At 33.6% G+C, this 257,292-nt stretch overlaps 17 protein-coding genes across 25 annotated transcripts; 11 read left to right on the top strand and 6 right to left on the bottom strand.

Moving 5' to 3' along the window:
• The first annotated feature begins 1,322 nt into the window (after positions 1–1,322).
• Positions 1,323–11,293, top strand: LOC129939853 (maternal effect protein oskar). 2 transcript variants are annotated; one of them, XM_056048030.1, is made up of 5 exons: positions 1,323–1,637; positions 1,699–2,071; positions 8,649–8,992; positions 9,068–9,440; positions 9,587–9,726. In XM_056048030.1, exons 1-5 carry the CDS (start codon positions 1,517–1,519, stop codon positions 9,624–9,626), a joined length of 1,251 nt encoding a protein of 416 aa, XP_055904005.1. In that variant the 5' UTR covers positions 1,323–1,516; the 3' UTR covers positions 9,627–9,726. The 2 variants fall into 2 exon arrangements, with proteins under 2 accessions (XP_055904005.1, XP_055904004.1); XM_056048029.1 differs by lacking the exon at positions 9,587–9,726 and adding an exon at positions 9,747–11,293 and having other exon boundaries at positions 1,324–1,637.
• A 4,710-nt stretch (positions 11,294–16,003) lies between these two features.
• Positions 16,004–34,831, top strand: LOC129953671 (succinate--CoA ligase [ADP-forming] subunit beta, mitochondrial). Its single transcript, XM_056067000.1, has 8 exons — positions 16,004–16,161; positions 16,509–16,612; positions 26,711–26,863; positions 26,927–27,089; positions 27,156–27,420; positions 33,382–33,653; positions 33,710–33,862; positions 33,922–34,831. Exons 1-8 carry the CDS (start codon positions 16,096–16,098, stop codon positions 34,093–34,095), a joined length of 1,350 nt encoding a protein of 449 aa, XP_055922975.1. The 5' UTR covers positions 16,004–16,095; the 3' UTR covers positions 34,096–34,831.
• On the bottom strand, positions 34,803–46,528 carry LOC129953670 (beta-catenin-like protein 1). The gene is made up of 4 exons (XM_056066999.1): positions 46,391–46,528; positions 44,922–46,316; positions 44,667–44,862; positions 34,803–34,963 (listed from the first exon to the last, which is right to left on the bottom strand). The coding sequence occupies exons 1-4, from the start codon at positions 46,418–46,420 to the stop codon at positions 34,869–34,871; spliced, it is 1,716 nt and encodes a 571-aa protein (XP_055922974.1). The 5' UTR covers positions 46,421–46,528; the 3' UTR covers positions 34,803–34,868.
• A 2,155-nt stretch (positions 46,529–48,683) lies between these two features.
• LOC129940132 (uncharacterized) lies at positions 48,684–52,199 on the top strand. Its single transcript, XM_056048384.1, has 3 exons — positions 48,684–48,917; positions 50,166–51,676; positions 51,897–52,199. Exons 1-3 carry the CDS (start codon positions 48,815–48,817, stop codon positions 52,134–52,136), a joined length of 1,854 nt encoding a protein of 617 aa, XP_055904359.1. The 5' UTR covers positions 48,684–48,814; the 3' UTR covers positions 52,137–52,199.
• Positions 52,200–53,796: 1,597 nt separating this feature from the next.
• On the bottom strand, positions 53,797–54,389 carry LOC129939829 (enhancer of yellow 2 transcription factor-like). The gene is made up of 2 exons (XM_056047993.1): positions 54,207–54,389; positions 53,797–54,138 (listed from the first exon to the last, which is right to left on the bottom strand). The coding sequence occupies exons 1-2, from the start codon at positions 54,269–54,271 to the stop codon at positions 53,913–53,915; spliced, it is 291 nt and encodes a 96-aa protein (XP_055903968.1). The 5' UTR covers positions 54,272–54,389; the 3' UTR covers positions 53,797–53,912.
• A 16,747-nt stretch (positions 54,390–71,136) lies between these two features.
• LOC129951080 (tubulin alpha-1 chain) lies at positions 71,137–73,305 on the bottom strand. Its single transcript, XM_056063093.1, has 2 exons — positions 73,145–73,305; positions 71,137–72,586 (listed from the first exon to the last, which is right to left on the bottom strand). Exons 1-2 carry the CDS (start codon positions 73,145–73,147, stop codon positions 71,237–71,239), a joined length of 1,353 nt encoding a protein of 450 aa, XP_055919068.1. The 5' UTR covers positions 73,148–73,305; the 3' UTR covers positions 71,137–71,236.
• A 3,606-nt stretch (positions 73,306–76,911) lies between these two features.
• On the top strand, positions 76,912–77,899 carry LOC129951090 (uncharacterized). Its single transcript, XM_056063103.1, has one exon. The coding sequence runs from the start codon at positions 76,992–76,994 to the stop codon at positions 77,841–77,843; it is 852 nt and encodes a 283-aa protein (XP_055919078.1). The 5' UTR covers positions 76,912–76,991; the 3' UTR covers positions 77,844–77,899.
• A 9,256-nt stretch (positions 77,900–87,155) lies between these two features.
• On the top strand, positions 87,156–164,823 carry LOC129938524 (facilitated trehalose transporter Tret1). Of its 2 annotated transcripts, none has more exons than XM_056046145.1 (8): positions 87,156–87,357; positions 123,340–123,482; positions 157,441–157,551; positions 157,614–157,699; positions 157,784–157,900; positions 157,968–158,465; positions 163,355–164,344; positions 164,412–164,823. In XM_056046145.1, the coding sequence occupies exons 1-8, from the start codon at positions 87,320–87,322 to the stop codon at positions 164,661–164,663; spliced, it is 2,235 nt and encodes a 744-aa protein (XP_055902120.1). In that variant the 5' UTR covers positions 87,156–87,319; the 3' UTR covers positions 164,664–164,823. The 2 variants fall into 2 exon arrangements, with proteins under 2 accessions (XP_055902120.1, XP_055902119.1); XM_056046144.1 differs by lacking the exon at positions 87,156–87,357 and adding an exon at positions 122,448–123,203.
• An 8,406-nt stretch (positions 164,824–173,229) lies between these two features.
• Positions 173,230–174,365, top strand: LOC129940073 (transcription factor Adf-1-like). The gene is made up of 4 exons (XM_056048305.1): positions 173,230–173,521; positions 173,586–173,718; positions 173,781–173,940; positions 174,004–174,365. The coding sequence occupies exons 1-4, from the start codon at positions 173,471–173,473 to the stop codon at positions 174,314–174,316; spliced, it is 657 nt and encodes a 218-aa protein (XP_055904280.1). The 5' UTR covers positions 173,230–173,470; the 3' UTR covers positions 174,317–174,365.
• A 311-nt stretch (positions 174,366–174,676) lies between these two features.
• On the bottom strand, positions 174,677–176,045 carry LOC129946823 (uncharacterized). The gene is made up of 3 exons (XM_056057170.1): positions 175,689–176,045; positions 175,046–175,621; positions 174,677–174,983 (listed from the first exon to the last, which is right to left on the bottom strand). The coding sequence occupies exons 1-3, from the start codon at positions 175,982–175,984 to the stop codon at positions 174,677–174,679; spliced, it is 1,179 nt and encodes a 392-aa protein (XP_055913145.1). The 5' UTR covers positions 175,985–176,045.
• Positions 176,046–177,103: 1,058 nt separating this feature from the next.
• On the top strand, positions 177,104–187,498 carry LOC129941409 (zinc finger protein 25). The gene is made up of 6 exons (XM_056050031.1): positions 177,104–177,409; positions 177,475–178,513; positions 178,597–178,680; positions 186,581–186,994; positions 187,064–187,207; positions 187,275–187,498. Exons 1-6 carry the CDS (start codon positions 177,242–177,244, stop codon positions 187,475–187,477), a joined length of 2,052 nt encoding a protein of 683 aa, XP_055906006.1. The 5' UTR covers positions 177,104–177,241; the 3' UTR covers positions 187,478–187,498.
• A 4,172-nt stretch (positions 187,499–191,670) lies between these two features.
• LOC129940311 (MYG1 protein) lies at positions 191,671–193,072 on the top strand. The gene is made up of 2 exons (XM_056048612.1): positions 191,671–192,131; positions 192,195–193,072. The coding sequence occupies exons 1-2, from the start codon at positions 191,689–191,691 to the stop codon at positions 192,922–192,924; spliced, it is 1,173 nt and encodes a 390-aa protein (XP_055904587.1). The 5' UTR covers positions 191,671–191,688; the 3' UTR covers positions 192,925–193,072.
• On the bottom strand, positions 192,953–193,858 carry LOC129940312 (proteasome subunit beta type-3). Its single transcript, XM_056048613.1, has one exon. The coding sequence runs from the start codon at positions 193,704–193,706 to the stop codon at positions 193,089–193,091; it is 618 nt and encodes a 205-aa protein (XP_055904588.1). The 5' UTR covers positions 193,707–193,858; the 3' UTR covers positions 192,953–193,088.
• Positions 193,859–195,660: 1,802 nt separating this feature from the next.
• On the top strand, positions 195,661–197,073 carry LOC129939333 (abasic site processing protein HMCES). Its single transcript, XM_056047310.1, has 4 exons — positions 195,661–195,816; positions 195,877–196,153; positions 196,218–196,616; positions 196,676–197,073. The coding sequence occupies exons 1-4, from the start codon at positions 195,797–195,799 to the stop codon at positions 196,991–196,993; spliced, it is 1,014 nt and encodes a 337-aa protein (XP_055903285.1). The 5' UTR covers positions 195,661–195,796; the 3' UTR covers positions 196,994–197,073.
• A 4,730-nt stretch (positions 197,074–201,803) lies between these two features.
• Positions 201,804–210,022, top strand: LOC129953834 (E3 ubiquitin-protein ligase Kcmf1). Of its 5 annotated transcripts, XM_056067326.1 has the most exons (7): positions 201,804–201,953; positions 202,848–203,355; positions 203,598–204,022; positions 207,826–208,095; positions 208,162–208,425; positions 208,492–208,634; positions 208,695–210,022. In XM_056067326.1, the coding sequence occupies exons 2-7, from the start codon at positions 203,340–203,342 to the stop codon at positions 209,239–209,241; spliced, it is 1,665 nt and encodes a 554-aa protein (XP_055923301.1). In that variant the 5' UTR covers positions 201,804–201,953; positions 202,848–203,339; the 3' UTR covers positions 209,242–210,022. The 5 variants fall into 5 exon arrangements, with proteins under 5 accessions (XP_055923301.1, XP_055923300.1, XP_055923297.1 ...); XM_056067325.1 differs by having other exon boundaries at positions 207,826–208,089; positions 208,162–208,634; XM_056067322.1 differs by having other exon boundaries at positions 208,162–208,634.
• A 17,366-nt stretch (positions 210,023–227,388) lies between these two features.
• On the bottom strand, positions 227,389–254,950 carry LOC129938340 (E3 ubiquitin-protein ligase Godzilla). 3 transcript variants are annotated; one of them, XM_056045825.1, is made up of 9 exons: positions 254,445–254,950; positions 239,737–239,997; positions 239,505–239,668; positions 239,343–239,440; positions 239,015–239,211; positions 238,761–238,947; positions 238,406–238,696; positions 238,205–238,337; positions 227,389–228,653 (listed from the first exon to the last, which is right to left on the bottom strand). In XM_056045825.1, the coding sequence occupies exons 2-9, from the start codon at positions 239,827–239,829 to the stop codon at positions 228,182–228,184; spliced, it is 1,635 nt and encodes a 544-aa protein (XP_055901800.1). In that variant the 5' UTR covers positions 239,830–239,997; positions 254,445–254,950; the 3' UTR covers positions 227,389–228,181. The 3 variants fall into 3 exon arrangements, with proteins under 3 accessions (XP_055901800.1, XP_055901801.1, XP_055901802.1); XM_056045826.1 differs by having other exon boundaries at positions 254,660–254,950; XM_056045827.1 differs by lacking the exon at positions 254,445–254,950 and adding an exon at positions 254,319–254,442.
• Positions 254,951–255,340: 390 nt separating this feature from the next.
• On the top strand, positions 255,341–256,058 carry LOC129946813 (transcription factor Adf-1-like). The gene is made up of 3 exons (XM_056057160.1): positions 255,341–255,479; positions 255,715–255,871; positions 255,929–256,058. Exons 1-3 carry the CDS (start codon positions 255,341–255,343, stop codon positions 256,056–256,058), a joined length of 426 nt encoding a protein of 141 aa, XP_055913135.1.
• Positions 256,059–257,292: the final 1,234 nt, after the last annotated feature.

The following is a 257,292-nucleotide window of genomic DNA, read 5'->3' as shown; positions in this document are numbered from 1 at the left end:
AGGATGCTTTGAGAGAAAAATTCTTCTGGCGATTTTTGCGGTCCCGTACGCATAGATGGAGAATGGAGGAGAAGATATAACGACGAACTGTACGGGCTGTACAGCGACACTGACCTAGTTAGCAGAATCAAAGTCCAACGGCTTAGATGGCTAGGTCATGTAGAGCGGATGGACATCAACGCTCCAGCCCGGAAGGTCTTCGAATCCAATCCCGAGGGACGGCGCAGTAGAGGAAGACCGCGACTCAGGTGGCGCAGACAGCTAGCTAGGGACCGAGCTGGCTGGAGACGCTTGTTGGTTGAGGCCCAGGTCCGCCCCGGACTGTAGCGCCACCTTAATAAGTAAGCCTTTACTTACTGAAATGACGTTCCTTTTTTTATAATTAACAAGCATTAACTGTGTTTATGTTTTAACACAGTGCGATCATTAGGAAAATAGAAAAGCATTTAAGAGAAAGGAGATAGGTCTTAAAGTTTAAGCAATAGTTGTTTTTTTTTATTGTTGAAGGCCTAGGTGGTTCAAGATTTGTTCAAATCCACCCATAAATGAGTTGAGTTGAGATCGGGGAACTGTGTCATTCTTTTTTAAGACCATACACATTTTTGGGTCAAAATCGAAAATTCGAACTTTCTTAAAAATAGACCGATTGATTTGTTTTAATTGTCGTTAATTTTTGTTTTACTTGGCTTCTTTCAATATAAAACAAATATTTTTGTATTGCTCCAGAGAGTGCGTACCACAAAATGTTTTTAAACTAAAGTTGAAACATTTTATAAAATAACGCTCTAACGATTTTCATATAAACATTTTGAAAAATTAAAGTTATTTTTTGAAAAAATCAAAAGACGTCTAAATGTTTGGAAAAAAAAACTTTTTTGCACATTTTTAAATTTTTAAATATAGGAACAAATTTTAAACAGACTGTTTGGATACATGAGCAAGTTCGTGTATTTTATTTAAATAAATCTCAAACCCACACCAAAATCTTAAAAAAAATGTTAAACCTCTGACCTTTTTGATTCTTGTGTGCTCATCACTTCGATTTTCTTTCGAATGCAAAATATGACTTACACTAACTACTGCAAAAAAACAAAATTGACTGTGATTACAAAAACAACGTTTTGAATTAAGCCCAAATTCTACGCCACTGCTTTTTATTTATCGAATAACTCTCCTTATATAGAAATGATGTGTATGTATACTATATACATAAGTACATAACTTTACTAACTAACGCTGAATGAAATACACCGTTATTAATATCAATCAATCAATTTAAGTTTTGCTTTTTGACAATGAAAAGCATATACATCCACCAAGAGTTCCAGTTCGGTCAGTATTCAGTTGCAATTTGACACGCTAAGAAGGATTAAGCTCCTGTACCTTTCAAGTTTAAACTTTTATTCATTCATCTTAATAGCTTCAAATAACACGTGTTTTTTTAAATTTAGCGATTTTTAAATATTATTTGTCTTGTTATAACATCGTTTTTGTTCTTAAATTTTTGACCATCAATATGACCATCGATGCCAATTATTATTTTGACATCAGAGAAGAATACCCTAATCTGGAATCGGAAATTCGGGGCATACTTATGGCACATGCTCAGAATGGAGCAACGATTCAACAAATTCGGGGTAAATAGATCAGTTTTAAATTGTGTGGACCGATTTTTTTTGAAATAAATATTTTGTTTAGATGACTTTCTTAGTCTAACGGGTGAAAGGTTTCCCGTTTATGAAGATGTCACTGATTTTCTTTTGACCATTCCATACGTGACTGCTATGTGCAACGAAAATGGCACACGAATTTTCAACATCATGCCTTCGGAGAAGACTCGTCATGTCTACGATATGGTCATTGGCCAAAAACCTCCTCCCTATAACAAGCCACCATCCTATCATTCATCGTTTGGACCGAACAGTTACAATTGGAATACCAATAATAACAACTTGTATAGCAACCGACCATCTTCTGTACGGACTCGATCGGATAAAAATAGCTCACGCAGTGAATCGGAAGGCTTCTATGAGAACATAAACTGCTTCTTCGAGGACAACTACCAATACTTGTAAGTAATTTTAGTGTTTTAGGGTTGATCATTAGCCTCTTTTTTTGAAAAAAAGTCTTCTCCTCTCTTTCTCTCAATATCTTAAAATTTGACAAGTCGGTACTTTAACTCATGTTGTCAAAAATGATTTAATCCCAGCATGTTAATTAGGCTCCATGCTAAACGGTATCTGACATATTTTTTTAATTTTTACGAACAGCCATGTCTTAATTTTGGCTTAAGATAACTGTATTAATTTTGAGCTGTTAATTTTAGTGTTTTATTTGCATTGTGTACATTAGAAAGAAGGTACTATTTAATTAGACTTTAAGTTTTGTCGAACGAATGGCATTTGATTTTAATAAAATTTAAAAAAGAATTATAGTTACTTTGGTTTGAAGCAAGCTTTTTACAAATACAAAATTGAAAACATGAGCTCAAGTTAACATACAAATCATTTGTGAGCTTGTTTTTCTAGTTATTCAAAGTGTATCATCAAATTTTGTAATGACGAGTTCTAGCGAGTTAGACGAGTTTAGCTACCAAGATTAATCGTGAAATTATTGCCTAAAAAGGGTTGTTTGCTTAATTTAAAAAAATAAATTAATATATATTAATTTTTAACTTTCCATATGAAGTTATTGTAATCGGTCTGATTTTTCAAATTGAAAATTTCGACACTTCTCGTCGTTCAAGGTCCCTAAAGTCTAATTAAAGGATTTTTAAAGATATTATGTCTGTGTATGCGTATGTACGTTTATTCGTATGTCCGTACGTTCGAGAAGCTTTTTTCGTCGTCCATATCTCAAGAACCCATAGCGACTTGATTTAAATTGAATATTATATATTGCGACGTGATATTAAACTAATATAATTATTAAAAAATGCAATTAACGGTTGTTTGTATAAATCAAAAAAAAATTAACAATAAAAATGATTTTCTCCTCGAATATTTTACCAACTAAAAATGATTTTATCTCCAAAATAATTGGGTGCAACGTAGCATAACGTTTTTTACAGCTGGTAAAATTTTGAGAAAATTAACAGTTTTTTTACAAAAATAAAAACCTAAAAAAACATTACTTAAACTTGGTAAAAATTAATTTTCGATTCAAATATCTTTTCAAAAATTAAAAACATTGGATCATAACTAATTTCGTTTTATAAAAAAATTGGTTTTGGACATTGAGTAATTTGTTTATAAAAATCCATTTAACAAAACACGAAAACCTACAAAAACAACAAAAAAAACTGTTAAGAAATGACACAAAATATATTTTTTATGAATATATTGTTTAAGTTTAAGCAAGACAAATCGACAGACGAGATTGAAAAATTATCAGTGTAGGTAGCATCCCAGCATCTTTTTTTCTAGTTATTCAAAATGTATCATCGAATTTTGTAATGACGAGGTTCGTTAAAACCTTAAGCAGGAGCTAAAAGAAATTACTGCCTAAAATTACTGTTTGAAATGGGCTGTTGTTCTTTTAAAAACTAACACATACTCATTTTTTCCTTGATAATATTGAAAAATTTTCTACTGTTTAATATAACTACTATATAATAGAAAATAATTTTAATCAAAACCAAAATGTAGTTAATTTTTTTGGGATAATATTTTGATTCATCAATCAATTGCCTTTCATTGAATATTTCAAAATTTGTTATTTATGAATATTCAAATGGAAAATTAGTTTTTTAAAAATATAGTGTTCTAAAGATTTTCTTTATAGTACAAGGGTTAAACTAACGTGTTTGTGAATTCAATTTCAAAAGTTGTCTTACTTATTAATTCCTTATTTATTATTTCATATGTACATACATACAATGGTGGATCCAGGGGGGGCGGGGGGTGTCATAGGGGTCATGACCCCCCCTGGGAGATAATTTGTTTGCTTTTTCGTAGGAATTTCCTTCAATTTAATACTAATCGTATTGCGTTAATGGATATGACCCTAATACATTATTTATATTTATATTTTACCTCCTTAAACTTTGTTACTAAAAGTACTACTTTTGACTGAGGACTGGACCAAGAACATAATGTGAATCGAAAATTCAGCCTTTTCCAAAACGCCTCACAAATTCACCAATTTTTGACCAACTGACGATCCAGGGGGGGGGGGTTTCTGATATGAGATATTAGTAAAGATTTTATCTATAGATTTTTTAGTAATTTAACGACATTCACCAAAAAGTGGTTTGCTGTCAAAAACAACTTAAATGTTTGTTCTCATTTTAGAATTTGAAAAAAAAAAACTTTAGTAATGATTTAAATTATGTTCATGAAAATTGTTTCTAAGAAAAACAGCAAATATTCAGGTTCTTAAGAAAAAACCTTGAATAAGAGATCATCAATTTTATATTAAGTTGCCTTTAAATTCATTTGGGTACCCCGATTCCGTCCGTCTGTCTCTCTTTTCTGGCTCCTACAGTCCAAAAAATTGTGTTGATTGAAATTAAAGTTTTCAGCCGATTAGCGTAAGGCTTTTTTTTTTATTTTATTAATACGAAAAATCAGGGCCGTCTTTAATATTTTGGGGGCCCTGGGCACTGTTCGAAAATGGGGCCCCTTTATGATTATATACAAATGTTATGTTATGTTATAAAGGTATACAGAAAAAATCACATAGCTTTGAATTGATATTTATTCTTTTTGTTTTTGAAATAAATATTTTTTTTTAATTCATTAAAAAGATAATTAGTTATTGCAGCATTTAAAACATAAACATAAACAAAGTAAAAATAAAAACAAAAAATAAATATTTCGTATAAAAATTCAAAATAAAATAAACAAAATTTAATGAAGGGGTGTTTTTTCATTTTCGTGTCGACTAATTTTCAAGTGGTCTTTTAAATACAGGCATTCAGCGTGTAGTTCATCCCATTCATATCTCTGGTGTAAAATTTAGCAAAGATTTGCAGTTCTGTTTTAAGTCTTCTGAATTCAGATTTTTGAATCGAAAAAAGTCAAAACGTTGGTCAATCTTCGTATACGAACCTAGTTGCTGTTTAAAATGAACGCTTAGTGTGTCGACAATGGGAAGAAGGGTTTCAATTTTAAATCTTTCTTTCCCAGTCAGAATTACTGAGGGTCCAGAGCCGTCAAAAAAAGTCTGGCGTGAGCATCTACACCTCACCCTTTCAGAAAGGTTTCCGGGTTTTTTGTCTGGCTGATGAATCAAAGTTATTAAAATTGTCCCTGAGTCCAATTATAAATTCATCTATTGCACTCAGCAATATCCAGGGTAATATTTTGGTTAGGAAGTAAAGTACTTGTTTTGTTAATTTTTTGCAATACAGAGTTCCAAAGTTCTGTAAGTACGGTAAATTCAAGTTTCTACATTTTTTTGCAAAGACTAAATGCTTCCTCTCTGGCCTCTCGTGCCAGTCCTAAATCGTTCGCTATAGACATCAAAGCTTCTTCAATTTCTTGATGACATTTATATAAGGCGCTGATGCACTAATCAGCTCGCGCCAACCATCTTGTTTGAGAAAGACTTTTTAAAACTTTTTTTGGACCTAAATGAGCAGTCAACACACTCCATCGATGAGAAGATACCGAAAAGAAGTTATACAATTTTTGAACAATGTCAAAGAATTTGGTTGCTTCTAAGACACACCCAGTGGCACCCAGCGGCATGAACTACCAAGTTTAATGAGTGCCCTGCATATGGTACAAAAGTGGCAAATTTACATTTTTCTTTTATTATTACCTGCAGACCAGAAAACCTTCCTGACATATTTGCCTCGTTGTCGTAGCTTTGGCCTCTGATATCTGTTATCAATCTGTTATCAAAATGTCATGATCCTCTAAAAACTTTAGAATGGTTTCCGCTAAATAATCAGATCTATGTTCGTTAATTGGAATAAAATCCAAAAACCTTTCAACGGGCTCGTCTTACGTAGCGAATAATAAATATTAGTTGATCAATATGAGACTATTAACGTTAATTGAAAAATATTTTGCCATTTTGACATCTTTTACAAAAATTTTCAAGACCTGTCTTCCCATGAGATGAATAAATTCATTGCAGATATTTGCTGAAAAAACGCATGATCACTTATTGGATCTCCAAATTTGCTTAAATGATCTGCGAGAAATCGGTCAAACTCGCTAAGCAACTCAATGCATCCCAAACAATTCCCGTTATTGGGAGATCCGAGAATCTCATTGTTACCGCGAAATGGAAGTCCTCTCGAAGCTAAAAACTTTACAACAGCTACAATCCGAGTTGTTGCAGTTTCATGATTAGGGCCCTGCCCCTGGCTTTTTGATCCGGAATTTTTAGAAAATGTGGAGGACGAAATGTTTTCAACTTGGGAAGATGACTACTCATTGTCATGCAGCTCGCCTTTTTAAATAAAAATAAATGTATACATATTTCTGAAGAAACTAACTTATGAAATAAAAATGTGTGCTTGAACATTTTAAATTTCTTTTAACGAATGAAGTTTGGACATTAAGCATCAAAGCGCATTGAAATTTCTGGATTAATGTATTGATTATTAATTACTTGCAGACGTTTCTCCTGCAATTGAAGTGAAATACGATGTCAGTTTTGGTAATTTTTCAATTATTTCTTTCTGTTGTTTAGATTTCTTTCTTTTCTCGGATCCACATATGTACATATAAATTCCAAGGGAATGTGATTTAAATTGTTCAGCAAAGGTTGTTGTTCAGCAAGGAAAGTACGAATTCTGATCATTCATTATGCATCTAAAATTGTATCGAAATATTTTTTTTCCAGAAAATAGACCAATAGAGGTTAAGTAATGTTTCAGCAATGTGGGGGCCCCTGGTGATTGCCCAGTGGGCCCAGTGGTAAAGAGGGGTCTGCGAAAAATAGCAGCAATCCCCATACAAATTTTTTGGTTAAAACATGTGATTTTCTTAAACTGTCTGTAAATTTTGTGTTCTTTCTACAAGAAAAACATATTTAGGTATTCCTCCAGAAGGATACCCCTCAAAAATCTTCATTTTGCTTTTAAATTTTCCCAAGAACTAAAGGACCGATTTCAAATTGATGATGATTTTTTATGATCAAAAATTTATTTATTTTTATTTTAAGAAAAAAGAAAAAGCGAGTACTGTTGTCAGGGATGGAAAAAAGTTAATTAATCTAAATTTTTTTTAAAATAAAATGGCATTTAAATTTTTGTGAAAAATGTATTTTGCAGGTACATTTTTAAATCTTAAAATACCTATAAACAGACTTTTTGGAAGAAATTAGCAAGAAATTCAAAATTAGGTGTCGCAACAGTCCGTTGTGAACCAGGGCCTAGTGATTTACAACTCTCAACCATTCCTGTGTGCGAGTACTGTTATCAGGAATGGAAGGGACCTACAATTTTAGACCGAATCCGAACGGCTAGTTTGAGAAAGCACTTTATCATGACAAGAATTAATCTTGGAGAATTTGTCAATTCCTCGCAAGAGGCAGTACCCGTGAAAAAAAGTTTTAGGTGGCACAGGCAGCGATCGAACTCAAGACCTCTCGCATGACAATCCAACTAACCATCATGACACTGGTAAAATAAAATAAGCATTTTATTTATTTCAAAATTGGCTTTATGTTGAAAACAAAAGATCTTAAAAAATTAAATAAATCTACTTTTGAAGTGAGTTTGCATTGGATGCTCTAGAACTAATATTTAAACACGAATTTTAATAATATAAATGTACCAAAAACAGCAAAAGTGACACTTTTGTTAAACTAATAACTAATTGAAAAACATAATAAACGGGTCATATCTTTTGATATACAAGCTTTGAATCTCTTGAGATTTGAAGTGAAAAGTGATTCTGAAACGTGTAATTTGTGAGTGGAACACAAACGTTTTCTCCCAACTTATTTTTTTAATTTAATTTTTTAGAGGAAATGTACTTAAAAGCACCTATTTCCTCAAATTCAAGAACCAAGCATTTTTCTCTCTAAAATTTTTAAGTTTTGTTGACTCCTTTAAGATCGACGAGTAAGCAGACTGATAGCGATAGTAATAACAGACTCCTGAAAATTGAGTTCAAAAAAACTTCGTCACAAAAAGTCCGAAATTTCTTCATATCAGATCCTCTTAATTTCTGGATTTTTGAATTTTTTTAGCGTTCTTAGCATAAATAGAAATGGATGCAAGAAAAGTATATTTTATTTTTGGAAGAATAGCTACGTTTCAAAACAATTTCTTACATTTCTGCGAAAATTGCAGCAAAAACCACCTTAACTATTGTGTTTTAGATCTTTAATATGGCATATTTAGAAAACTTTTGGATTCTGGGAATGCTTTCATATGCAGGGAGTCATACACATTAAATAGTTATACCATACTTTGCTGGGCAACAGTGTTCTAAAATAATTTGATAACTAAAGTTATCATTTTAGTAATTAAAATGTGTAAAAGTTAGGTTAATATAATCGTACACATTATGTTATTTAAATTTTGTTAGCCTCCTTTACAAAACATTAAACAACATTTTTAAGCGGAGAGTAAAAACTCATCTAAGTGTGTGCCCCCCCCCCCCCTGATGAAAAGTCTGGATCCGCCCTTGCATAAAAACATTAAAATCTGTTACTATATTTTGTCTATTTTTTTTTTATAGATTCAACCGGTTTAATAATAGAGAAGATATTGCAAATAATTTAAACAACAACAATCTAAAAAACATTAACAATAATCAACAATGTCCTCCAGTGAACAGTTTCACAAATAACTTAAATTCAAACAACGATGACGGACTATTTAAAAAACCACTTCCAAAAAACCGTATTTACACCAGTAGCCAAGGACCACCATCTCCAACCACAACGAAAAGCCACCATGACCAAGAATGGGGTTTAATTAACGACTGGTCTCAGGATGCTCATCTTTTTGATTTTCAACTATTGGGCGATGATTTTATGTTGTATTTGGCCCGCATGGAATTGAAATGCAAGTTCAAGCCAGGTTTGTCCTAAGTTTTTACATGTTTAATTCCAAATGAAAATTGTTACATTATTTCTTTTGACGAAATATTTTAAGATGAAAAAGTTCTGCAATCAGGACTTTGTATTTCGGGGCAAACCATTTCAGCAGCCACTAAGCGAATCAGCCAACTAAGCTATGTTAACAAACGTATGATTATTAACATTGGCTCGGTGGATATATTGCAGGGAAAGCCTTTGGTTAAAATTCAACATGATTTCTTAGAGTTACTCTCGGTCTTGAGAGAACGAGGAGTTATGCCAATTGTCACCACTTTAGCACCATTAGCTTTGTTCGGACATGTAAAATCAATTAAGGATCGATTAGAACGGTTCAATGTTTTTATTAAACAAAGAGCTCCAAAGGTAATCGATATATGGTCATGTGTGGTGAATGAGAAATCACAAACGCTATTTGATTGTTTCCAAGGGTAAGTTTTATAATTATTTATATGAGCTGTTGAGTGCACTTTTTATTTTTTTTTTTTAAAGTCATTGAAGTTGTTGTTCCAAATGAGTTGCAAAAATAATGTTTGTATTTAAAAAAATGAAATTTGAAATATATTTCTGTCCATAGATTATGGTCGCTTACAATGTCTCAACAAAGTACAAACTAACCCTTAAAAGTTAAAAATATTTCTTTCAACCTAATTTTCTTTAAAATGTGCCACTCAGCAAGTGAACCGTGGACGTTTTCCTTAACAAACATATGTTCGATATATTTTATTTATTTTTAGTCAACCACGTCAAGTCACCGGGAGTCATGTTTCGTACTTATTTTGGAACAAAATTGGCCGGCAACGAATACTGAAGAAAATCGAATCTGAAATTGAATATTAACTTAAACCTGATCATGATATCCTCTTAGTTATTTTCTTTTTATGGTTTCTATTCAAGACTTGACATTAGTTTTTTTAAATTATTTATGTATGTATTGTTTGTTTCCTAGATGAAATTATAATAGTCCACTGAAATTTAACTTATGAAAGAGCTTTACAGTCTAGGTGGCGATTGTTTGATTACTCAAGGCATTGCAGTTTTTAAAAGAGTGAACAATTTCTGGTGGCTTGGTTCTATACAAGTACAAAATCACCACTCGTCCAGTAATTTTTAAGTTTAATTGTTGAATAGATTAAGAAGTTCTGGTCAAATTTTTGGTCAAATAGAACATTCAATAAATAGGGTACCAATTTATTGAAAGTCCTATGAGGATAGCAATCAATCAAATATTCGACCCGAACGATGTTCCAATTTTAGACCTAATTTTGATTGAAAACATCTCTTACATAAGGCTTTCGATAAATGGGGTACCAAATTTCTCGAAAGCCTTATTAGGTATATTCAGTCAATATTAGTACTAAAACGGAACGGTTTATGTCTCAATCAGACTAAAAATATTATTCGACTGGTGTTTTTGTAAATGTTTGCACTAAAGTTATCGGCCATTGTCGATTTTTTTAAAACAGCAGACATAAAGTAAGTTACCTAACGGTCGCTTTATTTGTTTACTAGAATTTATTTAAACACTCACTGTGTCATTGTGATGTTTTTAAAAATGTTGAATAAAGAAACTCACTTGCTCTTTTTTATTTTGTACCGAACAATTTTAAAGAAAACGAATACTAGTGGACTAATATAAAACCTATACTTGTTTGATCATTATGTTTAATTTATTTATTGTTAAGTTTAATGTAATTTAAATGTTGTTTGTCAATTATTTGTAAATTGTTATCTGTAGGCATATATTTGTATATTTATTATTTTGTTAGATTTTTGCCGGCATTAGATTACGAAGAAGCCGTTAATCTTTTTTAAACTTTTATCTGTGCACAATAAATATTTAAAAGATTTTTAACGGTAGTCTAGTTAAGTTTGTAAATCTATAAAATTCTCTTTAATAAATCACATCCATGGATGATTTAAAAAAAGAGAGATTTATAGCAAAAATATTTATAGAAGTTTAAGTTTTTCTTGTGATATTGTTAATTTAATATTAGTAAGTTTGTTTAAATTGTTTATATTTAAAAAAATTATTATTTATTTTGTTATCTACTTAGAAATCAGTTTAATTAAATTAGTCTAGATATTGTTACCCACCTTGAAGTGTTAAGATTGTCTTTTTCCTATGAATTTGCATATGTTTTTCTTTGGTGCATCTGAAAAATTCTGCATAATTTATGTGAAAGATTCCATCTTAAATTTATACATGTTCAAATTTTCAAATCGATTCAAAGTTATTGTAATTTTAAGGATATTTTAGTTGTTAAAATAAAACGCATAGTCTTAAGTCTAATCAATTTTTCTTTGAATTTAATTTTTGAAATCGTTCATCAGATAGTTGACTTGAACGTTACACAAACAAAAGACTATTTTTCTAAAGGATTAAGATGTCCTGAACTCGAAGCTTCTCTTTAAATTTTCCTATTAGATTAGGTTATTAAAAACTGTTGAACTGTTTAAGGGGAAGACTGCAGATGGCTATTTCTCTGGAGCATAAACCGTTAAGATAATGGTAAAAAAAGGTTAGGTTAGAAATCTTACGACAATGTTTAAGCGAAGTTAATGATCTAATGATGGTTTTATAACCAATTAATTTATATGCTCGTTCAGTACTGTCCAAGAGGCTTAAGTAACTTGGAGGAGCAAAAGCTTGGGAGTTATACTTAAGCTTTGGTCGTGTATAACAAATTTTGGAGATATGGCGTATGTGATCGTTCCACTAGAGGTTGCTGATACACATACCGAGATAATCGAGTTCTTCAGTCTTATTGAAGCAAGTGCCGTGCCATGTCTGATGGCAAGGGGGTATATCTTACTTTAACGATAAAAGACAGCATTGGGTTATCGAAGCATTAAATTCCACGCAATTTTTATTCCCCATGCTTTATTACCAACGCTGTTTAGGCGGGAATTTAATAAGCTTGTCATATTTGGTCTTAGCAGTTTCACTTCCGAAGAAGTGGGATGTGAGTCTAAAACCGAATATGAAAAGCTAAAGGTAAGTCATAGCGAAAAAATGTATTGGATTAAAAGTTGCACACAGGATATCATTAATAAAAATGAGGGAGAGTGTTGAAACAGAGCTTTGGGCACACCAGCATTTCTGTTTTGGTTTTGAGAATAGAATCCATCCAATATACTACTTGAATTGAACGATCCGAAAGGTAATTACTAATCCAATGAAGGCAGGATTCATAAAACCGAAAGCACGCATTTTTGATAAGAGAACCTTACTAACTTCAATACGATGTAAACAATTGCTCCACTGTTCGGTGAGATGAACCATGAAACCACCATTGAACTTATTGCTGTGAAAGCCTTACTGTCGGTCATAAAGAAGCTTTTGATCTTCGAGGTATTTCTTGAGCTGATAATTAAACAACGTTGCATGACCTTGAAAATACTCATACGTACATAAGTGCAATCGGTCGTAATTGGGGGTGACGAAGATTGGCCTTTCTTGTTAATTTGCTGGACTATTGCTGTTTTCAATCCGCTCGAAACCTGAGGAGTATAACAGATGAAAAAGCTTACCTCTTCAGAACAATAGGGGGGATACCATTCGGATGAGCGGATTTATGTTGGTTAAGATCTCTAAGGATTCTTTGCCTAGCAAAGGAATTATCTTTCTTTAAAGAGCTTAGTAGGTAGAAATGGCGATCTCAAGGCAACCTAGCCTGAGATCCAATTAGCGCTGTAGTGCGCCGTTTTGATCCTTTGATTGAAAGCCATAGATTGATAGAGAAGCTTCATAGCGATTATGTTAGAACCATTTTGTCGCATTGAGAAAAAAGATTAGGTCTCTAATCTTTGTCTCAGATAGCTCATCGAGTTCTTGAAAGAATGCTTTTCCAAAGCATTACATTCTGGTGTTTACCAAAGTAGGAGACTTGCAGAGGAAATGGATTATGGTTTCACTTTCTCTTTGGTCACTACAGCTACGGCAAGAGGTGTTGTAAGAGATACCCAACTTCATGCAGAACTCCTATAGGCCAATGTCCGGTACAAACCACAAAAATCCTGGCTATGTCTTGCCTTGGCCTGCAGAGAAGATCGTTTGTACGGGTTTTGTTATAGGTGGGCCATATCTTCCTAGATATAATGCAGTTGGGTAAAAAGCTCCATCTTCGGTTTGATTCAGTTTGGTAGATAGAAAAGATTTTACCCTTCATAGCACCAAGAGGAATGTTAACCATTTCCGCAAGTGAGCTATGAAGAGCCGATCCTTGCCTGGCTAGCTCGTAAGCCCGTTCATTTCCCACGATACCACTATGGCCCGGAACCCAGATCAGGGTGACACCGAGGTTAATATTCAGGCTCGCAAGCTCATCCTCATCGCGACATTGCTGGACCAATTTAGATGAGGATATGGCCGAGTAAATGGCTGTGACATCTGCCTGACTGTCTGTAAAGATAGCCGCATTTCGGTTTTGGTTTGGGTTTTGTTTAAGTAACTTGCAAGCCTCCCTTATTGCCAGCAGTTCAGCCTGAAAAACGCTAGCAAAGTCAGGAAGCCTTAAGGATTTGGCTACATTTACGGACTCAGAAAAGATCTCAGAACCAACTCCTCACTCCATCTTTTACCCGTCAGTAAAGATGGTTGTTTCGAAACCTATCGACACGATGTCATCCTCCCAATCTTCTATCGATGGGAAAATAACCTTAAAACCCTTACTAAGGTTCAAAGTAGGAGTGCAGTAGTCAGTGTCTACCGAGATAATTTCTTAGCGAATCAATTTCGTAGTGTTGCTGTGACCATAAGGTTTTGACAACCAGCTATTTGATTCCTTCAGCCTAATAGCGCTGCAGGAATAAAAAGGTCGATTGGTAAAAGATCAAAAATAACGTTTAAGGCGTCCGTTGGGCAAGTACGCAAGGCCCCTGTGGTGCCCATGCAAGCTGTTCTCTGAACCTTCTTTAGCTTATTAATATTATAGGCTTTGCTAAGAGCAGGCCACCACACAATCGAACCATATGTTAAGATTTTGCGTACTACGGCTGTGTACGTCCATCAAATCATCATCGACTGAAGTCCCCACTTTTTGCCGAAAGTTTTGCTGCAGGCGTAGAAGGCAACACAGGCCTTCTTAACCTGTGCTTCAATATTTAGTTTCCAGTTTAGTTTAGGGTCGAGTATAACTCCCAAATATTTTGCATTGGAAGATAATGATAGGATTTGACCGTTGAGTCGAGGTAGCGTGAAGGGCGGTACTTTAGTTTGGGTGGTAAAGAGCAACAGTTCAGCTTTACTTTCGTTAACTCCTAGTCCACAACAAGTGGCCCAATTGCTAACTTTCTTCAAAGCTGACTCCGTGATTTCACTAATCATAGAGGTGTACTTTCCTGACACCAATAGCACCAAATAATCCGCGTAGGCTACCGCCTTCACTCCACATCTCTCTAATTTAACGAGAATTGTATCCATGACCAGAAGCCATAGAAGAGGCGAAAAAACACCACCCTGGGGTGTTCCCCTACTCACGTGTTTTGTTGCGATTGTATTGCCTAGAGTGGCTCGAATCTTCCTACCACTGAGCATGGAAATAATCCATTCTCGAATGAAGTCTTCTACACCGAACTTAACGAGCGATTCTTAAATGGATTCTGTAAGGAAGTTGTTAAAAGCACCTTCTATGTCTAGGAAGGTGGCAAGAGTAAATTCTTTATAATGGATTGTTTGTTCTACAGTACGCACTACCTCATGGAGGGCAGTCTCCGTAGATTTGCCCTTAAGATAAGCATGCTGAGAGCTTGCTGATGACAGGGCTTGCTTGTAAATTTTAAGAGAGTCTTTATAAGGTTGGTAAAACTTATCTTTGTGGCAGATATTAAAAATTGTCCTCGTCATTTAAAGAGCTAACAAATATAGTGTTATTGACAACAAGTGTAAGAAACGAGCAAGAGGAAGAATCCCTTCCCATTTTTTACAATTACCAAACATTTTTACTGCTTTGGGACATTTTTTCGACATAATTTTTGCTGATATGTAAAATTGGTTCGTCGAATATGGACGTTACTTGGCTTGCTTGATTTTTTTTTAGCTTTCCTCAGTAGGGTTGGCTTTGCAGCCTATCCTTAGGTCTGAGCATTTAATTTTGTTTATTGTTCTCATTTCCAAAAGAATCAACAACATTCATTTTTGTGCATTTATCTTTAATCGAGTAAAAAGCATTAAAAATCACATGGAATTTTCAGTAAGTATTTATCGTAAATTTGTTGCCCAAAATTTTGTGTGTAAAAATTTGTACCGACAGTCAAGCATTAGGAGGACACTAAAATGAATTGAAATCTTTGTATACAAATCATATATTCCGTAATTTCCGCTTAATTGCTCTTCGCTTAATTGACCGAAAACATAGCTTTAAAAATTTTTCAATATACATACAACAATTGACCCTAAAAAATGCAACTAACAACCTGTTATAAAATGGCCAGTGCAATTGAGCGGGAATTGATGGCTGAAATACAAACACGCTTTAGGTTCAGCATCGCCTGACGTTTACGATTTCATCCATAGGAATTCAATGCGGGCTATCACAACGGAGCTTCGTCCTCACGTTTCGTTTGACAATCGTAAGGAAAAGAACGTAATGTGACTCTAAACGGAAGCTATAGTTCAATTATCTGAACATTTGCTTTGTCACAGCTCAACAGCTGTAAAAAAATGTCAACAAAGAAAATATTTGCTCTTTGGAGGGATGAATAATAGAAATGTCATTCAAAGTGACCTCGAAGCAAGGCCACCGTAACGCAGACGAAGCTGAAGCGTGTTTGTGATTCAGCCATGAGCATTTTTTTACGTTTTACGTAGCTGAAACGTGGCGTTGCGAACCAACCTCGCCCCTATTGTCTCCCAACCATACAAAGGCCACATAAGATTCCACTTTTTGAACAAACCCGTAAAGCACCTAAAAAATACCAACCAACACTACCTTGCCGATATAAAAAATAAACTACCTTATCGTCTTCATCTGCTATCTGTCACTTCGCCCAATTCAATTCAGAATTCATTTTCATATTCAGATTCACAGTTTTCTTCTATCGAATCGATCGGCCATAAGTAATTTTAACTAATCTCTTGGAAAAATGGTTTCTATTTTATCGCGTACCGGAGTTATTGCCGAAGTTTTATGTCCACGGGTTGGACAAAAAGTAAGTGTATAAAAACATTCATTTAAATCTAAAGAATATCGTATAAAATATTTAGAAAAAGGTTTCAAAATGAAAATCCTCACACACTGACGTAACATTTTTCTTCTTGACAATGAATTTTTTTTCTTTTACTTGGTTTTCTTTTTTTTTAATAAAAACCAAGTCCGTGATCTATTTTTATCAATTAAACTTGAAGATTTCGCTATCTATTTGACCATGTCACAAGTGGTTTTGATAGATTGTTTGTGTGAAATAAAAAGCGAAAGGTTTGAAGCATTATTTAAAGCGTAATCGAGTTTAACAATATTGAGTCCAGATGTCTGAGTTAAAAATGCGATTTATTTTAGATTTTGGGTCTTGCTGTAACCTGCCAACAACAGAAAAGGAATCTCAATGTCCAGGAACATGTGTCATACACTTTACTCAACGGAGCTGGTATTCCCACACCGAAGTAAGTTTTAAAATGTGTGAGACTTGTATTATAAGACTAGGAATCTGTGCATCAATAAGTTTTGGCTTTGTTATTAAACGGGTAACAAAGTTCGGAGATAAGAAACAATAAGAAGGAAGCTTATTTTCTAAAGGGTGATGACGTTTGGTTGCAAAGTCGACTAGGGTTGTGTTTAAAACGTCTATTTATTTATTTAGTGAAGATAAGTCTCAATTGACCTTGAAATTTTTAATTTTATTTAGATTTGAACATTGAACCTTAACCAAATTGTAGTGGTCTCATATTTTTGCAAGGTTTTCGTTTATTGATCTTTGAACTGCGTCTTTTTACCAAATCTATTGGATTTGTGCACTCAATATTTGCATGTAAATTTGTTTAAAATTTATACAAAATTCCATATCTTAGATAATTAAACATCAAACAAAGTATTATCTGTAATAACTGTTCAGTCTACTTTCCAATAAAGTTGCCAAAATTGGAAGCGATTTTTTTGGCAGCTAGGCAATCAAATGCTAGAAACTTGCCTTACTTTCAAGTACCTTATGCAGTCTGAACCTACCCAATGTCACTGATTTTTAACTTGCCATATACTTTTCTTTTGAAGATGTTTAATGACTGGCAATATTTCTTTTTCTACTGCCATCAAACCGTCATCAACATAAATGGCCAGAACAAGCATACTATCTTTCCCGTTTCATATATAATATACTTGTGCCCGATATCAAAGTCTTGAAAACAAATTTGTTGATAAATGTCATGAACTTCTTGTTTCAACATCGGCATACTTGTTTCAAACCGTACAAACTTGCAATCTTGTCAACTTCTATCTTTGTATCTAATGGGCTGACTTGTGTCGACTTCTTTATCCAAATCACTTTTTAGGAAAACTGTTTCAAGTAAAATTGCTTAAGATTCATTTAAAGCAAATATAATATGTATAATATATATATTTAGATATAGATATAAAAACAACCCCTTCATGCGTACTACCAATAGGATTTTGTATCGTTCAATACTTCCAATAGGATTCTATTTACTTTTATTAATCGATTTTCAATTACCTTTTAGTCAATAGGTGGTTTTATGGAAATGCATGTACGTATTTTCAAGATATTTTCGACCAAAATCTCTCTTCTCGAGCAATTTCAATTTTTTTCGAATAAGCGTTCCAAACTTTTTACTCTTTCGCTTGAACGTGATATCCAACAAACACATATTTTACACCTATTTAATCAAGTCTTTTACGTTTTCCTTTTAAATATACTTGAAGATCCTTGTGCGAAAATGTGTAAGTGATGTTTGATTCCTTCTTTACTTCAAACAGTACTCTTTTAAGTTCGATTAGGTATATGAACTGTTGATTTTACTGCTTCTGCTTAAAATCTATTAATTTGCTTTGAATGAAGCGTAGTCCTTGCTGATTCAATAATTTAGATTTAGATTTATTCATTGAATGCATACACAGTAAGACGTACATCTTATAATATTAGTGATATGCTAAAATACAAAACATAAAATAGTTAACAGGCTACTTCAAAGATGAATTTATATAAATTTTTTGAGTTTAAATAAAATTTAATTTAATTTAATTAATAATTAATAATCTCATTCTTTAAATTCAAATTGATTTATTCAGTTAAAATTACAATTAGTATATAATATTTATGTACATATGTATATTTATACAAATTTTTGTAGTTCAGTTCGTTATTTAAAATCATGTAATATAAAATTCGTACATATTAATCTCAACTCTCAACTTTATGCGAGGTTCTTTGAAAATTAGGCACTTTGAAAATGACTTCGGAGTTCTAATCGAAACCTAGTTTCTCCATTTAAAGTTTTCAAGTTTCTAGGCAGAAGATTCCACAGACGAATAGCGTAAACAAAAAATTGTTGTTCAGAGGTACGACAGGAATAATGAGGGTGCATAAGCATTAAGGATCTGCTTGAGGAACTGAATTGAATCCTATTATATAAACTAGAAGGTTGTTGCGTGTTTATTATGTTACAGAGTAGGAGTAGAGTCCTGTACCGCATGAGATGATCAAAGGAAAAGTTGTAAATTTGGCGTGAAAATTCCGAAATACGATCAAAACGACGTAGACCAAAAATGTAGCGAGCTATGTTATTAAAGGCGACATTCAATTTCCTTCTACTGTTGGCATCACAGTTGCTAAAAACTTCGCAACCATAAGTTAATATTGGGATCACAATCGTTTTGGCAATCATCATCCGAGTGTTCAAGGGCGTAAAATGTTGTGACGACCATAACATTCTAAGAACCCCATAAACCTTACCCACCGCCACATTGATATGGCTGTCCCAAGTAAGTCTCCTGTTAAACAACATGCCTAGATTTCGCGCATTCGATGTAAATTCAATTGGTATACCATTCAAGCAGATGCTTGGAAAATACTCCAGGTTAATTGCTGATTTATTGATGATAACACATTTTGACTTGGTAGGATTTAAGAAAAGACCATTATTCTGAGACCAATTTGATATTTTTTCGAGATCTTGGTTGATAGTATAAGCTCCATCTTCTATTAGCCCCAGGGGACAACTATAGATCAACTGTACATCATCAGCAAACATTTGAATCGCACATCCCGAAATCTGAGTTGGTATTTCATTAATGTATAGAGAGAAGAGAAGGGGACCCAAAATAGAACCCTGGGGAACTCCTCTGGTTGTGGGAAGGAATGACGAAATTTTGTTATTAACCGACACCGCCTGAAATCTATCTTGCAGATATGTTTTTATCAACTTAACCGCCAATGGAGACAAACCATAATAACTAGAAAGTTTCTGACATAAAACGTGATGGTCCACCGTATCAAAGGCTTTTGAAAAGTCTAGTAATACTAGAAAAGATACTAGGTTATCATCTAATGCCAATCTTATTTCTTCAACTACATTGACTATTGCTGTAGTACAACTGTGCTTCTCACGAAAGCCAAATTGTTTACTTGACAACAAGTTCTGTGATCTGATATGGACATTGAGCTGTTTTTGGAGAATTTTCTCGAAAACCTTGGACAGGAAAGGTAACATGGAGATGGGCCTGAATTCATCCGTGTTTCGACCCTTGGGAATTGGAATGATTTTTGCCCTTTTCCAATCATCAGGGTAAACGCCCGTCATAATTATAGTGTTGAAGATATGGGTCAAATAGGTTAAGATGTATGGTAAAATTGCTTTCACAAAAACTGGATGTATGCCATCGATTCCAACAGCATTCGATTTGATGCTAAGCAAGCTTTCAACGATATCTGTATTATCAATACCAACAAAGTCAAATGACATACCTTGGTGAGAAGTATTAAGAGATTCCCGAGTAAGTGATGAAGATGAGTTATGAGATAGATGTGGAAAAGGAAGCGAAACAAAGTTTTGGTTTAATACATCTACATCTATGTTCCCATTATACTCAATATTAGATCTACCTACCCCTAATTCTCTTAAATTTTTCCATAATTGGCGTTTGTTGGCTGTTCCTAACTTTAAACTGTACGCTTCGATTTTAGCGGATCTAATTTTAGCATTTGCTTGGTTACGAAGAGTACGATAGGTTTCGAAGTGTATTACAAGTCTATATCTCTTCCACTCACGGTAAGCACGATCCCGTTGAAATAGAAGCCTACGAATTTCATTCGAGAACCAAGGACGTTGATAATTTATAGCATTTCTTCTTCGGATTGGTATATGGTTGTTAAACAGGTTTAAAATATTAGAGTTCAAAAACTTAACTTGGTCATTAGGTGAGGGGAGGTAGAAGACTCTGTCCCAATCAATGTTCTGCAGATTTAGTTCAAGGCTAGTATAGTCTACCCTGTGAAAATCACGATACACATATGGGGTTTCAGTTGTATGCTTCCTAAAATCAAATCTTAAATAAATAAGATCATGTTTCGAAAATGCTGGTGCCGATAACTGGTCATAATGCAAAACGTCGCTTAATTCACTTACAAAAAATGCGTCTAAAAGTGTTTGTGAAGTACCTACAAAATGAGTGGCAATGGTTGTGTTAACTGGGAATAAGTTATATGACCCCATTTCATTAATAAGTGCATTCTCAACAAGAAGATTACTGTTAAAGTCACCACAGATTACCATTTTTGACGAATTTAAAGAAATATTTTCAATGAGCGTAAACAAAGGACTTAAGGAAACATCATTATTGGGTCTATATACAACACCTAATGTCAGAGAATTTTCTTCTGCAATGATGTCAATGAATACATATTCCATGACACAACCTCTTTCCGATTTACATTTAAATTTACACTTCAAATTATTCCGAACATACACTGCAACACCCCCACCCCTCCTCCCACATCTATCTCCACGAAACAACTTAAAATTAACAAGCTTATACATTTCGTCAGGATTTGTATCTAGAAACCAGGTTTCTGACACACAAATGATGTCGGTGTCAGAATTTTCAAAAACATCCCTAAATTCGTCAATTTTACAAAATAAACTTTGTGCATTCAAATGACACACCCGTATACCCGTCACTTGATTTTTGTTCAATATTCTAACCATAGACCGCAAAATTCCGTCACTATTATCGCCTGTGTAATCCGCATGATTATCAATTCGTTGCATAACAACGAGATTAACGAGTTAATAAGCAACGAGTTAATAAGCAATAATCAAGTGTGAACTGTAAGCGGCACTGTATGTTGATGGTGTATACCCATCTCATCTTTTTTTTTTTAATTCAGTGTCTGATCTGAAAATGCGTATGCTGTAAATAAATTGGTTGCTACTGATTTTTGTCTAATAAAATAATCAAAACGAAAATGTGAGAAATGTCCTAGTCTCTCCTAAGATATTTTTTCAGGCCTCCTCTACGCTGCCTTCCATATAAGCACTCTTGGCATGTAAAATCTTCTTCTATACAATCGATTTTAGGTGTTTTAAGAACCTGCTTACATATGCAATGTGTTAATGACCTCATCTTTTATGCCATGGATGAATTAATGTCCTAAGGGCTACGTTAACTAAAAATTATTGGATTTGTGATGACTTTTCTACTTTAACTAACTTTTGGAATAACTATTATCTACGACTTACCACTTCAACATATGTTTCCATCATTCAGTAATTCGCAACGTTTGTTATTCGACTGCATTTGATAGCTAAGGTCCATCGCTTGCCCCGAAAAAAGTAAATTCAGTTAAATTTCAAGAGAGAGAGAGAGAATATTGAATTTCGATGCTTGTCTAAATGTTTTCTTAACCGTTGTCCACATATCATTAGCCGTTTCGCAATTTATAATTTGCGGTTGCTTCATTCAATGAAACATGGTTATGCCTTTCTGTGGTTTAAGAAACAAATCATCCTATCCTCTTAAGATAAGAAACTCCAATCTTCCAGAGAGAATACTTAGAAAAAATTCTTTTTTAATTTTCCATTTCATGGAACAAACTATGTTTCTAATGAACCATTGTCAAGGTGATTAAAAAGAACCAATGTCGTTTACTATATTGTCGACTTTTGCCTAACTTTCATTTAGAAATAACTTAATAAATAAAGTCTTGTAACCATTTTGATTGAAAAAAAATTAAACTAACGGAAATGAAATTATACATCTTGGTTTTGGGTCTAACTTCTTCCATCCCACCATTGTAGCGCAGTTCTCTTAACCGGATTCTCAATGGTCTAATCAATGCTTATCTTTTCAATTTTTATTTTTTTTTCCTATAGCTGTATTCTAGTTAAATTGACCTATTACCTTTTATTATAAGTTCTTGTAGCTAATAATAAAAGCAAAATACGAGCTTAATACTTTAAAAGAAAGTCTTTAATACAGTTTAAAAGAGAAGTTGATATTTATTTAAGTATTAACTGAAAATTTAATTTAAACTTAAGTAAATCTTCATGTTTTAACAAACCAACCGAAATAATTAAGATTGAACTGTGATTTTCAAATTATAGTGATTCTAACCTTAACAATATGGCATACTTAAACATTACTCATACTACTCAATTATTATTGTTTAAAAACCTTAAAAAAGTGTCTAATTGTGTACATATTTCACACTTTCTTTTGTAAATATTATTTATTGAATTATAATAATAACATTTGACTATATTGGGACAAAATTAATAATCACTTTGATCTCATAATTAAAATGGTTATCTTACATCGAACTAGTATGTGATAATTAAAAAAACAATTTAAGATAATAGCCAGCCTTCCGAAAAGTTGCCTCCTATTTTTGATAACAAGACTAAAATAATATACACATTAAATACAGTTACCTGTCCGATTCAAAATATAACTCGAAACTATTTTCAACTTTAATTTTAGGAAGTAGTAGAAGCAAATTGATTTTAAGTACATCAATACATTAATTAATTAAGTGTGAAAGTTTTATAAAAAAGTACTGAGGGTTATTAATGATTATTATTACGTCCATTTCGTCTAAATACGTTATCATTTAAGCATTAGTTAATATATATGGTTCACACTATTCTCATCACTAAAGTATTTCCTTGGAATTTAGTTATGACAGCGGCAACTGTATGAACGGAGTTGCTCCCATCTTCAATAAGCTTCTGATGAAGTTTCCCAATAGTACTCCTAGTCTTAACAAGTTTCTCAATCCTGTGTGAACTAGGTTCTGTCCCTAGCTAGATGTCGCGCAATTCAAGTTGGGTGAGGTAACTTTCCACCTTTGCGCGCCCCCCGATGAACGGTCTACTTCTACTGCGCTGTTCTGTGTGCATGGATTCGAAGACTTACTGGACCGGAGCATCGGTTTCCATGCGCTCTACGTGATCCAGCTATCTCAGTAATTGGATTTTTATCCTTCTGGATTATTAATTAAATATTTAAAAAAGATTTTTCCTTATTGACCGCAAAAATCGTTATAAAAAGACAAAATTTGTTGTTGTTTTTAAAATTTTAATACTTTTTATTCAATACGAATGCATTTCGGTTCTCAACTACGGAACCATCATCAGCGGACGACAATTAGTTTACGTCGCTGTACATCACGTTCAAATCGTCATTCCACCTTTTTCTGCACTTTCCTTCTATGTAGAAAACCGTAGATCTCGCGAAGAACTTTTCTCTCGAAACGACCCAAGGTGCTTTCATCCGCTTTTGTCATAGTCCATCATTATAAACCGTATATCAAGACGGGGATGATGAGGTCTTATATCACGTTGGTCGTTCGAGAGAGAAGGCTTTACTACTCAATTGCTTTCTTACCTCAAAGAAACAGCGGTTAGCAAGAGTAATTTTTCGTTCGAACTCAGCAGTGGTGTTGCTTTCTATGTTCAGAGCAGAATCTAGGTAGACAAAGTCCTTAACAACTTCAAAGTTACGTCTATCGATAGTGACGTTTTGACTAAAACGTCGGTGTTGTAGGTCCTTTCTTGGTGAAAGCATGTACTCTTGTTTGCCCTCATTAACCGTAAAACCCATTTTTGCCGTCTCTACCTCAATACTCATAAAAGCCCCATTGACGTCACGCTCAGTTCTTCCTATTATGTCTATATCATCAGCATATGCTTGTAATTGGACAGACTTTTCAAAGAAAGTGCGTCTAGTGTTGACGCTCTGTACTATACTTTCAAGGCCGACGTTAAAGAAATCGCATGATAGCGAATCACGTTGTCTTAAGTCTTTTTTGACATCGAAGGTTCTGTTAAGTTGTTTCCAACCTTTATGGAGCAGTGCAAATTCTCTATAATCACAAACGAACAAATTTGTCAGGGATGCCAAAACTAGACGTAGCTATATACAGCTCATTCCTTTAGATGCTGTCATATGCGGCCTTGAAATCGTCGAAGAGATGGTGGGTATCGGTTTAATGTTCATGGTGTTTTTCTAGCTGCTCCAGCGGATTTGTTAGACTTGACTAAAGATATGGCAATCTTTACTCGTATAAATCGGGAAGGCGATATTGTTGGCTATTGTCGTCTATATTGAATGGATCATCCTGCCTGACAGCGGAATTCGGTTCGTCGTCGCCGTTTTACAGTCTCAGCATTGACTGTGATTCTATGTTTCCACTTCCGTCTTTGCATCCTTCGGTTCGAGGTTTATGTACTTGTGAATTTTGTTTCACCTGCTTAAAATACTTTCGAACTTCATTTCTGCTTTTGAACTTCTCAACATCTTCGACCGCACGCTTCTCATGATCTCCCTATATCATTTGAGAAGACGGAAGAAGCTCGTGAGCAGCTCTCGTCCTTCTATGAAGCGCCGATTTGCGTACCTGTTGTTTGGCTGCATTTGCCTGCCGACATTCCACATCAAACCAGGGGTTTCTTGTTGGTGGCTGCTTGAAACCCAGCACGTCAGAGGCAGCTTTTCTAATTGCATCTTCGCAATGTTTCCACTTGTTTTCGCAATATGGTTAATCTGGTTGAAGGTAGATTGATCTGGAGAACTCCCAAGTTCTTTTTGGGATGTTGAGGTCTGGAAAATGTGTACTGTGTCTACAATGACGTTTCGCCCTTGAGCAAAATTTATGATCCTGAATCCGTTATCGAAGGTCGTGTCGTGCAGGCTATTTTTTCCGATTATTTCACCAAAGATGTCTTCACTTCCTAGATTGATAATAAAATCGCCCAGAACAATTTTAATATCGTAGTTAGGACACTGTTCATATGCTTTGTCCAAGAGCTCAAAAAACATATCCTTGATGTTTTGATCCTCCTCTTCTGTGGGGGCGTGTGTGCCTACTAGGCTAATGTTGTCCAATTAAGCCTTGATGCATATGGTCATGAGGCGATCATTGATGCACCTGCAGCTCAAGACTTGTTGCATAACTCTACCTCCAATTACAACTACAACCTTTAAACTGAAGGAGCAGGTCCTTGATTTAACTCCATGGGCAAGAGACGGCATAACTGCTCCTTGCAGGCCTCGGCTTCCAATATGACGTAGTAGCAATATAAGGTGTTCACTAAGTAGTAAACAAAACCAGACTGGAACTGTGGACGCAACCTTTGATTCCAATTATATTTTGAATGAACGAAAAGGTGCCTTAGGGAAAACACCTCCCCACTTTCTCGTCTGCTTCCCCTAGCAACTTTCCACTGTGTGTACTAAGTACTAAGCACCCACCGCGGGGAGGTTAGAGTAGGAGTTGATAGACAGAGGTGGGTTTGAGAAAAACCTGTGGACGCTTGTGTCCCCTAGAATGCACATGTTTACAATTTGAACATTCTACACTCCTATTTATCGAAAAATAGAGTTAAATTTTTTATCTAGCTGAGTTGCTGAAGTTAAACTTAAGTTTAAGTTCCATCTACCTTTCCATAATCTTTGACCGTTTTTATTTGCATTACAATTACTGAAAGAAATTGTATCAAACAAGCATATGTATCTTAATTAGACTTAAATAAACAAACATACCACTTGTTTTCGAAATGACCAAGGTACTAATTTTATTAATAGGGTAAAATGTTTGTTTTTGTTGTTTTTCTTTTTAATTTTAATTGTTCTAATAGATAGAGAAGATCTTTGCAATTGCTGCTTGTTTATATGTGCATTACAGATTTAAGTAGGCAATTCATTGAGCCTGACCTTTCCTACTTTTAAGAGAACAAAAATCAACATGCTACAAATCTATGTCAAATTATCTATTTCCTTGCATTAACTTTTTAGATTAAAAATATCACGTGCTTAGGGTATGAAATTTATTATCATTGTGTAAGCAAACACTCTTAGGAACTTGTGCAGACCTATGTATGTAATTTCGTTTATTTTCTGTAAATAAGTAAATTCGCTCTCGACGAACCGTTATGTTTGATAAGAACGAGCTATATTTTGCAACTAATTAAATTAAGTATGAATGCTTTTATCGAAATATATGTTGTCAGATAGAACAGGGATTATAAATAAATAAACCCAAATAGAAAATAATGACAAAAACTGACCAATCTGGCGATTTAAGATGTTTGAGTTAAAAATAATTGTTTTTATATTTAGTTTAACTTTTTCAATTTGTTTTCTTGTTTTCTTCTTGCGATAACAACCTACGGAATCGAGTTTTAATAATTAGAATCAGTTTAATTTTATTTCCTATCAACTTTTTTTAATCATTTATTTTATTATAAACACAGATTTGGTGTGGCGAAATCAGCAACAGAAGCTGAAACAATTGCAAAAGACTTGAACACCAAGAATCTTGTGTTGAAAGCACAAGTTCTTGCTGGTGGTCGTGGTAAGGGTTCCTTTAAAAATGGACTCAAAGGTGGAGTTCGCATTGTTAATACGTAAGTTTGATGAATATTATTTTTGTTCTATCTTCACTATGAATCTTTAATGTTTTCTAATAGTCCCCAAGAAGCTAAAGAAATTACTGGTAAAATGGTGAACCAACTGTTGGTCACAAAACAAACCGGTGCCGCCGGAAGGATTTGTAATACTGTAATGGTCGCCGAAAGAAAATTCCCTCGTAGGGAATTTTATTTTGCTGTTATGATGGAGAGAGCGTTCAATGTAAATATAAATATTTTATTGAATTTTTGTTGTTGTTTATTAAAAAACAAACAAATATTTTTTTAGGGACCCGTAATTATTGCCTCTTCACAAGGTGGTGTTAATATTGAAGAAGTTGCAGCTGAAAACCCTGATGCTATTGTTTATGAACCAGTAGATCCTATTGCTGGTTTGCAAGCAGAACAAGCAAAAGCAATTGCCCGAAAAGTCGGACTTGGTGACCAAGAGTCTGAAATTTGCGAAATGTTGATGAACATGTATGAATTGTTTTTGAAGAAAGACGCTCTTCTCATTGAAATCAATCCCTACGCTGAGGATGCTTTGGAAGACTGTAAGTTATTTGCATAAAAAATTAAAATTAAATCTCACTAATTTTAATATTTTTGTTTTGTTTTCATGAATGGAAAAAAAAAACTTTTTAAATGCAGCCAAATGTAAGTATTATGTTTATTATATTTTAAAAATTGAGTTTTAGATAGTTTATAACTTTTTGTATTCTAAATAAGGGTTTTGCTCAACAGTTCAATGGATGTGCTTACATTTTTATATAGAATAGAAAATTTAACATTTAGTTATATATAAAATAATACAGAGTTAGAGTATCGGTTACTTATAGCAAAAACACATCTATGATACACAGTTAAGTGGCTCAGCAGGTACATGCATTGGGCTAAGCTTTTTGAAAGCTCGCTCAATGGTGTGTATGTGTTGGTTCATTCAATAACAAATGGATTGTAGATTACTGTTTTGATTGTCAGGGTGCGGAACAATTCAACGTCACTACTAAAGGCATAACACTAGTAGTGTGGTTGTATTGTAAAGATCTTTAAATAATCTTATACAGTAATATACTTAGAAGTTCGTTTGTTTTGATTTTAAGATTTTTTTTTTATATTGCAATGACTGGTTATTTTAGAGTAGATTATAGTAATGTTCGTGGGCTAAGTTCGAATTTTCTGTCTGTATACATCCACATTAATTCTAACAGACCAGCTGTTTTGGCATTGAGTGAAACCCAAGTAGGTGAAGATTCCGATCCTGCTGAATTTTGTATTCATGGGTATTGCTTAGTGCCATTATTCTTCTCACACCATGGTCTCGCCATATATATTAGGAATGATGTTGCATATCAACTTTTACCACAATACGGTCATTGTACCAACTCCCTTTTTAATTTCATGTGGTTAAAACTTTCCGTGAATAAGCACATCATTCACTATTGTTTTCTTTATCGGAGCCCAAACCTGGACAGAGTTTCAACTTCTCAGGAATTTGATGCTCTGTCTGACTCCATACAAAGAATTGTCTCCCTGTATCCTCACACTGAAATCGTTATTACGGGCGATTTCAATGTTCACAATTCTTCGTGGCTTCGCATTCGGGCCAGACAACGCCCGAAGGAATGTGTGCTGAGATTTTTGCTGAGTTTAACCATCTTACTCAGCTTGTCAATGAGCCTACTCGAATATCAGACGTTAACGGCCGAGCAGAAAATACTCTTGACTTGTTTCTCACTTCTGATCATGATAAGTACACAATCAGTGTATTGACGCCTCTAGGCACATCGGACCATAGTGTTATATCTGCTAATTTCTCGTGTCAAACAAATCTAGTTAAAGAAAGAGCTCCAAAGAGAACCGTTTGGTAGTACGAGAAAGCCAACTGGGACGGTCTCAATAATTTCTTCAGGATCTTTAACTGGTCGCTATGCTTCCTCGGTAGCGACGTAGACTCCAGTGCAGATATGATTTCTAGTATGATTCATTTGGGAATGGAAACGTTTATCCCGAATAGGGTTAAAAGTATTAAACCCAAGGATAAATCATGGTTCGATTCGAGCTGCAAAGAGGTTATCAAGGAGAAAGAGGTGAGCTTCCAGTGTTTTAAAGCCAACCCAACTGAGGAAAACCGGAAAAAGTTTAAGCAAGCCAGGAAGGCCTGTAACGCCTATATTCGAAGGACCAAATTTTTACATGACCAAAAATTACGGCGAAAAATACTGCAATGTCCCAAAGGCAGTAAGAATTTTTGGTCATTTGTAAAAAACATGAGGAATTCTTCCTCTTCCTCGGTTCCTACGCTTGTTGTCAATGACACTCCTTTAGTTAACTCTATTAATAAAGCCAACTTATTTGCAATGCAGTTCTTGAACGCGTAAATGATTCTATGGGACCAATCTTTTTTCGTACTCGAACTGTGGCGAGAGTTCTTAAAGATCTCAACATTCATAAATCCGCTGGCCCAGATGGTATCCCAGCTATTATTCTGAAGAGGTGTCCTTCCACGCTCAAAACCACTGCGTAAGCTTTTCCATCTATCCTATTCTTCTGGGCTCTAAAGTTCTTGTTTTCAAATTTATTTTTAGAATTTTTGAAAATATTTCACTGTTAAAAAAGGTATTTCTTTACAATTTTAGAATATACAGATAAAAACACCAAACAGTTTTAAAAATTCAATTTTTATGGACTTTAAAAGATTTTTTTTAACAAGTTTGGTGTTCATTTTCTTATTTTTTTCTTTCAAATTAAAATTATCCATTATTTGTAGTAAAATTGTAAATGAAAAAAGGGAAAAAATTTCGTGGCCATTAAAATAGATACAAAGATTAAAAAAAAAATTAAATGCAAAGGTATTCTGGATTTTAAAATTATTATTTAAATATCTAGTAGCCTGGCCCTTTGACATCTCGACATTGAGTCAAATAATCGGCTGCAACAATCAATTGAAGTATTTTACCATTCCTGTTGAACCATCCTCCACGGTTGGGTTTAATTTTTTGTTAAATGTTTTCCAACCGCGAATTTTAAATCACCCCAAAATGTTCTATGGGATTTAAGTCAGACAATTAGGATGGCCACTCCAATACGCTGATGTTTTGGTCCTTAAAATACTTTTTAGGAAAGATTTGGATGTGTACTAAGGGTTGTTGTCTTGCACATTTGAGAGGCAGGTTCTCGTCCCCATAAGGCGGTATCGTATCCTTCATGATTTTGATCCATTTTACCCTTAATCAAATGTATTGGTCCAACGCCTTACCAAGAAAAATTAACCCAAAAAATGATACAGCCGCCACCATTCTTGACTGTTTTCTGGATGTATTTGGAATTCAGTTCTTTTAAATCAAGCCTTCTAACGGTTTGTCTACCATCACTTCCGAACAAATTTATCTTTGTTTCATCCATCCACAAAACATTCTTCCACTTTTTGCCTTCTTCTGACCCACTAAAATCACAATGATCGTGGGCGAACTTAAACCGCTTTGTTGTATGTCGTTTTCCTTAGAAAGGGCACTATTCTTCGTCTTCTACGAATAGTTCTAGAAGTTATTGGAAACTGTAGTTTCGTGTAAGAATCTTTTTTTGAGGCGCAAATTATCTTTCAGTCTTCTCTTGGTGTTGTTTTGCTTGGTTTCTCCCCTGTTTTTTGGCTCTCAGCGGTGAAATTGCTTTTGCAGTCAACTTGAAAGATCTGCTCATTATTCTGGCTACTTTCCTCAAAGATTTTCTCTCACTTCGTAGAACTAAAATGACACCTTTCTCTTCTAGGGAACAATGCTTACCGCAACCCATGTTTTCTTATAATTAATTATTAAAAAAAAATTGAATTTACCTACTAAAGTGAAACAAAATATTAAAAACTAATATTTTTGCTACTAGTTAAATATAAAGGTATGTGTCTGTGCAATGGCTTTATATTTTAATGTCCACCAAACACACAGTCTTTCCTAAGGAACGGTTCATCTCCAACAATCAACAAGCAAAACAAAATAAAACCCATGTTATTTTGCATAAGAAAGTCTTAATTTTTTTTGATAACGGTTAAAACTACTTCTAATGCGTGTTGTTGTTTTTATTTGGTTTTACTTTCTCTGTTTCTATTTTAATGTCCATGTCTGTATTTCACTTGCGAAAAAACGTCTTATTATTTTGATAGCAAAGAATTGACAATATTATATTCAAGTTATAAAAACTATATGAAAGATGTAATTTGAAATTATTTAAAGCTATGTTAATTATGTTAGTAAGTTTAAAATTTTAAAATCTCCAAAGTCTTTATATCTCCCGAGATATAAACAATATGAATGTTTTCATAGTCGTCGAAAATCTGCGTTCATAAAATACAATTTTAAATAATCACTGAATGTTAATAAACATTTTTTGTTTGATATAAGCGTAACCGACCCTCGATGTCACTATCCGTGATTAGCACTTGCATCCAGGAAACTAATCAACTTTCAGTACTTGGTATGTTTACCGTGGCATGATGGTTAGTGCGTCATGCCAGAGGCCTTGGGTTCGATCCCTGCCATGCCTCTTGGGAGATTAATTCTTGTCATGAAAGGTGCTTTCTCAAATTAGCCGTTCGAATTCGGTTTGAAACTGTAGGTCCCCCCCTCCATTCATGACAACAGTACTCTCACACAGTAATGGTTGGGACTACTGCGCCACCCAATTTATTTTATTAATTTATGTGTATCACAGTACCCGTGGCATAATGGTTTGTGCGTTGGGCTGTCATGGAAGGTGTCTTGGTGCCTTAATTAAAAAAAAAAATATATTTTCACGGGTACTGCCGCTTGCGAGGAATTGACAAATCCTTCAAGAGTAACTCTTGTCATGAAAAAGTGCTTTCTCAAAACTAGCCGAATATATAGTCAAAAATGCTGCTAGGTGCTCAGGATTTCTTAGACGGTGCACAAAATTTGTCATTCCTTTTGATCTGGCTGTAATTTACAAAGGCCTTTTTCCGTCCAAAACTTGAACACAAATCGAATATGTAGGCAGGTGCTACTAAAACAAGTGTAAGTATGTTGAAGAGGATCTAAAAAAGAGCTTTGAAATGATAGGCGATAAAACTATGGCCGAAACACTTACGTCACTCGAACACCGCCGCAATGTTTCATGCCTTTCGTTATTCTACCAGTATTTTTATAAACAGTGTTCTGTCGAATTAGCCAATAGCATAGCCGTAATACTCGTACTTCTAGGAATGTACATCAGTTTAACCTTGAACTCAATTTCGGACGTATTGTCAAGTATAGATATTCTTGTTTAACCGCACATCGAGAATGTGGAATGCTTTACCCAACTCTGTTTTTCCCTATCATTTTGATATTCAAAACTTTAAGACCAATGTGCACCGGTATCACCTCTTTAATTGTTCTCTATATTCCTAAAGCTCACATTGTATTTAAACTTTAAAACATGTTAATCGTATTAATAACCCCTTGAGAGACCATTAATTATAAAAACAAAATATTTTCCAAATGAAATTTCTTAAATTCAAAGAGCACTGACACAACGATTATTTCCAGACTCAATATTGTTTATTTTTTCAAATCAAGTGCTTTTTCCATAATGATTCCTTTCCAACTAGAAGTAGTTTGATTTTAGCTACATTAAATTAACAGCTTCTTCATCCCTTTTAAAACATGAATTTAAATGAAAAAAAAAATAGAAATGTATTAAAAAATACCAATATACCTTAAAGTTACAATTATTATAAACTAAGTTAGGTAACAATATATCAATATCTAGAACAATATTACAACATAAAATACTTAAATTATAACAAAAAGAAAAGCCAAAACAAAATGCAAATATCTAGATTGGCGTTAGCTAAAAATTTTGGTTGACCCAGCGACGTTGATATTCGTTAATAATACCATATCAACTGCACCGTCGGCTTTTCTGATTCATTGGCTTCGATGAAATTGGTGTTGTATGATTTGTATTGAACTAAACAATATCTTCTGTAATGCATGTGCGTTTCTGCAATCACAAACCTAAGTTATGAATATTCAAACGTCAGGTTTAATATTTGTCAGTCACTAGATTGAAAACTAATGTCCATCGGTTTATCCTTTCTAATCCTGTCTTCCTTTCCTAACTGCTCGCAATGTTTTTAATAGTTCATCTACAGTTTTTATGGTAGTTGGAGTTATAGTTAAAAATTTGAGACGTTGTTAAAAAGGAAATGAAGTTTTTCCAAATATTGTTGTTTCAGAAACCAAACGAAACAAGCTTAAATATCTCATATCAAAAATATTGCAATCGTATAACAAGCTCAAAGTTTATTTTCATTAGGTACCAAATTTGTACACTTTGAGCCAACACATTTTAGTAATATGTACGTTTTCCTCTAGAGAACACTTTTCACAAAAACTATTTGTTATGGTGTTTTTTGTTTCGCTTACGCTTACCTTCTTTTATTTAATTCGTTATTTATAGTTTCGATTTGATTACTTTGTCTCAATTAATTTAATTGTTTGATAAATTTAAACATCTTATAGATTTTGCCCTCGATGCTAAATTCCGTTTTGACGATAATGCTGAATTCAGACAAAAAGAATTATTTGCCCTGCGCGATTGGACCCAAGAAGATGCAAGAGAAGTTGAAGCTGCCAAATTCGATTTGAACTACATTACCTTAGACGGAACCATTGGATGCATGGTTAATGGTGCTGGTTTGGCCATGGCCACAATGGACATCATTAAGTTGCATGGTGGAGACCCAGCTAATTTCTTGGATGTTGGTGGTGGTGCGACTGCTTCTGCCGTCAAGGTAAACTTAAACATAACCAATTTTGTATGTTATTCTAATATTAAAATTGCTTACAGGAAGCATTCAAAATTATCACATCAGATCCCAAAGTACATGCAATCTTAGTGAACATTTTCGGAGGCATTATGCGTTGTGATGTCATTGCCGAAGGTATTATTGCAGCTGCCAAGGACCTTGACTTAAAGATGCCGATTGTGTGCCGTTTGCAAGTAAGTTTTAGGTAATTGCCTGCTGAAGTATTTTATTTATGTGTTATTACATTTTTAAGGGAACAAACGTCGATGAAGCTCGTGAGCTGATCCGTAAATCCGGCCTAAGGATCATTCCTCGTCACGACTTGGACGAAGCTGCCAATTTGATTGTTCATTTGGCCGAAATTGTAAAACTGGCTCGTGAAGTAAAGATGGATGTTACCTTTGATATTCCAGACAGCGAAAAGTAGATATCTTATTTCTCAATAATTAATCAACCCAACATACACACACCAACACACATCAACAACTAGTCATCCCAAAAGCAGATATGCATCATGATCTGAGAGATGATACTATGATGTGAAGTAGTTGTCTTATATTTCTTCCTCTTGAACCAAACCGCGATACTCTATTCTTTGCACTCGTGTTGCTATAACATAATCTTTGTTGTTGCCGCACAACGTTATAAATAAATATATATTTTATCTTGCTCCTATCCCATACATTAAAAAGAAAAAGTTAAAAGTTAATCTACCAACCAATTTGTTTTAAGTCTAATTAGGAAAATCAGAAAATAAAGTAAAACCACACCATGTTGTTATTTAATTTATTCATTCGATCATAGAAAACATATTTTTTGTTTAATTCTTTTTATTTATCCTCTTCGTAGAGAAAAAGAAAATGAAACATGCGCATGTGAACGCAAATAATTATGTAGAAAAACCAACGCAAGTCAAATTTATTTTACAACATGCAACATAATTACTATAACTATAAAATTTGTATTTTTGTTTTCATATAGAAAATTTGATTTTATTTTGTATATTTTTTGTTAATGTTTTTAGTTGATTCCTTGTATTATATCGAAGAGAAGAGACATTTGTATATTTTTCTTTTACTCTTTTAAAATCATATATGTAAATTGTGAGATAATATTAAACAAAATAAATACAAATAAAATTGGTAGTTTGGTTCTTTATTACATATTTTTCTTTAATTTATAAAAAAAAATGTAATTAAATTAGAATCTATCAACTAAGGAAAGAATATGAGTTTGCTCTTGATCTCTCCATTCATTGTCTTGGTCTCCTTCGTCGCCTAAGTTGCCGGCATATTCTGTAAAAACATGAATATATTAAATTTAAAAAAATCTTTATAAATTAATTATTAAAAAATAATTTGTTTGTAAAAATATTTTTATTTTTATATAATATTAATAACTCCCTACATTTACTGATTTATTAGACTATTATACAGTTAGGTTCCACTTCACTCGATTCAAAATATAAATTGGAACTCAAAACAATGCTACTCAATCTGGAACTGTCATATTATTGACAAATGCAAATACAGTGAGTGTCATTAATATTCGGTTTTTATCATGCAATTTCTTTTTTCATATTTTCCACTTATAAACATTATTATAAATATTAGTATTTGTTTATTTTATTCATGAATGAATATATTCTTTACAATTGATCAAAAATTATCCGCCATTTACCATCCTCCGCTAAGATTATTAGATGTAAACGCATAAAGGCTAAATGTAAACGCTCTATTAATATTCGTTTTTTTCTTCCTCTGCTTGTTTTGACATTTCTTAAGACTAACGGTTTGTTTTTTTTTAATGTAAAATGAAACCAAACTAGTCTGTAGGTTTTCTGCGTACATTTGTAAAGTAATTAGAAGTCAAACATTATAGAATTATTCAATAAATAAAACATGGGTCGTAAAGGACAAAATTCGAGTCTTGAAACAAAAAAACTTGTGATTATTCAACACGAAAAAGGTGAAACTTACAAGAAAATTGCAGAGTTATTAAATATGAAGCCAAACACTCATGCTTATTTTGAGATTCGAACGAAACGTTGATTCGAGTGACTAGATTTATTCGTTCGAATGAATTTTGTTTATTTTGAGATTCGAATGAAAAATATTCATTGCAGAAAATGAACCGAAATGAACAGTAAATGATTTGACATTTTGATTTAGTGTGACCACACTAAATTTTTAGTTTCAAAGAGTCTTAATTCAGAGTTTGTCACAGATTAACAGTTTCTGAATTGAAAAAAAAAGTAAAGTGATAAAGAAAAACATTCAAGACATGAAATTAAACATTTTTTCAACTAACGTAACCATTTTGGTTTGAATTTTCATGTTGTGTTTATACCGTTTAATATGTTATGTATATTCGTCACACATGGTCACACTTTCAATTGAAATGAAAACAATCAAAGTTTATAAACTTCAAATCGATGTAGATTTTTTTGTTTTGGAGAAAGTAAACAATGGCAATAGTTTTGTTTCTTAATTCATGTTCTTAGAAGAAGGATTATGGACGCATCAAATCCGTTTGAGTTTGACGATTTAAAGTAAGTACCTATAAAATTGATGTGAAATTTTTCTATTGCAAAAATAAATCCTGGTGACTAAATTGATTTTGTTTTGTAGATTTGTAAGGAACTTTCGCCTCAATAAACGGGCATTTAAATATGTTTTGGATGAGCTTTCCATCGAGATACAGGGGGGAACTTTAGATGGAGGCCCATGGCTATTGAGCTTCACGGCAGCATCTCTCCAAAACCGGTCAACATCTATACGGTTTATAGAAAAACCCTTCGCTACCTCCGGATTCTCCTCCATCAACCTTATCAGGATTTCTTTTTGTTCCCTATTTGTCCAATTTGAATGTGACTGTGCCCTTTATGAAATAACAAAAAAAAAACTCGTCAATATGACCAATTTCGTTTAATTATCGTATAAAAATTGTTAAAACTTACATCTTTCTTCAGCTATTCACCAGAAAATATCTGAACGACACAAAAATGACATTTGGTTCAAATCACTCGAAAGTCAAAATTTACTTAGTTTTTTTTTTTTTAAAATGAACTTTCGATTGAATCAGCAAACTTTCGAATCGATCGAATCTCAAAATAAAATCTTCTCGAATTCGAATAACTTTCGATCGAAAACGAATCTCAAAACAAGGGTGACTGTCGGGGATATAGTCCGGAGATAGAAAAATGAAGGAAGAATCGAGCCAAAGAAACAGTTGGGCCAACCAAAAAAACTTACGGCGAAAGAAGAACGGCTTATAGTACGAAAGATCAAAGCTAATCCTCGTTTACATGCCCCAAAAATAGTTGAAGAAGTCAGAATTGAATGCAAAAAGTAAATATCTGCATCAACCATTCGTCGTACCATCAAAGCATATAGCTAAGGTGGTCGTGTTGCTTGAAAGAAGCCCTTCATTAATATGCGCAATAGGAAAATTCGAGTCAACTTCGCGAGGGAGCATAAAAACAAGGATGCAAGTTGGTGGGACGACGTTATTTTTGCCGACGAGAGTAAAGGCCCAACTATAATAGGCATAAGCTAGCATATGCGCGCATAAGTAAACGTGCGAATACAAAGAATCTCAATACGAGTGAACATAATGGAGTCTAGCTACGTTTCTTTCAATTTTTCTCAGTTTCGTTAACTTAAGCACACTTAAGCAAGATCGATCCCAGTCGCTCGCCACATAAGTAAAATCTGACATGTAGATACGTGAGCAAAATTTGCATTATGGCTATGCAGTAATTTCGCAAACTTAAGTGAATTTTCGTTGTGTTTTTGACATAAGCTTATGTTTACTTATGCCTATTATAGTTGGGCCTTAAGTTTAATCTCTTTGGTTCAGACAGAAGGGTTATGGTTTCTCGGAAACCTAACGAAGAGCTAAAGGGCAAAAATTTAAAACCAACTGTCAAACATGGCGGCGGGCACGTCATGGTTTGGGGCTGCATATCTGCAAAAGGCATGGGGAATCTTGTTTTCATCGACGGCATTATGAATAAAAAACAATATTTGAGAATTTTGAGAGAAAATTTGAGACAAAGTGCTAAGAAAAGTTTTACCAGGACAACGATCCGAAATATAAGGCTCATGTTGTTAGAGAGTGGCTACTCTATAACTGTCCAAAAGTTATCCAAACGCCTGCGCAATCCCCAGACTTAAACCCCATTGAAAATTTGTAGGATGAATTGGATCGAAGAGTTCGTGAAAACCCCGTTACTTCAATAAGTGGACTTAAAATTCGAGACCAAGAGGAATGGAACAAGATTAGTGTTAAATATCTTTCCAAAATTATAAAAAACATGCCTCAAAGACTTCAAGGAGTCATATCCAAACAGCATCTCATTCCGCCTCCCTAATCATTGTAGCGTTTTTCAAGCGGAAATTTTGGCGATCAAAGAGGTTCTCTCCTGGCTAAGAGAAAACGTGATATCAACTTCTGATATCCGCATCTTCTCTGACAGTCAAGCTGCTATCAAATCCCTTGACGGTGTCTCGACCAAATCTTTGACGGCCCTCGATTGTCGATCGTCTCTTATGGAGATGGCGCAGCAATTTAACATTCACCTCTGTTGGGTGCCGGGCCACAGAGACATCACAGGTAATTGTAGAGCCGATGAACTCGCTAAAAATGGAACCGTCAAACCTATTTCACCTGAAAGGGAGAAGATAGGTATACCGATAGCTACATGTAAACTTATGCTAAAAGAAACAGCTTTTGCGATAGCAAATTCTAGGTGGCACAACTTACCAACATGCGCAGCCACAAAACTCATATGGCCTTCACTGGACCTAAAGCGCTCTAAAGACTTGTTATCTCAAAGCAGACTTCATATTAGCTCCCTAATAGGTGTCCTTACAGGACACTGTCTTATAGGCAGACACGCAATACGACTAGGCGTAGCCTCAAATGACTTCTGTAGGAGCTGCATGGACGAAGAAGAAGAGGAAACAATCTCTCATCTCTTATGCACCTGCCCTGCACTTTCACTCAAGCGCAAACTTCATCTGGGGGACTACTCTTTTGATAATCCCAGCGAACTAGCTAAAAAGGATATTAAATATCTTCTTCGCTTTATAAAAAGCTCAAAATGGTTCTACTAGTTAGAAGTAATTCTCTAGATTCATGTGGTATCACAATGGGCCTTTCTCTTGGCCTAAGTGTGTGGATTATAAATCCGCAGCCACGTTAACCTAACCTAACCATATCCAAACAAGGTTATCCGACAAAATATCAAACCATTTCCTAAAAAAATAATTTCTTAACGGTGCATTTGTGTTTTTAGAAAAAACCGAATATTAATGAACTATGTTTTTTAAAGTTTTGTTCCTTTTCTTTTTTTTTGTTTAGCTTTTAGTTTGGTAACCAAAAATTATACCATTTAATAAGAAATAATAAATTCTTTTTTTACAAGCAAGAAGTAGTTGTATATATTTTTTTTTTTAACACCAAGTCGAAGTAAAAAAAAATTAACAAAAACCGAATATTAATGGCAGTATATAATATAAAATATATAAAATAAGAAACATTTTCGATTTGATAACTATAACTAATCTTTTGGTTATTTTAAATTCAATGAAATCAAATTTAAGACAATTTGAATGAATTATATTTGAATGAATTATATTTGCCAATCAGAATCCCTTGACTACGTAGCCACTAGCTTTGTGGAATGCGACCAATTTCACTATCACGTTACATAGATCAGATTCGATCATTTTGGCTGTCATTTATCAACAATCACCTTAGCCGATTCCACCCCCGAAGAAGAAGAATTTATACAAATTATGACAACTGAATTATTTATTGATGTGTTCTATCTGAGCTGCTTTAATTTCACTTACAGACTTATTGTGGTTATCAAATATCAACACGATAAATTATAGTTGATAATTATCAACAAAATTAATGAATCGGTATTATGGCTATCAATTATCAATATTTTTGATAAATAGTGAATTGAAAGATCTATTGTGAATAGCTTTATTGATAAACTCGGTATTACGGCTATCAAATATATTGATACCCATCAAATATTCTATCAGCTACAAAATCTTCGTTGACAAATGTATCAAATATTCGTAAATAATAAAGAATTGTAATTTAAATACGATTTATAAAAGTTTTTTTTTGTAGTTTTTATTGAATATACAAATCGAAGAACGAAATGCCTTCACTAAAACTTTTGTTTGATGGCAATTGTACTCAGGAACGAAGGTTTATCGTGCAAGCTAAAATATAGGGCTGAAAGTGTTTTCAAAAAGCATTCAAAGTTATGAAACTGATCGATTAAAAAAACAATTTTACTCGATTATCAATTACGATTTCATTTCACACGATTTTGAGAACCTAGCTGATAGTCTAAGAACCGGCAGCAAATTTTGGGAGAGGAGCGATAACCAATTATCATTAACATGTATGTACGTATGTGTAGATATACGCAACATTATATAAAATTCAACCATCTGGCAGATTTTTTTCAGCAGTGGTGGGAATGAGCGTTCGAACATGGTCATTTTCCGATGTTCAGGCCGAAATGACAACCGCATGAGTGTTGAATCAAAACAGGAGCTTACAAATGCGATCTTTTAAAAACTTTTGTATACAATTTCTAAAAGAGTGTTAAAAACAACTGTTTTAATTTAATTTGAATCACACATGGGCTGTGAAAAGACTTTAACTGCTTCAGTAAGAGCTAAGGTAGATGCTTTGAAGGATTTAGGTCTCTCAGGAAGTGAAATAGCAAGGAGACTTGACAGAAGCAAGAAAGTTATAAGAAATTATATTGCTGATCCATACAAATATGGAAACAATCAAAAAGGGTACAAGGTAGAAACAAAAACATCATGAGAAAAGCGGTTAAAACTATGGCTTGTATCAGAATACACTTTACCATCGACTTAAATAAGGAAGCTGAGTATCAACCAGAATAATAACGGTTTAAAGGATAATTTTAAAAAATGATACTATCTAGAGGAGAAAACTAAAAAATTAATTTGTTTTGAACCAATAACACAAGGAACATCGAATGAATTTTGCAAGACAGCTGTTTGCTGGAACGGTCATTTCCTTTCCAGAAATATATATATCATTTTTGGACTTCTGCCTTGAATTTTCTTAAAAGACAATGCCCCCATTCACCCTGACATCGAAAGGTTCTAGTAAGTTGTTTCCAACCTTTGTGGAGCAGCGCGAATTCTCCATGACGATCCAGCACAAACGATTGAGTTTGGCAGGGATGCCATAACTAGATATGGCTTGTCTCTGTAGATGCTGTCATATGCGGCCTTGAAATCTATAAAGAGATGGTGGGCGTCGATTTGATGTTCTTGGGTTTTTCCAGGATTTGCGATGTTGTAAATATTTGGACTTTCCTAGTCTAAAACCACATTCATAACGACTTATCAGTTTGTTGACGTTCACATATTACGACAGAGAAGATTTTGTAAGCGATGTGAAGTAGACTGATGAGAACTAGAGCCTAGTGACTTGCAACTTTCAACCATTCCTGTGTGCGAGTACTGTTGTCAGAGATGGAAGGGACCAACAGTTTTATGCCGAATCCGAACGGCTAATTTAAGAAAGCACTTTTCATGACAAGAATTTCTCTTGGAGAATTTGTTAATTCCTCGCAAGAGGCAGTACCCGTAAAAAAAGCTTTAGATGGCATAGGCAGGGATCTTAACACCTTAAAAAAATCATACAAAATACCTTAGACAGGCTAATACTTTTGTCTGACTAGGTGTTAACTCCCACAAAATCGATTAAGTCTTGTTTTCGAGGAGATTAGAAATCTCATTTGTCAACCTTCCCTATATTAAGGGAATCCAATCAAAATTCTCAGACGAGGCTAAGTACCTGGGTCTTATTTTAGATAAAAAACTAAATTGAAAACGCAATGTACAGGAAAGAGTCAAAAAAGCTGTAGCTGTAGCTCTCTTTTCTTGCAAAAAAGCTATTGGTAATAAATAGGGATTACAACCCAGAATCTAGCATTAGCTATGCACATCGTAATTAGACCGATTTTAATGTAGGGTGTGGCAGTATGCTGGACTGCTTTAGAGAAAGCTATAAACCTCGATAAATTAAATAAAGTCAAACGTTCAGCGTGCCTATGCAAAAGCGGATCGCTTCGCATGATCCCATCTGCGGCACTGGACATCTTACTCTACCTAAAACCTCTTGACATTTTTAGTAAACAAATAGCTGCAAGGTCTGCTATTCGCCTCAAAGCTTCGTCGCAGTGGACTAAAAATAACATGGGCCACTCCGTAATTCTTAGGTATTTAGAATCAATTCACACAGACTACACCATCCAAAAACTACAATTCAACGGAAACTTCCAGATCTTTCTGGGAGGATAGGGCATTCCTGGAAGACGAGTCAAACCATTTTTATACAGATGGTTCAAAAACAAAAGGAAGGATTGGTGAAAGTGTGTACTGTGAAAACGGCTGAAATTAAGTCTCTCATTCCGCCTTCCCAATAATTGTAGCGTGTTCCAGGCGAAACTTTTGGCGATAAAAGAACTCTTGTCTTGGTTTAAAGAAAACGTGATATCATAATATGATTTCCGTATCTTCTTAGATAGTCAGACCGCTATCAAATCTGTGATTGTGTCTATCACAAAAAACAACCTTGCCAACACTAGATTTAAAGCGATCAATTTGCTTGCTATCTCTAGAATTCTTCTATAACGATCTAAATCATATTAGCATAATCAGCCTTCGTAAGGGACTCAACTGGTTTCTAAGTGTGTCCTATTCCATCATGGACAGCCACTTTATCCTAAACTAACCTAACCATATGCAGAGATCGAACCCAAGACCTCTGGCATGACAGTCCAACGCACTTACCATCATGCCACGGGTACTACGATGCCTCTATATATTAAGAAGTTTAGAGGGTATCACTTTTGTCAGTATCCGGCTATCTTTTGACCAAATCTTACAGATAAGTTGGTGCACACTTTTAATCAAATTATCTTCAGCTGTTTGGAAGAGACCGGCATTGCTCATCAAACCAGGGCATTTAAAAGGTTTCTAATCTGCGGTAATACAGGATTTAATAGATGTTTACAAATTAGATTCATATCAATTTTGGATGGATTCTGTGATACTATAAAAAGTATTTTGCAGATGCAACTGCATTTGTGATTTTGTATTTTAAAGCAAAATTTAGAATTTTCGTTGTTAAAATTAAGTTTCCATAATTTCGCTTAGGATAGAACTTAAACTCATTAAAAATGTGTCTGTTTTTTCTACCAAAATCTTCAAACAGAGCAAAAACTTTTCGGTGAGCTGGGATGGGATGCACATTTCAAGCAGTTGTATCCGAAAAATATTGACATTTTCTATTTCTGTGGCCAATTCATTTGAAAAAAGCCTAAAATATGCCTGGAAAGCAGAAGGCTGAAAGTAAAACGTCTTAGACACAAATTTTTGTATTCAGGAGATTTTTTGATGTATCACTCATGTGGTTATCATTTCCACCTCAAAATCGGAAAAATTTACTTTTCAAATGTTCAACCTTGACCACGGCTGAAAAATACCTGCCAGACGGTTGAATTTTATATCAAGGTGCGTATTTTTTATACTTATCACTCCACTCCTAAAATTTGCTGTTGGTTCTAGGTCCATATATATAATATATTTTGACTATCACACGTTTTGCTTTTCGATTGAATCCCTTTAATGAGTTTAATTATTATGCATTTCGTAAGATTTTGAATATTTTAAAATAGCTTCAAAACAAAAGGTTGATCTGTCCCAAAAGAAAGTCTACCATTAGCGGATTCCTGCGACTCGTAAGTTGTATACGCTTTATAATTGCATATTCACTGCAAGCCAAAAGATTGAGTTCAACATAGTCAATTGACTTTCTTCACGGCTGGGGTTTGATTTTATGAATTAAATATTGCGTTTTGTTACCTAAGTTATTTACATGAACAATACGTAACACGTTCGTATAGTAAAAGTTTGATTTTTGGTACATATTTTTTTTAGCTTGAAAAAACCGATTATATGGATTATTGGAAAAAATGATAATATGGGTTATTGAGCGTACTTGGCGTTTTCATTATAATTATTTTTTGTAGATTTTGGTCGTTGATTCAGCATTTTTTTGAATGTACATACAAATATTTTCATAACCAAACAATTTTAAACCTGAATTTGAAAATTTTTAATATTAAAGCTACTTTTTGAAATCATAAGCATTTATTTGAGATTCTTCATCTATTGAATAAAAAACAAAAACTTGGAAAAAAAAAACTATAACACGTGACAATCGTAGATGAGGTGCCGTTATAAAACCACCACTTCAACCACAAAACAAGGTGAAAGGGACAATGACCCTGAACAAAGGACCAGGCTTTAATGGGAATAGCTCAAAGATAGAGAAGTCAAAGAAACGCCTGAGACAATAACTGGATATTAACTCTATAGAGTGAGTGGGATAGAAGGGCCTGGGATCAATGATCTTCATCGGAATCTGCACCGTGGAATGCATTACAGGACTACTGTTTATATGAATTAATTAAAAACATTATTAAAATGAAAGTGGACTTTTAAACTGCAGCATACACTTTATAACTGCAAATAAATTAAGATGTAATAATAATAGAGCGGCCTTACGACGTATAAGAAGATTGCAAATTAAGCTTTCAATAGTTCTCCAACATATTTTATACGGATTGTATAAAATAAAATGTAAATGAGTATTAATTTTACTTTTATCTAACACACTTCGCTCAATTGAACAATTTTTGATTACATTCTTGCTAGAATGTAATTTGACAATGAATGAGAAACAAATACCAAAAGGGAAATTTTCCCAACAGTGCGACTTTCTGGATTAGTTATTCAATAACATTTTCTTGTTCTTACACTTCTAAGGGAGTTTAGCCATCAAACTTTTGTGTTATACTAAACACATTTAAAATTTAACAACGGAATATAATTTTCTTATCGGCAAACTTACCTCTCATTATATTTCTAATAGTCTTCATGGATGCCCCACGTAAATTTAAAATTTGACAAACTCGCTGCTTCACCGTGTCTGAAGTTGTGCTTACTTCAAGAATAATGTAATCAATTAATTGGAGTGTGAACAAGCCTCCAGTTAAACGCTTGATGTAGTTATTCTCAGCCTCTTCCTCTTCATCGAAATCAGGGTCCTAGAAAATGTTTTTTTCTTACTTAAAAACAATCCAAAACACCACGAAATTGAACTCACTTTAGGCTGTTGATCAATTTCTCGGTCAATAGCTTCCACTTTTTCCAAATATTTTAAATGCATTTCCAATAACCGGTCGACTTTTTCATGGTCATTTTCTGTGAACTTTGATAGCATCCGCTGCCTTTGCGCACCTTTGCAATTCCTCAACATACTTGCAATCACCGATACTACATGCTCTTCATGTTCGTCCGTACTCAATAAACGCTTTTTGTTCCTTTTTGGAGTTTTCATAAAAAGCGGGAATATAGTTCGCAGACCAAGAATGTCTACGAATTTATTACAATTCTCTTTGCCATCGGGCCCGGACATTGCATGATCCAATACCTTTAAAGACCCATTGCGAGACATCTTTTTTTCGCGAAGCATCAGATTCATAAGCTGCAGCCCTTCGCCCTTAAGAAATCTCTCACGATTTTCCTTTGCCATTAAGGCCGAACATAAGCAATTAAATAGATTCTCCATGAACTCCTGTTCTTCCGTTGATGCCGGATCGTGGCGTTTGTAGATGGCCAACTGTTGAAGGAGAACATCAATGCCCTCACAATCACCCAGCTGCAGTCGATTTACGTTGTCTGTTTGAATGAGAATCGACAGTATCTCACTACAATACAATTTGTTTTGATCGAACGGCGTCTTTTGCTTGAGTCGTTTGAGGATCCACACCATAAGGCCCTGTTCAGATGCTTCTCTAGTGAAACCTGCATTCATTTCAGTTAGATTCTCAATAATCGAAAGAGTATTGTGAACGCCATCGGATTCTTCTTTAACTGATTCATTGAGTCTTTCTAGATTTTGAACGAGCAAAGCGCAAACCTGTTGCTTTCGAAGTGCTTCCAATAGAACCTCTGCACCTTCTCGACTTTCACCTAAAATATCTACATCTGTTAGTTCCTGTAAGAGATCCACTACTGCAACTGCTATATCGGTATTAGGATGAGCTAGGAGTTCCAAAATACTTGGAACCCCGTGCAGTTCAACAAGAACCGGATACAAGTCGGGAACAGTGGCAACAGCTTTTAAATCTTGCACAACAGTGTGAAGATCTAATTCACTTTCCATGAATTTTTCAGGATTATCCGGAAATTTTATGCGCATTTCCTGGTTTTTCAGGTTTTTCTTTTCAAACAGAAGAATCAGTTTTTTCAAACCAATTTCGTCCAAGACGTCACCATCAGCCTCTTCGTTCTCAACAAATTTGACTATATCCATTTTTTCTTCTTCGGTTAGTTGGAGTTCTGTATTTAGAGGAAGCGGGTCTCGTTTCACGAACTCAGCGGCTTCCTTGGCCTGAGCAATGCGGCGCATTCTTTTAGCCTTTTCATCTTTTTTGTTGGAGGACAGCTCGGAAAAATCATTGTCGTCGTCGTGGGATCGCTTAGGAGTTTGTTCTGGCTAGATTTTTGAGTTGATAAATAAAACTAAAAATAAATATATCAAACAAAATTATTTTATAATTGATAAATTACCTTAAATGATAACAATTCACCAATATCCATCTTAATTAATTTTGATTGAACGAAAAACTCTGCTTTATTATTTGTTTAATCCTTAATTACAAGTTTGTGTTTGACAGAGCACAGAGAAATGACATATGTCAAATCTGTAGATGATTTTGAAGATACGTTTCAGGTGGATAATAAAATTTTCTCGCAGTTGACCTTTTAAAAGCACTAGCGATTGTTTTAATGTCGATTTCGGATTTAACAACTTTTAGTTGCTCCCGATTCAAGTCTAATAGAGTTGCTGACATGGTTTTGAAAATGAGAAAGATTCATCAATCCGGTTGCAATTATTCTGGATGGATGTCAAATGCATATTTAATTTTATAGAAAGATTTAAAGGAGCACTAATATTAATTTCAACTTATTATTATTGTTTTAGTAACATTTTTTATAGATATTCCAAGTTTAGGTCCGCGTTGTTAAAATTCAAGTATGGAATAGGAAGACGTTTGGCGAATGTAAGTTCTAATAGTAAATAGTTTCAATCCACCAAGAATTCAACAAGAACATTTAAGAATCTAAATCCCTATGTTGGTTAAGGTGGTTTTAAGTTCTTTTCTTGAATTCAGGAGGATATCGGTTGTTGTGTTAAAGTAAACTCAAGAAAAACAAAAAAATCCAAGGTTTAAGTTATTTAAAGGGCGATGGAAATGAACTTTAGTAGCTCACTATTGGCACCAAATTCTAACAAGACAACGTAACCCTGCGATTTTGGAAAACAATCAATTCCCGTCAACTCGAAGAAACCTTTTTTTCCTTGTTCTATACAGTATACTTAAATAATAATTTGATGATAGAAAATCAATTGCATGCGCTATACGGATGAGTTCTGTGAAAAGCGGAAAATGAAAAATATCTCCATTTTTTTAACAAATTTAAGTTGCAGTCAAATTTTTATTTTAAGTGATTTATGAATTATTTTTTTGAATTTATTCACTGCATACAAGTCGTGTCTAAGTATTTGCAAAACAAAACTATCTTATTCCCCAAACCACTTTAGTAAATCTTATCATTAATAACGAATTACTAATCAATTATTTGTTTTAAAAAGTAAGTAGCTGAAGCACCACCATATAACATCCCCAAAATGGTTTAAGGGCTTGGACCCAACCCTCTACAAAAAATTCTACTGCAGGTATAGAAGGCAGCTGATGCTTTTTTCTCACTTTTTAGTTTAATTTACGATCGAGAACCAGTCCAAGAAACTTCTTCATTTAGCTCGGTCCCTAACTAGATGTCTGCAGCCTCACGCTCCAAGTTGGGTGAGCTCACTTTCCACTTTGGCGCACCACCTGATTCGCGGCATTGATCTACTGCGCTGTCCTGTGGCTGTGTATTCGAAAACTTTCCCGGCAGTCCATGTGCTTTATGTGAACAAGCCATCTTAGTAATTGGACTTTTACCCTTCTGGCTAAGTCTACGTCGCTGTACAGCCCGTACAGATCGTCGTTCCATCTTCTTCTCCACTCCCCTTCGATGCATACGGGGCCGTAAATCAAACGAAGAATTTTTCTCTCGAACCGACCAAAGGTGCTTTCATCCGCTTTTGTCATAGTCCATATTTCTGCACCGTATAGCAGGAGGGGGATGACAAGGGTCTTATATAGCGACACTTTGGTCCCTCGAGAGAAGACTTTACCATTCAATTGCTTTCTGGCCAAATTACTGAGCACATTAAGACGTAGAAGTTCACAAAATGTAGGTTTAAATTTCCCTGAAGCCAGCGTTTAAATGGTCTTTATTTCGAACTTTAGAAATGTATTCCAGAAATTTCGTTCACCAAATTAAAAGCAATTGATTTGATTTATTTTAAATGTAAAAGGAATAATAAATGTGAAATAAAAAAGTAGTTAGTCATAAAATTTCCTTAACAAAACTCAAATGAAAACATTGATATAAATATCGTTAATAGCTCTATTTGCGGGGCTCCTGGTACCTATTAATACCCACTAGAATACGTGATATTTATTATGGCATCTTATTTCTATTGAAACGCAACTTTCAATTTCGTTACTACAATGTTATCATTAGGTTAATCAAAACTGAGATTTATACTATGTTTGTTTTTCTTTTTTTATTTTGTAATTCTTGTCACGTTTCAAAAATAACGGTTATAATGTACAACCAATTTAAATTGATGGAGATGAGATTGTGAATCACTGATATTAATGAATTCTATGAATCAACATGGTTTAATGTTATGTACCATTGTTCATGTTTAATTCAAATCATCCCGCCTTCACATTGCACTTATTTTCTACTGACTTAGTACTTCTGATCAGTATTAAAGCTTTTAATACTTTGGAAATGTCTTTTATTTACCGAGTAAGGTCCAACTTAGAGGAAGTATTTTTGTCTTCAAGCGAAGTTATAAGTGATCGTTGAAAAATGACTATTATAAGATTTGAAATCCTAAGAACTCTTGTGCGAGTAATGTTTATAGTTATCTTAAGTTTTGCGGTAGTTAATATAAAATGTGTTTCGGGAAAAGGTAAATAATGCAATTTTTATGTTAAAATAAAAAACTCTTTACAAAAAAAAACTAGAATCAAAAGAAGTGTTTTAAAAACGTCAGCCTGCTGAAATAATTCGAAAATAATATACATAATGCATTTTCCTTGGATCTTAAAAATGTTGTTTTAGTGTGATATTTACCATAAACATTCAAACAGAGTATTAAAGTTGTGATGTTCTATAATTTGTTCTTGCGGGATCACTAGGTACATTTTTTGATAATTAAACGATTGGAAATGTTCTTTTATTATACCCATTCAAAAATTCGGATCCAAGAAAGATGTTCCCGATAATCGTCCTATAAGTAAGCTCTCAACGATTCCGAAGTTATTTAAGAAAATCGTTTTACTTACATATGTAAAGATCTCATTTTGCCGTTTCATCATGTTTTTTTTTCTGGAAGATCAACAGCAACTAATCTAACCATTCTCTGCAATGAGACAACAAGTAGCCTTGAATATGGCTTAACTTGGACCTTTTCTTCTGATTGTTAATGATACTCCTTAAATCTTCTTTGTCTTATGTTTTCTGACGTCATTAAATTGTTAAAATGTTTTAAAGTGGCATTTGATGTTAAACGCTTTAGATAGTTTAGTTAGCTGGTGTTCTACACAAAAGTTACACCATAATGTGTCTAAATGTCATTATATAATCTTCTGTCGTAACTTTAAATTATCAAACTTTTCTTATCCAATAAATGGTGTCAATCTTAAATGGTCCCAAAAAAGGATCTTTGATCAGAAACTAACTCTTTCTCTTCACGTCGACTTCATTGTAGCTAGAAAGCTACGTGATTCCAAAGCATTTTCTAACCTTTTTACACTCAAGACGTTATATTACTTCTATGTAAGACCAGTTCTTGTTCCGTGTATGTTTATGCTGGTGGTTAGCTTGTAACTATTTACCTAATCGTAAAAATAGTCCACAAGATTATACTTTATTAACATTACGTATAATTAATAAATAATTATTTTTAATAACTACTAAAATATAATTCTATCTGAAAAAGGTATCATTTACTTTTAGAAATTCAAAGCCTAATTCTGGCATTATTTTATTCTATAACATGTTGGTTTTTAAACATACCGAATTATGTTATGTATGAGTCAGGCATATGTATTTATATTATTCTCGTGTCTTGAAATTGTAGAGTGAACAATTTATCCTGCATCAATCATCGTTCCACAATATTTTTCTAATATAATCTTTTTTGTTTTGTTTATAGAATCATATATAAGGTCAGCTAAATCTATTGACTACTCCAATTTTATTAATCACGAATTAAAAAAATATGATTCGGATTTCTTCAGTCATCCTTGCAAAAGAAAATGTCTTCCAGGAGTTCATATGACATGTTTTTATAAATTAGTAGTACACTTCTATGAAACGATGGGTCCCAACTGCAAACGTTGTGTTACAGATAGAAATACCTGTTCTCGAGATAATTGTATATTTGCTGATGGCATCAATTCAGCTGTTGTGGCAGTGAACAAAATGCTTCCAGGGCCACCAATTGAAGTTTGTGAAAACGATACAATAATTGCGGACGTTGTCAATCAAATGACCGAAGCTACAACTATGCACTGGCATGGTGTTCACATGAGCGAAACCCCCGAAATGGATGGGGCACCGTTTATCACTCAATACCCTATAAATCCTGGAGAATCCTATCGATATAAATTTACTGCCGATCGTAGTGGTACAATTTGGTATCACAGTCACAGTCATTGGCAGAGGGGACTGGGAGCTGCTGGAAGCATGGTTATCCGACAGCCAAGGATCTTCAATGTACATGCTGATTTATACGACTACGATTTAACTGAACACACAATAATGATTCAAGACATAGTCTATAACTATGATTTCGAAAAACTCTCAAACATTTTGATAAACGGTAAGGGACGAAACCATCTTGCCAACGAAAATCAACCGTCAAGGTATGAGAAATTCGATGTGGTTCGCGGTAATCGTTATCGTTTTCGAGTGATCTTTAATGGAGTTTTCAATTGTCCCATCGAATTTTCGATTGATAATCATCGTCTTCTGATCATAAGCACTGATGGCAATGACATTGAGCCAGTAGTAGCTACTTCATTCTTTATGACGTCGGCAGAAAGGTTTGACTTTGTATTGCATGCCGATCGATACATTCAAAACTACTGGGTAAGGGTAAGAGGTTACACTAACTGCAGCATTGACAATCTCTATCAAGGAGCTATCTTAAACTATCAAGGAGCCCATACCCTAAATAATGAACCTCCAGAGAAATTGAATTATGATTACAAATTGAAGGGAGTTAAAGTCAATCCAATAGATCGCAGAGACTTGAGTAGCAAAAGTCTTGCAATAACCGATCTTCGGTCTCTTCGTCCTGTCGAATGGTATGAATCAACTAAATTTGAAACATTTTATTCAAGCTTTGGCACCTATGAACGCAACGGAGAACTTGAAATGCAAATCGATAATATCACATATCAAATGCCAGGGCTATCGCTCCTACAATCAAAAGATTTATTAAATACATTCATGTTTTGTAATAAAACCACTCTGGCCGAGGCTGGAAGAGATTGCTCGCGGGAGGCATGTCGATGTGTAAATGTGCTGTCACTTCCCGCATTTGCACCAATTGAGCTAATTGTTGTAAATTTTATGGGTGGAACACATCCTTTTCATATTCACGGATATACTTTTAGAGTCGTTGGACAGGGTATTCTACCAGAAGAAAACTTATGGAGGGTAAGTAAAACCAAAAAACACTTGAACAGGTCCCAAACGAGAAGAGTCGTACTGCAAATGACCAAAGAGCAAAAGTTTCTATGTGTAAATATTTAACTTTAAACTAGATCCAATGATTCATTTTTTTGCCATTCGTTGTACGAAATTTTTCCAGTGGATCCTCTTATTGAGGCCACATAGCATTAAACGATATTATGTTATACATTATTTTATCTTTTAGATTGAAGAATATGACCGAAGAGGGCTTTTAAATAGAAATCATTTCTTCCCAGTAGAAAAAGATTCAGTCCAAATTCCAGGCTTTGGTTACATAATAATCCGATTTTTGAGCAACAATCCCGGATACTGGATGTATCATTGTCATATAGAAAATCATTCAATACTTGGTATGATGGCTGTACTTCAAATAGGTGAACCTAATCAAATGAAGAATACATTAAAATCAACACTAAAATGTTAGTTGTTATAACAGAGATTGTGAACTTTTAGTAAATCTTAGTATTATTTATATTTAAATTAATAAACCTCATGAACAAAAATGAAAAAATAAACAGATTAAAGTTTGTATTTTATTGTTGTTTAAGATTTAAGTTAATTGGTACACGTAGTGGTGCATTAAGTTCAGTAACAAACATAAAAGACCATAAGAGTAGAATCATATTTTTTCTATTCATTGTTTTTGAATTTATTTGGTCATAATATTAGTTTAATTAAAAAATAATAGTTTTACTCAAAATTACCGACCTTAGCTTTAATGCCAGTTCCTTAACGCTGTGACCATTGACCTATAGAGGCACACTCTTAATTCTTAGGGATTTAAATGTGGACTTCCAGAGCCGATCTTAATCTTCCTTAAAACCTACTATACTGACCCTAAGACACTTTTGTCTTATCTTGGCTTTGTTTCTCTAACCAGAATTTTGTAGACGAATTTATCTACCTCAATTGAAAAGGGTATTTGATAACAACTCACCAAAATCTTTACCACTTCTTCTCTATAGTTCAACTTGTCAATCGTTTTCACAATTATTCCCTAACTTGCGCTATGTGACACTTTGGACTGATACTTTCAATCAAACCGTTACAGAAGGGTGGTGATGGTTAAGTTTGACCCTTAGAACGATAAATTGTATCGTTTTCTTTGTTTTAAACTTTTTCGACGTTAAAAATCTTTCCATTGGAAAAAAAGAATGATTTTATGGTTATTTATTGCGTGCTACAGTAAAAGCCCTTTGACTGTTTCCTTTTGGAGTTGAGGTGTTAACAAATGATCTGTAAAGCGTCGATGGTCCTTTATGTGAAGAGGCTTTTATCTTTCTCTTCAGAAGGGGTTTTATTGGTATTCGTTTTGGTGCTGCATTCATAAACGGGCAAATGTTGAAAACGCGGGGACAACTACTTTTTTGGCTGGTTCCAGTTTTTTTTTAACTAAAAAATTTCGCCATTTTCTCATTCCTAATTATATGTTAGGTAATTATTGCGATTCTATTTTCCTTAGGGTCGCACTTCATGGTAAAACTGAAACCAAATTTACATTTATACTTTGCTTCGCAGATAACCATTTTAAACCAAATGAATGTTTTGAGCAACAAGGTCTTGAAATTTTGTAACAGAATTTGTAGCACAATTACATATTTATGTCGTACAAGATGTATGGAGATTTTGAATCCTGTATTACTAAAGTTTTTTATCATAAAATAAAAACCGAGTTCGGTTACGGTTCTTAATATTAGTTACCTTCTTTAGCTTACTGTCGATTTCTGAAAATTATATATTTTAATTATTTTAACCCAAAAGATAAATACAAATAATGTTTACTTATTCTCCTTTTGACTTTTACTAACATACATTTTGCTTTCTTGACTTTTTCTTTTTACGGGAGAGCTTTGAACATTGAACTATTGATTTGTTTATAATAAGGGAATAGGTACAAACATATATTCATATGAAATCAAAATCACGCATCAAATCATAAAAACCACATCAAAGGTTTTGAAAATGTTTGGTCCACATAACGTTAGTGAGGTTACTGGGTTCAAAACTGGGTCCTTTATCATATTTGCTTAAATGCAATAAGGACTTAGCACTCTTGTTAGTTTTTCAGTCGAAAAAGCCTTGCCTTTGGTTGTTTGCGTTCAAAACAATTTATTTTATTTATTTTGTGTTTATTAGAGGGATTAAAATTTAAAATCTACTCATCTATTGAATTTATGAATAATTATTATTTTAAATTGTTTTAAATATCAAGACCTTCTTGTGCAGCAAGTATTGCTTTGATCTTCATTAGAAGTTCCTTTTTGATGGCATCCGGAACTATGGAACGAGCATTTGGAGTTACCTCTGCTACTAATTGCTCGATCTTGATGTTTCCACCATTTTCTCTTATTTTATTACGGCACATTAGTTTGACCTGATCTTTCCATCCGCATTCAGCGAGACGATTGCATAGCAAATCCTTAAGCCTGTTGAGTTGAAAGAAATCTTTGTTCTTTTTCTGTGGCCAGAAGTAATTTATATCGAAAATACTCACTTTGATCGGTCACCGCTTAAAATAGTTGCTTGATCGACAGTTTTGGTAAGAGCCATTGAGGACATGTGTAAATATTTTAACTAACACCGTTAATTAAACAAAAAACTATTTCACACAATTTCAATTTACAAAAGCATCAAATCATGAAATTAAATCAAAATATTTACAGAAGCTGTCAGTTTTAGTTGTCAGGTTCGGATTCGGACTGTTTCGGAGTGTCAAACCGAGTGCAATGTATTACCGTCTCAGCTTAAAAAGTGTGTTAAGTAGCATTTGTGTTTTTTAACAGCAGCACATTTTAAATTAATGTTCAACATTAAAAAAGTTTTTTTTTATTTTTGAAAAATTGGAAGATAATTTTATCGAAAGATGACAAAGAATATAAACATTTATTTTAGAAGTGGAAAAAGAGGTCGTTAAAAAACAATACAAAAAATAAAAAGTGACAAAATAATGAAGCAGACAATGACAACTATCTTGCAAAGTTTGTTCATGCGTCCAATCCTTTTCAACTTTTGTTTGTAGGTATAATTTTTTGTTGTATTGCCAGATAGTGTCCTCTTTTTTGTTCCATTTTTGTTGTTTTTAAACTTTTGTTGTTGTTTCCTGCAACACCAATTATTAATTAGGTGATGGTGTTGGCAAGAATATCCAATTAGCGGACTTTCGTCCAACTATTTGAAAACACTAAAAATTGAATGATTAGAAGAGTTTAAACGATTGCAAGAAGTAAGCCATTTTTTTTTGATAAAAAATGTGCTGATGATTGGTTAAATTTTTGTTTGTAACTTTTGACAGATAAAACTGGGTGTTTACATAGTTGAGATAAACCCTTTTTTTGCGCACAATCTACCAATATAGGAAGATCTTTAATCGGGTATACTTAGCTGTACCTTATATAGACCTGTTCTCTTATACATTTTCTGCTGTGAATAATAAAAGAAACTCTGCCCTGAAGATCTTTTATAATTGGCAATTTAATGTAACCATATAATTGAATGTCGCATATGTGTTTCTCGTAAATAGTTACAATCTATCCATTGGAGTTTCAAATTGAATTGAAAAACTATATGAACAAACATACATCGGAATCATTTTTTAATTTAAGTTAAATTAAAGTTGTTTTGTGCTTTTGTCTACTAAAAAAAATAATTTTTTTTTATTAACATCTTTACAATTATCTTCGTATTACAACAATTTCCTAACGATACCGAATATTAATATCGTCTTTTATTTCATATCTAAGATATTTTATGATAAAACATATCATGTCAGACAAAATAAAATCGAAGACAATGTCAAAGAAAAGAGATGGTTAGATTATTTTTCCTCCAGTAAGAAATAAAGAGAGCAAACGATACAAACAAATAATATTTGTTGTGCATTTTAAGTAGTTACCTAAGTTTAAAGAACATTTTATGTTTTGAATTATGTCACTTGCTTCAAAAGGAATACATTAAACTATAAAATAAGTAAAGCTATTAAATTTTGCTTTGACATTCGGAGCATTCATTAAGCTAGTGACTACGTAGTCAAGGTATTCTGATTGGCTAAATTCAACTTCAGAATGAGCTGAAATTCACCCCCCTCCCCCAACGTAGTGTAAACCTTTTGGCTACAAAGTTAGTAGACACTGGACATTTCGAAATCAGCTGTTTGTTAAGGAGACACGCATTCGAATGAAATCACTCACAAAATGTATAGTTTTTCAAAAACAATAGTCCTTGGAAAGCATTGTACTAACGAAAAACGCGAAATTATTAAAAATATGATCCGAGAAGGTAAAATATATGCAGAAGTTCTGCATATTGTTGACTTTTTAAACAAGATTATTTAAAATTCATTAATATATACATCAAAAACCAAACCTTGTAGACCAAAACTATTTATGACGACATCTCTCATCACGCGCCTTGTCCGAGAGAGGCATACAAATTCCTTTAACCCTGTCACTGAGCTCAAAAAAGAGCTGAATATTACAGCTCGTTCGTTGAGGGAACACAATTTATCATAAAAGTACCCATTTCAATTTCAAAACATGCTTAAAATCATGGGAAGATGAAAGCCATGGAAGTTCCAGCAAAAACCACTCTTGACTTGTTTTTTTCCTCTGATTCTGATAAATACTCTATTAGTGTTCTATCTTCTCAAATGTGACCACCGTGTTATATCTGCAAATTACTCGTGTAAAAATTTTCTAGTTAAAGAAAGAGCTGGACGGTATCGATAATTATTTCAGGATTTTTAACTGGCCACTATGCTTCCTCGAAAGTTACGTTGACGCCACTGCGTAAGCTTTTTCGTTACTAGTGGATGGAAAATTTGTCCAGCCCATTCTCCAAAAATGGGGAATCTCTCTTACATCCCTTCTTTCCAAGATTGAAAGCTTCTTAATGACCGACAGTACGGCGTTCGCAGCAATAGGTCAACTGGTGATCCAACCAATTCTTACATGTGTTCGAGAAAGTAAGATTATTGCACTTGATATTTAAAAAGCATATGATAAGTTTTAGCATCAGGCTCTCTTATCGAAAATGCGTGTCTATATTCTAACAGGTTTACGAAATATGCGCAAATTTCAATAAATTTTCATCAAAATAAAATACCCTTTAATAATAACGCCTTTTTTGTAAATGTTCAAGTCTCTACTACTTCAAATAAAACTTTTCTGGTAGTAGTAGTAAGGTAGGTCATCAAAATAATTTTTCTATAGCTATTTCAATGTCATCTCTGCAACCACTAAACTTGCATTATTAAGAAAAATAACATATGCGCACTGATAAATCGAACTGATGCTTTTTACTACTGCAAGTTTTTGTATACCTATAAATACGCATTTTTCACATCCTAGAATCACACATTTCGAAAAAGTGACATGAAACAAACCTTTCCCGGGATAGCGAGCAAAATGGCATGTATATAAAGAAATTGGGTGGCGCAACAGTCCGTTGTGAACCAGGGCCTAGTGACTTACAACTCGCAACCATTCCTGTGTGCGTGTACATACTGTTGTCAGGAATGGAAGGGACCTATAATTTTAAGCCGAATCCGAACGGCTAATTTAAGAAAGTACTTTTTCATGACAAGAATTACTCTTGAACCCGCGAAAATTATTTTTTTTTAAAATTAAGGTGGCACAGGCAGGGATTGAACCCAGACCCCTTGCATGACAGTCCAACGCACTTTTTTTTTTTAAATTAATTTTTATTAATTCAATCTGAAACCTATCTTATAAAAAAAAAAATGGGGTGGCGCAACAGTCCGTTGTGAACCAGGGCCTAGTGAATTACAACTCTCAACCATTCCTGTGTGCGAGTACTGTTGTCAGGAATGGAAGGGACCTACAATTTAAGGCCGAATCCGAACAGCTAGTTTGAGAAAGCAAACCTATCTTATAGGTAGACAAAAATTCATAAAACTAGCCTAATTATCCATAACTTACAACTAACTTAATGGTCCCATACGGACACTCTAAGTTAAACTATAACACTTAAAACTAATGCCTTTCGGCCCTAAGATCTATTTTACTTCATTTAAATTTTATTAACTTCCCATAGAAAGTTATTGTAATGGGTCCGATTTGTCAAATTGAAAATTTTGACATTTCTCGACGTTTCAAGGTTCCTAGAGCCGAAATAAAAGATTTTTAGAAAGATGTCTGTGCGTGCGTGTGTACGTACGTTTGTACGTCCGTACATCCGTACGTTCACGACGTTTTTTTCGTCGTCCATAGCTCAAGAACCAGAAGAGATATCGATTTCAAATAAATTTTGTTATACAGATAATAAGGCAGAAAGATGCAGAAAGGGCTCTCAACAAAATTGTGTGGGTGGTTTTTTTTACCATAGCAGTTTGAAAAAAGGTGAAAATTTTGGTTAACCCTAAATATCTTACGAACCAAAAACGCTAGAGACTTGAATTAAAGTTTGTATAATATATTGTAACGTGATACCAAACAGGTATATTTTTTGAAAAAAATCAATATAACGGTTTTTTTATAAATCAATAAAACTGAAACAAAAAATTTGTCACCTCTAAAATTTTACGACTGAAATATGATTTCATCTCTAAAACAATTTAGTTCAACGACGAATAATGCTTTTGACATCTAATAAAATTTTGAGAAAAATTTAATTGACAGTTTTTTTACCAAAAAAAAACCTAAAAAAAAATGTATGAAAGTTGGTAAAAATTGATTTTCGACTCAAATATCTTTTCAAAACTTTGAGATATTGGCTTTAATTTACTTTTACCTTTCAAAAATATTGTTGTCAATATTCAGTTAAAGTTTGAAAAAAATCGAACTAACAGTTTTTTATAAAAAAATTAAGAAAAGTTGGTAAAAAATGATTTTCGACTCAAATATCTTTTAAAAATTTTGTGATAATAACTTGTAATTAATTTTTTCTTATAAGAAATATTGTTTTCAACATTAAGACAAATTTTGAGAAAAATCGAATTGACAGTTTTTTTTACAAAAAATAAAAACCTAAAACAAAAATGTATAAAAGTTGGTAAAAATTGATTTTCGACTCAAATATCTCTTCAAAAATTTTAAATATTGGCTTCAAACTAATTTTATCTTATAAGAAATATTGTTTTCAACATTTGGTAAAATTTTTAAAAAATTCGAATTGACAGTTTTTTTACAAAATATAAAACTCTAAAAAAAAACAATACTAAAACTTGGTAAAAATTTACTTAAGACTCAAATAGCTTTTCATTAATTAAAAATATTGGCTTCAAACTTATTTTATTTCACAGAAAATATTGTTTTCGATATTCCGTAATTTTTATATAAAAATCCAACAGTCCGTTTTTTCATAAAAAATAAAATCTACAAAAAATAGTACCCAAATTTGGTAAAAATTGATACGAGTACATATAGACAAACTTTTAAGCAAGACAAATCGACAGACCGGATAGGAAGTTATCAGTGTGGGTCGCATCCAAGCCTCTTTTTTATTTTTGTATTTATTAGAAAAGTTGAAAAAAAACTAATATCAATATGCTTTTTTATTTTTACTTACAAACTACTTAAAATAAGGTCCTTAATATAAAACTTAAAACTAACTTAAACTACCTATTCTACCTATAAACTACTTAAAACTAGAACAACCACAGCAGCAAATCTAACTATCTAACATTTTTGTGTTTTCATATTTTTGCAGTCCAACGCACTAACCATCATGCCACGGGTACTACAAAAAATGGCATGTATAGTTAGTTAAAAGCGTTTTTTTATTTACATTTTTATTACATTTTAATTTATTGAACCATACAAATTTATATACATTTGGCTTAATTCTAACATAAATAATATTTAACAATAACTTTAACTAAAACATTTGTTGGCACAAAGAGGGCCTAACTTTATACATTGATGAAATTCAAAAATTTAACATGTGTTTAACATGAAATCGATGGCTAAAAAAAAAGTGTCGTTGGCGAGGTTCATCTCGGGTTGTTCAGTCCCGGTTGTCCTGATGGAGGTTGGTTGGGTGTGGCGGTGTTCAGCCGCGGTAGTATGCTGACTCCAGGCCAGCATAGAAGGAGACGTCGTCGTCAGTGGGGAGTTTGTCCAAGATATCCATACCACAAAGGTATCTCGGGTCCGGGTGTCGTTCCTGATTGGCCATCCTTCTCATTAATTGGTTAGGGTGGCTGGCGACTTTGGTGATTATCTTCCTTGCTGCCTGTGCAAGGAATTGGTCAAGTGGCTTGATTTCAGCTTCTTCGTAGACTCTACTATTGCTATAGTGCTTCTGTCGTTGACTGTCGAATTGTAGATCGGTGCATATCCTTAGTATCTTCCTCTCGAAGACATGAAGTCTTTCCATTGCAGTTTTTGATATGGTGAACCATATCGGAAAACCGTAGGTGATAACCGGTCTTAGCAGTTGTTTGTATATCACCATTTTCGTTGGTTTACTTAATCCAGTTTTCTTCTTCAAGAGAGGATGAACTCGATGGAGTGCGATGTTGGCTTTTGTTATCACAGCCTTGGAGTGAGGGTTGAAGCGCAGCAGCTCATTGAAGTGTATTCCCAGGTATTTGGCAGATTTCTTGGCTTTAATCCTTGATCCATCCGGGAACGTCAGAACAAGTTTTCGGGCCACTGCCGCCGATCTACAGCGGCTGTTGTTGGTGGCAGGTCTTCGGAAGCATACCAGTTCCGATTTGGAGGTATTTATCCTTATTCCCCACTTCTGGTAGTACTCGTAAAGTCTGCTTATGTGTGCTTCTACTCTTCGGGCTGCGATAGTAGGAAACATGGAGGACGAATAGGTGAGTGAGTCATCCGCAAACAGCAGGTTCTCACAATCCGTTGGCACTGGCTGGTCAGATGTCATCAGGCTGTAGAGGAACGGTCCAAGTTTCGATCCTTGGGCGATTCCAGCCTTTACGTCTCTAATCGTTGACTTGCAACTGTCTATTTCTACGAAGAATTTTCTAAAAGAAAGAAAAGAAAACAACATTTTTATTATTGGCTGTAGGATATTAAAAATTCGGAGCTTATGGATGAGGGCATCAATCCATACGCTGTCTTTTTTTTATTTATTTGCTTTTTTAAGTATATCTGGCATTTCGACACAAATTAAAATTTTATTTTTAAAGTGATAAGGATTTAAAGTGTTTAGAAATTTCATAAAACTTTTCTCAAAGTCTGCTTGGAACGAATATGCACAATAAATTCGTTTAAAGATGCACTGAAATCGCAGTTTTTTACTCTGGGTTCTTATAACCCATGTTGCAAATAGTACTTACATTGATAAGACACTATTGATTTTTGGAAAATCTCTGAAGTAATACCAGAGAAAGGAGTCTGCAGAATTTTTATCGAGAGAACAGATAAGGACGATGATTATTGCCTGGATATTGATGCTTAGAGTGAGATACCAAGCGAAACTACCAATATTTGGGAAGAAAATAAATTTCATCTTGATCATAGAAATGATACAGTTTATTACTGGAAAGAAAACAACAAGCGAAACAAAAATTTGGTGAAAGAGTAAATATGATATATTATAAAATAAATGATTATACACATAAGAATAAATCCAATGTTATGCCCTAAACAATGAGAGCGCCACCTTTTCAATATTTCACACAAAGCACATATTTGTCAGTTATTTACATTATTTCTTTAAAGTAATTTGCTGAACAAACTTCGAGAAGACATTTTTGAAGATAGTTTGTACATTTTTTCCAAATGTTTGTAGTTATTGTGTCAACTATTCCCTTAACAACCTTTCTTTTAGGAAAAATGAAATTTTTGTTTTAGTCAACTGAATAAATACAAAAATTGAAATTGTTATTGGGTTAGAATAAAACAAGTTTTTGTTAATTTTGGTAGTGGGTAATCGTACTATTACCTTCGTTTTGTTCTTAATATAGGTGCACTAAATTTGGCTTCACGCTAATTAATCCCGGAAATTAAGGATTCTTTGACTTCAAACTGACGACCACCCTCATTAACCATCACCATAGTATATTTTATAATAATAAAAGTAGAGTAGTATAGAACGGCAGTCATTGTTCAAGCTTTTATTATGCGCACCGAGTTAATATAGGCTAGTTATCATATTGGTAGGCCAAGTTTATAAGTACAAATATATTACAATATTTAGGAAAATTTGTCTTCAAGATTCCCTTACCCTGCTGCAGAAATTTAAAGTTTTTCATCTAAAGAAAACACGTAATACCATTTTTCATCGATTTTTTTGTAGTTTTAAGAGTATTTATAATCGCATAAGTTTTCGATGTTCGTCAAATGGCGATTTTTTCTTAAGAAGGTTCGAATTTTTGAAAATGTTGAGCGACTTGCGTTTTCGACGAATTTTCGCTTTATTTTTTCCAAAGAACTCGATACACAATTTAAAATAGCTCGTCTTTCGGTCAATTTTAATAGTAATTGCACGTCCGTTACGATTTAAACATTTCAAATACTGCTAAAGTGATCAACCTATCAATCCTATCTCAACGAATTCTTCAGGAACTTTTACTGGTCACTATGATCCCATGATAGTGCCGTGGATATGGTTACAAATTGAATTCTTTGTGGAATGCGAAAGTTTATACCGAATATGGTACAATCTATCAAAGCCAAAGAAAATTGATGGTAGGATTACTGATGCGCGTTTCCTTTGCTAACTAAAAAGGTCATATTCGACGAACTAAATGTTGGCATGACCGCAAAAATTATGTCTAGAATACTACAGTGTCCCAAAGGTAGTAAAAATTTCTGGTCATTTGTAAAAAAAACATGAGCAATAGTATGAATTTTCGATTATTTCTAGGTATTCCTCAGATGAAACGGATTATAGAAAAACAAACATAGAACCGTTGGAAAGAAACGATAGAACCGAAGAGGAAGTTAGACCGGAAAGGTATAGAAACAAGGACACTTAACTTTTGAGTAAAAATTAATGCTTTTTAAAATTAATTTATTAGCTTAAATTATGAACGGACTATGAAATCAATAATAAAAGCGGAAGATGATCTAAGATTATAGCACAACCTTACTTACTTACTTAAGGTGGCGCTACAGTCCGGGGCGGACCTGGGCCTAAACCAACAAGCGTCTCCAGCCAGCTCGGTCCCTAGCTAGCTGTCTCCAGTTTCGCACGCCAAGTTGGTTGAGATCCTCTCCCACCTGGGTGCGCCACCTGAGTCGCGGTCTTCCTCTACTGCGCTGTCCCTAGGGATTGGATTCAAAGACCTTCCGGGCTGGAGCGTTGATGTCCATCCGCTCTACATGACCTAGCCATCTAAGCCGTTGGACTTTAATTCTGCTAACTAGGTCAGTGTCGCTGTACAGCCCGTACAGTTCGTCGTTATATCTTCTCCTCCATTCTCCATCTATGCGTACGGGACCAAAAATCACCCGAAGAATTTTTCTCTCGAAGCATCCTAAGACGCTCTCATCTTTCTTTGACAGGGTCAAAGACCGCAACTATTAAGGCTGAAGACTCTAGAAATGAAGAAAGATCCTCACCAATGCTGATAACAAGGAGATTATCTTATGAACCTAAAATAAATGATTTTAATAAAGAACTTGAAGAATTGAAAGAAATTCTGAAGAAAAGGCGGGCCAGTCAAAAAAACGGAAACATCGGATTTTTCTTCTGAGCATTCCGTTAAACATTTATCTACTAAGATCAAAAATAACATGAGTTCAGTGAATGGATATTATTTTATTACTGAAGATAATTCAAAATCTCTTGATAAAAATGACAAGTGGACTGAGAAAAGTAAGCATCCAGTAGTAAATTCATTATTTCCGAGTAAATTGGAAATTTTAGATGAACCGAATCAAGCTCCCGAAATTTCAGTTATTCAAAATGCGAACGGAAAACCGGATAGTCCGAAATATTTTCAATTCAGCCAAAGTAAACACAAAACAGAGGAAACGCAAAAACATGAAGTTGTTACGGACAGAGACAATGTCAGAACTCCAATTGATGCATTTAGTTTAATTTTTTCCGAAGGCATAGTAAACATACAAACGAAAAACTAAACGCAACTTCAACAAAGTCCACAATCATGGATTACGACGAAGACGACGTCTCCTTCTATGCTGGCCTGGAGACAGCATACTACCTCGGCTGAACGCCGCCGCCGCGACGCACCCAACCAACCTCCATCAGGACAACCGAGACTGAACAACCCGAGACAACCCAAAGACACTCTTTTTTAGCCATCGACTTCATGTTAAACACATGTTAATTTTTGTAATTCATCAATGTATAAAGTTATGTCCCCTTTGTGCCAACAAATGTTTTAATTTAAGTTATTGTTAAATATTATTTATGTTAAATTAAGCCAAATGTATATACATTTTTTATGGTTCAATAAATTAAAATGTAAAAAAAGCTGAAGCATTTATACTAAAACAGTTCTTTATAAAACAACTTTAAACGATATAGAATCAATTTTTTGTTCTTATTTCAAATTCGTAGTCTTAAGGTTTTAACAGCTAGATTTAGGAATATATTGAAAACAAAATATTGAAGACAGCTATTTCCGAGTTAATGAGAGCACATATGAAGCTGAACTCAGAGTTTAGATTCCAAATCAGCCAAAATAACAAATACAAGTCCCTCACAACTAATGATAAATTACTAAATGAGATACTAAAGTGATTGAAGCTGTATCTAGAAGATAAAGATTTGTACTTTGTGAAAACATCGTGCAATATTCCTTTAAAAATTAAATTGAGTTTTAAGCTTTTAAGGCTAGGGTAAAACGCAACAGCATATTATTTATTTTGGGAGTTACCTATATTTAAAAATGTAATGAAAATATGAAAAGTATCGTGTAAACCACAATACAGAAAAAAACTTAATTTTGCTGACCAAAGGGATTTATTTTCCTCCGTGTGCTATTCACGTTGTTTATTTCAATGTTAGAAAATGAGAATTAACACCCTACCATTATGCACCTGATGAGGACAAGATCAGAATTTGAATTATATAATTATAGTAAACACACATGTAAATGTAACTATTTTGTGCGCTTTTAAAAACACAGATGCTTTTCCATGTTGCTTCTAACGGATTCCAGACGTTGCAGTTCAATCCGACAACAATTCAGACTTTTGTTTTTATCTCTGATCCTAATAAGTTTGCGGTCTGTGTATTATCGCTCCTGTGTTCCCATTGTGTCAAATATGTAAATTTCTTATTCCAAAAACCACCATTTAATGTAAAAACCTCCAAGATATCAGTTTAGCATAGGCAGAAATTACGTAAAAAATAAAACAATGTGCCAAAGGTAGAACAAATTCCTAGTCATTTGTAAGAAATGTGCGTAATAGCCTTTCCACACCAAACTGAAAACCCGGTGTTCGGCGAAAAGTTTTCGAAAACTCATAATGTGTTCACACCAAGTATTTACAAGTTTTCGTTTGACATTTCCATTATTTTGATACTAATTGTCAAATTTTGTATAAATAGTATATTTTTAATTTAAAAATTTATTGGTTTTCGAATTTGTGAAATAAAATGAATTCTCGCCAAATTGTTTTGATTTCCATACATACAAAGAAAATGGAACAAAGCATGAAGTTCCTGCTCAACTTCATATCATTACCTCAAGGCTCTACCATGACCAGAAAACGTCAGCGTTTTATTTTAAAAATGTTGAAAATGAAAAAAAATAAGAGTATGATTGATGCAATTGAGAATCATCATCGCCAAAGAAGCATGTGGACAAAGGTAAGCTTCCATAATACCATTTACTTCTAAATTATAAAACAAACTTTCTACCTCAATGTCAGATACGTACAAGCACTTTTTGGGAACACGAAGTCTTATAAAACAATGATGAGTTTTTTAAACACCATTTTAGAATGAGCCGTGAAACATTCGACATATTGTGCAATGAGCTGAAAAATCTAGAAATGCACGATACCAACTTTAGAAAGTGCATGCGAGTACCTTTGAAAAAAAGAATAGCCATTGCAATATATACGCTTGGGTCGTCTGCTGAATACAGGACAGTTGCAGCTATCTTTGGCGTTGGCGTAATATTACATCATCGACGGTTCCGACGGGGAGAGTACGATAACTTTGGCGACAAAGTTTGATGACGGATTTGTATAGAACGGTTAAAAACAAGCATTTTTTACTATGGGAGGGGGGGGTCTATCACCCCCGTTTAGGTGGTAGGGGGAATTTAAAGAAATATATACATTAAATGGAACAAAAATAATTAAAAAATAACGGTAATACTTACAATTAAGTTTTATACCTTTTTTTAAAGCCAACATTTTTGTCTATTAGCTTGTTTTTAAATCAAGTCAAAACTATGCATAGATTTTAATAAAAAATAGTTTCAAAGTCAAAATTTGTGCAAAAAAAGTAAAAAAAAGGATAGAGTGTAATTTTTCAATACTTCAAGATTAATTACCACTGAAAACTATATGATTTTATTTTTTTTTAGTTTTTGAGAAAATTGACAATTACCAAAACAAAATATTTCAATTAAATTACTTTTTTCTTCACGTCAATTTTCAATGTGTTGAAGGTATGTAAGTCTCGTCAGTGAATTCATCGTCCGTATTAGTGTCACTGTGGAGTTCGTTAAGTTCGTCATTGATGGTCAAGAGCCGAGGTTGTTTTGGCGGTAACACATCTTCTAGGTGTTCACTGCGAACGTCGGGGGGTCGAAGTGCTTTAGTTGCAGACCCACACATTCTTTACCATCAATCCAACATGGGTATACTTTTTTTACATCTAGTAAGAATTCCTTTATTTGGGATCCCAAGTCGTCCTTATATTTGTCTTCAAGGCAATATTTTATGATCTTACTATATACATACTTGTTACTATGGCTACATTATATGTGTGTACATAGTTATATGCATATCTATGTATGACACAAACATATGTGCATATTAAGAAACTATGAGAATTAGCTGCAGTTGTGTTGTTGTAAAGGTAATGCAAATTTTTTTATAATGCAATAAATGTTCATGTTCAAATATATAAAATTTTAAAGTTTTGGCGAAGTATTTAACTGTATATTTAGAAAAAAAGGGATTGACATGGACATGACATATGTACATACGTTTATGTATATAATATCAATAATTTTTTTCAATCCAGCTTATTTAAATGCAAAAGAAACTTTGCATGCACTCCATCTTGCACCCACCGAACCTTGCTCCCTCTTTACCTTGCACCCACCCCAAATCCTATAGTGTAGCCAAGCAGGGGGGTTGCAGATCCTTACAGATCCCACTGTTGCATACCACCAAACTCGCACCTACCATTGTTACTATCAAAATAAGACCAGTCAAGCAAAAAAAAAGAATTTAAATTAAAATAGTAGTTGTGGTTATTTTCAATTTTCTCAAAAACTGAAAGATATAAAATCATCCAGTTTTCAGTTTTTGATCAAAAACAAATAAGAGCAATAAATTATGAAATAAAAACAGTGGTAATTAATCTTGAAGTATTGAAAAATTACACTTTAACCCTTTTTTTTACTTTTTTTTGCACAAATTTTGACTTTAAAACTATTTTTTTCAAAAACTATGTATAGTTTTGATTTGATTTAAAAACAAGCTAATAGACAAAAATGTTGGCTTTAAAAAAAGGTATAATACTTAATTGTAAGTATTACCATTATTTTGTAATTATTTTTTTCCATTTAATGTATATATTTTTTAAATTGCCCCTACCACCTAAACGGGTGGAGATAGAGCCCCCCTCCCATAGTAAAAATTGCTTATATTAAGCCCTTATACCAAAAACCGTTATTATATCTTGTCGCCAAAGTTATCGTACTCGTGCCGTTCCGACGATCGTTCCTAATGATACTACTTTTATAAGCTCGATTGAAAATGAAATTCAATTTGCTTGCAGCACAGTTTGCTGTTAATTCAATGGTGCCAATGATTAACAAAAAAGCGTGAAAGATTATATGGGATAAAGACCTTGACATTCACAAATAAGCTGGCCCGGATAGTACCCTTGCTATTGTGCTGAAGGGTTCCTCATCCGAAACCATTGAGTAAGTTTTTCCATCTGTTCCACTCTACAGCCCTCTTTCCAAGTGCATGGAAAACAGGATATGTCCAGCCTGTGTCTAAAAAAGTCAAAACCGTATGATAGATTCTACAAACAAATATTCAGGGTCTGGATACTCTAAAAAAGTGTATTTACTATTTTTAATGTCTGAAAAATTCGAATGGGTAGGTACACAAGCCACAGACAGCAATGAAATCAATATTTTACTCTACATTATTTAGGGTCAGAGTTTTCTTTTAAGAAAATAATAAATTTATAGTTCTTATTATACCAAATTATTACGTACGAACATAGGTACATTTAGATTGCCCTCGAGCAAACGACCTACCTACATATTTTAAGACAAATAAATATACCTACATTACTCCATGCTGAAATAATAAAAGTTGTATATGTAAGTATAAAAATGTCAAATCAGCAAACTAAACATAATGACAATTTGGTAGGTATTTCAAGTTTATTAATAATTTCTTAGCTTAGTTTAATATTTTGTAATTAATTATTAAAAAAATTATAGCTAAGTTACACATCGTCGTCTCTTCTTGTTTTATTTTAATATCATAAACAAGAGAATTAAGTCTAAGACATACTTTTCACTTGAACTATCTATCGCCCGATTTAACTAAATCGTCAGACAATGTACCTACAAAATTGCCCTCCTAAACAAATTTATAAAACACTTTATAGGTATACCTAATAAGTATGTAAGTTTGTATGGTGCATAGTGGGTTGCTATTGTGATATTTTAAACCTACGTACAATTTTGTGTCATGATTAGTCATCATAACTATGACTTCATGTAACAAAACGCCCCTTATTTGGTCTGAAAAATTTATAAAACTAACCGAGATCGATAATTTCGCCGCATATTGTATGTATATGAATATAGGTATAATATAGAGAAAAGTTTCCATGCGACATAGATTGACTTGCGTATTGCATTTTGCAGTTGTTATGTATGTTTAAAAGAATTTATACCACATATGTATATTTTTTTATGGCAACGAACCAAACAAAGTAGAGTCAAACCAAATACACTTCCAAAAACGTGGTAGGTTAGGTAACTATTTATGTGGATATATTTCATGGCATCAACCAGCTTAATTAACACACCTGGTTAAGGAACACATTAAAAAACATTGTTTTTAAATACGAGAATATAATTTTATGAAAATTTATTTATTTACAAATAGAAATATATACTTTGAAACTACATTCTAATGTAGTATCAAATTTCCTGAACGTCTAAGATAACAGATGGTTCAAATATTTATTGATTTTGGACTCCACTATACTACACATATGCATATTATGATATAATCTTGCTAGCAAGTAATTAAAGCGTTGGCTTGCTATTCCTCGAATCACACGTCATCTTTAAAAATTATAATTTTAATGTGGTTTTTGTGTTACCCACCTACCTACATGTATACCAATCATTTTTTTAGATATCGAATCATAAATAGGTTTGAGATTACTTAAATCAGAGTTACGCCTTATTTGTTTAATTATATTCCTATAACTAAACAAAATCTTATTTGAATGATAAAAATAAAATATTACATTAATTGAGCATTGTCATAGACCTAAATATTTTTTTTAACAAATTTGCAAAATAAATGCCAAATTAACATAACAATAATTTTCGAGCAAAATTATCTTACAAAAATAGGAATAATCAGAAACATGGACTTCCACACCATACAAAATACTTGCAACAAATATTTGTTTAGTTTTTGAAAGCATTAATTTTAATTTCAAAAAAACAAACCTAACATTGCTTTTCGTTCAGCTACATCTTTTTATTCTTCTTCTTTTCTTTTTATACCACTCCTCAAAGCTAACACATTATCGCCCCACTCTCCACATGCCTACCAATGCATAGCTTACCACAAGTGACGATTTCTCGTTCATCGACCCCATAGACATTTCTAAAATTAACTAGTGCATTGAAATCGTAAGGCGTCCCGTCGAGAGAAACAACAAATAACACAAGTTAAGTGATAAACAACGTTCGCTGTAACAAAATAAAAAATAATTTGTCTAGTTTCTGAATTAATCGTAACACGAAGTATGATGCACCAGTAGGTACAACCAATTATTCTAATTGAATCAGTTCAATTCAAGACGCTTCTTTTATTTTTACGTATTTAACCTTTTTACAAATGAGTTAGTAAATGATATACAGTGGACGTCCAGTATAACGAATGATATAATGTTCGAGGTCATTCTCTATATCGAGAGCGTTCGTTATATCGATCGACTTATGGGAATGTGTTTCTCTCTTTGTCTAAGAAACCATTTGTACAGCCGATTTTCCATATTAGAAAACTCTCCCTTTCGCATAGATTTACGTTGTAGAGAGCCATTGGGTGGCAAGTTCAAGTTCTTCAAGATTTTTGTGCGCCTTTTCTTAATCCCAAATATTGTTGATTTTGGCACACGGAATTTTATTGAAATTTCCTTAAGTGAAACGCCTTTGTTGCACTCATCAATAATTTTGACTTTGTCCTTTAATGAAAGCCGAGTACGTTGAGATTTTGTATTTATTTTAATATTTTGTACACAAAACTAAATCTACAAAATTATTACGGAGCGTTTCAACGAGACGAGACTTTAAACAACAAGAACACTATTTAACTGCTAACATTATCTTGCCGTCATGTCATTGTATATGTGTGTGAAAGACCCTACATAAAATTCAAAACTGCATAGCGATAGACAAACCAAAAAATAAGAATTCTAACAAAAATGTTTTAGTAGGCGATGCGAAGACTAAACGAAAAACAGAAAGCTTGTTACAGTTTTGAACCTATGGCGAGAATAAACTTATGTGTTGACATAAAAATATATGCACAGATCACAATGGCAAGAAAAAAAATCATTTTAAGGCAATATATATACGCGTTCGTTATATCGAATAGCAAATTTTTATCACCGTTCGTTATTTAGAGATGTTAATGTAAATTTCAAAAGCGTTCGTTATATCGCAAATTCGCTATATCGGGCATTCGTTATATTGGACGTCCACTGTATGCTAATAATAATAGTCATCATAAACAATCCTTAACCTATTTTCTTAGTGGTTTCGCTAACCAAAAAATTGATACTTTTCTGCTATGTTCCTAGAAGTTTCATGATGAAAACCAAATCCATTTGTGCAAGATGTAATTGACACATTCGTTAAATAACCCTGAACTTAAAATAACCTCTCCATCCTAAATTGGCTTATAAATCCTTCTTTGAGACCAATCACATCTTTAGAGAACTCCTTACATTAGAAATATGTTCTAAAAAATAAGTAATAAGAGAAAATACTCTGTAAGGGATAAGAGACGCCCCAAACAAAAAATACTTTTAATAAAATTAATTTTTTGAATAAAAAACAAATATTTTAACTTGAAATTATTGATGTTTTTATTTCAATTTCAATCTCATGTCTTGATTCGAAAAAAGACTCTTGGGTGTCTTCTTCTAAATGAATGAAATAACTTAATATTCCTCAGCACCTTCGCCTTCTCCATCTCCAGAATCCATACCGACTTCCTCGTAATCCTTTTCGAGAGCAGCCAAATCCTCACGAGCTTCGGAGAATTCACCTTCTTCCATACCTTCACCGACATACCAGTGGACGAAAGCACGCTTGGCGTACATCAAGTCAAATTTGTGATCGAGACGAGCCCATGCCTCAGCGATGGCTGTGGTGTTGGACAACATGCACACGGCGCGTTGAACCTTGGCCAAATCACCACCTGGAACAACAGTTGGGGGCTGGTAGTTGATACCGACCTTGAAACCGGTTGGACACCAGTCAACGAATTGGATGGTACGCTTAGTCTTGATGGTTGCGATAGCAGCGTTGACATCCTTGGGGACAACATCACCACGGTACAACATGCAGCAGGCCATGTATTTGCCATGACGAGGATCGCACTTGACCATCTGGTTGGCTGGCTCGAAACAGGCGTTGGTAATTTCGGCAACAGACAATTGCTCGTGGTAAGCCTTCTCGGCAGAGATGACTGGAGCGTAGGTAACCAATGGGAAGTGGATACGTGGGTAGGGCACCAAGTTAGTTTGGAATTCAGTCAAATCGACGTTCAATGCACCATCGAAACGCAACGAGGCGGTGATAGATGACACAATTTGGCCGATCAAACGATTCAAGTTGGTGTAGGTTGGGCGCTCAATGTCCAAGTTCCTGCGGCAGATGTCATAGATGGCTTCATTGTCGACCATGAAGGCGCAGTCGGAATGTTCCAAAGTGGTATGGGTAGTCAAAATCGAGTTGTATGGTTCAACAACAGCTGTCGACACTTGTGGGGCTGGATAGATGGCGAATTCCAACTTGGACTTCTTTCCGTAATCAACAGACAGACGTTCCATCAAAAGGGAGGTGAATCCGGAACCGGTACCACCACCGAACGAGTGGAAGATCAAGAAACCTTGGAGTCCGGTACATTGGTCAGCCAATTTACGGATCCTGTCCAAAACCAAATCGACGATTTCCTTTCCAATTGTGTAATGACCACGGGCGTAGTTGTTGGCGGCATCTTCCTTTCCGGTGATCAATTGTTCGGGATGGAACAATTGACGGTAGGTTCCTGTGCGGACTTCATCCACTACAGTGGGTTCCAAATCGACGAACACTGCACGGGGTACATGTTTGCCAGCGCCGGTTTCGCTGAAGAAAGTGTTGAATGAGTCATCACCTCCTCCGACGGTCTTGTCAGATGGCATTTGACCGTCAGGTTGGATTCCATGTTCCAAACAGTACAACTCCCAGCAGGCGTTACCGATCTGGACACCAGCTTGACCAACATGGATAGAGATACATTCACGCTGTTAAATAGAAAAATAAATCATCGATTAATGACGTCATAAGAAAAGAGAACAGGAAATAGGTGAAATCATCTAAAGAAAAAATGGGTGCGGCGTGTTGTAGAAAAAATGGCCGCCTAACCATCTGCCGGTAATTAAGCGTTTTTCACAGAGAATTAGAACAATAATGAGAAAAAATTGATTTACAAAAGTTAAGCAGGAAGGTAGAATACTGAATTCTTAGTTTATTGAAATTTTAGAACGCTATATCTACATCCAAGTTAAGTAAAAATTACTTTAAAACGAAAGCATGAAGAAACACGCCAAGTTTAACCAAATTGAAATTTTTTAAACAAAAAATTAGGATTATTCATTACAATTACATTTTTTACAAGAAAAATCGGTATAAATTAAGAAAATCAATAGAAAGCCGACGATGGCGTCATCCAACAAAAAAAACACGTCGCCATTTTCTTGTTTCTAAGAAACAAATTTTCTTCACGCAAAACATAAATTACCACGGCAAAAATGTCTGTATATGATTTGATTAAACTATTTAATTAATTAAACAAAACTTACCATATTGATTGAAGTTTTATAAGATTTTTTTCACAAATATAAATTAGAAAGAATTTAATCTAAGTTTTCACAGTCCAAGCAGCCAGCTATGAAGCTTCCCAAACTGATTTCGAATGAATTGAAAATTTTCTTTCGCTTCTATTTATACCATTTAGAAATTGGCAACGACGCCTACTTTTCTTCAATTTGATTGGCTGAGTTCAGGAAAAATGGAAAATCGATATAAAGGTTAAAACAAAATAATGTCGTTCTTAATCATCTATTACAATATTGAAATAAACCTGGGTAGAGTTTACATCGGCAAAATTAGGCAAAGACTGCAATGATTCAAAAACTATTCTTATTTAAGCAAGCAAGTTATTCACAAAATAGATAATGGTATATGGACTTCTAGCATTGTTTATAAAATCATTACATCAATTATGGCTCAGTGTGGCTGTGGAGCTCTTATACGGAAAGATTAAGCTTCAAAAGTAAGCTAATGTCACCGTAGACACTATGATGATCAGCAAAGTCTCTCCGATGATAGTACTATAGGTTATCTATACGAGCTGAAGACACTTTTAAAGAGACCCTTTGAAAGTGTCTTCTCCTAATTAACTATCCTTCTTTTCTTATAGGTTTAATGGAAACGCTTAAAACCAATCATTAAACTCCAGGGTGCGTGCGGTTTTTTTTTCTTAACAGTCTAATTTAAAACCTCTAGATTAATATATCATAGTTAAGGTGAGGTTTAAGGGCTGTAACTTTAATGGTTCATTATGATGCCACATAAATCTTAAAGATTTCTTTTCAATGAAAATTCTTTTAATCAATTACGAAACGTGAAAGACTGATTATGTTAATATGATTCGGAGCTATTAGGTCGTTATAGAAGAATTCTCCTAAGTAATTCTTGCGTTTATGAGCTGAAGTAGGACATGCACAGAGGAGGTCAGAACGGTTTCCTTCTCTTCCTCATCCATATAGCTTATGCAATAGTCATTCGAGAATATGCCTAACCACTTAGCATCCTTTACTATTAGACAGTGCCGGGTTATGACACTGATTATCGAGCTTGTATGTGATCTGCTTAGAAATAACAAGCACCTTGATCGCTTTAAATCTAGTGTAGACCAGATGTTTTTTGTGAACTGACACTTACTGATGTTATTCCATCTGGTGTTTGCCTTCTTTATAGCGTTCCTGCATTAGCAATAGTTTACATGTAGCGAAAGGTATGCCAGTATTTGCCATACGTGGTAATTAGTTGTACTGTTCCATTCCTGGAGGGTTTATCTGCCTTACAGTTTCCCGGAATTTATCTATTGCCCAGCACCCAGCAAAGGTAGATACTAAACTGATGTGCCATCTAATTCAATAATGATGATAAATATTGATATCACGTTTTCTTTAAGCCAGGGTAAGACTTCAAGACTTTATCAACAAAAGTTTAAAGTCGAATACGCTGCAATGATTTGGAAGACGGAATGAGAGACTTAATTATAGTCGTCCGGAGTACACACCTTCAACAACCCTTTTATATGTTTTTGATCCGTCTGTGGATTGACTCGTCTTCTAGGAATACCCCTATACTACCAGAAAGATCAGAAGGTATAGAAGTAAGTTTTTGAATTGCACATGGAGGGTTGTGTAGTCTATGTGCTTTAGAATTGAAATAAATACTTAAGAATTACGAAGTGGCCAATGTTGTTATTCATCCACTGTGATGAAGATATGCGATGCAAATCCGAGCTTGCAGCTATTATTTTGTTTACTAAGTATATCAAGTGGAGTTAGGTAGAGTAGGGTATCCAGTACCTCAGATGGAGTCATACAAAGTGATCTTTTTATGTATGATCCTTTGTAGGCAATCTAAACGTTGAAATTTATTTAGTTTTTCGTGGTCTATAACTTTTTCTAAAGTATTCCACCATACTAACACACCGTATAGTAAAATGGGTTTGACTACCACAGAGTATAACCAATGCGTACATTTATTACTAATATTATTTTTGCATGAAAAGAGAGCTACAGTAAGCTTTTTATGTACTTATATACAAGAAAGAATTCAATTTAGTTTTTATCTAAAATAAGAGCCAGGTACTTTTATATAGGGAGAGTTAATATATGGAATTTTGTTTTTTCTTGAAGATCAGACTAGTTTCACAGCGATCAGCTCAAAGTATTAGTTTGTCTTAAGAGTTTTGTAAGACTTCTTATAGGGTGTTAAGATGCTTCCGTGAGACCGCTATAGCAACGTCATTCGGATAGGCAATCATTCTGAAATTTTCTGCATACAGACCAGTTAGGATTTCATTAACCACCAGTTTCCAGAGGAGAAGGGATAGAACTAATCCTTGTCGTGTCCCTCTGCTAACAAATCTTCAAGCAAAAGAGTTGCCCAGTATTGAGTTAATTATTCCGCTAGTCATCATTAAATGAATAAACTCCGTAAGGGAACGCTCAACATTCAGATATGTTAAGCAGCATTCACATGAGTGTGATCAATGAACGACGAATGAATTACAAAATTTGAGTTTATATACTTTTGAAGACATATTTCCGGACAAATTCTTAACAAAACGATAGCAATATAGTTTCTTTTTGATTTATGATGAATACTTTTACTTTTTAATATCATATATTAATAAATTTAAGAAAAACAAAATGTATTCGTCACGAAAAAATTGTAGTTGATACGAACTTTTAAACTTTATTCGCGTTTCACATTATCCTAAAAAATCTTTCTTGTTTTGGTTTCGGTGGTGAATGGTGTTCGGCTGTGGCTCCTTGAAAATAATATTTGTGACGAATTAAAAACTCTCATGTGAAAGAGATGTGAAAATCGAGGATATTCGTTCATTCGTTGGTCGTTGGTCGTGCTCATGTGAATAGTGCTTTAGTGTAGATTTGACTGCAGATGTGTTCACGTTGTTAAAAGCATCTTTGATGTCAAGGAAAGTGAACTCTCTATGATGATGGGAGTATTCAATATTGCATACTAAAATATGTAGAGCCGTTTCTACTAATTGAGACATAGACAGAATTCTTGTGTCAATACTTGCCATCTTTTGAAAGAATTATGATAGACTTATATGTAGGTCGTAGATTTTTAGGTTTAACTTGCTAGCATTTTCCTGTTTACTGTTCCATAAATTGCAAATTTTTTATTATTTTATTTCTTATAAGCAAATAGATACATGTCGATTCAAAAAATACAAATTAGAAGAACAAAATTACCAAAATGTTAAAATATATAAATTACTCATTCGACTTCATCACTGAAGTAAGAAATGAGTATTTTGTCAATTTACTTTCTATTATTTATTCAATGGTACTTTATTTATTCCATGTTCTTACGAAATGTCAAATATATGTCAGAAATAACCTTTATTCTTTTATCATTGTCAGATTAGGGGTTTAACTGAAGTTTAATGTTGGTTTAAGTGTATGAGTTGACTTTAATCACCAGGATGTACCATGGTTCATTTTCATTTAACCCCCTGAAATCAGAATGCTAATATTATAATAATTAACATTTGGTTTAGGAATTTCGGTTATTCTCTCTATTTTTAAAGATTCAATATATCCATCAATGAATTCACTTCATAACGAGAGTCGGTGAATAAAAATAATTTATTAACTACGAATAAAATAGCACAGCGTGTTTGCTGTTTCCCTTGAAATAGGGGCCTAAATTGTGATATGCACACTGCCTTACCGACTCAAGTAAAAGTAAAATTCACATATCTAGAGCCTTTGTTACAAAATGTCACCCACCTGTCACATTTTTGTTTATAATATAACGAAATCTTAAGAAAAATTAACCAGTAAAAACTTATTTTCTTCTTAATACAAAATAAAAATGGATTGGGTCATCGGAAAAGAATGGAAAGATATAAATAAAGGCCTATCCAAGAAAGTTCTCGCTTTAAAGTTTGAAAAAATACTAAAACCCACGATATTATCGGTATGTCGGGTAGAAATAGTTAAGATCTCAAACCTCCAGGACCGTCCAAGTTTCTATTTACGACGAGAAAATGAATTCGAACTTGATATGGGATCAGCAGTTACACCCCTTGATTGCTATATTGAAATTTTGGTGCAAAATATGTTACTTGGAGAGACAAGCCATTGTCAAATCAAAACAAAAAAAGGCGAACCAATTCACTTTGACATTACACTCAGTGCTATTTCAACCACAAAGTATCTATTCCAGCTTGATGTAAAGGAAATCTATGATTTGGCACAAAAATATCGTTCCAATGGAGTAGAAATGTTCAAGACTTATCCTAAATTTGCTCATGAATACTTTACAAGAGCTGCAAAAATCTTAACATCATTCAAGCCATTTGATGTGCTAACAAAAGAGGCAAATGGTATTGATGGAGCTGAAATGAAAGCTCTTCTACAAATCTTACAGACGAATATAGCTGCATGCTTGTTGCAAGATCAACGTTATGAAGACGTCTTATTTTTGACTGAATTTACTAATTCCATGTCCGCAGATGAGGTTAAGAATGTGGAAAAGGCACTTTACCGGCGAGCTGTTGCATTTTATAATTTAAAAGCTTACCACCTAGTTATTCAAACATTAGAGAAAGTCGATAATGTTCGAGATAAAAAGGAATTTTTTTCATTGTACAATCGTACAAAACAAAATTGGAAACGAGACGAGGATCAATACAAAACCATAGTTCAGCGAATGTTTAACTAGACTTTAAGTAATGTTTTATTATAATTAAATGTAAATAAATATTTGTTCAAATCAAATGATTTTATATATCTACTAGCCGTGAATGGTGAAGGTACTTAACCCTATCGGTACGCGAGTGGTACAGAACAAAGAATTTGTATACCTAAACGCACCACTTGCTTTTTAAATGGCTTGAATAGCAATAATACACTTTTAATTGAGGTAAATGTTCTTGCGCCATCCCAAATGTGGTCATCAAAGAATGAGATTCCTCATTTACAATGATGGAATTTTAAAAACATCCTTGATATAAATTAAAAATGACAAAGCGTCTGATCCTGATGGATCAGATTTCAGGTGTTTTTAAGAAAGGTGACCGGGATCAGCCAGAAAACTTAAGGAATATTACAGTGTTTCAATTCTTTGATAAAATTGTTCTTACAATTACGAATTGGGTTGAACAAAACAATATGATTAGTTGATATCAAGCAGGTTTCCATTAAAACCTTTTAACTATTGATCAGATACCTATGTCTATGTTTAGTACTACGTCCAAGCGATTTATTGATACAAAGAAATGTGTATATACTTGTTTTGTTGACCTGAAAGCTGCATTTTACACAGTCATTAGGCAATCATTAATATACAAGCTTTCAGTAATAGGTTCTGCAGCCAAATTCATAAAATTATATAAGAAAATGCTTGAGAACCATATTGCATTTGTCGAAGATGGCTCAAACAAATCTTAAAATGTCAAACGGGCGTTCCTCAAGGCTGGGTTTTAAGACCTTTATTATATTCCTTATTTATTAATGATGTTAAAAATCACTTCCCAGGTGTTATTATGATAAGTGATGTTGATATTAAGGTTCTCCTTTATGCAGACGATCTCGTTGTTTTGTCACATAACCCGTTTTCTCAACAGCTTCAAATCGATAAGCTACAAAAGTGCTGTGATGCAGAACAAAGAGAGATCTCAAAATAAATACCTCAAAGTCTAAAATTATAATTTTATGCTCATGCAACAGATCTTATCGAAGTTTCTTTCACGAATTTTAAGGCTACCTAAGAACATCAGTACCCGTGGCATGATAGTAAGTGCGCTGGACCGTTATGTTAGAGGTCCTGGGTTTTATCCCTGCCTATGGCATCTAAAGTTTTTTTTTCACGAGTACTGACTCTTGCGAGGATTTGACAAATTCTCAAAGAGTAATTCTTGTCATGAAAAGTGCTTTTTCAAATTAGCCGTTCGGGTTTAAACTGTGGGTAACCTCCATCCCCGACAAAAGTACTCGCACAAAGGAATAGTTGAAAATTATAAGTCACTAGGCCCTAGTTCTCAACGGACTGTTGAGAACATCACTAACTACGCCATCTATACGGAGTTTCACTTACTTAACATTTTTCTAAGAAACTTAAAGGCAAATGCGGATCAAGGTAATGAGTCGATCAGACCTTAACCTTCAAAAACTAATTTTTAAGATACGTTTTGATAGTGGTTACAGCCCAGTTTAAAACTAGTACGATCTAGCTGTTTCGAATGAGTTTCCCATCACATTACCAACCGATGATATTAAAGAATCAAAAATATCTACGTATGTATGTATGTTTGCATGTATATATGACAGCATAACTCGGATAGAACAGAGGTTATATCAGAAATATATGAAAAGAGTGTTCTTACCCTAGGTGAACATCATATTTTAGAGATGAGTTTTCAGTTTCAGAAATGAGTTCGATTTTCAGTCAAAACTGAAATTCTAGAATTGAATTCTAGACAGTATGAACAGATTTTCTTCATATTTGTCCGCTTTGCAACCTTGATCAGAATGAACAAAAAAACATACACTTTGTAGCTTTGTGTCAATCTTACAGGAAATCCCAAGACTCCATTTTAACGTAAGTATTCTTTCGTTAGAAGAATTCATCAATATTTTGAATGGTGACCGTAGTTGGAAACCTCTTATTGTTTAATGTTTCTCACGCAAATGAAAATCACAGGTTGTTTATTATAAACTTTTTTGATAAATATAATATATTGTATTTTTATTTCAAGTTTCCTTGGTAAATATATAAAAGTAATAGAAGTTGGGGTGCTACCCACACTGAAAACTTCCCATCCCGTCTGTTTGCTTAAAACTTTAATAAAATATTCAGAACAATATTTTGTGTAAGATAAATAATTTGAAGTCAATTTCTTTCTTTGTTTTCCTAATATGTTAGTTGAAAACTATTTCTCATCGTTGTTTTTTGTAGGTTTTCTTGTTTTATTAAAAAAATATGTCAGCTGAGTTTTTCTAAAAAAAATTACTAATTACTAACAATGTCTTGCATATGATATGATTTTGCATGTTGATTTTAAATCTGTTTTTATTAACGAGATTCTTAGTCGAAAACTAATTTTTACCATTTTTAGTAAGTGAATTATTATTTAAAGTTTTTATTTTTAGTATAAATGTTTACAGATTGAATTTTTTTTACAAAATTTTACACAGAATGAAATCCTTCTGTAAATACCTTCATTTATTTTACGTACTGACTTGATACAATTTTTAGTGAATGTCGAAAACTATATTTTCTATAAGATTAAATTAGCTTGAAGCCAATATATTAAATTTATTATAAGATATTAAAGCCGAAACACAATTTTTGATAATGTCTTAGTTTTTTTTATTCTTTATTCTATTCAAGCCCCTAACGTTATTGGTTCGTGAGATATTTTGGGTTAGCCTTTTTCCCTTTTTAACTTCCCACAGGAAGTAACTGTAATGAGTCCGATTAGTCAAATTGAAAATGTTGACATTTCTCGACGTTTCAAGGTCCCTATAGTCGAAATGAAAGATTTTTAGAAAGATGTATGTGCGTGCGTGTGTACGTACTTTCGCGACGTTTTTTTCGTCGTCCATACCAGAAGAGATATATCAAATAAATTGAGTTATACATATAATAAGGCATAAAGATGCAGAAAGGGCTCTCAAGAAAACTGCGTGGAAGGTGTTTTTACCATAGCAGTTAAAAAAAAGGTGAACATTTTGGCTATCCCTATTTATCTCACCAACCAATGATGCTAGAGGCATGAATTAAATTTTAAATAATTTATTATAACGTAATATAAGTATATTTTTTGAAAAAAATCCATCTAAAGTTTTTTTATAAATGAAAAAAAAAAACTAAAAACAAAAATTTGCAACCTCGAAAATTTTACGAATAAAAACGATTTCAAATTTTACGAATAAAAACGATTTCATCTCCAAAACAATTTTGTGCAACGAAAAACGAATTTCTACTCAAATATCTTTTCAAAAATTTGAGATTATGTCTTTGAACTAATTTTATCTTATAAGAAATACTAGCTTTTTACCCGCGGCTTCGCCCGCAGTGGAGAAATTAAATAAGTATGAGAGATAAAGTGTAAGGGTATAATAATAGAAATGAATCAATATAATAACTAAATTTTATTGCTTGGCTGAGATCAACAATTTTTAAAAATTACTACAGACAATGAAGTTTCAACACCTTAATATATGCTTATTGAAATGCAACAACAAATATTAAAATATATTTCCCCGTAACAAAAATAAATAATTCTGAATTCTAACAATTTAAACAAATAAAATACAATGTATTAATTTAAGATATTTTTATAGAAAATGTTGTAAGTTTTCCCGTCGGGTGCAAATATGTGTAAATTCCGGGCATTAGATACACGTGAACAGGCTACATAAAGTTGACCATGAGAGAAGCATGGGTTTTCTAAATGCACTCCTGCTACCTGTAATGTTTGTCCTTGTGCCTTGTTTATAGTAACAGCAAAGCTAAGCTTGACGGGAAACTGAACCCTTTTAAATTGGAATATGGAAGGTCAGTGGGAATAATTGGTATCGGAGGTATTATAACACTATTTCCCTTACCGACACCTGTTTAAATAGTAGTACCAAGTTCTGTCCCAATTTTGTTATCCGAAGCTTTGTTCCATTACATAGCCGAGGAGCATCTAGATTTCGCATAAGCATTACTGGTACATTTAGTTTCAATTGAAGTTTATGTGACAGTACACCCGATAGTTCAAGTGAATTTAAAAACTCCACAGGATATGAAGTACTTAGTTCCGTATCCATAATTGTATCCATTGACAAATATTCCTTCATTTCTCCTTGAACCTCGTTTAAAATGTCAGTGTTGATCCTATTTACAATTTCATTTTTTGGTGCTAATACTGCTCTTGCACACAACCACTGATCACTACACAAATTTTGTTGCAATTCCGGAAAAACATTAGCAATGAGATCCACATCACTTTCTACTAAATTACAAAATTCTCTTGACAGTGATATGTAACCTTCAGCGTCAACGTATAAACAACCATCCCCAATTTTCAATAACATTTCTAAGTAAAGTCCTGAATCCACGTCATTATGAAGATGCACTCTCATATTCGTTTTCAGGCGGAGTTTTTCAACTGTCGGCCATAAGCTTGATGATTTAATGCACGCTTGAATTTCATCTGCTGGTGTCCCCCTTTGAATCACTGGGAGGGTTTGATGGAAATCACCGGCCAATAAAACTACCATGCCTCCCATTATATCTGCACTATCTGGCAAGTCCTGGAGGGTCCGGTTTAAAGCTTCTATAGCCTTCTTGTGAGACATTGTACTTTCATCCCACACTAAAAGCTTGCATTCTCGCAGCATCCTACCTCGTGAACTATTTTGTGCCAAATTCAATGGTAATTTTAAAACGGAATGTGCAGTACGACCGCCCTTTAATAGCGTCGCGGCAATACCTGACGAAGCTACAGCAACTGCTATTTTTTGGTCTTTTCTGACGGAAATCTATACTAATATTATAAATACGAATGTAAGTTTGTTTGTTAGAGTAAGAATTAACATCAGCGAGTAAGATCTAAAATAATAAAGTAATAGCTAACCACAAAAATTACGGATAACCTCAAAAATGTGAATAGTATTATACTGCATGTAACGACAGAGAAAAATAACAAAAATATAGAAAAATTAGAAACAGTTGAAACTATATTCAATTGAATATTTGAATTAGATATTGTCGTCACCGTCGGTAATACAGTGAGTTGGTATTACAGTATTCAGGGTTGAAACTTCATTACTATGATGCTAGATGATGCTAGATGGCGTTGAAGTAGCTAAATTTGACGATATTTTGACAAACAATTTTCTTATTTTTCGTAAATTTTTTATTTTTTTTTTTAATAAAAAGTATCCTATGTTACTTCTAATACCTTCAAGAGTGTGTGTACAAAGTTTCATGATGATCGGTTAAGAAGTTTTTGCGTGAAAGCGTAACAAACAGACTTACATTCGCATTTATAATATAAGTATAGAGTATAGAAGTATAGATATAGATATAGATATAGATATAGAAGTATAGATTGTTTTCAACATTCGGAAACATTTTGAGAAGTATCGAATTGACACTTTTTTTACAAAAAATAAAAACTTAAACAAAAACATTAATAAAAGTAGGTAAATATTGCTTTTCGACTAAAATATCTTTTCAAAACTTTGAGATATTGGCTTGAAACTACTTTTATCTTTTAAGAAATATTGTTGACAACATTCAGTAAAATTTAAAAAAAAATCTAACTTACAGTTTTCTTACAAACAATAAAAACAAAAACAAAATTAAAAATATTTACTTCAAACTTTTTTTATTTCTCAGAAAATATTGTTTTCAATAGGAGTTTTTTACTTGCGACATATAGGAACTATATGACAAGTTTTGCATTAGAGCAAAATTTCGAACTCGAGATTTTAATCAAACATAATATTACGATGGTAGAGAAATCGAAAAAAGTGGGTCCCGCGATTCCGTCCGGTCGGTTTTGTCTGTCTGTCCACTCTCCTACAGCCTTAACCATTAAGTTTAAACTTGGAAGTTAAGGTTTTGCGCAGATTCGCTTTAGGCGTTTTTTCCATTTTTTTTAAGATCATCACTAACAGTGCCCCCCATACAACTTTTTTGGTCAAAAAACGAAAATTCGAATTTTCTCAAAAACAAACCGATAGATTTTTTTAATTTTCTCTAAAATTTTATTTTTTAACTTGGCTTATTTTAATAAGAAAAACATATTTTTGTATTGCTAAGGAATGGTACCGCTCATAGAACCGTTATTTGTTTTTTTAATTTTCTCAGCAACTTATGAACTGATTTCAATAATTTTTTTTTTCTGAATAAGCTAAGAGCTTATTGCTTTAACAATGTTAAATTATCAAAAATGCAATTTTGTATGGTGTGGATTTTTAAAAAAATATTGAATTTTATTTTTTGAAAATTCGATAACTCAAAAACTGGTCAACTTTTACGAAATTCAAATGTTTAGCGTATATTTACAATCTCTATACAACTGCATACCAAAAATATTTTTAAAACGAAATTGAAAAATTTTATATTTAATTAAAAAAAAAAACGCTCTAAAGATTCTCAAAAAAAAATTAAAAAATCAAGAACTTTTTGATTTATAAAATGGCATTTAAATTTTTGAAGACAAAGTTATTTTGACAAAATTTAATTTAAATTCCTATCTTTTATAGAAATTAATGCATTTGGTACATATTAATCCATTATTATAACTAAAACTACTGTAAATACCATCTAACTAATACTACTGTAAATACCGTGTAGCGCCACTGCATTGGATTACCGAATATGATATGTTCAATCAACAATCTATTTTAAAGTGTCTATCAAGAATTAATATCTTGGTATTTTTGTATATATGATTTTAAAATATCTATATATATAAAAGAAAGTCGTGTTAGTTACACCACTTATAACTCAAGAACGGCAGAACAGATTTGGCTGAAAATTGGTAGGGAGGTAGCTTAGAGCCAGGAGACGGACATAGAATACTTTTTATCCTACTTATCATCTGCGTTATTTGTTTTTTGCGCCTGATAATGAAACAAAAAATGTCGTGTATCACAAGGTATTTAAGTAAAGAGCAACCTATGTACTAAAATACAGAAATAATATCTTATTTATTGCCATTAAGGCGGAACAAAGTTCGTCGGGTCAGCTAGTTATTCTTTAAGAATAAGTTTGTTTAACACATATTTTACTTACCTTCGCCTATATAAAAAAATAAATACTTAGTACAAGTTAAAGAAACGTACAACCTCTACAACTACTGCTTACGTGTCACTTTATAACTAAAATTCAAAACGCACAAGAGCCTGACTGTAAACAACACATAAATATAGCAATTTCTTGTACTTTATAAATGAAAATAAACTATACGTAATAACTATATGTTTGCGGTGAAAACTTGTAGGAAAGAAGGAATGTGATTGGATCATAGAAAGTACCATCTACCTACCAATAACATTCCTTCATTATCATCATAAACATGTCCTTATCTATCTATCTGCATAAAGCTTAGCACGCCAATGAACTATTCTTTATTCGTTTTAGACACCTACCTAACTACACAACCTGGTTCTTCTAATATGAAATTAAAATAAGGCTATCCAAAGGAAAACGCTTTGAACGAAATAGTTGAATACATAAACAATTGTTTTCGTTAAGTACGCTTACAAGTATATTTCACTTGCGGGATGAAAATTATAGGATGAGTTGTGTCTTGGGATAAATTGCGAGTTTTTTTAGACAAATCGAAAGGAATTTATATCTTTGAAGACAAACTTATTTTACAGGTATATTTTACAATCTTATATAATTACCTTTTTAAACAGACTTTTTGCATACAGGAGCAACTTCGTGCTACCCAGTCGTGCATTTTATTTTTTTTTTAAATCCAACTGTCCATTTTTTCATACAAAAATAAAATCTACAAGAAATAGTACGCAGATTTGGTAAAAATTGATGTTCGGTTCTCGATATCTCGTGAACAGATATTGACTTCAAATTAGAATCCAATTTGTATTTATTTATTTAAGAAACAAAATAAAATGCTGCTAAAGTTGGTAAAAATCGTTTACAAAAATAGATTTTGAAATCAAACTATTTCATCAAATACAAAATGTTGTTGGCAATTTTTAAATCTTTTAGAATAATTCAACTTACAATTTTTTTTTAACAAAACACGAAAGCCTACAGACCATTTAAGCAAGGCAAATCGACAGACGGGATTGGAAGTAATCAGTGTGGACAGAATGCGTGGCCGACTGATAATATGCTAGCAGAAGAAATCCATCAAGTGGACACGATTATGAGAGTATTCTCAGCAAGAAAACTCTCAATATTCTAGCAGAGAGCTCGCAATAGCAAAACTTCTTAAATTTGGCTCTCAAATGGACAGTCTCCCGAGAGTTGCTCTCGAGATTTAACTAGCAGAAATACTCTCAAATGGACACGCACCTTAACAAAATCTATTTGAAGTCGATATCTCTACTGGTTCTTGAAATATGGACGACGAAAAAAGCTTCCCGAACGTACGTACCCACGCCCACACAGACATCTTTATACAAAACTTGTATTTAGCTCCTAGGGAGCTTGAAACGTCGAGAAATGTCAAAATTAAAATAAAGACAAACTTGAATTGAATTCTACATTGAAAAAAAAAAATCGCAACAGTGATAAAGTTATCGTCTAGAATCTCTACGTTAGTTCCAAAAAAGGTCGTTTGAAACTCTTTTTTTTAGGTTGACCAGTGCGAGAAATTAATACCTACAAGGACAAATGAAAAATTGATTATTTTTATATAAATTATAGCGATAGCGTTCAAAGTGAAATATTTAATAATATAAAATTGTGCGCTTTTTATTTGTCAACTTCAAAGCAATAGCTAAAAAAAACTATTATAAATGTTTTCATTATAAATGGTTTATCCAAAATTAACATTAAAAATGGAAATACAAATTATTTTGAAAAATAAAAAAAAACATTAACAATGACGTTATCATTCTATGAAGATATAATAATACATACCGAAGGCATAGATATGAAAAAAGGTTAAGTATTCACATTCAAGGTTGTTAATAATTTTTAAATAATTGGAAAATTATTTAAGTGTTAATGTTATTTTAAAAATCACTATATTTATTCAAATCAGATTTCTAGTACCTAAACCTACATACATTTTATTATATCATCTGATCCACAAAAAACGTTAATGAAGGTACGTATGTTTAAATGCGTACAGAAACTCGTCACGTTGAGTATACAATTGTATAAAAGTTCCTACTCAATACTGAATTTGCACTGTGAATTAGAAAAGCCTTGCTAATTAATTTTGGGATTTTTTTTCCTAACTCTGCAATGACGAAGTTTGTTTTATTGTTTCCCCCAATGCTTCAGAAAAAAAATTCCCCGGATTTTCATGAAGTTGGTCTAGTGTGAAATCTGCAGTGTATTTGAATGGAGTGTTGAAAGCAGTTTTGTTAACTTTTAATTCAAAGTCTAATATTAAATGAATTGATTAATGTATCTATGTATCTATTTATTAAATTTATGCAGCACATACATACATATAAATTAATAGTTGCAAATATCTGTTAATAATTATGACAACAAGCCAGCGTCAACATTTTGGTTTGCAAATGTAAGCAATTAAATTAATTAAAATTAAATAAGTATTAAATTCAAATAATAACTAAGCGCTGTTCGAATAAGATAAACGTATATGAAATATTAATAATATATAAAACAAAAAAAAATATAAAAATCAAGATAGCTCTGATAAAAGTGTTAAAGATAAGTTTTTCTATCTCAATTTAGTGACAATTTAAGAAAAAGTTATTACGAAATGCAATTTTTTTGAAGAAGAGGTTGCGTTATTCTAAGCGCTTGCAGTTATTTATGCACAAGATATTATTTCTATACACGTTACGTTTTAAAATTATCTTTCCGGGACTTATCAATAAAAACAAGAAATCATTTTAATTATTTATTCAAATTAACTACATTAACTACATTACATGCACCATTAAAAGCACCAAGTTTTAAAAATCGAATATGCATAAAAAACGTTACTTACTCTTAAACAAATAGAAAATGATAATCGCTATTGTTTCTTATAATAATTTGAATGTCTATAAAAAATGTTGCAAATACTTTAAAATTGTTAAACGATCCACCAGAGAATCCTCTTTTTTTATTAAAGAAACGCCTGGGGATAAGATATTTGTTCTTTATAAGTATAGAAAGGAAACAAAATATTTTGGCTTATTTGGGAGAGTTAAAAAGTCCATAAATGCATTATGAATTTATAAACCACTCATGTGGGCTTATATTCTTTTTAACGAAAATGTGTGAAAAGTCCAAACCTTAGATAAATAAACAGATTATTTTTAGCTTCCCATAGGAAGTTATTGTAATGGGTCCGATTTGTCAAATTGAAAATTTTGACATTTCTTGACGTTTCAAGGTCCCTAGAGACAAAATAAAAGATTTTTAGAAAGACGTCTGTGCGTGCGTGTATACGTACGTTTGTACGTCCGAACGTCCGTACGTTCGCGACGTTTTTTTCGTCCTCCATAGCTCAAGAACCAGAAGTGATATCGACCTCAAATAAATTTTGTTATACAGATAATAAGGCAGAAAGATGCAGAAAGGGCTCTCAAGAAAATTGCGTGGGTGGTTTTTTTACCATAGCAGTTTGAAAAAAAGGTGAACATTTTGGTTAACCCTAAATATCTTACGAACCAAAAACGCTAGAGACTTCAATTAAATTTTATATAATATATTGTAACGTGATATCAAAGAAGTATATTTTTTGAAAAAAATTTATTTAATGTTTTTTTTTTTTATAAATCAAAAAAAAACTGAAAACAAAAATTTGTCACCTCCAAAATTTTACGACTAAAATATGGGGCCAGATTCTCTAATAAACGAAACGAAAGCGATCGTTCGTTTTTCAAAAACAAAAGAAATTATGCGAAAACGATATTTGGGATTCTGTATCGCTTTTCGATTTTGTTTTTTTATTTGTTTCTGCATCAAATTCAACAACATGTGATTGCATATTTCTAGGATGTCGACAGCTATCAAATATCTCGAAAGATGGGATGTAAAATTTTATCAATATGTAAAACTTGAGCAAATCGATATAAATAAGTAAGACATTAAGTGATTTAAAGTACAAAATGAAGAAAAACTAAGAAAAAAAGCCCGCAGGTTATCTTTGAAGTATTTAAACTTTAATTTCGGTGACTGTTACTTTGTTTACTTGGCATGTAATGTAAGTGTTTCTATAAAATTAAAATAATTTGTATTTATTTTCTGTTTTGGACTTTAAGCAAGCAACAGGAACTTAAAGATGCTACACAAAACAACGAGTTTAAGTCTTAGTTCGTTTTTGTGATCCAATATCATTGTGAACTTTAATAAAATATTACATATTATTTTGCTTATAATATAATAAAGTAATTTTTTTTATTGTTTTCTGATAAATGTACATATATACTTGTACCTTGTACATATGTGCAATGTAAATGAATCCGAAAAATCTTTAAGATTTCTTCTTACCCCTCGAAAGTTCAAAGACTCCTCATTTTACTCTTCTGTATCACTCAAAAAATATTTACCTACGGATCATATATGTATCTCTTTTCATAAAAAAACGTTATTTTTAGTAAAATGGTACAAGTTAATCCATTTAAGAAGAAAAACGTCAAAGAAAATGCTGTCGTCTATTTTTGTTCGCATATGCGAACGTTTTTTGAGTTATATGAAGCAATCTTTCGCACACGCGAAAACGTTCAATCGTGTGTGCGATACAGAATGTCACTCATGATTTCACCTCCAAAACAATTTTGTGCAACGAAAAATAATGCTGTTGACATCTGATAAAATTTTGAGAAAAATCGAATTGACAGTTTTTTTTATAAAAAATAAAAATCTAAAAAAAATATTACTTAAAGTTCGTAAAAATTGAATATCGATTCAAATATCTTTTCAAAAACTTGAAATTTGGGCTTCAATCTTATTTTATCTTATATGAAATATTGTTTTCAACATTCAGTTAAAGTTTGAAAAAAAAATCGATCTGACAGTTTTCTTACAAAAAAATAAAAACCTAAAAAAAATTAAAAAAAGTTGGTAAAAAATGATTTTCGACTCAAATATCTTTTAAAAACTTTGAGATATTAGCTTGTAATTAATTTTTTCTTATAAGGAATATTGTTTTAAACATTCGGACAAATTTTGAGAAAAATCGAATTGACAGTTTTTTTTACAAAAAATAAAAACCTAAAAAAAATGTATAAAAGTTGGTAAAAATTGATTTTCGACTCAAATATCCCTTCAAAAATTTTAAATATTGGCTTCAAACAAATTTTATCTTATAAGAAATATTGTTTTCAACATTTGGTAAATTTTTGAAAAAATTCGAATCGACAGTTTTTTTACAAAATATGAAACTCTAAAAAAAACAATACTAAAACTTGGTAAAAATTTACTTACGACTCAAATAGCTTTTCAAAAATAAAAAATATTGTCTTCAAACTTTTTTTATTTCACAGGAAATATTGTTTCCGATATTCAGTAATTTTTATATAAAAATCCAACAGTCCGTTTTTTCATAAAAAATAAAATCTACAAAAAATAGTACGCAAATTTGGTAAAAATTGATACGAGTACATAATAGACAAACTTTTAAGCAAGACAAATCGACAGACGGGATGGGAAGTTATCAGTGTGGGTCGCATTCCAGCATCTTTTTTAATTTTTAAAAAAGCTAATCAATAAAGAAATTAAAAAGAGGCAATATAAATAGACAGACATGATGGGAAGTTTTCAGCGTGGGTCGCACCACTGATAACTTCCCATCCCGTCGGGCGACTTGTCTTGCTTAAAACTTTAATAAAGAATTCAAAACAAAATTTTGTTTGAGATAAATACTTTGAAGTCAATATCTTTATTTGTTCTTCTGATACTTGTGTCAAGAACCATTTCTTATCAGTTTTTTTTGTTTTTGAAGGTTTTCGTGTTTTTTTTTTTAAAGTTGTTTGTTAACTTTTTTTAAATTAGCTAAAAATTACTGAAAATATTTTATAAATGATGAAATAGTCTGATTTTTTTTATTTTTTGTAGATTTGATGTCAATATCATAAGTTTTGAAAAGATATTGAAGACGAAAGTCAGTTTTTTATATGTTTTTATTTTTTGTAAGAAAACTGTCAATTTCATCTTTCTCAAAATTTTATCAGATGCATAAAGCGCTATTTCTTGTTATATAACTATTCAATTATTTTGGAGATACAATAATTTTTTGTTCGTAAAATGTTCGAGATGGAAATTATTTTTAACATCCCATAGGAAGTTATTGTAATCTGTCCGATTTGAAAAATTGAAAATTTTGGAATTTCTCGACGTTTCAAGGTCCTTAGGGGCTGGTTATAGCTATCAGTAAAATCCATCAGTAAAATTTTTGTTTTTAGTTTTTGATAATGTTACAGATTTATTTCTAGCAAAAGATTGATGCAATAAGATGAATCCTATATTCAAGTATTTTTTTTTCCAAAAAGAAACAATGCATTTAAAGTTTTATTTAATTTATAAAGCCAAAAAAAATCCATATCGTTTTTCTGTTGGTGTTCCAATTTTGTACAGTTCCGATCACATAATTAAAAATTTTACTGATGAAAGCAACAGTATACATTTTTAGGAAAAAAACAATTATCGGTTTTTTTATAAATCAAAATAAACTGAAAAAAAAATTGTCACCTTGAAAATTTTACGACTAAAATATGATTTCATCTCCAGAAAAAATTTGTGCAACAAAGAATAATGTTTTTGACAACTAATAAAATTTTGAAAAAAATATCTAATTGACAGTTTTTTTTATAAAAAATAAAAACCTTAAAAAACACTGCTCAAAGTTGGTATTCAACTCAAATATCTTTTCAAAAACTTGAGATTAAGGTTTCAAACTTATTTTGTCTTATAAGAAATATTGTTTTCGACATTAGGACAAATTTAAAGAAAAATCGAATCAAAAAAAATTAATAAAGGTGGGTAAAAATTGACTTTCAACTAAAATATCTTTTAAAAACTTTGAGATATTGGCTTTAAACTACTTTTATCTTCCAAAAAATATTGTTTTCAACATTCAACAATATTAAAAAAAGAAATTGAATCGACAGTTTTTTTTACAAAAAATTAAAAACCTAAAAAATTTTAACAAAAGTTGGTAAAAATTGTTTTTTGACTTAAATATCTGAAGACATTTGTCTGTCGGTGAGATTTGTTGCCTGACTCTTCGGTATAACAGCTAAGAATACGCCATCGTGCGGTCTAATAGATGATAGAACATTGCCATCTTTGCTTCTTATCATCATTTTATATCTCCCCATGATACTAAACAGTGATTTTTTAAAAGCTTGAGAACTTTTATAAAAAAAAAAACGCATAAAATTTGCAAAATCTCATCAATTCTTTATTTGAAACGTTAGATTGGTCCATGACATTTACTTTTTGAAGATAATTTCATTTAAATGTTGACCGCGGCTGCGTCTTAGGTGGTCCATTCGGAAAGTCCAATTTTGGGTAACTTTTTCGAGCATTTCGGCCGGAATAGCCCGAATTTCTTCGGAAATGTTGTCTTCCAAAGCTGGAATAGTTGCTGGCTTATTTAAGTAGACTTTAGACTTGATCTTGGTGGCCAATTTACCGGTCCATTCCTTGAGATGAATTGTTCTCCGAAGTTTTCCCTCAAAATGGCCATAGAATCGCGAGCTGTGTGGCATGTAGCTCCATCTTGTTGAAACCACATGTCAACCAAGTTCAGTTCTTATATTTTTGGCAACAAAAAGTTTGTTAGCATTGAACGATAGCGATCGCCATTCACCGTAACGTTGCGTCCAACAGCATCTTTGAAAAATTACGGTCCAATGATTCCACCAGCGTACAAACCACACAAAACAGTGCATTTTTCGGGATGCATGGGCAGTTCTTGAACGGCTTCTACGCAGCCATTCAACCAGAAATGAGCCTCATCGCTGAACAAAATTTGTCGATAAAAAAGCGGATTTTCTGCCAACTTTTCTAGGGCCCATTCACTGAAAATTCGACGTTGTGGCAGATCGTTCGGCTTCAGTTCTTGCACGAGCTGTATTTTATACGGTTTCACACCAAGATCTTTGCGTAAAATCTTCCATGTGGTCGAATAACACAAACCCAATTGCTGCGAACGGCGACGAATCGACATTTCACGGTCTTCAGCAACACTCTCAGAAACAGACGCAATATTCTCTTCTGTACGCACTGTACGCATTCGAGTGGTTGGTTTAATGTCCAATAAAGTAAACTGAGTGCGAAACTTGGTCACAATCGCATTAATTGTTTGCTCACTTGGTCGATTATGTAGACCATAAATCGGACGTAAAGCGCGAAACACATTTCGAACCGAACACTGATTTTGGTAATAAAATTCAATGATTTGCAAGCGTTGCTCGTTAGTAAGTCTATTCATGATGAAATGTCAAAGCATACTGAGCACCTTTCTCTTTGACACCATGTCTGAAATCCCGCGTGATCTGTCAAATACTAATGCATGAAAATCCTAACCTCAAAAAAATCACCCTTTATCTATTAGATCTACGCCGCCCATGAGCCGATTGTATTCTCCAACAATATAAGGGCGATCAATGTGTATGTGCCTCCTATGGGATTTATCGTAGCGTCTGACTTGGGTCTCAGGCAATTCACCAGCAAAAGATGATAAAAGAGTTACAACTTTGTTGTCCTTCCATATAACATTTGACACATCGATACCATCCACATATTCAACTGAAAATTCTCGTTCTTTTTTTATTACTTCCTTGTCAGTGGGCAATATACAATTTACAATCAGAAATTCGATTGCCTCGTACTGTCTCAAGACTCATTAAACCCTCTTTAGCAAAGTATTCCAGTAAAGGCATAGAAGTGAAATAGTTGTCGAAGTATAGTTTAAAATTTGTATGCCTTGGTATTCCTCGAGCCATTCTGACAACAATTTTATAAGCGAATCCAGAAACCCCGCTGAGAACAAATATCTTGTAGCCCCATTTGTGGGGTTTCTTTGGATTGTACCGCTTCAAATTACGCCTTGCTTTAGTGGAGCAAATTTGTTTGTTGTTCCATGGGAACTCCACTAAAAGTTGGGTTCAATTCGTCCACGATCGGTCTAATTTTAAAAATCCTGTCACTGTTCGGTGCATTACTTGTATATTGTCCAATTTTCTCAACCTTTTGTTTTGACATTGTTCCTTGTATCATAGGAGTACCAAAAGACGAATTCCAATGACTGGGTACCCTCGGAAGTTGTATCAGTGACATCATATAAATTGCTCCAATGAACTGCTGGATGTCGGTTTCAATAACTTGAAATGATTGGTTAGGATTTTTCTGAATGATGTAGAGATTTGTTTGTTCACCGATAAAACTGATCAATTGTTTGGGAAAAAATAGGAAGAGAACTGAATGGGTGCATCGAGCTCCAATAAATTTGGTGGTAGACTAGAATTTCCCGTGAATCGAATTTGTTGGTTTTTTTTCCATTTCAATTCTGACTTTCGTCGCGTTTGATTAGTCGAAACTGGTTGGCTTGTTTGCTGCTCCAAATCTTGAAATGAGGGTCCAGCAATAGGTTCACTGCGTTCAATATCGTCAATGATTGAATCTACGTCAATTCCGTTATTTTCTTCCAAACCAGGAAAGGATTCAATATCTTCCAGTTGTGGTTGATAATCAGGGTCAATAAGGTCATCGACATCGAATCCATCTTCACTATCATATTGGAATAATATGCCATATACTTCATCTTCCCGCAGTGAAGCATTTTCGAAAATGTTTGTGCTTGAAGCGGAGTGTATGCATATCATCAAAATTATAGCATCTTATATTGACAGAGCCTATGTATGTTATTCATCTTGCTTGCGTTATTTTCTTTTGTTTGCTTAGAATAGACCTGAAGCCAATATAATATTTGTGCACTTCTTTTTTTTTTCTTTTTGTTAACAATAAAGCTCAACAGAAATATTAATACAAAATAAACTGATGTAAGAAACTAAAAAAATAGCAATATAAGCAAATATTTTTTAAATTTCCTATTCATATGTTAAACTGCTTAAGAAAAATGCTTAGTTATTTATTTTAATATTTCTTTCACCGAAATTGAAAACAAAAAAATACTAAAAATAAACAAAAGCAATTAAACAAATGCTACGTAGAAGTTGTAAGCTAACTCAATGTAATGTCACACTCCCATCTTTTTGTATTTTTTTCAACATTGAAACTTTAACAAATTTTAAAATATTAATAAAGACGAAAATCTTTCCTGGAATGATATAATATAGTTAAACATTTCTTAAAACAGTACATTAGTTGACTGTTAATTCGAATACTTAAAGATCTTGACGTTTACAAATCCACAAGGCCAGATAGTATCCCTCCTATTATTCTGAAGGGGTGTTTTTCAACACCCCAGTGTGTTGCTGTGGCCAAACCACTGCTTAAGCTTTTCCATCTGTTTTTTTCTACAGGTCTCTTTCCGAGTGGATGGAAAACAGCTGTTGCCACCCTGTCCCTCTAATTATCGTCAAATTGCACTAACGTCCCTTCTTTCCAAGGTCATGGGAACTCTGATCAATTTTCCGCTTGAGAATTGTTTTGAGCGCCTGGCGCTAAGATTAGGCCAAATTAATTTAGTCGCTAAACAAGTGGTGGTGCTATTCCACCTGAAGTTTGTTTTCTCTATGGTATATTGCTTTAGCATGAGTTTACATGTAGCTAAGGGTATACCTATGCTAGCATTGCGAGCCAGCAGCGGTAAAGTTGTTCCGTTTTTTGCAAGTTCGTCAGCTATGCAATTTCCTGGAATGTCTCTATGGCCCGGCACCCAGAAAAAGTGAATGTTTAACTGTATAGCCATCTCCGTAAGAGATGATCGACAATGTAGGGCTGTTAGTGAGTTAGTGGAGACAGACTCTAGGGACTTTAACGTAGCTATGCGAGAAGATGATAGCCATGATAGGACTTCTTTTATAGCCAGGATCAGCTTGGAACACGCTACAATGATCGGGTAGTCGAAAGGAGAGACTTAAGCTTAGTCTGTCTGAGTATACGCCTCCACCAAGCCCATCTTCCGTTTTTGATCCGTCTGTATAAAAGTTTATAGGACCATCGTTCAAAATTGATGAATGAAGAAGACCTGGGAGGTAAAGTCACTTTGAAGATATAGTTATTAAACTGAGGATGGGGTATGGTGTAGTCAATATTACTGTTTATAGTTTTGAACGAGTTCAAAATAGTGGTGTGGCGAATTCCATTATTGATCCACAGAGAGGAGGCTTGAAGCCGTATGGCTGTATTAGCAGCCGTTTGCTTGCTGAAAATGTCGAGTGGTATTAGATGTAACAGAACATCAAGTGAGGCGGAGGGCGTGCACCTCCCATACACAGATAGGCTGTTCGTTGGACTTTGCTGAGTTTATCGTGATTTGTCGCTATATTTAGCGCCTTAACCATACCGCTACTCCATAAGTAAGGATCGGCCTTATGACCAAATATATAACCAGTGTGTAATGGGGGCTGTAGGCCTCATTTATTACCAATATCCTTTTTTTACAGGAGAACAGGGCTATTGTGGCTTTGTTTATTCTCTCTTGAATATTAGGTTTCCAACTTAATTACTTATCCAAAATGAGACCAAAGTTTTTTGCTTGTTCAGAGAATTTAAGTCGTACACCGTTTATGAGGGGATGGTCAAAAAAGTAGTAGGAATAGTTGTAAAAACGAAAGTGGTAATATTGAAAAAAAAGTTAGTTTCCACCTTCACCTTTTTACCAAATTTAAAAAAAATTGGGATCGTGATTTTCAAAAACTGTTTTTAATATATTATTTTATCTCGAATCAACAAAAGAAAGCTACTGTATTGAGACTTTTCGGACTATGTGTTTATGTGTAATATTTAATTTGCTAAGTAGAAAAACCTTAGATAATGTGGTGTGAAATATTAATGGGACTTGACTGAAAAAACTTCAAAAACACGTATACAAATTATAAATGTAAACATAGACTCGTGAAATTCTTACAATTTATTTATTTTATAATCACTTACAAATATATGAACAAAATATAACACAAACAGTTATGTTTGATCCACAGACGTATTTAGGGAGATTTTGTTCACTATTGCTTAACTTGAAGCAAACTCTCAAGTTGACAAACTTGAGAGTTGACTTTAACTCGAGAGTTAAAACAAAAGTTAAGAACCTATTTTGTTCACTATTTTTTTCATAACTCTCGAGTTTGAAAAACAAAAGTTGGTTGAAAATATCCTTGGGATATTTGTGACAGTCAATACAAATTATGTCAGTTTTTAATTTGAAAAGCAAACGAGCTGTTGATGTTTTGATTTTAAAATTAATAAAAAAAAAATAATAATAAATAATAATAAACGGCACAAGCCACTATTACTGATTGAACAGTGTCAAGCCTACACCTCAATCCAGTTGCTAAAACTGGAAACCGCCTTTTCCAAACGCCATATGAATGTTCCACACAATTGCGAGTTCGAATTTGTAATTCGTTATACAAGTTTTCTACTGCGTTTTTGACTTTGAGAAATGGTGTTGCAAGAAAGGTGGTATTTGTATAGCCCGAATCTCCAACAAGGATAAAATGCTCGAACTCTCCGTCTTCAAACCGTTTCTTTAGACTCGACATGTTGAAAATTCGGTGATCATGAGCAGACCCCTTTAAAAAGAGAATAATGGTGAATATCTTTACGAAATTTTTCATTTTTAAAGAGCATAAGCTGTACCTGCCACCGAGCCACGATATCGTTAATTTTTAAATTAGCTGCAGAAACCGTCTGGACGTTCAACGAGAACCACCTGACGATTGAATTCGAATATGGGTGCAATCTATTGCACCAATAGTCCGAGGGAACTTTGCCACTGCAAAAAATTCTTTAGCTGCTTTCAAGCGCTCGTTTTGCGATTGGGGCATTTGAATATACCGTGGGGAAAGTTCGGCAAGAGCTCTGGACACACGTTTCAACACAACGTGTACACTTGTAATACAAACCCATGAAAAATCCGCGATTGCTAGTTGAAAAGATCCAAGCGCATAATACCTTAATGCAATTAGCAATTGCGTGATAGGTCGTAATTCGCGTGATCTTTTTAGAAAAATGAAAAATATTTCACTTCCACACTTCAACCAAAACGAGAAAATTTTACCTCCTTTCATCACACGGTAAGGAATCCTTTATTTCTTCTAGCACCATCATTGTCGTTCGTTTTGAGAGACGGAAACGGTGCAAAAAGTCTAGGTCATAACTCGTGTTTAATTGAATGCGTTTGAACATTTTATATTCCCGTTTCAATTTGCAGACTTTCTTCATCTTCGCTGCTTGAAGATGAATAATATTCATATTATGCCGAATTTTCCCAAAAATAATTTCTTCGATACATTTTTGTTAATTTTTTTTTTAATATATAAAACAAAAGTTTTCTTCTTAACTTCTACTTTTTCGGGAAGTTATGAAAATCAAAAGTTTGTAAACTCTCGAGTTTAAAACCGAAAGTTATAAACGTCAACTTTGAGTGAACAAAACCGAATTCTCAAGTTGACAATAAAAATCCCCTAGTTATGTTCAACTTCTAGTGAACAAAATTTGAATCTAAAAACTGTCAAAAAAAATACAAAAATTGGAAAAACTATATAGTTTTCAAGGATATTTTTTGGAGAATAATGTGCTTCACACTTAAAATTTTGTTGCAAATCCATTATAAGAATAAAAAAATCGATCTCAAAATTTTAATCAAACATAAGATCACGATAATAGAGGAATTGAAAAAAGTGGGTCCCCGATTCCGTCCGCATGTCTGTCTCTCTGTCCTCGCCCCTACAGCCCAAACCATTGCGTCGATTGACTTTAAACTTGGAAATAAAGTTTTTTAGCCGATTAGTGTTAGCCGTTTTTTTTCATTTTTTAAGACTAAAAACTACAGTAGTTCCCATACAAATTTGTTGGTCAAAAACATATTTTTGTATTGCTCAGGAAAGGTACCGCTCATAGAACCGTTATTTTGTTTTTTTAATATAGAGCGTATGTTTACAATCCCTAAACAACTGCATATCAAAAATATTTTTAGAACAAAATTGAAAAATTGTATGCATACAAAACTAATTTTTAAAAAAACCACTCTAACGATTTTCAAAAAAAATTGAAAAATTAAGGTTTTTTTGATTTATAAAATGGCATCTAAATTTTTGAAGAACGACTTTTTTTCAGGTAAAATTTTGAATCTTAAAATAGTTTTTTTTCAAAATTATTTTAACTGTATTAAATGTCCCCCCTCCCATCTCACCAGATGAAATCCTGTGCATGAGCCCGAAAGAGCGCATTATTTTGACAAAATTTTAATTACATTCCTATCTCTTATCCAAATTAATGCATTTGGTACATATTTATGTATTTTTATAACAATAAGATAAATAAGAACAAAATATTTGTTCACACTTGCCCTCGGCGAGCTACTGGATTTGGGCCAAATATGAACTTCCATTACGTTTATGATTTTTTTAAAAAATTTGCTAACTGTTGGATAATCAATATTTTTACTTTTTTGGTAAACGAAAATAGACCAATTAAATTATTTAAGAAGCTAGAAAATTTATTTAAAGGAACTTCGGAAAAAACATCTCAAAATTTGTTGAAAATATGGTTCGCGATTTAAGTAAAATTATTTTTCAACTTTGAGGGCTTGTAAATCAGAACATACAATATATATGTATGTTAAAAAATACTTTTAAATCATACGCTCGGGTTATCTAAGAGTACTTAAACATACAGTTTAAAAGAATAAATATGACTTTTTAAAAAGACTTTTTTCCGCTCTCGCACCACTGTGCGCCATGCTGGTAACTTCCCTCCGCTTGAATTGTTAAGGTGACTACGAGCCTCAATATAATTGGAATCGATGATGAACGTTGCCGAATCGGTACCTTGTTATTTATTTCATCCAACATATACATATGTACCTAAATGCTTCTTTGGACAATCCAAAGTACTGATTGATTCTGTTAAAGGGTACAAAAGTTTCACTACAATCATACTAATATTATAAATGCGAATGTAAGTTTGTTTGTTACGCTTTCATGCAAAAACTACTTATCCGATCATCATGAAACTTTCCACATATACTCTTGAAGGTATTAGAAAGTAACATAGGATACTTTTTATTAAAAAAAAATAAAAAAAATTTACGAAAAATAAGAAAATTATTTGTCAAAATATCGTCAAATTTAGCTACTTCAACGCCATCTAGCATCACAGTAATGAAGTTTCAACCCTGAATACTGTAATACCAACCCACTGTATTACCGACGGTGACGACAATATCTAATTCAATAACTAATTCAATTGAATATAGTTTCAACTGTTTCTAATTTTTCTATATTTACCGTACATGTTACGAATGTCTGCGTATTTTTTTGCATCATGTTAGAGGTCCAATTAGCTTTACAGAACTTAAAATTGTCAATGGTCAGGAATGTCAAACCTACCGAGAAGCATGTGAAGCTCGGCGACTGTTAGAAAATGACAATCATTGGGATGAAACTATGGAGGAAGCTGTACAATGCCGATCGCCAAATAAAATCAGGGAACTTTACGCTACGCTTTTATCTTCTTGCGGTCTTTCTAACCCTCAAACTCTTTGAAAAATAAGTACAAAGAATACATGGCTGAAGATATTTTACATCAACTGCAGCAAGTACACACAGACATTACTTTCAATGAACATGTCTACAATAAAACGCTAATTATGATCAAAAACAAGGTTCTTACGATGGTTGAAAAAAAATCAGATGATTTTGGAATGTCCACCCCTCGAAGAGACAATGTGGATGATATTGATAATGAAATTGCACGAGAGCTAGATTATGATTTCATAGCACTGCAACATCAAGTGGTAGAATTAGTCCCTCAATTACTTCCAGAGCAAAATCATGTTTTCCATCAAGTTTTACGTAAAATAGACTCCGGCAGTGGTGGACTCTTCTTTCTTTAGAATTCAGAATTATTTATATTTGTTACAGTGAAATATATTTTAACATTTGTTGTTGCATTTCAATAAGCATATATTAAGGTGTTGAAACTTCATTGTCTGTAGTAATTTTTAAAAATTGTTGATCTCAGCCAAGCAATAAAATTTAGTTATTATTTTGATTCATTTCTATTATTATACCCTTACCCTTTATCTCTCATACTTATTTAATTTCTCCACTGCGGGCGAAGCCGCGGGTAAAAAGCTAGTTTATTATAAAAAGTGAACTTACTTTGAATCAGGCAAATCAAATGGATTTGAGGTTATTCTTATCTGCTTTCTTTTTATAATTAATTTTGCTTTTTCAAAACTCCCTCTTCTTCATCATCATCACTATTGCTACTCGTGTTGTAATACAATTCTACACTTATCGTTTTAATTACTTGTTTATTTGCCAAATAATTAAATAAAACCGCATTTGTTAAACATTGAACAATGATATTTTGTTTAGACTTTAATTTCATTTTGACAGATGTTTGTTATTTTGCATCGTTTAAAAATTCGTCGCGTCGAAGAATGCATGGAATGCCACTTAAAAAACGACGCGACAGAAAAAACGAGAGTCGTTAAAAAAAAACGAGACGACATCGATGATAGGCATGAATGATAAGCAAACTAATATCTTACTGCTCTTGGCTTAAAACAACGAAAGGGAGTATTTTAAACGCGATACAAATTAACAGGTCTTACTTACTTACTTACTTACTTAAGCTAGCACTACAGTCCGGGGCGGACCTGGGCCTCAACCAACATGCGTCTCCAGCCAGCTCGGTCCCTAGCTAACTGTCTCCAGTTTCGCAAGCCAAGTTGGTTGATGTCTTCTCCCACCTGGGTGCGCTACCTGAGTCGCGGTCTTCCTCTACTGCGCTGTCCCTCGGGATTGGATTCGAAGACCTTCCGGGCTGAAGCGTTGATGGCTTTTCGCTCTACGTGACCTTGCCATCTAAGCCGTTGGACTTTAATTCTGCTAACTAGGTCAGTGTCGCTGTACAACCCGTACAGTTCATCGTAATATCGTCTCCTCCATTCTCCATCTATGCGTACGGAACCGTAAATCACCTGAAGAATTTTTCTCTCGAAGCATCCTAAGACGCTCTCATCTTTCTTTGACAGGGTCCAGGCCTCGGCGCCATAAATGAGAACCGGGATGATGATTGTCTTATAGATGGTGATTTTACATGCTCGAGAGAGGACTTTACTTCTCAATTGCCTTCAAAGTCCAAAGAAGCAGCGATTTGCAAGAGTTATTCTTCGTTTAATTTCAGCGCTGGTGTCGTTATCTGTGTTAATAGCGGTGCCTAGGTAGACAAAGTCCTTAACTACCTCAAAGTTATAGCTGTCCATGGTAACGTTTTGTTCAAGACGTCGTTGTTCAGTGTCTTTTTTAGATGACAGCATACGCTTGGTTTTGCCCTCATTGACCACTAAACCCATCTTCTTCGCTTCCGTCGCAATGCTCAAAGACGCTCCACTGACATCACGCTTTGACCTTCCAATTATGTCAATATCATCTGCGTATCCGAGTAATTGAATGGACCTTTGGAAGATTGTGCCTCTAGGGTTGACGGTTGAGTTTTGCACAATTCTCTCCAGAACGATGTTGAAGAAGTCGTATGACAGTGCATCGCCTTGTCTAAAACCTTTTTTAACATCAAATGCATCGGTGAGATCTTTTCCGACCTTGATTGAGCAGCGTGCATTCTCTATCGCCATTTTGCACAAACGGATAAGTTTGGCAGGGATGCCAAAACTAGACATTGCTTTGTAGAGCTCTTTACTATAGATGCTGTCATACGCGGCTTCAAAATCGATAAAGAGATGGTGGGTATCGATTTGAAGCTATTTGGTTTTTCCAACATCTGCCGTAGTGTGAATATTTGGTCGATAGTGGACTTTCCTGGTCTGAAGCCAAACTGATAAGGTTGTTGACGAATGGCTTCAGACGTTTACATAATACGGCAGAGAGGATCTTATACGCAATGTTAAGGATACTGATGCCTCTGTAGTTGGCGCAATTTAGAGGGTCTCCTTTCTTATGCATCGGGCATACTATGCTGAGATTCCACTCATCGGGCATGCTTTTTTCCGACCTTATTCTGCATATGAGTTGGTGCATGCTCCCTACATCGCCTGCTGCTTTGAATAGTTCGGCAGCAATGCCGTCAACTCCAGCAGCTTTGTTTGACTTAAAATTAGATATAGCTATCTTCACTTCGTCAAGGTCGGGTAGGCGGAATTGTTGATCTGCGTCGCCTAGGTTCAGTGGTTTTATCTCCCATACAGCGGAATGCGGTTCGTCATCGCATTTATAATAATTTGGAGAAGTGGCCTTTCCATACTCTCAACAAAGACTGCGGTTCTACTACCATGTTCTCCTGATCGTCTTTACAGGATTCGGTTCGTGGCTACCCTTTGGAGGTTTTTTTACCTTTTGGTAAAATTTACGAACGTCATTCCTGTCGTGACATCCCTCTATCTCCTCGATCGCGTGCTCCTCATGCTCTCTTTTTTTCCATCTAAGAAGCCGGTGTTCCTCTCTCCTCTTCTGCTCGTAGAGCTCGCGAGCAGTTCTAGTCCTTTTGTGCAGCGCCGTTTTGTATGCCTCTTGTTTCGCTGCGTGCGCTTGCCGGCATTCGTCGTCAAACCAGGGGTATCGCTGTGGTGGCCGTGTGAAACCTAGCACTTCAGAGGCGGCATCTCTGATGGCTGCAAAGCAATGTTGCCACCGGTTTTCAATGCTTAATGCAGGCAGAATAGGACTCCTTGAGAGGTTATTAGAGACTCGATCGGAAAAGGACATGGCAGTCTCTTGCGATTGTAGCCGTCTAACGTCGAATCTTCTCACAGTACTTCCTTGTTTTGGCTTGGATCGGGATATCCGTAGCCGTACCTTGGCTACAACGAGGTAGTGGTCCGAGTCAATGTTGGCCCCTCGGAATGTTCAGATATCCTGTATACTGGAGAAGTATCGTGCGTCGATCGCAATGTGGTCAGTCTGGGGACCGGTTAATTGATCAGGAGATTTCCATGTCCCAATGTGAATATTGAGATGTTTGAACTGCGTACTAGCTACCAGAACGTCTCACCCCGCAGCAAAATCGATCAGCCTGAATCCCTTGTCGGTGGTGGTAGCGTGCAGGCTGTATCTCCCGATTATGCCACCAAAGATGTCTTCTCTTCCTAGCTTGGCATTAAAATCTCCTAAGACAATTTTAATGTCATAGCCAGGGTACTGCTCATATGATTTGTCCAAGAGCTCGAAGAATATGTCTTTGGTGTCTTCATCTTTCTCCTCTCTCTAGTCTTGATGCGGATTGTAGTGATGCACTCGCTCACACTGTTGAAACTCAAGACTTTTTGCCTGAGTCTAGTTCCAACAACAAAGCTACACCCAAATAGACGCTGTCTTTGTTCTCGGTAGCAGTCACCGCAGTATATATCGCAGTCTTTGAGTTTACGTTCCCATCGAACTGTTAAGGGACCTAAAATTCCACGTACAGATCCAAAGTTCGTTGTCCTTATTTCGGTTGCGTGGGTTGTCAACAGTGAATCCGTCAGTATCCGAGGCTTGTTGGTGCTTCGCAACTAAAGGTATTAAAGGTACTAAAGCCGGATAAACCGCTCCTCACAGGTCTGGGCTCCGAATATGTCGAAGAAGCCCTATAAGGTGTTCACTAAGTAGTTCCTTACTGGAACTGTAGACGCCACCTTTGATTCCATCTCGAGAATTCGTCCGCTGCCGTCTGGATAAAGAGAGGTGCCTTAGTGGAAACACCTCTCCCCTCTCTCGTTTGCTGCCCCCAACAACTTTTAACTGGGGTTAGAACCCAATCTCCAGTTGAGGTACTAGACACCCGATGTTCACCGCGGGGAGGTGAGAATAGGAGTTAATAGACGGAGGTGGATTTTGAGAAAAACCTGTGGACGCTTGTGTCCTCTTGATTGCACATGTCTACCATTTGAACATCAATTAACAGGTCAATAATACAAAAATAACGTATGGATGCTCTTAAGACAGCAATAAAGGGATGTGACATATTTAAGGTGTCATTTTTCTAGCTCCTGTTTTACTCTTGTTTCTTAAAGAAATTAAACCCTTTACAATCTATTATTTTGCACACCACTGTAAATATTTTTTCATACATTGTGCTTATAACTGTAAGATACTTATCCTAGAAAAAATATTATGGAGACAAATGTTGTTACCACCTTATTGCCTTGGGTAATTCTTGAATGCATGAACATATGCAGGAATGTATGTAGCTTTATAATTGCGTTTAAAGTTGTGGCCTCGCAAGATTAAATTTGAATTTTAAAACCTTTGGAAAAACAAACAAAATAAAGTGGACCACTTGGTCCCACGAACTTCCTCCTGTAACTATTGACTTTGTTTACAAATAGTATCTACTCATACTTCAAAATTTAAAAAAAAATTCCTAAAAATTAAGTTTGTCTTAAACAATTTTAATGTTAATTACGGCCAATTCCTTGACATAGTTCTAGTTTCCAAAACTCGGTTTATTGAAAAATTGGAACTCGGTTGAATTCAAACTGATTTCTTCATTAAGTTCTCAAGCGTAAGAACTCTGATTTAGATTAGTTTAAAATAAAGTAAATACATAAATAAATAAGGTGGCGCAACAGTACGTTGAGAACTAGACCCTAGTGACGTACAACTCTCAACCACTCCTGTGTGCGAGTAATGTTTTCAGAAATACAGTTTTAAGCCGAATCCGAACGGTTAATTTGAAGAATTACACTTGGAGAATTTTTCAATTCCTCGCAAGAGGCAGTATTTGTGAAAAAAACTTTAAGTTTGACAGTCCAACGCACTTTTTTTTTAATTCACACGGAACCATCATGCCACGGGTACTACTTTTTAAAATAGAACTTCGATTTATTCACGCTGAAATTTGGGGGTCTGGGATATTAGTGTTCGGTTGAGCAATGTATTTACTTCCTCCAAAGACCTAATTTTAAGACTCATTCCGGTTTTGGGTTAAACTTCAGACCACAAGTACATTTTATTTGTATAAATTAAATATTTGTAGAAAATATATAAAAATAGACGGTTTTGCAAAAAGTCGTAAATAGAAGCTGCACAATGTAAAATGTTGTTAACGCTAACAAGTTTATAAAGTTTGAAATTTACACAAACATTTAAACCCATTAAACTATTTTACTTTTCGTGTGATTAGCGTTAGTTTTATGTATTTAATATAATACATATAAGCGGTTTTAAAGATCACAACTATTGAGTCTGCAAAATATTATGTCGAGAAATACAATCCAATCTAAAATAATCAATATTGTCATGGACAACATTCACATCTGAATATTTAAAAATAATAAACTTTTATCTAAACTTTTAATATAACACTTTTTATCATTACCAGTGTTTTGTTGGAAAATCTATCCATAGTATATTAGGATTTTACACGAATAACAAAAACAACATCCATAGTATGAACACTAGCGATAAAAGTTAGATTGGAATCTTACTAGGGATGGGTTTTTGACATTTATACGAGTCTCGAATGGATCGTATGTGATTTCGTTCTCAAATGTTGGTACGATTTATATTGCATTTGTATCTCGATGGATGTTCGTTCAGTAGTTGTGCATTTGGAATTATGTGTTTTCCAATGGGGAAAAAATCAATCTGTCACTGTTGTTATTATTTAGTTTTTTTAACGAAAGTGGGCAAACTGGGCTTATTTTGCAAGAAAAAACAATAGAAAAAATAATTAAGTTTTGCTATGTTTCCACCAAAGGTTTAATTCTGTTTAGTGTGTCCACCGCACAAGAAGATTTAAAAATGATTAAGTTTGACAGCACTTTCTAAAATGGAAATGGTGTTTCGATGTGTAAAGTGCAAGTGAGATAGTTTGATTCGTGTTAAGCAATGAAGAACTGAAAAGTTCAGCACCATATAAGAATATGCTACCTACTCCATGACCATTTTTTTTTTAATTTTATTAAAACAAAACTATATTTTTTGTACACAAACATGCAAATAAACAGACCATAATGCATCATTTCTTAAACCACCACAGGTTTTTCTTCTCAAATTTTGACTCGACACCGATCTCGAGTCAAATCAAGCTCATTTCAACTCGATTCAGGTGTATTAAGAATTGAGGCGATATTTAAGCTCGCTTCAACACCACATGTTAATGTAGTAGTCTACGAACAAACCCCCTCCTTGTAGTAATTGTTAAATTAACTTGTTTGTTTAGAATCTCAATTTCCAGACGTTTTCTTACCATTTCTTCTTGAAAATTGTCCATTTTATTAGTTTTAGTTAGTTTTTTTTTTTAGTTTGCTAACTTAATTTTAACATTTGATTTCCACAAAACTTTCTTCTATTTGTGTGTTTTTTATTATTATTCTGACAGATCGTCTTTTAGTTGTACCAATTTTTAAATACAAAAATCTGGCTACTGCGGATCGTTTTGTTGGCAATTTCTCTCTGTACTTTATGTATATGGAACACAAAAAAAATGCATTAATATAAATTGCATGCTTCAAATTCGAAAATAAATGTCCTCTTCAACGAAAACTGACAGATTTCATAAATTTTGTTCATAAAATGACAGAATTTCGAGTCAGAACTATCTACCGGGTGCTACAAAATAACAAACAAATGACATTAGAAGTCAGTTCCATTCAACTGACATCTAAAATTCCTAGCACTCATAAATGATTTTAAACCGAGTTCTACACTACAAACACGATTAAGGCCCAACTTTAATAGGCATAAGCTTATGTCAAAAACCCAACGAAAATTCACTTAAGTTTGCGAAATTACTGCATAGCCATAATGCAAATTTGCTCACGTATCTACATGTCAGATTTTACTTATGCGGCGAGCGACTGGGATCGCTCTTACTTAAGTGTGCTTAAGTTAACGAAACTGAGAAAAATTAAACGAAACGGAGCTAGACTCCATTATGTTCACTCGTATTTAGGTTCTTTGTATTTGCACGTTTACTTATGTTCGCATATGCTAGCTTATGCCTATTATAGTTGGGCCTTTAGATGTGAAGAAATGATCGAGTTCCAAATATTTTAAAAATAGTGTTCCATGGATGAACTGGGAATTACTAGATCTTATTTTAATTAAGAACTTCGTCAAACAATTGGCCGTTAATTTAATTTTTATTAATTAATTTTGTTTATATAAATATTTTCAATTTTAGTTTAGGAAGATTTTTAATAAACAGTTATTTAGAACTTATTATATTAAAATATTGAAATCAGTTTTTGAGAAATCTTAAAAACAAAATAACGTTCTTTTTGAGCAAAACAAATGTATTTGTTTTTATTAGAAAAAAAAACAAGTTAAGACAAATTTTTTTGAGAAAGTACAAATTTAAGACTATTATTTTTAGTCTTGAAAAAATGAAAAAAAAACATATCGTGAATCTGCTCAAAACCTTAATTTCCAAGTTTAAACTTAATCGGCCTAATAATTGTAGGACAGACTATCTAAATGTCATGTTTGATTGAAATCTCGAGTTAAAATTTTTTACGAATGCAATAATTTTCATAAAGTTAATATGTGTCGCAAGTACTGCTTTGCTATTGTGTTTATCAATTGTTTATTCTCAATTAAAATCTGCTTCATTAAAGAGATACCAGTTTAAGTTTTCTTTAAATTTATGTTGCTATAATGCATTAAAAAGATAAAGTTACAATGACACTCTTATAAAAAATATTCTAACAACTTACTATTAATTCATTTGTGGTTGTTGTTTTTATAAACCCGTTTATATGTACAAATGTAGCTTTAATTTGCCTTTGTTATGTAATTTTATGAAAGAATTGTAGGTACGAGTATTGTCTTACAAAGACTGAAAGCTTTGATTAACTTTGTTCCATGTAATGACTTTTATTATTGTTATTTATAATCTTTTAGAACCTGATCCATAAGTATAGTTAAGTTTCGGTTTTATAAAAAAAAATCAAATTTTAATTAAAATAGTTAAAATTATTGTCTAATTTGTTTGAAATACTTTTAACGTTGTTTATTTGTCAACAATATTATTTATTTGTAAAATAACTTCTTCGTTTATGAAGAAAAAGCTCAATTTAATGTTTTTTTTCTACAGAATTCACATCTTACTACTATTTAACAAAACACATCTAAATAGCTATGGGAAAATATATCGTGTATTTTTCCCAATTAATAAAATTATTAAGATTCAAGTAAGAAAATAATAATATGTAATTAAATTAGGCGTCACATATCAAATTATGATTGTAACAGGAAATAATTATCTGAATTTATTAACAAGTAATAAAGTATTTCATGTTTATTGCTACACTAAAAAAGATGTTAATATATATTGAATATATATAATTATTTATTTATGTTAATGAACTGTTCTTTTGTTCTTCGCGTGTATTTATATATTATTTTTACCAAAATCACTAAAAATAAATAATTAATTCGAATAACATAATAACGAATAATTTTTTTCAACTTGTGGTTTTCAATCTGACAAAACTTCTTCCGAAGTTGGTGTTATCGACAGCTGTCACTTCTAATGTTTGTTTTGCCAAAACAATGGTTCGGTTTGCTCGGATATAACTTTTGGCCAGCGAGTTATATCGCGTTGTCGTCGACTATTTATTGTGGAGCTATATGTAAAGCCGAGTGTCTGCTTAGATAAGCCCGAGACGATTGACGAATTGGAAGAGAATATTCGGTTCGTTATTGCTGTCATACAGCTGCAGCGCCTTAATTGCTGCAAAAAGTCTTAGACATTAGAAGCTCAACGCTTTTGATATGTGGTAAAATTTCAAGAAAAAATCTAATTGAGAGTTAAAAAATCTCCAAAAACGCTCAAATATGTTGTTGACGTCAAAAATTTTTCAACTTGTATAAAATATTATTATATAATTCAGCTTCTTTTTAACTTCCCATAGGAAGTTATTTTAAACTTTACTGGTAGAGATATCGACTTAAATAAATTTCAAATTTTGTTATACAGACAACAAAATAAAAAGATGCAGAAAGGACTCCCAAAATAAATTAAAAATTACCCAATATATCTCACGAACCAATACCGCTAGCGATGTGAGTTAAATTTTATATTAGGTAACACGACGCGATATCAAACTTATATAAAATAAATAATAAATAATCACCTATTTTAAAGCTAGACGAAAATTCATAAAACTAGCCTATAATTAACCATAACTTACAACTTACTTATTGGTCAAATACGGAAACTCTAAGTTTAAATATAACACTTAATACTAATGCCTTTCGGCCCTAAGATCTATTTTACTTCAATTAAATTTTATTTATTTGTGTATTTATTAGAAAATTTGAAAAAAAAAACTAATATCAATATCCGTTTTTCATTTTTACTTAAAACTACTTAAAAAAGATCCTTAATATATAAAACTCAAAGCTAACTTAAACTACCTATTCTAGCTCTAAACTACTTAAAACTAAAACAACCACAGCAGCAAATCAAAAATTTTTTGTTTTTCATATTTTGTTGTCTTTTTTTATTACATGTTTTTTTTTAATTTTGGTTTGTATTTTTGTTTTTGTATTTTTGTTTTGTGCCACCATGCCTATTCTACTTAAAAATAATATTCCATTAAACTATAAAACAAGTATGTAAGCCGGACAAGACTCCATCCGCACGACCCACTTTCAAGAGCCGATTGAAGCCACCAAAACTGGTTCTCCTGCTTCACCCTATCAGTTCGGTCCCGTTCGGACACAGCCCTACTGAACCGAAGGAGCTCTGCTCCGCCTTGTGCCGATTGTCCGCCTATCCACGGTTCGTCGTCTGACGTGGTAGATTAGCGAAGCTGCCAATCTATCCTTTGTCAGACCGCATCTATCTAAAAAGAGGAATGCCTCTGGTGGAATAAATCCGTTTAAGCGTGCACTCTCAAATACTCGTCGTTCGGATAGAACGCCACGAAAATTAAATTGTTGGGCGAAAATATAGGTCTTGCAATGTGACGTGGAACGAGTTTTATCACGAAATTGTCAATTTTGTTGATTCGAGCCCCGTTGTATAGGACCTCGTTGGAATAGTAATGCACACGTAAGAAGATTCGGCTGTTCGATATTAGCCGGTACAGCGTCGTAAACACTGCCGCTCGAACACCCGAAACTTCTCCATCTGGGAAGAGTCCGGAACAGAATTGTCTCTGACTTCTGGACATTTATTTTCAGTTTCCAGTCGTTGCAATATCGCTGAATCTTGTCAAAATCACGCTGCAAGAGAATTCTAATAACCTCAACCTTCAGGGCCGTTCTAAGATCGTCGGCGTACGCAATTGCCTTTGTAAGACTACGAGTACCTATCAGATCGCTGCTAAATGCTGAAGAGAATCTGCGAATTCAATGTCAACAGTCCAACGCACTAACCATCATGGCCACGGGTACTACTACCAAACTTATATAATAATATAAAAAACTGAAAAAAAAATAACTGTGACCTCGAATATTTATCTCTTAGAAAAAATCAAATCACGAAAACTTACAACAAATTGATAAGAAATAGTTGTCGACTCAAGTATAAGAAGAACAAACAACGATACTGACTTACTAATTAGTTTTTAATAAATATGATTTAAAATCATGAAAATTAAATTTTTATTTAAAATCATGAAAATTAAAATTAAAATAAACCAGCATAGGTGTTCTTATATGCGTTTTGCCCTGATGTAATGGTTGGGCTCATCAGAAGATGACCATTGTATTGACGCATATTTTCTCGAATAAATCGAGACTCCATATAATCTGAGCTACATAGAGCTACTGTGTATCTCACATAAAATATTGTTATGAGTATTTTGTAAAATTTTTAAGCAAGACAAATCGACAGACGGGATGGGAAGTTATCAGTGTGGGTCGCATCCTAGCCTCTTTTTTTTTTAAATAGTAACCATTCTGACAGGTTTTTGCGAAGAAAGATTGAAACGAAGCTCACACATTTCAGCTAGCTTTATCCATTCTTCAAACCACGAGAGATTATCTAGACTTAAATCCTTTTAGCTATATTGTCAATGTGGCTAAACATACGTTAAACAATATATGTAGTTAAAATGAAGTACTAGAGATGAAAGGTAAAGTGGTGAAAGTCCAGTTCCAAAAAGAAGCATGCAGTTGTTTGGAGTTAAATTTGAAAGCCGAAATTGACGTTTTATTAAGTACCTAAAGAGCTTTCGGCACTTGTAAGTTGACTCCAGCCCTAGGATTCTGCAGCGTATAGCATTATTAGTTCGGGAGTTGCCAGAAATGCTCGATGTTTTGGCCTACATAAAAGATCTTCCAATCGCATTCTACGAAGCAGGTATTTTCTTTAAAAGATGTCTTTCCATATAAAGTTTGCTAGTAATTTATTGTGAAAACTATCATTGGTATTCTTTTCAATGTTAAAAGGGATAAACATTTTTTTTATTTTATGATAATTTTTTAAGCCTATGACCGCACGTTTTACATTCAGAGATATGAAATATATTTTCTTACTACTGAAACATTATCTAACAAAAGAAAAAAAAAAAAAAACAAATAATAAAGTAAATTTTTAATGGAAGGAAAACACGATTGAAAAAAACTCTAAAAATGTTATTTTAAATTTTTCGCGGAATTAGTATTTTTTTTTTTTTTGAAAAAAAGTCAGAAATAAAGAAACAAGTACGAGTACATAAAAAAAGGAAACGGATTGTATATGGTTACTTAAAAACTCTAGCTTTTTACTTGCGACGTGTAGGAGCTACATATACAAAATTGCGAAATCGAGATTTTAATCAAGCATCACTTACGATGGTAGAGAAATAGAAAAGTGGGTCCCCTGATTTTGTCCATCTATCTGTCTGTCCTCGCCTCAACAACCCAAACCATTAGCTTGATTGAATTTTAACTTGGAAATTAAGGTCTTAAGCCGATTCGCGTTACGCCTTTTTTCCTCTTTTTTTTGTAAGGCTAAAAATAACAGCAGTCCAAATTTTTAGGCCAACAATCGAAAATTAGAATTTTCTCAAAAAAGAACCACTAGATTTGTATTATTACTTTTTAAATTTGTTTTCCCTAATTTGAATTCTTTCAATAAAAAATACATTTTTTAATTTCTCCAGAAGGGAACCCCTCATAGAACCACTATTTTGGAAAACCTCAAAGGTGTAATAATGAATATTGCAAAAGTATAAATACATGTTTTATGACAGTTTTTCCGAAGAAGGTGATAAAAAGGTACTGCTTTTTGTATCACATGTATAAAGACAAAATCTAAATTTACCTGTAAGACCCTTTGAAGTAAGGAAAATAACAACAAATCTTCTGGTTTAGGTAAAAACCGGCTTTATTGAATATATTAAAATAATTTTTAGTAATGTGTGCTGCCTTGCCTCCTTATTTCTGAATTAATTCAAGTAACCTGTGGTGTATGGATTCATATAGTGCTGTCAGATAATTGAGCGAAATTTGGAACCAGGGCCGTTTTATGGAGAATATGGGGGCCATGGTAATAGGTTTACTGTTTGCCCTGAATCCAGACTCTTGTTGCCCGTGCGGTATGTTTTTTGCATTATCTTGTTGGGACATTCATCGTTGTCCACCAAATAATTCATAAAACTGCGGAAAAGCTCGTCCCAGAATCGATTTGAAAGTTATTGCCGTCATGTCAGAGCTTTGAAAATCCATCTCCACGGTCTCGTAATAGCTACCCATACCATCACACCGCCTTCTTTGCTGTACGATTTTTTAAGATAGATTTCTGCATTTCTAAAATCATGGAAATAGCAGCTACATATTATATCCCTTAGGTCCGTCCAAATAAATCACTCTATTCCACTGATGTGATTTGAAAAATTAAGGCGTTGGTTCTTGCGTGCAGCATGCAATGGTGGTTCTTTCTTTATTTATTGGTGTCGTATATGGTCTGCCTTCTGTAGCACCTAAGCGACAGTCGATCTAGTAGCATTTACCTAACTTCTTTTTTTAAGGTTTTTTGTCATACCTCTCTGGTTACTTAAGGTAGTTGTATACAAAATTTGAAATTCTGCTTATTTTGCTGTCTATTAAACTGATGGATTTGTCGATATCCTGGTAAGCTCGAATATAGTCTATGCCTCTACCCATACTTCTTGATTATATTAATTTAATTTATCTGATTAAAAACACGCTTATAGGTAAATTTAGATCTTGTCCCTATTCATGTTACACCAAAAAACATGTACTTTTCTGGGAAAAAACATCATAAAACTTACATTTATCAACTTAATCCTAGTGTGTTAAAATTAAGATTCTTAAAAAAAATATATATTTTTAATAAAATTCTGTATTTCAAAACCGGTTTAAGAGCTAACACCTAATGGTTTAGAGGGGTTTGGGCACATTTCATGCAAGAATGTTAGGAATTGTTTTGAATCTCACTTCAATTTACGAGAGATTCAAAGCTTTTATATTAAATTTATACTTAAATAATAAAAAACTTTCATTATGTTTTTCTATCAGCCATTAGTTCAATGAAAGTGTCACTTTTCCTGTTTCTGGGTTTGTTTGCTTTAAATTCATGTATAAATCTTAGTTATAGAGGATCCAATTCAAATTCACTTCAAAAAGAAAATTTTGTATGCCCTAAGATCTTAAAAGTTTTTGTACTTAAGAGAATGGGAGCATGAACAAAGCTCTTGACTATGTAGTCAAAATTCAATTCGCTTTGTGAATGTAAAATTGCACTACAAAGCTAGTCCAAAACTGTCGTATGACAAACACAATTATATAAAATAAGAAACATTTGTTTTTTTTTTTCAGAACTTTAAATAGTTTTTTTTCTTTTTAAATTCAAACTAAATGGAAGATATAATATGATTGATTTATATTTGTATTTGAATCCCGACAGATTAATTTTATTTTGAATTATTGGGTCCTTACCGAGCAGCTGATTGTGAAACTTCAAAACCGGTGTGCACTAACTTTGTAGGCAAAATTTCTACACTACGTCGGAGGGGAAATTTGAACTACTTTTGTAGTTGCATTTAGCCAACCAGAATTCCTTGACTACGTAGCCACTAGCTTAGTCAAAAAAAACACTTTAGCAAAGCCTTTTACTATTTATGTTCGTCAAAAAATAAAATGGAATTGATCACCAAGTTTTGGGAATTTGGTCCAGGCTTCTTAAATTTTTACAAATTAGATGAATGAAATTAATTTGAGAGATATCTAGAACTAAATATCAATTGTTTCCAAATGTGCGTTCTATTTTTTTTAGATTTTATTTTTTTATGAAAAAAACAGACTGTTGAATTTTTATTAAAAAAACGACTGAATATGGAAAATAATATTTTCTGTGAAATAAAAAATTTTGAAGACAATATTTTTAATTTTAGAAAAGCTATTTGAGTCGAAAATAAATTTTTACCAAGTATAGGTATTGTCAAAATTTTACTGAACATTGACAACGATATTTTTTAAAAAATAAAAGGAATTGAAAGCCAATATATCAAAGTTTTAAAAAGATGTTTGAGTCGAAAATCAGTTTTTACCATATTTTATTAATTTTTTTACTTAGTTTTTTATTTTTATTTTTAAAACTGTCGATTCGATTTTTTTCAATTTTTTTTTCGAATGGTAGACACCATATTTCATATAATTTAAAATTAGTTGGAAGCCATAATCTCAAATTTTTGAAAAGATATTTGAGACGAAAATCAATTTTTACCAATTTTTGTTAAATTTTCTTTTAAGTTTTTATTTTTTGTAAAAAAAACTGTCAATTCGATTTTTCTTAAAATTTGTCTGTATGTTGAAAACAATATTTTTTAAAAGATAAAAGTAAATTTAAGCCAATATCTCAAGGTTTTGAAAAGATGTTTGAGTCGAAAATCAATATTTACCAACTTTTATTAATTTTCTTGTTTTAGGTTTTTAGTTTTTGTAAAAAACTGTCAAATAAGTTTTTATCAAAATTTGTCAGAATGTTGAAAACAATATTTCTTATAAGTTAAAATTAATTGAAAGCCATAATCCCAAATTTTTAAAAAAAGATATTTGAGTCGAAAATCAATTTTTACCAACTTTGAGTAATGTTTTTAGGTTTTTAGTTTTTACAAAAAAAAACTGTCAATGCGATTTTTCTCAAAATCTTACCAGATGCTAAAAACTTTATTTTTCTTTGTGCAAAATTGTTATGGAGATAAAATCATTTTGTATTCGTAAAATCTTCTAGGTGACAATTTTTTTGGACTTTTTTTTCAAAAATATATTTGTTTGGTATCACTTTATAATATATTATATGAAATTTAATTCAAGTCTTTAGCGTTTTTGAAAAATTGTTACCTTTTTTTTAAACTGCTATGGTAAAAAACCACCCACGCAATATTCTTGAGAGCCCTTTCTGCATCTTTCTGCATTATTATCTGTATAACAATATTTATTTGAAGTCGGTATTTCTTCTGGTTTTTGACCCATGGACGACGAACACACTTCGCGAACATACGGACGTACGAACATACGTACACACGCACGCACAGACATCTTTCTAAAATCTTTTATTTTATCAAATCGGACCTATTACAATAACTTCCCATGGGAAGTTAATAATGTTGAATAATATATAAGAATATATAAACGCAATAGGATAAGTTTTAAATTCAAAGGACTTCCTACAAATATATAAAAAAAAACATTCTCCCTAGGATCCGCCATTATTTGCTTGTTCAGATGTAATTTTGGAATTATTTTTTAAGATTAATTTCTCAAAGATTAAAAGTACAAAGTTTGCAAACAAATGTACAAAATAAATTAGACCACAGGTGTGTCAATTTTTTTTTTTTACAAATTAATTTGTAACAGTGAAATTATGTTGTGTTTTTATCTAAATAGCACACACCTAAAATATTATTCAATTATTTTCAGTGTAAGAGTCCGCGCATCGGGACTTTATTTTTTTTAAATCGTGTAAAATTACGTTTAAATGCAACGTAGTCCTAGGCCACTATAATTATAAGATTGGAAGCTTAATGCATACCATTGTATTGTTTTTAGAGAATATAGTTTTTATGTCCCTATTGTTAAATAAAATGTCTATTTTGTAAGACTTAGAGATAGTTCAAAGCTGTATTAAGCCTTATAATATTGCGATTTTTCTACTATCTCCTCAGTGCGGCAAACATTCGATACATTCATTTTTCTTTACACCCGAAATTAAATATTAGCTTTTGTCAATCAAAGAAAAGCACATCATCCTATTCCTCTAAGATTGTTTGAAGCTTAGTCCCAACAAAATGACAAAAAAAAATATTGTAACGAATTTGAAGGTCAGCTAATGCACTTGTATCAAACACAAATTCTTTCTGTGAAAAATAGCGGTAGTTGCGATCGAGATTAGAAAAGAAGCTTTCACAGCTGCATTACTAGCGCGGCGCACTTACATAAACACCAATCGTCTCTCTGATGTGCAAGCGGGAGTTAGAAGTTGCGCTTGCAATTAATAAATAAATTAGCTTCGGCCAAATCTATAGCTTGGAAGGTAAATTGATTAATTTTATTTAGGTATTTACTAAACTTACATAAATTGCTTTTTGATTCACCATTGTTTGTTTCTGATTAGTATTCAATAATACTGGTAATTAGATTAACATGGAAACGAGGAGACAAAGTTACCAGTGCCCTTTATTTGGAAATGTAGGAGATATAAGGGATGATATTTTACCCACCTACGAAGATGTCATGAAATGCTATGAATGGCACAGATCACTAGGGTAATTCAGCTTATAAAAGCGTACCACTTAAAATGCAAAGACCTCATCAAATCCCTTAAGCGTTTATCAGCAGAAAAAAAGAACGATTTCTTAAAACAATGCAAGGCCCTTTTCGATATTTGTGCGTGTAAATGCAAACAACTTCAACTTTGTTGCTGTCGAAGAGAAAACAAGGTACCAAAAGAAGAGTGGAACTTTTTGCTGGGTCAAAGACAGGAAAGGAAGATGCGTTTTGGAGGAATTAACAGAATTCAAACAACTAAATTAAAACAAAAGTTAAATCAAATTTCTGTTACAAAGCCAAAACTTAATGCTAGCATTAACAAAAATCAAGGTAAGTCTAATACTCAACAACAGGAGTAATGTTCCTCTTCGAGCGACTCTGAGGTAACGAGACATTCCTAAGAAACTAAACTTACCTGCAACAAAAATACCTTTGCCTGAACAACTTAACTTACCATCTACATCAAAAGCACAACAAAAAAAAAACATTATATGTTTAAAATTTACCTATGGTGTCAAAAACATGTAACCGTTACGGTTTTTCTGACAGAACGGCTGCTGCAATTGTTTCCTCTGTATTTCATGACATATCTGCCGATTTTGAAGTGGTTGATAAATCAAAAATACGCCGCGAAAGAACCAAAGAACGCAACGAACTACAAAATAAGCAAAAGCAGCTCCATTTACCTGCTCTGTTCTAAAATAAGACGCTGAATATTGTAAAGAAAGGAGCAAAAAAGTACAAACAAACAGTGATTGAGGAACATATATCTGTTCTTAAAGAACCAGGTTCAGTTTATATCGGCTACGCTACACCTGATGCAGGAACTGCCAAAAGTATTGAAGCATCGATTACCGAACTTCTTTTGTCACACAACATTAAGGAAGATGATTTAATGGCTCTTGGTTGCGATGGAACGATCACGAACACAGGAAAATTCAATGGCGTGATAAGACTATTCGAAAAAAGGCTTCAGCGTCCCTTACAGTCGATCATTTGTATGCTACATTTGAACGAATTGCCCTTGAGACATTTGTTTAACAAATTAGATGGGACTACCACTGGTCCTTCCTCACATTCTGGTCCAATTGGAAAACTATTAAAAATTGCGAGAAACTAGAAATTGTAATTTTTGAAAAAATAGAAAGTGAACTGCCACAAGTTCAGTTTGATGAACTAAGTACTGATCAAAAATACCTGTACGAAATAACGAATTCAGCTGTAAGTGGAAAATGTTCTCATGATTTGGCTAACAGGTCCCCAGGAAAGATGTCCCATGCCCGATGGTTGACAAAAGCGAACAGAATTTTACGGCTTTATATTTCTGCTTTAACTCCATCAAAAAACCTGCAAGTATTAGCTGAATATTGTGTAAAAGTATACGCTCCGATATGGTTTGAAATAAAAACAAATCCAACATGTAAAAATGGATCTAAAAATTTGTGGACTTTGATTAAAAGTACTCTTTATCTGCCATCAGAGTTAAAACTAATAATTGATCCCGTAATTCAACGAAACGCCTACTTCGCTCATCCAGAGAATTTGCTGCTATCTATGCTGTCCGATCAAAATCAAACAATCAGGGAACTAGCTGCCAGGAGGATACTAAAAGCACGAAATTCACCTTATACAGGAAAGCAACCTCGTGTTTTTGAAGTGCCTTCTCTCAATTTCGATGCTGCAAGCTATTGTGAGCTCATAGATTGGCAGCAAGAATTTTACGAACCACCAATTCTTCAACACAACACTAATGAAGAAATAAACGAGGCTATTAGTACTCAGTGTAACGAAAATCTTATTTTCTTAAAGCTACCATGTCAGACACAGGCTGTTGAACGTTCTGTGAAAATAGTTACAGAAGCATCTATGACCTTATGTGACAAAAATTCAAGGCTCGATACAAGCGAAACTTTCATCCAGGAAACTAATGCCTCGATTTGAGAGTAAACGAGATTTCTTGCCTAGAATATAAAATAAATTATTTCTTACCTATTTAAATTAAATTTTGTGATATGAATTACTAAATTTTATTCTATGATTAATGAATTAATAATTAATTTTTAATTTTTCAATAATATTTAATTTTGTTCAGTAAAATCTTTAAATTAATAAAAAAAAACGCTTTAAAAACGCTTTAATTTCATTTTTTTTTTGCAATTATTATTTGTCTGGACTATACACAACATAAAATTACTATTACAATATGATCAAATAACTTTTATTTTTTCCCATACAAAATCGACCCACCTTGTCGTATATGCTTATTATAACGAAGTGTATGCTTACAAATACTTAGTAGAGAATTGATCTGAATTTTTTGAACAACCGAGTTAATGCAATTCTTGTACTAGTCTGTCATCAATTTAGTTTACGCAAAAGAATATTGAAGAATTTTTTTTAACAAGATCCTACATGTCTGCATTTTGTTAAAAATATATTCTCTCATTCTCTCAATAAACATATAATGTCACTTCGATCTTTTCTGTTTTTAGCCAGCCAAATCACTAGTCAACAAAATTACGTTTTTTTCTGTTCCATAAGGAAACAAATTCTTCTTCAAAGAATTAGGATATCCTAAATTCGAATCTCACCCTTAAATGTTTCTATCACATCAAGCTTTTAAAATATGAACCCTTGGAAATGCTAAAAGCAAACAAAAACGGGGCTTTTAAACCTATGTTAAAACACAAAATATCCCTAAATAATAAAATGGGTGATTTTAAAAAGTACACATTTGTTCCTTTTAGATACAATTTAAAGCTAAATATAGTATCTTACTTAGTTTCTGAAAATTCTAATTGGTTATGAGGTTTACTTTAATCTACATGAACTTTCGAGATAAACTTGAATTTAATAGTTTTCGGAAATAATACGTTCTGAACTTAAATTTTATGGCTGATTTCGAATCCAAATTCCAATTTTAACTATTTGCTCAAGTTTTAATTCTTTAAAAATACCAATTTTCAACGTTATTATAATATTTTTAAATTTATTTTAAAAACTTGATATAATAGAATTGTTTAGATTCGTTACAAGAACCAAACTTACTTTCAAACCGTTTCGCCTTTTTCTGTTGAAAACCATTTAAGCAATATGAAATAATATAAATACTTCGACTAAACATTGAAGAAAAGGATTGTGGATTTCGAAAACCATCACTGATGGTTTATTACATTTAGATAGCATATAGCCTTAAAACGCAGTACGTGTTTTTTTTCGGTTTTTAAAAAGTGAAATCTTAAAAACCTTAAGTGATACAATAATTTTGAAGTCAGATTTGAGTTAAGGCATTGGAAAAGTGCAATTCTAATGCCAGTAATAAATACTTGTTGACCAGTAAATAAACAACAAAACATAATAATAAAAATGACTAGATACTTCGAAGCTGTACAAAAACCTTCAATGTTTTACGAATACTATAAATCGTTAAAAGATTTTTAAAATCGATTAAATCAAGAAGTTGTTTTGAAGATTTATTATCTAATTCAAAAAACGTAAAAAAACAAACTCAAGATAATAATTATTATTTAAGGCACATAAACATCACAGACATTTTTTTATCACCACAAAAAAAATGAGTAGTATTTTATATATTTTAAATCTAATATGTTAATCTTGAAACTTTTAAAAATTTAACTATTCAAAAGTATTCATGAATACAGAATACAAAATTTCTCCAATGAACGTTTTACTATCGTTTCGTTTCTTTAAGCTTCCATTTGGCGACGGGAACTTTGGTCAATGTAAACGTCGCACCGCAGCGCCGACTAAAGATCCAGCACTAGTCGAATCTGTTTTGTGACTAAACCACCTTAGGTCTGAACACAAATTGTTTGGTTTAAGATACAGTTTTGATTGTTTTAATTTCTTTTGAAGTGCCTGCCGTTGCTTTATTAGACCCCGCTTAGATTGGGAATATTGAGCTCAGGTCTTAACACGCCCTAAAGCATTTCGCACATAACAATCCTGAGTGCAATTTTTCACCCCGTATTCTTCTTTTTATGATACCTGATTCGGTATTCCCCTACAAATTTCTTCTAGGTACACACAATTCAAGGATTTGTTGTGTCCTCATGTTGTGTAATTCTGATTTAAGGGCATATGGAATAAAAGAGGATAGGTTGAAGAGAAAAGACTTTTTCTTTATCAAGGTGACACAAAAAAGGTTTCAGTAAATCCTATATTCTATATAGACAGGTACAAAATGTTGATCAAAATGAAAATTTTTCCAATGGAAAATTCCATTCAAATTAAAAATGTAAAACTGTGGTAACATTAGTCTATTTTAGAGCCCATAAACCGTAATTCTTATCTCCGCCCTGGACTATTCCTTCGAGAAGGTGCAGGCAATAAAATTGATTATTTATTAGATTTATGTATAAATAAATATTGTTTTTTTCTTAATTTTCCTATAAATGCATATCGACTTTAGGTTCTAAGAATTTAAATAAATATCTTATCCAATTTAGCCTGTCTATAGATGAACAATTTAAAAGAAAATCAATTTCAATGAAATCCAAAATCAAGTTATTTCCTGCGCTTAAGATCACTCAAATCTATCTTTTTGGTGAGGTGCGGCTAGGTGGCATAGTGTGGTAGCTTGTTTGTGACTGACCATTCCTTTCTTGTTTGCTGGCATCATACGATATCATTTAGTTTTGAAATTTCATTCTCGTCATCAGTAGTCACAATCACAAACTCGAGTTCATTTCCCTCTCTCGGCTTACTCGCGTATTTTCAAACATTACACTCTTCTGCATTCACACAAGACGAACTTTTATAACCCATGAAAAGGTGATAAAAGCTTCAAATAAGCTTGAACACATTAGTTTCCTGAAATTGTCTGGCTTGCCGGTCGGTATGATGAAGGTGCGCTTCGCCAATTCCAACAACAAGAGTTACATTACAATGGTAGCTTAACAAAATGGAAATCGAAACCAAAAAATATCCAAAAAAGCTTTTTTTATATTCAGATCACATTAAGCAAGCCGCACGATCAGGTGGCTTATAACGGGCGCGATATAATAATAATTTAAAAAAAACAGACTGCAATAACAGATGGTATAGAAAAATCGATCGCAGAAAAATACTGCCTACTCGTACCTTATTAGTTCAAATTCAAAAATACTTACCTCTCGATAAAAAAATGCAAGATCGATAAGTAATAAAGCACCACCATCCACATAATATCGCATAGCTAAGCCGATTAGAGTCAAATCGAGTCAAGTCGTCGAGAGTCGTAATGGCAATTTAGTTCGATTCCATTTAAAAGAATTGAAGCGTGACTTAAGTTAAATACAAGGAAAAATTAACAATAAATATAATTAAAATTGTTTAATTCGCGACTTCTATATGTACATACGTGAAAAATGAAAATCGTTACCCAGTTTGTTTAATCAGTGTGCTAACTTTTAAATCAGTGTAGCACGACACCCCGTTAGCCTAGTTCGTGCTAAATTGTAAAATTTGTTAATTTATCAAGTTCATTGTTATTATTATTATTATTTTTTTATTTGTTGCAAGTGGTTTTTAAATATATTCACTTGATATTATCGTTAACGATGCAATCTGAGCCTAAAAGTGGGAAAAAAATAAAAGGGTATTTGAAAAAAAATTATATAAAACACATGCGTTTTTGTTTGTTTAAATAATATTAAATTTATAGTTAATTAAAAAAATTGAAAAAGTTATTTGTATTTAAATTAAAATGTGTTTTGTTTCCGTGTGCTACCCAGGGAACCGAAGGAACGTCCACTTTTTATGCAAAATGGAAATCAAATAAATTCCATCGATGGCGGTTCCAATGATGAGATTAAGGAGTTTAGAAGAGCCCTACCACAGTTTCTTGCAGTAAATGTCAAAAATACTCTTCTCTTTGGTAAGTTCCTTTGTTTAAGTAATAAAAAGTTTTCAAATTTAATATAAAGTAGGTACATGCATACATGTAAATGTGTTACAAGTATAAAGATAATATCTTATTTGATATCAAAAGTTTACTTTCCTTAAATTGTTTTGATTGTTTTGTAATATCATCTACATGTTATGTGAGATGACCGACTGCTAATTGTTGTTTTTATATATATGTATGTTACGTAAGTACTTTTCTAAGAAGCAAAATTGTAGAGTAAACGATAGTTAAAGGTACTTGTAGCGGTATCATTATTCGAAGTAATTTCTCTTATTTTTATTATAGAAATGAGATATTAGGCATGAGAACATGATCCGTCCAAAAACAGATTGGTATCTGAGATATTAAAGTGTTCAGCAGTCGAATAAATAATAAATAGAAAAAAGTTGCTTCAAGAAAAAATTTGGCAATCTGTACTATAATGTATATCAGTTCAAAATTTCAAAAGATGCTGGAATGCGACCCACACTGATGGCTTCCAATCCCGGCTGTCGATTTGTCTTGTGTGAGATAAATAATTTGATGCCAATACCTTTATTATTTATTTGTTCTCCTAATACTTCAGTCGAAAACCATTTTATATCAGTGTTTTGTTTTTTTTTTTGTAGGTTTTATTGTTTTTGTAGGTTTTCTTGTATTAAAGTTGTCAGTTGATTATTTCTAAAAAAAATACAAATCTACAAACAATATTTTTAATATGATTTTTGTCAACGAGATTTTAAATAGAAAACATTTTTAATATTTGTATTTCTTATACAAACAAATAAGTATTAGATTTTTCTAAGAACAAAATATTATGTACGTTTACAATAAAATTAAACACAGAATACATTTTTTTTAACACAATACCTTCATTTATTCACGACATTTCGAGAATCGTATATCGATGTTTTTTTTAATTTGCGTACTACTTTTTGAAGATTTAAATTGTACCGAACATCAAGAACAATATTTTCTCTAAGATGAAATTCGTTTGAGGCGAATGTCTTAAAGTTTTGAAAAGATATTTGAGATGAAAATAAATTTATACCAAGTTTTACTAATGTTTTTATTTTTTTGTAAAAAAAACATTCAATTCGATTTTTATTAAAATTTTAAAAGGTACGCTTTTCTTCGTTGCATACAATTATTTCGGAGATAAAATCATTTGTTGTTCGTAAAATATTCGAGGTGACAATTATTTTTTTTTTTCAGTTAATGGATTTTTCAGAAATATCTTTGTTCAGCTAGGGACAAATTTTATATTATTTATTGTGACGTGATACAAATTTAGTATATTTTTGGATAGAGATAAATAACAATGTGAAGAAATTTGATTCTTTTAAGTGCTTTCAAACTCTGACTTGGATTTTAAGTTTGTTTTGGCTTAAATTAAATAACAGGATTTTTAAAAGAACTGTATTCGGCCATTTTCTTATCATTATATGGATCCAACCAATTTATCCTAATGTCAATCTTTGAACATCAATTAGAATATTTCCTAGATCTGGTAATAAGACTAGTGTTTTTTTAAATATTGGAAAAATTGACTTTAAATGACACTTGAACGTCATCTTTGAAGTAATTTTTAACTACTAGTCTTAGACTAGAAATAATTAAGAAGACTTTCCTTTGAATTAGTTATGGTTCATAAAGGTTTACATAATTTACAATTCATAGCTCTTTTAAAAATTAGTTTTAAAGCGATTAAAATATAATTATAATGCTATACGAAGGAATGTTCTATGCCTCTAATGATGATAGAATCCGTTATACAGACGGTTCACACAAATAAAGCAATTGGTGTCCAGACGGTATCAAAGGAAATGAGACTGCAATTCATGTTGCAGACCGGTTATCAATTATCCACTCATTTTAGAGTACCCCACATTTTTCTAAATCCTGCGAAAATCTTTAATTCAAGATAACATAACTGAAAAACTTGCCGAAATTTTAAATCCATCAGAAGTATGGTCCATCCAATATATCAAAGAAGCCACATCTACTTACCAAAAATTTGACGAAATATAATTTTTGTTCTTTCTTTATTTTCTTTATTTTTTTCTTTTTCAACTTGTTTTGTTAATTTTCCATTTTAAGTAAAATATAAAATAATTGTTAAAATTTAAATGCAAATATAGTTTTAAGACGACATCATATGGTAAATTCGTAAATTATTTCGTCCAATGTCGTTTTGAAGACTTTGCATCATTAATGGATGTTTTCCATGGGTGCAATAAATCAGTTTATTCTTGATCTAGATCTGTCAAAAAACAAATTTCCCATGTTTTTACATTCCAATGGGCAAAATAAATAGATTTATTTATGATTTAGCACCTCAAATCTGCAGATCTGGATTTCGGATCGGCGGAATTGCCAAAACTAATACAATTAAAAATTGTTTTAGCTCGAAAATTGACAATTCTACCGCACTTGTTGACATGTACCTGAAGTTATACTAATACAAATGACAAATAATAAACAAAAATTTCAATTTTTGAATGAAATCTGGAGCAACCAATGGAATACCTCCGAAAGTAACTGTTCTACAAGAGTGCAATTTGAGCATCCAAAAACCGTGCATAGGTACATATATGCGCATTGAGTGTTTCCATCCTGGAATTTTTGTTTAATATGTTTTGGGTCGGTTATAGATATCAGCAAAATCCATCAGTAAAAATGGAAAAAGGAGGGATCTTAAATATTTTACTGGTTTGCGTTTAAAGCATTAACATTAATGTCATTAAATTAGGGGAACTAATTACCCACGAGCTTTGTACCTTTTTTTTGCGGTTGATTTCATTGGTAATTTTTTAACTGATACCATCGAAACAATTACAAATTGGAACACCATCAGTAAAAATAAATGGAATTTTGTTGGTTCAGTAAATATTAAAATTCTTCATTAATTTTTTAAAATGTTTTTAAACAAATAAATTAAGCTTCAAAAAATATACTTTTTAAAAATGTAAATATACTTCACATTACCAAAAACATAATTGGCTACAAAATTCTCGTTCTGTATTTTGTATATAAAAAAAATATTACAATCATCAAATAGAATTGTGCAGAAAATAAATGAATAACATAGTAATAAAGTTCAGTTTTCAGTTGAATGGGAAATTATGATTACATTTCATTTTGACATAAGTGGAATTCACTTGATAGTTAGGGAAATTTTTCTTGACTAACTTTCCAGTCGACTTTCCAATAAATTGCCTTAGTTGGAAGTCAATTTTTTGATAGCAGGCCAATCAGATGCTAAAAACTTCACTTACTTTCAAGACCCTTCCCCGGTCGGAATCTGCCCAATTACAATTCTTTTTCAAGATCTCTGATTTAGTTATTGCCTTTAATTCATAAACAAGAACGTTTATAATAGTCTTTTTTCAGTTCTACGAGCCAAGTTTATTGTACCTACTGTAAATTTTATAGAAAACCTTTCATAGATTGTATTTTAATAAGACTAATTTGTCTTAAATATTAAATAGCATGCAACGTATAAAAGAATACAAAATAATTTGAGTAATTTAAATGCATAAAGTTGTTGCATTTAAATCTCATATGTATTATGTATGCTACAAATTACTATAACATTTAAAACAGGTTTCAATAATGTTTGTTTGTTTGTTTTAATAAATAACAACGGAAACACTTTAATTCATTTAAAGTGCGTTAGGTCAGTTACCTTTATTATAGTTAGTATAGTTTATTTACTTTCAAAACCCTGGCTGTGGGATGTGCTTTGTGTTTTTAATTTATTAAGACTTATTAAATTTAAAACTAGATTTTTTAATAAAGTAGGTAGTTTAAAGTGTCAGTTTATTGATTACTGTGAATAATTGAATTTTAAATTAATTGTATATTTTTAATATTAATTAGGCATCACAAGATTTTGAATATTTACTAAAATTTACATTCATATAAAATTTACATTTATGAATTTTTACTTGCGCACCATTAATCAATGTCAATGTTTTGGCAGGTAATTTTTGTATTGGTCTTTGAATAATAAATATTTTGGAATTTAGAAAACGTACAGTTGTTTTCATTTGCGATTAATTAATTTAAATTAATTATAATAAAACCTCCTACCACCTTATAACAACTTGCTTTTTTTACTGATATAACTTTTGAATTATTATTATTATTAAAATATACGATTTATTGATTTTGTGAAAGCTGTTTTTTGTTTGTACACAAATACATATGTGTAATTTAATTAAAATATTTGATTTGATTTTTGTTTTCACTCAGAGATTATTTCACAATGAATTGTCGCTTATTTGAATTGTTTTTTAAATGGTGAGCATGTTTTGATTTATTTCAAATAATAGACATTTTTCAGAACAGGAAAACTAAAAATATTTTTTTTTAAGAATTGAAAATTCAAACAGAATTCATAAGAAAAAAAGTGTTTAAAAAAAGTCTTAGTCAAATGTTAAAACTAGTTTCTAACAACGAAGTAATGTCTACATCCATCAAGTGCATATTAAAAAGGTATTTATTTTAAACAATCTTAACATCTTACGTTCTCTCAACAATTTGCTAAAGTTAAAATCACGGAATGGCTACTCTAACTTTGATCAATTTTTTAAATCCATGTGTATCTCCACAATTAAGGGTTTTACCATTGGCAAATTCAGATTTCCTTCAAAAATTGATTTTGTTCGTAGCTCTTGAAAAACGATTGGAATTATTGTCGGTTGCTCCGTTTATTTTCACGAACTGTGGATGCTTGTTTTTTAATTAAAGGCAATTATCAATTTGCTATAGTTAGTAAAATAAACACATGTATAATTTTACAGTTCTGGACACCCTCAGTACATTTTTAAATACAGGGCTATCCATTTTGCGGTTTCAAAAGTAATTGTAAAAAATAAAACACATATAAAATATTGTTTGTTCATGATATTTCTTTTTTATTTTAAAGTTTGAACGTTTATATGTGTGAAATACTTTTTAGGTAATTTTCGACCATTTTTTTCAACATATTGGGTGTTATATCAGTCATGACTTTTCATCGCATACCTCAAACTCAAATTCATTTACGTTTTCTGCAATAACTGCGGAGGATGTTGTAGAAGCACTCCTCTCTATTAAGTCTAATGCTATAGGCCTTGATAATATGCACCCTTCGTTTTTGAAAATTATATTACCAACGCTCTTGCCCGTTATTACCCATATTTTTAATTCCATCTTGGTACAAAATGAATTCCCAACACAATGGAAAAGGGCAAAAGTATTACCCATTTTAAAAACTTCAAAAGGAGACGAATTAACGCCATTCTCAATATTGCCATTTTTATCAAAAGTTTTTGAGAAAATTATACAAAAACAAATGAATGAGTTTCTTAATCTGTTCAGTCTATTAACCCCCAAGCAATCAGGCTTTCGAAAGAAAAACAGCTGCATAACAGCTGTGTTAAGTGTCTCGGAAGATATAAGGAAAGCTATAGACGAGGATAATGTCACATTTTTAATACTCCTCAATTTCTCAAAAGCGTTTGACATGGTAAATCACATGGTACTTTGCGAAAAACTCTTACGTCATTTTAACTTTTCTTCCTCCGCAGTCAGGCTCTTATTTTCATACCTTACTGATCGAGTGCAAGCAGTAGAGGTTAACAGAACTCTTTCCAACTTCTTACCTGTCGTTAGGGGTGTTCCGCAAGGTTCGATTCTTGGCCCGTTGTTGTTTTCAATCTATGTTAACGAACTTCCTTCAATTGTAAGACAATGTTCAATACGCCTGTATGCTGATGACACCCAACTCTATTTGAGCTGCCCATTGGGACGTATTGAACACTCTGCAGCTTGTATAAATGAGGACTTAAGCTTGATTGAGCGTTGGTCGGTTGAAAACTTCTTACTTCTTAACCCAAAGAAATCAAATTGTCTCGTGGTTTCAAAAAAACAAAATTGATGTGTCTTACTTTCCAGCAATCCTTTTGAATAACTGTCCTATTGCTTATGTTGACTCAGCTAAAAATGTAGGTGTAGTTTTTAACCGCAGCCGTACCTGGACACATCACATAAACAACACAATTGGGAAATCGTATTGTGTCCTACGCATGCTATGGTCAACACAGCACTTTATTCCTTTAACAATTAGAATTCTGCTAGTAAAAACGCTGATTTTACCTCTGCTTACTTACGGCTGTGAAATATTTTGTAAGTTAGACTTCGAGAGTAAAAGGAAATTAACGATTGCTTTTAATAGCGCAATAAGATATATTCACGGGCTGCGACGTTACGATAGAGTTTCGCAGTATACATCCCAACTTCTTGGGATGTTGTTTGAGAATTTTATAAAATTCCGCACAATAACCTTGTTCTCTGACATACTTCTAACCCACCAACCTGAGGATCTTTACAATGAATTAAACTTTTTCAACTCTAACAGATGTCGTGATCTAGTAATTCCGCGTTTTCATTGTCTAACATCTGAACGTCAGTTCTTTGTCAACTCAGTAAGAATTTGGAATTCATTGCCGCGAGAAATAAAAAGTATTAATAACACGAAACAAATGGGAAAGGAACTTAAACTTTACTTTAATAATGCATAGATTAAGTTAAAGCAAATTTGTAAAAATATGTAAAACTTCAATTTAAATCAATTATGTACGTAGCTACTGTACATTTTACAAGCTACACTAGAAATAAGATATTCTATCTGAAAGTGTAAGCTAATCAAGAAAATAACTAAATACTAAAATACTGAATGTTCGTTTTTAAGTGATCAAGAGTTAAAGGTCTATCTGCATAAACACGGTCTGTCGCGTAGCCCCACAAAAAAATGTCCAGCGGTGTTAAATTGCATGATCTTGGTGGCCACGTTATATCGCCGCGACGAGAAATTAAGCGGCCAGAAAATGTCTCTTGCAATAAAGCAACATATTCGCTTTAGTTGTGAGGCATGTGGCACCGTCTTGTTGAAACCACATATTTTTAACGTCCTAGGACGATGGTTGTCATAGGACGATGGTTGTCATACCTAAGATCATAACGCTGACGGTGACAGTCACTCCATTTCGAAGAAGTAGTGTCCAATCACACCCCGGACCAAGAACGCACCAAACAGTAACTTTTGTGGGATGTAATGACCTCTCTTCAATTACTTGAGGATTCTCAGAAATATGGCAATTTTGTTTATAAACATACCCACCCAGGCGGCAATGTGTTCGAAAAATCGCTGTCCAACATTCAACGTATCTACGACGACGTACGGTCAGCTGTCTTCAATTGTTGTATGAGCTGGACTTTATATGAATGTAGGTGTAGGTCCGTAGATCCATGCCGTAAGACAGCCCCAATTCGGGTCTTCGTCAACACTTTCTCTTACATCAGCGATATTTTCAATGGTACGAGCGCAACAATGATGCAGAGGCCTTACAATATCTGTAACCGATCCAGTCTCTTCAAATTTCTTTACAATTTTGCAAATTGTTTGCATAGTTGGACGATTATGTAAACCATAACATCCTTTTAAAGCACGATATGTATAGCTGTGACAGAATCACCATTTTTCTGGTAGGTTTTAACAATTTGTATACGTTGTGTGATAGTTAAGTGATCCTTTTTCGTAAATGTCAGACTTTTAACTTAAAAAAAAATTGGTTTAACAACTTTAGTCTGACAGATGTCGAATTTCAGCCCTATCCTTTTGAAACCGCAAAATAGATAACCCGGTACCTTAACAATAGGTTGTTTAAAACTTTGCGCCATTTCACGTGGTAAAATTTGGTTCGGAAAAGTTCAAAAAGTTGTTTTAAAATCTAAAACCTAAAAATAAAACTCTGCCAATAGCCCCCACCTCTTTTATTTATTGCTTTGTCTTCTTTAGTATTACATTCAATATATGGAAAAGTAATAAATAATAAAAATGAAGGTCTAAGAGTACAATACACTATCTAAAATTCTAATAATAAATTATCTACATATGTAAACAGTTTTTTATCGTTACAACTTAACTTTTATCGGCGTTAGTCTTTAATGAATGAACCCTTCAACTTTTACGGCTACCCGTAAAGTTGGGTTTACAAATTTTATTATTATTGCAGCTTTACTTTTTATTTCACATTTGACATTAATTACCCTTCTTCTAATTATTCCATGTAAAGGGGGATGGTTACAAATGTAAAGGTTTGTTTTAACCCAAAGTCTGCCTATCAAAACATAAGAGTTGTTAAAAACACCTTGGTTTTCGGTTCTCAAAAAACACCCAGAAGAATAAAATGTTCTGTAATCTAAAAACAAAAAAATTATTTTAGTTTTAATATAACTAATAACATCCAAAAACTCTTTTCTCTTAGGCTAACAAATTTAATGTTTATATTTCATTGCTTTCAACAATAGGAACGAAAGAAAAAAGATGTTTTTCAATTTATAGATATTTCTTTTATAAATTCAATACATAGCCTGTGGAGTTAGAGAAATAACATCGTAAGAGTTACCTTGAAATTGAACTCTCCAAGTAAAATACAGATGCGAAATTTTTTCGGCAACAAAAAATAAGAAATAAAACAAATCTCAATTTAAAAATTTAAACGTATCTTCATACGCACATATGTAGTTGCGAATTTTAAATTAAGATAAATATGTACGTAATGTCTACCTATTATTTAATTAACCTTTTTTATAACCAAACTTAATTTTGTACGTGAACTTACTAATATTTGTATTTTTAGAAACAAACAAACTGAAGAAATTTTATTTATTTAAATAAATGTATGTACACGTGTACATACACAATATTTTTGTTTTATAATATTGATTGCCTTTTTCGATTTCTTAATAACAACAATATTTTGAAATTTAAGAATGCACAAATTATGAATATAAAATTGGTCTTTGCTCGTACCTATTGTCTTTAATATAAACTGTTTTAAGACATTTAAAGAAGTCACCTTAAAGCCCGGTCGTTTTTGATATAAAACATATGTTTTTGCAACGTTTTGAGTAGATGGTTAAAATTGACAACAGTTGTTTAAAACACTCAATGGCAAATATTCATCGATTCTTTAGCTAAAACTCTAATTGATTTCAACGTTCAATGAACAAACAAAGTCTAGTTTTCTGCTTGAGTTAAACTATATCAAAAATTCATTACATTTTGTATCAATGACTAGTTGAAGGTTTTTTTTATCGTTTTATATTCCAATACTCAAAGTCAAGCGTTACTGTTTGCTCATAATAAGGTTTTGATCACAAACTTGTGAACTTGAAAAAATCAAAGAAGGTAATCGGTAATGTGATCACGTATTATGTGTCAAGCATTTTAATTTTAGTACAAACTTATATTTGCTTTTAGTACCTTAAGGAATATATAAAATGAATGAAAAATGTATTAAAATATATTATAAAAACACGAATATCTGTAAGTTTATTTTTAATGTTATTTTGTACAAAAAAAATAAGGTGGCTCAAAAGTCCGTTAAGAAATAGTGTCTTTTGACTTACAACTCTCAAATAGTCCTGTGTGCGAGTACTGTTGTCGGGAATGGTGGGGACTTACTTGAGAAAGCACTTTTCAAAACAGGTAACACTCTTGGAGGATTTGTCAATCCCTCGCAAGGGGCAGTACCCGTGAAAAATCTTTAGATAGCACAGACAGGGATTGAACCCAAGGCCTCTGGCATGACAGTTCAACACCTTTTTTATTAATTTTTATTAATCCGTTCTTAAAACTATCTTAGAGTTAGACTAAAATTCATACAAATTTTTTTAGAAAATTAAAAAAAGGATTAATTTAGTATCTTTTTATCTAATATACTTAAATACTACCTCTAATTAAGTCCATAAAATAAAACTTAATACAAACCAAAACTTCCTATTCCACCTACAAACTACTTAAAACTAAAACATCGGCCGTATAAGGGCTATGTAGAAAAGAATTTATATGTCTGTCGAAATATAAATTTTGATCTAACCATATACCGAAGTACTTCACTACACTTTTGATCGTTAATAGATGCCCTTTGAGATCAACGATGACTATCTTGCGAGAATTCTTGCATGTTCCCTTGTCAACGGGGTCCGGAACAGATTGTCTCGGACTTATAAACAGTTGTTTTTTCCAGTCACCGCAATATGATTGAATCTTGTCGAAATCACACTGCGGTGTGAAAAGCCTTTTCTAAATCAAGCAGAACAGCACCTGTGCATTGTTTTTTTTATTATTTATTCCATTGGATATCAGAAACGATTTAGCCGCAGCGTGAGTTATGTCATGACTCGCTTGAACCCGAACTGTTTATGCGAAATTATTTTGCTGTCCGCAGCCCACTTAGTCAGGGCCCTATTGATTATCTTCTTGAAATCTCTGCTGATGCTCGGAAGAAAACTTATCAACCGAAGTTTTGACGGGTTGGAGTTGTCCTCCTTTCCCTTTTTCGGGTGAGGATGCACTGCATTATTTAGTGCATTATTGAAAAGAGTAGTATAAATACCGACTGCCTCCGTCAGTTATTGTTTTAGTACAGTCCAACGCACTAACCATCATGCCACGGGTGCTATTTGTATCCTTGTATTAGTTTTTAAATGTTCATACTTACATACATTATGTAGGTTTCCGTTCGATTTCAAATTGCACCTGTGCCCTATTTCATAAACATTGACAAGTGACAATTCTACACTTATCTTGCACATGTCTTAAGCGTTGAAGTAGGCCAGCGGATTTCTTCACCCAAAAGGTTAAGTACCATCAGATATCAAAATTGTTTAGAGCTTCACTTCGAAGACAATGTGAAATAAAACTTGAGTCTTACATCAAGAGGACATGATTTCTTTTTGTGGGATGCTGGAGATCTCGACTGATTTTTTATAAAATACAAAAATAACGCCGTACTTTTGTAAATGCGAAATTTGTCACTAAATGAAAAAGATGCAGCAATATTTAATTGCTTCTTTACCAGCTGAACAAAATGGGTGAAGCTTAAAAACACGCTTGAAGCAGAAGCTAATAAAAAAAACGCATTTAGTTTAATAAAAAACATGATAAATTGTCATTTTGACATAAGATAACTTAACTTGATATTTAGGGAGATTTTTCTTGGCTAACTTTCCAGTCAACTTTCCAATAAAGTTGCCTTAATTGGAAGGCAATTTTTTGACAGCTGGCCAATCAGATACTAGAAACTTGCCTTACTTTATGTAGTCTGAACCTGCCCAATGTCAAAAATCTGGACAGCATCAAGTCAAAAGTTTTCAACTTGATCGCTTAACTATCCATATAAACAATACAAATGTCAAAAACCTGCGCACCATGAAGTCAAAAGTAAAAGTTCACCCAACGTGCGCTTCAGCTTCAACTTCTCATTATAGCACAGTGTGCTGCTTACGTACTTTTCAACTTTCACGGTACCACAAATTGCGAAATTGCGCATCCAATGCTTGATTTTTTCAATAAAAAAAAAACATTGCCTGCGTTCAATCTCGTGTTGGATAGAGTATCTTGGATAGGTGGATTTTAGATACCTTGTTGAACGAGTTGGAAAGCTGTCAAAAAATAAAAACAACTTACAGCTGTTCACAAAAAGTAGAGAAAAATTTAAGCTTCGAAGTTTAAATTGTTGTAAGATAAAACATTTAATGGATAACTCAACGTCGGACGATGATGAATTAATAGGTGTATCTTTTTGTTTACAAACAAATACAAAAAGATGAAATCAATTTTCAAGTTTCTTCAAATTTAACCATGTGTTGAATCAGCTGTTCTGTCAGATACCTACATACCCCAGAAATTCTTAGATAAGGTATCCGGATACACTATCTGTCGGAGATTGAACGCAGCCATTGTAATGACAATTTTTGGATGATCCGAAATCATGACAACTGTCGAAAATTCCCGAAAAATTCTACAAAATTATCAAATTTTGAATGGAATACAAACAGAAAGAACAAATGGGAAACTGAAAATATTTTATCTGAATATTGGAGAGTTTGAAAATCATTAAACATTTTACTAAAAGAAACTACTCTATTCATTTTCATCCAAAAGTCTGTAAATGGTTTTGTTCCAATCTTCAAAGGTAATATCTCAAAAAGCTGCTTTTGGAATACAAGTATTATTTACATAACCTTGTTTATTATAATCATTACCATGTTACCAAAGGCTAAAGTACGTCATTTAAGTATTACAAAAGAAATGGTGTCAGTACGAGTAGATAATTTTGGCAATAAAATGAATTCCTATATATAATATATAATATAATATAATATAATATAATATAATATAATATAATATAATATAATATAATATAATATAATATAATATAATATAATATAATATAATATAATATAATATAATATAATATAATATAATATAATATAATATAATATAATATAATATAATATAATATAATATAATATAATATAATATAATATAATATAATATAATATAATATAATATAATATAATATAATATAATATAATATAATATAATATAATATAATATAATATAATATAATATAATATAATATAATATAATATAATATAATATAATATAATATAATATAATATAATATAATATAATATAATATAATATAATATAATATAATATAATATAATATAATATAATATAATATAATATAATATAATATAATATAATATAATATAATATAATATAATATAATATAATATAATATAATATAATATAATATAATATAATATAATATAATATAATATAATATAATATAATATAATATAATATAATATAATATAATATAATATAATATAATATAATATAATATAATATAATATAATATAATATAATATAATATAATATAATATAATATAATATAATATAATATAATATAATATAATATAATATAATATAATATAATATAATATAATATAATATAATATAATATAATATAATATAATATAATATAATATAATATAATATAATATAATATAATATAATATAATATAATATAATATAATATAATATAATATAATATAATATAATATAATATAATATAATATAATATAATATAATATAATATAATATAATATAATATAATATAATATAATATAATATAATATAATATAATATAATATAATATAATATAATATAATATAATATAATATAATATAATATAATATAATATAATATAATATAATATAATATAATATAATATAATATAATATAATATAATATAATATAATATAATATAATATAATATAATATAATATAATATAATATAATATAATATAATATAATATAATATAATATAATATAATATAATATAATATAATATAATATAATATAATATAATATAATATAATATAATATAATATAATATAATATAATATAATATAATATAATATAATATAATATAATATAATATAATATAATATAATATAATATAATATAATATAATATAATATAATATAATATAATATAATATAATATAATATAATATAATATAATATAATATAATATAATATAATATAATATAATATAATATAATATAATATAATATAATATAATATAATATAATATAATATAATATAATATAATATAATATAATATAATATAATATAATATAATATAATATAATATAATATAATATAATATAATATAATATAATATAATATAATATAATATAATATAATATAATATAATATAATATAATATAATATAATATAATATAATATAATATAATATAATATAATATAATATAATATAATATAATATAATATAATATAATATAATATAATATAATATAATATAATATAATATAATATAATATAATATAATATAATATAATATAATATAATATAATATAATATAATATAATATAATATAATATAATATAATATAATATAATATAATATAATATAATATAATATAATATAATATAATATAATATAATATAATATAATATAATATAATATAATATAATATAATATAATATAATATAATATAATATAATATAATATAATATAATATAATATAATATAATATAATATAATATAATATAATATAATATAATATAATATAATATAATATAATATAATATAATATAATATAATATAATATAATATAATATAATATAATATAATATAATATAATATAATATAATATAATATAATATAATATAATATAATATAATATAATATAATATAATATAATATAATATAATATAATATAATATAATATAATATAATATAATATAATATAATATAATATAATATAATATAATATAATATAATATAATATAATATAATATAATATAATATAATATAATATAATATAATATAATATAATATAATATAATATAATATAATATAATATAATATAATATAATATAATATAATATAATATAATATAATATAATATAATATAATATAATATAATATAATATAATATAATATAATATAATATAATATAATATAATATAATATAATATAATATAATATAATATAATATAATATAATATAATATAATATAATATAATATAATATAATATAATATAATATAATATAATATAATATAATATAATATAATATAATATAATATAATATAATATAATATAATATAATATAATATAATATAATATAATATAATATAATATATATATATAATATAATATAATATAATATAATATAATATAATATATAATATAATATAATATAATATAATATAATATAATATAATATAATATAATATAATATAATATAATATAATATAATATAATATAATATAATATAATATAATATAATATAATATAATATAATATAATATAATATAATATAATATAATATAATATAATATAATATAATATAATATAATATAATATAATATAATATAATATAATATAATATAATATAATATAATATAATATAATATAATATAATATAATATAATATAATATAATATAATATAATATAATATAATATAATATAATATAATATAATATAATATAATATAATATAATATAATATAATATAATATAATATAATATAATATAATATAATATAATATAATATAATATAATATAATATAATATAATATAATATAATATAATATAATATAATATAATATAATATAATATATAATATAATATAATATAATATAATATAATATAATATAATATAATATAATATAATATAATATAATATAATATAATATAATATAATATAATATAATATAATATAATATAATATAATATAATATAATATAATATAATATAATATAATATAATATAATATAATATAATATAATATAATATAATATAATATAATATAATATAATATAATATAATATAATATAATATAATATAATATAATATAATATAATATAATATAATATAATATAATATAATATAATATAATATAATATAATATAATATAATATAATATAATATAATATAATATAATATAATATAATATAATATAATATAATATAATATAATATAATATAATATAATATAATATAATATAATATAATATAATATAATATAATATAATATAATATAATATAATATAATATAATATAATATAATATAATATAATATAATATAATATAATATAATATAATATAATATAATATAATATAATATAATATAATATAATATAATATAATATAATATAAAAACAAGTTGGATTGTTTGTATTCATTTTTATAGTAATAATTGAAAGTGTTGACATGTCTAGACATTTGAAGGTCCTAGAATGAGATTAAAGCTCTAATTTCCGACGCAAACATATTTTCAAAAATTTAAGAAATTGTCATCAAACTATTTTCATGATATACAAATCAGGTTTTCAACAATCAGTACAATTTTAGGAAAGATCGTATTGACAGTTTTTACTAAAACTTGATACAATAATATTTTCGTTTCAAATATCTTTTCAAAAATTAAAAATATTGATTTCAAACTAATTTCATCTTATAAAAAAAGTTTGTTTTCAACATTCTGTAAGAGTTTTATAAAAAATTAAAATCTACAAATATTTTCTCAGAAAAATCAAATCTTCATTTGTTTATATAAGAAATAAAAACTATCAAGAAATGCTACTAAAATTGGTAAAAATTAGTTTTCGACTAAAAATCTCGTTAACAAAAATAGATTTTCAAATCCAACTATTTTATCATATGCAAAATATTGTTCGCAATTTAGTTCCTTAGAAAAATTCAACTGACAACTTTTTTCACAAAACACGAAAACCTACAGAAACAAAAAAAAAAGAGGCTGGGATGCGACCCACACTGATAACTTCCCATCCCGTCTGTAGATTTGTCTTGCTTAAAAGTTTGTCTATAGTACTCGTATCAATTTTTACCAAATTTGCGTACTATTTTTTGTAGATTTTATTTTTTATGAAAAAAAATGGACTGTTGGATTTGTATATAAAAATTACTGAATATCGAAAACAATATTTTCTGTGAAATAAAATAAGTTTGAAGCCAATATTTTTAATTTTTGAAAAGCTATCTGAGTCGAAAGTAAATTTTTACCAAGTTTTAGTATTGTTTTTTTTTAGAGTTTTATTTTTTGTAAAAAAAACTTTCAATTCGAATTTTTTAAAAATTTTACCAAATGTTGAAAAAAATATTTCTTATAAGATAAAATTAGTTTGAAGCTATTATTTCAAAGTTTTTAAAAGATATTTGAGTCGAAAATCATTTTTTACCAACTTTTGTTAATTTTTTGTTAGGTTTTTAATTTTTTGTAAAAAAACTGTTAAGTCGATTTTTTTCAAACTTTAACTGAATGTTGACAACAAGATTTTTTGAAAGATAAAAGTAAATTAAAGCCAATATCTCAAAGTTTTGAAAAGATATTTGAGTCGAAAATTAATTTTTACCAACTTTTATAAATTTTTTTTAGGTTTTTATTTTTTGTAAAAAAAACTGTCAATTCGATTTTTTTTTTTAAATTTTACCAAATGTTAAAAACAATATTTCTTAACAGATAAAATTAGTTTGAAGCCAATATTTAAAATTTTTGAAGAGATATTTGAGTCGAAAATCACCTTTTACCAACTTTTATAAATTTTTTTTTAGGTTTTTATTTTTTGTAAAAAAAACAGTCAATTCGTTTTTTTTTTCAAATTTGTCCTAATGTTGAAAACAATATTTTTTACAAAAAAAAAATTAGTTAGAACCTATTATCTCAAATTTTTGAAAAGATATTTGAGTCGAATATCATTTTTTACAAAATTTGGTTAATTTTTTTTTCGGTTTTTAATTTTTTGTAAGAAAACTGTAAATTCGATTTTTTTCAAACTTGAACTGAATGTTGACAACAAGATTTTTCGAAAGATAAAAGTAAATTAAAGCCAATATCTCAAAGTTTTGAAAAGATATTTGAGTTGAAAATCAATTTTTACCAACTTTTATACATTTTTTTTTAGGTTTTTATTTTTTGTAAAAAAACTGTCAATTCGATTTTTCTCAACATTTTTCAAAATGTTGAAAACATTATTTCTTATAAGATAAAATAAGATTGAAGCCAAAATTTCAAGTTTTTGAAAAGATATTTGAATGGATATTTAATTTTTACGAACTTTGAGTAATGTTTTTTTTAGGTTTTTATTTTTCATAAAAAAACTGTCAATTAGATTTTTCTTAAAATTTTATCATATGTCAAAAACATTATTCTTCGTAGCACAATATTGTTTTAGAGATAAAATCATATTTCAGTCGTAAAATATTGCAGGTGACAAATTTTTTTTTTAGTTTTATTGATTTATAAAAAAAACGGATTTTTTTTAAAAAAATGTACTTGTTTGGTATCACGTTACAATATATTATATAAAATTTAATTCAAGTCTCTAGCGTTTTTGGTTCGTAAGATATTTAGGGTTAACCAAAATGTTCACCTTTTTTTCAAACTGCTATGGTAAAAAAACCACCCACGCAATTTTCTTGAGAGCCCTTTCTGCATCTTTCTGCCTTATTATCTGTATAACAAAATTTATTTGAAGTCGATATCTCTTCTGGTTCTTGAGCTATGGACGACGAAAAAAACGTCGCGAACGTACGGACGTATGGACGTATGGACGTACGGACGTACAAACGTACGTACACACGCACGCACAGACATCTTTCTAAAAATCTTTTATTTCGACTCTAGGGACCTTGAAACGTCGAGAAATGTCAAAATTTTCAATTTGACAAATCGGACCCATTACAATAACTTCCTATGGGAAGTTAAACTTCAAATTATTTATCTCAAACTAAATAATGTAATGAATTTTTTTTTAAAGTTGTAAGCACGACAAATCTACAGAAGGGATGGGAAATTATGAGAGTGAGGTGCATCCCAACCTCTTTTTCCTGAATAATTTTCCACCATTGTCCACCATGTCCTTTTTAAACACATTTAAATAATCGTTCATATCTATCAATATGTTAAAAAAATTACGACACCATGTCACCTTATCATTTTTAAATTTTAACATTTAAAGCTCTGATAATCTTCTAGTTATTAGTCTACATTCTTTAGATTTGTGCCATTACAAACACGGCACATTTCTGCATGGTTGACGGAAACAATAAAAATATATATACAACCATAATATTTGATGTTAAATTCAGTTTCAATTTTATCTGATTTTTTTTTTTTTATAATTAGCAAACACTAAAAGGGTTTTTATACCTTTAATATGCCAAAGACACATTGTGAGCATTAGGAAAAGAGGGAAGGGTTGGATAGGAGGTGTCGGTGTACATTGGTTTTAAATTTCTGAACATTGCAATGACAGGGAAAGATAGAGCGTGGCAAGGCGTTCCACATTCGCGTAGTACGGCTAAAAAAAGAATCTCTGTACTTCATAGTACGTCCGAAGTTGGGCTCAAGGGTAAACTGATGGGCATTCCTAGAAGCGCGGGTATTACGGTTAAATTGTTTAAGGGGAGGAATGCAACTGGCTATTTCACTAGAGCATAGTCCGTTAAAATAACGGTAAAAAAGGGTGAGGCAAGAAACCTTGCGTCGATGTTCGAGTGATGTAAACGAGTTGATGATGTTAATGTCACCAATCATTTTAAAAGCTCTTTTTTGAATACTGTCCAAGAGGCTTAAATAAGTTACTGGAGCACCAGCCCAGAGATGAGAGTTATATTCAAGTTTCGGACGTATATAGGTTTTGTAGATTGTAGCCAGATCAAACGGAGAAAAAAATTTCTTGCAACGTCTCAAAAAACCTAGACATCTTGCGGCATTTTTGGCAACATCGCGTATGTGATCGCTCCACAATAGGTGGTTGCTGATGCACATTCCGAGGATGTCAAGATTTTCTGTTTCGTTGATGCAAGTGCCACTCATAGATAGTGGCAAAGACGGTTTATCTCGCTTTAACGATGCAAGACAGCATTGCGTTTTCGAAGCATCAAATTCCACACGATTTTTTATTCCCCATTGTACAATGCTGTGTAAGTCGGAATTGAATGAGCTAATCATATTTTGCCGTTGCAGTTCCACATCCGAAGAGGAGGGTTGTGAGTCTGGAAACGAATATGAAAAGCTAAGAGTGCTATCGTCAGCGAAACAATGTATTGGATTAGAAGTAGCAGACAGGAGATCATTTATAAAATTGAGGAAGAGGGTCGGAGACAAAACGGAGCCCTGGGGCACACCAGCGTTTATTTTATGAGTTTCAGACTTGAATCCGTCCAAAACAACTTGTATTGAACGGTTCGAAAGAAAATTTCTAATCCAACGAAGAAGAGATTCGTCGATACCGAAAGCACGCATTTTCGATAAGAGAGCAAGATGCCAAACTTTATCAAATGCCTTTGAAATATCAAGTGCAATAATCTTACTTTCTCCAAAACGATGTAAAGATCTGTTCCACTGTTCGGTGAGATGAACCATGAGATCAAAAGTGGACCTATTGCTACGAAAGCCGTATTGCCGGTCATTAAGAAGCTTCCGTTCCTCAAGATATTTCTTAAGCTGATAATTAATCAGCGTTTCCATGACCTTAGAAAGAAGGGACGTTAGTGCTATCGGTCGGTAATTTGTGGGAGAAGAAGATTCGCCTTTTTTTGGAATTGGCTGAACAAATGCAGTTTTCCAACTACTCGGAACGAGCCCAGAAGAATAGGATAGATGGAAAAGCTTACGCAGTGGTTTTGCTAGCGTGGAAGAACACCTCTTCAGAATAATAGCGGGGATACCATCTGGGCCAGCGGATTTATGAATGTTGAGATCTTTAAGAACTCTCGCCACAGTTCGAGTACGAAAAAAGATTGGTCCCATAGAATCATTTACGCGTTCAAGAACTGGGGGAGTCATGACACTATCTGGTAAGGTGGAATTTTCGGCGAACTGCCTTGCAAATAAGTTGGCTTTATTAATAGAGCTAACTAAAGGAGTGTCATTGACAACAAGCGTAGGAACCGAGGAAGAGGAAGAATTCCTCATGTTTTTATAAATGACCAAAAACTCTTACTGCCTTTGGGACATTGCAGTATTTTTCGCCGTAATTTTTGGTCATGTAAAAATTTGGTCCTTCGAATATAGGCGTTGCAGGCCTTCCTGGCTTGCTTAAACTTTTTCCGGTTTTCCTCAGTTGGGTTGGCTTTAAAACAGCGGAAGCTCACCTCTTTCTCCTTGATAACCTCTTTGCAGCTCGAATCGAACCATGATTTAACCTTGGGTTTAATACTTTTAACCCTATTCGGGATAAACGTTTCCATTCCCAAATGAATCATACTAGAAATCATATCTGCACTGGAGTCTACGTCGCTACCGAGGAAGCATAGCGACCAGTTAAAGATCCTGAAAAAATTATTGAGACCGTCCCAGTTGGCTCTCTCGTACTGCCAAACGGTTCTCTTTGGAGCTCTTTCTTTAACTGGATTTGTTTGACACGAGAAATTAGCAGATATAACACTATGGTCCGATGTGCCTAGAGGCGTCAATACACTAATTGTGTACTTATCAGGATCAGAAGTGAGAAACAAGTCAAGGGTATTTTCTGCTCGGCCGTTAACGTCTGATATTCGAGTAGGCTCATTGACAAGCTGAGTAAGATGGTTAAACTCAGCAAAAATCTCAGCACACATTCCTTCGGGCGTTGTCTGGCCCGAATGGCGAAGCCACGAAGAATTGTGAACATTGAAATCGCCCGTAATAACGATTTCAGTGTGAGGATACAGGGAGACAATTCTTTGTATGGAGTCAGACAGAGCATCAAATTCCTGAGAAGTTGAAACTCTGTCCAGGTTTGGGCTCCGATAAAGAAAACAATAGTGAATGATGTGCTTATTCACGGAAAGTTTTAACCACATGAAATTAAAAAGGGAGTTGGTACAATGACCGTATTGTGGTAAAAGTTGATATGCAACATCATTCCTAATATATATGGCGAGACCATGGTGTGAGAAGAATAATGGCACTAAGCAATACCCATGAATAAAAAATTCAGCAGGATCGGAATCTTCACCTACTTGGGTTTCACTCAATGCCAAAACAGCTGGTCTGTTAGAATTAATGTGGATGTATACAGACAGAAAATTCGATCTTAGCCCACGAACATTACTATAATCTACTCTAAAATAACCAGTCATTGCAATATAAAAAAATCTTAAAATGGTTTCTTGATACTGTACTTAATGCATTAACATACATATGAGAAAGCTTAAGAATCTAAATTTCAATCAAAATTATTTCCAACGAGACTAACAATCAACAATATTCGACTCATCCATCATTAGCCAAGTGTTTTTTTTTTCATTCTATAATCACTTCCTGTCACTTTTCTCATAAATTTGTTTCAAGTAGTGAAGTCTTACAAATTGGTTTTCATCATTTCTTGTTTTTTTTTTTATTTTCAAATTGTTTATTGTTTTGATTATGAATGTCATGAATAAAATGTTAAACTAAAGATGAACAATGAATGTACATTCGAGTATATATTATGTTAAAAGTTCAAGAGAATTTTTGTTTAAGTTACAACTCATCTTCCCACTGTGTTCATTGTTGAACAAATATAATTAAAATGATTGCATAACAGATAAATAGATGCATGAAGTTGTTTTTAGATATCAAATCATTACATACAGTTGTATATTATATACATATATATACAAAACATGTGTCTATATGTATGTATGTATATAAAGGGTGATTTTTTAAAAACTATAGGAAAGCTTAAAAAAACACATACAATTTAAAAAAATGCATAAAATATTTATTTGAATCGATGCCTCAAATGGTAAATCCGATTAGTCTAATTTTGGCATACACTTTCCAACATTTTGGCCGGTATCTCACGAATAAATGTTGTCTTTCGATGTGTCAATTAAAGCGAGCTTGTCTGTACTGACATGAGCTTTAACGTAGACCTACAAAAAATAGCCTAAAGCCGTTAAATCGCACGATCTAGGCGGCCAATTGACCGGTCCCGAATGTGAAATAAAATTTTCTCGCACCACCACCGTCTTATTGAAAACACATGTCATGCAAGTCAAGGCTGAATCACAAATACGCTTTAGCTTCGGCTTCACCTGACGTTTACGAGGTCAGCCATAGGAATTCAATGCATGCTACCACGATGGAGCCTCACGTTTCGTTTGACAATCGTAAGGAAAAGAACTTAATGTAACATAATCTGGCTTTAAACGGAAGCTGTAGTTCAATTATCTAAACATTTGCTTTGTCTGACAGCTCAACAGCCATAAAAAAATGTCAACAAACAAAATACTTTCTCTTTGGAGGGATGAAATAATAGAAATGTCATTCAAAGCAACCACGAAGCAGGCCCACCGTAACGCAGACGCAGCAGAAGCTGAAGCGTGTTTGTGACTCAGCCATCAAGCTCTTGCATTTTGGGCAAAAAAAAGTTGTATATTATCTCACGGTAGCGCTCACCATTCACAGTTACGATTCTCATCATCTTTGAAGAAGTACGGTCCAATGATGCCACCAGCCCATAACCCGAACAAAACTGTGAGTTTTTTTTTGGATGCGTTGGTAGCTCTTGCAATGGTTCTGGCTGATATGCACTCTAAATCGACAATTCTGCTTATTAACATACCCATTGAGCCAAAAATGAGCTTCGTCGCTCACTGGAAGAAGGGCGCGATGGATTTTCTTAACAGAGCAAGCATTTTGATAACAAAATTCAATAATTTGCAAGGTTGTTGGTTTGTAAGACGATTCATGGTTAAATTATATACCAATCTGAAGATGTTTGACAGTGAAACAAAACACGAAACGTGCGTCAGCTGTTTAAACCAGGTTTAAACCAGTGGTGCCGAAAAGATAATAGCAAAAAAATCACCCTATATATGACTTTAATGGATTTAAATTTCCATAATTGTGTGTGTAATTGTACGGTGCCTGATTCATGTAATGTATACATATAGTTGATTATGTTCCTTTTATGCAGCTCAGATATAGATTCACTTAATCCCAATTTACATATACATATATATGTATGTACTCAATGCATATTTATGTGTAATATGCATTGTACATACATATATCTACCTTTATAATGTATCGGCTTTCGCGACTGATTTCCAATAACCATGAATACTTGCATTCAACCGATAGTTTTGTTGAGCTTCTTAAAATATATTGTCTCGTCAATCAAGGCATCTTCTAGAAATTGATTGATCACTTATAGTGCATCCGAACCTTCAGTCTCATGTTTCACTATACAATTTTAATTATAAGCCATAGCAAAAGCTAAGTTACCTTATTTTAATCATTATAATTTATAGCTATGTATAGAATTCTGTGATTTCTTGAAGGTGAGAAAAAAAAATAAATCAAACTTGACATTTAACTCAGTAAAATATGATTGTAAGCAGCCAACAAAACAAAATCTCCAAAGAACAAGGACTAATGGCAACCCTTTTACATAAGTTTAACTTCTTCACAGAAAGAAGAATTAAAAGGTAAATTCAAAACGATTTCTTCTACTTGATTTATGCCTGCAGTGATTTTTATTTACTTTCTTTTATTTGGCAGACATTTATTTAAAGAATGATAATTTAACGTGACATATTAAAATAATTTTTTTCTGCTAACTTTATAGGAAATAAAAAATCAAAAACAACGTTCTAAATACCCAACATTTCTTCCGCTATTAAATTCCAACATGAACATGAACAATAAAAAACTAAATTTTATATTAATGCATAACACAAAAACACGTAACAACTATTTTGTTGTTTATTGTATGTATGATGGTTATGTTCTGATATCAAATGGTTTTTGTATGGCCCTCTTTAACATTCAATATTGTGATCTCCGAAAATACAAGACGTCAAAAACTATTTAAACGAATGAATAAAAACTAAAATCATCATTGGACAAAATCCCAAAAGAAAAGAGACTGGGATGAGATCTTGCTTACAGTCAATGGGTCATATGCAAAAAGATGAGTTTAAGATTTTCTTCCGAGAACTTTCTTAAAATGGTATGCAAAACAAATACAGAGACCAAGATCGATCTCAAGCTGTCAGTTCGAACTCAGAGTGTTGAGATCTATCTCTCGACGAAAGCTCTATGTGAAAAAGATGAGCAAACGCTCGATTGCATGAGATGGATTTCACACATTGTTGAGGATGGGTTTTCTCTTACACAGTTGATAATAACTATCAAAATGGACGAGTTTCTGAATAATTTCAATCGTGTTTATAAAAATAGATATGTCCAATTAGTGAAGGTTTTCGAAAATTGTATAGATTTATACAATTATTGACAGATTATTTTTTGGGTCAAATCCTGGAAACACGGGGTGGAGCTTTGACTCATCAAGAAAAAATGAGGATTTGTCTGCCTTATGTAGTAGATCCGGGATTCAAAGCGGTGTTGGTGAAGGAGTTGGTGTCAATCAATCAGCGATATCTAGGGTTGTACAGCAAGTCGCAACAAAAATTGTAGGCCGTGCAACTGATTGGATCATATTCCCACACACTTCTAAAATAAACGCAAGGGTTATGGGTTATGGGTTATGGAGTAAGTATGAGTTTCCTTACGCCATTGGTGCCCTGAATTGTACACATGTGCATATAAAGAAAACACTCTATCACCAGGATACTACTCAATAAATGTACAAGCTACGAGCATCGCGGATGAAAAATTTACAAGCATCAAAATAAGCTATTCTTTTTCCCAGTCCTTACGAATTATCTTCTTATTTCCAGTTTTTTTTAAATCTATATTCCTTTTAAGCAGGACTTCGGTCATTAATTTTTTGTAAGAAAACTGTCCATTCGATTTTTTTTTTAATTTTACTGAATGTTGACAACAATATTTTTTGAAAGATAAAAGTAAATTAAAGAGAATATCTCAAAGTTTTGAAAAGATATTTGAGTCGAAAATCAATTTTTACCAACTTTTATACATTTTTGTTTAGGTTTTTTTTGTAAGAAAACTGTCAATTCGATTTTTCTCAACATTTTTCAGAATGTTAAAAACAATATTTCTTATAAGATAAAATAAGTTTGAAGCCTAAATTTTAAGTTTTTGAAAAGATATTTGAATCGATATTCAATTTTTACCAACTTTGAGTAATGTTTTTTTTTAGATTTTTATTTTTTATAAAATAAAACTGTCAATTCGATTTTTCTCAAAATTTTATCAGATGTCAAAAACATTATTTTTCCTTGTACAAAATTGTTTTGGAGATGAAATCATATTTGAGTCGTAAAATTTTGAAGGTGACATATTTTTTTCAGTTTTTTTGATTTATAAAAAAAAACCGTTAAATGGATTTTTTTTCAAAAAATATACTTCTTTGATATCACGTTGCAATATATTATATAAAATTTAATTCAAGTCTCTAGGGTTTTTGGTTCGTAAGATATTTAAGGGTAACCAAAATTTTCACCTTTTTTTCAAACTGCTATGGTAAAAAAACCACCCACACAATTTTCTTGGGAGCCCTTTCTGCATTATTATCAGTATAACAAAATTTATTTTAAATCGATATCTCTTCTGGTTCTTGAGCTATGGAAGACGAAAAAAACGTCGCGAACGTACGTACACACGCACGCACAGACATCTTTATAAAAATCTTTTATTTCGGCTCTAGAGACCTTAAACCGTCGAGAAATGTCAAAATTTTCAATTTGACAAATCGGACCCATTACAATAACTTCCTATGGGAAGTTAAAAAGCGCGCTAATAGCGTTTAAGGCGGCATTCAAAAAAAAAAATATAAAAAAACTTTGAAATAGAGCAAATATCTAAAAAAAAAAACTAGACTTAAAGACATATGACAAAAACAAAACTGGGAACAAAAAAATTAAACTCAAGCAATTGGAAAAAGAGTTATGGGATTTATTCAATGGAGTGTTGGCCCTGAAAATTCGAATCCCGTTCTAAACAGGCTTTAAGGTAAGAGCGAGCATTTATTTAATTTATGTTACTACATTTTTAATATTATGTACAGGAGCGGAAAAGTCGGGTGTTAATAGAGCCGAATCCTCTAATTCCGTTGCAAGCGTTTGAGGGAAAGAGATTACCCCTCTCATCTTCTATTTCCACTCTGGAATGCTTTTGAAATGTTGTGTAGCTGTAGAATAAAAGACACTAAAATAACTCTTGGGGTGTTACGTGTTGCCACTCTAATTTGTACTGCAAACATGAAAATTTTTGTTTGAGCTGCCCAAACATCCTTACAATAGTGACTCTCTCTTTTGTTAAAATATAGTTGAAATTAACTTCGGCGGCACTGACCGGATTCCGATACGGAGTCATTAAAATTGAGTTAGTCCATAGCCTTCGTCGCCAATTAGTACACTTGTTGAACTTTTAAGGAGAGTCTGGTAAATATCCAACTTCTTAAAGATTCTTGAATCGTGCACCGATCCTGGCCATGAAATGTCCACACTTGTAAACATTTGTGCTCCGTCACATGTCGCTTGAATATTTATTGAGTGAAAACCTAAAAAAAAATATAAATAATTTTAAAATCACTAAAGTTTTGTGTTACCTACCTTTTCTATTTATAAATTCATCGATATGCATTGAAGGTTTCTTTATTCGCACATGAGTGCAATCAATTGCTCCAATACAGGATGGGAATTTATATTTTCTAAGCCAAATTATTTGTGTAGCATCTTTATCTTTTACCGTATTGAAAACCTTGATCCAATCCTCTTTCCTAATAACAATTTTCTCAGCTACTTAGACAATAATCCTGGAAACTGTGCTTTGATCGATTCCAAAATCTTAGCCAATACCGTTAAAATACCATTATTCTGGTCTTATTTGTTAATCGGCCGCCTCGAAAAGTATCGCGATTTTCAAAAAAATAATTCGTTAGGATTTCAACTTGCGTTGGGGTAAACCTATAAAGATTCTTAAAATTTCCTGTTGACTCAACAGGAGCAAACAAATTTAAATATTCTGCCATTGCGGTTCCTGAGACAACAAATTTCCAGTCTCAACATTTTACAAGCTTTACCTCATTTAAATTAGATAATGCTTTCTGCATACGGAAACGCCTTAAATGAGATAGATCACATTTTAGTGAGTTTTGTCTCAAAACGATTTTGCATAGGAATGATAGCAAAAGCTCAAAATAATGAGTTTTGAGACTGAGGTAAAGCATTTCGCATACCACCCTCTGTCTCTACAAACTCTATAACAGTCCATAACCAGAGAGAAAAAACTAATTGAGAGGTCAAACTTCCTCGTGTCCGTCCCTTTGATACCTCTTACACTCATTTTTTAAAGCGTTTTGAATTCGTATCGGTGTATACATGTTTTGACATCCAGAGCAGAAGGAAAGAAAAAACTTCAGTTGAGAGATTGAAACATTTGACATTTCTTTCTCTCTAGTGTTTTCACAAATTCATTCTTGCAAAACATGTTCGTTGGTCAATAAATTACGGTGAACGTTATAACGGTATATCGTGGTGAATTTGTTTTTCCCTTCTCTTTCTCTTAATTGGAGATAGATGGCATTAATAACCAAAACAAGAAAAGATGTGTTGAGAAAGAGTGTAAGAGTGTAAATAAACATAACCTATAAATGTAGGTTATGTTTATTTCAATAGTAATACCTGAACTAAATACTTAACTACTGTATTATCTAAAATATACTGCATTGAATTATAGAAGGCGGATATAATAAAGTTCAACAGTTTACCGGGAATATTTATTTAAAATATCCATATCTTCTGCAATTGCGGTATCAATCGATATTTTCTGGAAGTTAGTATTAGCGTAACATTTATTTGTCATGAATTACTTTTTAAACTTTTTTATACACCAAAAAAATTAATTATGAAATTTGGCTGCGATAATAATTACTTGAACACATCTATGAATAAGCCACAATGCACTTTCAGAAAAACTGTAATTAGAAGAAGAAACAGTTCTTCATCTTCTCTGCACATGCCCTGCTCTGGCTCGAAAACGCAAGAACTACCTAGGAAAATTCTTCTTTAACGATCTAAACGATCTAAGTCATATCAGCATAATCAGCGTCTCACATTTCGTAAGGGACTCAAACATGGTTCCATTGAGCTTAGAAGGAAGCCTCAAGATTCATGTGGTATTAGAATGGGCCATGGGTCCCTTTTCATCTTTGAGAGCCACTATAACCTAACCTAACGTAAAACTTCATATTTGACACATTTTTAGTAATTTTTGTTTACGTTTGTCCTCTCCAAATTTGTTTTTAAATGCTTCAATGATTTTAAGCATTTAGTATTTCTTTTTCTTGCCTTTAAAACTGGTAACTGCGACTTCTCCAATATTTAGTTTCAGTTACTAGAAATTAACTAAAATGTTCAGCATTATTGTTTAAATTTATACTTTCATTTTCATTTTCAGAAGATATTTTTCCTTCTTGACTCGACTGACCGCACAGAAACTACTGTTGTAACTAGTGCAAGTGCATACAAAGAGCTTCGATATCGTTCCCATTTCACTGAGTCAGAACTGTTTTGAGTGAACTCGTTTTTTTGCATATGAAACTGAGTCCGAGTCTGCTCGAGTGATCTCGAATGCGAGTTCAAGCTCGTCAGCTCTGACTCTGAGAACTTTCTTATCTTTAAGCATATGACCCAATATCTTTCTATACGTATACTGAATGGCAATGACAATATTTTCTTTAAGAAGACATTTTTTTTTTATTTTTGGAAACTAAAAACTAATTCTTCGTTGCAAACAATTATTTTGGAAATTAAATCATTTTTTGTTCGTAAAATATTCTAGGTTGCGCTTATTTCATTTATTTTATTTTATACAACAAAAATCGTTAATTGAATTTTTTTCAAAATTATATCAGTTTGGTATCACGTCACATTATACAATATAAATTTAATTCAAGTAGCTAGCGTTATGGTTCGTGAGATATGTTGGGTAAATTGCTATTGTATGAAAACCTCCCGCTAAATTTTTTTAGAGTCCTTTCTGTGTTATTATCTGTATAACCTGATTATCTACATGATATCTCTACTGGTTCTTGTGATATGGACGGCGAAAAAAGCTTTCCGAACGTACGTACGTGCTTAAGAAGTGGTCCTCCATGGCTCTATACAACTGACATTTTGTTTTTAAGTTTTTTAAAAACTAAATAACCGATTTAATTTTTTTTAAGCTTAAGCTCTTATACTTCTTAGTAACATTTGATGATCAAAAATGACCTTATTTGTTTTTAGATTTTTTAAAATATATTTACATAATTTGTTTGATTAATTGACACTTACATTTTTAAAGACACATTTTAATATTTAAAAAAATACGTAAGTACTATTTTTAAACACAGTTTTTGGATATAGGAGAAAGTTCTTGCGACCCAGTCGTGCACTTTTATGATGCAATAAGTCCTTCAAGTAGTCCAATGTCTCCCGCATCTCACTAGGAAAATGCTCCCCAAACCATCATGCTTCCGCCTTGCAGCTTGATTGTCTTAATTGTTAACTTGGGATTTAGCTTCTAGTTAGTTTAGTTTAGCTTCTGGTTAACATTTGCCATCTGATTCAAATATGTTAATTTTGGATCCAAAACTTTATACATATTTTTTCCAAAATGAAATCAGCTTTTTCAAAGCTTTTGACAAATAACACATCCCCTAAAAAATCACTTTTGCTGTTATTTCAAGACTTTATTGGCATGCAATGCGGTACTCTGTTGGACTATGAAATTACCTCTTGCGATTTCGGTTTCGGTGTTGACTTCATTATATACTAACTTCTTTGATCATTTTAACTGGCTATGGCAATGGCTTCGTATGAAGATTTTTCGAATATAATCACTCACAAAGTTTAAAGATAATTAACGAAATTGAATAATTATTTTATAATTATATTCCCGAGAAGATTAGCTATTTCTCAAGAGAACTTCAACTTTAATATTTTTTTCCTTTTCTGTCATTAATAATAATCCAGCAAAACAGAGACTAACAATAGTTATAAGTTTAAAAATAAGTACTCGTTATTTGTATTGAATAGAAAATATGTTTGTAATAATTTTGTCTGCACTATATGTACTTTTACTTTTCTCAAAAAGAATGTATTATTATATATAGAATAAGTTGCTATGACCTTTTCAATATTGGCTCAAAGCTCCCCCTTAGAATGACGGCTTTCACTTTATTTAGGCTCATAAACTTAGAAGTGAGAAACCACATAATCTAGTTAGCTATTACACCACCACAATTTCTCGATATAAAAAGTTTCTTGAATTGAGTTTTTAAGAAGTCTATTGAATTGATAAAAACAAGGATTAAAAAAACCATTAAGAAAAAAAAAATAATGGTCCGCGCCCAACCAGCTAAAAACTATACAAAGAAATAACTAATATAGTAAATTGTAGTACCCGTGGCAAGATGGTTAGTGCGTTGGACTCAATGACGATTCCTTGGCAAATGCCATAATCGCCGAGCAAACGGGACCAAGTCCCTTGTTAGTGACGAAGGTTGAGCTTCAGCTCATCTTCAATTCAATAAAAAATAAAAAGTCAGCAGGTGTCGATGGTATATCCAACGTTGTACTAAGACATTTACCGATGGAAGCAATTGACATTTACACCACGCTCTTCAATAATGCACTGAATAATGCATATTATCCAGTGCATTGGAAGACCGCTGTGGTTCATCCTCTCCCGAAAAAGGGAAAGGACAACTCCAACCCGTCAAATCTTCGGTCGATAAGTCTTCTTCCGAGCATCAGCAAAGCTTCGTAAAAATCATTAATAGGGCTCTGACTAAGTGTGCTGCGGACAACAAAATAATTCCGTATAAACAGTTCGGGTTCAAGGCGGGTCATGACACAATTCATGCTGCGTCTAAACTCGTTTCTGATATCCAATGGAATAAATCAAAACAACAATGCACAGGTGCTGTACTGGTTGATTTGGAAAAGGCCTTTGACACCGTATGGTTAGAGGGTCTTTACCCTAAATTGAGCAGGCTTGGCATAAGCAAGCCATTGTTGTATACACTTTATGATATGCTTAACGCCAACGGTAGAAAGTTTGTTGTCAAAACTGGCAATGTAACTTCTGCCACAACATTCTCAATTAAAAATGGTCTTCAACAGGGTGCGGTGAATTCGCCGATTCTCTTCAGTACTTACACCAGCGATCTGATAGGTAGTCTAACAAAGGCAATTGCGTACGCCGACGATCTAATTGCGTACAGAACCACCCGAAAGGTGAAGGTTATTAGAATTCATTTGCAGCGTGATTTCGACAAAATTCAGCGATATTGCGACGACTGCAAACTGAAAATAAATGTTTAGAAGTCGGAGACAATTCGGCCTCCATTGGCTCAGGCAACGAGGGATACGTGTAAGAATTGGCGCAAGATGGTCATCGTTGATCTTCACGGGCAGCCATTAGAGAGTAAAAGTGTGTGAAGTACCTCGGTATCTGGTTAGATCAGTATTTATATTTCGACAGACATATAAATGCTGCTCTGGCCAGGGCCAGAGGATCCTTCGCTCTGACGAAACGGCTGTTTTTTATCAGTCCGCTTGACGCCAGAGTGAAGGTAATTTGCTACATGGCTCTCATACGGCCAATAATCGTTTATGGTTGTCCTGTGTGGTTCAACGTTGCCCCTTCCCAGATGGAGAAGTTTCGGGTGTTCGAGCGGCAGTGTTTACGACGCTGTACCGGCTTATATCGAACAGCCGAATCTTCTTATGTGCATTACTATTACAACGAGGTCCTATACAACGGGGCTCGAATCAACAGAATTGACAATTTCGTGATAAAACTCGTTCGTGGTCACATTGCAAGAGCTATGTCTTCGACCAATAATCTAATTTTCGGGGCGTTCTATCCGAACGACGAGTATTTTGAAAGTGCACGCTTGAGCGGCTTTATTCCACCAGAGGCATTCCTCTTTTTAGACAAATGCGGTCTGATACAGGATGATTGGTAGTTCCGTTAATCTACCACGTCAGACGAAGAACCGTGGATAGGCGACTCCTGTACAATCGGGACGTCATGGCACAAGGCGGAGCAGAGCTCCTTCGGGTTAGTAGGGCTGTGTCCGAACGGGACCGAACTGATAGGGTGAAGCAGGAGAACCAGTTTTGGTGGCTTCAATCGGCACTTGATAGTGGGTAGTCGGGGTGGGGTTCTAAGCCTTGGCCGGCTTACATACTTGTTTTATAGTTTTAGGGTTTAGTTTTAAGTAGAATAGGCATGGTGGCACAAAAAAAATACAAAAAAAAAATTAAAATTTAAAAAAAAAAAACAAAAAAAAAATTAAACAAAAAAAAAATTAAACGAAAAAAACATGGAATATAAAAAAAAATTTTAAAAATAAAAAAAAAAACATAAAAAGACAGTAAAATATAAAAACAAAAAAAGTTGTATTTGCTGCTGTGGTTGTTCTAGTTTTAAGTAGTTTATAGGTAGAATAGGTAGTTTAAGTTAGCTTTAAGTTTTATATTAAGGACCTTATTTTAAGTAGTTTTTAAGTAAAAATAAAAAAGTACCTTGATATTAGCTTTTTCTCATAATTTTCTAATAAATACAAAATAAATAAAATTTAAATTGAAGTAAAATAGGTCTTAGGGCCGAAAGGCATTAGTAGTTAGTGTCATAGTTTAACTTAGAGTGTCCGTATGGGACCATTAAGTTAGTTGTAAGTTATGGATAATTATGTTAGTTTTATGAATTTTTGTCTAGCTTTAAGATAGGTTTAAGAATGAATTAAAAAAAAAGGGCTTTGGACTATCGTGCGAGCGGTCTTGGGTTTGATCCCTGCCTATGCCACCTAAAGTTTTTTTCACGGGTACTGCCTCTTGCGAGGAATTGACAAATTCTCCAAGAGTAATTCTTGTCATGAAAAGTGCTTTCTCAAATTAGCCTTTCGGATTCGGCTTAAAACTTTCAATCTGGAAATACTTTTTTTTTGGATTTGGTCTTTTTGGCAGCTGTCACTTGATTATTCTGTTCAGCTCAATTTGGTTTGCCGTTTCTTAATAAATAGATTTACGCCTGAACAACGTTTGTAAATCGTGTAAATTTGTCATATGAAGAAAATGAAGTGAACACTCTATGATTGATGCAGTATTCGATGGTGCGTGCTAAGGTTTACGGCACCGTTTCCATCGATTAACCTTAACGGTAGGCATGTTGATACATAGAGAGAAATATTGTATCAATATTTGCCCTTAAATGGATATCATTCAATCTATCTAAGGTCTTAAAAAGGAATGATGATAGATTTAAAGGTCGTAGATCTTAATCCAAAACACAGTACAACATAAGTTTTGTTATCCAATTTGAGGAAATGTGTCATAGTCTTTTATGCTTTATGCTTATTGTATTGGTTTTGGTCTTATGGAAAATTGTCAAAAGCAAATACATGCCAATTCCTTCATTAAGGATTCATGTTAACTTTAAGTCTGGGTAGATAGCTTTTAGATCTTGTATATAAAAATAATTGACCTTTTCTTTGCTTATTTAGAACTCTAATCTATAAATTTATTTATTCTACATAATTATTTGTATAAATATAATAAATAGTAATATTGCATTAACTTTTATTTCAGTTTATGGAATGACCTTGGGATTTCCCACTATAGTTATTCCAGCCATTCAAGGAGGTGATGGCCGTGAGCCAAGTGATATAATTTTAAACAGGGAACAAATATCATGGTTTAGTAAGTAAATTATTTATTTTCATTTCTCCAAATTATTTAAAATGTGTTCCTTAATTTTTAAGGTTCTATAAACTTAATTTGTGTTCCTTTGGGATGTCTATTTTCTGGAGCTTTCAGTCAGCCTATTGGAAAACGTAAGGCTATGCAAGTAAGTAGTTTCTTATAAACAATAATAAGTAAATATGTGAAAATCAAATTATATAAAAAGGTAATACCTTAAACATTGTACTAGATTGTGAATTTACCGATTTTGGGTTCATGGCTGCTTTTTCACTTCGCAACAAGCACTGAGCATCTTTATGCAGCTCTTTGCTTAGCTGGTATTGGCGGAGGTCTTATGGAAGCTCCGGTAATTATATATCGAAAAACAATGTCTTTATATTTGTTTTATTAAACTTCAATACTTAAACCCTTAGGTTCTCACATATGTTGCGGAGATAACCGAGCCTAAATATCGTGGTATCCTTTCAGTTTTGGGATCAACGTGTGTTATCGGTGGTGTTTTTGTACAATTCATTTTAGGATCATTCTTAGACTGGCGGACGATCGCAGCCATTAATACAGTCTTTCCAGTTATATCTATTGTGGCTTTATTTTTTATACCTGAAAGCCCGACGTGGCTGATAAGACAACAAAAATTCAAAGAAGCCATCAGAGCCTTGCAGTGGCTACGTGGATGGGTTCCTGAATATAAAATTGAAGAAGAATTTAATATGCTATATGACCAATTGATAACCAAACCAGCCATAGATGATGCCAATGATGGTGTAACAGATGCAAATAATCGAACTTGTTATCAACGAATGAAAATGTTTCGCAAGCAAACATTTTGGTTTCCATTCATATTGGTTTCGTTTACATTCTTTGTTGGACATTTTTCAGGAAAAACTCCATTGCAGACATATGCCGTCCAGGTAAATATTTGCGGTTTTATTTAAACTGTATGTTCTTATAAATACATAAAACATAAGACTTCTAATTTCTTTTTAAGATCATTTCAGTAGATATAATTATTATTTACATACATGTATAATATATGTAAAAGAGAATGTGTTTAAGGCCATTTGTCAGCACTGGCGCGCCGAATATTCTCTTCCAAAGCGTCAATCTGCTACTGTCCAGGGCCTCACCTAACAAACTTTTCCATTTATCTTTGTCCTTACCTAGATGTCTCCGGTTGCACACTCCAAGTTGCGTGGGGTCACTTTCCACTTGAGCGCGACACTTATTTGCGGTATTTTTCTACTGCGCTGTCCTCTGGCCTTGGAGCATTGGTTTCCATTATGTTGTTGGACTTTTATCCTTCTGGCTAACACTAAGGCGCTGTACAGCCCAAGGTTTTTTCATAGTCCTTGCTTCTGCACCGTATAGCATAACGGGGATGATAAAGGTCGTATATATGTTTTCAGTATATGCCAGTAATTGGACAGACTTTTGAAAGATAGTGCCTATAATTTTGACCTGGACGCTCCGCACTATTCTTTTCAGGACGATGTTAAATAAATGAGAGCGCATCACTTTGTCTAAACCCTTTTTTGACATTGAAAGGTTCTCTTAAGTTGTTTCCAACTTTTGCGCGAATTCTCCATCATCATTCTGAACAAACGGACGAGTTTGGAAGAGATGCCAAAACTAGACATATATCTATACAGCTCGTCCTTGTAGATACTGTTATATGCGGCCTTGAAATATATGAAGAGATGGTGGGTGTAAAATTGATATTCTCCGATTTTTTCTACGATCTCCCGTAATGTGAATATTTGATCGACGGTGGATTTTCCTGTTCTTAAACCACACTAATTAGGACTTATCAGGTTATTGAAGATGGGCTTCACATTTTACGGGAGAGAAGACTTTGCAAGCAGTGTCAAGCAAACAGATGCCTCTATAGTTGGTCCAGTTTAGAGGGTATCCTTTTTAAGTATTGGGTTCAGGACCACAATACTGAGGTTCCATTCATCGGACATGCTTTCTTGCGACCAATATGTACAGATGAGCTGGTGCATGTTCCTAACAAAGTATGAAAATCTTAGCATCTTAGCGGTTCCACTATGATGTTTCCACTTTCGTCTTTCCAGCCTTATGCAGTTGTGCATTTCGTTTCACATGCTCATAAAACTTTCATTTCTGATTTTGAACTTCTCAACATCTTTTACCGCACGCTTCCCAAGCTCTTTTTTTCCTTCTCATATTCTGCTCGTAAGCAGCTCTCGTCTATCTATGCATCTTGCCAATGTTAACACTGGTTCTCTATACATTGTGTTGGAGCTAGAGAACTTCGAAAGAGGTTACTTTTGATTTGGCGGAGAAGGATTTGGCGATCTCTTGCCATTGTAGCCCTTCGACGTTATATCCCCTTTCAGCATTCAGAAACCTGAAGTGCTACCTTGGCTACAACGACGAAGTTCGGACATCCATGAAGCTGGAAACGTGTCTAGCGTCGATCGCAATATTGTCAGTCCAGTTGAGTACTTCAAGTTCCTTTGGGAATGTTGAGGTGTGGAAAACGCATACTGGCTACCATGACGTTCCGTCCCTCAGCATACTCGATGAGCCTGAAGGCGAGATCATATAACTCCACAAATCATAATCAGCGGTGTTAAATCGCACGACCTTGGAGGCCACGTTACAGATCCATGAAGGACGTAAGATAATGTGCTCACCAAAAGTTTCCTTTAGTAAATTTATTGTTTTGTTGTGCCATACAGTCTCCGAACCATTATTTTGACAATACATTCATTCAGGAGTTAGCATAAATCAAGTGACAGCTGTCAAAAACAAGTTTAAAATAATATATTAGAAACTACCTTCAAGGATATTTTTTACAGTGCAAATTATGGGATGATGAAGATTGGTCGCAATCACAAAGCTAGTGGCTACGTAGTCAAGAGTAGTCCGGTCAATTTAGACATTTGACCCACGACAAATTCAGGGGAAGCTGAAAATTCTTAAAATTGTTTAAATTATAATTATAAACATTGTCTTAAAAGTCCCAACCGATCCCATGTAAGGAAAAAATTTTAGCGGGGTAATAAGGTCCAAAAAATGAGTTTTTCGCGATTTTCTTGAAAACGGTAAGTTTTATCGCAAAATTACCCCAGACATAATTTGTAGATCAGGGAATTTCCTATAAAAAAGGTATCAATAATTCTTTCCCTAAAAGCCACCGCTTCTGAGATATAACGATGCAAAAAATTGCAAGCGTCATAAACGCACACGTTTCCACGCCACCTCTGAGGTAGTGTACTCAGCGCGTTTTTTTTAACGTGGTTTCCCCAATAGGCCTATTCCACGGGTCTGTTGTGATTAGATTTAGAAATTAATAGTTTATTCGTCGGATTCGGAATCGTCAATCACTTCTTCTTCTTCCTCTTCTTCTTCTTCTTCTTCTTCTTCTTCTTCTTCTTCATCCTGACTACAGGTGAATTGTGTTAAAAGTGAAGCATCACATGTTTCTTCGTCAGTATTAAATGAATCCTCTGTTGTTGGTGATTCTACATTAGAACAAGACTGGCCTTGACAATTCGTACAAGCCAGAGAACAAAACAGCCCAACTTTGTTGCAACCACATTTAGCATTGCATCCTTTTTTACAGTTACAAAAGATAGTGTTGAGCAATTTTTCCGGCGCAGGTTGAAGCAAAGTCTGAATTGGTTCTAATATATTATCGACCAACTTCCAACCCCAATCTGTTGGGTTTAGTTGATAACCAAGCCACACTTGAACTTGGTAGTATACCCGAAGAAGATGTTGATGAGCAGAGACTGAGGTTGGAGGAAGACAAGCTAATTGTACTTGTTTCTTATTTCAAGTATTTTTGACAAAAGATGCATATCGAAACTTGTCTAAGCAGGTAGTTTTTTTAGGAGCTCCGTACATACGAAGAAGAAAGTGAATTCCGTTGGTAATAACTTCTTCTGGAGTTGAATTACATTTTTTAAAAACTTCAGCAGTTGCAAGTAAGTCTTGCTTTTCAAACATTTTGAATACAGTTGTTTTACCCCTCCTGTAAAATGCAGATGTCGTATCACAGCCAGTTGTATGTATCACAGCCAAAATATTATGTGATTTCGACACTTTGCAAAAGTCGACAAACTTTTTGATGAATAAAACTCTGATTGATTTTGAGATTTTCCTGGTTTTAAGAAGAAAATAGTTTTTTCAGCTGGACTTCGAGCAGTGAGTAACACGAGTAAATCTACATCTTCACCCACAACAATCGTTATATTTGCCATGTTAACTTGTTCTATTGCTGTTTCGATAATCAGTACATCGGCGTCGTTATGAGCTTGTTTAACCAGTATATTCTCAGCAGTAAACTTTTCTTTTAACATTGAAATAAATCGAGACTTGTTGTGAGTATTTGCCAAAAATTTCTGTTGACTAGTAGGAACTGTCATAAATTCATCAAATAAAATGTCGGAAGATGAAGATGTTGCCAAAGTTCGACGACGCTGTTCTGCTGCTTTAATATTTGTCGTGCAATCATTATAGCCATCAAATACGACAGTAGCTCTGGGACCAAAATGTCGACGTACATACTGAACATTTAGACAAAACAGGTATACGACCGTAGCCACGCACACAACTGAACAGAGAGACAGATGTTGCCTCAAGGTTACACTATTGTATGTATTAAGGGATCGAGTTTCATTATACCTGATATTCTCAGAATAATACTCATGAGTATTTTATATTTTAAATGTAACTTAAAATCACCGACAGAAACATATTCTTACTTACATTACAGCTACAGAAAGTATATGGGTGAGGTACTTAGGCATATTATGACGCTCGCAATTTTTTGCATCGTTATATCTCAGAAGCGGTGGCTTTTAGGGAAAAAATTATTGATACCTTTTTTATAGGAAATTCCCTGATCTACAAATTATGTCTGGGGTAATTTTGCGATAAAACTTACCGTTTTCAAGAAAATCGCGAAAAACTCATTTTTTGGTTGGGACTTTTAAGACAATGTTTATAATTATAATTTAAACAATTTTAAGAATTTTCAGCTTCCCCTGAATTTGTCGTGGGTTTACTGATTTTTTGGTCTAATTTGACCGGACTAGAGGTTCTGATTGGCTAAATCTAACTACAAAAGAAGTTGAAGTTTTCCCTCCGACCTAGTATAAAAATTTCGGCTGCAAAGTTAGTGCACACTTGATTTAACGTTTCACAATCAGCAGCTCTGAAAAGACAAAGAATTCAAAATGAAACGAATCTTTCGGTATTTAAATACAAATATAAATCAATTATATTATATGTTCTATTTGGTTTTATTGAATTTAAAAAGGAAAAAAACTATTTAAAGTTCTGAAAACACAAATGTTTCTTATTTTATATATTTGTATTTGTCAATAATATGACAGTTCCGGTTTGACTAGCTTTGTAGTGCAATTTTGCATTCACAATGCGCCCATTCTATGTATTTTAAAATTTTCTTTAAGTTTCGAAAAATTGTTTTTTTTCCCTGAGTTCTTCCAGAAAACGTCAAATTTTGAGAAACTTTATTAACCCTACAGACATACTAAATTTATACCTTATATCAACAAATGCGGCTTATGATTAATAAAGTGACAACTTGATTTTGTATTCTCTGTCAGACAGTAAGAAGTATTTTAGTGACAACGGCAAATATTTATTCCCGACAATACTATTGCCCAACAATATTTGTAAGCAAATTTGTAAGGTTTATTACTAAGCTTACTTTCAATTATCTTCTTATTTATTGTTAAAACACACAAAAGTTAATATTTTTTAAATGTTAACAGTTTTCATCATACAACTTTTTTATTTATAGATCTTCCATACTTTAAAGGCACCTATCAATAAATTCCATGCCACAATTCTACTTGGTGTTGCAGAAATGATAAGTACAATACTCTCTGTGTGTTTAGTACATTTCACAGGAAAGCGACCGTTAGTACTTATTTCAACAATAGGCTGTGGACTTTGCTTTTTTAGCACAGGAACGTACGCTTATTTTTTGAATGTTATTCCTGGTTTTGCTATTGACAATATTGTTGTTAATGCATCTTCGTTAGTTCCAAAAGACCATCTGATAACTGTGGAAAATATAACAAATATTTTCGAATACAATCCAATTCTCGGAAAGGATCCAGAAAATGCAGGCATGATGGGCCATGATATTACAACGCTTTTACCAGAGTTTTTAGATACAACTCTGCCTCCGTCCCTAGGTCATCTTGTTGAAGAACCATCGGTGAGAGTGAAAAGATCGAACGATAGCTTCTATACGGATCCTGCCGAATTTAACCCTTTCGATAGTCTTCCAATATTTGATTATGGAGATGTTAATGAAACAACCGAGATATATCATCAAAGTGAAAATATTAAAGAAGAAACCACTACTGAGGCTTCAACAGGAAAAGAAGAAGTAACTTCATCTAGTGATTTGAATAAAGATATTCCAAGTAAAGACCAAATATCGAGTGATATTTTACTGCCAATACCAAAGCAAGATAAAAACAACTTGGTCTGGTTACCGTTAATACTCTTGTTGGGATCGGCATTCTTTGCCCATCTTGGTATACGGATGATTCCGTGGATTTTAATCGGAGAGGTGTTTCCTGCTTCTGTGCGAAGTACAGCTTCAGGATTGGTTAGCGCAGTCGGTTATATATTTGGATTTCTAGCTAATAAGCTGTTCATTCAAATGTTGGCTACAATGGGCTTACCTGGAACGTTTTGGTTTTATTCATTTGTAGCTATCGGTGGAGCAACGGTCTTATTTTTCGCTCTTCCAGAAACTGAAAACAAGACATTAGCGGTAAGATTTTTTATTTCTATCAAAAAAACGTTGTTATTTTTGTTTTTTTTTTTCTATATTAAATCAGGAAATTGAAAGTTACTTTTCAAAAAAGACGAAACGTGATCGGAAGACTTCAATCACTTATGATCATTCGAAGCCACCATTTCAAACAGATGTCGAAAATAATATGAATAGTTTAAAAGTTACAGCTACTCAAAAAGCTATTCAGCTTCAACAAAGTGATCTTGTCATATCCCATTCGATTGATCAACCAGATGGCCGTTCCAATCTTAGTTATGAAGATACAGAAGAGAAAAATAGCACGACACATTTGTAATAGTTAATGTATCTGTAAATATATAATGGTTGTCAATACATTATGTTAATATAGGTATATTATGCTTGCTTGTATGATATATTTATAAGTGCCAGTTTTTAATTATGTAATTAATTTTAATCGTTTAATGTACATATAAAATAGTTTTATTAAAAAGTACCAAAAAAGTTGTTTTTATTCTGGATTTCTGATATGTAGGTACATATATCTACATATATTTGAAGCACCAAGGGAATTCAAAACCCTTTGGTACAGGCATTTTTTAAGAAAACAAATTAGTTTGTAGTTGTAAAAGTCAGGGTCTAGGTTAGGTTGGAGTGGCTGTCCAGATGTCATTGACACACGTAGACCTCAAGGGTCCTTTGTGATACCACTAATGAGGTTACTCATTTGAGAGTAAACAAACAAACCATTTTGTACTTTTAATAAAGTTAAGAGACGTTTTGTGTCAATCGTTACCAGTTCACTGGTGTTATCGAAGAAGGGATTACCGAGAAAGGAATTCCTTCTAATGGAGAGTGCTGGACATCTACATAGAAGGTGTTGGACTGTTTCCTCTTCCTCCTCGTCCATGCAGCTTCTACAGAAGTCATTTGTGTAGACCCCTAGCCTCAGAGCATGTCTTCCTATGAGGCAGTGTCCCGTTATTACTCCAATTGTAGAGCTTATACTTTGTCTGCTCAGTAATATCAAGCTTTTTGACCGTTTTAAGTCAATACTTGGCCATATTTGCTTGGTTGCTAGGCAGGTAGTACTTTGTGACCATCTAGCATTTGTTGTTTCTAGAGCATATTGCTTGAGAAAATATTTGTATGTAGCAAGTGGTGTTCCTATGTTATGTTTTTGTCTAACATAAGGCAGAAGTGTTCCGTTTTTGGCGAGCTCATCGGCTTTGCAATTTCCCGGAATGTCTCTGTGGCCCGGCACCCAAATGAGGTGAATGTTAAACTGTTCCGTCATCTCATTCAGAGATGATTGACAATCGTGAACTGTTCGAGAGTTTGTGGAGACAGACGCGAGAGATTTAAGAGCGGCTTGGGTGTCTGAGAAGATTCGTATATCCTTACAAGATATAAAGTTTTCTTTGAGCCAGGATAGTGCTTCTTTAATCGCCATTACTTCTGTCTGGAATACACTACATTGATTGGAAAGTCTATAGGATAGACTGAGATTCAGTTGTTCTGAAAAGATACCACTTCCAACTCCGTGATCGGTCTTTGAACTGTCAGTATAGAAGTGTACCGCATCGTCTTCCAGGGGCCTCTCTTCTTCCCAGGAAGATCTTGAAGGGATGGACACATGGAATCTTTTACCAAATACCATTTTTGGGGTGGTATAGTCTAAGCGATCTGGGATAGATCTGAAATTGTCTAGAAAAGTAGTATGTCCAGTATTGTTACTGGTCCATTGAGAGGTGGCTCTAAGCCTTACACATGAGTTGGCAGCCATCTTTTTAGAAAAGATGTCAGGTGGTGTAAGGTTTAAAAGCACTTCCAATGCTGCGGTTAGTGTTGCGCGAAGTGCTTCTGTGATGCACATACCTGCTGACCGCTGGACTTTGATGAGAAGTCAGGGTCTAAGATCTAAATAAAATAAAACTCAATCAAAATTAACATTTCATCTCCGAAAAATAGTTATTAAAATATCCCAATAATGCTTTTGTCCAAAATGTCCGTGTTGAGGCTGTAAATTTTGAATGGTAACTGCATTTAAAAATGTAGATACAAAAATGCAGAACAAATAGAATATACAAAAAAAAACTATTCGTTTTTCTTCTTAGAATCCGTGTCGTGATAGTTAGTGTGTTGACTTATTTTATCAAGAACAACAAAATACTGATTAGAAATGATTTTCGAACTCAAGTATTGGGAGAACCAAAAAAAATATTGATTTCAAGTTATTTATCTTACACAAAATATTGTTGTGAATATTTTGTTAAAGTTTTAAGAAAGACACATCGACAGACGGGATGGGAAGTTATTAATGTGGGTCGCATAAAAACATTTTAATTATCACGTTCCATAAAAAAGCATCCTATTTTTTATTACTTTTATCTTAAGTTTTTTCATATTGATAATGTGCTATTAACTAAAACTAATGATTTTTAATGTTTTTCGCACGTACTTACTTACTTACTTACTTAAGGTGGCGCTACAGTCCGGGGCGGACCTGGGCCTCAACCAACAAGCGTCTCCAGCCAGCTCGGTCCCTAGCTAGCTGTCTCCAGTTTGGCACGCCAAGTTGGTTGAGGTCCTCTCCCACCTGGGTGCGCCACCTGAGTCGCGGTCTTCCTCTACTGCGCCGTCCCTCGGGATTGGATTCGAAGACCTTCCGGGCTGGAGCGTTGATGTCCATCCGCTCTACATGACCTAGCCATCTAAGCCGTTGGACTTTGATTCTGCTAACTAGGTCAGTGTCGCTGTACAGCCCGTACAGCTCGTCGTTATATCTTCTCCTCCATTCTCCATCTATGCGTACGGGACCAAAAATCGCCCGAAGAATTTTTCTCTCGAAGCATCCTAAGACGCTCTCATCTTTCTTTGACAGGGAATCCGTCCGTATCCGAGGCTTGTTGTTGCTTCGAAACTATGATGTTTTTACGTGGCCAGGAAGTCACCCCGACGGCACAACCCCCAACCTGGAGGGCCAGATCCTTAGTATAACTCCAAGGAAGGGGAGCCGGATGATCCGCTCCTTATAGGCCTGGGCTCCGAATATGTCGAAGAAGCCCTATAAGGTGTTCACTAAGTAGTTCGACCTTACTGGAACTGTAGACGCCACCGTTGATTCTATCTCGAGAATTCGTCCGCTGCCGCCTGGATAAGGAGAGGTGCCTTAGTGGAAACACCTCTCCCCCCCTCTGTCGTTTGCTGCTCCCAACAACTTTCCACTGGGGTTGGAACCCAATCTCCAGTTGAGGTACTAGGCACCCGATGTTCACCGCGGGGAGGTGAGAGTAGGAGTTGATAGACAGAGGTGGGTTTTGAGAAAAACCTGTGGACGCTTGTGTCCTCTTGAATGCACATGTCTACCATTTGAACATCCATTCGCACATGCTGAAATTAAATTTTAATATTGAAATATGATTATAATGTACATACATATACGTGAATTGAAATAAAATTTTATTTTTCATATATGTATATACATTTTTTTATTATGGGCGCACTAAAGGGGTTATGAATACCCTTATAATGATTAAACACAGTGCGAGCGATTAGGAAAGGTGGACAGGATTAGAAAGGAGAAACCGTTGCACATTGGTTTTGAATGTCTGCACATTCCATTGAGTGGGAAATATTGAGCCTAATAAAGTATTCCACATTCGTGTATTGCGGCTAAAAAAATAATCTCTGTACTTAGCAGTACGTCCGAAATTGGGCTCTAGGGTAAACTGATGGGCATTCCTAGAATTACGGGTATTACGGCTAAATTGTTTAAGGGAAGGAATGCAACTTGCTATTTCAATAGAGCATTGTTTATAACGATAAAACATAGACAGGCATGAGACCTTGCGGCGGTGTTCAAGATTTTTTAAAGCTCTTTTTTCAATTCTATCCAGAAGACTCAAGTACGTTATTGGAGCACCAGCCCAAATATGAGAGTTATACTCAAATTTACGACGAATAAAAGCTTTGTAAATTAAAGCCAGATCAGAAGGGGTAAAAAACTTCTGGTGTCTTCGGAGAAAACCTAAGCACTTAGCAGCATTTGTGGTGATGTCAAATACGTGATCACTCCACAGCAAGTGGTTTTGTGATGCACATACCTAGGACTGTTAGTTGTTCAATCTCCTCGATGCAAGTACCATCCATAGATAGTGGCATTGGGGGAGGGTTACGCTTTTGTGACAGTAGATAGCATTGAGTTTTCGAAGCATTAAATTCTACCCGATTTTTGGATCCCCATTGAACAATGATTTCAAGATCAGAATTTAATGAGCTTATCATACGCCGCCGACGTTGGTAGTCCACATCCGAAGAACTGGGATGAGAATCTAAAACAGAATATAAAAAGCAGAGGGTACTGTCATCAGCGAAACAATGTAGTGGATTAGAAGTTTCAGACAAAAGATCATTTTTGAATATGAGTTAGAGAGTTGGAGACAAAACGGAGCCTGGGGCACACCAGCGTTTATATTGTGGATATCAGATTTGAACCCGTCCAATACTATTTGAATTGAACGATCCTAAATGAAATTTCTAACCCAACAAAGAAGAGATAGAAAAGCACGCATTTTCGATAAGTGAGTTTGATGCCAAACTCTATTAAATGCCTTTGATATATCAAGTGCAATAATCTTACTTTATCCAAAATGATGTAAAGATTTGCTCCAATATTCGGTGAGATAACCCATGAGATCACCAGTGGACCTATTGCAACGAAAGCCATACTGCCGGTCATTAAGAAGCTTCCGTTCTTCAAGATATTTCTTAAGCTAAAAATTGGTCAGCGTTTTCGTGACCATGAGATGTGACGTGAGACGTACATAAGTTCAATTAGACGATAGTTTGAGGGGGAAGAGAATTCGTTTTTTTTAGGCTGACCAAATGCAGGTTTCCATGCACTTGGAAAGAGATCAATAGAACAGATGGAAAAGCTTACGCAGTGGTTTTGCCAGCGTTGAAGAACGGCTCTTCAGAACAATAGCGGGGATACTATCCGGGCCAGCGGATTTGTGATTGTCAGGATCTTTTAGTACTCTAGCAACTGTACGAGTGCAAAAGAAGATTCTTCCCATGGAATAGTTTACGCTTTTAAGTACAGGAGGAGTCATGTCACTCAATTGCAGCATCGAATTAACAGCAAACTGTGCTGTTACCTCAGTAGAATTGGCTCTATAAATCTGGAAACTTACACCTTTAATCCTAATAAGCTCTTTTCAGCTCGAATCAAACCCTGAGTTTTGTTAAGGTTTGATAGACCCTATTCGGGGAAAAATGTCTCATTCCTAAAAGAATAAAGTTTGTGACCATATCTGCGCTGGAATCCACGTCACTATCGAGGAAACATAGTGACCAGTTAAAGTCCCTGAAGAAGTCGTTGAGACCGTTCCAATTGGATTTCTCATATTGCCATACGGTTCTCGTAGGGTTTTTCTCTTTAACTGGTTTTTTTTGACATGAGAGATTAGCAGATATGACACAATGGTGTGATGTGCCTAGAGGTGATAGTAATACACTAACCGCATTTTTATTAAGATCAGAGGTAAGAAACGTGTAAAACAAAATGAAATTAGTGTCTTATATGTACTGAGATTTCAAAAGCTTTTTAATGGGAAAAGGATCAACAAACTTTAACATTGAAGAAGTAAGCTTTAAATTTCAAATTTAAATCTGTTTAATTTTTCACTTCTAAGTAAGCAAACGGATATTATGAATATTGTCAATTGTAATGTTCACCTAAATTACTATTAATGTATTGATATGATGTTAATATCACATCAATTCAAGAAGTTTTTAAATAAGTGACCATTGGAACTGTTATTTTTACATATATATATTTTTAATAAGTGTACTAATTTATTGTTATATATCGGAATTCTCGCTCATTTTTGCCGCAACACAATACATTCCACAATAGGTACATGATGCGTTGCAAAAAAAAAGTCCACAAAAAGGTTTTATATTTTGATTTGAGAATGATTTGAGCGATATAGCCATTTTCTTAAATAAGGGTAACGAGTCGCTTCTTTTCCTTCAGTATCGGCCGCCTCGTTTCCTTTAATATCAACATGACCTGGGATTCATGCTAGAGTTATGTTTGCGTTATTAGGATTTTACGGATGTAATTGAGAGTGAAACAGTTATTGGTTGCACTTTTTATTCCTGTAAGGGTAGGTATTTGTACTGTCGGTGAGGATCAATGTCTTTTCAGTCCAGGTTTGTGCCGTACAAAGAGCGTTTGTCAATGCGGTGATTTCGACTTGTTTACTACCCGCAGCGTCTAGAAGAATGCCCTGAAAAAAGGATAGTTTCTTCTTTTTTTGCTTTCAGGACGATGATGAGAATTATTATTTCTATGGGATCCGTCGATGTAATGCAACCATGAGCAGAAATTAAAGTAACTATTTTGGTTTCTTTTGAAGCTGTGTGAAGAGGATGAGAAACATCAGTAAGGGCTTTGCTTATTAAGTTCACTGCTCGTTTTTGTCCTAGTTTGTAGACTGATTTTATTCTAAGAGCTTCGATTGGTGTTGGACCTTAACGCTCCTGTGGATGTTCGAAAGCATTCGTTTATTGCTTTATAGGTGCTTTGTAAATTTGTCTTCAAAGTCCACATAAATAATGTGAACCCTTTTTGAGGGGTACCTTCGACCAGAGCATTGGTTATTTTGAGAGGAGGGTCCACATTGCGAATTTCGAGTGGGATGGTTGAGCCTAAGCATTTCTTTTTCTGGCGAGACATTTACACCGGTTTTTCTTGTCCACGCAAGGATTTCAGTGTCTGTCGTTTTTAAAATGGTGTTCACCGTAGATGGTTCTCCAGAACCTACCATGAAGATATTACCTACATATACATCACCCAAATCTAGGTTAAGTTTTAGTTTTAAAAGATCCGTTATTAGGGATTCTATGTATTTATTATAGATGTATACTGACAAAGGAGACTCTTGTGGTGTTCCGTTTTCCAGTTTTAATTTGTTTGAGGTAGCATTTACACAACAATTTCTTCTCGATAAAAAGGATATTATAACATTTAGGATTTGTGTAGGAGCACAACATTTATGTAACTGTTCAATTATAGGAAAGGTTGTGATGCGATCGAAAACCTTCTCGAGGTCTGATGACATCACTACTCTGTGATTACGAGCTGAGGGATTGTCTACTTAAGTAGTATTCACATGAGCGCGACCAACGAACGACGAATGAATTACAAAATGTGAGTTTATATACAGTACCGAGCAAAAAAAATGCAACCGAAAAAGTATGGTACAATCTTTAGCAAGAACTAAGTTATTTTAAATTATAATACTTTGAAATTTAGAATAAAATGTTCAAATTAATTTTTTTCTTTTAACAGATTTGAATTTTACCCAATCTTACTCCATGAAAATAGTTATTGTAAAAAATGTTCCTAAACTTGGATCTTAAGCCAAGCAAAAAAAATGCAAATTCGTGGAAATTTTTAAAAATAACGTATTTATTCATCTTATTTGAAGGAATTTTGTACTTAAATATTTTAATATTTTGTTGCGAAACCTTTATTGGCAATAACGGCGCGTAACCTTTTAGGCATTGAGTCAATCAACGACACCAAAAAGCTCGCAGGTATTTGTTCCCATTCAGTCCTTATTTGTTCCATCAACTCGGTACAATTTGAATGATTTCGCTTTCTTATCTCCCGATCTACATGATCCCATAAATTCTCTATGGGATTGAGGTCGGGAGATTGTGCTGGCCAGTTCAAAACATGAACCCTCTTCTCTTCTAAGAAGTTTCTTACCAAACGGCTGGTGTGTTTTGGGTCGTTGTCGTGTTGAAATAAGCTGTTTTCAGGCATATTCGTCCGCAAATGTGGAAGCATATGGTCTTCCAAAATGCCCTTATACATTTGCGCATTCATCCGGCCCCTTACTTGACAAATCGGACCCACGCCTTGACGAGAAAATGAGCCTTTGAAAAAGCCCAACTACAAATTTGATTTCATAAATATTTAAAATTGCTTACCCCACACTATTACTGACCCTCCCCCATGTTTAATTGTCGGAACTTGATATCTAGGGCTGTACCTTTGTCCCGGGGGCCTTCGCACGTACCTAATGCCATCTGACGAGAACAAGTTGAACTTGCTCTCATCACTCCATAAAACTCTTGTCCATTGCTCACTTGTCCAATGCATATGGCGCTTTGCAAAATCTAGCCGTTTCTTCCTATTGATGGAACTGATGCATGGTTTTCTAGCTGGTCGTCTTGCATACAGTTTTGACTCCACTAATCGTCGCCTAACTGTGTGTACCCCTACGTTGACATCAAAATGTTCATTCATGTCCTGAGTAACTTCCACTGCAGTTTTAAAGGGATTGACTTTAACCTGCCTTATGATCTCACGATCTAATCTGGAAGTTGTTTTGCGTGGACGGCCACTTCCCATTTCCCACTTTGCGATTGATGTCCCCTTGTTCCCGATATCGGGATATAATACGCGATATTGTTGATGTTGCAACACAAAACTCCAAAGCGATATCCTGCATCAATCTTCCGTTGTTAGCAGCGTTAATTATTGCTTTTTTGCATCCAATCGAGAGTTGCTTCTATTAATTGCATATTCTAATTAATTGAAACCAAAGAATACATTTTATGTACCTACCTTCCTAGTCATATTTGCCATTTGCATTTTTTTTGCTCTCAGTAAAATTATGTTTTTCTAACTAAATGTAAATTTGCAAACACTAGAGAGAGACCAATTACATATTGCTATTATAAACAGAATGCCTACACAATGAGTACACATATCCAAAAGGGAACAACTTAATTTTACCGTTACGAAAGATAAAGCAATAATAATTGATTTTGGTGTGACTGTTTGCATTTTTTTTGCTCGCTACTGTACGTTTTAAGACATATTTCCACACAAATTCTTAACAAAACGATAGCAATATAGTTTCTATTTGATTTATGATGCATACTTTTACTTTTCAATATCGTATATTAATAAATTTAAGAAAACAAATTTATTCGTCGCGAAAAAAATTATAGTTGATACGAACTGTCAAACTTTATTCGCGTTCCACATTATCCACACTTGCAACGAATACAATAATCGCTCGTACTTAACCTAAAATAATCATTCTTGTTTTGGTTTCGATGGTGAATGGTGTTCGGCTGTGGCTTCTTGAAAAAAATATGGATAAAAAGGTTAAGAAAATTTGATTGATAATAAAATTCAAATGAGTATCATAAATATATAAAATAATTCAAGGAGTTTGATGAAAGGTTAATTTTAGAAGTGGAGGCCAATCCAGTGCTTTACAATAAAGCCGACCCTTTCTATTCCGATAGAAATAAGAAGGAACAAATTTGGAAATACATCGGATATGTTTTGAATGCAGATGGTAATTAAAAAAAATATTGCAGGGAATATTTCATGCTCTAAAGTAAACATTTTTTATTTCAGTAACAACGTGCAAAGATAGGTGGAAGAATTTGAGAGATACATTCTCAAAATATTATAAAAAAGAAAAAAATGTGCCGAGTGGGTCGCAGGCATATTCTAAGAAGCCATGGCCGTATTTCGAAATCATGAAGTTTTTAGTTCCGAACATCGAAGTGCCAAGGTAGTTTTAAAATAACTTTTGTTGAATGTTTTTAGTTAATGTTTGTGTGTCTTTGTTTTCTAGAACTGTCGGGAATATGGCACGAGGAAAAGAAAACTCTTTCCAATTGCAGGATGATACCGAGGACTCATTCCCTACGGTTTCGTGCTGGACTTCGGAAACACCATCACCACCAGCAAGAAAGAGAAAAAGGGAGTCTGATACGGAAAAGGTTTTGGCGGCATTGACTCAAATTAATGAGCCAGAGTCAACTCCGCTGGAGACATTTTTTTTGTCACTCGCACAACGTGCCAGTTCTTGGACCCGGCGGAAGCAGTCAAAACTTGAGGCGCAGACATTGAATGTCTTTCATCAAATTGAATTTGAAGACGACTAAAATGTTTAATGTTTTGCGAAGTGTACATTTTTTTTAGTGCAGGAAGCATATTTTTATTTCAAATTAGTTGTAAGTTTTTTTTAAAATATGAAGACTGAAATTTTAAATGTGATTTTATTTTACTTTTACTTGTTTTTTTTTATTAGTTTTTAGTTTTATGAAATGTACATTTTTTGTTAGTGCAGGAAGCATATTTTTATTTCTGTTTATTTTTATTTGAAATTAGTCCTAAGCTTTATTTAAATTATGGAGTATATTTTTTATTTATGTTTTGTAAATATAGAATAGGCACAAGTTAATTAAATTAAAATTAATTCTTTTTGGTAAAATGAATAACGTCTTTAAACTAATATTGTTTCATTAAATCATATCGTATTGAAAGCTAACACTTCCTTCCTCCAAGCACCAGTTAGCAAACTTTCCTCGAACATCATATCCTGAAGCCAGTGTTGACGTTAAAATCGAATCTTCTGAATCTTGGATAGGATTTTCTTGTTCAAACATATTTCTATGGTTTTTTTGTCTGAGAAAATTGTGGAGGATGCAACAGCTTAGAATTATTCGATGACCTGATTCTTTGCCAACTTCCAACCGTTTCAGGAGAATTCTCCAAGTATGGGCCATGATGCCAAACGCATTTTCAACTACTCTCCTAGCTCTGGATAATCTGTAAGGAAAAAGGTTATTCAAATAAATACATATTTACAAGTGTAAATATTTAAGTATTGCCTATAGTTAAAAATTCTTTCCCTATGTGAGAGATTTCGGCCAGGAAAAGGTCTCCAGATTGTTGACTTCAGTGCAAAGCCTTCATCTCCAATGATAACATAGGGTAATTTTGTGGTTGTTCCAGGAAGAGGTGAATCTTCTGGAATATTCAGTTCTGTAGGATTATTGAGCCAAGCGTTGCCAAAAGGACTGCAACTGAAAACTGTCGAATCCGCGTTACTGCCATAAGCTCCTATGTCAACCATTAAAAATCGATATTTTGCATCCACAACTGCCATCAGGTTGTACGAAAATGTTTTTTTATAATTGAAATAAAAACTTCCACTTTTCTTTGGAGCAAACGTTAAAACATGTTTGCCGTCTACAGCACCTAGGCAATTCGGAAAGTTCCAGCGCTCAAAAAATTCTAATGAAATTTGTTTCCAATCGTCTTTTGAAAGTGAACTGGGTATGGCGATTTCTAAGCAATTGGCGTTGATAGCCTCAAGGGTAGTATCTATTACTTTTTTTACGGTGGACACTCCCATTCGAAATCTGTAGGCAAGGTCGACAAAGCTTGCACCAGTAGCTAAGAATCTGGAAAAATTATAATCTTTAACAAATTTGAAACAACTTTATATTGTACAAGGACAATAGCTCTTACCTCAAAGTAATTACTAACTTTTCCTTGGCGCAAATAATGTCGTTTCTAAAGCTAGTAAGTTTCGCAACCAAGTTGTTCTTTACCAAGCTCAAAATGTAGTCAAATGTTTCCTTTGACATCCTAAAATATGTAAAGAACTTTTCTGGATATTTTTCCAGCAGTCTTATTAAGGAAACATATTCTCCTTCAATTTTCCGATTTGCATTAAATGGATGAACATGAAATCTTTTCCTTGTTTTGTTTATTAACAACGACACCAATAATTTTTTTTTAAACAAATATAGTTTCGACCGCATGTTCTCACTCGTTCGTTTTCAAAACAAAATAATGATAAACACAAAAAAAAATTATAAGTCAAACTTCATTCGCGACGAATTAAAAACTCTCATGTGAAAGAAATGTCAAAATCGACGAATATTCGTTCATTCGTTGGTCGTTGGTCGTGCTCATGTGAATAATGCTTTATTTAAGCTCCATTAGATGAATAAGAGAATGAACGCCTGTGTTAAGTCTGAAAGTATGTTAGTCATTAGTTATTGACCAATTTTGGAGCGAATATTCCATTTCCGCAGCCCGAATTTCCTTCTGATTTTTTTTGTTCAGTTAGGTAGAGGTCTCAATAGAACATTTTTTAAATATTAAGGCGATTTAAGTCATAGAAAAAAAAAATTTATTTCTTGGACTTAAGCACTATTCACATGAGCACGACCAACGAATAAACGAATATTCGTTGATTTTGACATTTCTTTCACACGAGGGTTTTTAATTCGTCGCGAATGAAGTTTGGCAAGGAGTCACAGCCAAACACCATTCACCACCGAAACCAAAACAAGAATGATTTTTTTAGGTTAAGTACGCGTGATTATTTTATTCGTTGCGAGTGTGGATAATGTGGAACGCGAATAAAGTTTGACACTTCGTATCAACTACATTTGATTTCTTAAACTTATTAATATATGATATTGAAAATTAAAAGTATGCATCATAAATCAAATAGAATCTATATTGCTATCGTTTTGTTAATAGTTTGTGTGGAAATATGTCTTCAAACGTACATTAACTCATATTTTGTAAGATATCGGGTTATACCCATCTATGTATCTATAAGTTAATAGCACAGATAATACATTTATTAGTGTCGTGATACAATGATAAACTATAACTTCAATCGATTGCATACTTTTCGGAGTTATTTATTTAGGGTACAATAATTTAATTATTACTTTTTGGAAAAATAAACAAATTATAGACAACTCACCCTATGAATGCCACACTTCCTCGTAGAAAGTCCGTTCCAATGCATTTCAAATTTAAATATCAGATATATGGCTATCCTCTTCTCCACAAAAAAATAAATGTCAAAAATTGAATGTCTACCCTTTTCATTCTCTCTAATGGAATGATTGTTAAGTAGTGTCCACAACTCTTTTTGTTTTGATTTGTTTTTTGTTTTCCTAAAATCGGGAGATACAATTTATTTTATTTTATCTTAATTTTATTAAAATATTTATTCGCGAAGTATATAATTTTTAAGAAGTGTTTTTACGATTGCAATGTGCAGTGTGTTCAAATTAGATTTAAATAAATATAGTATTGAAGATGTTTGCAGAACGTGTGGTAGATGTGACGTTATAACATCTGCAAGTCTAGTGAATATTTTCGCTTCCGACTCTGAAGCTTTTCTAAATATTCTTCGGCAATTCAATTTATGGAAATTAAATGTAAGTTAAAAGGTTTCAGTCTCATTTAAATAAAATAATAAATAATAAAAGCCCCTCTTTCTTAGATATCTGAAGATGACAGCCTGCCCCAAAAAATGTGTAAACAATGTGTTGGCAAATTCACCCTGGTCGACAATTTTCGCAAACAATGTGAAAATATTCAAAATGCTTTTAAAATACTCCTATTTGAGCAACGTAGGTTAAAATCAATGAAAAAGATTGAAAAATTACCCAATGTTCAGCCAAAACTGGAGCAGCAATTCACCGCCGATGAGAGCCAGTCATTTGAGTGTTTTGACGAGATTCCTTTTGAAGATGGAGAATTTAAGAGTGTTCAGTACTTTGAGCTCGAGCCCCACAAACCTTTAGACTCGAACAGTGAATGTGTTAAAGGGAAGTCCTCGGAAGAAAAACAAAAACCTGAAATGCCAACGGCGGCGCCTATTGATGGTACATCAGATTTGTTTTATGATGATAACAATGACGATGGAGCCATCGAAGACGACGATTGGAATACGGTATCAGAGGACGTGGTTCCAAAACTAGAGCGAAATGATGATGATGAATCAAGCTTAGATTCCGATTTGCTAAGCTCAGATGATGAACGCAAAATTAACCGTAAAAGCAAAGTAAGACCCAATCAATTTAAATGTGAATATTGTAAAAACTTCTGCTTGGAAAATCAAGAGGATCTGGATAATCATGTTAAAGAAATCCATTCAACTGAAACCCCATACACATGCTCTCTTTGTACAAAAACCTTTACAAATGCCAAACAACGAAATTGCCATTTTATGGTGAGCCATAAGTGGAAGTCACATGAATGTGATGTATGTCACAAAATGATAAAAGGCGGCAAGCCAGGTCTGAAAAATCACAAAGATAATGTTCACAATAAATCCGACCATGAGTGTACTATTTGCCATAAAAAGTTCGAAAATATCTCCTTGAGTCGGTTTAGGTATCATTTACGGTGGCATGATAGCTCCAAGTTGTTTTCGTGTAAATCTTGTGATAAAAGTTTTGTCACCCGATATCACCTCGAAGAACATGAACGTACACACACGGATGAAAAGTCCTTCCTGTGCAATATATGCGGTCTAGGTAATGATACCTAGTAAAGTCTGATTTTTTTTTTCATTAACAATTTTGAACCAGCTTCTTAATTAGTGTAATTTTCTTTATAGGACTGCGGTGCAAGCAAAATTTAATTTGGCACATGAAGACACATACGGGAGAAAGGACGTATCAGTGCAATCAATGCAATAAAGGTATATATGCTTATATAATAAGAAAACATTCCAAAACATGCGTTCTTGTAAAACTGGTATTTTGTTTTATATTTTGCAAATCGAAAGTTTGGCTTATTCTGTTCTTTTTCTCTCGGTCGAGGCTTTATGTTCAAAAAAGACATACGATTGCCTAGAAAAAATCAACAAAATACAGTTATGGCCAAAATAAGAGTGCAATCAATTGTTCAATTGAAGGTGAGAGATTGTTTCTTCTTCTTCCTCGTCCATACATCTCCTGCAGAAGTCATTTAAGGCTACACCGAGTCGTATTGCGTGTCTGCCTATAAAACAGTGTTCCGTAAGGACACCTATTAGGGAGCTAATATGAAGTTTGCTTTGAGATAACAAGCCTTTAGAGCGCTTTAGGTCCAGTGAAGACGATATGAGTTTTGTGGCTGCGCATGTTGGTAAATTGTGCCACCTAGAGTTTGCTATCGCAAAAGCTGTTTCTTTTAGCAGAAGTTTACATGTAGCTATCCGTATACCTATCTTCTCCCTTTCAGGTGAAATAGGCATGACGGTTCAATTTCTAGCGAGTTCATGGGCTCTACAATTTCCCGTGATGTCTGTGTGGCCCGGCACCCAACATAGGTGAATGTTAAATCGATGCGCCATCTCCATAAAAGACGATCGACAATCGAGGCCATTTGAGATTTGGTTGAGACACCGTCACGAGATTTAATAGTAGCCTGACTGTCAGAGGAGATGCGGATATCAGGAGTTGATATCACGTTTTCTCTTAGCCAGGAGAGAACCCCTTTGATAGCCAAAATTTCCGCTTGGAAGACGCTACACTGATTAGAGAGGCGAAATGAGATGCTTAGATTTAGCTTTTCTGAGTACACACCACTACCAATTCCCGCATTTGTCTTGGATCCATCTGTATAAAAAGAAACAGATATTGCATGGGCCTGAAATTGTCGCCCGTAGCAAAGACGAATAAATATTAGTCAGTCCGAAGCGGAAATGCTTGGTTGCGTATTCGTGTTTTTTTTTACTCCAGGCTTTATTAAGCTAAGTAGATTATCAAATTAATTGGCAAATGGGTAATGGGCGTATTTTTCCGCATATCGTGTAAACATGTTACACATTGACCGCATTTGGGACAGATTCCGCACATCGTCCGAACAGCTTTATATGCGAGTTTGGGTACAGTGATTTACATGTAGCATTTAGTCTGCTTGTAGCTTATTTCGTTTGTTTGTTTGTGGATTTGCAACTGCTTGTAAGCATAATCAAAGATCAAAACCTTCTAGGTTATCATAAAAAGAAAATTCATCTTACTATCGAAGACATGTGCAGAGGATGCAGTGCTGAATTAAAAAGGAGACAGCCCACTTATACCATTGTTCAGCACAATAGCACACTTGAAACAAATTCTTAAGCAGAATCTTCTTCAATAAATTGACTTCACCAAAGCCTCTAAATAGCAAAAATAAGACAACCCATAACATCATAGGTTTAATTAGTCCTTAAAGAAAGTTCAATACTTCAGGGTATAAAAGTGGATCTACATTGATCCAAGTGTGGGGTTAACGACATCAATCTTCAGCCTATCAACCTAACCTTACTTATTCATACCCTTGAAATTTACATTTATTTTAACAAAATACTTCAATCTGTTTTTTTTTTTAAATAACCTTCAATAACCTGATATCCGGTTCAATTGTATATATATTTCAATTGTACTATCATGAAGAAGAACGAACTGAATGACGTCTGCTTATTAATAACCATATAAATAGTTTAATAATTACTCAAGTTAGTTTGGATTGAGGTTATTGTAAAAATTTCATTTTGAAAAACTAGACAACCATTTTGAAAAGCCGCGCAAAACAATAAAATTAAATTCATTCCACTTTAAAAACAAAAATATCCTGCCCCTATCAGGTTCCACATTCAATCTTCGTACAGGCAGCGCCATTTACGTGGTAGGAGGCTTCAACAAAAAATTCAGATGTACATATGTACATATGTATATGCAATAATTCACTTAAAAATAAACCCCATTTTTTAAGAGTCTAAGTGTAATATCACGTTTAAGGTGTCAATATTTTGTAGTGAGTCGTTTTTGGCAAAGAGTCGATAAGTTTTCAGCATGCTTTCACAGGTGTAGAACACCAAGCTTTCTGTATTTCTTTATTTATCGCCTGTTGAATACAGGTTTTTAGTTGTGAAACTATTCTTTGTATCTTTCCACAGATTTTCGATATGATTTTTTTTTTTTTTTTTTTTGATTTATTTATTAGTTTAAAAACTCTTAACAATAACATTTTTTACTTAAATCATACTTAATTTTAAGCAATATTATACAGTATTATCTTTTAATAGAGGTTTTAATAAAAATTTAAATTTATTTAAGTTTTGCTCAGTCTTTAAGTTACTAGGAAGGCTATTAAAAAGTTGAATGCCTTTATATAGTAGGTTGTTTTGTGTTGCTGCTCTTCTATACAATGGAAGTCTGAAATCACCAGTATTCCTCAGATTGTAAAATGAATTTGTTATATAGTTCACGTTCCGTTGTAAATATGCAGGATACATTTCATTTTTGATTTTAAAAATCATCACAAGCGCATTAAATTTTAGTCTTTGTTCAATATTTAACCATCCGAGGACAGTAAGCATATCATTAATTGGTGTTCTATAATCGCACTTAAGCACTGTTCTCATTGCTCGATTTTGTAATACTTGAAATTTTCTTATATTTTCACTATTTGACATGAATATAATCGAAGAACAGTAATCAAAGTATGGAAGAATCAATGTATTATAGATTGTCACAGCACAATTTAGAGGAATATACCTCCGGATTCTTTTGAAAAAGCCGATTTTTTTTGAGATTTTAGCGCACTGATTATAAACATGTTGATTAAATTTGAGTTTATTGTCGATAAAAACCCCGAGATATTTTATTCCATCCACACATTCGATAGGTTGATTATTTATTAGTATGTTGACATTCAAACCACCGTTATTTAAACACATACATTTAGTCTTAGTAACGTTTAATTTTAATTTATTTTTACAAAGCCAGATGTTAATTTTTTCAATTTGATTTTGTATTAAACTTTCACATGATTTTAAATCGTCTCCTACAACGTAAATCAGGGTATCGTCTGCGAATAACGACATTTTAGCATCAGATATAGTTTTAACGATATCGTTTATATATAAAAGAAACAGAATTACACCCAATTTTGATCCTTGAGGCACACCAAGATCAACCTTTACCTTTTCCGAAAATGTTTCATTTATCTTTACTCTTTGGAATCTTTCCGACAGATAACTTTTAAACCATTTCACTTCAACTTCACGAATACCATATTTATTAAGTTTTTCAATTAATATATTTCTGTCTATCGTTTCAAACGCGCGTTTTAAGTCAAGAAAAACACCAATAATAGTTTTACCGCTATCAATTTCTTTTTTCCATTCGTTAATAAGCCAACATATCGACGTTTCGCATGAGTGACCTTTTCTAAAACCCGATTGTTCTAAACACAGTATATTTTCTTTTTCTATATAATTCGTAAGTTGATTACACACAATCTCTTCGAGAATCTTTTCATAAGTCGGAAGCATATTTATAGGTCTCCAGTCTTCTGGATTTTTAGGATTTTGCACTTTTTCGATAGGGATCACAACTGATTCTTTCCAGCTTTCTGGGAATTCACCATTTAAAAGAGACAAATTAATGATTTTTAATAATTTTGGCAAAATTTCATTATTACAATCAAGCACTATTTTGCAATTTAGCCCAAAGCAGTCTTTTTTCTTATTCATAGCTTTGATTGACTGTTCAAGCTCTTGAATGTTGATTAATTTAAATTTAAATTTATTTGTATGGATTAAGATATTATCAGAGTATGGAATTTGTTCTATGCTATTATGAATAGCTTCGACACTTTTTACAAAAAACGAGTTAAACGTGCCGGCAATTTCCATTTCGGTTTTGAGTGATTGATTTTCAATTTTCAACTCTTTTATTACATTTTTATCTGTTTTTAGAATTTGACTCTTCAAAACTTTCCATAACCCTTTCTGATCACCAGCACAGCCGTTTATTTTAGATTCGATGTATGAACATTTTGCCTTAACACATTCGCGTTTATAAACATTTCTAGATATTTTATAAATGTTCCAAGCTTCCAAAGAATTTTCAAATCTAGCCCGTTCATATGACACAATTTTAGATCTTTTTAAATTATATAATTCGGTGTTATACCATTCCACTGAGTTTTCGCGTAATTTAGAAGATTTTAAGGACGAAGATTATGAAAAGGCCATTGAATTACCGGGTCACAACTTTTTCTCAACAACTCTACATTAAATCTTGTACAGAGCAGAGATCCTAGGGTGTTTTAGGCTAATGTGCGTATTTCAAGTGGGCGCAATAAGTCGCCTGTTATTTGCATTAGTGCCGATCAAATGTCATCGTATTTCGAAACACTTCTACTGGCGGATCTAAATCAAATATCTATAAGCTTTGCGTTACCGTTCATTCATCTTGAAGAGTTAGATGCTCCATTCTCCATGCATGAACTGCTTATTGCATTTAATAAAAGGAAAGACAGCAAAGCTCCGGGTTTAGATGGTATCCCGGCTGAGTTTTACAAAAATGCCAGCTCACAATTTCTTCAACATATTTTAGTTTTGTTTAACAGAATTTTTGATAAGGAAGATATCCCAAATTCTTTCCGGTCTTCATCCATCTCTGCAATTTTTAAAAAGGGTGACCCAAACCTTCCTGAAAACTACAGGGGAATTTCTCTCCTTAGTTCACTGCGGAAGCTATTCACTCAAATTCTTTACTTAAGACTTGCTAGTTGGGCTGAAAGAAATAATAAAATAAGCTGTTTCCAAGCTGGGTTTCGTGCTTATCTCTCCACAGTGGACCAAATCTTTACTCTCACTAGTGTTGCTAGACGCTTTATAGAGAAGAAAACAAATCTTTACGCATTTTTCGTTGATTTTAAAGAAGCCTTCGATACCATCAACCGATCGGTTTATCAATAAAATTTATAAAAAATTATTAACAACTTCTCTCAAATACGACTGCTGTGGTTAAAAATGGCATGAACACGTCGAAACAATTTAGGTCAGAAACAGGTGTCCCACAGGGTTGCATTTTGAGTCCCTTGGTTTTCTCGCTCTTTATAAATGACATTGAAGATAATATACCAGGTGATGTTGTTTTTGGTGATATAGTTATCAAGGTGCTCCTTTATGCGGATGACCTTGTTATTTTAATTGATAATCCTGTGACGCTTCAACTCCAAATTAACAAGTTAAAACAATATTGTGATTTGTGGGACCTTCAAATAAATACTGCGAAGTCTAAAATCATGATATTCAGACACCATAATCGCAGTGCACGTAATGACCGTACTTGGAACTTGAGCGGTTCAAATATAGAAGTAGTGAAGGACTTCAAATATCTAGGTTTTATAATAACACACAATCTGAACTTTCGAAGTTATATAAGAGATAAATTGACCGCAGCAAAACAGCTATTAACTGTATGTGGTCAAATTTTTTCAATAACAAAAATATAGATCCGGCTTCGAAATTTAAAGTGTTTGATTCAACCGTTAAAAGCTGCCTTTGCTATGGAAATGAAGTTTATGGCTACATGCAATTAGACGAAATAGAAGTTATCCAAAGATATTTCTTCAAGCGAATCATTAAATTCCCATTTAATACCGCCAATTATGCGGGACTACCACCAATTTTTTTAAAGAATCTAAAAGCGAATGCAGACTATATAATCAAAGTCATGCAAAGATCTAACAACAATTTGCAGAAAAGGATTCTCCTAACAGCGTTACGCTACAGATTCACACCTTTTAAAGATTGGTGTGAGTTGGCCTCAGAACATAACTTTCCTTTGACGTTTTGTTTGGATAATCTAGATTCGTGGAGGAATGAACTTTACGATTGTATTTCTGTTATAGATGACAACATTTTTCAGACATTTCTCAATCGGGCAAGGGAGTCCGAATCTAGATCAGTATACAGTAAACTTAATTTCTCTTTGGGGGAAGTAAATTATTTTCGAACCGAGTTCACTTTTGTTGAGATAAGTCTGATATTTAAGGTTCGCTCGGAGATACTTGAGCTTTACTATAGACCTCACAGAAATGATATAAAATTCTAACTGTACATTATGTAGCCTCAATCAAATTGAAAATGTTTTCCTCTTCCTAGCGTTATGTCCGATCTTACAAGAGATCCGGCGTTTATATTTCAATAAGAGCTTCCTTTCGTTTGAGGACTGTCTTGGAGTTTTGAATGGTGAGGGTGGTTGGAAACTTCTTATCCGTTTTTTCTCTGAAGCTGTTGCATATAGAAATTCATTCGTGGACTTCTAATGTAATGTTCAGTCTAATATAATTTTGTTTTAGCTAAATTAAAAGCCCGTTTCCGACGGCTTAATAGCCATGCTTATAAATCTTTAAAATGTAAGTGGGTGTATTTTTGTGAAGAAAAAATAAAGATAACAATAATATAATAACTTTAGCCGTGTGCTTGGGGTCTCGCTGGTAGGTCTACACTACTAAACAATATTTTTTTCGGCATTTGAGAGCACTTCATTATCCAAAATGTGCAGATGGGTTTCCTTGCTCTTATTATTTTTGTATGGATTGGGCTCTAACTGTTTTTATGGTGTTCTATATGGTTCAGCCCTTTGTTTGTCCTTCTTCTCACATAAATTGTGTCATCCGATCCAAATAAATTTATCTTGTTCTCTTTACAAAAAAAAAATCATTTTATTGTGAGAGATTCCCTTTTTTGTAAATCTAACTCTACTCTATGTTCTTAGAACTTACTAATGGTACCTTTCTCGCAATTCGTCCAAGTAATTTTGTATGCTGCAAACTACTGCAGAATGAACGAGAGCTGATATATACTTACTTACTTAAGATGAATAATTCCAGTTTTGTACTCCAAGTCGGGTGAGGATTCGAAGACTTTCCCTACCATAGCATTGGTTTCCATGCGCTCTACATGACTCGCTAAGTCTGCATCGCTCTATAGTCCGTATATCTCGTCGTTCCATCTTCTCTTCCACTCACCTTCTATGCATACGGGAAGAAGAACTTTTCTCTCGAAACGACCGAAGGTGCTTTATTCGCTTTTGTCATAGTCCAGGCTTCTCCATGTATAGAAGGACGGGGATGACGACTTGACTTCATTAACCGTTAAACCTATTTTTGCCGCCTCTGCCTTAATACTCACAAAAGCCTCATTGACATCACACTGAGTTCTTCCGATTATGTCAATATCATCCTCATCTCTGTCAGCTAGTTGTCTATTGCTAGCGTAATTGGACAACTAATTTGAAAGATAGTAACTCCAGTTTTGACGTGGGAGCTCTGTACTATTCTTTGAAGAAGGACTCATCACCTTGTGGCATTGCTCTATACAGCTCGTCCCTGTAATCGATGAAGATATAGTGGGTGTCGATTTGATGTACTTGTTTTTTTGTCGGGGCTGTTGTAATATTGTGAATATTTGATCGACTGTGGACTTTTTTGGTCTAAAACCATACTGATAACGACCTATTAGGTTGTTGACGGTGGGCTATATACGTTCACATACTACGGTTAAGTAGACTGATGCTTCTATAGTTCGGTAGTTTAGAGGTTATTTTTTCAGAATCGGGAAAACAATACTTAGGTTCCAATTATCTTCCGACATTATCTTACAGATAAGTTGGTGCATGCTCCTAACCAAATTATCTTCAGATGCTATGAAGAGCTCGGCATTCAAGCCATCTGTTTTGTTAGACATCAGCTTAAATATGGCTTTTTCGACGACAAAATGAAAAATAATATTTTAAAATTATTACTTTAATAATAATATTTTATCTTTCAAGCTTTTCCAACACCAACTGCGCTAGCGTGTCATATAAAAACTCACAGTAACGAAAAAAAACACGAATGTGAAATTTGCAATAAACTCTTTAAAACAAAAGGAAGCCTCAAAACGCACATTGGTAATGTACACAAAGTCGATTTTAATGATGGAACTCCAAACTCTTCGCCACGCTATTGTTGTCAATTGTGTCCGAGAAATTTCATCTTCGAACGCGATCTCATTAAGCATTTAAAAACGCACGAACATAGGCGCCATGTTTGTGAGGTATGCGGATTGTCCTACCTACAATCTTCCCACCTTAAAAAACATATGGATACTGTGCATCTGAATATTAAACCTCATGTATGTTCTATTTGTGGTCATGCGTTTCCATTTGAATTTAATCTTAAACAACACGAGCTTACACATAAGGGTAAGTTTAATTGGTCTTTTTTAAGTACCTATCTTTTATTTTGTTTTTAATGTTTAAATTCAATTAAAGAAAAGGGGTTTAAGTGTATGATGTGCGATAAGGCCTTTACGTTGCATCCATCATTGGTTTCCCATCAGAGAACTCACACCGGCGAAAAACCATACCAATGCCATATATGTCAAAAGGCATTCACAAATAGAGGAAATCTTAAAAGTAAGACTGTTGAGACTCCTTTGATTTTCTTTGGATAGTATATGCTAGAATTTTCATACTTTTTCAGGTCATGTGGAGAAACATTTAATAGAGCAGAAACAAAATCAGACTTTTACACAAATTGTCTTACCAGTTATCCCTGCTTCAGCAGAAATTCCGCAACCGTCAGAGCTGAATATATTTGATATAAACAGTTCGTGTGATCAAACAGAACAGGAAGATTTTAGCAATCAGCTTATCAATCAATGTGAACTGGAATCATTAAAATAAATATTATTTTCTTAGGTTCAAGATTGCTTATTTATGCTTTAACGAAAAATTAGTATAGGAGTAAGTTTTTCAACCAAATGATTAATAGAAACCAACAAAGAAACTGATTATGATAGATGATTATATCAATATCTATAACTCAGTGCAAAATGCTTTTTGAATTTTTCATTCGATGAACTCAAAATGTTTGGGATATAATCAAATATTTATGATCTCTTCTATCAGATACCGAATGGTCATGTGAAGTTCAAGTTGGTAAGCATCAATCCTAACGAAACCCATCGTCTGACGCCTTGTCGTACAAAATTGCGGATGGCGAGGATTTCAACGAAAAGATTGCTGAAGTCGTTACGAAGCGACATATGCTTAAGGTCATTTTTAAAAAATTCAAGACAGAAGCGTTTGAGTGGGACGTTCTGATGTGTCCTCATTTACGAGACGTGTGGTTTGAGATTGTTAAGAACTCAACTATACACTGCCAATCACTAGGATGAGGCCACATAATTTTCAACCGATTTTCGTTATTTATACCTGCTGGAAATTTCGTACCAATAAAAATTTACTACATTTGAGTAGGTAGATATTTTCTTTAAAAAAAGTAATAAAATTAAGGTGTTAAATAGAAAAAACAGTTGGAATTTCCCTACATTAATTAAAGAGCTACTTAAAAACAGTATGAAAAAGTGCGTCACTTGGATGAGGCCACATGAAAAATCTTATAAAATATCAAAAAAATGAAAGAAATGTTTACAGTTTTTGGTTCTCAAACATTTATTTATTAAGTTTTTCTCAATTAATAATGAGTATGCCCCCCATTTTTCGATATGACCTCTATTAGACGGTTTGGAATGGAATCATAAAGTTTTTTTAAATAGTCAAGTGAAATCTCGTCCCAGGCATCACGGATAGCTTCAATTAAGGAGTCCTTGTCTTCAAATTGTCTACCGTCTTCAAAAACTTTTCGAGATAGCCATGCCCATACGTTTTCGATTATGTTCAAGTCCGGTGAATAGGATGGCCATGGCAAAAGCTCTACGTTTTCTGATAAAATCCAGCTTTTGACAACCCTGGAAGTGTGGATGGGGGCATTGTCTTGTTGGAAAATCCAAGGCAGAGGTCCAAAAATATTTTTCATCTTCGGTAATGAGCGTTCCAACAAGTATTTGTAGCTGTTTCCGTTCATTGTTAGAGAAAGAAACTCCAATTCGATTTTGCCATAGTAGGTGATAGCTCCCCACACCATAACACCTGATGTACGGCTGTGATGTCTTCCCAAAATTAGTTCCTCTTTTCTTAAATCATGGAAATAAAAGTTGTAACCATCGGGGCCGTCAAGGCTAAACTTATTTTCATCCGAAAAGACGATGCGTTTCCATTGACTGCTCCAAGAGACTTGTGTACTTGCTTTAGAACAGGTTTCTTTTTGAGTTTTCTTCTCTGGATAGTACCATCTTTTCTTATTATCCTTCGAACTGTCGAAATACTGGCTGATACTCCGCTTTTGGACCTTATTTTAGTAGTTGATTGAGTAGAATTTGAAGCAATACGTAAAATTAACCGCTTTTCTCGGGATGTTGGTGCTTGGGCTGTGCGTCCTTTTTGGTTTTTTCCATAGTTTTGAGGATCAGCAAGATAGTTGTTTACAACTGTCTTACTTCTGTTCAGCTTCCTTGCTATTTCTCGGCTTGAGAGTCCCATTTCCTTGAAAGCATCGATTTGTCCTCTTTCTGCTACTGTCAACGTCTTTCCGGAACCCATTTGTAGTTGAAATTTAATAAAAATAGTTATTGTAAAACGAAATATTCGCAATGGCCTCATCCTAGTGACTCACTTTTTTATATCCTTTTTAGGTAGCTCATTCATTAATGTAGGGAAATTCCAACGGTCTTTTCTAATTAACCCTATAATTGTATCACTTTGTTTTAAGAAAATATGTACCTACTCTCATGTAGTAAAACAAATTCCAACAGGTATCGGACCGAAAATCGGTTGAAAAATATGTGGCCTCATCCTAGTGATTGGCAGTGTATATTTAAAATATCTATATTCGACGTCGTTACGCTTCGTGAAAACCTGCATTGAAAGTTAGCCTTCGCTGATGCCCCAAAGAAGGCATTTGTTTCAGCGGCTTACTTTCGTTTTGCTTCAAACGACGAGGTTATGGTTGCACAAATTATGTCAAAGGTAAATGTGGCGAATTACAAGCTGCTGTTCTGGGAGTACAATTGGTAGTCACATAGTTTATCTATTGCAATAAGTTCTCTGCGCTCATTTCAACTCGAGTTCGTGAGATCCCTAAATTTACTTCTGTTCGTCAGTGGTTTCAAATAATTTACGCCTTGTGTATCTAAGTTTTTAGAAGGGTGCTTCATTAATTATAACGGAGCGAATGGCTAGCTTTCTGCAAAATTTCAAGTCAAACGTTGTTCATTCGTTAAGCAATTCCTTTTTCGTTACGGTTCAAAAAGTTTTTGTCACGCGGCTTACATTCAGAACAGTGCAGATGGGGATGTTTTACGACCTAAGCTTATTTCAATGCAATGTAATGGGGTTTTCAATGGATAAAATAATTCAATTTATTCTTGACCTAGATCGGACAAAATAAAATTTTGCATTCCACGGGGCAAAAATAAATTGATTTATTTTTGATCTAAGATCAGATCTGCAGATCTGGATTTTTCGGTAGATTTACCCTACCTTGCTCCAATAACAATACAGTTTTTAAAAATGTTTAGCTGGGAATTTAACAGTAATACCATACTCGTTAACAAGTATACAAATTTACACTAATACAATGGCAATCTCGCCGTATCCACTATATACTTCTATAGATTTTATATGCAAACGTCCCGTGACAAAGTTCCTCTGCAGCTAAACTGGTATCAACTTGTTTGAGATACAAAACTTATAGACAAAGATATTAAAGAATCATGTATGAAAGCAAATTTTATAATCGCCGCTGTCAACACTTAATTTCTGAGCTAACAAAACGTTGGTTAGTTAAAATATTTGCCTGTTATCACAAAACCAGCTCTAGGTAGGTTGAGATGGCAGTCACAAGCAGTCCTTGCTGCGCGAGTCAATTAACGCTGGAAACCGCCGTCCGGGTCCAATAAACTCCTTTGACCTATGTAATGAAAGATACAAATATAAAAAGATAATATTATAACGGATTTATATTGAACAAATTAGCGATCCTAGAGCCATTTCGTTGCATTCAGAAAGAAAACCAGGTCTTTGATTTTCATCTCGAAAAGTTCATCGAGATCTTTATGGAATAGCCTTCCAAAGCTTAACATTCTAAAACTGGCCAGGGCAGGACATTTACAGTGAAGGTGAATAAAAGTTTCCCTTTCATGTTGGTCTCCGCAGCTAAGAGCATGCAGCTTATCCCTTATAATACTACACATGCTGCATGCCTAACGTTTAATATCCAGTACATATTGCAGTGTACCTGGCTATTTCGTGCCATTATTCCACCATTATAGAGGATGTTGTGACCGAATTGATAGCCATAACAGGTGCCTGGTTTGGTTTGAATTTGATTTCAATATTCTGCATGCTTCTCTGATTGCTCGAAATACAATGCATAATCAGGTAGCCAAAAAGACTTAGATACATTTAAGGACTCAGAGGGATTCGCGATCCAATTCCACACTCCATCTTTGACCCGTCATTAAAGATAGGGTTATCGAAGTCTTTCGCAAATCCCAATCCTTTCCGCCAGGACAGATGACTTTAAAATCTTTAATGAGGTCCAAGACAGGGGTGCAGTAGTTGGTGTTCGTTGCAAAATATCCGCTGGAATCAGTTTGTTAATGTTGCCATGCTGATGCTGGGGTCTGGAAGGCTGCACGTATGAGGCGCAGAATAACACTTGGGGCATCTGTTGGGCAAGATCCGAGAGTCTCTCTAGTGCCGACACTAGCTATTCTGTGAACCTTCCTTACTTTCTTGATATCGTTTTTCTTGTAAAGCGCAGGACACCACACAATCATATTTTGTGCAATGTGTAATTTTTATAAACCTTGTCAAACAGGAGAATGTCAACTTCTTGTAGTGTAATTTATAAAAAATGACCTTTTTACAAGAATAAAAATAATTATTTTGATAGATCCGAATCAGGGAGTTGGCAATGCTGTTCAATTGGTATACGTCAAACAAAATTTCGTTTGAACCCTAATTTAATAACAAAAAAACACACACATGGCATGGCATCGGCATGTATCTCACAAATTCGTTTCTTCCCGCTCCAAACATTAACTCGGATTTCTTTAAAATCTTTTCCAATTCCAAATTTGATAAGAACACCTAAGTCGAAATTATATTCACATAAAATACCATATTCAACTATGTCCAGCAACGAAAGCATGCCCAAGAAATCAAAAGCCGATCATTTCACAATTGGAACTCACAGTGGTAATTTCCATTGTGACGAAGTCTTGGCATGCTTTATGATTAAACAACTGCCCGTCTATTCAGATGCGAAAATAATCCGAAGCCGTGATGATAAGATTCTAGATGAATGTGATATGGTAATTGATGTTGGAGGAGTATTTAATCATGAGCTTAAGCGTTATGACCACCATCAGAAAGAATTTCAAGAGTCCATAAGCTCATTAAAACCGGAAATTGGTGAAGGTTTTAAAATTAGGTAATTACCTGTAGTAGTGAATAATTTTTCGAATTAAATACATATATCAACATTATTTTACAGATTAAGTTCGGCGGGTCTCATTTACACGTTCTATGGTGAAGATATTATCCAAGCCATTCTAAAAAAGAACGGCAGCGAACAGTTATCGCCTTCAGATTTAAAGGCAGTGTATAAGCAAATTTACAAGAGTCTCATTCAAGAAATTGACGCCATAGATAATGGCGTGCCAATGTTTGATGGAGAACCACTCTACACAATTTCAACAAACCTAAGTGCGCGTATTGGAAACTTGAATCCCTCTTGGGATGAGGTTGACTATGATCTGGACGAAATTTTTAAAATTGCAATGGCAAAAGTTGGTGAGGAGTTTACCCAAATCGTAATGGGCTTTGCAACGTCCTGGATAAAGGCTCGTTCACATGTCAGAACTGCAATAGAAAATGCAAAAAAAGTCCACGAATCTGGAGAGATACTGGAATTCGAACGCTTTTGCCCATGGAAGAATCATTTAGCGGACTTGGAAAAGGAGTACAATATCGAAGGTGTACCTAAATACGTACTCTTCCAAGAAAAACCCGACAGCTGGCGAGTTATGTGTGTACCTCACACTCCATCCAGTTTTGTTTGCAGAAAATTTCTTCGCGAAAATTGGCGTGGTCTGCGTGATGAAGAGCTTTCTAAATTGGCAGGCATTCCGGGATTAATTTTTGTTCACCACACGGGATTTATCGGAGGGGCTACAACAAGGGAGAGTGTATTAAAAATGGCCATACAAAGTTTGGAAAATTGATTTTAACGAAAAAGAAAAAAACACTGAATAATTATTATTTATCCGAAGAAATATTTATTAATAAAAACGATTTTCCACTTATCCCACAAGAATAAACAAACATTGTTGGAATTTTATTTTATTTTAGAAAATAGAAAAATGCAAGACTTTAATAGCCTTCTCCTCTAATCCATTCTAGTTTTCAATGTTTTGATGGTGGTCTTGTCCTTCTCGATTATGTATACAGTTGCACCCCAACCACTTATGGCGTCGCGGTCGAATGCGTTGATCATTGCCTGGGAGATTACCTCAAATAGTTGGTCCGGTTCCAGATCGGGTTTCCATAATGTTTCACACATTCCATACAACTGCTCGCCACAAGTCCCGGCCACAACGAAATCATCTGGTTCGTTAGGACATCCAATTAGATCCATATTGCATATAAATGGCTCCAAAGTCTTTGGGTCTAAACCCGCAATAACTGGTTCAATGAAGTAAGGTCCAAAACGATGTTCATAAAGAAAACTCGACAGCATAGCCGAGAAACGTTTCGGTACCATTTCACGATTCTCACGGAATTCATAGAGATTCTTACGAAACGCCAGACGGTCTTTAACAGTTAAGATATCCGTTTGGAGTCCTACCAAACCAAGATACATACGTGGATTGATTTGGAATACTTTCTCGAAATCAGTTTCTATGGTCTGTGCTTGGACACCAAAACGACGGTCAGTAGCAATTGCTACACAATCTTTACCACGCATAGCGACAACGCAACCTCCATTGTATGCTAGGATGGACATTTTTGTTAGATTTTTAAATAAAATATGGCAAATACAGTATTTAATGAAGCCGTTTAAAAATATTTGCAAAAACTATTTGAGGATGACCAACAAATTGAGACCGTCGGTTTTTTTAGGGTTAGAATTTTGTGTTTCGCATAAAAGATGACAGGCAAATCAGAGAAAACAGACAAAAGACGGGAAATTTAAAGTGCTGCCAATATGTCTTAATTGGGTACTTTTTAACTCAACTTGAATTTGTAAATATAAAGAGTTGAACACAAATCAAATGTCCAATTCAAAGTTTTTGGAGACACTATACAAGTTATTTGGTGGCTTTCAATCACCTGTTGGATAGGTTATTTATACTGGATAGGCGGCTTAACTTTTTATTCCGCAGCACGAATTTCGGCACACGTTTTTTATTTCATATATATGTGCAAATAAATAATGATTATAGCAATTTTAGAGTGAGGTAACATTTGTTTCTATTTTAAATTAATATTCAAAATTCACTTTTTCAAGAAAAAATGGTTGGTTTTGACATTTCTTTCCTGCTTTTTGTTCAGTGTTGCCATACTTGATTTTGTTTTCTTGTTAGAGATTTTTTTGATTGTAGTGCATTACCGCAGTACGAATTAAATTTAGATTTTTTTGTACAGTTAGGTAGGGGTCTCAATAGAACATGTTTTAAATATTAAGGCGAGGAAACAATTTTAAGTCATAGAAAAACATATTTTCTTTTTCGGACTTAACCCTAATTTTTTGTATTGCGTTTTTTGAGCCTAAAACATTTTTTTTAATTGATAGCACGGCTTACTAACAGCTAGGTATGTATGCAACCGCCCTGCTTGGGCTCACTTAAGGATTTGGGTGGGTGCGAGTTTGGGTATATGCAAAGTACTTTTGGCATTTGAGCACTAAAATCAAATAAATCCAAAAACCAGAATGGCAATACTGAACAAAAAACATGGAAGAAATGTCAAAATCAACCCTTTTTGTGTGTTTTGTATGCAAAAAAGTGAACTTTGAAAATTAATTAAAAATAGAAATAAATGTTTCCTCGCTCTAAAATTGCTATAGTTATTATTTATTTGCACATATCTATCAAACAAAAAAAAAAAACGCCAGTCAAAATTCGTGCTGCGGTAATGTAAAGTTGAGCCCAACATATCTAGTTCAAAAAACAAAATACAAAAAAAGTAGGGTTAAGTCCGAAAAAGTAAATATTTTGTATGACTTAAAGGTTTTTCCTCGCCTTAATATTTAAAAAATGTTCTTAAGAGACCCCTACCTAACTTTAAAAAACCAAAAGGAAATTGTTGCAGCGATATTTTCAGAAATATCAGTAGTAGGTTTTAACAATTTGTACGCGTTGTGCGATAGTTAAGCGATCCATTTTCTTAAATGACAGACTTTGAATTGAAAACAAAAATTAGTTTAACAACTAAGTTTTACAGATGTTGAATTCCAGCCCTATGCTTTTGAAACCGCAAAAGAAACTTTTTATATACCCAACCTCGCATCTGCCCTAAATACTGATGAGTGCCCAAGCAAGGGGTACAGCAATTGAAAAAAAATTGTTTAAGGCCAAAAAAGAAACTACAACAAAAATTAGATTTAAATCTGAATGAGAAAACATTTTTCGTGTTACTTAACGGCGTTTCATAGCCTTAATTTTTTTTAACTTGTTCTATTAAGTCCATCACATAGCTGTATATACGAAAAATGTGAAGTATTTTAATGCTGTGGTAATGGAAAGTAATCCTGAGAATTTTTAATTTTTGCAAACAAAAACTGGTTAAGCTTTTACTCCAAATCGTCAATCCAAAATTATCAAATATACATGGTTGAACTAGATCTTCGGATTTCAAAAGAGACTATAATCAAAATCTCAATTGTAAACAAAATTTTAACAACAGAAAGAAAAAAATCAACAACAAAAAGCTACAGTCTGGCAGTGTCGTTTGTTAAAATTCAGCACATTTTGTAACTTTTATATTTCCCATTATTAAATTCCCAATTGCAAACTCCATAGCATTCGCATATATTAAGCAGCTCAAAAATAAAACAAACAAATATCAAATAATAATAAAAACAAATTTTAAGCAATGTGCGGCCGAACATGTTTGTATGTCTCTCGAACTCAAGTCTTTTGATTGTAATAAAAAAATAATCTTTTGATTCTCAGAACACTTGCTCCTGACCAAATCTTACATGCTTGTAAGTACAGAAGGTACAACTCCGATACTGGAGATGGAGAAGATAAGATGGAACATTTAAAGGAACCCGAATGGAGGTCCGAGTTTAACTGCGGCAAGAAATTTCAACCTTCCCACAACATTGCACCGACCGACGTTACACCAGTCATTGTCTCAGGAGAACATTTTCGAAGTGCTGATGAAAGTGATTGTCCAGAAAGAGTTGTTGTTCCTATGATGTGGGGAATGATACCTTTTTGGCATAAGGTAATGGTTGTTATTTTTGTATACTTATGACCTCTTTCTGATTAAGGAACCGCTTTCATAAAAGGGGGACTACCGCAAACACGGGTTAACCACAAACAACTGTCGTCTTGAGCACATGCTGGAATCAAAATTATACCGCGGACCATTTCAAAAAGGACAGCGTTGTGTAATTGTGTGTGAAGGCTTTTACGAGTGGCAGACTACAAAAACCTCGAAACCCTCCACAAGAGAAGCTTATTATCTATACATGCCTCAACTCGATGGGATCAAGATATATGATAGTAGCACTTTTTCCGAAAACAATGTGGACCTCTTGAAATTGGCTGGACTTTTCGATATTTGGGAGGATGATAATGGTGATAAAATGTTCAGCTATGCTGTAATTACATTTGAATCTACAAAAGTGATGTCCTGGTTGCATCATAGAATGCCTGCAATTCTAGAAACAGAAAAGCAAGTAAATGTAAGTTACTTGTAATATTTTTTTCTTTTGCTTAATGTAATAGACTTTTTGATTAATAGGATTGGCTAAATTTTAAGCATGTGTCAGAAAAAGAAGCCTTAGCTGCTTTAAGACCAGCTACTAAACTCGAATGGCACCGAGTTTCTAACTTGGTAAATAACTCTCGCAATAAATCAGAACATTGCAATAAACCAATTGAATTATGTCCAAAAAAACAAATTCCTACTAATAATCTAACAAAATGGCTTGTCCGAAGAAAACGTGAAGAGGATATTGAAGCAGAAAGCGACAAAGAGGAAGATGAGCAGGAAACACCATCAAAACGTCCGAGGATAAAACGAAAAATCAGTGAAGAGGAATCAAGTGGTGAAAAGTAAATCTAAGTTTTTTATATAAGACATTTCCAGGTTTTGAATAAATGTTCTATTGAACGACTTCAGAAGTTTGAAGAATGAAAGATGTGTCTAACTTGTATGATAGTTCATGTTTTTATAGAGATTTTAAGCCTTCCAAATGTTCTAGTAGAAGTCAGTGGGTTATGAGTCTTCATTTGACTCTAAGCCTTATGTACAGGATAGGCGAAGACATAGGTACAAAGAATGAGGAATTTTTGAAAGTAAACTGAAAATATTTAATTTATTTATTTTATTCTCAATTTAAAAAAAATGAAGTTAATGAATTAACGTAATCTCAAGAAACCCAATATGATAGTTTTTTAAATTTAAAAAATACTACCTCAAACATCTAAAATAAAATGAGTTAGATCAAATCGCACCCTGAAAACAAAAGTGGCACTATACCAAACTTTTTCAAAAACAACCATCATTTTTGTTGGTAATCTTAAAATGACATATTTTAAAAAGATAGTAATACTTTGTCAAAGTAATAATATTTTATAATATACTAGCGGCTCGGTACGTGCTTCGCTACGTAAAAGGCATAATATTAAAAAAATGATTATTAAGTTCATTTATTCAAACAAAAAAATATTTTTTAATATTTAAAAGTCCAAATAATATGTTGTTTATATTATATTTATCAGCAAAGAGTAAAAACTAAAAAATAAAAAAAAAAATCGGTACTCTTAATATGGCGGGTCTATATGGGTTAGTCTAAGACATTTGGATAAACAAAATTTTTAGTTTTTCCGTTTTGATCATGAATAAATCAACAGTGAAAGCCAGTGAAAAACATGATTCCTCCAAATTGACACCACAAACGTGAAGTGTTTGCTCTTGGATACTGTAATCTTATTAATTCAAATGGCTTATTAGTCGGAATCATAGGGATACTCGGTATCAAACACACTTCTTTTGATCTACCAGTTAAGATTGTAGCTTCAATAAAATTTGGAAATAACTTTTCACTGCCAATCTGGTGCCATTAGACAGTTTTGGTGGATTAATGTTTCGCAATAATATAATCAGAGAACTAATTTTCAGATTTCTGTAATTCTGAAGAATATTCGGAAAAACACATTCAATCAACTCATCTATAGATTGGGCAATTGTACAAAAATTGTTCGGTAAAGTGAACAATCCGTTGGTACTGTCGATTAGTATTTTGCCATGACCAATTTCTAACAATTGTTTTGATAAGTTATTGGCAGTGGCATAATTATGTACGTGAATACGCATATTAATATTCAGTGTCAATTTTTGTACATATCTCCAGCTGATGACTTCAAACAGGCGTTTATTTCATCAGTAGAAGCTTATCGAAGAATGACAGGCAATGTTTGACGAAAGTCCCCTGACAGAAATATCAGAGTCAGAGCACCACCAAATCAGCTGTTGATTACCGCGTAAATCTTGCATTAATCGATTAAATGCTTCTATTGACTTTTTATTCGCCATTGTGTACTCATCCCATAGAATAATTGACGTTAATCGCAGAAGTTTTGCCAAAGCAGAATTTCAATATATTTCAATATTGCAAGTTGGAGTTTCAATCACCCATACATTCAATGGCAATTTTAATAAAGAGTGTGCTGTACGATCACCTTCTAATATGTAGCAGCAATTCCCGAATTCAATTTTCTGTTCCTATCGAATAGTCGCTAAAATCAATGATACAACGAAAGTTATCATTATATTCGATTGTTCAAATAAACGTTTGTAAATCATTAAAACTGAACTCCTGCTGACGTTGCAATTCGCGATCAAAAAACACCATGTATCTCACGATTTAGTGCGGTCATACCCAATTGTGATAATGCTTTATTTACAATCGTTAGACACATATCTTCAATTTATTATTGCAGCTTCGTTGTACAATACCAAGGTATTCACTACATCGGGATTTCTTTAATTATTAGTACAAATTGTTTGTATTTGGGAGTATGGAAAGATGTTGATTTTATACCTTCTCAAGGTTTTTTTTAGATTTTCTCTACGTACAAACATTCTCTGGACTTCCACGAATAATTCAAGACCACAATTAGCCAAATCGGTAAAGGCATTGTTAAATTATAACATTACAACGAAAAGTGGCATTGATTTTTATATATATAGATTTTCTTAGAGCTATAGAAATTGAAGTAAGTACAGATCTTTAATTGCCATATTCAAAAACTAGGCTTTTTGCTTAGTGACACTTTTGTTTTCAACGTGCGAAATGTATAGTAACTTTGTCTCAATGGGCAGGTTCAGACGACCTAAGCGGCCTGAAAGTGAGGAAAGTATCAAGCATCTGATTGGCCAGCTGCCAAAAAATTCCCTTCCAATTTATAGTAAAGTAATTCAAGTAAAATCTTCCTTGCCATCAAGCCAAGTCTACTTATGTCAAAATGACAGTTGATCATGTTTTTTCATTCAACTGAAAGCTGAACTTAATTACTCAATGATTAATTTATTTCCTGTATACTGTAATTAATGGATTATAGGTTTCCAAATGATTTAGGAAAGTAATTTTATTTAAAAAGATGTTTTCTCAGTCACAGTTAAAAAAATTATTTTATACTACATTTAAAAAAAATGATTGCTTGTTATTCAACAGCCTCTGTCAATCGTAAGTTTAATATTTTCAGCTTTTACATTTTATCTTTACAGACTTATACACAGTATTATGTACATTATGTTTCCAAGAATTTGTCTGTAAGGTTTTTGTAACGCATAATCTGTATTGTTTGCTTCAAGTTGCAATTCTTTTTCTATAGGTATTTTGACAGCATTGTAGTCCATGGTTATTTATTATTTTGCAATCTCTAAATAAATTTAATTAAATGTTAACAAATAAGCACACAAAACAAATTTAATTCGATATTTTGGTGGACTGTTTATGCTCACATCACAATTTTTTAAAAATGTCATTTTTAAAACCCTCGACGTCAAACAACTTGTGGCAAAGGTTTGATTCCCATTTGAATGCCGAAGGCCCCCTTGCCCTAAAAATTGTAAGGTGACATCCAGTTTTAAGATGACTAAAACGGCAGTTGACCTTAAAGGAGCAGAGAATTTACCTTGCATTGCATTTAAGACATACATTCGAAAAGTGACAGTTCTGTATAAAACTGAAATAACAAACAATAATAATTTTGAATTTTTTCAACAATAAAAGGTAATCCTTTATCACACATTTCCATAATATTTGATTTGACTCGTATGATTTTTCTTTCAATTCGCTCTTCATTGCTTTTGGTATCCACCAAATGAATCCATTTTTGTTGTGATAATAACAATGTTTGTATTAATTATTTCTTTAAAAATTCAAATTTATCTTGGCTGCAAAGTTTGTTTTGTTATAAATTCACGATTTGACAGATCTCATAAAAAATAATTAGATACTCGAAAAAAAACTTATCCCAAAAAAAGTATTTCGTAGCATTTGTTTCCATTTCGAATATCTTACAGAGTCCGAAATCAAATTCGAAACGAAAATCAATTTCGAATAGAATTGACTTTCGAAACGAAATACAGAGTAGGGTCCTGGTCTGAAATTCGTTAATTTTGTTCAATCTTGATTTACATCATTCCAGATAAATGTTCAATTCTATCAACTTTTAAATATAAAAACCGGAGTAGAGGGGAGGTCACACACTTTACCTAAAGATGAGTTTAAAAGCACCGCTGAAAAATGTTTTTTTTATGTTCTCTTAAGGGGGTTCATAAAGTTTAAATAACATATGTGAATCTTAGCCGTACAATTACACATTTGAAGGGCTAAAGTGACAAATTCCCTGTTGTCTAGCAAGATATGATCTAACTATTTATTTTGGACGACTCCCTACATATGAAAGCTCTCCAAGATTCCAACAAGTTTCGAAATATGCCATATTAAAGAGTTAAAATATAATAGTTAAGAAGGTTGTTAGTGCATTTCACGCAGTAATATTAGAAATTGTGTTGGTAGTTCCATAAATTAGGTTGGTATGAAACATTTTCTGGCTTCTTTTTGAGGTATTTTATTGCGAAATGTTGTTTAACATATTTTTCATTTTTTACCAACATTTAGCTTAACTTTTTTCACACATTTCTTTGTCCATAATGGTTTTTAATTGCATCAATTAAAGCTTTCTCTAAGATTTACAAAAGAAAAAGTCTTTTTTTCTAATAATAGATGCTTGAGATAATGAAAAAAAAGTTTAACAAAATCATCATATTTTACCCAGTTTTCTTTGTATGTATTAAAATCAATTTAAATTGATCAAAATAAATTTTATTTTCACAAATAAGAATTGAAGGACTAAACTTCAACTTAAAAATCGTTAACAGTCGATGTTGCAAAAATTTAAATGTTAAACGAAAACGTAAAAGTATAAGTGTGGACGATTTTCAGGTTTTCGTCGAGCTTGATAACATTGCAAAATATCTTCGGACAACCAAAAACATATGGTTTTAAAAAAAAAGGTGGCTTTTAACAGTGCTTTTCTTTAAATCATACTTAAAATTGTTTTTAAAGTAAAAAGGCATTCAAATTAAGTATAAAGCATCTTATTAATTTATAAAAATTCTATCAAAATCTACAGACTTCGAAGCGTAGATATATGAAAGTCCATCAGTGTTTGCGTTTCAGCCATAATCCGTAAAAGTACTTCTAAGCGCACAACTTACCACCTGCCCTAATCATTCCAATGCGTTGCCACCTTTAATGGTGAAAAATTACCCTTATTTTATCAGCGAATACGAATTTTTCCCAACCAATTCACCATCTCCATATTTCATATGCGAAATGTCTTTGCTGAATACAAAATACAAGTGAAAAGTACAAATTCGAATTCACCTTAATTCACCAACCAGTGTCCGTGTGTCACACAGCACTTGAAAAAAAAAACTAAAATTATTTTCTTTTCCAATTTTCTTCATCAATTGCAGTTTTTCAACAAAAAAAATAATTAAAGTAATAATCCTTAAAAAATAAAAAAACTATTGATTTATCTCTGAATACTCGCGATACATTAATAATATGCAAAAATAAGTTAATCTTTCAATTTTTCCTACAACGAAGGTTCGTTTTGTTCGTTCGACTTCGCATCGACAATCGACATCCATTACGCTTTACGATGCGACGGGGCTTCGGCTGCGAGTTTCAGTTTATGACGAAAGTTTAATTGAAAAGAAAAAAAAGATATTTTTAGTTCGATTGTTTTCTTTTTGCTTTTGCACAATACACAAAAAGCTTACACCCAAAATCAAAAATTTCGGACGGAATTTTTGTGTTCTTGTTCTCATTTTTCATTTCGCAAATGTCAATTGGAAAATTTCCTTATTTTTAATGGCGCTGAATACAATTTAACAAAAAAAAAACCAAGTGAAATGTGCTGAATGATTATATTTTTTCCAATCTGAAAAATTTACCACGACCTTTATCCCTGGTTTTGGTTTTTCTGGTGCAAAAAGAAATTCTCATTTTCTTTCTACCGAATTCATTAAAAACAATACTGTTGAAATTATTACATAAAGGGAAAAGAATGGTAAATTAATTTCATAGAAGTTTCTCAAAATTTATTTCGAAAAATTGTTCTTTTTTTCGAACACAAAGAAAATGCATTTTCGAATATCAGCCGTGTGAAAATTACCCCCCTATTTCTCTATGACAAGTGAATTATACACAAAATCGAACAAACACTGTGCCGAAATATAAATCTATACTGAATATAAAATATATTTACGCAGAAAATATAAAATAAAAAAAAAAAAAACAAAATAAAATTTTCTTTCAAAATTTCTTGCTTAGCTGAAAAAGGTGAATAGTGCGGAAAATGAGATGATATCTTCTCTTTTTTATTTGCAGTTCTTTTCTTTCCAATGTGCTAGTGCTTGAATGTCAGGCCGCAACGTCGCCGTCGTCCGTCGCTTCAGCCCCAAATTGTAAAAAAGAAAAAAACCAAAAACATTCGAGTTGAAGATCAAAATCAAAAATCAAGAAGGATAATACACAAAAAATACGACGACACACGTTCAATTCAACATTAACAGATTATACGATTTTCCCAAAAAACAACAAAATTAAAATTGGGAGAGAGAACTTGTGTGTTCAAGACCCGACCACGACCACGACCCTCTTCATCAAGGAACAGACAAAACGAGAAGCAATCGAGAAAATATAGCAGCAGAAGCGTAAAGGAGGAGCGGAGCAGTAGCAGAGCAGATTGTTGGTGGTGTGGCGGAGGTGGTTTGCAATTCCCAACAACAACGAAGACGACTAGAATAGAGGAGGAGGTGATACTACTACCGTTTCTCGGTTTCTCGGGGTAAAAAGTGCAGTTCTGTTTTGTGTTGAACAATGAGTCGACATGAAGGTAAAATATTTAACCCACAACTATTTACAAATTGTACCGAATTCAAACTGCTTGTGTTTGTATTTTTTCTTTTTATTATTTTTTTTTTTTATTTATAGAAAACAAAAATATTTTTGATATTTTTTGTGTCTCAAAGCTTATATATTTTATTTACATCTATCTTTATCGAGATAACACATAGCTATAGTAAAATTAATTGTCTTTTGTTTTGTTTTTTTTTTTGTCTTTTGTGTTTTTCACAGGAGTTAGCTGTGATTCGTGTCTCAAAAGCAATTTCAATGGCAGACGTTATAAGTGTCTCATTTGCTATGACTATGATCTTTGTGCTGATTGTTATGAAGAGGGTGTCACCAGTACCAGACATTCAGTGGATCATCCAATGCAATGCATCCTAACACGATCCGATATTGAGTTATTTTTCGGTGGAGAAATGCTCAATTCAGAACAGCCACAAAGTTTCACCTGCCCCTATTGTAAAAAAATGGGTTTCAGCGATTCGACACTGTTGGAACACGTAAGTTCAGAGCATACAGAGACGAGTTTAGAAGTTGTTTGTCCAGTGTGCGCGGGTTTGCCAGGGGGTGACCCAAATCTAGTCACAGATGATTTTGCTGGTCATTTGACATTGGAGCATAGAACCGGACCGCGAGAGCTGTTATCGTTTTTAATATCCTTTTTTAAACTTTATTTTTTATATTTTTGATAGGTATAGGTATTATTTGTAAGGTGAATATTTATGATGTCTTTGTGTTTAGTGTTGATGATTTCTATTTTACTTTTGATGGTTGAAAAATTAGTAATTTAAAAAAAAAATCGTGCTTGGTGTTGATGAAAACGAGTATCCCAAAGAAGTATTGAATAAGGGATTAGAATGTAGGTAAATAACTAATAAGCTTCATTTTTAGTCTGAGGATACAAATTTATTGATATTCACGGTGTTAAAATGTCGAAAATTTTTCAATAAATTTTATCTAAGAAATAGACCAATAGCGGGCAACAAATTTTGGGAGTGATAACCAAAATTCCTTGATCGATATAGTTATATTAAATTCAACGTCTGGGAGTGTTTTTTTTCAGCCGTTTAAAAATGGGCATTTGTCCGTTTTAAAAAAAACCCCTGACTACAAAAAAGTGTGTCCAAGAAGTTTTACTTTCATCCTTCTGCTTCTGCCGGACACATTTTAAGCTTTTTAAATGCATTTTTCAACTTACTTTTTTCCTCTGATATTAAACCATAGGAAAGGTATAGCAAAATATCAGAAAATTCCCCTGATTACAAAAATGTGTGCCCAGACGCATCATACGCTTTTTTAAATGCATTTTTCAACTTAAAACCATAATAACTTCTTTCCTATATCAAAACACTTCTCCTTATTAGAATGAGCATCTTAAACGATCATAAGAAATGCGTCTTTAATTTAAACGAAGCAAATAAATGCAAATATCTCATTACATCATCAAATTGTTAAAAAATCAAACAATTTATTTGAAAATTGATTGTATAAAAAAAAATCATTAATCATCAGATCCATCACACTGAAAGTAAAGATTTGACCACTATCAATGTGTTCACCTTTGGTGTCTTCATTTTAGTTTACATAGAAATGTTCAATAGTTTTTGGGGCCGCAATTTCATTAAACCATTTCAATGTTATAATCGATCCATCTAAATATCCACATTGAGGAACGGAAGTGGATATTTAAAAAATGTCTTCATATTAATGGTGGATGAACTCTGTGATGCTATTGAAAATATCATTCCTATAAAATGTCTAACCTTTTTAGTTTAAATCACATGCAACAGCCTTTGACTTTAACATTAACATTAATAATTTTTTTTCAAATCTCTTGCGATCGACTTTGCACTGATTTAAACAATTTCAAATGGACTGGGATGCACATTTACCAGTGCAGATGTCTATCACTCTGCTGATGTGTTGTATCCGAAAAAGGATTACTGATATTTTCTTTTTCTGTGGTCAATTTCATCAAGTCTCCAGACATTTTTTTAATCTCTCCACTTTTTAAATCTCGTACTTTTTTGTAAAGCCTAGTACGCTGCTGATGCGAAACGAAATTTTTCGGTGGTCTCCAAGTGTAGAGCGAAATTAAAACGAAAACCACAACGGAAAAATATTTGTGTATATATTATATATACATATATATATTAAAATGAAAATCACCGAAAGTCACGAGTAAACAATTTTCAATTTTGATTTGTAAACAATTTTTTCCAATAAATAAATTAAACGTCAAAATTTCGCAAGCAATTAATATACCGGGCAATTAAATTGAGAACGAAAAGAGTGGAGAATTGTACTAAAAAATCTAGTACAGCTATCCACTAAAATGACACATTTCGTTGTTCAGCAGCGTACTGAAAAACGAAAAGCACAGCGAAATTTTTCGTTTATGATTTCGTCATGTCATTTTTGTATGGGAAATTTCGTTTCGCATCAGCAGCGTACTAGGCTTAATCAGGGAAAGATTTTTGATATTTTAATGTATGGTATTTCTGATATTTTAACATGTGGTTTTCATCTGGACCTTAAAATCGGAAAAATAACAATTTTCGAACGTTTACCCTGCTTGTACCTCGACTGAAATAAAACCTGCCAGACGGTTACATTTCATTCACATGAATGAATTTTGGTTATCACTCCACTCTCAAATTTTCTTAGACTATTTTTTTTTTATAAACACGCATTTAACTAAGTTCATACTTTGTAACCCCATTTAAAAAGCTTTTATGGTACAATTTGTTCACATATGTGGAAATTCAAGAATCGGCTCTAGGACTGGCTTAAACTAACAAACAATGACGATTTCTCTTAAACTTAATATTAAAGTCTTAAACTGAATTTGAAAGATAACAAATGTTCAAAATCATAATAGCTGAAATATTCAAGGAATAAAAGTACTCCATTTTAAAGAAGATAACATCTTGTTGAAAAGAGTATATTTTCTTCAATCTTTTTCAATTGTTTAAAAATCGGCGATGATGAACGATTTGAAGCACATTGGAAATTCAATGCGTATTACATGCTCTTTGATCTGTTCTCAAAGTCTTTCCATTCTCACATTTGTATTGAATTAAGAACCAGTGTAGATCCAAATTGATAATATTTGTCGTTTTTTTTCATTTATTATTCAAAAACCATTTTTGTATGGGCGGTTGTCCGTTTCAATGATGAATCGTAGCTTATTAGGACGGCATTTTGAAACACATTCACGTCTACTATGGCGCTTGACTCGACTAGCTGTATCTTAAGAGATTTTATAAGTAAAAGTATAAATACACTTGTTTGTCTTTTCCAGATTTTATATCCTCTATGCTTGTACTAATAACTAATTACTTTCCCCCCTACCTCAGCAGTACCCTATAACTACAGTTTTAAGATTTGGTAAAAAGTTTCTTAAAAATCTATTTATACATTTATGCATTACAGGGTTAATTTGCTTTAGGGTTTATTTAATACATCTGGCTATTCAAGAAAATTTTGGTAAGATGCTGTGAGAGGTGGTTCGTCTTATCCTTACATATAAGTGATAAAACACGAAAACACAGGAATCATTGCTTCTTTTACGATAATATTGCCATTATTCTATTCTCCGAAAGTATTAAATTATACTACACTTATGCCTATTGGATTGGGTTCCAAAATGCCTATTGTCCTTTCATGTTTTAATCCAGTCCAACATTGCTTTTAAAATCTAACTTTGTGAATTTAACTATTGTATTTACACAAAATTACTTTAAGCTTAGGATGTTGGACAAAAGATATTGATGCTTACCTTATCGACGAAACTCACAAGCATCAAATTAAGCGTTTGCCTCACGACTTTTCGAACAGATGATTTTATATAACAACTGAAAAGCTATTAAGAGTTTTTATAAATCTTCTGAAAAATTTCTAAGTTTAAAAAATGTACCTTGTTTAAGTTGTTTGGTATATTTTTCTAGTTCTGTAAGGAAAAAAGAACAAATATTATCGTTTGTGCGAACGATTTTCTTCATACAAATCGAAAAACAAAGAAATTAGTTCATGTGATTGGTCGTTTTTCAAGGGAGGCTATGGTGGGTGCATCATAGTTCTTACAAACAAGGTACATAAATACTAGAAGAAATTAAAGGTTATTTTAAAGAGTACTAAGCAGGTGCAAGGAACGAAATATTTTAAAGGTGAGCGGCCTTAAGAACTGAACGATCCTCCCAGAGTATATGAAATTCTCCAATTTTCATATTTTGTGTCGTAATTTATTTCAATATTTATTATTCACCCTCGACTTTTTTCTTTATACCTAACGAAGTAACTAAGTCAGTTCAGGCCAACTCAGAAGCTTTTTGTTTTAATAATTGTTTTTGTCATTACTTGGGCGGTAGAAAGTTATAACATACTAAAAATGTATTTTGCCTCCATTTTTTTTTCTATCGAGTCATGAATTTATTTTCCTTAACCAAAACAATACGATGAGCCATCAGCAATTCGTCACGGTGGTGGGGTACGTCGAATTCCAGGACGTACATTAGGCGGACCGCGATCTCGTAGGTCAAATATGCTAGTTAATTCTTCAAGTGGCCTATCAGCTTTATCACCATCTGGTCGTGATTCGGTTGATCCGATTGCTGAGCTATTGTCACAACTATCAGGTGTCCGTCGTGGTGGTGGAAGTGGTTCACAGTCATCTCAATTACAACAGCTCCAGATGCAAATCCAACTAGAACGACAGCAGGTAATTGTAAGAGCAAGCATAAATCAATTAAATTTGAATGGAATTTTGCTATAGTGTTTGCTTAATGTTTAGGCTTCTCGGCAACAATTAGAAAGATTACCAAGGCGTCAAGCACACCCAATGGTGTCTTCATCCAGTTCAAATGCAACAATGCAAGAAATTGGCAATGGTAGTTCAGGTACTCCAAGCAGCAGCGGCGGCGGTGGCGCCGGTACAGGTGGATGCCGTGCCACCGAATGGACTGTTAATAACACAACCACATCATCGATTCAACAATCACAGTCAAATGTGGGTGGCACAAGTGGCAGCGGTGGTTCTGCGCTCAATACCAGAGAAGTACCATTGAATACATCTGTGTTGACAGTTAACGATTTCGGTTTGTCGTCATGTCAATTTCTACAGCCAGCTGTTAATGGCAGTGGTGCAGGCAACACAAACACATCTGATGGTGGTGGTCAATCTTCTCAGTTCTTGCTTTCCAAATTTATGACTCCTACATTGAGTGAGGATGAACTAGCACGGCTTGAAAAGGATCGTGCTGATCGGTAAGAACACTAATCTAGCGTATTACTTTTCAAATATTACAATTTAAAATATCTTTCTAGATCTCTTTACGTTCAGGCTATGCTTCTTTCCACTCTGGCCAGTTTTAAACATGATTCAGATTGGAATAGCATTAGTAAACACAAAAATGCCAAATCGCAATCAGAGAGACCCCACAGCAGTGACAGCGATGGCATTACAACTGTACATAGTAACGCAGCCATTGCAAGTAATGAAACAACCAGTGATGAACAAACTGTCATGAACAACAACACAATGAACCGTGACCAACAGCAGCAGACATGTCCAGAGGACTTTGTCGAAGAATACTCACTCCAGCATCAGACGTCATACAATTCAAACAACGCCGTTTCTAAAAAGAAACCAACGTCGTCTGGAGGCAAAGGTGGCACCCAAGGCCTCGCCACTGCCTCAACAATGGTCCTCGAAAGACGTGGCCGTCCACCACCACCACCCGTAGCCGTGGGTGGTGGTGCTGGTGGCGGCACCCAACCGCAACAGGGTCCCAATCAGCAAAAGCCAACGCGAGAAATGAAAACAACAAGCTCTTCAATGTCTGCTTCAAATGAAATTCCAGATTCTAGGTAGTGCTGCTTTCATTTAATATTATTATTATTATTATTGAAACTTCTTATACTATTATTAAAAAGATATACATTTTGAAAAAAAAAGAAAGAAAAATCGCAAAAAAAACTACAAATTAACTAAATGATAACTAATATGTGAAAAAAAGAAAAATATTAAATTTAAAAAAAAAATAGTTTTTTTGTTTCCCAGTTTACGCCCTTAAAATGAAGAACAAATCAATTCCCCCTAAAACTAACGTGATCCCTCACGACCACTTTGATTTTCATTTCACACAAAAAACAAAACCTTAGGTATGCAAATATGAAATTAAAATGTTCTACTTTATAAGTTTTAATAATTATTATAAATTGTTGAAGGAAAACTGATTTCCGTTGTTTGTTTTAAATATTTTTATTTGTTTTCTTCTGTTTTTGTGATCTCTCCTAAGTTTGTACGAATATCTTCAGTTTTGAATGGTTTTCTATTTCTATTCAAACATACAAATTGAGAACTAGATTTATGGTAAACTGAAATCATTTGAAATCGTTCTGTTACATCGTTCTATCCCTAACTCAAAAAGTGAATAATACAAAAAAGAAAGATATTAACAAAATAAAACTAAAAAATAAAATCAAGCAACAAACAGAAAATAATGAAAACAAATTTAAAAAATTGTATTTATGAGTTAATATTTTATTATTACAAATAAGTGTAAGAATATGTATTTATATATTATAACGAAGCAACTAAGAAGCGAATAAAATGGATGAACCTTGCAAAAAAAAGAAAAAATAATATAGAATGTTGATATGTATTTTTAGACATCTTTCATGTTTTGTAGGCAAATTAAAATGTTTGTCGTCTTACTTCTCGATTTCTATTCTCCATGTTCAGTTTTCATATCAGGCTTTTGTTTCTTCAGTCTTCAGTTATTACACAAAAGCGAAGCGAAATTCATCAATGGTGTTCACCCTTGAAAAGTTCAAATTAAAACCATTTTTTTTTTCAAATTTCACAAATGTATGTCAATTTCAAGCCAGTTTGCCTTGATCTGTTGCATTGAACCTTTGGAATCTATTGTTTCTGACAACAATTGTGGTTTTTTGATGAACATTTCGTTTCGCTTAGAAGTATAGACAAGGCTTTAATTATAATTCTGTATGAATATTTCTTCGTTGAAATATTTTTTTTTTTTTAAGTAAACAAAAGAAAAAATAATTTAAAAAATATTAATGTGATTTAACAAATTTTCTGCAAATGAACGTGAAAAAGTGAAAACAAATTATAAATAAAACATTATTAAATATAAAAGCTTATTTGTGTTTAATTCAGGTGCCAGCTGTGAGTTAATTCGGGTGGCGGTAGGATTCTTTGTAAACTAGGGCCTCACTCAACACACTTCTCCATCTAGATTGGCCCCTAGTTAGATGTCTCCAGTTGCGCACTCAAGTTGGGTGAGGTCACTTTCCACTGACCAGCGGTCTTTATCTACTGCTCTGTAATGGTTAAGTCTATGTCGCTGTTAAACAGCTTTTCGTTCCATCTTTTCCTCCACTCACCTATGCATACGGGATCGTAGATCAAGCGAATAAGTTTTCATCCGCTTTGTCATAGTCCATGCTTCTAGACCGTATAACAGTATGAGGATGATAAGGGTCTTATATAGTGATATTTTGGTCGCTCGAGAGAGGGCTACTCTACTCAATTCTTTCGTTGCCCAAAGAAACAGCGGTTATCAAGAATCCTTAACTACTCAAAGCTACATCTGTCGATGGTGACATTTTGACCGAGACGTCGCGTTGGCGTGGGAGGTGCTTTCTTGATGACAGCATGTACTTTGTTTTACCCTAATTAACCGTTAAACCCATTTTTTCGCCTCTACCTTAATACTCTCAAACGCCCCAGTGAAATCACGCTGAGTTCTTCCGATTATGTCAATGTCATCAGCATAAGCCAGTAATAAGACAGAATTTGAAAAAAGTGCCTCTAGTGTTGACGTGGAAGCTCTGCACTATCATTTCAAGTGTTAAATAAATCCCATCACCCTCTCTAAGCCCTTTTAACATCGAAAGGTTTTGTAAGTTGTTTCAAAACTTTATGCAGCAGCACGAATTCTCCATGGCCATCCTGCGCAAACGGACAAGCTTGGCAAAGATGCCAAAAATAGACATGGCTCTATACAGCTCGTCTCTGTACTTGCTCATATGCGGCCTTGAAATCGATGAATGGATGATGAGTATCCAATTGATATTCTTGGGTTTTTTTTCTAGGATCTGCCTAAATGTGTATATTTATTCGACTGTGGACCAATACTGTTCTAAAACCACACTAATAAGAACCTATTAGGTTGTTGACGATGGGCTTTAGACGGTCACATATTACAGCAGCAAAGGTTTTGTAAGAGATTTTAAGGATACTGATTTTTGTATAGTTGTTGCAGCTAAGAGGGTCTCCTTTTTTCAGTATCGGGAAAACAATACTTAGGCTTCAATGTATTATTTATATTTATTTTTTTCTTTCTTTATATTTTTGTACCCCACAATGCAGCTGACTATTTCTTTAGAGCATAAACTGTTAAAATAAAGGTAAGAGGGTTGAGACAAAAAACTTTGCTACGATGTTCAAGCGATCCTATCTCTACATTCAATACTGTAATGGCAAATCTAACATCCTATATGATGACCAAAAATTGAGTTAAACCTGAAAAATAATCGATAGTTTTTAGAAATTCGTTAATCGTAAGAAGAACATGTGGGTACCCTAACTTAATGACTGATTCAACTTGACGAATGTTTTACTCCTGGTCCAGACGGTGTACCATCATCCATTTTAAAGAAATGTGCTGCGTATTTAACACACCCGTTATGTGTTCTTTTCAACACGTCTTTAAGTAACTTGCTGTTTCCTTTTATCTGGAAGAGCTCCTTCTTAATACCAGTACATAAAACAGGTCCTAAAAACAAAATAATGATCAACCGACCTATTGCTAAACTATCTATGATACCTAAACTATTTGATTCAATCGTATGTAGAGTTCTTTCTTTTCACTGTAGTTCAATTATCTGTGAAAACCAGCATGGTTTTGTTAAAAAGCTTTCAACTGTTACTAATCTGTTTCACTTTACGTCCTTTTGTTTAGATGCTTTTGAAAAACGTAAACAAGTAGATTGTATCTTTACTGATTTCAGCAAGGCATTTGACAAATTGTGTCATAAAACATTACTTCTAAAACTATGTAAGCAAGATTTTAACAACTGTTTCATAAACTGGATCTCCTCATATTTGCAAGATAGACGTTATAGTGTTAAATTTCGTAATGAGTGTTCAAGTTCATTTGTTGTGAATTCTGGTGTCCTCCAGGGTAGTCACCTTGGTCCTATTCTATTTGTTTTATTTATAAATGACTTGGTTTCGACCATACAAAATTCGTCTGTCCTAATACATATATGATGATGACATCAACATTTAAAAAAAATTAAATACATCTGACTGTTTTTAGCTTACAAGAAGACTTAATATTATTCAGCAAATGGTGCAATAATAATCGTCTTGTTTTAAATGTTGACAAATGTAAAACCATGAGTTTTCACGCAAAAAAGTTCCAATCTGTTTTAGTTACATGTTTGATTCTTGTCCTTTAAGTAGAGTTTATTTATTTTTTTACTTGGGTGTTGTCTTAGTTATTAAACTAACATTTAATGAACATATTAACTTCATAGTTAAAAAAGCAAATAGAGTTCTGGGTTTTATTAAGTTATGTTATGTTATGTTTTGTGAGACCAGTCCTTATGCTTGTACAGTATGGTTACCTTACTAGGCCGTACACGTCACAAGACTCGAAGCCATTCAGAAAACATTTTTGCATTTTTGTCTACGATCCCTTCTTTGGTTTCATGATATTCAAACATTACCGCCTTATTCACAAAGACTTTCTCTCATACATCTTATTTCTTTGACAAATCATAGGATGTATGTACTTGCAGTTTTGTTTTATTGTTGGAAAAATAAACGGACTAATTTCATCACCATCAGTTCTTGGTAGTTTAAACTTTAGTTTTAGTCGTAAATTGCAAATTAATATTTTTCAACAGTCTAGTTAAAGATTTTAAATTGTAAGTATACATATATTATATTAATAAGAATTGTTAACGTTAGTATCTGACGAATTATAAATCGATACATTTGTAGTGCATTTGGGACATTGCAGTATTTTTTGCGGTAATTTTTGGTCATGTAAAAATTTGGTCCGTCGAATATGGGCGTTGCCGGCCTTCATCAATTTGAGAGTTTTGACTAGATACATTTGCTAATATAACACAACCGTCAGATGTGTCTAGACGAGATAGAACAATAAAAGTGTACTTATCAGGGTCAAGTGAGCTCGTTGACCACATGGGGTAGATGGTTCAACTCAGCGAAGATCTCAGCACACACTCCTTTGCGTGTTGTCTGGCCCGAATGTTGAAGCTTTGAAGAAAGAACATGCCGTAACAACGTTTTTAGTGCGAATTCAAATGCAAATTCAGAACTTTACTTCGCAAACCTCTACTTTAAGTTCGTACTACAAAGAGAACCAAAATAATTATTTTGTACAAAACACTCCTCAGGCAAGTCAGAAGTCCATCACGATTTGAAATTTTGTATTGTAAAGAAATATTACTTATTTCTTTTCCAAATTGACAAGGAACCCTTTTACAGGAAGCATAAAATGAAGTTGTGCAGATAATACATAAATCATAGAGAAATAAAGTTCAGCTTTCAGTCGAATGAAAAAACATGATCAACTGTCATTTTGATGATAAAAGAAAGTTGACTAAAAGTAGTGAGATTTTTCTAGACTTACTTTCCAGTCAAATTTCCGTTAAAGTTGCCTTAATTGGAAGGTAATTTTTTGGCAGCTGGCCAATCAGATACTAGAAACTAGCCTAACTTTGCTTAATGATTGGTCACATTCACAAAGCTAGTGGCTACGTAGTCAATAGGCAGCAAGGGCGGATCCAGACTTTTCATCAGGTGTGGGGGGGGGGGGGTCACACACTTAGATAAGTTTTTAAGCTTTGCTTAAAAATGTTCTTTAATGTTTTGTAAAGGAGTCCAACAACTTAACCTTTACACATTTCAATTGCTAAAATGATAACTTTAGTAATCAAATTATTTTATAACACTGTTGTCCAGCAAAGTATAGTCTAACCATTTAATTTGTATGACTCCCTACATATGAAAACATTCCCAGATTGCAAAAGTTTTCTAAATATGCCATATTTAAATGCCAAAACACAATAGTTAAGAGGGTTTCGCTGCATTTCACGCAGAAATTTAAGAAATTCTTTTGAAACATATGTAGCTTTTTTCCAAAAATAAAATACAAGTTTTATGTATCCATTTCTATTTCTGCTAAGAACGCTAAAAAATTAAAAGATCCAGAAAATGAGAGAGCATTTGATATGATGAAATGTCGGGCTTTTTTGAAGAAGTTTTTTCGAACTCAATTTTCGGGAGTCTATTATTACTACCGCTATGAGGCTGCTTACTCGTATTTTGATCTTAAAGGAGTCAACTTAAAAAAAAATGTTTGGTTCTTGAATTTGACTATTTAAGTGCTTTTGAGTACATAATTGCTCTAAAGATTAAATACAAAAAATTAAGGTAAAGAAATAAGTTGAGAAGAAACGTTTGTGTGGCACTCACAAATTACACGTTTCAGAATTTCTTTTCACTTCAAATCTCTTGTATATCAATAGATATGAATATGACCCGTTTATTATGTTTTTCAATTAGCCCTTAGTTTAACAAAAGTGTCACTCTTGCTGTTTTTGGGACATTTATATTATTGAAATTCGTGTTTAAATATTAGTTCTAGAGTATCCAAAGCAAATTCACTTCAAAAGTACATTTATTTAATTTTTTAAAATCTTTTAAGATCTTTTTTTGTTCAACAGAAAATAAATTCTGAAATAAATAAAATGCACGACTGGGTCGCTAGAACATGCTAATTTCTTACAAAAAGTCTGTTTAAAAATATTTACTATATCATTTTAAATTTTTCTTAAAAATATTTTTGGTAAGCACTAAATACATGTACATTTTACATTTAAATTTCGTCAAACAAAATTAATATTTTTAAAAATAAAAAAAATACATTTTTGATCATAAAAAAATCATGAACAATTTAAATATTTGATCATCAAAAAGAGCTTGCACAGAAAGAAAAGATTATTGAAGTCGGTCTATTAGTTCTTGGAAAAATTTAAAAACATAACAAAGGTTCTTGAGGGGTACTCTTCTGGAGCAATACCAAAATATGTTTTTCTTGTAGAAACAAGCCAAATTAAGAATACAAAATTTAGAAAAAGTTTTAACCAACAAAATTGTATGGGGACTGATGTTATTTTTCGTATTAATAAAATGAGAAAAAACGCCTCACGCTAATCGGCTAAAATTAATAATTAATTAATAATTTCAATCAACACAATTGTTTGGACTGTAGGAGCCAGGAAAGACAGACAGACGGACGGAATGGGGGTATACCCACTTTTTTCGACTTCTATACCGTCGTAATGTCATATTTGATCAAAAGCTTTAGTTCAAATTGTTTACTATTGCAAAACATACCATATAGTTCCTATGTGTCGCAATTAAAATCACTTCAATGTTCACTATTTATGTGTGTCCAACAAATTTAATAATAAAATTGAAGGCTAGTTTAAGGAATTTAAAGGCAACTTAATATAAAATTGATGATTTCTTATTCAAGGTTTCTTCTTAAGAACCTAAATATTTGCTCTTTTTCTTAGAAACAATTTTCATGAAAATAATTTAAAGCATTACTTAAAATTTTTTCAAGTTCTAAATTTAGTGAAAACAAAAGTTTTAGTTGTTTTTGTAGGCTAACCACTTTTTGGTGAATGTCGTTAAATTATAAATAAATTTATAGATGAAATCTTTACTTATGCAACTTAACTGTATAAGCTTTATGGCTCATATGACCCCCCTGGATCGTCAGTAGGCCAAAAGTTGATGAATTTCATTTTATGTTCTTGGTCCAGTCCTAAGCTAAAAGTAGTAGGTACTTTTAGTAACAAAGTTTAAGGAAGTAAAATACAAATGTTGTTTTGATATAAAGGGAATTCCTACGAAAAAGCAAACAAATTATCTCCTAGGGAGGGGTCATGACCCCTACGACCCCCCCCCTCTGAAACCGCCATTGATGGGCAGGTTCAGACAACACAAGGGACTTCATTTGCGGTCAACTTCATCCTTTGAACGTGAATTTTGACCAAGGCAACTATTTAGTTTTCCAAGTGTCATGAGTTTCAAATTCAGAATTTTACTTCACAAACCTCTACTTTAAGTTCATAGTACAAATACTAACAAAAACATTATTGACTATAAAACATTCATAAGGCAAGCTAAAAGTCCATCACGATTTGTATTGTAAAGAAATATTTCTTATTTCTTTTCCAAATTGGCAAGGAACCTTTTTACACAAAATATTAACTAGACTTGACTTGATAGTAAGGGAGATTTTTCTTGCCTAACTTTCCAGTAAAATTTCCAATGGAGTTGCCTTGATTGGAATGCAAATTTTTGGCAGCTGGCCAATCAGATACTAGAAACTTGCCTTTCTTTCAAGTCCCTTATGTCGCCTGAACCTGCCCAATATTCAACTAGCTTTGTGAATGCAAAACTACACTACAAAGCTAGTCAATCTGGAACTGTCATATTCTTCTTATCTTTTGTGTTTTGAAATTCAATAAAACAAAACACAATTTGAATGATTTATATTTGTATTTAATTACTGAACGATTTATTTCATTTTGAATTCGTTTGTCTTCACAGCTGATTCTGAAACGTTAAAATCATTCTCCACTAACTTTGTAGCTGAATTTTGTACACTACGTCGGAGGGGAAATTTCAAACTTGTTACTTTACTCGACTTTATTTATTTATTTATTAAACACTCAATCGACGACGACGACCGAACCGATGATAATAAACAAAAAAAGTTTTTTTTTAATCCTTGACTTGTCAAAATGACATAAGAGTAATGTAATGTAGGTCGGGTTTTGAGCTAAGGATAGGTTCGGAGAGTAGGAATGGGGACACTGGAAACAATGAGAAATCTCAATGAGATAACTGAGTGATAGGGATTTCTGTTGGGAGAACGGGTAGTTATTGTTATAAATGTATCCAGAGAATTTGTTTGTTAATTCAGCACATAATGTTGATGAGAAAGTGTTAGCCGAAAGAAAAAGAAAGTTTAAAATCTTTTTTTTTTCGAAATCCAGACATGTCCCTAGAGGAAGTCTTTTTTATCAAAGCAACAGACATCGAGTCAAACAATATAAGCGAATTGATAACGACACCGATTCACATTAATTTTTTTATAAGTTAGATTAACTAACTAGAGGAAGTGAAGGGTCTTTATAGGAGCGCCATTGTGGTACTCAATAAAGAATCCTTGGCTACTCTAGCCCTAAACGAGGGCTCCATAAACTATGGCTTCGAATCCATTAAAATTCGAATTTATATAAAATATTGAGGTTAACGCGGAAAGCGGGCCTCCAAAATCAACCGAAGTTGAACTAGCGGTTGGTGGACCTGGGACGTCGTCTTCTCTCCTAACAGAGGGTGACGATGCACCCATGTCCTCTCCAATCGCGACTCCACCCTCTACAAAAGTCGTAGACAGTCCATCCTTAATGGATACTGAGGACGACCTTAACATGATCCTTCCAATCGAGGGCGAACTCTTGGGTTCATCCTCAGATTCAGAGGATCAGAACAAAACCGTGGTGGATGTTGATCTGCCTATTGTAGCCAAAATGCTGCAGTTAGTACAGATTAATCTCCAACACTCCATAAAGGCCTCGGCCTCACTTCTTCTCCGTCTGGCGAGTAACGGGGAAGACATTGTCCCAATCCAAGAGCCATAGATTGTGGAATCCGTTGTTCGAGGACTCAGGACTCCTGGGTACTACAAACTTTGTGTGACAGATAAAGGTGAACCTAGATCTTGCATACTAGTGAAACGTAGCATTAATGTATTTTTACTCCATCATTCCATCATTTCAGTGACAAAGATACCACCGGAAGAAAGGAATGCAGGAAACTTTTCAACCGGGCCAAAGCTGCAAGACTAGCCTCTCATTGGGACTCCTACAAAGAATCCCTAAGAATCTACAAGAAGGCACTAAGGAAATCCAAGCGATCTTCTTGGTGATCCTTCAGTGGCACGATAGAAGAAACTTCTAAAGCCTCTAGGTTACGGAAAATTCTTTCAACTAATCCAGCTATGCCAAGCTGCTTGAAAAATACAGACGGCTCCTGGGCAAATTTAAGTAATGAATCGCTGAACTTACTATTGGACACTCACTTTCCTGGCAGTTCTCTTACCGAAACTTGCAACAGTTAATACGTTCAAGTTCAAATACAACATATCCACAAGGTCTGATCACAAGGGATAAGCTACAATGGGCTTTCAACAGCTTCAAATCAATTAATGCAGGTAAATGCTACCAAGTCAATCCTAAAGATCTACGACCTATGAGTCTATCATTATTCCTTCTTAAGACCTTGAAAAAAGATTGATTGATATCAATTTAACAACGTGGACATATCTGCAATCACATCTGCACTGAAATCTCTAAATGTAGAGAGTTCGCTTCGTGAGTAAATTCATTTAATGCTTACTAGCAGAATAATTAACTCATAACTGGGCAACTCTTCTAGCAGACGGTTCGTTAGTAGAGGGACACCGCATGGTGGTGTTCTATCCCCTCTCCTCTGGAACCTAGTGGTGAATGAAATCCTAACTAGTCTGGATGCGGAGGGTTTCAGAGTGATATCCTATGCGGACGACGTTGCTTTAGCAGTTTCAGGAAAGCATCTTAACATCCTAAAAGAACTCTTAAAAAATGCCTTGGACAGACTAATACTTTGGGCTGATCGGTGTGAACTGGGTGTTAACCCACACAAAACCGATCTGGTTTTATTTTCGAGGAGATACAAAATTCCATTTGTCAACCCCCCCTATATTAAAAGAATCCAATTAAAATTCTCAGACGAGGCTAAATACCTGGGTCTTGTCTTAGACAAAAAAACTAAATTGGAAACGCAAAGTACAGGAAAGAGTCATAAAAGCTACTGTAGCTCTCTTTTCTTGCAAAAAAGCTATTGGTAATTAATGGGGTTTACAACCCAGAATCACGCATTGGCTATACACATGGGTAATCAGACCGACTGTGGTGAACTACTTTAAAGAAAGGTATAAACAGAGATAAGCCAAATAAAGTCCAACTGCCTATGTATAAGCGGATCGCTTCGCACGACCCCGTCTGCGGCACTGAACACCTTGCTCTACCTTACACCTCTTGACATATTAAGCAAACAAATAGCTGCAAGCTCTGCTATTCGCCTCAATGCTTCGTCGCAGTGTGCTAACAACAACATTGGCCACTTCGTAAATTCTAAGGTACTTAGAATCAATTCCAAAGCACACAGACTACACCATCCCCCAACTACAATTCGACAGAAACTTCCAGATTTCTATACCTACCTACCAGATCCTTTTGGGGGGATAGGACATTCTTGGAGGATGAGTCAATCAATTTTTACACAGATGGGTCAAAAACAAAAGAAGGGGTTGGTGGAGGTTTGTACTCTGAACGACTGAAATTAAGTCTCTCATTCCGCCTTCCCAATCATTGTAGCGTGTTCCGGGCGGAACTTTTGGCTATAAAAGAAGTCTTGTCTTGGATCAAAGAAAACGTGATATCAACATCTGATATCCGTATTTTCTCTGACAGCCAGGCCGCTATCAAATCTCTGGACTCTGTCTCTAAAAACTCTATAACAGTCCATAACTGTCGATCATCTATAATGGAGATGGCGCAACAGTTTAACATTCACCTTTGCTGGTCGCAGGGCCATAGAGACATTCCAGGTAACGGTAAGGCAGATGAACTCACCAGGAACGGTACAGTACAGCCCATGCTACCACGTTTGGCAAGTACTGGAATACCAATCCCTACTTGTAAACGCTGTGAGGAGGGCAGGCACCAGGTGGAACAACATCACCACGTGTCAAGTCACAAAAAACATCTGGCCAATACTGGATTTAAAACGTTCAAGGTGCTTGCTCTCTCTAAGCAGATCGCATATAAGCTCGATAATAGGTGTCATAACCGGACACTGTCTAATAGGAAAGCACTCCACGAGACTAGGCGTATTCTCAAATGACTTTTGCAGAAGCTGTATGGACGAGGAAGAATAAGAAACGGTTCTTCATCTTCTCTGCACATGCCCTGCTCTAGCTCGAAAACGCAAGAATTACCTAGGAGAATTCTTCTTTAACGATCTAAATCATATCGGTATAATCAGCCTCCTACGTTTCGTAAGGGACTCAAGCTGGTTCCATTGAGCTTAGGAGGAAGCCTCAAGATTCATGTGGTATCACAATGGGCCATTAAACTGGCCTAAGTGTGTCCGTTTCCATCCTGGACAGCCACTATAACCTAACCTAACCTAGATTAACTAACCGGAAACAAGTTTTTTTGTTAAAAAAAATAAGAACAAAGCCAGAAAAAAAAGTACAGAAGACAAATTCAGAAAAGGAGATTGTCCAAAAAATAAAAACTCAAGAGGAGTTTTTTTTTTGTTTAGTCCCTTGTTTTAACAGACAAGAATCTAGAAACATAGACCAGCAGGTAACAAAACGGTTGCAGAGCAGAGCAGGGGAACCGATGCGAACCGGTAGCCGTGGGTGTCGAGGCTATGCTATTGTTGTATATACTTTATGATATGCTTAATGGCAGAAAGTTTGTTGTCAAAAGTGGCAATGTAACTTCTACCACAACATTCTCAATTAAAAATGGACTTCAACAGGGAGCGGTGAATTCACCGATTCTCTTCAGCATTTACAACAGCGATCTGATAGGTAGCCTTCAAAGGCAATAGCATAAGCCGACGATCTAATTGCGTACAGAACGGCCCGAAAGGTTGAGGTTATTAGAATTCTCTTGAAGTGTGATTTCGACAAGATTCACCGATATTGCGACGACTGGAAACTGAAAATAAATGTCCAGAAGTCGGAAACAATTCTGTTCCGGACTCCGTTGGCTAGGGCCACGAGGGATACGTGCAAGAATTGGCGCAAGATGGTGATCGTTGATCTTCACGGGCAGCTATTAGCGAGCAAAAGTGTAGTAAAGTACCTCGGTATCTGGTTAGATCAGTATTTATATTTCGACAGACATATAAATGCTGCTCTGACCAGAGCCAGAGGAGCTTTCGCTCTGACGAAACGGCTGTTTTTTAGCAGTTAATGATCGTTTATGGTTGTCCTGTGTGGTTCAACGTTGCCCCTTCCCAGATGGAGAAGTTCCGGGTGTTCGAGCGGCAGTGTTTACGACGCTGTACCGGCTTATATCGAACATTCGAATCTTCCTACATGCATTACTATTCCAACGAGGTTCTATACAACGGGGTGTGGTAACAGTGCCGGTCGACATCAAAATTTAAAAACAAACAAATATATTTTAATTCGCGAAAGTGACAGTCATATATATTTTTATACATGCATTAAGTGCATACCCAAAGAAAAGGTTTTACCATCTTATTCTCCTGCAGCAGTGGCCACTACGAACGGAAGAACAAGGGTGACTTTGTTTGTTGCCTTTAATCTTACCTTTTTCGATATAGATATCCCAAATTTGGTAATAAATCGAAGACGTGGTCAAGATTTTTTTGTGATAAAATTTTTTAATTTAAACCGCGAAGTAGCCACCGGAGCATTTCATTTTTTAATTAAGTCAAACTTACCATTTCAAATACGGATACTAATGAAATTATTAACAATCAAATTATACCCTGATAACTTTTGAAATAAATTGTAAAATAATTACGGTGAACTAATTTCTTTCATTAAAAAGAGGATGGGAAGGATGAGGCAAGGAGAGTGAAAAGATGACGTTGTGAAGAAGCTTGGTAAACGGGTTCTTCTGGCGAGGGAGACAACCATGGTAGGGTGGGCCGAGGCGACATTCTCGCGCGTCAATCAACATCTTTAACGCTTAGGCCGGAAGTAAATTTCTTTTGTGATCGACATAGGTTCAAGAACCCATGGCAGAGCTAGCCAATGGGGCATTTTTCCGGCAAACCGAACCGATGGCAAATGAGTCTTATATTTGTGATTATTAAATTTATTATTTGTTTAGTAAACATTTTTTCTTGAATAAATAAACTACGATTATAACAAGTCTTTTCCTGTAAAAAACACAGATTTCTGCCCATGGACAAAAATGTTCTTTCTTCTAGGACAGTCAAGTGTTACACTAGCTATGGCACAATATCAACTATTCTCCTCTAAAAATATAGATTCGAAAAAATTTAATTTTAACTAAATGGAATCTAACCAATTACAAACATTGTAACCTAGAAGTTTATAGAGATTCTTGACATACACCTTTATTACGTGCTTAAACCCCAATATTTTAAGCACATTAAGGAAACAAATACAAAGCTTGTTTGGCTTCTAAGTGGAGAATTTTGTTAATTTTTAATCCTCCTAGTCTGCCTAGCTGACAAAAATTTGCCATTTTTTTGGGTAAAAAACGAATAAGATCTAAATTGGTAATGGAATAACGAAAATGTTTCTATGATTGATTAGGATAGACTTTACTCTATGCCTTCTCCCAACGATCAAGTAGAATTTTTTCAAACTAGCATTGAGTATCTATTTAACACGTATGTTCCCCTTAAACAAAAATTTTTAACACATCGGTTTCAACCATGGTTTACTCCAGAAATTTCCTCTCTCATGTACCGTAGAAATCAAGCATACCTTCGTTGGAAAAGATATAGGTTAGAAGATCTTCAAAGATCATACCGGTTACTTCGAAACCAAATCGTTTGTAACATCAAATCAAATCAAAATCAAATGGGGTGGCGCAACAGGCCGTTGTGAACCAGGGCCTAGTGACTTACAACTCTCAACCATTCCTGTGTGCGAGTAGGTACTGTTGTCATGAATGGAAGGGACCTACAATTTTAGGCCGAATCCGAACGGCTAGTTTGAGAATGCACTTTTTCATGACAAGAATTACTCTTGAAGGATTTGTCAATTCCTCGCAAGAGGCAGTACCCGCGAAAATTAATTTTTTAAATTAAGGTGGCACAGGCAGGGATTGAACCCAAGACCCCTTACATGACAGTCCAACGCACTAACCATCAAGCCACGGGTACACAATCGTTTGTAACATACGCACTGAAAAATCAAAAGTTTTCAAAAATCGTCTTAATTTTTCCATTAATGGTCGAAAACTGTGGAACAATCTACGTGACATCGGTATTGGTAAGCAAAAAAGTTCTAAGTGTCATGACATTGACACCTCTACATCTTCACTGGATTTGTATGAAGTATTTAACGAAGGTAATTCTTTAGCCTCCCAATCTGCTTTTGAGTTCTCTAGGATTGATTGTACTGAAGTGGTTGAAAGCTTTATGCTAGTTAAATCCAATACAGTTGCAATTGATGGTATACACCCTGTTTTTATTAGAGTTACTACCACTTCTTTTGACTTATATTACACATTTGTTTAATACATTACTAACAACCGGTATTTTTCCAACGATTTGAAAGCAAGCAAAGATAGTCCCCGTACCAATCTCTTTACTTCCATTTCTTTCTAAGGTTTTAGAAAGGATTATACAAAGACAAATAAATACATACCTAAGTACAGTCGATTTACTGACACCTTTTCAGTCCGGTTTTCGTCCAAAGCATAACTGTTTGACAGCGCTATTGAATGTGTCTGAAGACATTATACTAGCTGTTGATGTCGATAATGTAAGTTTTTTGGTTCTTTTGGATTTTTCAAAAGCTTTTGACACTATCGAACACTCGATTCTCATACGTAAGCTTATTCATCAATTTAATTTTTCACCTTCTGCTGCTAATTTGCTTCTTTCTTATCTAAGTGATAGAAAACAGGCTGTAAGTCTCTCCAAAAGGTTGTCTTCTTGTTTGCCGGTCTTGAAAGGTGTTCCTCAAGGATCGATATTGGGCCCGATTCTCTTCTCGCTTTATATAAATGAGTTGCCATCGATATTGAAATTTTCGCTTATACAAATGTATGCTGATGACGTGCAACTTTACTTGAGTAGTCCACTCGGCCTTATTGAAAATTGCGTTCATAACATAAATCAGGACCTTTTCAGTATCCATATTTGGTCCCAAAAAATGGCCTGTTCTTAAATCCGTCGAAAAGTAAATGCTTAGTTATCTCTAAAAAGTCTCTTGATCTTTCTTATTTCCCTCGCTTACTGCTCAATGATATAGTTATTGACTACGTGGAAACAGCTAAAAATCTTGGTGTCATTTTCAACAGATCTTTAACTTGGGAAAACCACATAAATTCAACTGTTGGTAAAGTATACGGTGCTCTTAGGGTTCTTCAAGATTCCCAACACTTAACTCCCATTGAAACTCGAAAAATGTTAGCTAAGACTTTGATTATTCCACTCTTTACATATGGTTGTGAAATATATTGATGCTGAGAGTAGACGAAAGCTTACGGTTGCCTTCAACAACATAGTAAGATACATCAACGGTCTTAAAAGATATGACCATATCTCCGAGTTTGCTTCTTCTCTATTCAACATGCAGTTTAACTATTTTCTACATTATCGAACACTTCTTCTTCTCTTCAGACGCATCAACCACATAACCTTTATTACAGATTACAATTTCCTACTTCAAATAGATCAAACAAGCTTAACATCCCACGACATACATGCCTAACATCTGAGCGGAAATTCTTTGTCAACGCAATTCGCTTATGGAACTCTTTGCCAAGTGATATAAAAAGGCTTGGAAATTTTAAAATATTCCAGAGCAAACACTAACTACTTTTCTTTGCTTTAAATGTGCGGTTTTACCTTTAAAAAATTTATAATTAAAACTTTGCAGTTAACTTAATTTCTATAGCGTCATTAATTTGTAAACTACTCAGTTTTGCCTTTTAACTTAATTTCAATTATTGTTAACTTCCTATAGGAAGTTATTGTAATGGGTCCGATTTGTCAAATTGAAAATTTTGACATTTCTCGACGAAATAAAAGATTTTTAGAAAGATGTCTGTGCGTGCGTGTGTACGTACGTGTGTACGTCCGTACGTTCGCGACGTTTTTTTGTCCTCCATAGCTCAAGAACCAGAAGAGATATCGACTTCAAATAAATTTTGTTATACAGATAAAAAGGCAGAAAGAGCTCTCAACAAAATTGCGTGGGTAGTTTTTTTACCATAGCAGTTTGAAAAAAAGGTGAAAATTTTGGTTAACTCTAAATATCTTACGTACCAAAAACGCTAGAGACTTGAATTAAATTGTATATAATATATTGTAACGTGATACCAAACAGGTACATTTTTTTGAAAAAAAATCAATATAACGGTTTTTTTTTTTAAATCAATAAAACTGAAAAAAAAAATTGTCACCTCTAAAATTTTACGACTGAAATATGATTTCATCTCTAAAACAATTTTGTGCAACGAAGAATAAAAAATAAAAATTTTGAGAAAAATCTAATTGACAGTTTTTTTTATAAAAAACATTACTTAAAGTTCGTAAAAATTGAATATCGATTCAAATATCTTTTCAAAAACTTGAATTTGGGATTCAATCTTATTTTATCTTATAAGAAATATTGTTTTCAACATTTTGAAAAATGTTGAGAATAATCAAATTGACAGTTTTTTTCCAAAAAATAAAAAAACTTAAAAAAGGTATAAAAGTTGGTAAAAATTGATTTTCGACTCCAATATCTTTTCAAAACTTTAAGATATTGGCTTTAATTTACTTTTATCTTTCAAAAAATCTTGTTGTCATAAAAAATAAAATCAAAAATAGAACGCAAATTTGGTAAAAATTGATACGAGTACATATAGACAAACTTTTAAGCAAGACAAATCGACAGACGGGATGGGAAGTTATCAGTGTGGGTCGCATCCCATCTCCCTAACTATTAAGTTGGCTACGTTCAATCTCGTGTTGGAAAGGTGGATTTTTAGAAACCTTGTTGAACGAGTTGGATAGCTGTATTGAGATAGCTGTCAACAAATAAAACTAACTTTCAGCTGTTCACAAAAAGCAGAGAAACATTTAAACTTCGAAGTCAAAATTGTTGTAAGATAAAATATTTAATGGATAATTCAACTGATTCGTCGGACGGTGATGAATTGATAGGTGCGCACCAATTTAATAAATAAGAGATAACCTTAATCTGTAATCTATGTTAAAATTTAAACTCCTAGCAAATTCGTCATCTACAAAATGAGAAATCAATCAATGTGTTGAATCAGCTGTTCTGTCAGATTCCTACATACCCCAGAAATTCTTGGATACCTGTGGATTCCTTTTTTGACATCTCAGGTGTTTTTGACCATCTGTTATTTTACACGTCAGACACTAACAAAAGGTATTCGGATACCCTATCTGTCTGATATTGAACGCAGCCGTTAAGTCTACTTTTGTCAAAATGACAGTAAATCATGTTTTCTTCATTGAACACAAAGCTGAACTTTCCTCACAATTTCATTTAATGCTTTCTGTAAAAGGTTTACTTGTCAATTTGGAAAAGAAATAAATAATATTTCTTTACAATACAAAATCAAGCCAAGCTAAAATTCCATTTTGACCTGTATTTTGCCTTTAAAAAAATATTACTTATTCCTTCTCCAATTTGACAAGGAAATTTTCTAAAAAAAACATCAAATCGATTTGTGCAGAAAATAAATCAATCGAAGAGTAAAAAGTTCAGCTTTCAGTTGAATGAAAAATTATGATTAGCTATCTTTTTAACATAAGTGCAATTGACTTGATAGATGCTAAATCTTTTCTTGACTAACTTTCTAGTAAAGTTTGTAATAAATTTGCCTTAATTGGAAGGAAATTTTTGGCAGCTGACCAATCAGATTCTAGAAACTTGCCTTACTTTCAAGACCCTTATGTCGCCTGAACCTTGTCCAATTTCTCAGTTTTCGGAAGGTCGATATATTTAAGTTTGAATAAAATAATTACATTGCTTAGTTGATAAAAAGCAAAGATTTCGAAAATTCAGTGTATACACAGTCAACTCCACCTTACGACAGAATTAAATTAAAAGAAGACTTACATTTACAGTTAATTTTATTTCACTTCTTTTTTTATATATTAAAACTATGATTACAATCATAAACAAGACAAAAATAAGAAAATATTTTCTTATTTTTTTTTTCGCTTCGTGACTTTAATAACAGTAAATAAATTGCTCCTTTCCCTATTTTGTGAAACGAACACGAATGGCGCTTTCTTGAGGTGGAAACTAATCGCGCTATTTTTTTTTATATATATGTATTATAAATGATAAAATATATTTTACAATGATTAATTACATTACATTATCATAACGTCATCTACGTCAATTTCAAATACATTATGAGTTTTATTCTACTTTATTTCTACCAAAATTCTATATTTTTTTGTAATTGAATTTAAAAAAATACTTTACAAACACGATTTTCGCGTCATCATGATTAATTTTTTACGATCCTTTGTTTTATTTTTATTTTTTTCACTTGGCAATACCTTAATAATATTAAACACAAAAAATAAAAAGGTAATAATCAAGTCAAGGTTTAAAAAGCATATGATGTTATTCAATAAAAATATTAAACTCAAATTGAGTAGGTAGGTAGTTTATGCCAATAGAATATGTAGAGGATTATAATATAGATAAGGGTCCATGAGTTATTAGCATATTAATAATAAATCAATAACAATTACTAACTTAAATCACAATTTATCTCCTTCTGTTTACGACAGCACATTTAAAGAAGGGAGGGGAAGTTAAAAGGTACACGAAATGGAGATACTCCCCCATTCGATATTTATTCTTTTGTTTCAGCTAGTTTTTAATTTAACTTCAAGTGAAGTATTGACGATTCTGAACATATGGATTGCGGTGATTTGTATTGGGAAGAGCAACTACACCGATGCCACCCTGGGATGGAGTTTGAATAAATACAGAATCTTGTTGACCATTTAGTTGGTCAGATGTTTGTCTTGAACTACTTCCCATTATAGTTATCCCCATTAAGTCTGTGGTTGATGCTCCAGCGGACGGTGTTTGGGTTGAAATCGGTTCATAAATACTCTGGTGTGCTTCCATTTCATCATCTTCTTTAAATGAGCCACTTAGATTTGGATTTAGAATATTGTTCGAGGTTGGATGTGATCCTACTCGGATACTACTACTGGCTGCAGCTGAAGAAGTATTTGCACCATTTATAGGGGCATTTGGCTCTGAACGTGAGCGTGGCATTGTAGTACTACTTCGTATGACCATTGGTGGCGCTGCTATACTAATTGAATTCGATGATCGTCTGCGGAAAAGCCTGTAAGAAAAAATGTTTGTATGTTTTTATAAATCTTTTAATATTTATTTAAGCAAGTTTATTTTTTATTAATTCTATAAAAAAGGATCTAACGTGATTTTTTTGATACACAAAATCAATATTTCCAGTTGTCAGTGAACTTTCGTTGGGGAAGGTCCCCCTGTGTCGTGCGTCCGTTGCGCATGCGCGTCTTGTTCGGACGCCCAAGATCAAATAAAGTACCAGAAGGTTGTTGATGAATACAACAATCTTCTGGCCAGCCGAGAAAAGACCGTAAAGCGAAACAGATCTCATGTAGAGATCTGCACGTCTCAGAAAAAGAGCAAGCTTGACGACCGGACAAAGCCAGTGAAAGCACCATCTTCTGGAGCAGCGCAACTGCGTACTCTTAGTGAGATTGTCAGGGATGACCTCCACGTAGCAGTTGTGGATGACCTCTCCACAAACAGCAAAGGTCTGCTGAACGTGTGGAACTCTATCGAGGGCAAGCTCTCTGAGATGGTGTTTTCATACACTATAACAAACAGTGAGAACCCCTACCCTGGTTTTGACTCTGGCGAGATGCTCAGGGGGCATAGGGTAATTAAGTGTGCGGACAGGTTTTCTAGGGATTTCCTTAGTGAAAGCATTGCTAAGCTAGCAATGACTGGGAGGGCTTGAAGCTCAAGCTTATCCCAGCTAAGGACATCACTAGACAACCGAAGGCTCGCATTTGGTTGCCGCTCATGAGCATAAAGCCAAGCGGACAGAACCTGATCCGCGGTCTTCAGAGGCAAAATCCGCTGGTCCCCATGCATGATTGGGCTTTTGTTAAAGCAGAAGACCAGCGCCTCTTACCTTCTGAGCATTAGCGAGGAGAGTCTAGGGGCTCTCAAAAAGGCCGAATTCAAACTTAGTTTTGGCATAAGGAATGCCAAAATTAAAATTCTGCAGAGTCAGGGAACAGACACCGACAAAGCTGATGACAACGTCGAGGATGACGATGTTATAAGCGGAGTCGAGATCCCCAGCGAGTTGCCGGGCCCCAGCTCTGCAGCTAAAAATAATTAAAAACGCGCTGAAGGTCATCCAGATTAATCTGAAGCACTCTAAGTGCGCTTCAGATGATCTAAGAGTTTTCCTTAAGGAGGGAAACTTCGACATAGGCGTTATCCAAGAACTGTGGATAAACGGCCTCAAGGTGCGAGGCCTCCAAGACAACCATTACGACCTATTTTATAAAACCGCAGATCAAGACCAAGGTAATCCCAGAACTTGTATTTTAGCTAAGAAACATTTAAAAGGTTTTTTATGTCCAAATTTTAGCACTCCCGATCTGACAGTTGTCAGATTTGAAGACAAGAATACACAGGGTTTGCTGATGGCCTCTTTTTACTCTGCCCATAATGCACCATCACCTCCGGAGCAGTTGTGCAAAATCATAACCGAAGCTAACAACAAAAAGGCAAATCTTCTGATCGAGGCGACGCAAATGCTCGGCATAGCCTTTGGGGAAGTTCTGTGATCAAAGAACGAGGTGAGTCACTTTTTGATTTCATTATTGAAAATAATATGACCATTTCTAACAGAGGCAATACTCCCACTTTCGTCTTTCCGAGCTCGGAAAATTATGATGGATGGGAGGATGTGCTTGATGTTACTTTAGTAAACAACCGTAATTTATTAGTGGAGAATTGGAGAGTTTCCCCTTTGAATTCGTTTTCGGATCACAAGTGGATTCTGGATCCCAAAAGAACTGACTGGACAAAATTCAGTCAAATTGCGAATTCCAAACTAAGCAACTTACCGAATCTCACTGAATCGATAGGAGACCTTGAATCAAAGGTGAAAACCTTTGAAACTTCTATAAGTAAAGCTTTTAGAGTCTCTTGCCCTTTTAAATATAGCCGTAAAACCCTTCCTTCGTGGTGGAATGAAGAACTGTCCAGTCTTAGGAAAATGACGAGGACAATTTCCAATATCTGCCACAAATATAAGTTTTACCAACCGTATAAAGACTCTCTTAAAATTTACAAGCAAGCCCTGTCATCAGCCAAAAGACAAGGCTGGAGAGAATACTGTCAATCAATCGAAGACATAAAGGACTCTGCAAGGCTCAGCAAAGTTTTATCGAAGGAACATTGTAATTCTTCATTTCTAAAAAAGCCTGATGGAAGCTGGACAGCCTCTCCAGCGAGAGTTATAACCCCGAATCGCTTGAAACCACAGAGATAAACGTAGCTCATATGGAGCAAGTCAATTCCGTCATAACCAGAGAAAAAATTTTGTGGGCCATCAATACTTTTTCTCCATATAAATCCCCAGGCATGGATGGCATACTGCCAGTTATGCTTCAAAAGTTGCATGATGTGGCAGCTCCATGGCTGGAACAAATTTTCAAAGGATGTCTCCTTCTCAAACATGTGCTCATGTCGTGGAGACAGGCCAAAGTAGTTTTTATCCCGAAAGTGGGTAGGTGAGGTCACGAATCCGCGAAGGATTTCAGACCAATAAGCTTAACATCTTTTGTGCTTAAAACCTTGGAGCGCATTCTTGATAAACATATTAGAGAAATCCTAGTTGGACGACCTCTCGAAAGCTCTCAGCATGCTTATCTTAAGGGCAAATCTACGGAGACTGCCCTCCATGAGGTAGTGCGTACTGTAGAACAAACAATCCATTATAAAGAATTTACTCTTGCCACCTTCCTAGACATAGAAGGTGCTTTTAACAACGTCCTTACAGAATCCATAGAAGAATCGCTCGTTAAGTTCGGTGTAGAAGACTTCATTCGAGAATGGATTATTTCCATGCTCAGTGGTAGGAAGATTCGAGCCTCTCTAGGCAATACAATCACAACAAAACACGTGAGTAGGGGAACACCCCAGGGTGGTGTTCTTTCGCCTCTTCTATGGTTTCTGGTCATGAATACAATTCTCGTTTAATTAGAGAGATGTGGAGTGAAGGCGGTAGCCTACGCGGATGATTTGGTGCTATTGGTGTCAGGAAAGTACACCTCTGTAATTAGTGAAATCACGGAGTCAGCTTTGAAGAAAGTTAGCAAGTGGGCCACTAGTTGTGGACTAGAAGTTAACCAAAGTAAAACTGAACTGTTGCTCTTTACCACCAAAACTAAAGTACCGCCCTTCACGCTACATCGACTCAACGGTCAAATCATTGTCTTCCACTGCAAAATATTTGGGAGTTATACTCGACCCTAAACTAAACTGGAAACTAAATATTTAAGTACGGGTTAAGAAGGCCTGTGTTGCTTTCTACGCCTGCAGCAAAACTTTCGGCAAAAAGTGGGGACTGCAGTCGAAGATGATTTTATGGACGTACACAGCCGTAGTACGCCCTATCTTAACATATGGTTCGATTGTGTGGTGGCCTGCTCTTAGCGAAGTCTATAACATTAATAAGCTAAAGAAGGTTCAGAGAACAGCTTGCGTGGGGACCACAGGGGCCATGCGTACTTGCCCAACGGACGCCTTAAACGTTATTTTGGATCTTCTACCAATCGACCTTTTTATTATTCCTGCAGCGCTATTAGGCTGAAGGAATCAAATAGCTGGTTGTCAAAACCTTATGGTCACAGCAACACTACGAAATTAATTCCCTCGGATATTATCTCGGTAGACACTGACTACTGCACTCCTATTTTGAATCTTAGTAAGGGTTTTAAGGATATTTTCCCATCGAGAGAAGATTGGGAGGATGACATCGTGTGGATAGGTTTCGACACAACCATCTTTACTGACGGCTCAAAGATGGAGTGCGGTGTTGGTTCTGGGATGTTTTCTGAGTCCCAAAATGTAGCCAAATCCTTTAGGCTTCCTGACTTTGCTAGCGTTTTTCAGGCTGAACTGCTGGCAATAAGGGAGGCATGTAAGATACTTAAACAAAACCCAAGCCAAAACCGAAATGTGGCTATCTTTACAGACAGTCAGGCAGCTGTCAAAGTCAAATGAACGGGCTGACGAGCTAGCCTGGCAAGGATCGGCTCTTCATAGCTCACTTGCGGAAATGGTTAACATTCTTCTTGGTGCTATGAAGGGTAAAATCTTTTCTATCTACCAAACTGAATCAAACCGAAGGTGGAGCAATTTACCCAACTGCATTATATCTTCCTAGGCCCACCTATAACAAAACCCGTACAAACAATCTTTTATGCAGGCCAAGGCAAGACATAGCCAGGATTGTTGCGGTTTGTACCGGACATTGGCCTATAGGAGTTCATGCAGAGAAGTTGGGTATCTCTTACAACACCATTTGCGTAGCTGTAGTGACCAAAGAGAAAGTGAAACCATAATCAGATCTCAGGCTAGGTTGCCTTGAGATCGCCATTTCTACCTACCTACCTGGAATGTATTTTTTCTTTGATTATAGATGTTTTCCTTTAATAGAGTAACTACTCGGGCTCAACAAATTTTATACCCAAAAAAATGCAAATTGTTTGAAATTTGTTTGCATTGTGTTTGAAACTAAATTTAACTTTAAGAATTACTGTATTTACATAAAAAAAAGTTTAACTGTCAGGGCCAATATAATTAAATATTTATGTTCATAAAATAGCTGCGGCAACATCAAAATGGGGTGGCGCAACAATCCGTTGTGAACCAGGGCCTAGTGACTTACAACTCTCAACCATTCCTGTGTGCGAGTACTGTTGTCAGGAATGGAAGGAACCTACAATTTAAGGCCGAATCCGAACGGCTAGTTTGAGAAAGCACTTTTTCATGACAAGAATTACTTTTGAAGGATTTGTCAATTCCTCGCAAGAGGCAGTACCCGCGAAAATTAATTTTTTTTAAATTAAGGTGGCACAGGCAGGGATTGAACCCAAGACACGACAGTCCAACGCACTAACCATCATGCCACGGGTACTACGGCTTGTATCTATTATTTTCTATATTTGAGTTGAGTTGCTATGGTTATGCATATTAAGAACTGATTTTCGATTGCATCAGTGGTCACTTTGTTTGGGGTAATTTGTATGCCTCCGTATTATTTAACAATTATTTTTGAAGATGTGACTGAACACAACTGTAACTAAAATTCCTTTTTAAGCAAAACTGTTAAGATTTATGGAAGATTTGTTCATAATAAACTATATCTATAATCTATAATATAAAAACATCAATACAGCCCTTGTAAAAACACTTTCCCAATCAATTGTATGTAGAAGAAGCTGATGAACTTTAAATTAATAATACACTTCGAAATCTGAGTTATAAAACTTAATGCAAATCTACTTCTATGTTTTTCAAAACCGAAAAAGTACGAAAGACTTCTTATTGAATTCTGTAATGAGTCTCAAAAAAATCAATCAATAAAACCATCACGTTCACGTATTGGTCATGTTCGTGGACTTCAGCAAGGCATTTGGAACGTTGAGTCACGATAAACTTTTGGATGTCCATTACAAAATTGGCATTTTCGACCTCTTTTGAAATGGATTGAGAGCTATTTCATTGGAAGAAAATTTAAAGTTAAAGTTTGGAAATTTATATAGTCATGAGTCCGGTTCTTGTTTTTTACTGTTTACGGATGCTCTTCTACGAATTTTTAAGAAAATCACAGTTTGTTCATATTCAGACGATGAAACATATGTCTTGAAACCACGAATTCTACAACGATCCGTGCCACGACTTTGGATAAGTCATGAACGCAATCAAAACGAAAATTATGCACCAGAAAAACTAAAGGAATCAGTTATTATTTTCTTTTAAAATCCTGAATGTCCGAATTTAAAAAATAATGATGCCATTGAATTAGTTAAATCAATGAAATACCACGGATTAACAATAACATCGAAAACGGATACAGATTAACTTGTTAATCTACAGAGGAAGATTTCAAGAATCTTTAATAAAAACAATCTAAAATTGATGTTATAATGACAGCAGTTCTTGAATACTTTGTATATTTAAAATCCCAGCAACCTATTAAACATATTCTAAAAATAATAGAAAATGTGCTCAGTCTACTTGAAATACCGATGATGTATAAAAACTACGGAAAACGACAACTAAACTATACGATATCATCAATTATGAACCGACTAACTACAAACCTTAAAAATATCCGTAACTTTAAAAAATATAAAAAGAAATTAAAATTGTTCTATTTAAATAAAATAAAAAAAAAGAGGATGAAAAACTGCGATATTTACTATGGTGACTGCTACCACGAAAACCAACAGCGCTTATTTGGATGCGGCTTCGTCATTGGAGCCAGACTTAGGTAAGAAGTTTTGAGCTATAGGTGCATCAATGAGCGCCTCTTAACCATACGCATCAAGGCTAAATTCAGCAACATTAGCCTGATATGCGCGCACGCCCCCACAGAAGAGAAAGACGACAACACCAAAGATATGTTCTTCGAGCTCCTAGACAAAACATATGAGCAGTGCCCTAGCTAAGATATTAAAATAGTCCTGGGCGATTTTAAAGCCAAGCTAGGAAGGGAAGACATCTTTGGTGGAATAATCAGGAAGAACAGCCTGCACGACAACACTTCCGACAATGGATTCAGGCTCATAGGTTTTGCTGCGGGGCGAAACGTCATGGTAGTCAGTACTCGTTTTCCACACCTCAACATCCACAAAGGAACTTGGACCTCTCCAGATCAATCTACCGTCAACCAGATTGACCATATTGCGATCGACGCCAGACACGCTTCCAGCATTATGTATGTACGAAGTTTCCGAGGAGCTAACATCGACTCGGACCACTACCTCGTAGTAGCCAAGGTAGCACTTCGGATTTCCAGACCCAAGGCAAAACAGGGAGTCACTGGGAGAAGGTACAACGTCGAACGGCTACAATCGCCAGAGATCGCCACGCAAAGGCACGCAAAGCGGCGCTGCATAAAAGGACGAGAGCTGCTCGTGAGCTCAATGAGCAGAAGAGGCGAGAGGAACGCCGACTTTTCAGAAGGAAAAAGAGAGGGCATGAGAAGCGTGCGGTCGAAGATGTTGAGAGGTATAAAAGCAGGAATGAGGTTCGAAAGTTTTATGAACAGGTGAAACGAAATTCACAGGTACATAAACCTAGAACCGAAGGCTGCAAAGACGAAAGTGGAAATATCATAGTAGAACCGCATTCAATGCTGAGGATATGGAAGGACCACTTCTGCAGACTGTATAACGGCGACGAAGAACTGAATTCCGCTGTCAGACAGGATGATCCATTCAATATAGAAGACGAAAGCCAACAATCCCGTCCTCCCGACTTAGACAAAGTAAAGATTTCCATATCTAAGTTGAAGTCTAATAAAGCCGCTGCAGCGGATGGCTTGAATGCCGAGCTCTTTAAAGCAGCTGGAGATAAGTTGGTTAGGAGCATGCACCAACTTATCTGTAATGTATATGGTCGGAAGAAAGCATGCCCGATGAATGGAACCTCAGTATTGTTTGCCCGATCCTGTAAAAAGGAGACCCTCTAAACTGCACTATCTATAAAGGAATCAGTCTACTTAACATCGCCTGTAAAATCTTCTCTGCCGTAATATGTGAACGTCTAAAGCCCATCGTCAACAACCTGATAGGTCCTTATCAGTGTGGTTTTAGACCAGGAAAGTCCACAGTTGATCAAATATTCACACTACGGCAGATCCTGGAAAAAACCCAAGAACACCAAATCGACATCCACCATCTTTTCATCGATTTCAAGGCCGCATATGACAGCATCTACAGGAACGAGCTGTATAGAGCCATGTCTAGTTTTGGCACCCCTGCCAAACTCTTCCGTTTGTGCAGGATGACCTTGGAGAATTCTTGCTGCTCCATAAAGGTTGGAAACAACTTAACAGAACCTTTCGATGTCAAAAAAGGTTTTAGACAAGATGATGCGCTGTCATGCGATTTTTTTTAACATTGTGCTTGAAAGAATAGTGCAGAGCTCAAACGTCAACACTAGAGGCACTATCTTTCAAATGTCTGTCCAATTACTGGCATATGCTGATGACATTGACATAATCGGAAGAACTCAGCGTGATGTCAATGGGGCTTTAGTGAGTATTGAGGCAGTGGCGGCAAAAATGGGTTTAACGGTTAATGAAGGCAAAACAAAGTACATGCTGTCGTCTAGAAAGGACATACAACACCGACGTTTTGGTCAAAACATCACAATCGACAGACGTAACTTTGAGGTAGTCAAGGACTTCGTCTACCTAGGCTGAGCTGTAAACGCAGAAAACAACACCAGCGCTGAGATCAAACGCAGAATAACTCTTGCTAACCGCTGTTTCTTTGGACTAAGAAAGCAATTGAGTGGTAAAGTCCTCTCTCGAGGGACCAAAGTGTTGCTATATAAGACCCTTATCATCCTCGTCCTGCATTGACCATGACAAAAGCGGATGAAAGCACCTTGGTTCGCTTCGAGAGAAAAGTTCTTCGTGTGATCTACGGTCCCGTATGCATCGAAGGGGAGTGGAGGAGAAGATGGATCGACGAGCTGTACTGGCTGTACAGCGACGTAGACTTAGCCAGAAGGGTAAAAGTCCAACGACTAAGATGGCTGGGTCACGTAGAGCGCATGGAAACCAATGTTCCGGCCCGGAAAGTTTTCGAATCCGCACTCACAGGACATCGCAGTAAAGGAAGACCGCGGATCAGGTGGCGCGCAGAAGTGGAAGGTGACCTCACAGGACTGTAACGCCACCTTAAGTAAGTAAGTAAGTATTTAAATAAAATTTTAAAAACCATGTACTGTTGAAAGTGCATTAAAAAAAGGTTAGCATATAGACTTTCTAATCCTGTCCTCCCTTCCTAATTACTGTGTTAAATCATTATAAGAGTATTCAGAACCCCTTAAGTGGGCGCTCAATATAAAACAAAAATATATATATTTTATTTATAAATTATAGTATTATTAAATGTAAGTTTAATAATATAATATATATAGTTTATCCAATGAATTGAAATATGAAACTTCAACCACCGATGTAAGCATAGCTTCGTGGGTAACACAACTAAAATGCTTAAAATAAGGTTGAAAGTTTTAATATCGTGTTGTGCTAATAATTAATTGCGACAATGTATGTTGACTTGTTAATCAAAATATGTACAAATTAAAAATAATAAAATTATCTTCTAAGCATCATAATTTTATTATAGCCATAGAAATTCTTTTTTTTTTTAATTTTATCAAATAACAAAAAAATCTTAAAATTTATATGCAATTGGTTTGTATTTTAGCTACTATTAGTTTAAATGCTCTTTTAACTTGCGTGGCAGCTTAATCAACCATTGGATAAGCGTTTTTCTTTTATAACGCAAATAATTGAACCAACAATAAATCAGGCAAAGTTCAAGGTCTGGCTAATTTATACGACCATAACGATATGTATTGTTTTAAGGAAAACAGAGATTCCATAATTACGTTTTAAAATCGAAAACAAAAACATTATTTCCTTCCAAGAATTCAGTAAAAATCTAGAATATCTTCGGTCAGGGTAAGTTAAATTCATGACACGCTACCTAGACTTTTATAAGAAGTATAACACTTTACAAGTTAGCATGTTAAGACCAATGCTAGAATAATTTCGAGTAAAATTGGTATATTCACCTTAAAATTGGATAATCCCAAACAGAGAGCCGGCCATTTAATATAACTTCTAGATTGGATGGCAAAATCGGTTGTCGATCAAATGGATTTACTCGGGTTGAACTGTGACTGGGTGAGTCGTTGGTCAATAGTACTTAAACCAAAAAACACAAAATTCATTATTATACAATTATTAGATAAGAGCAAACTAATGTAACCCACCATTTTCATCATCCGATGACAGAATGTCCCCATCGGCTGAAGCAACTGTTCCTGCAGCTTCTTCATCATCTTGGGCTGAAGAAAAGGTTCCGTGATTATTGGGTGCTGTTGTACTTTCACCTTGACGTAATAGAGGTGTTGTATCATCGTCTGTATCTGTCAGACTATCCAATGAAGACTGCCGTCTCCGACTTGCTCTCGTTTCGCCCTTCGCAAAAACCTTCCGTTTGCATATTGGGCATACGCGCTTATTTTTGGTTAACCATGGATCTATGCAATTGCTATGATATGCTTTTGAAAGAATCACCCATTATATAAAAGAATTAATACAAACAAAAATCATTAAAACACATACCATGAGCACAAGGCAGCACTCGAAGTCTTTCGCCTTCAGTAAAATCATCTAAGCAGATAACACACATTTCGTATGGTTGGCCTTTGGTAAATTTAGTTATTGGAATTTTCTTAAGCATTTTTTTTGGTAAACGATGAAGTCTAAGTCGTCTCTCTTCTCTGACACATTTATATATCATATAGAATATCTGCATCAATACAATTTTATTTAGTATTTCTCTTTTCATGTTATTAACTTCACTTTGCAAAACATACCATTATCAGAAAACACAGTCCAATTAGTATTGAAAATGGCAGAATTAATTGGGTATTGATATTAAAGGGCAGATCATCGTTTATTACCAATCTCGATTCCCTATTTGAATACGCATTAATGAGATTTATACCAGTTGAAAAAGCAACGAACACCGCTACTATATCTATACCAGTTTGGTTTTTTGCACTCATGGGTTCTATTTAAACAAAAACATAGACTTCAAGCAATTAAAATGTTTCATGTTAAGATTCACAAAGTATTCACCCTTCCTATTTTTAAAAGTTACTCACAGTCTTATCCAATAAATAAATTGGAGCTTTAACTTACCCAAATTATCATCGTTTACCGAATTATATATTATTGTTGCATTAAAGCCAGCTTCTTGGGCATTTCGTACTTTTTTTTCAAAGGAGCAACTATCTCCCCTAAATTAAAAAATTATTTGAATATATATCTTTTTAAAAAAAATAGTTTGTTTGCAATAAAAACCTTTGAATAATAACAGCATAAAGGTCTTTTGGATGAATAGTTGGGGGTCCTTTTAATGGGTTACAACCATACTTATCGCTTCCTTCTATGCCGAATACATTCAATCCATTTGATGGTATCTCTGCACCGAATTGAGCAGGCAAAGCATAAAATTCTTGTAAAAACTAACCAAATTAAAATAAATTCATTAAATGTTATCCAAAAATCAATACATTCACCAAAAATCGCTCACCTGATTGGACTGGGTTCGATAGACTAAGATATTCCCCTGCGCTATTTGGGCTAAGCAATAGGATGCCACGATAAATAAAAATTGGGCTGGCATTTTGAAAATGGATTTTTTAAATTGGTGAATATTAAAGAAAAAATATCAAAAAAAGATGTGATTCGATTGTTTTGAAATAACTTTTGAGGACTGATGTCGGATGCCTCTTATTTGAAGAGCTTAACAAATGGAACGCATTTCATGTGTGAATCTGCTAGAGATGTAAACCTGAAAATAGGAAAAGTATTCATAGTATAGTATATAAAGTGAATTAAAGTAAAACTCGTATATAAACTATTTATTACAAGAAATATATAAAAAAAACTATTGATTGATAATCATCTTAGTTCGGATGGTAGGGTCAATGTTTGGCAGAGATGAAAGAAAAAAAATTGAGGGCAATGGTTAAGAATGTCGGTAGTTCGGTCATGGTTTTGGGATGTATTGCTGCATCGCGAGTAATAAAGCTATATATTATTAAAGGTATTGGATATCCTGAAAACCAATTTAAATGCTAGTGCGGACAGACTTGGTAAGAGATGTTATTGAATTTTACCAAGACAATGATCTCAAGTACAAAACTGAAAGAATGCATTCCTGGTTGCTATAAAACTGTCCAAAAGTGATTGAGACAATCACCAGATACAAACGTGATTGAAGATAAAAAACTTAAAAAATGTTGTTCATTACTCAGCATACTTAGCAAAAATAAGCTATGGGAAATAGTTTGAAAGGCTTACTGGTAATTCCTTGATAAGGTTCTAATCTCTAAATTTAGGTTTATTGAAGAAATAGAACTCGGTTCTATTCTGACTTATTTCATCATTACCGACTGCTCCGACGACGAAATTCAACAGTCACGTTTTCCTGACTTTGACGAAGTGAAGATTGCCATATCTAAACTGAAATCTAACAAAGCTGCTGGAGCAGATGGCTTGAGTGCCGAGCTTTTCAAAACAGCTGGACATAATTTGGTTAGGAGCATGCAACAACTTATTTGTAAGAAATGGTCGGACGAAAGCATGCCCGATGAATGAAAAATAAAAAAGGAGACCTTCTAAACTGCTCCAATCAAAAAGGAATCAGTCTGCTTGAAATTGCTTACAGAACCTGCCGCTATATGTGAACGGTCCTCATAGGTCCTTATCAGTTTTAGACCAGGAAAGTCCACATACCATATCAAATATTCAAATAACGACAGATCCTGGAAAAAAAGAAAGAACATCAAATCGACAGCCATCTCTTAATCGATTTCAAGTCCGCATAGGACAGGGACGAGCTGTATAGAGCCATGTCTAGTTTTGACACCCTTAGCAAACTCTCCGTTTGTGCAGGACGCCTATGAAAAATTCACGATGCTCCTTAAACCGAACCTTTCGATGTAAAAAAAGCTTTAAACAAGGTTGTCCCACGTCAATACTAGAGGCACTATCTTTCAAAAGTCTTTCCAATTACCGGCATATGCAGATGACATTGACATAATCGGAAGAACTCAACGTGATGTCAATAGGGCTATTATACGTATTGAGAAAGAGGAGGCAAAAATGGATTTAACGGTTAATGAGGGCAAAACAAAGTATAGGTACATGCTGTCATCAGGAAAGGTCATTAGGACCAAAGTGTGGCTAGATAAGATCCTTATCATCCGGTCCTGCTATACAGCGCAGAAGCATGGACTATGATTAAAGCGGATGAAAGCATTTTGGGTCGTTTCGAGACAACGTTCTTCGGGACGACGCGACGTCTTGTTCAATATGTCTCCAGATATAACTTTTAATTATATCTTAATGAATTTGCCTACCTAACCACCTCTATAAATTCAGAAAACGACACAAGAGCTGAAATCAAACCGGGAATGTTCCCTTGGACTTAGAAGGCAATTGAGTATTAAAGTCCTCTTCTCGACTATCTAAAGTCACTATCCAAAAGACACATCATCCAGGTTTTTATTTTTGGCATTGAAGTTTAGACCTTGTCAAGGCAACATGGGAACGTCTTAGGATACTTCTATAGAAAAATTCCTCTAGTAACTATTGTTCCTATTTCCATAGATTGAGAGTGGAGCAGAACTTACAACGACGGACGAAAGTCTAACTACCTATGTATATGGCTGTTAACCCAGTGTCTCAAATCTCTTAGGCAAACAATGAGAAGTTTTAGTGTCCTTTAAGTTAAAATTCTCTTACATTATATCAAGATAATGGGCAGGTTCAGCCGACGTAAGGGTATTAAAAGTAATGGAAGTTTCTATTTGTTTTGTAGAAAATAATTTGGTAATTTGTGTATTGTCAACTTAAAGTAGAGGTTTGTGAATTAAAGTAAAAATGGCTAAAATCAATATTTTGAAACAACATTAAAAGTCCAGTATCAGTATACTCAGAATACAAGACAATTTCATCTTCTACCAGGACGACTACCCAAAGCACAAACTTGTAAAGCAAGGCCGTGGTTATTGTATATCTGCATTAATTTGCTTAAAACACAGAAAAATCCACTTTACCTATGTACATTATATGTAAAAGAGCATATATTGGATGAACTGGGGCGTAGAGTTGCTCAAAAGGACTTATAAAGGGTCTTCAAAAAGAATGGCAAAAAATAAGTCCTGAAGTCACTTAAATTGTCATATAAACTGCTTATAAAGTTTTATACTCTCCATACATTTAAGAGCCACTGTATGTATTTTAACGATAAGCTCGAAAGTTTTTATTAAGAAAAAAGAAAATAAATAAAAGCTAGTTTTTAAAAAGGTCCGCCCTATCATATTCGCATTAGGGAAAAGAATTACACTTTTTTCTGCTTAATTTAAATAATCAGATTAAATTAATTCAAAATAATTTATGGCTTGGCTACTTCACCTCTGTGTTTCAAGTTTCGATTGCGAAGAGATTGCTTAATTTGTGACAGTAACATATGAGTATTTTATTACATTCATTAAGTTCTTTAGATTTTGACACCTTTAGCCAAACTTTCTCTGAGCATTATCTGATAACGGAAGCGTAGAAAATTTGTATTCTTTATTTTTGTTTGTGTGTCAACGTTGGACCAATGGGATCGATACGTACTACACGGACGGTTATTAAATTTTGATAAGTTGCTCCAGATAAAAAAAAAACTAAGCACGACTTCCAAGCATTTACATTTTTAGTCGCAAGGAACTTAAGTAAAATAAATTAAGATAAATATACTAAATGTGAATGTTTACTCATCTGTCGTTGCATATGTATGTATATATTTGCATATGAACACACATGTACATATAATACATTAAAGCAGATAAAATTGATAAGTACGATGAACTTATGTTTGTCATTCAAAAAGCCGATTGCAATGATTGTATTTTTTATTGCTTGTTCTTGTTTCTTTGTTTTAAATTTAAAATGTAATCTAATCATGACCCAGAAGACACATACATACACGAATAAAGCTCGGCTAATTTAAGGATATGTTAAATAACTCTATTAGGCTTTGCAATTTTTAAGCTAAAACAAATCAAATAAAATGATTAAAATGATTTCCCAGCTGTCTATAGTTTAATAAGCACTTTTTATAAAATAAACAAATTAACATTTTAATATAGGAATGAATGTCTGTTAATTTTTGTTTCAATATATGATTAATGTTGTTGTTTAAATATTTTGTTGAGGCTCCTTACAAAAAGTAATTTAAACATAATGTGACTCAACGTTAAAAGAAGGTCCTAAGAATCACGCAAAATAGTACAAAATTAAGTGCCGCAACATTCCGTAGAGAACTAAGCATAGTTACTTACAACTCTCAAACATTCCTATGTGAGATTAATGTTGACAGGGATGGAGGCGACCTACAGTTTTTATGCCGAATCCGCACGGGTTCGGTTCGTCGCAAGAGACAGTAGCCGTTTAAAAAGATTTAGGTGTCAAATGGCACCTATGCACTAACCATCATGCCACGGGGACGTAATAGATGATTTTAATGCAAAACTTGGAAATAGATTGACTGAAAAAGAAAGGGGAAAGACTTATCAAGTGGCTAGGAAAAATGAATTGGTAATTCAAGAACTCATTCTTCAAAAAGAAAGATAGAGGGATTTGGATGTAGATCTCAACATATATAGAAAGACTAAAAACGAAATGGAAAATCAAATATATAACTGTCGTTAATATTATACATTTTAACAGCGATCACAGACTAGTAAGAATAAAGATAACAGTTGACAAACATTAAGAAGAAATAGACATCCCTAAATAGTTCCGGATCAAAAAATAATTACATATAACGAAAATATAAAGACAAAGATCAATCAGCTTTTAAAACCGTCAAACACTTATAATGACCATCAAAATAAATATGTCAATCTGAAAAATATTATAAGGGCTACAAAAAAAATCTGAATAATAAACAGAGACTCTAAAAGATTAAATATCATACATATATCCAAAGTTCTTATTTTTAGAAGAGAAACCTTGAGAAACAAAACCAAAACTATTTAACCAAGAAAAAATAAAGCTAAGCCAACATAGGAATACTATTAGATCTAAAATAACGAAAGATATAAGTGTCTTTAATGAAAACATTATAAAATGTACAGTTAGACAAACAAAATTAATTAAAAAAGCAAGAACATAATTGAATAATAAACAAGAATAGATTCAAGTATCAAGAACCAAAACACCGAAAAGACGTCAATGAAAACCCAACTAAATCTGTTTACCTCGACCAAAATAATGATGGAAAAGGATTCAATAGCTAACATAAATTAAATAGAGACACACACCCTTGTGTTCGATCTGAAGAAAGACAAATACATACGAAATTAGGATAATCATCAGAAATATTAATATATGGAAAAAACTCCCGTTCCATAATTTTAACAAATATATTTAACGAAATAGTACAATCAAAACAAAGCCTTGAACATGAAAAAAAAGAAAAAAAAGTTCTTTTTCAAAACGCTTTACAGGACCATCAAAGAATACTTTAATAATAATCAACCAAGAGAACAAGCTGAATTTAGAAAAGGTTTCTTAAAAACAGAACGCTTGCAGGCAATAAATCAGCTAATACAAAAATGCGATGAATTTAGACTACCGGCGATGGAGAAAAGTAAAGGTAGTTTTCATTCCCAAGGCGGGCAAATGCTCGCATGTCAACCCTATGAGACCTATTAGCCTGTCATCATTCATTCTCAAAACTCTGGAGCGATTGATTGATATCCATGTACGTAATAAGATTGATAAGAAACTATCGATGTCTCAGCATGCTTACTGCAAAGGGAAATCGGTAGAAACAGCCTTGCACACTCTGGGAAGAACTATCGAATACTCCCTAGAGCCTTCCTGCTTTCAACAACGTTGACACATCCGCTATCAGTTCTGCCATGACGACCCTTAACGTCGAATACCCACTCTGTGAGTTGATTATTCTAAAGTAGGATCATTAACTCCAAGATGGGACATTTTTGTACGAACAGGTCTGTCGGTAGAGGCACTCCGCAAGGTGGTGTTCTGTCCCCTCTCCTGTGGAACATAGTGGTTAACGAATTGCTAATATCCCTTGAGAGGGAAGGCTACAGAGTGGTTGCGTATGCCGATGATGTTGCTATCGCCGTCACAGTAGAACAACCTAATACACTGAGAGAAGAGACCTCCTCCAAAACGCACTCAATATGCTCACTAGATGGGCTGATCACTGCGGACTTAGTATTAATCCTAAAAAAACAGACCTAGTCCTTTTTACACGGAAATACAAGATCCCAGTAATTGTACCTCCTCAATAAAAGGTGTACCACTAATTTTTACCAATGGAGCCAAATATCTTGGTCTGATATTGGCAAAAAAAATGAAGTTTGAAACCTAATATTCAGGAAAGAGTTAAAAAAGCTAGAGTAGCTCTTTTTCTTTGCAAGAAAGCCATAGGAAGCAAATGGGGTTTTCAACCTCGCATAACCTACTGGCTATACACATCCGTCATCCGACCAATACTTATGTACGGGGTTGCAGTATGGTGGACTGAACTGGAGAAAGTCACATACTACGACAAACTTGGCAGAGTCCAACGCACTGCATGTCTCTGCATAAGCGGGGCATTGAGAACCACATTTTCAGCAGCGTTAGACGCTCTCCTCCATCTGAAACCCCTCGACATCTTCAGCAAACAAGTAGCAGCGAGTACAGCTATAAGACTCGACGCCTTATCTCAATGGACCAACAATAATGTGGGGCACTCCATCATTTTTAATCTCTTTGGAAACAATCTCTCAACTTTTCTGCACTTGCCCTGGTCTTTCACTAAGACTCAAACTTCATCTAGGAGACTACTCTTTTGATAATCCCAGTGGACTAGCTAAAAAGGATATCAAATATCTTCTTCGCTTTATAAAAATCTCAAAATGGTTCGACTAGTAAGAAGTAATTCTCTAGATTCATGTGCTATCACAATGGGCCTTTTCCTTTGGCCTAAGTATGTGGATTCTGAATCCACAGCCACTTTAACTTAACCTAACCTAACCTAGACTACCGGTTTATTTTATTGGCTTTAGTAAAGCTTTTGACTCCATTGAACACGAAATTTTATGGTCTGAAAATCAAAAAATAACCCCAAAAATAGTAAAAACGAATAAAAACATTTACAAAAATAATACGTAGGAGTGCTACGAAACGTCGAAATGAATATATACATTCATTTCTTTGAGTAAGAACAAAAATAAATAGAACTAAATGTTTCGAAAAATAACAAGAAATACTGGCTACGTGGTACGTTTCTTGCAATCATTTATTTAAAGTGGAGGTTTAGTGTTTATGAGTGAATTTAATCACTTAGCTCAAAATATCAAATATTTAATAAACCAGGAAATATTACCTACGTGAATTTTAGTGCTTTTATGATTGTTGCACTGTAAACTATATTGAAATGCGACAAAAGGACAAGATCCTGAATCCGAACTTTTATAGAGAGAATTTATACATGTACAGTAATGGAAAAAATAATAGCCACTATCTTAGCTTGCAAATTTTATTGCAATGAAAAGCGTATTGGGAAGAGTATAAGCAAATTAAAAAAAAAATGTATACACAGTTGGTAATTGGTTTTCATATTAGAGACTTATCTTGAAGTTATACTCTACTTTTCCCGGTGAACACCCATTATTTTAAACTGTCTAGATATAGAGTGATCATACAAATAGCAGTGGTTTTGATTTTATAATTAAAAAGTGTTAAAAATTAAAATTTTTTTATTTGTCGGTAAATAAATATTTTACTATAAAGTTTAAAGTATTTGTAACATATTAGCATATAGAAAATTAATAAATATAAGCTCAAAAATAAACAATCAGACAGTCAAGATACTACACCAAAGAAGTTCGAAAACTTACTCAAAAATTGCGTTTGGAGGGAAAAACCTACCAAAATATTTAAGACATCCTAGGCTGCTCAGCAAAATGGTCAGTAACGCCTTAAAATAGTACAATAAACCGAAAACGCGAGGACCAAAAAGGATGACTACTGAAAGAACTGACAGAAAAATTGTTCAGTTAGCAAAACAGAACCCTTCCATAGGCTGTAGGAAAATACAAAATTTACTTTAACTGTCTGTTAGCGCTGTCACAATACGAAGACGTCTTTTAGAAGCGAAGTTACCAGCTCGAAGTCCATGCAAGGTACCATTCTTGACGAAAAAGCATGTGGCAAAGAGAAATGGAGGAATGTTTTGTGGAGCGGTGAAAGCAAAAGGGAAAAGCAAAGGGTCGTCGAGAATATGTGAGAAGACCCTAAAATGCAGCATACAATCCACGGTATACTATTAAAACAGTGAAGCATGTTGGAGGAAAAATTATGATATGGGCTTGCTTTTCATATTACGGGGTCGGACCTATTAATCCCATCGGGGGTATAACAGATGCAACCGATGATGTAAAAATTCCCTTCGCTGAAGAGGAAATGACGGTCAAATGGTAGACATGTGCATTCAAGAGGACACAAGTGTCCACAGGTTTTTCTTAAGACCAACCTCTGTCTATCAACTCCTGCTCTTACCTTCCCGTGGTGAACATCGGGTGCCTAGTACCTCAACTGGAGATTGGGTTTCAACCCCGGTGGAAAGTTGTTGGGGGCAGCAAACGAGAGAGGTGTTTCCACTAAGGCACCTCTCCTTATCCAGACGGCAGCGGACGAATTCCCGAGATGGAATCAACGGTGGCGTCTACAGTTCCAGTAAAGTTGAACTACTTAGTGAACACCTTATAGGGCTTCTTCGACATATTCGGAGCCCAGGCCTGTAAGGAGCGGTTTATCCGGCTCCCCTTCCTTGGAGTTATACGAAGGATCTGGCCCTCCAGGTTGGGGGTTGTGCATCGGGGTGACTTCCTGGCCACGTAAAAATACCTTAAGTTTCGAAGCACCAACAAGCCTCGGATACGGACGGATTCACTGTTGACAACCCACGCAAACGAAATAAGGACAACGAACTTCGGATATGTACGTTGAATGTTAGGTCCCTTAACAGACCACGTGCGGCCGGAGAATTAGCGGAGCTCCTAGAACGATATAAAGCAGATATCACCGCCATCCAGGAAATACGATGGGATGGGCCGGGCAAAAAGAGGATGAAAAACTGCGATATTTACTATGGTGACTGCTACCACGAAAACCAACAACGCTTATTTGGATGCGGCTTCGTCATTGGAGCCAGACTTAGGCAAGAAGTCTTGAGCTATAGGTGCATCAATGAGCCTCATGATCATACGCATCAAGGCTAAATTCGGCAACATCAGCCTGATATGCACGCACGCCCCCACAGAAGAGAAAGACGACAACACCAAAGATCTGTTCTTCGAGCTCCTAGGCAAAACATATGAGCAGTGCCCTAGCTACGATATTAAAATAGTCCTGGGCGATTTTAATGCCAAGCTAGGAAGTTAAGACATCTTTGGTGGAATAATCGGGAAGAACAGCCTGCACGACAACACTTCCGACAATGGATTCAGGCTCATAGGTTTTGCTGCGGGGCGAAACGTCATGGTAGTCAGTAGTCCACACCTCAACATCAACAAAGGAACTTGGACTTCTCCAGATCAATCTACCGTCAACCAGATTGAACATATTGCGATCGACGCCAGATACGCTTTCAGCATTACGGATGTACGAACTTTCCGAGGAGCTAACATCGACTCGGACCATTACCTCGTTGTAGCCAAGGTAGCACTTCCGATTTCCAGACCCAAGGCAAAACAGGGAGTCGCTGGGAGAAGGTACAACGTAACGGCTACAATCGCCAGAGATCGCCAAATCCTTTTCCGACCGAGTTACAAGTAACCTCTCTCGAAATTCTCTGCCGCCAACACAATGTATCGAAAACCAGTTACAACATTGCCAAGATGCAATCAGAGAAGCTGCCTCTGATATGCTGGGTTTCAAACAGCCACCAACAAGGAACCCCTGGTTTGATGAGGAATGTCGGCAGGCAAATGCAGCCAAACAACAGGCACGCAAAGCGGCGCTGCATAAAAGGACGAGAGCTGCTCGTGAGCTCTATGAGCAGAAGAGGCGAGAGGAACACCGACTTCTCAGAAGGAAAAAGAGAGGGCATGAGAAGCGTGCGGTCGAAGATGTTGAGAGGTATAAAAGCAGGAATGAGGTTCGAAAGTTTTATGAACAGGTGAAACGAAATTCACAGGTACATAAACCTAGAACCGAAGGCTGCAAAGACGAAAGTGGAAACATCATAGTGGAATCGCATTCAATGCTGAGGATATGGAAGGACCACTTCTGCAGACTGTATAACGGCGACGAAGAACTGAATTCCGCTGTCAGGCAGGATGATCCATTCAATATAGACGATGAAAGCCAACAATCCGGTCCTCCCGACTTAGACGAAGCAAAGATTGCCATATCTAAGTTGAAGTCTAATAAAGCCGCTGGAGCGGATGGCTTGAATGCCGAGCTCTTTAAAGCAGCTGGAGATAAGTTGGTTAGGAGCTGTTATATATTAAACATGAACTTGAAATGTGCTACATAATTAACTTTTGGAATTATATTCATGTTTAGTATTAAGCATCACCCGTTCCTTATTACCAACCTATGCTAAGTAAATTTCAGGTTTATACCAATTACTTATTTGTACCTTACTTAGTTTTAAGCATAAGATTATATCTTCCCTTTTATTTCTAACCATGGACCTTTAAGCATCTTACATAATAAATAATAATATTATATAGAGAAATCTAACTGGTTTATTTGAACAAGATTAAGTCATAATAGGAGCATGCACCAACTTATCTGTAAGATATGGTCGGAAGAAAGCATGCCCGATGAATGGAACCTCAGTATTGTTTGCCCGATCCTGAAAAAAGGAGACCCTCTAAACTGCACCAACTATAAAGGAATCAGTCTACTTAACATCGTCTGTAAAATCTTCTCTGCCGTAATATGTGAACGTCTAAAGCCCATCGTCAACAACCTGATAGGTCCTTATCAGTGTGATTTTAGACCAGGAAAGTAGACAGTTAATCAAATATTCACATTACGGCAGATCCTGGAAAAAACCCAAGAGCACCAAATCGACACCCACCATCTTTTCATCGATTTCAAGGCCGCATATAACAGCATCTACAGGAACTCTTCCGTTTGTGCAGGATGACCATGGAGAATTCTCGCTGCTCCATAAAGGTTGGAAACAACTTAACAGAACCTTTCGATGTCAAAAAAGGTTTTAGACAAGATGATGCGCTGTCATGCGATTTTTTTAACATCGTGCTTGAAAGAATAGTGCAGAGCTCACACGTCAACACTAGAGGCACTATCTTTCAAAAGTCTGTCCAATTACTGGCATATGCTGATGAAATTGACATAATCGGAAGAACTCAGCCTGATGTCAATGGGGCTTTTGTGAGTATTGAGGCAGAGGCGGCAAAACTGGGTTTAACGGTTAACGAGGGCAAAACAAAGTACATGCTATCGTCTAGAAAGGACATACAACACCAACGTTTTGGTCAAAACGTCACAATCGACAGACGTAACTTTGAGGTAGTCAAGGACTTCGTCTACCTAGGCTTCGAGAGAAAATATCTTTGTGTGATCTACGGTATAGTGACGTAGACTTAGCCAGAAGGGTAAAAGTCCAACGACTAAGATGGCTGGGTCACGTAGAGCGCATGGAAACCAATACTCCGGCCCGGAAAGTAGAGGAAGACCGCGGATCAGGTGGCGCGCACAAGTGGAAGGTGACCTTACTCAAGGACCGAGCTAGATGGAGAAGTTTGTTGGGTGAGGCCCTAGTTCACACAGGACTGTAGCGCCACCTTAAGTAAGAAGAGGAAATGACGTTGGTTTGGGTATACCAACAAAGCTATGACCCAAAGTATACGTCAAAAAAGGCAAAATCATGCTTTGCGCAGAAGGAGTTATCCGTTGTGGTGTGGCCCGCTCAAACCCCCGACCTTAACCCCATCGAAAATTTGGGGGGGGGGGGATGTTAAGAACGCAGTTCATAAAGCAAAACCCTAGAATTCGAAAAAAATGTTGGAAGCAGTGGATTATTCGTGGAACGCAATAACAGTCGAGAGGTGTCAGGTTTTAGTGGACTCGGTGCCACGTAAATGCGAAGCATCATAAAAAATAATGGTTATGCAACAAAGAACTAATTGTAAGCTAACATTATTTGTATACTTTCATATAACTTAGTACAGTTTTTCTTACTTCTTACGTAATAGATCTAGTACTTTGTCATGCACTGCTATTTTTATGAACAGCCATATATTTAAAAAATGGTTTTTACTTTGACAAAGCTAACGGTAAAAAATCTATAATACTTATTTTCTGTTATTATGAATAAAATATTTTAGTTTGTTATTAGAAGTTTAATGAAATTTATTATAACGTTGATATTGAAGTAATTTTTGTCTTATTTGGAGAGCACTGCTATTTTTATGAACCAAACTGTATCTCATACTTCAAGAAAAAAATATCATATTTAATTGTTAAACTTAAACAAAACTAAATAATTATAAACAAATCTATGAAGTATTTACCACTAATTTGCCCTGGAAAAAATAGAAACGAATTAGGAATGGTACCGTATTGTTATAATACTTATATTTAATGGTTTAAATGTTAATGTTGCTATTCCCTACAGCTATCATGTTAGATTTATTTTAAAACGCATAATCGCATCTTTTAATATAGAAATAACCACCTTAACAAATGTCTTAAAAGTATGTAATACAATTAATTTAAGATGGCATTGCAGTTTCCTTTAAGTTCACACCAGACATATTATTATTATTTATTATTATATTCCAATTCACAGTAATAGTACACTTATAAATTTGTGAAAATTATAAATATTAAAATTACAAAGGTTTACAATATGACAAAAAATAATTAAATGCTTACAAAATAATAAAAAAAAGAAAAATAAATAAAACATAAAACAAATTAATCATAGTAACATTACGTTATTCCAAGCAAACAAAAGTTAAAGTTGAAGTTGCTTGATAAGGGTAAATGGGAGCGGGTTTGGGGGTGAAAGTTAGCTAGTTGCTTTGGTTAATAAAATACAGGCTTAACTCGTCACTAAATTGTTGCTTGTCACTTAGTTCTCTTAAGTTTCGCAAAATTGTATTCCAAAGGCGTATAGCTGAGATAAAGAATTGTTTCTCGGATGTAAGGCAGGTGAAATGTGGTAAAATTAAACAAACAGATCTGTTGGATGTCGAAAGCCGGATTTTATCAGAAAGATATGACGGCTGCATAGTTTTTAGAATTGAAAATAACAAACACATGGTACGAAACTTCATATAATTAAAAACTGACATGCCTAATAAATTTTTTCCAAATATGAAATATGGTTGAATCTCCTCAGATTGTAAACATAGCGCAGAGCACTATTGAATGCTACTTGAAGTTTTCTTTTGCTTTCAGTATCACAGTTAGAAAATATTTCACAACCATACACTAGAACTGGTATAACCAAAGTCTTAACTAGAACTAATCTTGTCTTTGGTGGTGTAAACTTTTGAGCTGTCCATAAAGTTCGAAAAACCCCATATGTTTTACCCACAACTTCATTAATATGGTTATTCCATGTCAAAGTTCGGTTGAATACCAACTCTAAGTTCTTTGACTTGTCCATGAATTCAATTTTTGAAGAACCAAGCATAATTAAGGGAAAAAAAGACAGATCTAGCTTCTTTTTCGAGATAACAAGACATTTACATTTCTTCGGATTGAGCGAGAGACCATTGTTTACCGACCACCTCATAATTCTTCAGAGATCATAGTTCAGATCATTGGCACAGTTTTCTATGAGCCCAAGAGAGCAGCTTTTATAGATTTGAATACCATCAGCATAAAAATGTTTCGTTGAATTCAAGATTCTATGTTGTAGGTCATTTATGTACATAGAAAATAACAGAGGGCCCAAAATCGATCCTTGTGGAACGCCCCGTAGCACAGGACAAAAATTTGATAAGGCAGTCTCTAAGAAGACAGCCTGTTTTCTATCACTAAGATTGAAACGTTGGCTCATCTTATCAATAAGAATAGAGTGTTCTACCATATCAAATCCCTTGGAGAAGTCCAGTAAGACAAGAAAAGTAACCTGGTCTTTATATAGTTGCGCTCTTATGTCTTCAACTACTTTCAAAATTGCTGTGGTACAGCTATGCTTGGCACGAAAGCCAGACTGAACTGAGACGAGAAGATCATTACGTACGAGATAATCATTAACTTGCTTATGCATAATTCGTTCGCAGATTTTGGACAAAAAGGGAAGAATTGAAATCGGCCTAAATTCCTCACCCGATGATTTTTAGGTATTGGAATAATTATATTCATATTCTATTATTTTAAGTCTATAGTGTTATGGAAATTATATTCTTGCTACAACTTTTATGAGTGATTCGGTTCATTATTTTTATATTGGCATGTCCCTTTTCCAAAGGCTTCATTCCGATGCCTAGAGACGGAGTTCAGTCCACAGCAAATGATTTCGTTCATTTTAAAAAATTGGCCTGGCTTCAGAACACCAGCAAAAACTCATAGTGCTTCCACTAAAATCATCAAATCTCCGTGAATTTTTGATTGAACTCCAAACAGACGAACAATTAATCCGAACCCAAATAGTTTCGAATTATGGCTAGTTTTGCTATTATTTTTTTTCGTCACTGTGTGTGCATATTAATATAACATTAAGTTAGGTGACACGTAAAGTGGCGAAAACCATACAAACAAAAATATTAAACTTTTAGATAGAGTTCGAACTCGTAACTGATAAGACTATCAACAACTATAAACAAGTTCTCGTAACTTGATGTTGAGAGTTTTTTAAAAAGAAAATTAACGAAATCGCTATGCCATATTTAGCGCTTCCAATCGGATGACTAATTTATACCTATTAAAAAAAAAAAAAAACAATAACAAAATAATCAAAATAAAGTCAATATCATAAAACAACAACCATCGAACCTCTAGAAAAAGAAGAATAATAAGTCATATTATAATTATTATTATTATGTTTTCGAACCTCCAAAAGGCAACAAACAAAAGCTAAATACATAACAATTTATCCACCTTAAACAGATTGTACCATTGTACATCCCCTTCAACGTATTTGTTTCCCCTTGGTGTTTACTTTGGAAGATTTTCTCCCATGTTTTGTTAGACCACCCGACTTGGAAGAAATAGATTTTTACATACCATTTTCTTCACTGCATGCAAACGACATTCACTTGTATTTTATTTTGTTAAGCTTCTGGCTTAATTATTATGATGATGACGATTGATTTTTGTTGTATTGTTGCTTTATTTAACTTGATTAAATATTATATATTGAGAAATTATAAAACGCACTTTGTTGATGAATTTTAGGTAAAAATTTAATTTTCCCGAATTAAAAATAATAAAGTTCTCACTGGTTGGGTTGTGTTGCGAATTGGTGCTAGCTCTACCCTTTGTTCTCAATTCGGTTCTTTCGGACTTGGATTTGGCTGTTTCAACAAGATAATTTTGCAATTACATTTTCACGCTTTAAAAATTTTAATATTATATTGTTTCTCAATACGAGATTGAGAAAAAATAATTATGTTTTTTTGTAAAGTGGTAGCTGCAGAAAAAAGTTGTGTGTTTTTTTAATTTTCGTTATCAGGTTTTGCAAGTTCTCTAATTTTTTCAGTTTTTCGCCCTGCCTTGAAATGACAGCTAATAGTACTTTAACTACACCAATCACCAGCAGCCATATGTTCATGATAGAGTGAGGCGGATAGATTTTGTGTTGTTATTTTGGTTGAAATTTTTGACAGTTGTTGTTGAGATAGTTGAGTCAGCTGTGTCGTCTGTATTTATTACTCCCAAAACACTCCCAAAATCGTATCAACCTTACTGGCTGAACAAAAATTTAATGCACTGTCAAAGTTAAAAGATACGAAAATACTATACATCGACACAATGAGAAGCTGTAGCTGCAGCGCAAGTTGACTCAACTTTAACTTTTGGCAGAGCAACAAGCTATATTTGAGATGACAGATAGGGAAAACCCATTTCATTCTTTGACTTCACTTTTTTTTGGGAACGTTCAATGCATTTGAGAGAAAAAAATGGCAAATATAAATGAAAAGTTAGTTGAAATAGTTAGATGCCATGCAATTTTATGGGATTTAACTAATCCTAACTACAAGAACATTAAGAAGAAAGCGGCAATTTGGAAAAATATTGCGGATGAATTGGGATTACCGAGTAAGTATATAATTTAAGCCAGTTAATATTTTTTAGATCTCAGGATGAATTTTCATAAAAATATAAACACAAATTCTTGTTTTTTAACTTTGTTTTTGCTTCTGCTGAAAAAAGTAGATTCATTTTATTTCGTGGTGATAAATTATTGTGTTTATATTACATTCTTCTCATCCTAATAAGTAGTGACTGGCTTAAATGGTTTATTTTCAAGCATTATATAAAACCAATTTATTAGTTGATGTATGCAAAAAGAAGTGGAAGACCCTAAGAGATTGCTTCTCCAGAGAACTTCACAAAAAACCAAAATCTGTTCAAGCTGCTGAAGAGCCGGAATCTTCTTGGAAGTTTCGTGACCAAATGAAATTTATCAGGGAACACATGAAACCAAGACCGTTAGTGTATTTATTATGTTAATACATACATTTTTTAAATTTTACTTATATTTTCAGTACGACAAGAAATATTACATCTAGCCTTTGTAATATGGAAGATATAAATGATTCACAAGCCCTGAAGAACCGGAATTCGATTTGTTTAATTCCCCAGACCTGTTCCAACAACCACGCTATCGAGCTCTAACGGAACTGCAAAGAGGCAAAAAATGACTATGGAGTCATCATTTTTAGCTGCGATGAAATCGGTTCAGGATTTCCTAGAGAAACCTCGAGAGGCTTCCCAAGTGATAACGGTTGCAGCTCCTCCCCCTGCTTCTGTTTTGCCTGATTCTGTTGAGGATGAATTGTTCTGCCAGTCTTTAGTAAAAAAACTTAAAAAGTTTCCAAAAAATTTAAAAAATCAAGCAAAACTCGAAGTATCGAAAACATGTTACCCGACGAGTGAATTTCGACAATTAGAAAAATTAGTTTTGAAAACGCTCTAGAGAGCCTGAAATTGAAAAACCTCGTGTGGTAAATCCAATAAATTTCCAGGGTAGGGCCTCATAAGGTTTTGTCTAAGCGGGAACGTACTATCAGCAACAAAGAAGTATGGCGCTACTTTATTGGAGTTGGGAAGTTTTTCGGGTGGTGGCAATTCAATTTTGTTGAGAAACACTTGCTTTCCAAATCCGGAATTGCTAAAGATACCACCGTCGCTCTGGCTGCCATAAGCTCCTACATCAACTACGGTGAAGGTATAGTAAGCATCGCAAACAGCAAGCAACACAATACTAAAAAATCCCTTGTAGTTATAATATTTAGAACCCGAATTTGGCGGACGCTTTATAGCAACGTGCTTTCCATCGAGGCAGTGGGGCATATGACATCGTCTGTCGAACTCGTTGCTGATGTCTTTCCAATCTCCCATGTTGCAATTTGGCATATAAACCGGAGATAGTAGTAGTAGTAGTGGATATTTAATAAATACTTTCGATTTTGAAACATGACTTACAAAAATGTTAACACCATCCTACACTTTGGATCTGGACTTATTGGAGTTCTAATGGATTTTTTTGTAGGCTTGAATTTAAAAGAGACAACAACAAATCATATTGCATCCTGGTTAGCCGAGTGGCCTTAAAAAATAGTTCTACGTCATTGTTTTTGATAAACTGAAAGGTTTTAAGATAATTTAAGCAAGACCATTAAACATTTTACCCCACCTGAAAAGTTGTTTCAAAGAAACCTTTCGTAGGTCTTTCTTGGTACAAAGGACGTACCCACCACCTTCGTTTTCTCTTCTTTAAAAGCTTCATTCCGCCAAAGCACATTTGCATTATCATTGCAATAAATGCAATTTAAATGGTCCATTTTTTATAAAATTGAAAGTTGCCCAAAAATTACAATAGTCACAAAATTAAACACAAATGTATAAA

This window comes from Eupeodes corollae, chromosome 1, assembly GCF_945859685.1.
Source record: "Eupeodes corollae chromosome 1, idEupCoro1.1, whole genome shotgun sequence".
In the NCBI taxonomy this organism is placed as follows: domain Eukaryota; kingdom Metazoa; phylum Arthropoda; class Insecta; order Diptera; family Syrphidae; genus Eupeodes; species Eupeodes corollae.
Note: the sequence above shows the minus strand (reverse complement) of the source record. Positions and strands in the feature narration are given on the sequence as shown.

Bases quoted from the DNA above. Each gene is read 5' to 3' on its own strand.
- LOC129940311 (XM_056048612.1), top strand. From the start codon at position 191,689: ATGGCATCGGCATGTATCTCACAAATTCGTTTCTTCCCGCTCCAAACA. The intron at 192,132-192,194 runs GTAATTACCTGT...ATTATTTTACAG, and splicing joins GGTGAAGGTTTTAAAATTAG to ATTAAGTTCGGCGGGTCTCA.
- LOC129938340 (XM_056045825.1), bottom strand. From the start codon at position 239,829: ATGCCAGCCCAATTTTTATTTATCGTGGCATCCTATTGCTTAGCCCAA. The intron at 239,212-239,342 runs GTAAGTTAAAGC...TTGTTTAAATAG, and splicing joins GGTAAACGATGATAATTTGG to AACCCATGAGTGCAAAAAAC. The intron at 228,654-238,204 runs GTGAATATACCA...TTTTTCTTACAG, and splicing joins TGGGATTATCCAATTTTAAG to GCTTTTCCGCAGACGATCAT.
- LOC129951090 (XM_056063103.1), top strand. From the start codon at position 76,992: ATGGATTGGGTCATCGGAAAAGAATGGAAAGATATAAATAAAGGCCTA.
- LOC129940132 (XM_056048384.1), top strand. From the start codon at position 48,815: ATGACTATTATAAGATTTGAAATCCTAAGAACTCTTGTGCGAGTAATG. The intron at 48,918-50,165 runs GTAAATAATGCA...TTTTGTTTATAG, and splicing joins AAAATGTGTTTCGGGAAAAG to AATCATATATAAGGTCAGCT. The intron at 51,677-51,896 runs GTAAGTAAAACC...TTTATCTTTTAG, and splicing joins CAGAAGAAAACTTATGGAGG to ATTGAAGAATATGACCGAAG.
- LOC129940073 (XM_056048305.1), top strand. From the start codon at position 173,471: ATGGTGAATGGTGTTCGGCTGTGGCTTCTTGAAAAAAATATGGATAAA. The intron at 173,522-173,585 runs GTTAAGAAAATT...AAATAATTCAAG, and splicing joins AAAAAAATATGGATAAAAAG to GAGTTTGATGAAAGGTTAAT. The intron at 173,719-173,780 runs GTAATTAAAAAA...TTTTTATTTCAG, and splicing joins ATATGTTTTGAATGCAGATG to TAACAACGTGCAAAGATAGG.
- LOC129939829 (XM_056047993.1), bottom strand. From the start codon at position 54,271: ATGTCCTCAATGGCTCTTACCAAAACTGTCGATCAAGCAACTATTTTA. The intron at 54,139-54,206 runs GTGAGTATTTTC...TCAACTCAACAG, and splicing joins TTAAGCGGTGACCGATCAAA to GCTTAAGGATTTGCTATGCA.
- LOC129953670 (XM_056066999.1), bottom strand. From the start codon at position 46,420: ATGGATATTGGTGAATTGTTATCATTTAAG. The intron at 46,317-46,390 runs GTAATTTATCAA...TCAAAAATCTAG, and splicing joins GTGAATTGTTATCATTTAAG to CCAGAACAAACTCCTAAGCG. The intron at 44,863-44,921 runs GTGAGTTCAATT...AACATTTTCTAG, and splicing joins AAATTGATCAACAGCCTAAA to GACCCTGATTTCGATGAAGA.
- LOC129939333 (XM_056047310.1), top strand. From the start codon at position 195,797: ATGTGCGGCCGAACATGTTT. The intron at 195,817-195,876 runs GTATGTCTCTCG...TTTGATTCTCAG, and splicing joins ATGTGCGGCCGAACATGTTT to AACACTTGCTCCTGACCAAA. The intron at 196,617-196,675 runs GTAAGTTACTTG...TTTGATTAATAG, and splicing joins AAACAGAAAAGCAAGTAAAT to GATTGGCTAAATTTTAAGCA.
- LOC129953834 (XM_056067322.1), top strand. The intron at 208,096-208,161 runs GTAAGAGCAAGC...CTTAATGTTTAG, and splicing joins TAGAACGACAGCAGGTAATT to GCTTCTCGGCAACAATTAGA. The intron at 208,635-208,694 runs GTAAGAACACTA...ATATCTTTCTAG, and splicing joins GAAAAGGATCGTGCTGATCG to ATCTCTTTACGTTCAGGCTA.
- LOC129938524 (XM_056046145.1), top strand. From the start codon at position 87,320: ATGACAACAAGCCAGCGTCAACATTTTGGTTTGCAAAT. The intron at 157,901-157,967 runs GTAATTATATAT...TTAAACCCTTAG, and splicing joins GAGGTCTTATGGAAGCTCCG to GTTCTCACATATGTTGCGGA. The intron at 164,345-164,411 runs GTAAGATTTTTT...ATATTAAATCAG, and splicing joins CTGAAAACAAGACATTAGCG to GAAATTGAAAGTTACTTTTC.
- LOC129946813 (XM_056057160.1), top strand. From the start codon at position 255,341: ATGGCAAATATAAATGAAAAGTTAGTTGAAATAGTTAGATGCCATGCA. The intron at 255,480-255,714 runs GTAAGTATATAA...CCAATTTATTAG, and splicing joins GGATGAATTGGGATTACCGA to TTGATGTATGCAAAAAGAAG. The intron at 255,872-255,928 runs GTTAGTGTATTT...TTATATTTTCAG, and splicing joins GAACACATGAAACCAAGACC to TACGACAAGAAATATTACAT.
- LOC129953671 (XM_056067000.1), top strand. From the start codon at position 16,096: ATGGTTTCTATTTTATCGCGTACCGGAGTTATTGCCGAAGTTTTATGT. The intron at 27,090-27,155 runs GTAAATATAAAT...ATATTTTTTTAG, and splicing joins TGATGGAGAGAGCGTTCAAT to GGACCCGTAATTATTGCCTC. The intron at 27,421-33,381 runs GTAAGTTATTTG...AACATCTTATAG, and splicing joins TGAGGATGCTTTGGAAGACT to ATTTTGCCCTCGATGCTAAA.
- LOC129946823 (XM_056057170.1), bottom strand. From the start codon at position 175,984: ATGCGGTCGAAACTATATTTGTTTAAAAAAAAATTATTGGTGTCGTTG. The intron at 175,622-175,688 runs GTAAGAGCTATT...TAATTTTTCCAG, and splicing joins AAGTTAGTAATTACTTTGAG to ATTCTTAGCTACTGGTGCAA. The intron at 174,984-175,045 runs GCAATACTTAAA...TTTTCCTTACAG, and splicing joins GAAAGAATTTTTAACTATAG to ATTATCCAGAGCTAGGAGAG.
- LOC129939853 (XM_056048029.1), top strand. From the start codon at position 1,517: ATGACCATCGATGCCAATTATTATTTTGACATCAGAGAAGAATACCCT. The intron at 2,072-8,648 runs GTAAGTAATTTT...TTTTTTTTATAG, and splicing joins GAGGACAACTACCAATACTT to ATTCAACCGGTTTAATAATA. The intron at 8,993-9,067 runs GTTTGTCCTAAG...AAATATTTTAAG, and splicing joins GAAATGCAAGTTCAAGCCAG to ATGAAAAAGTTCTGCAATCA.
- LOC129941409 (XM_056050031.1), top strand. From the start codon at position 177,242: ATGTGCAGTGTGTTCAAATTAGATTTAAATAAATATAGTATTGAAGAT. The intron at 186,995-187,063 runs GTAAGTTTAATT...ATTCAATTAAAG, and splicing joins ACACGAGCTTACACATAAGG to AAAAGGGGTTTAAGTGTATG. The intron at 187,208-187,274 runs GTAAGACTGTTG...ATACTTTTTCAG, and splicing joins AAATAGAGGAAATCTTAAAA to GTCATGTGGAGAAACATTTA.
- LOC129940312 (XM_056048613.1), bottom strand. From the start codon at position 193,706: ATGTCCATCCTAGCATACAATGGAGGTTGCGTTGTCGCTATGCGTGGT.